At 40.4% G+C, this 288358-nt stretch overlaps 3 protein-coding genes across 4 annotated transcripts; all 3 read left to right on the forward strand.

Moving 5' to 3' along the window:
• Positions 1–5324: 5324 nt before the first annotated feature.
• Positions 5325–54828, forward strand: PLEKHG1 (pleckstrin homology and RhoGEF domain containing G1; the record flags this gene model as incomplete). Of its 2 annotated transcripts, none has more annotated exons than XM_080615778.1 (17): positions 5325–5860; positions 24579–24679; positions 30622–30691; positions 37760–37806; positions 38079–38229; positions 39220–39351; positions 41721–41903; positions 41992–42087; positions 42202–42288; positions 44642–44675; positions 45677–45772; positions 46998–47036; positions 47514–47536; positions 48399–48617; positions 50129–50245; positions 51083–52757; positions 53726–54828. In XM_080615778.1, the coding sequence occupies exons 1-17, from the start codon at positions 5444–5446 to the stop codon at positions 54826–54828; spliced, it is 4590 nt and encodes a 1529-aa protein (XP_080471904.1). In that variant the 5' UTR covers positions 5325–5443. The 2 variants fall into 2 exon arrangements, with proteins under 2 accessions (XP_080471904.1, XP_080471905.1); XM_080615779.1 differs by having other exon boundaries at positions 50138–50245.
• A 2236-nt stretch (positions 54829–57064) lies between these two features.
• Positions 57065–203732, forward strand: MTHFD1L (methylenetetrahydrofolate dehydrogenase (NADP+ dependent) 1 like; the record flags this gene model as incomplete). The annotated part of the gene is made up of 27 exons (XM_080615238.1): positions 57065–57195; positions 58303–58387; positions 61961–62011; positions 62089–62142; positions 64592–64716; positions 65842–65942; positions 66862–66986; positions 73366–73477; positions 78225–78304; positions 79034–79131; positions 83714–83887; positions 93056–93192; positions 94429–94475; positions 96188–96295; positions 97214–97288; positions 98968–99070; positions 102390–102466; positions 105925–106065; positions 114340–114408; positions 120739–120850; positions 145800–145939; positions 147582–147623; positions 148639–148739; positions 149127–149304; positions 161106–161213; positions 162880–163032; positions 203643–203732. The coding sequence occupies 27 exons, from the start codon at positions 57065–57067 to the stop codon at positions 203730–203732; spliced, it is 2817 nt and encodes a 938-aa protein (XP_080471364.1).
• Positions 203733–251051: 47319 nt separating this feature from the next.
• Positions 251052–275212, forward strand: AKAP12 (A-kinase anchoring protein 12; the record flags this gene model as incomplete). The annotated part of the gene is made up of 4 exons (XM_080615882.1): positions 251052–251186; positions 260572–260758; positions 269380–272522; positions 273257–275212. The coding sequence occupies 4 exons, from the start codon at positions 251052–251054 to the stop codon at positions 275210–275212; spliced, it is 5421 nt and encodes a 1806-aa protein (XP_080472008.1).
• Between the last annotated feature and the right edge of the window lie 13146 nt (positions 275213–288358).

The following is a 288358-nucleotide window of genomic DNA, read 5'->3' on the forward strand; positions in this document are numbered from 1 at the left end:
GAGGCTATTCTGCTTTAAATATTGGGGGGGGGGGGGAAGGGGGGAGGGAAAACAGGGGGACAGAAATTTGACAGACAGAGGCACATTAATTGGTGACCTTTTCCCCCTCATTGTAAGATTTCTAATAAATGGGATTTTTGTTGCTCAAAGTTCAGTTAAAGTACTTGGCAGCATATTGTTTGTGACAGTTCAAACTAGAGATCTAATCCTGCAAATATTGTAGCTCTCTAACGTGATTTTGTTCATAGAGGCTGTTAGCTTTAGAAATGATATGCATTCATATGTAAAATTTAGTAATAAAACAATCTGCTGACCTTCACTTGGATGATATTCAGAGCAGAGGACATGGGGAGTGTATTTCAGATCATGTTGGGATTCTTGTAGCAAATGCATTTTAATCTTTCTCCTTTGGGCAGCTGAATAACGTTTGAATTTGATACTGAATGTAGAAACTGTTCTAAACAGTCTTGCTTAATTGTATCCACAGTATGAATGCTTTGTTTGAAATATGAAAATATCTCAAGGAAAATACAGGAAAGATTTCTTGTAGTCTCATTACTTTCATGTAGCTAAACTTCCAGAGGATGTGAAGCCTCTAATTTCTGGTAAGGCTGACTTTGTTGACTTGCTCATATGTTTTGTAGATAATATCTGAGGTGCTCCCTTCATGCCAGGACAAAGGCGACAACAATACTAATTAGGAATAGAAGCTGATTCGTGAGTTTTTAGACATGCAGTATGTCTTAAAATGTTATATGCAGTAAACAACTTGGAGAAATAGGCATCTATATTTAGATAGGGCTTGGGGATCTTTGTATTTAAATATAAAATTTACTTAAAGCACTTTATCTCTTATTGTATGATAATGTTCTAGAGTAGCCAAAGCTGCAGAGATAATGGAAGCTATTTATCATCACCATGAATGTAGTTACAGGAAGGAGGTATTAAAGAAAAGCAAGTGATAGAAGAAGCGTATGCATTTTTTGGTGAGAGCTTTTTTATGATTGCACAAAGAAAACAGGAGCCAAGATAGTTGCTTTGTGTGTGCCTTCAATGTTACAACTAATATTAGGTGCTTGTTGTGAAATGCGGGGGTTTTTTGCCCTTGCACCAGTGTGGAGTAAGGACGTGTTGGTATTCTTCCTGGGGAGCGCTCTGGAGTTGTGCCATGACAGTGTGTGTGTATGTGTGATGGGGAGCAGGAGCGAGCAGGGATGTTTGTAGGGGCTGGGGGGGAAAGGCTGACTGAATTCATGCAAAGGCACAAAAAAGAAACGACCTTGTTTGGGGAGCGTGTTTCCTTGTGAGTAGGGACAAGTAGTAATTATCCTCATTTCAGTGCTGAACTAACAAATAATGACTGTTATTCCTTAATTAAAGTATGCAAATTTAAGTTGATGTCTCCCCCCCCCTCCCCCAACTGAGTTAAATACCGTTATTCACAGCTCACAAAAGTTCTCAATGTTATTTTGGTTCATCACTGAAAAGGCTCAGTAAACAAAACAATGCTGAACAAAAAAAGCAGTGAACCAGGCCAGGCACGGGTCAAGGCATTCAAGACTTACTCAGAGTGTGTATGAGGCCTTGGGTGGCATGGTTTAGTGTGGGGTGTCCCTGCCCATGGCAGGGGGGTTGGAACTAGATAATCTCAAGGTCCTTTCCAACCCTAACTATTCTATGATTCTATGATTCTGCAAGGGTCTGGGGGTACCTACAGTTACACAAACTGTTTTGCAGCTTGAGTTTGGGTGATTGCACCTGCCTGCTGGTGGTACTGCTGCTGAAATTGGGGCTGGCGTGGAGGTGGCTTGTAAAGCAGTCCCACAGAATATGGGAGAAAAGAATTTCCTTTTCATAGTAAGTTTGTTTCAAAGGCAGCAGTTTCCAAGATGTTACAGGGTTCACAAAGGCATGGGGTCACTTATCATACACAGAGAGCGTCTTGGGGGAGGCTCTTTCTCCTCTCCCCTCACTGTCATTAATTCACTTGTGAATTTTACATCAGGCGCTTGGTACAGTCCTGAGGCACATGGTGTGAGAGTGAAGTTACTTTGCAGTAAAAATTCACCAGAGCTCTGAAAAGCCAAATGCAGACCCTGACTAGAGCAAAGGAGTACTAGAGCAAAGGATACGTGGCTGGGGCAATGAACTGGATTCAGCTGCTGCCTGTCCTGATGGACTTGTGACTGCAGATATCATCTGAAATACCCACCCTAAAACACAGCAGGTGTAATGCTGCCTAGTCTTAGAGGTGTTTGTGAAGATAACCTGTGCAGCCTTGGAAGATTCACAAATCCTGTGTTACTGGAAAGGGCTATAGGTTTGCAACAGCTACCTGTAGCTGAGGCAGATATTGAGGGCTAGGCAGAGCCAGGACTGGTCCCTAAGCCCTGACTTTCATGGACAGGGTGCAAAGTGTTGGTAGAGGACTCGCTAGCTGAGGAAAAAAAGCTGCTTCCTGGTTTTGTGCCACACTGACATCCCCTACCGTGTGCATCCTGCCTTTCTGCTGGGTTCATCAGCTGTGTTGATGCCTTGCAGCTGCTCTGCAGGAGCAATGGCTACCATCTGCGTGGACCCCCAAAAAATAAGTTTTGCTGGTAGCAGATGCAGTGGGTAAAATTTTAGCAAAAACTCTCCACAGAGAAGCCAAATGACTGATTTACATCTGATTGAAGAAGAAATAAGAATGAAGTAAAACGTAACTTTTGAGGCTAGCAATCAGTATGGAGCTTTGAGGACAAAAGACCAAGACTTCTTCAAGTAGCCATAGTTTGTTTGGTGTAGTCTACGTAGAAACATACAGGAATAGTCATTTGTATGAAAAAATGGGGGAACTTGAGTTAAACATGTTGCATGCAATTAATTAGCCATGCCTGGCAGGTGCCTGGGGTTCACCAAGGTCAGTGGGAATACAGCTGTTAAAGACCAAGCCCATTTTAACTATTACAACTAATCCTTATTGGTTTATTTAGTAAGCAATGACATTGCTATTAAACAAGAAAATAAGGGGTTTCATTTGTTCTATTTTTCTAAGACATGTAAAAATCTCCTGATGCTTCTGGCTACAAGTATGTCTTATGAAAAAAACTGCTTATAACATTTATTCTGACTCCAATTTAATTGACCTGAACTGTGATTTGTTTGGGTTTTGTATTAATGAACCTGGCAAAGTTTGTGAAGCAAATATTAAGTATTAATGCCTTCAGGTTATCTGAGAGGCAGACCGCACATCAGTAAAATGGGGAGAAAGGAGCATGGAATAATGGAATGTCACAGGAACTCTTTATTTCCCCCCTAAATGTGGCTAATCAGATTTTTTTTTGTCATGTAATTTTACTAAAATATCTTGGAGTGAGCTGGTGAAAGGGTATTCCTGTTATCTTGCTTATCCTGTGCATTTTTCAGGGGGGTTTACATCTGCACAGCAACATTGTGCTTTCTAACTGAACATGAAAAATGATCCAAAGCTGATAACAAAAATACATTCTTCCTTATCAAAAATGCATGCTTTCTTATCGCAAACGACAGAAAGGCAAACATCTTTGTCCGTACTCATTTAGAAACAAGAGAACTTCACTATGCTCTCCAGTTTTAAATATTTTCCTGATTTATTGCTTTATATTTTATTTTGGAGTTGTATATGATGTAGTTTTTTACAGGATGGTAAGAAAATATGCTTTTATACTGCAAAACCAGAAGAACCTGTCACAAAGGCTATACATTTTCAGACTTAAAGGTAAAACTAGGGTTACAGAGGTGCCAAATTAGATTTTTAATCTAATGGCCAATTTCTGACCCATGTAATGAGCAAATTACTTTCAGTGTAAATTCCATGTGTTACCTTGAGGGCAAAAAGCTAATACTATCATCATTGAAATAGCAGTATTAATTTCTAATGTACAAATAAAATCTTATGCGTTCAGCATAGTCAAGTAAATAAAACACTTTTTTTTGTTGTTTGTTTTGGATTTATTTTGAAAAATGAGAGCGTGGCTTTCTGCTTTGAATGAAATGTTCCCCCATCCTGACCAGCTGCAGCAGGAGCCAGGAGCCAGGAGGTTTCTGCTTGTGATTGCATAGCAAGTCTGCCTCAGGTTAAGAAGGGCCACCTTAAAGGTTGGGCGGGTTCAATTTGCAGCTTACTGGCTTTATGGTTTCTTTACTGAAACTGCTGTCTGGAGCTATAATTGCCAGTGTAACTTTTGAAAAATGAGGTTGTTGCTGGAGTAAAATAAGGACTAAGCTACCACTGTGTGGGTAGTTTCAGTGTTGCTTTTCTTCCTAAATTGTGCCAAGTTTCCCTTTTTCAGGGGACAGACATTTTTAAATTGAGTTGTTTGAGGCAAGATGTTTAGGGTGGACTGTTCTTACTGACATGAGACCTTGAAGTATTGAATTTACCTGCAGCTGCTTTTGCACCTTCTCGTGGTGCATCACACACAACTTGGCCAGAAAGAAACCTGCATTGCATCATGGACAGCGTCCTGTAGGGCATTTTGGCAATGAAAAAGAAGTAGAATTGAAATGCCGACAGGAAGATAGACATCTTATGTTGGTGTTGCACTGATCTGACAAACAACTTTGGGTCAGTTCAGCAGGGGGTAATTTTCTGACTAAAGCTGAACAGTTTTAGAATGACTTATTTTCCCAGTAGAAAATACTGGCAGCACTCCTTCCTGCGGGAACTCTTTTATTTTTTTTTTTTAATTATTTTATTTTTACCTTTTTTTTTTTTTTTTCAGAAACTACATTATTTTTATGGGGAAATCATTCCAGTTCTAGTGTTCTCTACAAGCCACAGTGCTGGTAATTGGTAATTGCTTTTAGGTTTTGTTTAACTGTCATCCTTACAGTATTAAAAATGAAAGACACTGTCTGGAATCACTGTTAGATTCCAGAGTTTTCCAAAGCCTCCAAACCAGGGTTAATGCTTAGTTTGGAAATAGCAGGGACTGCTTCTGACAGATGTTTTTTTCTTAGCCTTAGGGAAAAATCTTTGAGTCTTAGTTCTCTCCTATGCTGGGCCTGAGCAGTGCATGTACCAGCACCAAACCCAGCACGCTGGCACAAGAAGGACATGTCAGAGACATACATGTGAGCTGGACACATGCAGTGCCTGTATTGTAGCCCCCAGTGGGGGATCCCCACCACCTAAAAAGCATTAGAGCCACAGTGACCCCAAAATTGCATTATTCTGGTTGCCTTTAAGTTAAAATAAGGTTGTGGCAGTTTTCACTGAAAAAGCTTTAGAAGTATCTGTTGTCAACTTTCCTGTTATGTGGGGCAGCAGCAGTAAACCCCATCTTCTCTTTATGTTTCAGATGACTTCCACTTACCTCTTGATGATTTACCAGCTGTGACAGAAGCCCTTGATGCCAAGACAAAAGGGGAAGATTTGCACAAGGAGAACAGACCTTTCCGCTACTGTGAAAAAAAAACCATGGATCTGTCAGACAGTGACCGTCCTGTCAGCTTTAGTTCCACTTCCTCCTCTGCTTCCTCCAGGGACAGCCACTGCTCCTTTGGAAGCAGAATGACCTTGGTTTCAAACAGCCACTTGGGCTTGTTCAACCAGGATAAAGAAGCAGGTGCCATCAAGCTAGAACTGGTCCCAGCCAGGCGATTTTCCAGCAACAAACCACGCAAAAACTCTGCGGAGCAAGAGGATCCTGAGGAAGGCCTTGAAAAAAGGCTAAGCATGCCAAGGAAAGCAGAACCAAAAGGAGCAAGCAAAAACTGTGCAATGTCCCTGGTCACAGAGCCCACCAGTCCCAAGCTCCTCTATGTAGACAGAGTTGTCCAGGAGATTCTGGAGACGGAAAGAATGTATGTGCAAGATCTAAAAAGCATTGTCAAGGTAAGAGTCTTGGTTAGGATAATGTTAAATGTTCCAGAATGCTATTTTTCACATTCTTTGATTTCACAGCTGGAAAGATGGACCTGAAAATGGAATTGGCACCTGCTGGTCTTTATGAATTAGTGTAACATTGTTCTTGTGTGTTTCTAGTTTTTAATTGGTTAGATATATATAAGCTGTTACTATGTGTTCATGAATACCAAAATAAAAACCCCAACCGTCCTACAGTTGACAGCAGCAGTGAGCAGAGTGTTAAACTCTTTGCAATAACATTTATTTACAAACAAACAACAAAAAAGTACACTGTTCTCTTTCCTAGAATGCATAGCAAGAAGCAAACAGCAGACATCATGTTTGCCCATTTCATAGAGTCATAGAATCATAGAATAGTTAGGGTTGGAATGAACCTTAAGATCATCTAGTTCCAATGCCCCTGCCATGGGCAGGGACACCCCACACTAAACCATGTCACCCAAGGCCTCGTCCAACCTGGCCTTGAACACCGCCAAGGATGGAGCATTCACAACCTCCCTGGGCAACCCATTCCAGTGCCTCACCACCCTAACAGTAAATTTAAAGCATTCAAATGCTTTGTTTGAAGGGTCTCACTCTATTGATTCTTTCCCTCCCTTCCACCCCAAATCCTAGCTTTGCAAGTTTTTTCCTGCCTTTTTCTCCCTCCCTTTCATGCAGCTCACAGCTGCTGCCTGTTAGCTCGATGCCCTTGGCATGCAGTATTGAATATGGCATGCAAACACTATTGCATGTTATATGAAGGAATTATGTTTTCTTTATTAATATCACCAATTCAGAATTAGTATTAAATGTGTGTAGCATTTATTAGCAGCAATGAGATTTTAGTCCGATCTCCAGCCTAACAGTATTTTCCATTTCTTCTTTCTAGTACAGGGAAAAATATGGATGAATCCTTCTGTGGGTTGCTCTTCTTATTCCATGCACTTGCAACTGTGCCATCAGTGTCATGTTCTTTTGTGTTTTTGAAGATGACAATTAAGTCCCTTGTCTGTTGTTTGTGTCTATGTACTTAAAGGAAGTCTATGTACAAAGGAAGGATTTCTTTGAAGGCACAAGTTTAATGTGCTGCTTATAGAATGTATACCTTTAGGTAGCTGTATGAAGTTGCCTGCAAAAGAAAATATAAGTCAGCTGGAGACAATCTATCCACCTGCATTTCCAACCTGCCTGGTCCCCCAAACAATAAGCATAGAAGAAGCGCTCAGGCTTTGATAACAAAAATGCATGTTGTGATGAAACATGAGCATCCCCCACCCCTCCCCCACCCCCCCCCAACTTCTCAAAAAGAAGGCTTTTTCTGCAAGACTTCATTGGTTTCTATAGCTGATGCTGTTTCACTACATTCCACTGTTGCCTAAGTTTCATTCTGGAGTGTTTAAGGTTGTAATATACTACAGAAGCAAGCCAGCTTCTGAGCATAGTCACTGCTCACTAGGCATGACCTCCACTGTTTTAGAAATTTTAGCCCTCACTCATCCTGCTACACTGCAAACTGAACAACTTGAGAACCTGGAAACTATTATTAATACCTAGAAACAGATTTTCCGTTTACAATGAGGAAGGCCAATAAATGCTTACTAGAAATAACTTAGGCATCACTACAGTACTTGTAGATTAAATGAGGCAAATGCACTTGAAGTTATGAAAGAACTGGAGGAATTTACTTGTGAAATGCTCAAGCGTATTTCATGCAGCAACTAGTAAATAGTGAATCTTGAAAGCTTTGTGTGGCACTAGGCAGCCTATTTGAGAGATGGAGTGGTTGACAGTGGGGCTTTTCTTAGGTAGGTATTGAGGATCCAAGGGCTTCAAAGGAGCTCCTTCCCAGATGGTTGAGGACAATGAGGAACCAGCTACTTCAGCCTGTGTAGTATGTTTTTTGCTTGGCTTCAGGGAAGGGAGGTGTGACTGGAAGCACATTAGGGAGGAGCCCATTTTATATGTTTCTCAGGATTGTTTTTTCTACAAGTTACCTTAGCAATACTGCAGTGATTTACCTAACCCAGAGTGGGGGTTATGAGAAGAATGGAAAGACTCCACACACATCTGTAGCAGTGCTGTAGCCTTATGGGATTTGATTATCTGGGCCTCTATGACTTGAGGCAGTTTAGTTTGGCAGCCAGAAGACTGGGGCTGAGCCAAATTAAGATGAAGGGAAGCAGCTTGATCTGTCTTATTTTCCAGATAAACATGGGTCAGATTTTGGCAGCTAGTTAGGAAATCGGATGAGAATGGGAAAAGGAGAACTGGGGAAAGGTCAAAGGACAACTGCTGCCCCAGAAGTGTGTGGGAACTGAGGAGATACATGAAGAAGAGAACTGGTGAAGGAAAGCATAAGCAAATGAACCAGAGAGAGAAAATAATTAGAGGGAAAACAATATGAGGAAATGAGAGAAAACCCAGGAAGCGGAAAGTTAAAGGGAGTACAAAATTGGTTGGAACTGGAGCTCTCTAGTGAGTTTTGCATTTGACTGCAATACAGTAGCTTATGTACAGAGACTAAAAATAGTAGAGAGGTGGGGTTTTTTTTTGTTTGGGGAGGGTTTTTTTTTTGGTGGAGGGAGTGAGGAAGGAAGAAAACAAAACTACCCAGGTGCAAAGCGCTAAAAGCTAAAGAGACATCATAAGAACAAAAAGGGAGAAATTAATAGGTACTATTTTAATCACTCTCTAACCCCAACTGAGAACTGTCAGTACAGATCTAGTCTATGGGGCTTTTTTCCCCTGGTAGTGGAGATTTCCTGATGCTGCCTTCTCTGTAGACAACAGAAACATACTTAGAACGTGTTCTCATTGTTTCTAGCACTTTAAAACAGGTTCTAGAGCTTCAGCTGAAAGGCTGTCAAAACTCATGTTCATAAATCCACTCTAAATTTCCAGTGTAAAGTAAAGCATGTTTGTCTGTGATGCACAGTCATGTGTTCTTGGTTTGGGTTTTCTTTTTGGTTTTGTGGGTTTGCTTTTTGTGGTTTTTTTTTTGGTTTTGGGTGGGGTTTTTTTGTTTTGGTTTTGTTTGTTTGTTTGTTTTTAATTTATTTTAATATATGCACACTCTTTCCCATCATCCAGATCATTAACGAATAAACCGAGACTGGACCCAGTATAATCCCTGTGGTATGCCACTAGATACTTGCCTCCAACTAGATTTTGTGTCTTTGATCACCACCCTCAGGACTTATCTGTTCAGCCAGTTTTCAGTCAACCTCACTGTCTACTTATCCAAGCCATACTTCATCAGTTTGTATGTAACGATCTTATGGGAGACAAAAGCCTTGCTAAAGTCAAGGTAGACAATATCCACTGGTCTCTACTCATCTGCCAAGCCAGTCATTTTATTGTAGAAGGTTATCATGTTGTAAACTTCCCCTTGGTGAATCCATACTCACTATTCTTGATTACCTGCTTGTCCATTGTGTGCCTGGGGCTGGTTTCCAGAATTAGCTGTAGACAAATGTAAAGAACATACGCAGCTGTACACAAATGACCTAGTAACATGAATGGTGTGAAACTGAATGCAGTATCCTGGTACTATTCATCTTATCCAAAGGCAGCTCATTAAGAGTCAGCCTAGCATAGTACAGTGTTGGACAGTGTCCTTTCAGCCTGCTATCCTTAGAACATGTAGAGTTATGCTTGGCATAAAGGACTATGGTGTAAATGGGGGAAACAGAATTTCACCATTTTTTTTATGCCTTTATTGACCTAATGCTGTTGGGACATTAATAAGTAAATAAAAAACTAAAAAGGCATAACTTATAATGCCTTGACTATCTGGGTGGTCTTTGATCTTAACAGTGCCAAGTTGGTAGAAAGAGGTAGAAATCAGCTTCTGGGATACGGTTTATATGATCTTTAGGTGATACTGGAGACCTGCTGAGTTTCTTCAGCTTTCTTTTTAACTGCTGATAAGAAGTATTTAATGGGCTCAGGGTGGGTGAGAGGAGGCTGTACAGGCGATATTTGGCTCCCTTTGCCTGAGGTTAAGCTTTAAAAACAACTGCTTTTCTAGCCAGTACAGCCACTTTTTCTGTGACCTGGAAGAACAGTTGAATTATGAATGTTTTGAGGCATGCTGTTGTGATTCTTGCTCAGGCAAGCATTGTAACAAAGATAGAGCAAACTTTTCCATTGTTTGGCATGTTTTATCAGATGATCTGTAAAGCATAATTAAAAATTTGAATTAGTACAGCTTGAAGCGTGTTTTGGGCAAGTTTGTGATGAGAAATCGGATACCCTGCTTCCTGCTTGTGTCATACTGACAGGTGTACTGGCCAGGGCAGAACCTGCAGACCTTCTCCTCTTCAGGAGCTAGCCTGGCTTTTTCAAGTAGTAATTTAGTTAGAATAAGCATGAACTTCAATTAGAGTCACTTGCTGAAATAGCATTTTGGTTTTTTTCTATGAGTTTATAATAAAAATATGTTTTGATATTGTGATTCATAGCAGTCAGAAACCCTTATTTGTAAATCGTACAAATGCTTGTAAATGTAGAAAAAGACATCCACATTTGTGTTTCAGCTTTGCAAAATGAAGGAATAATGCAAATGCACTGTTATAGTGCATGCATCTCTCATGTTGCATTACACAGACTCTCATAGTGGTATTAGCCCATTGAGAACATCTAGATCACTGCATGAATCTCAGTCATTTGATATAAGAACTCCTATCAGTAAAATAATACCAGTGAAAAGTCATGGGCATATATAAAGTAACTAGAGGGAAGTGAAGCATGTGTTGTCGGTGTATTTCACAAATATTTGATGTAAACAGAGGCTGAACTTCAGGAATCTTGGACTCCAAGATTCTGGATGACTTGTTTTACATGAATGAGTTCCTTTACCCTTTCACTTCAAATGTGACATTTCTTTAAACCACCCCTACTGGGCTAGTTGAAGTGTCTGTCCTATCTCATCTCTAGAACTTTTGCCCCTAGCCTTCTCTTTTTATATTTAGGGCTTCTCATTCAAGCCTTTTTACTCAGAAAGTTCCATTCTCCTCTGCTCAATCTTGTGCCTACGGTCTTCCTGCCCATCCTAAGTCTTCTCTCAGTAAATCCCATCCTCATCCCCTGTCAGTCCATATTGTCTTATTTCCTCACTTTTTAGTTTTTCTCATGTTCTTTGTCTCTGTTGACTCCAGATCTCTTTCCATAGTTCTCTTGTGAGTCTGACATTTTCATTGCCATTCATAACCTTTTTGGCTTCTTAAGTTGTGCTAACATTCAGTCTCCATCTTCTGGTGTCCACCAACCTTTGTTCCTGCTTTTTCCTTCCCATCTTTCTGTAGGATTCCTTTGTGTCTCCTCTGCCTACTGCACAGCCTACTTCTTCATACTGTGTAAGGTCTGCAGAGGATCACTAAGACTCAGGAGCTATCTTTTCCCTGCTCTTGCTCCAAGAGAGCAGATCTTAACCACTGTAATTGGTAGCATCTGAGAATGACAATTGTGGTTAAAGACCTTTTGAAACGTGACCTGAACATCCAAGGGACCATTGCTAAAAGTTGCTGTTGGGGATATGTGTATTTGAGGAGTTTCTTCTCCCCGATATGGTCAAATATGGGGACACTTGCACAAAAGCAGCAAAAGATGTCTTCTCAGAAACAAAGTCTCCATTATGTTCCTATCTGCTACTGCTCCTACTGGAGGGTATGGTTCCCGTCCCTGCTAGTCAGCCTGGGAGTGCTTCTCTTCTTGAGGAGAAAAAGTCACTAAAATTTGTCAACACAAGTGAAAAAGGGCATCCTTTCTCAAAAAAGCCTGGGGGAATGCTTTTGTTGAAATCTTCTAAAACAACTCAGCAGGAAGGCAGGCTTCTGGAATGGAAAGCTTCATCTAAGGTGAGCATGTCTGTCCTGTCGAAGTTACATACTCCTTGTGGGGGTGGGGGAAGCCTTGTAAGGGGAAATATTGGACCTAGATACGTCTTGTGACACCAGTGATTAAGGGAAGCCCTTTTAAGAGGAAATCAGTATCGGAATTTTATTGTTCCCGGTTTCCTGCCTTCTGGTGTTGCGGTTAGAGGATGTCTCTGTCTGTTTTAGGCTATTAATTAAAAAGACAGTTCTGAAGACTGCAGTGTGTGTGCGTTGTCAGTACTTGTGATATGTTAGTAAAAGCATAGCTGTTTGTGCATTGGGTTGCTGGATAGCATAACTCTTAGAGAAAGTTAATTCCTCACAGATTCATAAGATGGGAATCGCAATATACGTAAGGCATCCCATAATGTTTGTTCCCACATTATCCTTAATTTCTGTTTTCAACCTCTTTTTCTATGGCTGCTAGCCTACATGCCTGAGGAAGGTACCATTACATTGCTAATGTAAATTACAAGTGAATAGGTTATTCTGCAAGAGTACCTCTGTTCCACAGTACAGAATTCTGGCACCCACCAAAAAGAAATTGTTTAATTAGTAGAGCTGCTCTTTTTGAGTATTTTGTAGATAAGAAACTTTACAATGTGCTTCAATGGAAAGTTTATTGAATGTGACTGAGAAGTTAACTGTGACGTATGAGGATGTACCAGTCCCTCTTGTAAAAGCATCCTGGATTTTATGGCACTGCTGTAATCGTCAGTCTGTAATGATGGCATTCTTCTGAGGTTTCTCATCACTTTTATTTCACTTAGTATAGGAGAAGTGATGTGTGGTCTCATAATTAATATTTTTCTTCAGTGCATTAAGGCCAGAAGTTAGTGTACTGTATCAGTGACTTTAAAGCTGTGGAGCAATACCTCAGCTTCATGTACAGGCACTGCAGTTTTGCAAGTCTAGTCTGTGTGACAAAGACTGCTGACATACTTAATTTATTTGTCTTGAATTTCCAGCACAAAAGAGAGAATGCAGGTGATAGATGCATGATTTTTAGGCACTTTGCGTTTAGTTTTCTCATTAAAAGTGTGATGATTTAGAAACAGGCCCTCTCTGGGGCCAGCCGCAGAGGCTGTGATACAGACAGAAAAGGCATTCAGTTCAGATTTAAAGGAAAATAGTGATATTCAGAGTGAGGTTCATTCTTTCTTCAAAATTTTTCTTGCTATGATTTTAAATAACATTTAACAATAGATTAGCACAGATGTTACTCTTTCTGAATAGGGATTGATCCTTATAGAAAATTTGAATGAGCAATTTAAATTACCTGCAAAACAAATATTATGGTTTTGCTATATATATACTATATATATTAAAGGTGTATATATATAGTTATATAAAGTATTTGTTATACTTTTTAGCTGATGAACTTTCTCACTGCTTGTTTTTTCACCCATGAATGAAGAGCTGTGTCAAATTGTGATTGACCTCCTTAGGCATATGATAGCTAAAACAAAGTTGTGCTTGAGTATCTCAGGACATACCGAAGAGGCCTTCTTGAAGACTGTGAAGTTTAAATAGAGTTACAGCAGTATAAATTGGAGCGGGAAAATGTTGCACTTGGAGAACCCATAATATATTTGCAAGTAGCTGTACTGGAGAACGTCAGTGTTTTGTTTAGTTTCTGGAGTTGCTGTTTGAAAATCAGGACTATAATCTGCAGCGAAGACTGTTGAGAGGTGAGGTATGTAGGAACACCAGTAGGTATGTTACCAAACAGGTGTAAACAGCTGTTCTGGCTACCCATAAATAAATACCTAAAGTCAATCAGACTTCTTTCTTCTGATGCAGTAGCACTACTCAGTTTTCCCTTCAGACTTCTTTCTTCCTGGATGTGAGCCATATGAAACATCCTACAGCATCCTAAAGTGGTGGAAGTATACGCAAGCTCTTGTTTCTGTTTGTGCTCTAAATAGTTTTAGATGATGTTGTTTCTGAAACTCTATGATCTTAAACAAAAATATTTTGCCTGCTATGTAAGCTTTAAGCTTCTGATCATAAGTACTCTTCAATGAAACCAAAACAAAAGCAGAAACAAAATGCAAACCTTGTTTTTCTGAGCACATGAGAAGGATTCTGGGCTTTGAAAGAAAGATGTTTTGCATCTGTATAGTAGGGGAATACATTGTGTTATGAACAACCAGAAGTAGCCTAACTAACTACGTATGTGGTGAAAGGAAACTGATTATGTTATGGCATGAGCAGGGAGTTGTTTGTAAACTAACCTCACAGGAAATGCGCAAAGCTAGGGTTAAATATAGTGACGTGTGTTTTTTCTTATCTGCATGACCACTACGGTCATATTTCTGCTGGTAACATTCATAAATTTCTTTCATTCAGCACATTTCGAAATAGTTGAAAGACATGGAATAAAATGTCATCATTGCCTTGTGTTTCTTTCACCTGTACTTTGCATCCAGTTCTTAGCTTACAGCTAGATTGTAGGAACCTGTTGGGGCAGGGACTGTCTTTGTTAGGCAACTAAAGAGCTTCACCCTATGGCTGGGACTGCAGACATTAAGACAGCACAAATATATAGCCATGACTTTGTGTGTGTTTTAAGGTCAGCTCTCTCTTTGGACAGCACAAAAGGGTGAGTTATACTGCAGTGATAAATAGGCTGTCTATAAATGTACAGTGAGCTTTTTTCAAGCTCTGGGTGGGAAAGAAACATCAGGGAGAGCTGCTGCTTTTAGAGGGAGCTCCAAAATTGCTGAAAAGACCAGCTGCCACTGCTTTTCTCCTCCCTTTTCTTGCAGCAGAGTATAAATCATTCAACTGTGTTGTTTACAGCCTCTACCCACTTTCTAAATATGAATGAACATAGATAAAAGGGTGAAAGTTAATCTTCTGTTCCAGAAAACTTTATTCTTTTGAGAAGAGGGAGGCAAGGGGAAGATGTAGTTAGGTACAGAGTGTACCATTGAAGAGCACTGGTGGTGAGCGAGGGCTCCAGGAATGAAACTTTGCTCCCATGGCTGTACTGAAGCTGGAGAGGCAGGTTTTGTCTCTGGTTAATGAGGATGTATAGAGCCCTTTTGGAGTTCAGAAAGTAACAAAGTTCACGTCTGGTCTCTGGCTTGCTTTTAGTCACTGGCAGCAAATGAGGAGCTCTACAGGGCAGGCCAGCAGCTCAGGGAAAGCAGCAAGTTTTTAGAGGGTGAACAGCAAAACTGAGGGGAATAGGTCTGAAGACTGAGAGGCAGGAGAGAGGAAATTTTTGCTGCGAATTTTTTGTAAAAATTTAAATGTTTTAAGATGATGATACATTTATTTGTATATTAATTTATTTATTTTCAGAATTATTAGGATTTCTGCAAAGAAAATTAAAAATTCGGAGGTTATAATCTTAAAGCCAAACAAATTTCTGCATTTCCAGTCAGACCACTGTTTCTGAAATTTTGTTTGCTTATTATGACCATTTCCATTTTTGTCCCTGGAAATATTCAACCATTATAAAATTTATTGTATCATTGTTATTAAATATTGCTTGTCAGTTTACAGTGTTCTTTTAGTACTCCCTGACCTTTATACCTGAAGGCTTTACAAACCACATAGCAATCTCTCTCTTTTTCCGCTCTCACCACTCCCACGAATTAAGGTGTGGAGGTAGCTGCTATTTTTTGTGGTTTCATGAGAAGACCGTTTTGCAAACAAGACACTTCTAAAAAGTTTTTACTTGCAAAACACCCACTACTATGAGCTGCCATTTCATTGTTTTTTGTATATGAATAATAAAAGTCATCCATAAGTCTCTGGGAATCATGTGGTTAATAAGGTTAACATAAATGTGGGTTTAGGATGTGTGCAGATTTTCTCCATTATGCTGGCTTTGCATTACTATTCTTTGGAAAACAGACCTTCAGTTTCCCTTCTTGTGTTCTAATTGTCTTCTGGGATGTCTCATTTAACTTGTAAGCATATCAAGATATCCTTTAAAAAATGTTAACATTCATTTACTTTACAAATGGGGAGAGTTTATTTAACAGGGCAAGGGTCTACAGTGCAAGACTCAGGTTCCTTTCCTGGCTGATTCACAAATTCAGAAGTTAAATGGACCTTAATAGTCCTCTGTGCTTTGTTTAACTGTGATTCCTTAAGGTTATAATCAGATCAACTGAGCTGTGTTATGAGAACTAATTTATAGATGTTCTGATGAATTTTGAGATTATTTTCTTTTTAATTTATAATAATTAAACATTTTATGATGGTACTTTTTAAAAAAGCTTGAGGTTATTGAATGATAATGATAGTTGATACCAACGATGATAATTGAGATCAATAATGTCAAGCGTCAGTTGCAGGTTTAGATTTAGAAATCTTTAGAGCACTTGCTTCATCTGCCTAGCAACTTCAAACTATTTGACATCCCAGTTACTGTTTAATGTTTTCATTTGGCTGTCCTCATCACTATAGTTCTTCTTCTGTTTCCTCTTAACTTTAGGAAGTCTGTTAGATGGGGGCCTCACATAGCTCTTTAATGAAATGTCAGTAAAGTACTGATAGCATTTGTTACCATCCCATGATCTCCATCTGCTATCTGAACTTGTCTCTTACCGCATCTCTGAGGAGCCATTCTGAGTGCCAGTTTCTGGGAAAAGTCCCTGTAGCTGTGATTTAGCAGTGGGTGCTGGCTGATACCTAAAGATAGTGGGAGGTGGTTTTAATCAGTGGGTTACAACTTTGATAAGTTATTGCGCTGAAGTGTCTAAGTGGGGTTACATGTGAGTTTCTATTCCCAGTGATTTATTCATATCTTTATGATGTCTTTACATGTCTTTACAGATGATGGACAATTTAGGTGACTTGTCTGTGTACAATCCATGAATCCCAGTTTCAGCTTATGAGTGCTTTTAGTGCATCTGTATCAAATTTCAGTTTGATTTAGTTGACAGCCTGCCTTCCATGGTGTCTTTTGAAGGTGGAAAATTTTAGCAGTTGAGCAGGGAAATAGTCTTGAACTTTGATTGTGTTTCATTAGAGCAAAAATTCACTTCAACAAAGAAGGCAAAAATTCATGGAAGCAGTCCATCCAAGCAGGCCTGAACACTGGATCAGGCGCTGGCAGGCTTTGGCCTTCCAGAAAGACTCAGTGTTCCTTCTAAAATGGCTTATGGAACAAAGACAACACAAGAAGAAAGCAAACAATTTCTTGGGGCAAAAGAAAAGGACATAAACCCCTTTGGACAGTTGGAGTAACCATTGCAGGACATGTGCCTCCTTCCACTCCAGTCCTAGGAGGAAGCTGTGGAGGCAGTGCTGGAAGCTGACATGGGCATCCTCCCACATTGGGGCAGGGGTGAGAGGGCAAGCAGGGCTTGCTTTAGAGGTTCAGGCTCTAAAGTAGTGAGGGGAAACCCACAGCTGCAAAAAGCTACGTTGCTATCTCCCAGCCATGCATATGGAAGACCCAGAGAGTTTGCAGGACCTCTCCCTGACAAAGTTTTCCAGGGCAAATGCTTCAGTTCAGTTCCTGGGAGTAGCTATGCTCTAACAGCTTGAATTTCTGTCACAGGACCTCCTGACTGTTATGTTGCTGACATTGATGTGCCCTAGAAATTTCTGACTCTGTATACAACCCCACTTGTGCTCATGACTACATGGGCACAACTATTCAAAGGCATCTTAAACCAAACAAAGTGTGTGTTTTAGAGGTGCAAGGCATAGTGTTAGGACTCAGGAATTCCTCACTGCTAATTTTGGCTGACACATACTCCCCTTGTGGCTTTCCATGCATGTGGATGAAACCAAGGAGGCATACTAGGAGTCACTGCTACACGTACTTAGTATCTGCAAATGTGGCAGTGTTTTAATATCTCTCATATAGGTGAGGAAGTCACATTGATTGACAAAAATCTGTCACTCAGAAATAGCTACATGGGAAAAAATATTTTTCTTCCCCTTCTCTTCTGTAGGTAAAACTTAAGTTGATACTTTTAACTCATTTGCAGATCCCTTAACAGTGGAAAGCATGCGGAGAAGTCTCATCACTACCTTACTCTCTGCAATGTTAAACAGTGGAAAGAAAACTTCAAACATGCTTCTCTATTTTTAGTCTTTCTTCATACCATGGTCTCACAAGTGCTCTCGCCATCAATCTTTGCCCTTTCTACATGCAGTCAGTGGAGTATCATCTTACTGTGTCACAACACCCGCTTTATTGCTGTTACCCATAGGCTGTGTGTGAGCCAACTGCATGTGTAAATTGGGTTCTGAGGAAGCTGGTTTTAAGCACATGTGAGTGTAGTATGGCTTCCGCCACCCGGGGCTTGGGGAGAGGACTGACACCAGCGAGGTGGCCTCTTGCCGGTTCAGAGACTCTGCTCTTTGCACAGACGTTGTAAAGAAGTCAATCACCACATGTAGTAGCAGGATTACTTTGGCCATTCCCATTTGGAAGCTTGCTGGCTGTCAGTGGTGGGAGGTATTCTCTGTGCCCTTCTCTCTTGATGGCAGGGTCAGCGCTCTGCAAACGTATAGGTGGGTGAGTGCTTTGGAGCCCACCTGAGAGGCCCAACATTTCCCAAAAGGGCAGAGCTTTGCTACCACTGACAAGTGGCAGTCTTATGGTCAAGGTACTGAGGGACATAAAGTGACTGGAAAAGAGGGGTAGGAAGTGCATGGAACCCAAGAGCTTTCTGCTTTTGCTGAAGGGAGCAGAGGAGGCCACATCTCAAAGTCTGGTTGTCCTTAGAAAGACCCTGGCTTTGGTTGTCAGTTGGTGGCAAGGTTGTGCTGTGTGGTGCATATAGCCCCAGACAGGTGCTGATCTTTTGGACCTGTCCATCCCTTGGCTGATGTGAGGATTTTCCAGCTTCAGATGTCTTTAAAAAACCACCACCAAATACTGCTCCCAATCTCCCCCTCCCCATATTCCACTAAAAGTAGGAAGTGGAAAGACATGCTTGCAGAAATTTCCTTCTTCAGTTAAGGTTCTGTTTTCACAGGTGGAGAAGCTGTGTGGTGGCCATTGTAAGCATTTTTTGAGGTTTGATTTACTGGCATCATTAATTTTTGACATCTGTAGCACAAATAAATTATGGTTCTGAGTTTTTGTGGCACTCAAACTACAGTTAAAAATATGCTTGTTAGTTAAATATAAGTATTTAGCTGTATTAGCCTATTGTATGACAATGTGACTGTTACTTACAGCCTGTGCTAGTGGTTGTTTAGCTCACATGGGAACTGGAGATAACTGCAAATTCCTACCATCATGGCAAAGAGTTTTTGTCAATGCTCTCTGAATCCATATAGGTAAGATACTGAAACAGAGCTGCTGCCACTTCTGCTTCTCCTACGAGGAAGTGTCAGAAGTGAGAGGTTAAGGACACCAATTACCTTGACAGGCATGGATTTCTGCCTGCCACATGGGAATGTGCCAGGCTGTCTCTGGAGGGCTGAAAATGGCATGCGCTTTGACATGAGATGGGAGGTGGGGAATGGTTTCAAGAGCAATTGGCCAAGCATTTTCACTCTCAGAGGGAAAGGATGGTTTCAGTCAAAATGAGGCTGCCCATAGATATGCGACTAGGTTTGACTGCTTACAGAGACTGATGAGGAAGGATATGGGAGAGACATAGGGGGAGGAAAGCAGTCAGAAATTGTTAAGTTTAAATCTAGCTGCACAAAATGTTTTGCTACGGGTGTCTCCAAGTAAGCCACTGTGCAGGTTACAGGAGATGCGCACCAACATAGTGGGCTTGTCTTCTTCCACCACAGAGGGTGATAATAACAAAAACAATTATATATTTTAAGGAGAAGACCTGACAGAAAGTTTTGATATGGGAAGGAGATGTTGGGTTTACAACTGCAGCTTTGCTTTGCAGGCTATAGCAGTTCTTTAAATAATTTAAAAGAGCTGCAGTGAGCTGCTCTGACCAGAATTCAGCGTCCTTGACCACCTGTTATGGATAGTATGCTATTTTTTGACCGACAAGGCATTTAGAGTATGTTGCTGTACATGCCGGATAAATTAATAAATAAATAATAAGAAAAAAGAATAACGAAAACAAAATGGGCAAGAGGAGAATTGGTACATAATTATCTATGTAACTGGCAGAATTAGCAATGCATAGCATGTTATAGAGGTTACTCTGTCATACAGCTGTTGCCCAGCCTCCTCTTTGGTTACAAATGTGTAGATAGTTTGACCAGCATGGCTCTAGCTAGCAGGCTACAAACAGGATCCAGTTTGTGGCATGTTTTTCTTCTGGCCTGCTGCATTTTCTCAAAGTGGTATGGAAGTAGTGTTTAGGTGGCCAAGGCTGCTGAAACGTCTGATCTGAGCCACATGCATCTGTGCTGGGTAGAGAGGAGTCAGGCAAAAAAAATGCCCAAGTGTATAGTATAGCATCTAGGAGTAAACCCTGCCACACTAGTAACACAGATTTAAGGACTATCAGAAAACTGAGAGTCTGAGTGATGCTATGGCACTGCTTGGTTTAGATCCTGACTGATTTAATATTATATATTCCTTCTCAGGCTGCAACACTGGAAGTCCTATGAGTTTTGTTAAGTAACTGATTTTTAGCATGTTTTGGTCAGATACTAAGTTTTCCTACGTAAGTTCTTGAGCCAAAGAGTGTGTTGCTGAAGTCCAGAGACATACAGCAGCTTTACTTTCTCCTGCAGCCTGTGTTTAGGCATTGGAAAGCTAAGCTTCCTGGTGGGTAGAATCCTTCTTTTTTTAATTCTTTCTTTTTTCTTTTGTTATCAATATTTAATCAGATTTTCAATGTCTTGTGTGCCTGTCTCTTGGTAAAGGTGTATCTGTGCAACAGCACTGCTTTTTTCAACTATTTTGTTTGCTTTGGCGATATCCATATATGTACAGTCCTGCCTTATATACTTCTCTAGTATATAAGTTACTTGAAGGGCAGGGTAAAAATTTGTTTTACAAGGCAGTGTGGCTTTTACCCATATTTTTAGCATTACCATGTTAACATTACCATTACTCATTTTAATGTGTACTTTTAGCATTGCCACATTAATAGCTGACTTACTGTTTATTATTGTTCAGCTTGTAGTCTATTATTAAAGGTAAATGTGTGCTTTTTTCAAAGGAAAACCTGCGTGTCTGGGTGAAATGTCCCACTAATTTGTGTTTAGTTTCTAAAGTTTGGTCATGGAAAACTTTAGTTTAATTGATATTTGAAAATGTTTTTCTTCATTTTGTCTTTTTCTCAAAAGTTTTCTCTCATTTCAAATCAATACGATTATTTTTTTAGCCTCTGAGGTTAGTGTTGTCATAATTTTGTTCCTCTAGAGATCTTTCTTGTGTAATTATGAAGGAGGAGACAGTAGTCAGGACATGTAGCTTCTAATAGACATTTCTTCTTTATAGATTCAGTGTGATGAAAGACAAATGTGGTGAACATCAAACCCAGCAAGGAAGGCAGGGGAGTCTGGCAAGACCCTTCTAGTTAGAACTCTCCTACTTCTCTTTTTGGAGAGTTTAAGGAAATAGGATAGAAAAATTGTGCAGTATCATTAGTGCAAACCTTGCTCCATAAATCAGTCTAAGGAGATTGGCATTTGTAAGCTTTTTTTTAACTCCTATAAAATAAGGTAAATGTTTTTTCCATAATTGCAGAGAAGCAATAAAAGGCTAGTGAAGGAGGAGGTTATAAACAAATCATTCAGTGCCGACAGGGGGTCCAGAGATGCTGACAAGAAACAAATAAAAGTGAATAAGGCCGGGACTCTGTTCTGATAAATTTCACTGATTTCTGCACTTTGTTATTATGGCTGTAGTCTGCATTGTTATCTTGTAGTTCCAAACCTTTCATTATGACTTCAGATGATAACAGCTGTTGATACCCTGCAGGAGGTTTCAGTGACTACCATGGGGTAAAGTACCATTTGCTGAGAAATAATTAAGAAAAAAAAAAAGGCTAGGTAGCTTTGATCTGCCTGTGGTGGTGTCCTTGCAGAAGACATTATGTGCCAATATTGCATCTGTTTCCTGGATAGGTTCATGAAGTCCTTACGAGAGTACACATGCTCTATAAAACAGTATAACCAGAAGTGTCTGATTTGCTGAGTCAGTGCAAGAGGTGTGCTGCTGCACTGTGCCTGGGCTTCATCAGGCCACTGCGCCAAGACATTTCAGCATCTACCTTTTTCATGTGGATAGGGATATCTCAAGCTTTTTTGCTGTTGTGACTGCCCTACTGTCTGTATCACATTAGGTATCCACTTACACGTGTAACAGCCAGGTAAACATGTCTATAGCTGTCAGACTTGCAGAAGCTTTAGGTCAGCAATATTAACAAAAAAAGAAAGCTAAAACATGAAAGCAGTTTCCAAATCCTGTGTGATTTTCTAACAGTATGAGATAAGTTACGAGATACCTCTGAATCCCAAGCTTTTTAACCAAATAACTGTCTCTAGGTAAGCACAAACCCAACCATTAGTTTCTGGATTGTTTCTGATCTGATGCTGGGAGGAGGAGGGGGCCTGAAGTGCAGTCTTTAGGAATTTGCAGCAAATGGGAGCACAAGCTGTAGGTATGTGGGATAACCTGATACTAGCATATGCTATTGAAGATGCTGGAAAATCGCCAGAGCACTTGCAGGCTGCCGCTTGGCAGGAGCATTAGAAAGTCCTTGGTTCCCTCCTCTTACTAAAGAGTTGGTAAAGGACTGAGAAGAGTATGCGTATGTGGAGAAAAACTGTGATAAGAGGACAAAAGGAACACAAACCAGGTTATGTTCATAACACTGTCCACAATACTGGAGATAACTGAGGACTGTTCGTTATTTTGAAGAAACCCAAGCTCTTGCTATGCTGAGATGAATGACTTTGAAAGGAACTCCTCTTTATTCAATAAATTAGCTGTGTGGATTTACTTCCTGTATGATTTCCACTCCTCTGCAGACCACCCTCTCATACCAGCTCCGGGTGCTGTAGTGTTCCTCAGTGCTAAAAATGTTTTCAGAGGGTCACAATTCCATTGGACCATTTCTGTGCCTTGCTTTTATATGCTGATTTGTATTAGTGGGCAGAAAAGGCTATTTATTTACTACCATCACTGGAGTAGCCCTGAATCTATCATCTGCTTCTGCCTTTGACCTAGCATACTGCTCACTGCAGTTGTGTCTGCCTCACTGTCTCGAACTTTTTACTCTTCTGCTGCTTCTGAGTATGAATAAAAAGCCAAGGACAAGTTCAGGGAGTCCCAGGGATGCAGTTCCAATGACTTAATGCACAAATACGTTTCAAATACAGGTTTGGACTATGACGCTACTGTCAGCTAGGAGAGAAGGTAGAGTATGGGTCAGATACTATCACAAAAGAGATGAAATTACTCTCCAGGGACCTGCCTGCTTGCCTGGCCACTGACACTTGCGGTTCTTAAAGACATGGAGATTGCCTTGGAATAAGCTTGCTTTTCCTCAGCAAAATATACTGAGTTTTGGGGCTGATGAGGGGTATCTTTAAGTGGAGGTGATGGAAGAGTGTGGATTATTGAGCATTATGATAAGGGGAGGGGACAGGAAAGCCTACTGGTACCTAAACCTGAATCTTGGTTTTGTCTGTGACAGCTAACACTGTTTCAGTTAGAAAGAAGGATATGGGGACAGAGGCTTAAGGGCTGCAATTCTTAACCTTCCTTATGAGGGCATCTAAAATCCAAAAGTCAGATCCATACTTGATCCAAACCCTTTGTCTTCAAGCGATTTACATGGAGAATAAATCTTGGCCAGTGTATGTGTTCTGTAGTACGTTTTTATTTATGACTCTGGAACACAGTTGTATCTCAGAAGTTTTCATGATCTCCTTGGCATTTTGCAGGGCTCCTTCTCTGCAGCACCATGGAATGCTGTGTTGCTTTTGGGAGGTTGCCACGCCACGTTGTCTAGCCCCAGGCTAAGGGATTTTATTTATTTTTACTTCGCATTGTTTCAGCTGTTTTCACTTTTACTTTATATCCATACTCCCGCAGAATTTCTTCATGAATGTGGCAGCACATTGGGTTTCTTGGTTTATGAGCTGTAGTTAGTTAAATAGGCTGTTGGATTTGTTTGCCCTTATCTGAGATATTTTAATACTGTAGCAGCAACAGAAAGAAAGGTGACACTTCGGGAGCTGAGCTCTTATCAAAGAGATGGGAAAGTTGTTCTCCCAGAACACTGCTGAGCTGAGGTTTTAATAGCTGTCTTGCTCCTATTCAGTTGAAGTCCCTGGATGAGACACTATCACTCTGGTAAATGCAAAAGGAAATCTTTGTGAGAATATGTAGCAATGTAATTTGCAATGTAACTGTGCATGTAGCTAAATTGCGTGCACATATATACAACGAGATCTGTCTTCTACAAACTCTGCATTGTTGTCTTAACTGATCTAAAATAAGAAATAAAAAATTAATGCACTGGTTGGTTTTCTGAGCCTGTGTTGCTGGTATCCTCTCTGCTCTTTATTATATAAGTTTTCTGTTACTAAGACTACATAAAAGAGATTCTTCATCTCTTATTTTTAAATTCTTTTTAATTTGAGCCAGTTAAATGGTCAATTAAACTGTCACTGTAAATGAAATCTGAATACATTTGTATATCAGTAGCAAGAGAAATGTTGGCTGTGCCATCTAAGGGCTATAGTTTAGTGTTCAGTCTTCTGTTAATTTCTTGGTTTCAGTGAACAGATAAGTATTGTTACTTTTCATAATAGAGGTACTGTTCACCAAGGGGCTATTGAGGGATTTATTGTAATAATTAGGTGAAACTGATATGAAGAGATTTATCTTGTACTATAAAATGTATCTCCATTTACTGATCTAGAAAAGGAGGAAACGCCTGTTCTCATTGCTCTTGCAGGATTACCTTGACTGTATCACTGACCAGACCAAGCTCTCCCTGGGGACAGAAGAGCGATCAGCCCTGTTTGGAAACATACAAGATATCTACCGTTTCAACAGGTAAATTCATATTTAGGAAAATAAAAACAGTTCAGTAGCCTGAGTTAATGGACAGGGAGCAAACCAAGTAAATACTCTTTTATCACTTTAATAGAGGAAAGATACATAAATTGAGAAATGGTCTATTTTTGATTCTTAGCAGGATTGATTTGCTGAGATCAGATTATTTTAACTGTTCATTTTATGAATCCAGTGTGGTCTTCATTTACTTTTTTTGTTTCCATGCTTGGTATTTTCAGGAATAATTAAGCCTAACCTGCCCTGTTAGGCTCTAACTGAGCCTAGTGCAAGACCGCTGTGACTGGAATTCTTGCCTTATTAAAGGGATGTCATTTTATTCCTAATATATTGGGTCCTTTTCTGTACGCATATACATCACCCACATCTGGCTTTTCTAGTGTTTTATAGTGCTAGGGGGACTTCCTGAATTAATTTCTTGAACTATGTTCAAGTATCTTCCATTTATTGAAGGCTTCCATTTGGTATATTTACAGCCTTCACTAAAACTCTGAAGATGGGGTTCTAGTGTATATTGGGAGCATGATGTCGAATTTCTTGCTTGTATAGCTAGTGCAATGTTGTGTGGAACCTGCATATCTGCAGTTTTAGGAGCATGCCACTGCTGCTTTTGTCTGAATCCTCCATTACTATAAAAAAACTTATTCAGCATTTAGGTTAAACCTGAATATGCAACCAGTGCAAGAAATGTATTGGCATAACATTCCCACATCTTTTATATCCTATTGCTCTGGTAAAAGCTCTCTTAGGTTTGCTATAATTGGCAAAACATCTCCCAAACTACTGTGTTCTTTGAAGAAAAACAGATAGTTCAGTTGAATCAAAGAAGGATTCTGAAGTGGAGGACTCGTGTCAAAAAGCATCTTCAATGTTTTCTATCATCATGGGAAGCTACTTTAAAGTACCTCACTTCGAGTATTGTGTACAGTTCTGGTGTCCTCAACATAAAAAGGACATGGAGCTGTTGGAACAAGTCCAGAGGAGGGCCACGAGGATGATCAGGGGACTGAAGCACCTCCCGTATGGAGACAGGCTGAGAAAGTTGGGGCTGTTCAGCCTGGAGAAGAGAAGGCTGCGTGGAGACCTCATAGCAGCCTTCCAGTATCTGAAGGGGGCCTACAAGGATGCTGGGGAGGGATTCCTCATTACGACTGTAGTGGTAGCTCAAGGGGTAACAGGTTAAAACTTAAACAGGGGAAGTTTAGATTGGATATAAGGAAAAAGTTCTTTACTGTTAGGGTGGTGAGGCACTGGAATGGGTTGCCCAAGGAAGTTGTGAATGCTCCATTCCTGGCAGTGTTCAAGGCTGGGTTGAACAGAGCCTTGGGTGGCATGGTTTAGTGTGAGGTGTCCCTGCCAATGGCAGGGGAGTTGAAACTAGATGATCTGAAGGTCATTTCCAACCCTAACTATTCTATGATTTCTGCTGCTGGGGTTGCTGTTCAGTATCAAAGGGAAGAGTGGGGATGGATCTATTCAGAACTCGTGGATAAAAATGAAAACTGGAAAGCTGTTGTGTCCTGCTTTAGCTACAACAACTGACTTGACTGCATGTCTAACATGATTGAAAATGCATAGTGATAGTCTGATCATCTGTTTTAGAGCCTTAAGGCAATGATTGTTAGCTTATAGTTTACCAGTGGTGGCAGGATGGAAAAAAACAATCCTGGCCATTATGTTTTCTGATCCCTCACAAGCAAGGACATAATTATACCAGCATCATTGCAAATATTACCTAACAAAAATATCCTGAAGTGTGAAAGGTTATTATACAGAATAACTGAGTTGCAAAAAAAATTTATAGAGGTTGAAAAGAAGAAACAAGAAAAAGGAAAAAGAAAGTGGTTTGGGGCAATTTTAGAGATAGATATGTTACAATGGTTAAAACTTGCTGGAAAGTTGTCCAAAGCCTCTAGTGAGTTACTAATCTATTTCAGGCCTTCTGATTTAAAATTCTACATGGAAATTGTGAGTTTTTAAGACTGAACACACATTGTAGATCCCAGTACATCTTCAAGGATTAAGCTTCCTCCTGTGTAAAACTTGGCATGTAGCTTCTGGGACCTAAACATACTCTCAAGCCTTTTTATTTATTTTTACCTTTGAAAAAGGTCCATTTGGCAGTTCTGTGTTAGTAGTTTCAGATGCTTTTTGTGACCATGATTTTGTAGTTTCAGAATTACCTTGGTTTTTTTCAACTTTGAGTTTGACCATTAACCAGTGATCAAAGATTTTACTCTTGGGGTTTGTTTTTTTTTTTGACTTTGTATAGATCTGAGAAATTTCAGTTACTGGGAATTTCTTTCAGCTAAACTACTTATGATTTTTATGTGTTGCATTGAATGGCAGAAATGATGGTCAGAATGCTAGTTCGCTGGGACGTCAACTGCTAGTCTTGTGACCGGAATTTCTTTTTGGAAAGCTATTTCTTAAAGTGAAACCACTGATTATACACTGGTCCACTGGTCCTGTGCTGCCCCTTGGGAAAAGATCCCCCACTATTAGTTTATTTATTCAGAATGTGTAAGTGTTCTGAAAGTCAGCATTTGCTGCCTTTCTTTCCTGGCCTCTCTTATTGAGATTCCCTATAGTGTCAGTTTAGGATAAATTCTCCACCTGATACCATGACTCGATTCTGAAATGGGAACTCTGCAGAGAAACATGCTCAAGTTTAGTACTTCTACCAACAATTAGATGTTCTTAAGAGAAGCTAAGCTGACACAGGTCTTTCTGCATGGTCCTTGTCCAGCAGTGGCTACTGAAGCACACAAATACAGTGCAGGACCATTTTCTGTAACACCCATATTCAGCATTTGCTGTGCTCTGAGCTTCGTAGTGGTAAGAGCTGGCTCATTGTCGGGAGGAGCCTTCATAAAACCTGTTAAGATCTCACCTTTCAGGGAAAAGTTGGTTTGGTTTGGTTTTCTGAGTGGAGAGAAATTATTATTGACCACAGGATTTTTGTGACAATGAACTTATATCAAGGCTAAATTTCTCTTTAATTTTTTTTTTGTTTTTACTGAAAGTCTGAACTTTTCAGATTAATTTTCCAGAACTTTATATGGTAAAAATATTCTACCATGAAGACCAGATTGGACTTGCTATGTCCATTTTTTATTTGAATGCTATATTCTATCAGGCATTGAGAGAAAGAAGTTTTTCAGAGATGCTGTTACTTTAGCATTTATGGCTATACTGCACAGTGCTTGGTCATCAACAGGTTGGGTTTTCTTTTTTTTGTCATAGGTTCAGGACAAACCGTGCTGTTTTCTTCCTACATCTTTGCATTCCTTACATTCCGCCGAAATTGCCTGTCTCATGTCCCATCTCTTATTACCATCTCTCACTTGCTCCAATTCAGATCAAGGTGGAGGAGAAAAATACTTGTGTTTCATTTTAAAATGGTGTGGTGGTGATATAAAATGAATAAAAATTTTTAAAAGTGCCTTGTCTGAATTGTGTGTGCAAATATAGTGATTATTTGCAGACCTATAAACGTGTTTATCTCTTTCCTCTTGACCTCCTGTAGTTAACAGCTTGATACTAACTTGCCTTTTGTCCTACTGAAAGTTTTCACCCATGGTGGGAAGACAAGTGTATTGTCTTGAAAATAATTCATACTCCAAAAAAAACTCAAAGCATCCTAAAAAGACATTGTAATGAGACTTTTATTCATTTGACTTGAAAAGATAATTAATTCACTGCATGAAAAATAGTCTCTTTATGCTTACGTCTCTCATTCCAAAGGAGTTAACATTAGCTATTGAGGATGATCCTAGATTCAGATTTTTCCAGCCCACAATAACCCAAGCTGTGTAGCTCAGTACATGGTCTTAAATGGCACTGGCACTTGCGGCATACTTCAGTCTGAATCTTGTTAGCAATTCAGATGCAAGAGAATGAAGTTCCCCTAACAATGCTCCCCCATGCTCCCTTCCTGCTTGGGTTGTTGGCACAAGTGAGTCACAGAGGCTGAGAGCTGTGGTACCACCTGTGAACAGCATAAAACCTCTGGATATTCAGGTGAAGGGAACTAATGCGTTTCTCTGTTGTTTCTTCTGCCTTCTGCCAGGTAGTTAGATGTAGCCTATAATAATAGCCCTGCTTTTTCACAGGTCAGCTTGGTTGTATCGGGGTTTATTTAAGTTTTACAGGATTCCTGGGCATGATGCATTTGTTATTTTTACAGTAGCAGGCTACTCTTGCCAATCCCATTCTTACCAGCAAGGTGAAGCAGAAGAGAGTGCAGTATAGATAAACAAAATCTTTAAAAGCATAGCCCTTGCACTACGGGCTTGAGCTGAAGGCATAAGCCACTAGCACATTTACTGTATAAACCTGGACTTGTTGCATGAATATATGAAGTCTTTAAGTGTTGCACTGCTGTGTCCTGTAGGAGGAATAATGTGATATTATATGAGACCAATAGGAATAAAATGGCAATCAAGGAGCTACATACCTTTAAGCCATCAAAAGAATGTCTGCCTGCCAGACAGCAGGAATCCTCTGTTCACTGTGTCTGAGGTTATTTCCAAAATTCATGTGTGGAACACAGTCATTATAACTAATGGTTATGGTCACCATTGCTACAACTTCTTTTGCTGATGTAAAGGAGCTTCATGAGTGTGGGGTATCAAACAGAGGTCATATTTTTGTTCTCATTTGATGAAGTGTGGAGGTTAAAGTGTTGCTGTGCAGAGTGGCTTACTGACCACTGAACCTAAGGTTTTTGTCTGTCTTTGTTCCTTGTGACTGATTGCTGATTTCTTCCCTTCCTTCCTCCAGTAATTAGACAAGCAAAGAACAAGTCAGGAAACTTTTCTGGTTTACTCCTTTTCTTTCTTACAGAGGGAAATTGTGTCTGCTTAGAGGGGAAAAGGGTAGTACCCTAGATAAAGGCGTAGCAACTCTTATGCAAAACTCATTCAAGGAACCAGCTGTGAACTGGGAACGAAGTAGCCCTAAATGGTAAATCATCTGATGAGGAGGGAGTTCTATCAGAAAACAGTTTGGCAGAAAACTCAGTTTCTTCTCTCATTTTCCTGAGTGCATCTTTCAGTAAGACTAAAGACTACTTGGATCAAGGAGAGACCTCTGAGGTTTTCTTCTGCTGCTTGAACTCTTTCTTTCACCGAATTGGCTTTCAAGAATGGAGTTTCATACAACAATGAACATGCTCCCTTATTGCTTTACTCCTGTTACAATGAATTCATTTCCTGCTTGGCATGTCAAAATTGTAAAATCCTCTCAGTGAAGTTTTATTTTTATGCATGTAGAATTTATATATTCCATTCCAGAAAACTTTCTGCAGGCTAACCATTTTTCTTCAGTGAAGAGACCCACTAAAGGTAGATGAATTTTCTGAGTGAACTTATTGCCATTCTTCTTGTATGTGTAATACATCCCTGGTTCTCATCTGTGTTTTTCAGACCAGCTCCTATTCTCCCTCAATCAAGTAAAGCTCATGGGACATACAAAATCTTTATAGGGCAGCACACATGCTTCAATAACTTCAGTTTTGTTGGTTTTAAATTCTGTTAGTTGTTATACAAGCTTACATAATTGACTGACTGTATCACTGTGAGTATCGTAGAAGAGCTGTCAATCTGAAGGAAGAGGCTTAGCTTTGTTTAAGAGATCAGCAATCCATGGTTATTGTGATGACTTGAATTTTTGAGTATATAGGAATACCATTTCCTTAGGGTGTTCTTTTGCCTTCAAACAAAAAACACCAGAGGCTATACATCTAGGAGGAAGAGGGGCATGAAACTGGTTCTCATTCCCTTTTTAGGACTCCTTGCATCGTCAAGTGCTTCGAGCATTGCTGCCATGAATGATGAAGCACTGTCTGGTCCTGAATATACATATGTGTCTATTCCAAGGTGTGCCATAATTGTCTTTCCTTTTCCTGTTCTTTCTTTTAGTGAACTTCTGCAAGATTTGGAAAACTGTGAAAATGATCCCGTGGCTATAGCTGACTGTTTTGTTTCCAAGGTAAGTGGCTACTGCAGGAGTCTGCAGCACGACACAGGAGTCCGCAGCACAACACCAGTTGCAGAGTGATATGGGGAAATAAGATTAATTTATTGGCTTTTGAGGCCTCATTCTGACAGCTTGTGTGACTTCAACCAAGAAAAGTTAGCAAATCTATGGAAAGGAAAGGAATTTCTCTTAGCTGGTGATAGGGAGATGCCCCTGATTTGCATCTTTTTTAAATCAGGGAAAAGGTGTTATTTTCTTCAGTAAGTGTATCTGAAATGGTGGAGCTGTCCATCTAGAGTTCATTTTTAGATTTTTATGGTTTTGTGGAGTATTAAAGATTCCTTTTTTTTTTTTTTTTTTTATATAGATGACCAAGTGATGCTCCAGTTTTACATTGTCAGCTTAAAAATAGCTAGAGAATACAACTTGGCTGCACTTTTTAAAAAAGCAATAACATCACCTGAACATGTGGCCATATTGTTTTCTGAGACGCATTTTTCCTGAGCCCAGCAGCCATACCTTTACTTTTCTTAAAGGGGATGACTGAAAGTTTAGCTTTAAGACTCATATCTCATGCTCTCTGATATACTTCGAATTTTCTGAACATTGATCTGAACATCTTTATTCTGTTGGGCAGTTCTGAAGCCAAAAACTATGGAGAAAGAGAAGTTGTTAGGTGCAGGAGAAATACAGGAAACCAAAGTAGGTGTCCTTCATTGTAGGAAACCCAAAGCGCCGGTCATGGAGAAGGGGAATGGCTACAACGGGTAGGACAACAAGAGATTAAGTAATTTGGGCTACTGATTACTCTAGTTCACTGCAGACATCATCAGAGATTTTACATTTGCCTTGAATCTGTAGAGTCCAAATGTATTAAGAAATAATGCCATTGCTATGGTAACTTTGTTACAGAGGAGTGGAAGAGGGTGCATGCAGTTGTTTAAATTTGGATAATCCCTCTATAGGTGTGTTTCCCTTAAAAAAAAAACAAAAAAAAAACCAAAAAAAAACAAACAAAAAAAAAAAACAACCCAAAACCCCACAAACCTCAACAAAACCAAAAAGTCAAACCCTGTCATGTTTTATACCTTGTCCTGAACTCAGTATTGTCAGCACCAAGCATTCAGTGTAATAGGTCTAACACAAGGATTTAGGATTAACTGGATCACCTTTTCATGGTGGTCCAGTAATTTGTTTGGCACTGTTGTGACACAAGGGGAATAATAACGCCAGCTTAACACTGCTGCTGCCAGATCATTTGCTTAAATGGAGTTTGAGAAAGCTGTTATTTATCTAGTAATTGATCCTTTGTAAGCACAGAAAGATCTTAGTAGGATATATTTCTTCATCATTGCAATGTGGTTCATAGTATGTTGTTATTGCTCCAAATAGCCTATACTGAATTGAAGGAGAGTGAATGGGACAAGGGCAAGCACAAAGTCCTGCTTCTGGAATGGAACAACCCCATGTGCACACTGGATCCAGTTCACTAGGAAACAGCTTAGTAAAAAAGGATTTGAGGCCCTGGCAGACAATTAGCTGAGTATAAGTCAGCAGAGTGCCTGTGCACAAAAGGCCAATTGCGAGGTCTTCAGGATATTTACAGATAGCACAGTTTGGAGCTAGTAGATCTTTCTCTTTTATTGCTTGCTTATAGCTTGGGCCACTGGGACTACTTCTGGCTGGGACATGAAGCAGAGGTGGTGCAAGTGATAGCAATAAGTCCAGGAAACTGTTGTGCTCTTATTCAATTTGGCCAGCTGAAAGGAGTTTTCTGGTAGACTTTCTGGCCATTACTTCCAAAATCCATCTGCATATCATTGCTTGTGCTTTTTGTTCCCTTGTCAAATGCTTTTAGCATTTGTATTATTGGCAGGCAACTGCCTGATGGCTCAGAAATTGCTAGAGATTGCAGTTCTAAAAAGCATTTTTTAGCTTCATCCAGACAAGTGCAAATACTTAAAAGCAAAATCAAACAATACCAAAATACCCCGCAGTTCTGGTTTTAGCCATGAAGATGTCATTGCAGCAACAGCCGACTGTCTTAACAGGCTCCAGTTGTTCTTTCTTGGTTGATTGTATCTTCCCGGCATTGAGTAGTGGAAATAAAACTGCCTTTTTTGGCAGGATGCAGTTCTTCAAGTCTTACGGGACTTTGGCCATCTATTGTTTGATTGTTTCGAGTGTGCTGGATCTTCATTGTGAGTTAAACACAGTGATAATATCTGAAGTCATAGCTCACAGCCTTAGCTAATGGATGTAGCTCTGCTGGAGCTTCGTTAATGCTTCCAGTGGAACTGTGCTTAAGTTACACAAGCTGTGAATCTAGTGTTATTTTTCACCCTACTGGTTCAGCTGTGAATGCCGCAGTTGTTGGGAATTCAAACGTGTAATCAAGTTTTCACTGTAGGTACTTTGTTTACTTTTTTAATTTCATTAAGCTCAGTAACTGCATAAAGTAATAGCCATTTCTTTCTTCAGGATTCATCTGAAATTACACAAAATTGGTTTGCACGCATAACCAAACACTTATGGTTAAAGTAATAACTCTGGAGCTTGTTGGAACTAAAATGTTTTATAGTCATAAAAATATCTAGGGAGTTTAATTTTTTAAGGCCTAGTTTTAGACTGTATTTGATAGACTGTTTCTTTGAACTTTGTTATTTGGCTTTGCTCAATAAAAATTGTATAGCTTATTATACTTCCCTCACACAGTCATACATTGCTGTGCTTCCAGTGTATAACTTCCATGCTTGAGCAGTAAACAGCCCTGCAACTTTTAAGAGAAATTGAGTAAGGATTATCAAATCACATTAGCACACTATGAACAAAATCTCATAATTGTGGATTTGAATCTTAACATTTATAGTACAGGGTTCCCAAAGTAGATAGCTCTGAAAATGGCAGCTTTTATTCATTAGCAGACTTCAGCAAGATTTATAACCTAGCCAGTAACATGGAACTCACCAGTAAAATAACCAGGCAGAGCTATGACTAAATATAAATATAAGTATTTAATAAAAACTTACAATGTTGTATTAAATTCCTCTGCTTCCAGATGATCTTAGGGTCCTTTCCAACCCTAACCATTCTATGATTAATACCTCACAGGCAAAGAGGCAAAAATGCAGAAAGACATGCTTTTTAAAACCTGCTGTCCAGTTATGAATTGCTGGCTTTACCTTTCTGCCTCAAGCTTTAGACAGTGTGGGTGGGTATTTGTTTAAACAGTGTGGGATGGCTGCTGCAGAGAAATAACCTGCCACTGAGGATAATGATGTACTAGCTGAGTTTCTACCAGCTCTGGTCCTGCCTCTTTGTCTAGAATTGCATTAACTCTAGTACGTTAAATGTCATGGAGACATTTTGTTGCTACCCGCAATCAGAGGCTGATAAAAAGGTTCCAGTGCAAGCTTAGCTATAGCTTAATTATTCACATGAAAGATTGTTTATAAGTTTTCTTGCCAACTCCGTCTTTCATTTTCATAGTAATGATGCCAATGTTAATTAGAAGAATGACTTGAGTACTCTACACATTTACATTTAAGTGAGTTGTTGTAAAGGAGAGCATAATTCTGGTACATTGCTCTCTCACTCAGCACCCCAGAAATTCAGAACATGTGTTTTCTGAAAGACACACCAACAGCTTAACCAACGGGAAAGGGAGTATTACTCTAATCTAGCATCTCATTAATGAAGAGGAGATCCAGGCAATTGGCTTCAGTTTACACTCTGACTCAGCTCATTTTCTCAGCCTCCATTTTCTTTTAAAGTGCCTTTTATGGCTATAAAAAAGCACAGAGCATTGAGAGAAGATCAGGGACATAGCCACGTGCTTGGCACTTCATGTGGAGGAGACTCGCAGTGAATTGATGCAGCAGCAGGGGACAAGTTAAGTACAGCTTGGATCTGCTTGCACTTGGCTTTGTTCTTGAGAGTGACTTGTAGTCAGCACAGATGAACTCTCAGCTTGGTCTTAGATTTTTCAGCCTCTACCAAACAACAGGTTTGGGACCCAGGATTAAAAGTGATCCGTGGAGTGATTCCAGTCTCCCCGCAGAGATCTTTTGTGGGGTTTTTTTCTGGTTTGAAGATAGTTGAGGTGAACAAAACTTTCAAGCTGAGGAAGTTTAAAAATGGCTAGAGAAATACTGATGAGCATAGCTGAGGTTTTGCTTACAGTGTGAAAGTATTGATAGGAATACATTAAATCCATCTTAGTTTCACTTTTTTGTTGCTTCTGAACACAGTTGACAGCATTGTCTTTAGCCTGCACAGCTTGTGCCCAGATATGCTCCCAGTTACAGAGTGTTTTCTCTGGGGAGTCTGCTGTGAAGTAGAGAAGACCAGCTGGGAGTGTGAACTAGAAGTCCCTTCTTTGACCATGCAAACATAACCAGGCAGGCAGTGGAAGCACAACCTTCCCAAGAAGTGTGGCTTCCTCAGACTGAGGAAGAGCCTCTCTTGGAAGTGGTTCTCTTGGCCACACTCCGAACGTGTTCCTCCTGATGCCTAGGCAAGGTGTATGATGTTGATTCACACCAGCTTTGTAAGTTTGAATGCATATCAGCAATCTCATTCTGGAGGCAAAACAGATGTAATTGACTTTCTACTGGCATTATGCTCGCATGCCTCGGTAAAAGCAAATGCTTTCTGATGGTTTCATGTGATGAAATGAGCTGTGGTGCAATGAAGTGAGTACACATGTAAGTGTGGTGTGAATTTTGGTGTCATGTCTGTTCAGGAAGCAGCAATGATTGTGAAACAATTCTTCAAGTTTTTTGAGGTGTTGAGGGTATGAGAAACTACCTTTTTTATTTTAAACAAATTTGTTCCATTTAACAACTAGACTAAAATCCTTTCAAAAACAAAAATCTCATTCAAAGTAGTTTTGACCTTGCATGAAAAAAAAAAATGAAAAAAACCCCACCAAAAACAAAAACAAACCAACCAAAACAAAGAGGGAAAGTGTGAAAAGGCTCCTGGGGATTTCGGACTTGCTTTTGATTTTGTGGAGAATGTGCACTCAGTCCACTCTGAAACCTTGACATGTTTGGCCTTGTTTGTTTTACAGATAGTGTTTTCATTTGTTAAAATTTCCCAACAGATATTTTTTTTTCCTTTTCATTTGAAAAGCCAACAAGGATGTGACTATATTTATGAACAGAATACATATATATGAAAAAATATATATAAAATGGTACAAAAATTTCTGCATAAATCACATTATTGTGTGATTATAGCCATGGGAATGTATTTGAATTTATACCAAAGTCCCTAAATGAATACCTTGTATTAACATGTGCATATATAAAATAAATCACCTTTTTTCATCATTTCATTCTAATGCTCTCTCTTAAGCACCCTGACTTATTATACGTGCTAGCTAGTTTGGTGGAAATTGCCATAGAAAATTGCACAGGGTAATGTCTGCAATGCTCTTCGTTTTGAACAGAGAGGGTTTGGAGCTGTGGCTGGGGTCCCAGGCATGGACATGAACAGGCTATGACACAAGCTCACTGCCTCTGGATGTAGGCATGGGGTGTATGTACATGCTGTGAAAACTTGCTGCAACAGAATTAGTCCAAGCATAAAAAACCAAGCTAAACCATTTAACGGTATTAGTATCAAGACTATATTTACTTGGTTTGTTGGTTTCTAAGAGAAGACCAGTTTAATATGTTTACAGCCCACTAGTGAGTAAATGGGGATTGCAGTCCCCTAGAAAAACATTTATTAGAAATTTGCTTGAGTTATTTAATTTTTCAAGACAGTTAATATTGATATCCAGTAAGAAATACTGAAATGAACTGTAATGTCTTGTACTCATGTGGACTAGCATCTTTACATGGCATCCTTATGAATCACTGCCCAGTGGAGAAATGGATGGTACAGCCTTCTTTAACCCCTGTGAGAGGGGGAAAAGAGCAGTGCTGTTGCAAATGGGGAAGGATACTGCCTGAGCTGGCTCTTTCTGATGTATGGCCAAAAAAATGCAAACCAAACAAGGAGAAACAAAAGCCACAGCATCTATCAGCCCTCTCCTTCTCAGAGCACTGTTGCCTTCTGTGAAGGCAGATACTTGGTCTCACCATTCACCAGTGACTGCCCCTCACGGAGCAAAGCTATTGTGCTGCAGAATGCCAGAGTCTCTTCTGGAGATGCTTCAAATGGAGACTGGGGTCTTGTTTACCACAGGAGGATTGCTTTTTATTGGTCTAGGAAAAGTGATTATGTGAGCAGTTGGCCATTCTGCAGTAGTCCTTAGGACTCCAGCAAGCTGCAGAAATTACGTATTATTTGAGATAGAAGCTGATAGGCAGATACGAACTTAAAGCACATAAAATCTTTCTGGGAACCTATTCTTGCATAGTTAAATGAAAACATACAACTTAGGCAAAGAGGAAAGGAATGAAACACAAGGTTTTGCTCTGAGAAGCTTGTCAGCATCAAGCATAGGCAGTTTCACTGCGACAGGCAAGTGTGGAAACCCACCTAAATCTAGTTACAACTGGGTAATAACTGTCTGCTCTCCTGAAGTCATAAATTACTTTATAAAAAAATATTAAAAAATCCTTCCATAGCTTATAATTTTCACATGTAAACTGTGCTCAAATGTGAAAGTATTTATAGTTGTTCAAAAATTGCTCATCAAACAAACCTACAAAATTTACTTCTCCTAGCAAACATGTGTGTGCCACAAAAATATAGGTATGCGCAAGTCAGCTGTTTGAAGGGTTGTGTGGTAGTGGTGATGTTTTTTTTCGTGGGTTTTTTTCTAAGATGCATAGATCATCGTAAAGTACCTTGGAGGCTTAGTTACAAAGCCAGTTGTGTTATCTTTGTATGAGTTTCCTTGGTTTTTCCTTCAAGTAAAGGAAAAATCTTGCCCTCGACTCCTAACTGGAACTCAGTTAATAAGTCTCTGGTAGCGTTAGGACTATCACAGTGAAAGCAGAGAAATCACTGATCAGAAACAGGAGAAGTCATTGTCTTGACATCATCATCTTTATCTTGCACCTGTGTTAGCTCTTATTTTGACAAAATCTAAATACGTGTTAATCTTTCCTCCCCATGCAGAGTGAAGATTTTCACATATATACACAGTACTGCACCAACTACCCAAGGTAGGAATACTGGATTCCCTTTCTTCATTTGTCCCTTGACCAGTTTATGTAATGTAAGTTACAGTCTATAAAGAAAATAAATAATATGAAAAATCAGCTTCTCCCGCTCACAAATTGGAGGAATGGTCAAGGAGTTTAACTTACGAAAACAAAAAGAGCAGTGGTTGGATTAGAAATCTGCTGCCCCCTTTTAGAAGGGAAGAAAAAAATCAATTCTTGACTTTACCTACAGACTTACAATCTGTCTTAAAGCTATGCATTGATGTTTCCAGGTCAGTGGCTGTATTGACGGAGTGCATGAGGAACAAGGCATTGGCCAAGTTCTTCAGAGAGCGGCAAGAAGCACTGCAGCATTCTCTGCCCCTGGGCTCCTATCTCTTGAAACCTGTCCAGCGCATCCTCAAGTACCACCTACTTTTGCACGTAAGCACCCATTATAAATGTATTTAGTGTATGGCTGCTGCATGCTGAAATTCCTGTTTTAGTACAAGATTTGATAAGGGTTTCCTTAAATGCTCTTTCTTTTGGGGGTGTTTGACTTCTGCCTATGGAGACTCTCTGTCACTTCCCAGCATATGCATATATTTGGAATGGGGAATTAATGGTAACTGGTTTAGACACAATGAATCAGGCTGTGCATACAAATAATTATGTGTTTAGGGTTTTTGTTTCTGTTTTCTTTTTTTTTTTTTTAACTGTTCTGTAATTCTGAAGTGGAAGATTCTTGTCATGATTAAACAGTTTTGTACTCAAATCTGTTGTTGCAATGAAAACCAGCATTTTTCCACATGTTGCAATGCTGGGGGTGATGGAAAAGGAATAAATACATATAAACACCCCGAATGGTAAGAGTTTTGTGGAGAGAAATAACTGAGGAAATTGGAACACTTTCCATCTTCAGTGAATGGAGTTAAGCAAGCTTCGGAAATTCCTGCTTTATTGTTAACGTTTTCCACATATGTTTCCTATTAGAGAGTCATGTTCTAGTGAAGTGTGAAGACACTGATCTTATTTAAAATGTCTGGTGCTTTTCTGCTCTCCAACTGTAAAGTAATGCCTAATGTAATTCCATCAGGGTTTTGTAAGTGTGTAGATATGTTCTGTGTTTTAAGAAAGCCATTAAATGCCATCTGAAAAGGTCTCCCACCAGGATGCTGTGCTCTCTTTCTGTGCCCCTTTGCTTACATCAGCTGCTGCAAGTATAGTTGCTGCTAAACTGACCATAAAGGCTTGGCTTTGTTAGTCATCTTGTGTTAATCAAATTGATAACAACGTGTACTGGTAACAAAGACAGGAATGTTGCATTTGAGTGATCACAATGTGAAAGCAAAATAGTACAGATAAAAACAGTGTTGTGTCTGGCTGGGAAAATCCATTTAGAAATAAGAGGTCTTTTTTTTCTCCCTGTCTTAGGAAATAGAAAACCACCTTGACAAGGACACTGAGGGCTATGATGTGGTGCTGGATGCCATAGATACAATGCAGAGAGTGGCATGGCATATAAATGACATGAAGAGGAAGCATGAACATGCCATCAGGCTGCAAGTGAGGTTTCCAAAGAGATTTTATGGGTGTTTGTGAGCTGTTTTTGTCAATATATATGCCATTAACATTTTTTAGTTTATCTTTCCTTTTAATCTTTGACAGTCATAATTTAGACTCCCATTGAGTATGCCTGTGGCTGTTTGATCTTAGAAACCATGGTCATAGCTTCTGCAGGAAGATCTTAGACCTTGCTACCCTGCAAGCAGCATCCTGTAAAGCATTTATTTTGCACTGATGTGGAACTTAAGATAACTTTTCTTTCTTCCTTTACCTCAATTGTACAGCACTGCTGTACAACCCTAGGGCATGACTTTGTTCAGAAATCCTGTGTTTTCTGATTTCTCCCCTTTGTGCTGATTAATTTTGTTTTGAGGCATTTCTTGTGCTTCTTGTTTAAGTACTTTCCTCTTGGGCTTTTGAAGACTCATTATCAGTTGCTCTGTTAAAAGTATAAACCTAGAAATATGATAGTTAGAAAAAAGTTAACTTTGCTTCAAATTAGGAATTTTTGAGGAGAAAACAACAGCTACACCCTGAGTTACTTTTGGCATTGAGAACAAGCTCCTTTGCAGACTTTTTACAGGCCTTTCATTCCGTTTCAAGCTTCCCAGTGACTCACAATTTTACATTAAGTTTGCATCAGCAGTATTTATATTGCTTTAAGAAAACTGGGGGGATTTATTTAAAAGGGTGTAATAGGTTTATATCATTCCAGAAATCTACATCATGTTATTCTTTGTCCTTTTTTTTCTTTTTTTGACATAAATGCAATTATTTGCCAATTTTTTTTTTTGGGGGGGGATAATGTTTTTGTTTGTTTATTTGTTTTTGTTATTGTTGTTTATGTGTAGGGAGAAGAGGGCTACATTTTGTAACATCTTCCCTGCAGCAGAATAATTTTTGCCACACATTGCTGGAAATGCTTGCTAATGACTTCTAGCAACAGTCTGCATAAATCTGAGTAATGATAGCCAGTAATATTTGGCAATAAAGAAGGTTAAATGCTTTTGGGGAAAAAAGCTTTTTTTAAAAAAAATATTTTTTAATTTATTTTTTGTGCCGGCAAATGTATGGGGTTGTGGAGAACATTTATTTTCCTATTTACCCTTTAAAAAAGTTAAATTTCTTTCTGCAGCCATAAGGATAGGTCTTTTGTGGGCTATCACACTGCCTTTTGATCTGTAGCGTTGTGAGTACTGCAACAGCAGTTCCTGCACAAAGTCACCCTCAACAGCGGTAGACAATCCCTATGCTGTACCCTGACTTATTTGCAAGTTCCTGGAGAGATCTGATAAAATGCAATTTTTTTCATTTTGTTATGTTTAATTATTTTCCTTATAGTCCAGAGTGTGCTGCTTTGGGGTTTTCTTCCTATGAATCTTCTAGGCTGCATTTGTGCTTCAAATATACTAAGAAGTTTTCTAGCTGAATGCTGTATTAAAGCATAATGTCTTGTAGAGAGACCAGCCTAGGGTGAGGAAATCCATCCCTGTTCTGCTAATGCTGCCAGGTTTGAAGTCCCAATGGATATTTTTAAAGATTTCCCTAGTTAAGGTTTAGTTTGCTTTTAGAATTTGCTGTCTTGTGCTTATGTCCTATGTTATTGCCACTGACAGAAAAAACAAGCAACTCAAGGAAATAAGAATAGCCAGAACTAAGTGACACAGACTTGCAAAGATGTTCTTAGATGTTTCTCCAGCCTTTTTTTTTCCTTAAGTAATAAATAAGCTGAGAAATAGCTATGGTATGTATGAAATCATTAAAAACACAAATAAATCTTTATCTTCAAATGGTCAGCTGACCAAATCAGTTCTGGTCCTTTAGTCTTCTGAGAAACACCTCTTCAACCTGAATACCTCACAGAAGTGTCTTCTGTGCTGGGGCTACAGGACACAGGCACAGCATTATAATTCACTCAGCGGGGGACCACACAACCTCAGGACAATATGCAGGGTGAGGAGGAAGCATTAAGAGGGTTTGGTTAGGAACATAGAGGGGAGATGGAAGCAAGCACAAAAGAGGCTGATGACTGAATTATAGACCATTTTCCATCCCCTAGTCTGGGGAGATAAGATTGTGCTATTTCATTACAGGCTGTTCCAGGGGGCTCAGGGCTTTTTTGCTGGGTCCACGCAGAGGCAGCAACCAGTGCTCAGGAGGGTGTGTTTTAGTCTGGGCTTAGCAATAGGCCTCCAAGCACCTGGCTGCAATGCTGCACATAACCTAGGAACCTCAGTACTGGTGTATGTGGACTTTACACTGTTGGATGTTATATAGCAGAGTGGGAACGGCATTAGCAGATTCTTTGAGTCTTCGTTTCAGTAAGATCTCTGAAATAAGTGTTGGTTGTTCTTCTTGATCTGTTGCAGGAGATTCAGAGTTTGCTTACTAACTGGAAAGGGCCAGATCTCACGAGTTATGGGGAGCTGGTGTTAGAAGGAACATTTCGCATTCAGCGAGCCAAAAATGAGCGCACGTTGTTCCTGTTTGATAAGCTGCTGCTAATTACAAAAAAGAGAGATGAAATGTTTGTATACAAAGCTCACATACTGGTACGTTGGAGATCAGGGGGTAATGTGCTGTCTCCAGGTCTCCCCAGAACTCCTCCGTGATTCACATCATTGCCTCTCTTTGTTGCAGTGTGGGAACCTGATGCTTGTTGAAGTCATACCAAAGGAACCACTTAGCTTCAGTGTCTTCCACTACAAAAATCCCAAGATGCAACATACTGTCCAGGTATGACAGAAACCTCCCTGCCCAGTGGATAACCTGACTGATGACTGTACACTCTTCCTGATCCTGCATAACACAATGATGCATTTTCTCATGGTTCTACAATGTTTTTATCAGGCAAAGTCGCAGCAAGAAAAGCGCCTTTGGATTCTTCACTTGAAGAGGTTAATTCTAGAAAATCATCCTGCTAAAATTCCTGCCAAGGTAAAAATGATTAAAAATCATTAAAAATTAAACAAACAAACAAACAAACAAAAACCCCAGAAAACACCTCCTTGTATGTGTGTAGAAACTTAAAGCAATCTTAGCTGCAAGATGCATGGCAATTTACAGACAGTTTAGACTCCAAGAGATTAATTAACATGTTATTTCCTTATGTCTTTAAAAGTCCCTCAAAATTAATGGAGAAGTTCCACTATGAGCATCTACAGGGCTTGGTACAGGAGTAGATGGCTTAGCAGCATTGCTGTCCACATTAGGATTTGCCTGCTAAGGCATCAGTAGCATAGAATCACAGAATCATAGAATGGTTTGGGTTGGAAGGGACTTTTAAGATTTTCTAGTTCCAAACCCGCTGCCATGGGCAGGGGCACCTCACACTAGACCAGGTTGCTCAGAGCCCCTTCCAACCTGGCTTTGAACACTTCCAGGGATGAGGCTGCCACAACTTCTCTGGGTAACCTGTGCCAGTGCCTCACCACCTTCACAGTTAAGAATTTCTTCCTGATACAGAGATGCAGTGTCAGAAAGCTTGTATGTAAGAGATGCCTTAGCTTAATACTGCTTGCCGGCACAACACCAATGTGCTTTAATCACAGCATTTGTAGATGTTACCAAGCTAGTTTTAATCTGTCTTGGTTAGATATCATAGAAGTGAAACCATTTGCAGCAATACTTCACTTTACAAATACATACACCTACCTAAAATGAACCCTGCATCTTTAGCTGGGATATCTAAAGATGCTGGTTTTGGTGAGAGAGCTTGCAAACTTTATGCTAGAGAACATGAGGAACTGATGTCATATTCATAACTGTAATGTCTTGGAGTGGGGAAACCTGGTCTTTTTATTTATGAAATCCTGTCTTAGAGCTCCAGGTGATGCTTCCCAGTGTAACACACTGCACTACTCAAAGGATGTAAACTGTAGTTAACTCTTGCCATGACACAGCAGCCGGTGACTCATGTGGAAGCAGGATTTATTCTGATTTCCTCCTCTCCCCCCTACTGAGTTTACTGCTTTTGTTTGTTTGTTTGTTTTTCCTAAGATTCATTGATCAGTTTCCCTGTTGGTTTTCTTTTCACTGACTTTCACACTGTAATGGCTGAAAAATGTTCCCTGTGACTTATGTACATGGTGCTGCACTACCTCTCATTTTCAACAGCTTAACAGAAAGAGAATTATGGCACAAAAAAGCCCCAGAAGTTGCTATTATTAATTCTTTCCTTATCTTTTTGTTGACAGAGTTTATCCAAGGTATAATATTTATGCTGGTATCTATACTTACAATGTAAATACTTGCTGTAGTTTATTAGGTTGTAAAAAAACATGCTACAGCCTGATCTTAGCTTTTGTATCAAGATACTTTATCGTTGCATTATTTTTCTTAAAATCTGTGGACAGGAAAAAATGTACCAAAAATATGATGCCATTTTCTGCTCAGGGAAATAATTTCACTTGAGAAGGGAAAAGTCCATCCAAAGAAATCTGAGGTTTTCTGCCTTCACCGCCCCCCCCCCCCCCCCCCTTTGACAAACCGGTAGCAGCTAGTCATGAGATTTCTCTTCGCCCAGTTTTTGAACGATTTAGTAGTAGTCCACGTGTGACGCCTGGTGGGTAACTATCGAACTGCACCTGTAGAAGTGCAAGTAGGTTACATAAGATTCTGTATTTTAGTTTGTTTTCTTATTAGCTCACAAGCTTGATAAAACATCCAGATTCCTATTAAAAAAAAAAAAAAAGTGACAAATTTTACGCAGTCATGAGATGCGTTTTATCCTGGTTCAATCTTACTTCAACCAAATGATGATTTAGCTTTTTTAATGGATGCTCCTCAAGGAAACTCTTACAGGAAGCGAGGTTGGTAACAGTGATCTCTGGAGATGTGAGTCTCCATGGAGGAGACCCAGTGTGTGCAGCATGCTCTCAGCACAGCACAGCCTCTGCCTTTGAAGCCAAAGCAGTTTTTGTGGTCAGATGTAGCATCACTACATCCTCCAGCAATTCCTTGCACCAGTGGGTAGGTAGGTGCTGTAGGTACATGCTGCTCCCCTTGTGCTGCCAGAATGGAGGTGGGCAGTCAAGGCAGAGCTGCCAGGTCCATGAATAACAAAGGTTTGTGTGAAACCTTAAAGATAAGCTCCTGCCAGCAAAATTCTTCTTCACATATGTATTATGTCCAATGCAGAGTAAAACAGAAAACAATGCTGCTAACCATATCTAGTAGTTCAAAAATTAAACTTGCTGTTGTTTACATATAAACTCACTACTGTCTGTAATACACAACATAATTTGTCCTTCTGCTTACAGTTCAACTTTTTCATTTGTTACTTTTTCAGGCCAAGCAGGCAATTCTAGAAATGGATGCCATACGTAAGTTGGTTCTCTTTCATTTTTGTTTTCAAAAATGAATAAAAACATCTTCAGAAGTGTGGCTTTAACTGTAGGTTCCATCTGAGACAGAAGACAAGGCTTATTTATCTTCCTTAAATTATGACCTTGCTGGAAAACTCAAAATTGTTTGCAGATCCTGTACAGCTCTGTAGGCAGTGGTCTGCAATCAACAAGTTATGTCTCAAAATGAGCAAGGAAAGAGGCACATAAGACCACCTGTAAACACTGGACACTCTCTTCTCCTTACTCCATGCTGACTGAATGTGATCTGTGTTGTAGCATAAACTCCTGGCTAGTACCTATTGAAGAGCTAGCAGTAAGCAAAAGCAGCTTATTATCATGTAGCAGTGTTATGACTTTTTCATGCTGGCAAACCTACTGCTGGAGAATAATGAGGCTTATGCTTATGTCTGAAGAGTTTACCTGTGTGTCCCAGAAGCCAGCATCAGAAAGCACATGTGATGCTGCTGTCTGCGTTCTGAGTTCAATCCCATCTGCATGGTCCCTGCTGTCACATCTTCTGCTTGCTGCCTTTGCTAGTGCAAGCTGCGTTAGCTCTTTGCATTGCCAGTGATCCTTAGCAGTGTAGGAAATGAGAACAATAGTCCTATGATATAAATTCTGAGGAAGTCTTGGAGTGAAGCAGATTTGTTATTTACGTATGTAGTTGTTGTAGACACTTGGTCAGGAAAGCTCTGACTGAGAAACTGGCAAACACCCCTATTATGGTGGATAAAGGTTGCTGGATTAGCCATCTGGAGTGAAGCCCAACTAAGCGGGCAAAGTGCTGTTATGGCTGGGCAGTTAACAGCTACCCCACAGCAGCAGCATATCTGCTTGTGTTGCTTCAGGCTCTGATGAGGTTGCCACTGCATCAGTCATAACAGGATGATGGCACTGCCTTTGAAGAGAGCTGCTGAGGCATGTGAATTGACACACTTGTCACTTATTTATTCCTTGTGCGTCTGCTTGTTCCACAGATCACCCAGGCTTCCACTATAGCCCTGAGGGAGAAACAAAATCATTGTACCAGCCTAAAGAAGGCACTGCTCCTCAAAGAGTGAGAAGGAAATCAGGTGAATAAACTCCTTACCACCTAGATGACAAAAGGAAAAACAAGCAGGGTTGTTTACAGTAGGGTGAGGCTGGGCATGTGGAATTGGCCTGTAACCTGCATTCTATGCAGATTTAACATGGCACAGTATCTCTTGGATACAGGTGGACCATCCTACTAACCATCTGTTGTTTGTGTGATTTATTTATGTATTTTTTATCCACTGTTTGCATTTAATTTCATGGATATACATTCCTAATGTTGCATGCATAAAGAACAGTTGGCACTTTCTGATGGATAAAAGAATACATATGCAGGAAATTCAGCCACATAATTTAAATCTGACATTTCCCTTCCCCCACCCCAAAATAATTAAGTCTCAGACGTGGTTCCATCCTGATTATGATAGGCTTGTTATTTCAGAACATGATTAGTATCTTTACTTGGTGTGATGTCCCCCTTATGGTTAATAGAGATTTGAAAGGTAGCTATACTGACTTTGGGTTGGGTTTTTTTTTTTCCTCCTAGCTCAAACATATACCCATAATTCCTCTTGAAGTCACTTCCAGTGTCTGTTTAGTTGGGTGACTTCATGTTGCAGTCGCTGTGTTCCTCTTCAGCTTTTCCAATTTGGAGTATGTAACTTTGTGTATTGGGAATGACTTAAACAAGGTTCATGAGAGTATTGATGTAGTGATTTATCATAGAGCAGCATTTGCGTCTGAAAAAACAATCAAGTTTTAATTACTTTCCAGATGTCTTCCTTTGTTTCTAAGGTGAAGGATTTCATTGTTTCTGCTTTGCCAGTGAAACGAGTAATACAAAATGCTGATCTAATAGTCTCCTATGTAATGTTCAGCTACTTACATTTTAAAGCCCTGCTAAGCTGCTGGTATCTCATACGTATTTCTAATAGGAAACCTTCAGCAATTTAGAGCAATAACAGGGATGACCAAGTTTTTTGAAAGCAGGAATCTTAACATGGGATAGAAATTGATGTGGCTGCTTACATGGACGGTAGCTGCTACTACATTAAATAACATGTACGTTCCTTGGTAACAGCTGTAGGTTTGTCACTTAAATACTTTTCTTGTGAGGAAATTCGGTGATTAAGAACTGAAGATTTGGCTTCCCTGTATGGGCTCAGAAGTTTAAATTTTGGTATTGGTGTTACAAAAAGTTGGCCAGGATGCCCATAGCTGTCTTCAGGGTAGTGGAGTACTTAAACATGCTGTTGTCTTTTTCAGAACCTTCATCTAGAGTCCATAAAGTTTTGAAGTCAAATGGTAAGCTACTTTATCTACTGTTTATTGACCCAGTGCTTCTGTACTTTGTAGAACAATTAAAGATGGATCCTTTTCTCTTATAATTTTCCTTAAATACATTGAGGAGGGTGGGTGAAGGAGGAATCGCACAAAGAAAAGAAAACTTTAGTGTTTAAATCTAATGTCTGCTTGTCCCCACTTGGGTTCTGGTCCTGTAAACATCCTATCAACTAGCAACTGAACACATAGAGTCTTGGCCATTGTGAGCAGTTGCTTATATTATATCTGCATTGCAAATACAGGACCTCAAATGGAACTGTGACAAAACTCGTGCCGTCTGTTTTATCACAGTCCCTATAATCTCTTTGCTTACCTGCTGCTGCATTTAACCCCTTTTTGGGAATTCATAATTGGGATATTAGTGTAGCATTAAAATAGGCATAGACTGACACTAGTTTGATTATTTACTTATGATGAAGCATATATTTCTGTTTTCAGATATAAGTCCAGACATGCAGAAGGTAAGCTGTTTCTTGTTTTAGCACTTTTAGATGACTTAGAGCACAGTACTTACTGTAGAGTCTGCATCTTCTTGGTGTGTTTATTTTAAGAATGCAAACAAAACCATAAATGTTATTGAACATCTCTAGTAAGATTGCTGGAATGAAAGCAACAGAAATACAGCTATTTCAGGAATAGCTAATGAAGAATATATGACTGATCCATATATTGCTGTACTTTATAATACAAAGCAATCAATTATGAATGCTATAGAGTATTTAAATTACCACTATAATAACAGAAATGCTTATATAACTGTATAAAGATAGTGTTTATTCTTTGTAGCATATTGTCTTTGCATTTGTTAAATAAGACTGGAAAGTTTGAGCTTATTCTGATATGTATCATATACATAAATATATGTATATCATATAATAATATCATATATGATCAAAAAGAGCAGATACAGCTTATGCAGATGTAAATAAACATTTCCAATTTTCACACTTTCTGTAAGAATTTGCAAGGAAGTTCCCAGTGCAGTTTGGAAATCTCATGTTGAATTATAGGTTCTAGGGTTTTAGTTGGGATGGAATTTAAAGTGGGGGTGTGTGGGACATTTACAAACAGGATACATTAGATATGACTTCATTGAAATGCCATAACACTGAAGCTTATGATTGGGATAGAGGTTTTTACATATATTTTTTCAGTTCTAAATAGTCTATGGAAAAATACTAATTATTTTACTTATTTCTTTATCAAGCTTATTTCTATGCGGTAGCTTAAATATTGCTTATAAGTCTGCTATAAAACAGTGTCTTACTAAAATACATAATCTCTAGAAACTTCTAATCAAAACTTTGTGGTGTTTTTTTGAAGTGTATCAGTATTGAAGGAGCCCTCTTATCTCAAGTCACCAAACTAGGGTCAAATGAAGCCCTGCTGAATTCTAGGAAGAAGGTTCCACTGGAGCCCAGTGGGCTGGAGAGCCAATTTCAAGAGTCCATTGAGCCAGCCTACAGCAGTGATCAGGATGAAAATCTTCAAACTTCTGCTACAGAACAGATTGATGCTGATGATGAAGAAGAAGCTGAACAGGTAGGAAAAAAAGGGGAAAAATAAAATCCTTTTTTTACTGGGAAGGATGGATGAGGGATTAAAATGATCTGTAAAACTGCAAGGAGGCAAGAACATGTTACAAGAGTTCACAACTTTCTCGTCTTAGAAATATTTTTATTTAGGCTTCAGCACTCTCTTGTATTTTAACAGAGAATCGGAAAATTAGTCCCTTTACAGAGGAAGATCCCCCCTGCTTGAAAGAGATTAGACCTTTGCAATCCTCGAGTCTAGTTCTGACAAAGTTATTGCTTTTACCTGTTGCACACAGCTGACTTTTCCTTGCTTGTCCAGTTGATGCTGTGAAAGATACTTTTTCAGGCCACATGCAGAGACAGTTCCTTCAGGTCTCCAAACTAAGGACTTGAATATCAAGTTAAGATTCAGGTACTGCCAAGGATGATATGGTATTTCTTGACCTGTGAGCTGCTGGCAGTAGCTAGGAACATATGAACTTTCATAGGACTTGCGAATAGGATTTCTGAAAATGATAATCTTTACCTATTACTACTGCACAGGTGGCAGTTTTCCCCACTCCGCATGTTTCCACATGTATGTAGTGCCTCTGAAAGAATAAAACCCCAGCTTTGAAATGTGCTTGTGTTAAAGAATCTAGATTTTAATTTTTTCTTCAGTAGATGCTGAGGTCCTTGTGTGTCCATTTATTTTGTGAATTATCCAAAATCTATTATTGAAATTCTTCTTGAAGCTTACTGTGATTTCCTCTTTGAGATTACACTATTTTTATTGGAAATCTTTGATAAAATAGTATCTTGTATCAGTGTAGTGCAGTGTCTTATTAATTCTCCGTCTTCCTGACATGAATAAGTGAAAAAGAATGAGTAAGTGCAAAATAATACCACTATAAATATATATAATAGTAGCTTAGTGTTTAATCCTATGTGTGGCAATGGTACCTTCTCAGATTTTCTCCACTCCCACCATACGTGCCCTTTACTGTGAATTAATTTGGACACTACCCAACACGTAACGTTGTGGCCTTATGCTGTTTTGTTGTGGGGTGTTTCTGGGAAATTAGATGACAACGTATTTTTTAGTTTAGACCTCTTTCTGGTTTTCAGGACTGCAAGTGATAAGAAGACTACCTGCTCCCCTTTATATACCAAACCCAAACCTTTGAAATTTGAATTTTTTGTGTGATCATCTTCTTCTGTTATAAATTTGGGTGCGAGATTAAGCCTTTTCCCTTGCTCAATTTCTATGTATTCTTCTACATCTATGTTTTTATACACAGATTATGTTTTCAACTACTTTTGAGAAGTTGTGTAGATTGATATAATTTAATTGGTTATTGTAAAGTTTTCTAGGCTCTGAATCATTCTTGTGGCAGTGCTTTGACTACTTGTGAACATTTTGTCCTCCCAGTGTGGATACCTGGCCTGTTCTAGCTGCTAGTGATTCTTCTGAACAAGACTGTACAAAGAACTGTAGATTTTATTACCACTCCCCTGCTTTTTTCTTTTAAATAACAGGGAGTGCAGCAAAACTCACTGCAGAAATCAAAAGGTGGAAGAAAAAGACTTAATAGTCAAGCTGCTGAAAATGTTGAAAAACGAAGAAGTGTTAATCTCAACAAGTGTGAAACACAGGTATATATATTATTTTTTAACTTCTATTTTGCTATGCATCATAGATATACCAAAGAAATTGGTGTTTTTCCTATGTAGACAGATAAGTAATCTTCTGTTTATGTCATGTTAAAATGAATAGCATTGAAATATTCATCTGCATGACGAAAGACTATTCTTTTGGGGGCAGGAAATAAAAAGAACTCAACCAAAACCACTAATCAAACCAATCAGTGTTCACTTCAGGCAAAGAAATTATCTTTCCCTTTCCTTCCCAACCTTCTGGCCAGGAACATCTACAGCATCCTTTATGTTAGCATTAGCAGTCATGTGGCCTTCCTGTAGATAAGATTTGTTAGAGGAACTGGATGAAAACTTACTCCAAAAAGAAAATGAAATTTTCAGTGGTATGTGCTGGACAGCATAACGTACCTTTCTGCTAGGGTTATAAGCAAAGGGAAAGGGAGGAGAACAAAACTTCTGGCACAAGCCCAGCATCAGATTAGTTTAACCCAACTGTGAAACTGCAAAGTTAGCATGAAAAGTTTAATCTAATCCTGCCAAATAAATTTGCCTTTAATTACTCATGCGTTAACATAAGCCAGTGTCTTGTATTTCAAGTAAGATGTTATTAAAGGCCAAGGGTGAACTCTGAGCCATGGTAAGGGTTAGGAGGCAAAGTAGTCTGGCATTGCCATCTCGGCTCTCTAGTGAGTAGCCTTCTCATCCTACCCAGCTGCACCTGACTCTGTGCTATGGGACACACTGGTGCTATGGCAGTTCTTAAATGGAGGCAATCATTGTATCTTACTGCAGGAAACACACTAATGTTACCTGCATATTTCAAATCTCTTACAGAGCTCCAAGGACCCTTCAGATGAAGAGTCAACCCAGTTGAACACCGGTCTTCCATTTTCCCGCTCAGCTAGACAGCCACAATTGCCTAGACAGTTTAGCACACCCCAGAGCAACTCGCTGATAATGAATATCCTGGGGGGAAGTACCTCTGTCAGAAACATCTGGACTGACCATCAGATCAGGCAGGCATTGTTTCCCAGCCGGCACCCACCTTATGAGAATGAAGACGATGAAGACGATTATCAGATGTTTGTACCATCTATGTCTGCATCCAGCACTAGTTCAGCTGCTGATGGAGAAAGAAGAGGTTCTTCTGGGCGCCCATGCAGCTGGCACTTGGGAGTAGTGCATCAAAATGAGAATTCCAGCCCTATTCGTCACAAAATTGTTAGGCGGGCCAGTAGTGCTGGTGAAAGTAACACGTGTCCTGCCAGTGCAAGGTATAAAATAGCGGAGCATGGCTCTCGGAGAGAAGTGAAGAGAGCAGAGGTGAGCGGTATGAACGCATATCCTGAATCTTCAGAGGAGCTGACCATTGATGATATTGAACATGTTTATGATAATATAAGCTATGAAGACTTAAAGCTGATGGGTCTGACAAGAAGGGAGGAGACAGACCGTGGTCCCCAGAGATCTGCTAGAGACTCTCTCTATGAGGCAGAAAACAAAAGCAGCTTGGATTCACCCTCCAAAAGGAGGACAGCAAATCAAAACAGGACCTCCATTTGTACTAGTAGGGATGAGATACTACTCAGTAAAGAAGCACCTACTTCAAGTTTGGATGAGCTCAGAATTGTTGAAGACAACATCTATGACACTATAGTGCTTCCAGAAACACCACTATCAAATTTCAAATGTGACTCATTAAAATGTTCTAAAAGGAGGAGTTTACTGGGCCTGGAGAAAGACTTCACATATTGTGACAGTCTGCGGCAGTTTGTTTCTGAAGAAAGTCTCCAGTTCAGTGAAGATGAAAGTCCTTACCATCGTGTTCCCATTGACAATGACTATTTGAGCTTAGTAGATAGCTCCTCCAACTCAGATTCACTGTCCCATAAGTCTGCAGCAGATAAACTCTCAGAGGAAGTAGATGAGATTTGGAATGACCTGGAGAACTACATCAAGAAGAATGAGGAAAAGGCAAGAGATCGCCTCCTTGCAGCTTTTCCTGTTTGTAAAGATGATATGCAGGAAAGGCTGCATGCTGGTAGTACGCCAGAACTGAGTAAAGATGTAGAATACTCGCTGTCTACTCTCTCTCTGCCAGAAACTCCTATTTTCCCTAAAACTGTGAAGCCCCGGGCTGCCACCATAAGTGAGGCTAATCTCGGGCCTGAAGACACTACACCATTCAAGGAGAACTCTTTCATGAGTCTGAACAGATCTTCCTTCTCCAGCGAGGTGCCTTTTGTAGATAGCCCATATGAATCTGCCAATAGTGTTCTGTCCAATGCACATGCACAGGGTACGGAAAATGACTTGGCTGTTGTGGATAAAACAAAGAACAGAGTTTTTATGATGGCAAGGCAGTACAGTCAAAAAATTAAGAAGGCTAACCAGCTTTTGAAAGCTAAAAGTCCAGAGCAGGAACAGCCAGCTAGCAGACAACAGAAACTGAAACACAAAGATCTTGCTGCTATTCTGGAGGAGAAGAAACAAGGGGGTCCTGCTATTGGTATGTTTAAACTCATTCTATACAGATATATTTCTTTAGTAACTTCCACTGAAATTTGTGTACTGATCTGGAAGATTATGAATTTTCACCACCTTATTAGTTGAGTATCAGTATTGTACCCTCTGTGTTACCATTGAAATGAGTTTTCTGTGACTGCTTTTAATATGAATAGTCTTTTATATCTCAGTTCTTGTTGTTACTTGATAAAATGGGGAAAAAATAGTGGGATAGTGTCAGGAAAGGTCAATTCAGCTGAGGCTGGAAATAGAAATTATGCCTGAAGCACTATTGGCCTCTTAACAGAAAAGCAGTTACTTCCTTTAAAAGGAAGTGATCTTCAGAGTTTGACTAAACACGTGTATTTTCAGGTAGACTCACCTTCTAACAAGCCATACAATTTGCTAAGGTACCTTCCACATCACGCCTGCAAGCATAAGGAATGAGGTCAGATAAGAAAGAGCTGGTGGTCTTGCTCTATCTAATGACTGCACAGTCATGGATATGCAACAGCTTTGAAATTCTTTTTGTCTGTGGTCAATTGAAACAGATTGGAGACATGGAGCCAGCAGACCCTGTGCACTAGAGTGTCATTCTTGCCTTCTGTGGTATTTATAGAAGTCCCTAAATATCCTAAATATCTTACTTACCAGGCCATTTTCAGAATGTCCTTTTCCATTTTAATATGAAACAAGCAGCATATTACTGGAACCATGTGGTACATTGTGTCCTGCATGACTGTTCACTGTTGCAAGATATTTTCTGCCTCTTTTTCTCAATACAGTGTACTGAAATGTAATGCAATGCACAACTCTTCCGACCTCCATTGTTTCACGTTAGTTTGTTGAGGCTGAAGATATTGACACAGCTGTAAACTTTTCTTTTGACCAATACAAAAAATTTTGAGATTTTGAAATTTTCATTCAAATAGATTGCTTGCCTCTGCTAAGCTAATTCTCTCTCCTTTCTAGGTGCCAGAATAGCTGAGTATTCCCAGCTTTATGACCAAATTGTCTTCAGAGAAAGCTCACCTAGGGTCCAAAAGGAAGCCTGGGCGACTCCCCAAGAGCCATCGGCCGGGAGGTTTTCTACGCCCATGGCTGCATCTCCTCCCCATTCCCAGGCTGCCGGTGAATGCTCAAGAGCAGAAGATTGGCTTTTGCATTCTACGTACAGTAACGGTGAGCTCGCTGACTTTTCTCCGTTGCCTGAAACGCAAGACCCAAAGTCCAAGAGCTCGTATACAGAAGCTGGTACAAAAAGCCATTCAAGGCAACTGCCATCAGCTGGCTCTGTGCCTTCCCTTCAGATTTCTAACCGTTTGCATGTCCCAGCACAGAGGTGGAGTGCTATTATAAGCCAACCGAACAAAGAAAACTTACATCAAGATCACATCTATAACTCCCTTGGGAGAAGAGTAAGCAATGTAAAACCACAGGCATACAGCAGGTCACAGTCGTCTTCTTCAGTTATGGTCAACAGGTCTGAAGAATCAATTGTATATCCTAATGAAATGGACAAGAAAAAGCTCCATTTGAATAGGAATTTCCGAATCAACAGCCATCAAGCAGCAGGTATTGCTTCAGGATGCACTGGGCCTGATATGAGAAAGCAGATCCCTGAAAACTGTTCAGATATGATTCTGCAGGATTCTCGAAAGGTACTGAGAGTTAACAGGGCCTCCCCTCTGACGGCACAGTTGGCTACTCAGAACTATTTTTCGAATTTCAAAGATACTGAAGAAGGAGAAGGGGATGATGATGACTATGTTGAAATAAAGTCTGATGATGAAGGATCTGACTTGGAGACTTCTCAGAACCAAGCAAGGAGATCAGATCCCAAACTGCGTAACGCAGACGCTGTTCCTTCTGAAACGCTCTGCAGCAAAACTGTCTCTTGCACTCCTGCAAAGTCCTCCAGTGGCAAACACACACTTACTCCATATCTGACTGCATACAGCGATTCGGACAAACTGAACGACTACCTGTGGAGAGTACCTTCTCCTAATCAGCAGAATATTGTCCAGTCTTTAAGGGAAAAATTTCAGTGTCTCAGTTCAAGTAGCTTTGCTTGATGTTCTCAATAATTTCTAGCTGTACTGCCTTATCACAACAGAGTATGTACTAGAACAATCAGTACTGGCATCATGTATTTCCATAATATTACACAATCAGGCAATTGTATCACAGTAATGTTGTAAATAGATGTGAAATGTATCTTTTTTTTTTTTAAATGGTTTAGAATCTTGGAAGTGAAGAAGTGTGCACTGTCTGGTGTTTTGCTCCACAGTGCAGGTGGACTTCTCATCTCCTATTTACCCTTTGTATCTCTTCCTTTGTTAGGTGTGATGCCTTTTGATTTCCAAACCATTTTAGTGTGTGGAAACCTTAGCATTTGGACTTTCAAGTTGGTGACCAGTGTTCTGCATCCAAAATACCCATGTGATTATCCTGGTTCCACATGGGAGAATTTATATGACTGTGCAGATTTATGAGCGGGGTTCTGGTAATCACACCAACATGCTACATGTGCAATTGCACACTTTTTGCACATTACCTTTCATCAGACACATTTCAAGTGTGTGGGACCAATGCATATGCTACATTACTTTAGAACAGCCTTCTTATGTTTTAAACAAAGTCTAGTCCTAGTGCTTGCAAGGGGTGCCAGACTGATAGCTCTGGGTCTGAAGCCTCTTCTGACCTTCTGTAACTGCAGAGTAGGCAGAGGAGAGGCAGTGGCAGCTTTCTATGTGAACCTGTGGGTGTGATGCAGTCCTTACCTGGAGGGTTTTTTGGGCAGTAGAAGGGAAGATCTGCTGCTTGTTAAGGTTGCTAGACCAGGTTTGGTACCTCCAGTGATGATGGTGCTTGTGACACGCAGGCAAAATTTGAGTATCTTGTAGCTCAGAGCCCAGCAGTTGAAAGCTGCTGTGTGTGAGTTTGCAAAGTAGCTGTATTTTATATGCAGTGCCCTGCAGGGCATTTGTTTGAGTTCCGAAGTCAATAACCCTGACAGAGGATGAGGCTGGGCCAGCTGCTTGGGTGAAACATTAATCATAGGGCATGTTTGGCCCATAGGGTGGCTCAGCAATACAGCTGGTTGACTGACAAGCTGCCTTCCCCAGGAAATGCATCTCCCATAGTAGGAAGGAACCCTTCCTGCCAGAGAGAGGTAGAATATGTATTTTCTAAACCAGCCATGGCTAACTCTAATTAAATCTTCTGTACAATAAAAGTAGCTTAAAAAATGAGAGTACATTCCATTCTTTTGCAAATAGTGTGTAGATTAAATACTGCCAGTCCAAACAAGAACAGGCTCTCCAATATGATGCACATTTACTCCCCTTTGTCATCTTAGTTGCACAGCTTTGGATTCTGTTACTTGAAAACTGTGTACCTGAAGGAAAGCCTAGGCATGTCTACACTGATCATCTTGTGTGACTCTTGTTCTCTTTTGGTGCTTAAATTCTTCAGATTATGTGGATAAAGCCAGTACCGAGTTAACATATCTACAAATAACGGAGTTCCACTGAGATACTACTTTTACTAATCATATATCACTCCCCTCAGCCACAGAGCACTGTACTTCCAGAATGGCCAACTATTTACTACATTGGTTACCATGAGGAAAAACTGCAGTTATCAGTGTATAGCTAATTACTTGTAGACTAAGATTTAAGGACTTGAATTTGTTAGAATGGGTTAAATTATTTACCACACTTATCTTGCATTGGCTAGGAATCGTAATTTTGCTGGTTGGCCATGGTACTCACTAGCTTGTACCACAGGGATACTTGTTACAGTCGGCACATCCACTGTGATAGGCCCCACATTTATCTAGCAAAATCTGACTGAGATATAATGTTGTACATATTTAAGATGCCAAGGTGTAGCAGAGCCTGTATTTATTTAATATAGCTTGTAAAGTATTGTAAATACAAATAGAAGTTAAATCTGTGCTTTACCCGCACACATCTAGATTTGTTTAAATGGCTAGGGGAGTGTTGGTTAAGTTGCATCTCACACAATCAGTGGAGTTGGGAGGGAGATAAAAAATTAAACAGAAAAAAGGGACTTTGACTAGCGTGTAACTTCTCCCAGGGACCATTTCATACTATTTTTAATAAACACTGAGTACGCAAAAGCTTTGTATTCTGTTCTTTGGGTGGATGCGAGCTGAAGGGCGGAAGCGAAAAGGGGATGAGCGCCGAGAAAGGGGGGTACCGGGGGAAGGCGGTTCTCGCCCGAGCCCCGCCCTCCCCCTTGCACTACTCCCGGCCACGGCTGCTGCCGGAGACCGTGGGAGGGATGCGCAGCGCAGCGTTGCGTTGGTGCGTGGCCCCGGCGCTCCCTGCAGCCGCGCCGCCGAGCCGCGGGCTGTGCGGGAGGCAGCTGCGGGGGGGAGGCGGCGGCGGCGGCGCGGCGGCCGCAGCAGCGCGGTAAGAGGCGCACGTGGGGCGGCCCCACCGGCTGATGCAACCCAGGGGGGATGGAGGTTAAAGAGGGTTAGGGCTGGGAGGATGTTTCGCCAGGGGGTAGCGTTTTTTGGGGTGCGCGATGGGGAGGTGATACCGTGGTAAAATTTTCCACCCCCGCCGCAGCCACCGGTATTTTTTTTGCTGTAGCTTTTGTGTTGCGGTATTTTGAGGAGTGCTTGTGTGGTGGTTCAGGTGAGGCTGCGCGTGGACTGGTGCCTGGAAAATGTGTCGTATTTGTGTTTTCCTTCCCCCCCGCCCCAGCTGGGACAGTGTCTGCCACGGCGTTGACCTGAATAGGTCATTGGCCTCTGAGAGGGGGAGAGGTTATGTGGTAGCAAAACCGCTGCCCTTAGGCTGTATTTTCGTCTGTTAGTCGTGCCTGTTGTGGGGGACAGACAGGCATCTTTCAGGGGTTCTCCTCCTTTTTCTGCTCGATAAGTATCATCTGCATGAGCAAAAGGTAACAGAGGAGAGCTGGCCACCACTTCTCCAGAAAACTTTTCCAGAAAGCATTCCTAGTGCGTGGCTGCCACCAGTTTTTCCAAGAAGTGTGGCAAACAGAGCTCTTCTGTCTCCCTTCTGCCCGCAGTTTTGAATAGCACCCATGAAAGTGGCTGCTTTTTAGGTTTGCTGCTCTTAGGGCTGGTGATGCCTGTTAAGCTGTAGCAGTCCCAGGTGTAAAGGTCTCAGCTTCTGTCATTGCCTGGACCTCAGGTATGGGATCAAAGGATGCACCTGAGCCGAGGGCTTGAGGTGATGGTACTCTGTTGTGCTTTCCATGGTGTGGCTAGGCAAGTCTTCCCATGAAATAGCATAGGCTGGCTAAGTGCTGGGCGTGTTGGAGCAATGACACAAGTAGCTGTAAAACGAAGGTATTCTGGTCTATTAAGGTTCTCTGTGCCTGCCTGCTGAACACCAGCCTTCAACATTTACATCTCCCTGTAATTTTGGTAATTAAAAGCATATGTGCCTAAACATTTGTTCTCTATTGTTGAGCAATAGGTTCTGCTGACTGATGTTAGGAAGGTTTATTTTGCTAAAGATTTGCTTGTTGTTACTGTGTTGCAGTAAAATCACTGAGAATGCAAAGAAGTCCTTGGCCTCTCTTAAGAGAGAAAACCCTCGGCTTGAGCCAACACTTGCCATTATTCAGGTAAAGTATGTCTGTAGGCTTGTCTGAAACTTCAGAAGCATGTGATGCAGAAAGTAACTTTTTTCTCAAGGAGAGGGATAGAAGGAAGCACTTCCAGTGGACTGTAGACTGCTGTTCTACAGGCCTGAAATAGCACAGCAAACTTCAGGCTGTGGGAAATGTTAGTAAAGGAAGGGAGCAATTTTATCCCTTCTTCCTTTTGCTAAGAGTCTTTCCCATTGTGAGTATTGCTTTTTCTCACAGGTTGTCTATGTTCAGTCAAAGCAGTTGTTCTCGACCTTTATTTAGCTTGAAGCTTTTATTGCATTTCGAAAAAATGTGTTTACATGCTTGCAAATGTAAGCCTTCCTTTATCTCCCACCCCTGAAGTAACATTGCCGGGGTTAAGGCAAGACCCTGCCGCTTCCTGCCAGCCTTGTTGCCTTTGGGCAGCTCTAGTTTATGACTGCTGTCCTAAGGAAAAGAAAACCACACTGAAAAGTCCCAGTCAGCTCAATAGGGGCTGTGTGAAATAAATGCTCTGTGCAAAACGTCAGTATCCTTTAGAAACAGCAGCACTTTCTAACGTAAAGCAGTATTGTAGTAATTGAGAGCTAACTACTAACACTGCGAAGAGCTTTCCTTTCCATCCCACTGGCACTGCCATATTTGAGGTAGGCAATCAAACTCATAGGATTGCTATCCCTGCAAAGGTGAAAGATGTTCCTCTCCAGATTTCTTAAAGTTTCAAAGACAAGAAACTAAGCATGTTTGTCATTCAGAGTAGGACCCAGAGCCATGCAGGCAAAAATGTTTTTATCCTGTTTTCTAGAACAGTGGTGTTGTTTTTGATTCAATGCACACTGAATCTCTCACCCTATAGGTTTTAATCTTAAACCCTATTAATATTTTTTAAGTACTAATATAAGAAGTGCAGCACCAACTTTATTTCAGTAGGTCTTGTAGTGAGGCCAACTGAACAAGCTCTCCCATTTCTTACCTTACCTGAGTAATTGCGGTTAATGTTTTCCAATAGCCTTCTAAGGTGTACGTTTAAGCACTGCTAGAAGAGCAGTGATCTATCTTCTCAGTGACCTCTTGTCTCTCACTCCTGTCTTGTCTCCATCCAATTGCACTGTGAGCTGGATTGGGACAGGGATCTACCCTTGGCTGGGGTGTTGTCAGCCGCATTTAGTCTCCAAGTCTGGTTTTCCACACGGCCACATAAGTGTTTTATGGTGGCACAAGGGAAAGGATATTGTTAGGATGGAATGAGGAGGATGAGGTTCCTGTGCACTTTAGTATCAGCTGAGATGCATCTACATTGGTGTTTCAGTTTTGATCATGGTTGTGCTTTAAATGAACATCCTTCTTGTCCCTGTTTATCCCGCTTGTTTTGCATCATGAAGTAGCTGTAGGAACATGTGGCCAAGATCCTTCTGTATGAAATTCACCCAAACTATGTTCTCCAGCTGCCAGTCACCCTAGCTCTAGCCTGGATGTAAGCAGAATCAACCATTTTAAATGTGTATTTGTTGGTACAAAAAAGCCTTTAGTCTACAGATGCTCTTATGGTGCACTGTTCTATTACATAACATAGGCAGAGCCTTAAGATTGATGCTGCTTCTCCACTTGCTGCATTGCTTCCAGAGGAGCAGAGGGAGGGCAACAAAATGATCCCCTTTGCCAGTCGTTCGTGGGTTACAGAGGTCGGCACAACATAACACCACCTCTGCAGCAGTACAGGGAATAAAGAGTTGCAGACTGAGCTTGCTCTGAAATGGTTTTTAGATGTGTTCTTTTCCTGTTGAGCCATATGAACCTGAACTGGTACCGAAATTGATACCTGTGATGAACAATTGATAATTGTTCATTATCCATGTTGAACCTCAATTGGAGCTGTGCAACAAGAAGAAATGATTGGTGGCTGTTTCTCAATTTTGTTGAAACTTAATATATAGTGGCAGGATCCTGCTTCGCAATGGAGCTGTTGCCCTGCAAAACTCAGGGAAGCACTGCTGTCTCCCCTGCACTCCCTGCAATCTGCCAGCTCATGTCCTGAGCTCTGGCCTCACCTATGCTGCTCCATAGGTTGTGATGGGAACTGGTTTAGGACAGGGGCTTTCTGTGCCCGCATGAGGTGAGCATTCACCAGCCAGTGCTGCAGGAGCGGGGACATTACAGGGTACAGTGTGGTACCACCAGTGGCTCCATCCCAGTTAAACTTCTCGAGCAGTCCTGGTGGTTGCGTGTCAGTGTGGGGATACAGTTCCCCATTTAATGGCATGGAGCAGCAGCTGCTGAGCTGTCCATAGTCCTGTCTCTTCTTCCCCTGCTGCAGTGTGAGCTCCACATGCGTTCTCAACGCAGAAACCTCTGTGCTACCCCTTCACCTGCAGCTGCCAGGTCTGGGGAGTGGGAGACTGGTAGTGCAGTGCCAGGGATGCTGAGAGAGGGAGCTGGGGGATGGAGGGCAAGCCCTTATCCCCTCTCAGGAGGTGTCTCTCTAAATGGACCCTATCCTTTTAAATGCACTTTTTTTCGTTGTCAGCACTCTTGAACCATTTGCGATTAACAGGTTGGTAAATTGTTATGGGCTTGAACCAGAATAATTTTGGGTGATGCTAGTGACAGTTGAAGGCAGCACTACTGGCAGCTATCCACAAAATGAGCGGCTCAACTCTGATGGGAAGTCACTGTCACTAAGACATATGGCAAAAGCTATGTAGAATGTGTTCATGAAATTGTAACAAGCCCTTTTTAAATGATTTATTTCAGTCCTGTTGTCTGGGTTGGAAGACAGGTTTTATCTGTAATCGTAGCTGTGAGAAGTGTTTTACTGATTTTTTCATGAGGGTGGAACATTTTTGAGGGTGAACCCTCACTGAAAATAGAGGTTTCTAGTTCTGGATATTGAATTCTCAGTTTTATTGTTGAAGTATATGAAAATATTTGAAGAGCTTCCTAAGATTCAAGAATAACTTGAAGAGTAAAATTCAATTGTAATTATTCTGATTAAATATTGGAATAATATACAGTACATATTGATGTAGAGACCTCAGGGAGGAGAATTCCTGGTTGAGATGGTCTCCCAGGTAAGTCTGCCCAGGAGATACCAATGTGAGTACCTGCTGGCAGTTGGGAGGAGCTGATAACTTCTCTTGCTTCTGTATTGACAAAACTCACTGTAACATATGGTAATAATGATTTGACTTATTTTTGGTGGTAATGCAGACCAGTGTTGTTAGGTGATATGGGGACGCTGCAGGAAATGCTAGTATTGCCTATTTCACCTTTGTGTGGCTGGATGGAGAAGTGTCTTCAGACACAGGCTGGTACCTTTCTTAAATGGTGAACTTACATTAAGGAAATGACCACTCATGTCTATAAAAGCCAGGTTAATATCAACACACACTTTAATCAAACCAAAATAAATTTACTGGATGGCCTTCTGCTTATTTCTTAGAATTACCAAGCTTTTTATTTGTTTGCATACTAGTAGACACAAACATCCTCACTATGTTGTTTTCGTACACCTGTGCACTTAAATGTAATTTTCATTTTTATAACTTAGTTTCTGTTTTGTTCCCCAAGGCACATAATGATCATTTGATTCAAGATATAAACAAGAACTTTGCCAAAGAGGTAAGCCTTAGCCAATACACTTGTTATTCATCATGAGCTACTTGCCTTTGGTAATTATAAGTATTTTCTTTTGGCAGGTTGGTCTACATGTTATTCACATCTGTCTCCCTGAAGGCAGCAGCAAGGATGAGGTAACTGCAGTACCTGAAGGACTCTTTCTTTTTTGCTTTCATCATAAAGCTTTTTTTATTGCTGACATTCATTATCAGTTTGAATGACCTCTGTTAACTCAAATTAGGGTTGGGACTGCCTTAGTTCAAGTAACAGGTATTATCCCCCTATTGACAAGTGTGGGGAAAAAAAGGAAGTAATGGGCTTGTCTGCTGTCCCCTGGTAAGCTGAGGCAGGATCAGCAGCATAATGTTTTAACTGCATTTAACTGCAGCGTCCCCTCATACCAGCACGGTATCCTGTCTTCCACGGTTGCTCTTGTGACTGTACTTGATTCTTAGCCAAGTTATTCAGGGAGATTAAAGATTAATTGATTATAGAGGGGGAGGAGGTTGAATTTATTTGCTTGCTTATTGATCTTGTAATGCTTCAGGTATGTTATAACAAAATTACCCACTCCAAATCACTAGAGGGATGAATTCTTACTTTGTCAAAGGCATTAGGCTGGAAGCACAGCACTAGTATCAAGTATGTTTTAAATATAGCAAACCATATTAATATACGAGGTTCCGAGGCATTTGAAAGTAAGAACAGTAAAGGAATGTGTAGTGAAAGATGCCAGTGTTCCCAGCTGGTTTCCTTGAGCTTGGAGAGTTTGATAATCCTGCAGGCTTGTGGGTTTTGTGTACTGTTTAAAATGTACTGTTTAAAATGTTACTGGCTTGCAGTGTAATCTCAAGAACAGCTTTCAGATATATTGAGAGGACCTTACTGTGAAGAATTTTAGGAGTGAGGTTTTGTGAATGATTAATAGGCAGCTACCCATTTAAGAAGGGTGGGCTTTTGAAATGAAGATCAAATACACTTTGCTGTTGGTATTTGTGTTTTATTTGTTGAGTAACACAGAAAGAAATAAGTAAAATAGAGCGAGTATGCAGCAGTAGTTGCTGGTACTTTGAAATAATATCTTGGGAAATTGCTGAGCTATTTACATGAAGAGAAAAGCAGGATATTTTTGTTATTTGAAGAAAGTTACTTTAAGGAAAGTTCATAACAGTTTCCTTACTCTTCCGCTTACTCACAATGACAAAGTTGGGGGTTTTTTTTGTCTGTTCAAATCCACATGCTAGTTTGCCCTCGCTGGTTTGGGAAAGTGGGAGGGAATTCAATACTGTGCACATTTTGTTCTGTCATGACTGCCTGTGCACAAAAATGTACTAATACAGGGTTGCTTTACTGAGCATGAGTTGTAAGCATTTTAAGTGTTATCGTGATGAAAAGCTGAATTAAAGTAAATGCAGTAAAAAAGAAAAAACCAAATTATTTTCACAGGAAGCAGGAATATTGTTTGAAGTTCATTGGATTCAGGCTATTTCTGAACTGTTTCCTTTAAGTGCTGTCTTGTAGGGTTTGTAGCATCTCAGGATTTTTTTAAGCAAAATGTGGATGTTTTCATGTCCATAATCTGGTGTATACTCATCCTTACTTTCTATTAGAATGTATACCAACCCTGTCAAATCACAGGGTCTTACTATACATGCCTGTTTCTGTCTCAGAAGTCAGCAAATTGAAGAGGCATTTCTATACCAGTGACATGCTTATATAATCTTTGTTAGCATGAAAGTAGCACATTCTCTTGGTTCAGAGCTGCAGACAGCTTAACACCTACCAAATTCCCCTAGTTTAATATTGATTGTATATCAAGTGTTTGTCAATAGAGTTCCAAATGATATTGAATAGTTTAGATTAAAAGTATTTTAGGAAGGCATAATATTAGGTAAGGAAAAAAAAATCTTATCCTAATTTTCTGTTGGATATTAATCCATTTAAATTATACATCTTTGTGGTGATTGTACACTGATTTTATTTATATAATAGAAAGACATGCTTACATGGCATTTCTCACACAAAAAAAAAAACTTCAGCGTGTTGTATTCCACTGTATTCTTCATGGTCACAGCAGAATAGCATTTATCAGTATGGATCAGCGTTGCACTTTAGCGATGAAGCCATCAAGTGTGTAATAAAATAAAACTTCTCTTGTATAATTGTTTTTTCCAGTGTTACACCTTTTTGTCCATGTTCTGTGTTGGGATATGATCTAGTCCTGTTGTGAACCAAGGCTTCTTCTAAAAACATCTTCTGAAGCCATTACAGTATCAAGCTTTTGCTGAGGTTTGGAACAGTGAAAGACTAAACGCTTTTGGCAGCGTAATGTCATGTAATATGCACTGGCTTTGCAAAATGTTTAAATAGAGTTAGGGTGGCTTAATTTAAGCTGTGGAAATATAAAACAATGAAAGTGGGTTATTGCTTTTTCATTTAGAACTTGTAGTAATACATGAGGGTAGAAAAGTTACGTTTTAAATATAGGCTTTATCCCCTTCTAATTAGATTCTTTTTTTATATGTGTTCTAATCTTTTTTTTATATGTGTTCTAATCTTTAATGCTTTTTATTAACTTCCTAGATTGTCAATGAAATCTTGAGACTGAATGAGGATCCTAATGTGCAGGGCCTTGCCCTTGACCTCCCAGAAAGCTTATATAGCAGTAAGGTATTAAACGCTGTGAAACCAGAGAAGGATGTGGATGGGTAAGTAAAGCACTGAGAAAAGGCTGCAGACAAAAGGCTGATGGCTCTGTAAAATCAATTTTACCCTATGCTTTTCATTAATGGATTCTTCAGACAATATGTCTAGCTGGGCTTTTGAGCAGTGATAAAAGGTGCTGCTGAATCAATAAGATGTCTTTTGCTGAAGTAATATTGATCATTATCTTTTTAATCTTTATATACCGTATATTCAGGACATGGTCTTTTCAAAGAAAGGAAAAACTATGTTCTGATTTACTTACAACACCTAAGGTATTCCAGTACTTCAGTAATGATAGTCTCTAGTACTGAACACAAACCCCAAAATTTTCACAAGGATTGATGGAAAAGTTGCAGAGAAGGTTTTAACTACCTTACAGCGCGCTCTTGCGGTGGGAGAGTAGGCTATAATAGTTTGGACCCATTAGCACAACTTTCTAATCAGTCCAGGATTGCACTGCTCTCTGGCGAGAACACTGGCATAATTTAGGTGTCTGGCTTGCCATTTTGCTACTCTTGCAGCCTTCCTGTTCTCAGCTGCAGACCATTACCTATTATTTTATTTTCTTTTGTTTTCTTTTATTTTATTTAGTTTTATTTTATTTTATTCTTCTGCTTTATTTTTTTTTCATGTCAGGAAAAAAAATGTGAAAATTTGGCAAATTGATTACCTTTCCATTATCTGGAGTACTAGAGATTTACAGAGAATGGAAAATTCAGAGCATTCTTATTCTGTGTATGAAAGAGAATGGAGTGCACTGCAGAAACACCTGAGTTCTCCCCAGCAAGCCAGCCTGAGCCCAGAAGGATGGCTCTAGCAGCACTGCTCTGATTCCCTTGCAGCCACTGAGGTGTCTTGTCTCGATGTGACATGGGTAGCTCACCATGATGAGAGTTGCCTGTGTATTGTGGGCTTGTATTACTTCTTGTAACTCACAGATCCTTTTCCTGGTCTCTCTTGAGGCTTAGCGTTTGTCTGAGTGGGATATGTGATGATACAAATCACTCACTGCACATGGATATCAAAGGATTTACTTTCGCAGGACAGATGAGCTGTTAGTCGTGTAACAAGTGTTACTGAGAATTTATATTACACAAATTACAAAAGTGACGTATTTTCTGCTGCAGATTGTCCAGTGTAAATCTGGGACGTTTGGTACATGGCGATGCCTACAACTGTCTAGTTCCTCCTACAGCATGTGCTGTGATGGAGCTTCTTGAAGATTTAGGTGAGACCTTCTACCATAATTATTACATTAATTTCAGCCTAACTGATTTTCTCAGGTTTAGTCCTGAGTGAGAGACAAATGTAATATCACCTGGTTGTGTTTTCTGGTTTGTGTTGTTTTCCTACCCAACATACATTTGTCTCCTGCTTGTGAGGAACCTCAGTGAGATCTGAATGTAATATTTGCCAAAATGGATCTCAGTCCTACAGATTCTGGATATTAGGAAGAGATTACCTGTCAGCAGCAGCTGTAATCTCCTTGAAGCCACTGGAGACATCTGAGTTTACAAACATGACTCAGGGATTTCACTTACCATTTTGAGTAGTGTGAACAATTGGAGAAATACAGGTCTGCTTGTAAGTAACTGCTGAGCAGATCTTTTGGTTTTGATTGCATTATGTAAATGCTAACATTGAAATGTCAGACTTAAAAGTGGCTTTACAGTGTGTGAAGACACGGTTAGTTTAAGGCAGTGTTTCAGAAGTAGTCTGTCTTGTAGTGATTCATAATTGTTGAAACAAGGATTTCTGAAACAGAAGTGTAAGCAGGAGGTGAAATGTACTTAGTAACAAAAGTTAGTGAACAGATTTGTGCAAATAAAATACCAGAGAACCAGAAGAGCAGTATTTGCTTACTAGGTTTAGAGTGCTGCCAAGAAACAATTTAAAACCTGTGTTTTGTGTTACTGCATGGGCTCCAGAAGAGTTGCCCATAATGCCATAGCTGCTGTGGTTGTGCAGTCACATGGCACTGTCCTGTCATGAGCCTGTTTCCTGGCTGTTCTGGAGGGATTTAGTTGGGGGGAGCCTAGTAAAGGAGAGGAGTTCCCATGAATGCTCAGACTCTGCAGCATGGTGGAGCCTGGTGCTAGCACCTTTGCAGCCGAGGGTGTCTGAACAATTTGCCTTGTGTCACACAGGTGGAAAGACGGTGCTCCTGGTGGGAGCCAGTGGGGCAGTGGGTGCCGCCTTGCAGTGCATGCTGCAAAGGGAGGGAGCTGTGACCGTGAGCTGCCAGTGGAAAGCCCCTCAGTTGCAGACCAAGGTGAGCACTCTTCTGTCTGCCCAGTGCTGAGAGTCATCCTGCATCCCCATCATCCAGGCATTCCTGTTTGCTGCCATGTGGCACTGCTCCCCTTTACTGCCACTCCTGCGAGGGAGATACATCAATACAGTCATGGGTTGCACTGGAGATCTCTAATAGCCAATGTGTGTTAGGATCTTTGCTCTTCTTCCTGCTTGTTCAGAAATGGTGCTCAGGCAAACAGGGACTCTACCAAATATTGCATACAGCAGCTGCTATAACTTCATTATTTTACACCAGTAGCTGTGAGAGAAAGAATTCGGAGTATGGTTTAAAACACACGTGTTAGGTCTTCCTTTTTCTTTTCGTGGGTGTGTGAGAGAGATGCTTGCTTTCTTCTTCTGTATGTAGTCATCTGTATGAAATTACTTTCATTGAATTTGTGTCTTAAAGTTTTGCAAATGCTACCTCTTTTGGGACAAGGAGGATTACAGTCCTTATCTTTGAAGAGATTTGTAAAAGGATTCAGAGAAATTCAGGACCCTTAATCTGAAGTATCTAATTTACATGGTCTTCGTTGGTCGCTTTTTGTAGAGCTTTGAACAACTGAGAAGTTGGAATGACTTCCATTCAGACTTCCCAGTTTGGTCCTTAGTCCCACATTTTCTGGAATAATACAACTGGGAATGTGCTGTCCTTTGGGCATATGAGGAGAGGTGCAGATATTATTTGTAGAAGTGGTACACCTAGTCCAGGGGCTGTTTGCAAGTTGCTGTAGGGGTGAGGTGCAAGGGACAGCTCTTGTGTTAGATTTGACAGCACACTCCACAAGGTGGCAGCCAATGCAAAATCATGGTATCAAACCTCTGGGTTTTGAAGGCAAGGACAGGAGGAAAGAAGTTTAAGCAGCTGTGATAGTTAGAAAGGTCTCTGGCAAACCTGTGCTTTCACAGCTGCAGATGTTTTTGTGAGGCTGTTTCAGCTCTCTGCTTTAAGTGACTGATGGCACTTAAGAAACATGCCTCTCTTGGAGATGCGAGCGCTGAGAACATACTACTACCTGTGTCTCATTCTTTAATTATTTCTAATTGCTAGATTGTGCTAGAGGACTGCTTTGGGCTGGATGGTGTGGGTGACAGGGTGGTCAGAGGTATTTCCATGGGTTCACAGCAAAAGACTTGGACCAGGCCAGAGCTGCTTGTGCAGTGCTGTCTGTGCTGGAGAGAGATCCATTTCCTTCCATCCAGATGCTTTCCCATAATCGTGCTTTGTTTTTTAACTTTCCCTATAGCTTACTTCTTGCAGCAGGTCACTGATGGGAAACAGGAGGCCTAAGCAGGAGGCAGTTTGAGGCTTTGCACATCGGTCTTCTCAAGTTCATTTGAACTTTTGGCAGTAAAGAAGTTTCTGCTTTGCCTGGGAGACTAATCAGCAGAGTTTGGGGGAAACCTGCCTTCCTCTTCCTTGTCTGTAAACCTGGAGCAGCATGTTACCAGTAACCCCCAGAGTGCTGCTGGACCTGACTGGATGTAACTCTGTTATCGTTAACTCTAGCTCCTAGATAAAAATCTAATATATACAGGGAAAACTATCCTGTTTCATATTCCCAGAACTGGAGAGTCAGAAATTGAGCACAGATTTCCTAGTGGACAATGAAGCACTGCTGTCTTATGACAACCTGTATTTGAAATATAACATTGTTAGATAATATGATTATAGCTGATGATATGAATTTATTTTCTCTTGCTTGTTTTAAATACTGATTAAGTAAAAACAGTCTAAAGGCTCACAGGATTTCTTCTTTTGATTTTTTTTATCTGAATTTCAAGTTAGAAAATGTTAGTTCATATCGAGGTTTTTCCAAGACTAAGAAAAATTAGCTAATGGTTTGTTTTTACTGCACAAAACACTAACTTTAGACATGGCTTGTACACTTTTAGTCCTTCTTCTGAATATGATACCTTTACAGTAGCAGTCTGAGTGCTGTAGTGAAAGTATAACCTATGGTAGCATAATAGCTTCATTTACAAAGTGAGGGATGAACTTATGAAGAGTATGAACTTTCCATTGGAGTGTATTTGTTGTGCAGTATATACCAGGAAAGGAAAAAATGATCTTAAGGGTGGGTGTACCGTGTGTGTATTAATCCATTGCATAACAAATGTTTTCTTTAGACATTCTTTTGATGTAAATGATGCACACAACCCTAAGGTTGTAAGAGGATTTTATATCAGGTTTTGTATTGCTGTGGACTTGTTGCTGCTTCTTTTACTCATGTACTTTTGTAACAATATGTTGAAAATGGTCAAAACGAAGGTATGTATTAGTCTACCTTAGGAAAAATCTAGCAATGTAGAGGCATCTCTGCTGACAAACAGCATAGTACCATCTGACTTAGTGTGCTCAATTAAAGCAAGTCTTTTCTGTCCTATGGCAGGAAAAGGGGATAAAATAAACTATGGTACATTTTAATTTCCTTGCTTTGACCTGAATGAATAATGGACATACTTTGCATGTTCTTTTCCCTCCCTGCTTCATATTTTGTTAAGGGGAACAGAAGATTGACCTAGTGACATACTTTCAGGAACATCTCTCTTGTCATTTAAAAATGGGACTACCCAAAAATTGATTCAGCATTACAGTTGAAGAATGGGAACTGATGTACTTAATCCTTTATTAGGTTAGAATTAGGCTTTCTAGTTTGAAAAGAGGTTATCAAATAGATTCAAATTGAAAAAATACAGGTTACTTTCTTGCTGAAACATGAGTAATACTTAGTACCTATGAGAAAATTTAATTCTGCTTCAGTCATCTAAATTCAGTCAATCACAACTTCAAGACATCTTAAATGTAGTCTGTATATGAATCACATCATGCCTGTTCTAAGAGAGCTGCTATTGTACAATTTTTTTGTAAAATAACTGAAAATTGGTTTACCTAGGTATAATTAGGAATGGAAAATTTGTTGGTAAAATCCTGGTTGAGAAGTAGGAGTGTGGTTCAGCTGGAGTGCATGAATGGGAGATTCCTGTTCAGGTTGGATAAGAACCTCTTTTGGCCACAGGCTGCTTTTTCTTAAAGTCAACACTTAAACTTGCTGTGATTGAAGTGGAACCTTATTTGTAAACCAATATGTAAAACGGGTTTTTTTCGTAAAGGGAGTTGTGAAAAAACTTTGGATCAGGTTCCTATTCCTCATCCCGTCTCTTAAATTTTAGGTAGCCTAACTTCATATCCAGAAAATTTAAATGTAATATTTTACGTTTAAAATGCTGATTTTAAATATTTTTTTCTTATGTATTTAAAAATGGCTTTTGTAGCAGTCATTTTTACCTATGGGGAAATCAAATTTTTATGCAGGCTTCATGGTAAAATGGGTCTTCATTTATCTGGAATATACAGCTACTTGAACTATTATCATTAAATACTTGTCTGGTAAGACTGTATTGTTGTTTTAACATTTGGTGTTCTGTCTTGGGAATGGGTGGTGCATCTTAATCTGCTTCTACATAAATTTTGGTGAAAAGAGTCATATTTTGTTATGAGGTTTCAGATTATTTATTGGCATAGCTCTTCCCAACTGAAAAAATATTTTCTGGTGAGAAGGCAGGATACTACTGGAGTATTACCTTTGTATGTCTTCAGCCTTTTGCCTAGTACATTACAGATGATTTGGCATGATGCTTGTCATTCCTTCCTCTAGCCTGCCTCATGGAACACAGCCTGGCTGTCCAGGGAGCATTGAGCTGTTGGTCGCCCTATGATCACGTTTCCCCTTGTGGCTATCTCCTTAACTTTCTGGCTATGGCTGCCTGTAGCATCTCGTTCCTGTCAGATATGTCCTCTGTCCAGGGACTGCACAGTGCATTTGCTAAAGAGGTTGGATGTGATGATTTCATAGGTCTTTTCCATCTCTAACACCTATGATTTGGTTTTGATGTAGGAGATAAGCCTGCACATGCATCCCAAGGCTGGTTGCTTACCGTCAAAAAAAATAGGTTATGGCAAGAGAAGGAAGAAAAAAGCAGAGGGCGCATGGACGCAACTAATTGAAACCAAAATCCGCTGATGGAGATCACATAAATCTCTTCTAAGGACACCCAAAATTCTGTAAACAGCTATTTTGCTTTCAGTGGACTCACTCTCCCAGTCAAACAAGTTTCTGGATATATTTAAAAAAACAAACAAACAAAAAACTCATAGGGGAATAAGATTCTGTAAGTTGTGGTATTTACTTTATTGACTCTCCAGCAACTTTTTCAATATTTGCACCTAAAATACTTGCTTATGACAAGAGAGTTACAATTGTATGTGTTTTTATTTCTCCCTTTACATTTACATTTACTTTCATTGTGAAATAAGGAAATAATGGTGGGGAGGGCTCTGAGGTGAATGTGTCTTCAACCCATAGGACAACTGCTCACTGCCCTGTAATACAACTTTTTTCACGGAGGAGGTGGGACAGGACAATGAGATGAAAGGTTCAGCTGGTTTTCCAATACATTTATAGATATGTGCAATATTAACCATCCAAACTAGCGTTAACATTGGCTACAAAAATGATGGTGTTCATCTGTTAAGAACATTTTTGAGCATTATGATTGGTAGTCATAGAGATGAATATTTGGTCAGGTCAGCTGTTTTCTGGCATTATAGTTACATTGGATCAATTCTGTCAGAAGTATGTTGGCTGAACATTTGTCAAAATTATTACTTGTTGCATAGAGTTCTCAACTGGTTCATAGTTTCCCTATGCTAAGCGCTGTGCAAAACTCTTAGTCCTTGTCCCAGAGGCTTTGCATGGGAAGACATACCTGACTTTCAGTATATGAGTTATAACTGCTAGAATATGAATAATTTTTTTTTCTTACCAAAAAAAAAAAAAAAAAAAAAAAAAAAAGCTGGATTTATGTAACTGACAATAATGACTATTTTTGTTTGTGTTGTGGTGGCTGTTAACAGCAGAGGCTGCCTCCTTTTGCAGGGGAAAGCCTGTCCTCAACATAATGTTCTCTGTACACAGTCATTGCAGCATCTTTTTATCCAAATTTGCTTGCAAATTCCTCAGTATGATTTGACCTGGCACTGGTCAAGCATTATGACTTACGTGGCCTTCTAGGAGTGACATGTAAGTTGATATTCACACCAGATGCAGGAGTGTAAACAATTTGGATAAGGCTGAATGACTGTTGAGACTATACATTTGCAGGCAATAACAGGAGTGTTGCAGGACTTCTGACTGAAGCCTGAATCAGCTCATTGCATTAGTCATTTGTCAAGTAAGTAAATCTTCTCCTGCACTTTTGGCTGTGTTTCTGCGTGTGCATCTCTAAGGAGGGTTAGGCCATCCTTTTGTCCTCTGAAGAGAATATGGAGTGTTTTAGCTTTTTGCCTTTTCCACCACAGTTATGCTCTTTTCCTCTCCTGAATGCTTAGCTGTGCCAAAAATCTGCTATCCTGACAGGATTTGTAGCTCTTCTGTCTTGGCAGGAGTTTTGGGCAGGGTTGTGTCAGAGCACTTTTGGCCAAAAAAGAAGCTGGAACGCTTGTCAGTCGCAAATCAATTCATAGTGAGACTTGCCGAGTTTGTGGCACTTGGTATTAATTTACATTTTTCAAAATATTCCCCAAATCACTGTATCTCTGAAATAATTTTTACATTCGGGCCTGAGGCAATGCTGTGCCTGTATTTTGCTTTTTTGGTGGATCTTGATACATCTGCTTCTGGTCCTGTCCCTTATCTCATGGTGATACCGATAGTTGGTAGAGGGGCTTGTTTCAGAGGGGGGAGGAAAGGAAGGCACTTATGTCTTTGATTATAAGAATTTTTGTAGTAACCGTTTTTGCTCCAACATCTGTCAGGTTGAACTAAATCAGAGGCTCTGATTAGCAAACGAACTAAGGAGGGGAAAAACGCTTTAATTGGTATTCTTCAAAGGCATTGACGTTTGCAGATCAGGTCATCTTGCATTCCTGTCAGCTGGCCTGGTTTTCTACTGTCAGATAATCTGACTGTATAATTGCCTATTTACTGTCTTTCAACCCTTCTCTTTCTTAAGCCTCTTCAAGTTATCTCGTTGGACAGGACTTTGGACAATGATAGGGCTTTTTCTTTGAAAATATATAATCCCCATTAAATATTATTGGTGCTGACTGACTCCACTTGCCCGATTTCATGGTTTATTTACCTGACTTCGTTTTAAATGTTCTTAAATTTCGTGTGGGGTTAGAATCAAGCCATCAATTTGGAATTTTTTTCTTTTTGTTGTTGCTGTCTGAAAATATCTTGCTCAAAGACTATTGCTGTGTAAGTCTGAATAATACAAGATGAATATTTAAGAATGTATTTCTAACATTAATTCTTGTTTCGTTTCTGGGGGGTGTTTTGGGCTGTCCCTAGCTTCATCATGCAGATGTGGTGGTAGTTTGCAGTACAAAACCTGATGATGTTCCTGTGAGCTGGATGAAGCCTGGAACCACCATAATCAGTTGTTCTCATGATTTGCTGTCAGGTAAGAGGCATTAAAAGACAGCAGGTTTTGAAAGTGATGTACGACAAGTCTTTGAGCTAAGTGTGTGGCACATTGGTGGCAATGAAATATGGTTGAAAGCTATGTCTTTGGGAAAGAGCTTTTAAAAGTGGGCGTTTGTGTACAGGGGATGTATGCACATCTCTGATGTATAAATAGGAAAAAGATGTCATGTGAGGGAAGAAAGGCTGGAACAGATTCTTTATACCAGGATTCTTAAATAAACGATGATACTGTGGATTCAAAGAATTCAGAGGGAAGACTTCTGGGTCATCGGATGAGCTATTATTTAGTGGTGTTTTGTACAGTGTGCTATCCTGTGACTTCTGTGGACTCATCTGGAACATGGAGAAAAGAGGGTTAAAAACATCACCTGCCAAGTGCTGTGAAGCTCTTTAGGAGAGTAGAGAAATCATGTGTAGCTGACAACAGGAAGAATGTCTCCTGTAGTAATTACTCCTACAAAAAAAGTTTGGATTCCCATCCTCCCTCTTCCCTGACTGGTGTGTAGAGAGGGTATATGTTCATTAATTTCTCAGTTTAAAAATGCTACAGAGTTGTATTAGGAATAAAACTAAGAAAGCTTCCCAGAAGTTACTGTATTCTACTGCTAGAATTGCATTTCCTGTAAAATTCCTTGAAGTCCTGTGAAGATCCCTGTTCATTTGACAGTTCATTGTCCAGTTGGGGTTATTCTGTGAATGTATGAGAAACTAAAGAAGCACATGGGTAGCTTGATTGGTTAATGCGTTTTTCTAAATCTATTACAAGTGTGCTTATTGACATCTATTGATATAAAACTGGGGAAATGGGAATAAGGCCAAGGAAAACTAATTGTATGGTTCTTAAACTAGGGGTATTCCCTATGGACAAATTAAGCAGTCTCTGCAGAGCTAATGCAAGATCAGACTCGTAATAAAGCAGCTGTTGTTGCCATGCAAAGTGTGGCCATAGATATTCCTTTCCTTGTCTTTCATGATATCCTCTTGACTTGAACACATGCTGTGTATGTGGGAGATCCGTGTTATAATTTACTCAATTGTCTGAAGACATTTGGGCATTCATCTTCCACCTCCCAGAACAGTGCTCTGATCCTAATGAGGGTCACAGGGTTGGGTACCAAGCCTTGTTCCTTGCTGATGGTGCATGAGTTGTCCAGAAGTAATTAATTTTTTCTTTTTCCTCATGTAGTGATTAGGAGACTCCTCACATATTTAATGACCACTTATTTTGCATAGGGATTGGTGGATATAATTGTTAAGTATTTGTAGGGCAGGGCTTGGAGCACAAGTCTCTTCAGCGGGTACCCAATCTACTAGTATAACATACTCTTGTAATGAAGGAGGAATGGGGGAGAAAGGGAAAGGGACAGAAAAGAGAGGATGGTGGTACGGTGGTAGTACCTATAAATAAATAAATGAAAAAATAGTCCTTCCTCATTTGAATCCTTCCAGGCAGAAACCTCCTAGGTGTTGGACTCAGGGTAGAGGTGCAGGTCTGTGACAGCAGGGTGGGGATAAGCCAATCCCAGCAGTCTGAGTGGGCACTGATAATGACAACTCTCCTGGCTCTAAGTGCTGTCTGGTGCAAATCTCACTTTCATATACCTAATTCTCTTCTCCTGTTGCAGAGAGAGTCTGGCTCTTCAGAGACCTAAAAGTTAAGCAGTATAACTATGTCAGGTCTTGAGACTTAAGAATTATATATATATACATATATATATAAAAATATATATATACATATATATATAAAAAAAACTTAAGTATTTGCTCTGTAGAACTATAGATAATATTAGTGTTTTTCCTTGCCTAAAAAATTGTTGTTAGGAAAACTGCATTAAAACATTTGAGTGGTGTTCACGTACCACAGCAACTTTCATTCTTAAGGCAGGAGATGTAAGATTTGGCATAAGCATATAGATTTCTTTGCATTTTTCAAGTTGTAGCAGTGAGCCATGCCAAGTATTTCTTTGGAAAGGCAGCGTGAGATTTTTAGCAAGATAATTTGAATAGAGCTTATCTACCAAGTGTCTGTCTACCAAGTGTCGGAATCTTGGAGAAACTCTGAAAGAATAGCAGAAATGCATTTTAGCAGCTTAAAATAATTCTGGCCTCAAGACTTACTAGAGAGGTACATGAAACATAGGTGTTTGCTTGACAGGAAGAGTGTACTTAGTTTAATTGCAAGATATTTATTAAAGCCTATTGTGGAATATTCATGACCTTTGAGAAGAAACTTTCTTCACTTTCCGTATGTGGTAGAATCTGGCTGAGGTGCTTGGAAATTGTTCTGGATTTTTTCTTGCTTTATAAATGTCCAGCTTAACATCTGTGGGGTTACAGGAGTTAAGTGAAACCTGAAAGCAACAGTGACCATGAAATTACTTTTATTCTTGCTAGATGATAGCTAGATTTCTATCTTTCATAGTTATACACGTAGTATAACACACCCATATGTTTTTAAAGCCCTCAAAATTTGGAAAGACATGGCTGAATTGGGCAGCCAGGAGAGTAAAAGCTAAAAGTGCTTGCTCCAAAGTGGCAGATATTTTTTCAAGTATTTTTTTTAATCTGATCGAGGATTTTTAACTTATCACAATTTCAAAACATTCTCCAATTTCTAGCAGTGCAAAATCTTCTTCTGCTTCACTAATGATTTTGGAATCAAATGAGTGCTTGGTAGTGTTATGCAGGAAAATACTTTATATGTAAATGTATAGAAATGAAAATAAGTTTCTGAACAAAACTTAAGGGTGTCAGATTATTTGGGTTTTGATGTCCAGCTCCTTTGGGGTCACTTGAAAGCTGAAGCTCATATGATTTAAGTACATTAGTGGGAAATTCTGCCATTTCCCTGCTTCTCTATTCAAAACTGCTTGAGCAGACAGGTAGCACATGACAGCAACTCTGCACGGTAGGGTATGAATAGATGGGTGGATGGGCCTCTGTTGTAGTGAGTCAGAGGAGGGAGCACCATGTCTGCAGTTCAGCTGATCTTCTGGCCGTAATCCAAAGCAGAGAGTGCTGTTCTGTCTCCATCTGGAAAATTTATCCTAAGAGAGCTGTTGCAATCCTGTGATTGTCTTGCAAGCTCATGTGTGCATGATTTTCACCTTTAACTTCCCCTTCACCCCTGTAAAAGCCTGGTTAGTCATTTGTGGGGTGAGTGTGTAGCATACGCAGCCTGAGAGAAGTAGTTTATTGAAGGGAAATGTCTAATTCTGATATGTATTTACACGCAAGCTCACTCTGCCCTGATAAAGAAGTTGTATTAAGCCAAATAACATAAAAACTTGATCTGTTTCTGTAAAGCACAGCTGTCTGAAGGGGGATTTTAAATTTCATTCTTCCTACTTCATTTGTCTCTTTGGCAGCTCTCCCAGCCTGGTCTCAAAGCAACAACAGTCAACTTATGACTGTGATAGACTGTTCCAGTAAAACTCCTCTGTCTTGAGTCTAAATCTGAGCATCTCCAGGAGGCTCTTTTATTTTCTTTTTTTTTTCTTTTTTAATTTTTAAAAGGATTTTTGAAGCACATTCTTAGTTAGAGTTTAATGCTAGGACTGGCACCTTCTGCTTCATTAGCTCTGCCACTGACGTATAGATGCTACTCAGGCTCCAGCCTGAGGTTTCTGTGGCCTGCCACCGCCGGGACCCTTGTTGGGAGGGGTAATTGTGCAAGGCAATGTGAGCATTTTATGATGTACAGATGGGATGAGTAGAGTGAGAGCTTGACCAGGTCATGGTTTGCACTTCAGTTCCCCTGTGGGGGAAAGGTTAAAGCTGTCAGCATACAGTTGTTATTTTTTATTACAGTAATGTCTACGCCCTTCAGAATGCAGCTAGGGCCTTGATATGCTCACAGAGACTAAGATGTGAATTTTGGCGAAATTGTGTCTACATAATAGTCAGTAAGCAACAGCAGAACAAGCCAGAAGAATCATTACAAGAAAATGACAAAATAATGTTTAGTTAGGGTAGCTAATGTATGATTATTATGTGATATATTGCCACTAGAAACAATTATAACCATCTCTAAAGTTGGAGTCTGAATTGTGTGGACTTCAGAATATCTACTTTTAATGTCAGATTCATGAAGGTAATTCCTGCTGCTCAAAAAATCTTGCATATTCTGTTTCCAAGTTATAAATCCCATTGGATAATAATCCTATATACTATTTTGTGACCCTTTCATTGTTCTTTCTCGCTGTAATGGGTGTATGGAAAAGGAGACAGGCTTTACTATGCTCTTGTAGGTGTTCTGTTATATAAATATATATAGCTTTTTAAATCCTCACAGTTGCCTTGTGCTTTTTCTCACACCTTTTGTGTTTTGTTTGTTTGTTTTGTTGGTTTTTGGGTTGTTTTTTTGTTGTTGTTTTGCTCCAAAAGCAAGAATTTGGATCCTGGAATTGATCTCAGTGTTTCCCTATTTTCTTTTTAGGTATTCATATGCTTTATCATATGCATATGTGTCATATGGATATTATGCATGTGTGTTTGTGTAATATGCTTCAGGGCATACAGTTACTCCCTGATTTTTCACTGTATATCCATCCTCCTGGGTGATTTCGTTTGAAATATTAAAAGAAGCCACCTACAATTTTGTCAGTGACGTTAAATTTCAAGTCAAAATTCAGAAATTTTTTGACTGGAAATAGCTTTCAACTACACATGCTCCCACTCACGAAAGCTTTGTGATTTATTAGTGCAATACTTCTGTTTTACAGAGAAACGCAACTATGGTCAGCAAGACAACCATGCTGCTGAAAACGCTGTTGGTTCTCTCGCAATAGCAATGCGAATGCAGGTTAGTGTAACTTCAGACGTTGTAAATTTGTTGCTGTTTCTGTAAACTGCAGGAATTGCTTCTGCAGCTTAGATTTTTATTTTTGTTTTGCTCTTTTGAACATCTTTAATAGCAAGTGTTACTCAGTTTGGGTGAATCATGCCTGCTACATTTAATTAGAGAAAAGGATATTAAATATTAGATGTCATCATTCTGGTGATTACAGTAAAGCTTGGCAGAAGCACTGTGTTAATAGACTAATTTTACTTATTTTGGTAAGACAGTGAAGATTAATTGTATCTGTGCACATTTTTGTGGTGTGATGGATAAAGGGTCCAAGAGTTTGTTGTTTAATGTGGAAGCAGCATGAATCAGTGAACAATTAATATCTTCCATTATTTTTAAGGTATGAGAGAACAGTGACTCTCCATCTTACCAGAATAAAATCTCCAAGTGCCTAGAGTCTTTTCTCTGCCATTTGTTTGTTAATGGTCTTGTTTGTTTTTGACAAACAACAGGACAGTTATAATGCAGTGGGTTTTAATTTCCTCCTAAAACCATGAAATTGAAAGATTTTGAAGTTTTGGGGTTTTGTTGTTTTGGGTTTTTGTTTTTGTTTTTTTTTTTTTTTTTTTGGTAGCCTTTGCTTTAGAAGTTATTTCAACATATTTGTACTTTTCAGATAATTTGAAATTAGTGTTTAGCATTTATGATACAGCTGGTGTGTGCTGTTTTCTTGTTTAAAAACAGAACATGGTAAAAACCACAGAGCGATGGATCCAGTCCCAGCAGTACAGGAAGTGGGACCTCCGCTGCTTGAAACTGCAGCCTCTCTCCCCAGTGCCCAGGTAATAAGTGCAAAAGAGTAGGCAAATGTTAAATGTGACAGTGAGCCTAAAAATGATCCATGTCTAATAAATTTTTAATCATCTTATGTGGACTTCATGTTGTGCTGTTTTGTTGTATGTCTCATTGTGACCATGTCCCTCTGTTTCCTATCAATTTTTACTTTTATGATGTACACTGGAGCAAAGCTTTATTTAATGAAGACCTAAAGCTGGAAGGTTTCATTGAGGGAGGGAGATGAAGCCTTGTGTAACATCAACAGAAATACAAATGCAGGAAATTCCTAATTGCTAAACCCTACTGTAGGAAGGTGTTTATGGATCTGGTTGAGGCCCAGTGGTTTCAATGGCGTTTGATCTTATACTTATTTTCTTCCCTCAGTAGAAGTACTTTCTCCTGCATTAGAGTTTTATATTCCTGTGTAGATGTGAAAAGCAGGAAGCATATTTATTCTCTTAACCAGAATCTTTTAAATCAGTTTGTGTCATTTACTTCCCAAGGCCAGTGTCTGGACCTCAGGGATTTTAAGTCTGCCTTGGCACGATTGCTGGACATATCTGATGGTTAGATCAGCCTGAGCTGATCACTGTGCTGAAGTGCTTTTCTGTGTGTTGTATTGGGTGACAGAGGGAGAAACTAAGCACTTGAAGTGTGGTTCTGCCATGTAGGCAAGCATTGAAATTTTTTTCTGCTTATTTCTATGCTTTCTTCTGAGCCATGCAGCTGCTGAAGGGACCTCATATAGGACAAAAGGCAAAGAGAACTGGGACTGCTCAGCCTGGAGAAGAGAAGGCTCAGGAAGATCTTATTAATGTGTATAAATACAATGAATACAAATAAAAGGGTACAAAGAGCACAAAGCCAGGCTCTTCCCACTGCTGCCCAGTGGCAGGACCAGAGGCAGTGAGCACAAACTGAAATACAGGAAGCTCCAACTGGATATCAAGAAACACTCTTTTGCTGCGAGGGTGACCAAGTGCTGACACAGATTGAGCAGGGAGCTTGTGGTGTCTCCATCCTTGCAAATATTCAAACACCACCTGGATGTGGTCCAGGGGAACTAACTGGCTCTAGATGGGGAACTGGACCAGATGACCTCCAGAGGTCCTCTTCAGCCTCAGCCAATCTATGATTCTGTAATTCTGAATCCCACTGCTGTGTTCTTGGAATGCTGTAGCAAAATGTTTTCTTCTCTAAGCATTTTGATTCTGTTTTCACTGTCTCTTAACAACAGTTTAATGAGAATGGAGGCAATTGTAATTTAAAACAGATAGGCAAAGAATGAGTTTTCTGTTGTACCCAGAGGCACAAGGGGGAAGAAATACTTGAGCTTTTCCTGGGCCAGCATGTAACGTTTCTGGAATTAAAGCCTGAAAAATCTATCCTTAAATAATAATACAGTTAAAAGGTAGAATAAAGCATATGGTGTCATGAGCGTGATGGTAAAAAACTCTCAAAAAAGTGTTGCCAACCCTCTCTATGACATTGTGTGTTTAGTACATAAATATTTGCATAATAAATATATAATGGCATATAGTATAAACAGTAATAGGAATTCCATTTATTTGATAACTCTATAGGTTTATGTCTTTTTTTCTTTTAAATGTAAAGTAACTCGTCAGATGGAAAGTATCCTGCAATAAAATGTAATCTTAGAGTAATACACCGTGTTGTGTGGAAACAGATGGAGTTTTCACTGAAAATGAGGCAAAGCTGCTTGAGCACTAAAACTAGAAACATCTGCTTTTTGATTTCTGTGAGATCTGAGTGTTAATTGAAGTATTTCCAAAGATACTGGAAATGGAACAGAAGATTTTCTTGCAAATATGCAATAAAAAAGAAAATCCAAGCACATAGGCAGAATAGAGGTAGAGCCTTCCCACATCTTTAAAATTTTCCTATGTTTTATCACTTACATTGTCAGTGGTGGACACTTACAGTATCAGTGGAGCCACTGTTGCACGTTTCCAGCAATATTGAATAATGTAACTTATTGAATAATTCTGTTATTTCCAACATAGAAATTATATTGGTAAACTAAAAGTGCTAGCTACAAATGTAGACTTCTAAGTAATAGTTATAATAAAATCCTTAATTTCCTGTTTTAGAAAATACTTTTACCAGAAATAATAGACTAGACATAAACATATCATGCGTTGTTTAGTTCCTGTAGTAGTTAAGTAGTTAAGTACACGCAGGATTAGTCTCTAGGAGAAAAGACAATGTAGAAAGAATCACGCCCCGCCTATACCACCCAAGGAGACCTTTCACTGTGCTTTTTGCGACCAGATTTGCCTATCCCACATTGTTCTTTTTAGTCATCAGCACGCTTGTAGTAAGCGTGGGTAAAGCCCTTCCCAAATCTTCGTTCGTGAAGTCAAGCCATGATGATGAGTTAAGGTATAAACGTAAATTCATTATGAAATTATGCCTTTTATCACTTTAATGTGGGCATCAGTGTGCAATCTGTCACTAACGATTTTCTGAATTGTTTAAAGTCTAGTCGCCTTACAGGTCCTTGGAGGAATTTCAAATTTGAAAATGACGACAGCAGTGGTTTTATCAACCAAGAACTACTGGAATTCTCTGACAAATTTACTTCTAAAAATATTTGTAATCTTATTTATCTAGAAATGCTTTACCTTTTAATTTATTTATAAGTGTACAGCTTGTTAGTTTTGCTTCTTCCACTTTTTGTCAATAGTGGTACCTGAAGGATGGAAAAAGCTTCATTGTTTCTTCCAGAGCTCTCAGGGGAAAGAATTTGTATCCCAAGGGATGAAGGAAATAGGAAGGGCTGAGGCTGCTGCAGCAAGTCTTGATAGTCTGGCCTAAGATTTGAAATAATAGTTTCTGTCTTTTAGTGAAGAGGCTGATAGATTAGTAGGAAAGGGGAAAAAAAAGGGCAGATTGACTTTCTACCACACTGTCATCAACAAACCAGTATTTTTCTGGGAGTCAAGTTGTTTTTATGGAGAGAGTTTTGAATGAAAACTTTAAATATTCTTTGCCATGTGATGTTTGTAAGGCCCTCTATCTTGTGTTCTTGATACATTTTTATGTCTAGTCATATTTAAAGTATGCTAAAGAAAGCCAAAGGTTTCTTTTTAAAAAAAGGTTTATTTAAAGAAAGCGTTGTATGCAAGAGGATGTGCTCAGTATGTCTTTGAAAGAAAGCAGATTCCAGGTTAGCATATGCAATGAAATGGTCATCCACCCAACCACTGAGTGCTGTGATTGAGAATCTTCTTGTCCTCTAGTACTGGGTTATGTCATTGTCTGTGTTTCACTTAGCTGGTGAAGGGTGCAGAAGTGGGATACTTGAGAATTGGAATTGAATAATGGTCCCAGTTTAGGAAATCCTCAAAGAATGGCAAACAGTTAAGTTGGCAGAATCTGATTATTTGCTGGTAGATGGAGAACAGCCGAGGTCCACACATAGAGTTGAGATCTGGCGGTAGTTCTGTGTTCATCTGTGGAAATTTGAAGTCTTGCAGACTGTTTGAAAGTTCAGGATATTAGCTTTGATTCCATTGCCAGATTCTATCTTAAAAATATTGTAATCAGCTGAAAGTGCAGGAAGGAATTTAGCTTGATTAGGGAGAATGTAATTAATCTCTTGGTAATTTTTTAGCTTGCTTTTGTGGTGATGTGAGCAGTTGAAAGCCAAAGGAGACAACTGTTTGCAGCTTGTGTGTCAGGCACTGGACTTTACTGCCGTGGGAGCTTACAGCTGCTAAACACTTAGGTGGACATAAGAGGCATCTAGATCGAGCTCACAGATGAAAAATCCATGAAGGAGTATTAAATCCAAAGACCCCAGGTGGTCTAGGTCAGGAACTGCAGATACAATAGTATCCCCAGCCTACAGCCACCTCCCCTCCGGCAGTCTGCCATGTGTCCTTGCACCATGCTTGTTCTCTTGCCTCAGCTGCCACTCACAGTCCTTGCTGGAAATAGTTTATAAGCTCACTGGACTTCCGGCCTGAGCCCTGTGCATTAAACTCCTCTTATGTGACCATTGTCATTTTAGCTGTATTTTAGAAGTGTATGAGTTGATCTTCAAGTGCCTTGTTTCCTTGGGTGCCCTCATGGGAGAGTAGCAAGGCCTAGTTTGCTTGGCAGTACCTGCTGATGAAAGGCGCTACATGCACAAGCATCAGGTTTAGCTAATGTGTTTATGCAACTGTTGGCCAAGGAATGTATGCACTTTTTAGTAAACTAGATGTGCTGAAATATACTGGGAGGGAGGAGAAAAAATAAAAACAGAAACATCCATTCCCGTAGGACATACTCGAGCATCCAGCAGACACATCTCTAGCTTGACATGAAAGCATTACATAATATTTGGAATCTGATTAAACAAGAGAACTCTCTGAAATTGTAGTAATTAACAAACACTGCATGTGATTCTCAGTGTTATATTAGGTGTTAGTTAATATTAAGGTTTGGTTAATGTGAGAGAGGATTGAAAAACTGATTACAATAACCCCATTGTTGGAGTATTTGCTGTTGTTTTGTGCTCTGTTGTCGACCACCTAAGCTGAGAGAAGCCTCCTGGCTCCTATTTGTTTTCTTTTCCAGTGATATTGAGATTTCCCGAGCACAGAGTCCAAAAGCTGTTGATGTACTTGCCAAGGAGATAGGATTGCTTACAGATGAAATTGAGATCTATGGCCAAACCAAAGCCAAAGTACGTTTGTCCCTGCTGGAAAGGTTAAAGGATCAACCAGATGGAAAATATGTTCTAGTTGCTGGGTAAGAATGTCCAGTTATGTCATTAATGTCCACTCTTTCCATTCATATTAATATAAACATGCAGCTTACATCTTTTGAATACACTGCACAACTAAGAACCCTGAATGGTTTTGGCTGTATGTTGCTCTCTTCTGAAAGTGAGCAGTTTTGAGAATTTTTGAAGTAACACAACTTTTCTTCCAAACTGTTATTACTGTAATAAAGTATATTTTATATAAGGTAGTTTGTTCTAAGCATCTTAAATGTTATCTATTGGTGTGTGGAGTTTTTCTTACTGTTTTATCAGGATTTTAAATGTTTAACTCAAGTACATAAGTCTGTGTGTATTGTCGCTGTTTATAAACAGACTTTAACAGAAGCTACATGCTAATCTGTTGATATTAACAACAAATACTTTTTTTTATTGAAGAACAGAGAACAAAGTTAAAAAAGGCTTTTTTTTTTTTTTTCTCTGAAATGTAGACATGTCTCCAAGCAAGCTTATCCTGCTCTCTGTTCCCATGATTATGGTAAATGCTATGCTCAGCAGGAATTATCCTCTTCTCTTCTGAAGAGATACGGATTTTTTCTGCATTCAGTGACACAACATTTTTTCATTCACCTGGTTTGCTAAGTAGAAGCTTCTAATTGTGCTCAAATGTGAAGGTTTTCATTAGTATTTAAATTGCATATGTTCTTTATATTCTGAGTTTGTATGGTTGTTTCCTTGTAAGTAAAACCAGTCAGGTTTCAAATACAACTTTATGCTGATGCAGAAGACTGTTCTTAACTGCCTTGATCTACTGACACCTCAGCTGGGGTAGTGTTTCGCAAACTGTTTGCTTTACTACCTCTCCATAGGAACAACCTGGATTTCTGGCAGTATCTGAGGTGGAGCTGTTGTAGACTGAGGGACGTGATGTTACAAAGCTGAGGCAGACAAGTTATGAAGCTGTCTTGAAAGCTATGTAATAGAAGTGCAGCGTACAAAGATGTTCCTGGAGGATGTTGGAGCAGTTGTTTAAGATAAGGAAACAATAGCTGGTTGAGCTTGGTTTACTTCAGTAGAGTTTTATTTTGGGTTTTGCTGTTTTGGAGAAAGAAAAGCAGATTCAGCATTCGGCTGAGTTTGAAGGAAGTTGCTACTATGTGCTTTCAGGATCATGTTGTCAACTGCATCAGTTGGGCACCATGCTGCAGGCTGTGCCAGCCCTCTAGCAGAAACATAGAGTCATAGAATAGTTCGGGTGGGAAAGGACCTTAAGATCATCTAGTTCCAATCCCCTTGCCATGGGCAGGGACACCTCACACTAAACCATGCCACCCAAGGCTTTGTCCAACCTGGCCTTGAACACTGCCAGGGATGGAGCATTCACAACCTCCCTGGGCAACCCATTCCAGTGCCTCACCACCCTTACAGTAAAGAATTTCTTCCTTATATCCAATCTAAACTTCCCCTGTTTAAGTTTGAACCCATTACCCCTTGTCCTGTCACTACAGTCCCTAAAGAAGAGTCCCTCCCCAGCATCCTTATAGGCCCCCTTCAGATACTGGAAGGCTGCTATGAGGTCTCCACGCAGCCTTCTCTTCTCCAGGCTGAACAGCCCCAACTTTCTCAGCCTGTCTTCATACAGGAGGTGCTTCAGTCCCCTGATCGTGCTCGTGGCCCTCCTCTGGACACAGAATCACAGCTTATTTGAAAATGTTTGGAGATGGAAGATAGCATGATGCAAAGCCCCATTCAGGTGGATTTTAGTTGTGTCATTGCATGCACCAGTGCTTACATTTCTTCACTCTGCTTTGTCTCCCAGTCTTCTCCAAGGAAGGCATCAAGCAATTGTCTGAATGCTGTTTTGTTGGCACAGGCAGAAGTTTATATACATGTGGAAGAAATGTGAAGTTTTAAGTAGCATGATGAAAAGCTGTCAACAAATAGAAAACTCTATCTTAAGTTTATATGACATGTATGAAGAGTGAACTGTGTTTCACAAACAAATGTTTGTGTTTGATACCTACACTACGTGATTATGCAGTATGTTGCTATTTGTAACAGAAGTCATTGCATCTGGTGGGGTGTGTACGAAGCCCATCTGCTGTGCAAGCAGTGCCTGGCTAAAGTGGTTACAATCACAGAATTGTAGAATCATAGAATAGTTAGGGTTGGAAAGGACCTTAAGATCATCTAGTTCCAACCCCCCTGCCATGGGCAGGGACACCTCACACTAAACCATGTCACCCAAGGCTCTGTCCAACCTGGCCTTGAACACCGCCAGGGACGGAGCATTCACAGCTTCCCTGTGGGAACATTCTCTTCTGAGAGAGTTCAAAGTTTGAGTTTGAACTATTGTACATGTAAAGTACATGTAGAACTTGTGTTTATGTGTTCTCAGCTGTTCTCATTTGCTGAAATGACTGTAGCAGACAATCATTTCAAGAAAAGTGGGGAGCTGCATCTGGTGGGGAAATGTTCAGTATGATGAAAACTGAGTATCACTCCAGTGTGGAAATCGGGAGTGAAACAGTATCCTCAATTGCCTTCTTCATCCACTCCTTGACAAGACAAGGTCAACCAAAACTTTTGGTCAACCACTTGGAGGATTATGATGTTTGTTCACAATAACCAAAGGTACTTAGAAATTCTTTTAGAATGATGAGGTATAAAGCTTCAGAATAAGTTTCCAGTGCTTCAGAGGAAACATTTAAGATATATGCTTGTACTTCAGGGTATTTGGTCTGACAGAAATATATATTATGTATGATGTGTACTTTTTTATGTGAAGGGAGTGAAAAGTGTGTGTGTATTCAATAAGCTGCAAAATCTCTAACTTCTGTCCATGATGCAGCCAGTAACATTTGTGCCTGTAGTTCCACAATTGGATTTTAATGTTTCATGATGTCTAGGAATGATAAATACTTTCTTTAAATGTGCTTCTAGTTTATTCCTGATGCTCTGAATAGCAAAATGCAACCACATGTACCTTTTTATGTGTAAGGATAGGTGTATTGAAAATAGGATGAAGACTTAATTTCTTCATAACTTCAATTTTCCTCTGTGTGGAGAGCATTCTTTCACTTTTTTCATTCTTAATCGGGGTTTTGTGTGTGTGACTTGTTACAGGGCTCATATCACCTTGGGTGTCATGGTTTTAGCCCAGCCGGTAACTAAGAGCCACAAGTTATCATGCAGTAATTAACTCTTGGGCATCCACTGCCTGTGTACAGGCTCTTAGTATACTAAAAAAGGATTATGTTGCAGGATATGTTAACTTAAACTGCCTCCCACTCACTGCAAGCTGAGAGCATGCAAATGAATGAAGCTTGTGCATGACCTAGTAGCTAAGTTTAAAATAACTTAATCATGCATTCGAGTATGTAGATGTCATATTTGTAAGCACAATAGTAAACTACCTCTAAAATTAATTAGATCCTGTGTGGTCCAACATTTTGTTTTTAAATGCTTCAGTGCTGTGGGTTTTACCAGATAATTCTGAAAACTTGTTCACTTCAAAATTGCAAGCAGAGGAATAACAGAATGTGGAAAAAATATGGAATATAGTGCTGCTTTTAGTAAGAAGCATGTTGGATTTTGAATGCTGGAAATGTAAAATCATTACTTTTTACCTAACATTAATAAGTTGTATTGTGATGAACTACCCTGTTGGTTAGATAAAAATTGAGGGAAATGAATACTAACTTAATGCTTGTACAAGTTGTATGATAGTAAATATCTTAGGGACAGAAATTTCAGATTTGGAATTGCATTTTACTTCTCATGGGTATGGATTGGTTTGGATTTCTTTTCACTGTATTTCTTGGGCTACAAGGTGCTTAAAAGATAAGAAAAATGGTAGACATCAAGGAGGGAAAAAAAAAAAAAAAAAAAAAAGAAAAGGAAAAATAGGGGGAAGAATAAGAGGGGAAAATACCATTGTGTTGATGCAGTGGAAAATCTGACAGTCCAAAGCAAAGTCATGGCTGAGACGATTTGTCATGTATTCCATATGTCATTGCACAGCTCCTGACTGGGATTGTCTTGGATGAGTTTGTTGGCTTTTGAGAGTTTGTAGCTGTGAATTCCTTAGTCTGTTCCTGGCTTTGTTCAGTCATTTTAGCTTCACAGTGACCACTGTGCTTTCATATCTGGAAGCTCAAGTCCCATTTTCAGGATGCCACTGCAATGTTGTCATAATCTCATCTCCATGAATTAGGAATTGCAACACTTCTGTGCTCAGAAACATGTTTCTGACAGCTGTAATTTTGGATGGGAGATGTATGTAGGTGAGGCTGTCATTTAGGGGAACTCAGTTGCCCATGTCCTCCATTGCTCGGCTTTGCAGACTTCCAGGTGGATCACAGGAATGGTGAACTCATTAAAATCTTGACAATTGCTGATACTGATGAGTTGAAGATAGAAAATTTGAAAGAGAATTGTCACGTATCCAGTAAAGTTCTTGCTGGAGTCACAGCGGCTGGGGTAGCTGTGAGGAGGTTACAGCTGGTGCAGTGTATCATCTCACTGTTTATTTTCTCTTTGTGAGACCTCATGTAGCTTTCCCACAGAAACAGCTCTGCTGCAAGCTAATGTGATGTATAACAAACAAACATAAAGTCTGCATATTCTTATCTTTGTTTTGATATACATAAAAAGAGAAGGCTTTTCAATGTTATGGAAAACTTACTTTGCCAAGGAGCTGGTGACTGCTTGGTAGGTGGCAAAGTAAGTTTTAAGGAGGAAAGTGATTGTGAGGTTTCTGTATTTTGATTGAAAACATATTAAGGAAAATTGAAGAATAATGCAAATGGATGTAAAAGTACTGTATTTTAAAGGAGGGGTTATTTTCCCCTAGATTTGCATAAGATCAAAACACAGCGTTACATAATTGAGCTAAAGTTAGCCATTGGCAGTTGTAATTTTATACTCAAGCAAGCAAGTGACTTAAGTTGCAGTACTGTAGGCTCAGTAATGTAGCCAGCAAAAACATCTCAATGTCCGTAAAATCATTTAAGTGGATTATTTTATTTATAAAAACTGATCAAAGTAGACCAGGTACAAAAAGGAAGTCTTTAAAATAAGCTTTCTAAAGAAATTATTGGAATAGAAATTTCTTTTAATTTTAGACTTTTTTTTTTCCTAACTAATATTTAAAACTGAGGTTCTGGTAACTATTGAAACTATTAAATAACTGTTTAGCTCATAAGATTTATCCTGTAGTCTCCAGGCTGCTACTCAGCCTGTGAGAATCAAAGGTCCTGCCAAGGCGTCTCATGTAAGATGGGAAGTCGAGGATAGGTAAATGAATTGTCCAGACCAATCTGGCTTCACTGAAAAGTGTGATTTTAGGATCTCTCAGATTTTGTTCATTCTTTTAGGTGAAAAAGACTGAAAAGTCAGGTTCCTAATTTTGACTTCTAAGCTCTTGCTGTCTATTCCTACCTGCTGCAGTGGATGAGGTTTCTTGGGAGAGTGGCACTCAAGTGCTGTAGGCCATTTATGGAAGTCTGGTTGCTAGTTTTCTTCCTCCATCTTTAGACATTTTGAGCCTTTAGATGTCCATCTGAATAACTCTAGTTGCAGGAAAACTAAGGATGACAGGGTTTAACAGGATGAACAGTTTAAAACAAACGAACCGATGTGAGGAACACATTGAAAATATATGCTGTTAAAGCCAAACAGGTTTGATGAAGTCAAGGTCCTGTCTGCAAACACGTCTGTTTGCTGCTGCAAACCCTTGTGTGCTTGCATGAGTACACTGGTGAAAGTAAGCTTGCTGTAGTTAATTTTTACCCCCACTTTGGTGGAGGCTGGTTCTGCCAGAGTGCCACATTCTCAGCATGTAGATCTTTGGGATTTGGTTGGTGCAGTGTCAATATATTGGAAATTCAGCAAAGGCAAAATCTATTCTTTCTGGTGTTTCTCTTTTGTTCTTTGGAAAAAGGTCTTTGTCATAGAAAATTCCCAGTGCTTTCTGACTTATTTTACATTTTCATTTTAGAATGTGCCAGCCTAGTTACCAGAGCATTTTAGTTATGTGCCTCTTGATTGTGTATATATTCTGTGACAAGTAGATACTGTTCTCCGTGTTACCACCAGCATGCCTTCTGTTTATGCATTTGTCAGTTCCAATTTCCTTGCTTTTACTAAATGGTAGGCTGCATCTTTCATTTTTTGCTTGTTTCATAAGACTTATAAAGAGTCCCTGTGCTGCTCTGAGTGCTGGCTTAGCCTTCTGCCATGTGTTGGCTGACACTTGAGTAAATAAGGTAGTGATGGTGTCTCTTAATTCTCTAGAATGTGAACTTTGTGTGTCTGATGTTCAAAACCAGAGATAATCACCAACAGGAAGAGCTGCAAATACAAGTTGTTCTGTTAGCAGCGTAGCCGCTGTGAGCACTGAGCTTTGGGGCTTTGTGGGAAGCCCTTTACTGGTAACTTCCATCAAACTGTTATAGGTGTCTTTTTCATAACAGAGTAGTTTACTTTTTGGTGGGTTTATTTTTGTTTATTTGTTTTGTTAATGTTGTGTTTTAAATAGCTTAAAGTTATTATCTTGTTATGTCTCTGAGTGCAGTAACACCTCAAGATTACTCCAGTATTCTTTAAATCTGGCTTTAATGCACAGGAATAAGAGGATCAAGTAAATGAGATTAAGGCAATAGGCAAAAGTGAATGAGACAGTAGCAGAACAAAGGGCAGGGAGAAGCCATGCTAATAATTATTTCAATGGGCTTGGGGCAATCAGTGTTAAAACAGTAGTCAGGAGGGTGAAACTGGATGTGAAAATGGGTTAATCTGGCCTTGGTGCTCTGAAAGAAGCATTTTTGCACAAAAATAAGGATCCCAAGACAAAATGGAGATTGCAGAAGTAGTGATGGGAAAATGGAAGCTGTCATTGTGGCAGTAGTAATACCAGGAGGGCTCACTGTCGTGACAATGTAGAGATTAAAAAGTCTCAATTCTTCTAGGAGCTGCAAACATGAAGCGTTTTGTGCCCCTGCAGTAGATCAGAAGGAAATAAGAAGGCACAGTATGGTTAAAAAGATGACAGGGACCAAAACTGCTTTTGAGAGTACATAAAATGGATCCTTCTCAGGATATGCTCTAAATGTCCCACCTTTTGTTGGCTCTACATAGATATTTTGCTAAAAATCTGTGAATTCTCTTTTAAGTTAAAAGAGTGCTGTTCTAGGAAGCTGGGATGCCGAAATAGTCTGTATAGTAAGTTACTGAAAATATGTAAGAATCGGGTTGTGGGCAAACATGATGTTATAAACTTAAGAAAAAAATGACTGAAAACAAATGCCCAAATTAAGTAACCCATGTGCTTACATGGTCATATGAAAGTAGTTCAAAGCTGCCATTAGACAAAATGCTATTTAGAAAGAGTTCCAGTTTAGGGAGTCTCACAGATGTATTAAATTCCATTGATTTCACTGAAACTTGAGTTAAAACATCACTTTTCGGAATAGAAAAATTATTTCCTAGAACAGCACAGAATCATAGAATCACAGAATGGTTAGGGTTGGAAAAGGCCTTAAGATAATCTAGTTCTATCCCCACCTACCATGGGCAGGGACACCTCCCACTAGAAGATGTTAATTTGGCTTGCCTCCTGTTGCCCAAATTTTTCCAGACAAAGGCTTCTTATTTCTTAGCAAAAAGCCCAGGATCCGATGATGAAGTAAAAGATAGATTTGTGATAAGTTAATGTTTTTCATGTGTTTACATTTCGTGGGACAAAGAAGGGCTTTTGTAAATTTGTGAACTGACTGAACTAAGCTGCATCACAATTCTACTCATGTTTTAATGTGTTTGAGTTGTGCTCTGAGGGTAGCAACAACTTGGAAAAATTACTGGTTGGGAAAGGAAGTGTTTCCAGTTAGAGCTAGATGTTTTAGTTCAAGTTTGAAGAGGTCATAGAATTAAGGGTTCCTTATGGATGTGTGTGCATGCTTGTATTTCCTTGGAGATGAACATTAGTTCTTAATGTCACCTTCACTAAGGTACTTACTTCTCTGCAAGTAGTGAAGACAAGAAAAGATATGAATGGTTACACTTTGCCAAAAAGTGGGACTTGTGTGAGAGTGCTGTGAGTGGAAGAAGGACTGGGGCTTTCTTCTTTTGCCAGTCAGAAGGAGAAATGCTGTGCCTCAATTGAATCATTTGAACGCATTTTGGAGACATGAGGCATGTTCATACTTTAAGGAAGAAAAGGAAACAGAAAAACTCCAAAACTCTCCCACTTTTAACATGGACCTTGAAAGTAGGGAAGACATCACTTAAACTGCGGTGTTTAAACAGGTTCATTCACTGTAGCTGATCATTCATATGATCATTCATGTAACTGTCATTCACTGAAGGCTGATGAAGTTTTCTACTTACAAAATCAGCTGTCATTGTCCCTTCATTAAAGGTACAAGAATAGAGTCTTTGAGAGGAGGTTAGAGTCTCTGATTTGAGGTTGGATATCCTTCTAAAATGGCCTGGTTCAGTCATGGCCTAGGTGTGGGAGTTGTAGCATGAGGCTTTTGAGCATTTGCATGGGAGGTTGGACTATGATTGTAATTGTCTCTCATCACCATTAAATCTGCAACCATATCATGAAACATAAGTGTAAAATAAATCATGTTCAGTTGAATATAGCAACTTTTGTGTCCTGTTTTAAACAAAAAGCAGTTGATCTGTCATTGTTGAGGACTGCGATGACATGGAAGCTGGAGAATGGATAGTTGAGCTCTACAAACTGAAGTGTTGGTTATTTAATTTAAAATATTCTGTTATTTCATTCAAATTTTGAGCAGTGGGAATAAAACATCTCATGCATTACTACAGAAAAGTATTAATACATGCTCAGAGTATCTTGATGGATGGCTTGTTAATGAAACTGGTGAGACTTATGCTGTAATAAAAATGTCTAAATTCAATATATTCTTTTTAGAGCTTTTGCCAAAATAATCTTCTCTTTTTCTGCTATCATAGTAAATTGCTTAAATCGAAGACACATGTATATTAGCATTCCAACTTGAGCTAGGGGCTAACATTGTGGCAATATTTTTGTGGAGATAAAGTAATCTTATTGAAATTTGCTGTACAAATATTCTTCATTGAAATCAAAAGCTTTAAGTTCTGATATCCTTAGCCAGGCTGACATCAGCAAAGAATTTGATTAATCTTTTTTCTTGTTTTCCTAGAATAACCCCTACACCCCTAGGAGAGGGAAAAAGCACAGTCACAATTGGTCTCGTTCAGGCGCTTACTGCACACCTTAGCATTAATTCCTTTGCTTGTCTGAGACAACCTTCTCAAGGACCTACTTTTGGAGTTAAAGGTACATAATGTTTGCAGACTCTATGACCTCTGTAAGATTAAAAGGAAATACTTTTTTCTTTTGCTCCTTTTTTTTAATTTTCATTTCAATTCTTTAGTTACTTCACTCAGTGAATTGTCTGAATGGTATATTGGGTTTTTGAAATGTTTCTTGCACACGTCTTCCCATGCAAGGTTCGTATCTATGTTCATGCATTTAATGTGTATTGATAAGGCAGATGAAGCCCAAACATAATGAAAGGCATGGGGCTGTGTTAGCCAAGAGGTGTTTTGTGCAAGTATGCACAAAAAGAGTTGCCCTTCCAGCAACTCCTCTACTCGGAGACTCTCTAAAAATGCCTCTAAATGTTATTGTTTAATTATTCCTTAAGAAGGAGTCCTAAATCCACTCATATTGATTAAAAATATCCAGTCTAAGTAAGTTGGCAGGTAAGCGTATGGTTCAGCTCATCTGCATCATAAATTTGGCTAGGTCTGAACCTCTTCTTTCTGTTTTTCTGAGTTGTCGCCCTTAATCACAACTTTTCTGCCTAGAAACCCTTTAAGAGCATGAGGGCCAGGTAAGAGCCAGCCAAAGTTCAAGCCTGTCTTCAGTGCTGATAGGAAGTAATGTAATCTTTTTTTTGCCATTTCTCAGCTGAGTTTGATGCCTAACTGGGCAAGCACTCCCCATCTGCTCTACTTTGCTTTGCTGAAGTTTAAGTTAACAAGTTTGATTTCAGCTGGAAGGCTCCTGGTGCTTGGTGCTTCTCAGCCAAGACTGGTGAATGTGAGTGCTTTAATCCCTCCACTCAACTTGTGCATAGGCTACAGTGAGCTTCTTTGCCTGTACCCTGAGAGGCAGTGGGAAAGGAGCACTCAGGCAAGAGTGTGAAGGTTTTGTTCAGAAGCAGTGCTTGCTTGTGACTGCTATGTCTTTCCACCCAACAGCTGCATGTGCATGACCATGTCCTAAATCTGGGCAGGAGCAGAGGGTAGCCATTACATAGCCAAAGTCTGGGCCAGTCCTCATGTGTAGGCTTTCATTTCAGATCAAGAATTCCCCTTTTGCTTCCTACTGGAAAAAGCCAGAAAGGTTTAAGGAAATCATGTTCATTTGGGTGCATCATTAATCCCCTAATAGAAATTGAAATGCTGAGAAATGTGTCATCAACACTGTATCTTTGACTTTGTGTGTTAAAGGCTGGTTGTTTAATACCAATCAGAGTCAGATGTGACTATATGCTTTCCTGCACAGGTGGAGCAGCCGGTGGTGGATATGCCCAAGTGATCCCCATGGAGGAGGTGAGACAGTGGTGGGGGGCAGTGAGTCCCTGTCCCTCAGACTGAAGTTGCTGCTGCAGCACTTGTTCAGTGGTGATGGTCTGTCAGAACAGGCAGCCAGGGGCACTGGGACAGCCTCAGCCCAGACACTGGGCACCTCCGTGGGGACAGGCTGAGGCCAGGCTGGGACATGAGCAACTGGTGTGTCTGGCTTGGTGAGGCTTATGGCTGGGCAGGGCTGCAGCAGCTGGAGACCAGCCCTGCTGCAGCATGGCTGGGGCAGAGGCTGATGGCACTGGGGACTGGAGTGGGGTACCAGGCTGTGGGGGAGCCCCAGGGGCCCAGGCAGCAACAGTCAGGGCTTCTGGTGCTCTGTCACTGTCAAAGTGAGAGAATTATTTTCTTACCTGTAAATTAATCTGCAGCTGTCCTCTACTCACAAGTAAATGAGTTTCTGTAGAAGACGGCATCATCCCTAGCTCTATTCAAGGGCTTCTGAAAATCATGTGCCAGCTTTTGAAGGAGCTGGCTGGGTGCATGCTTTTAAAATACTTTCACTGTAAAAATAATGATACTCTGAAGCATGCACCCTTATCTAACACTGCGTTCACAATGTGAAGCTATAAGGTCCATGCATTTATGGACAGGCTGGGTCAAGGACAGAGATGAAGCATAGACTGTGTGTAATGTCAGTTGGCTGCTGCCATCTAGGCTGGGTGCCTTCCTTAACCTCCCTCCTTTGTCTGCAGCTGGCTTAGCCATGTGCCCAGGGGCTCGGGGTGCTGTAGTTGACAATGGAGGTTTGTGTTTTTCCAAAGCATAAAATGCGAGTAAATCTCTGGGCAATGGGACACATAAGGATAGCATGTCTAAGCTTACACATATATTCAGTGCTTGTTTGGGGAAATGCATGATGGTTTCACCCCAAAAAAGCCATAATTTAGAGCTCAGCAAAACCACTTGGATAGCCTAAGCTGGTGAAGTACTGCCTTGAAAGTGCACAGCTGGTCCAAGCAGAGCCCTAATGTAGCACTTGTTAGAGTTTTGATTCCCCTGCCTGTTTGCGTGTGAGTGTGAGCACAAAGGCTTGTGTCAGCTGCTGTCGATGCCCCTCTGCAGTCAGTGCTGCAGTGCAGCTGAAATTGACCTCCCACCTCCTTCTGTCAGAGATATATAAAAAATAAAGTACCTACTCATCAAGTCCTAATCTAATCTAAACTGCTGATTTCAGATTTTTTCCACAAAACTTTGCTGGACAAACTTTATATCAGCAAAGTTCATGCCTGATAAGGCACAGGCTGTTTTCCCATGGCAGAAAGCTGACATACACCCCAAAACCCAGCATGCACAGTGTGCTCTGGGGAATTCAGCAGATATCTGCACCCCTGCTCCAGCTCAATTAGTGAATACTGATGGTATTTAATTGATTTAGTATTAATGATGTGGAACTGTAGCCCTGGGCTTTTCATTCTTGGATCATTTAGCAAGGAATAAAGATGCTTTTGGCTTTGTTTGGCTAAGCTAAGGGTACTTTACCATGTATGCAGGTGAAAATCAGACCTTCATATAGCTCAGTGTATTTTCAGCCTGATAATACTTCATCTACGCTGATAGGTAACTAATCAGAGCTGCAATCTCAAGGAGATAGCAATGATTGCTGCTAATCTGCCTGAAATTAATAAATTGAGTTAAATGGTTTCTTATAAAAGGATTCTGTTGTTTTCACCTCCTAGTTCAATCTTCATTTGACTGGTGATATTCATGCTATAACTGCTGCAAATAATTTGCTGGCTGCTGCTATTGATGCTAGGATCTTGCATGAGAATACTCAGTTTGATAAGGTGAGAGTTATTTGCTGATATCCCCATGACATTTTTTGCTTTCGCATTTTTCAGTAAACTGCATTTCAAAGCAAAATAAATTATCTTTTTATATTTTCACTGTATGAACAGAAACCATTGCTGAAGCCATTCTATGTTCTGCTGGGAAATTTTGCTTATCGGATATATTTTTCTGGCAAATAGCTATCATGAGGTAGTCTTCAAGATAAGGATCTTACACCCAGAACATTATCAACTATTTCAGACTGTGCTAAATAATCTAATAAAATATGTTGATATATCTAATAAAAGATATATATAATATTACTCTTTTTAATAATTTGTATACTCCTTCTAAAGTTAAAAATTACATTTCTGATGTATAGTTGGCTGTGATGTACCTTAAGAAGACGCATTTGTGGAGAAAATAAAGTAGATCCTCTTCCTTCTACTAAATATATTGTGATCTTAACAAAAATGTAACTTGGGTCTTTAAAGGGAAAAGGGAAAGGAAGGAGCTTCCCTTTCTTGGCTCAGTGTTAAAACTCAGCAAAACTGAGTTAAAACAGCCCTTTACTTGGTATAATACAAATGTGCATTTAGGTCAGTTTGCAAATGATAGCCACAGTTTGAATAATTTTGGACCTTGGTTAAAGTTTTAAAGGGTTCTCAATTTCAAAAATAATATATATTTCTTTGTGAAGCATAGAAGCACAATCATTTCTATAATTGGATTTAGACTGTTAAATCATAGGCATTGCTCAAAAGCCTACCGCCTTCTCAGAACTGTTTTTTAAATCACTAACCAGAAGTCCACAACTTATGTGGTGGGGACATTTTAATTAAATTACTCTGAATGAAATTAAGACATTAGCTTTTATTTAACTAGTTCCTGGTTGTAACTTTTTCTTTCATTAACTTCTCGTGTGTTTTTTTTAGGCTTTGTATAATAGACTGGTTCCAGCAGTTAATGGCGTGAGAGGATTTTCTGCTATTCAGCTTGCCCGTCTGAGAGTAAGTTGTTAGTGTAGCCTCTCCTCAATGATAGTATCTCTTCATAAAACATACTCTTTTATGCAACTTGTTTAAAATTGAGGTACAGGACCAAGTTTATATAGACCTCCCTCATGAATTTTTTGAGTGCAGATTTTTTTTCTGAAAGCATCATCCTTGAAGTAATAGGATCTGGGTTATTTATTTTCATAACTAACATTTTTGCCATTTTTTTCTCTCTTGAAATAAACCAATAATGTTTTTAAATGCTGTGTCTTTCCTGATGAAATATTAAAGTTACAGTATTTAAAATACTTTTCCTATTATGGTAAAGTCATATTTGAAAACTCACATTCTTTGGTTTTGCAATATTTTCTGAGTTTGAAAGTGTATTATGGCATATACTTCTGGGGTTTTATTGATGTCAATTTGACAGTCTTCCTTTGAGGGGCAGAAGTACGTTTGTGTGAATAGTATACTTTTGCATCCCATCTCGTTTCCTAAATGCTTCCAGAAGAGCTTTCTGTGCAATTCATGTGTGAATAATATATCTGAATTTGAGGCTGCCGTTCTAATAATTACTTAGAGAGCAACACAGTGCACTAGCATAAGGGAAAGAAAATATGAACCCCTTGAATTGTCGCTTAAGGATAGCTTCAGTCTTCTGTGTCCAGTGCCATTTTTGCTGTTGGCTTTTGGGCCCTGATGGGTGTTGTTTCAGAGTCATCAGGAGACAATGGATAGCTGCCAAGTGTGCACTTGGAATTGGGGGTGGAAAGGAGAATAGAGGTAATACCAGATTCTGTTTTGAAGAATGGAAAAAAAAATGTTTCTCATAACAGTTTAAGCATTTGTGTTGCTCATTTGAATGCCAGTAAACTAAATTGGAGATGATGCCTGCTTCACTCTATGGCAGAGTAGATCTCAGAATTTTCCGTAACAATTTTGAAATATTTTCAATTTGTCCTTGTTTACACTGTCTACAGGGTAACAGGTAGGGAAGGAGGGGGAGTGTTTTAGGTATATTTAGACTTCTAGATTTACTTTATTTTTACTAATAAAGACGTGTAAGCATGTTGGCTAATTCACTGAGGAATGCTTTTCTAATGCCAGAGAAAATGAAGATTTTTTTTAAATTTTATTTTATTTTTTTAAGACTACAAGTTTCCACAGTTTTCTGATCCATCTTTATGTAGATTCACCCAAAGAACAGGTTTGATGTTGCTGAAATAGCAAATCTGTAAAAGCTGGGGGGTATAGGCTTATTTGTTATAAGTGACTTAGTTCATGGATGATGGGCTCTTAAAGCAGATTTTTTTATTTCACTCGAAGGTGATTCACACAAGACCACGCATGGGTCTTTCAGAGATTTCCACCAAATTAGCAAGCATTTAGTTATCTTTTTATTGGTAACTGGTAATGTTGAATTTCATCTTTGGTTTACATTGAGAGGTTCACCTGTGTAAGAAAGAGGCTTATGAGTATTTGTCTTTTCTTGTCTCATTTCTCCATCTACATTTACCCCTATTTTAGTTACAGGTGTTTTCCTGTGTGATTTTTTTTTTTTATTTAATAGTTTTGGTTCTGAGATGCTTCTTTCCAAAATGCTTGCTGAAAGCAGGGATGATAAACCAGAGCAGCTCTACCTTTTGAAGCAAAAAAGCCACTTCACTGTATTTCTTTAACTTGTTTTTCCGTAGAGACTGGGAATATATAAGACTGATCCTGAGACTTTAACAGAAGAGGAGGTTAGCAGATTTGCTCGCCTTGATATTGACCCATCTACCATAACATGGCAAAGAGGTATGTAGTCAGAAAGCCTCACTTCAGCTTGGATTTAATTATAGCCTATTTCCTAATTTACTTAATTTTATCTGAATCAAAGCTGTTTCTGTGCTCTGACTATAAGAACAACCTATTTACAAGTGGGAAATGTGAGTGTATAACAAATACAGGTGCTGTATGTTGTTCTAAATTTGGTCAAATATCTGCAGTAACTCGAGACTTTGCTAGTATTCTGAAAGATAGGTTATTCTGACAGTTTAAGTACATCCCTTCTCTCTCATCTTAGATAATACATGTCAAAACGTGACAGTTGCTTTTCTGTGCAGTTTACAAATCTCATCCATTCTTTTCTTAACAGTGTCTATTATGTTTTAGATTATTTGTACTTACTCTACTTGACTTTGGTCCCTCATGCTCCCCAGCTCAGCAGTCTGGGTAGCTCAGAGACTAAATAGGCACCAGGGATTATGTGTTTTTCCTGTTTTTAAAGTGTCTCTAGCTGTTTGCTTTGATAGGAAGAAGAGGTGAAAGATGTAGTACAGTTTCAACTATGTGTGCCAAGCAAATCAATGTCCACTCTCACACCCTTAGACAACTGCCCTCTGTTATTTTCCAGTTCTAGTGCTGGGTTAAATTTCAATGTTTGCCTCAATTTCTGTATCTCTTTTTCTTTTTAAACAAGTAAACCCTGCATAAAATTATATGCTAAATTCCATTGGATTTTATGATCTTCCTTAGTTCTCAAACACTGCAGTTGTATAGTTCAAAATCATTGTTAAATTGAATGTATTGTGATGATCAGAGAAATAAGGTGAATCTGTTGAGAAGTGGGGGTTTGTGGGCATACTTTACTGTGCCCTTTGTGTGCATGTCATCTCAAACTTGGAATATATTTCTCAAGGTAATACTGGGCTATGTGGCACAAGATGTTTTTTATTATATACAGTGTGTCTGGAAGAGACCTGTATTAGGATGAAGGAGTAATATAAATATTTAGTGTAATATGAATCATTGTTTTTATCAGCACGGGTTTGGGAGGAGGCAGCATTACTCAACAGCTGTTAACCTCAAGTGAGTTAATTAATCTCTAACAATGTTAGTGAACCTTCTATTCCACACAACTCTCTATGATGTACATGTCTTAAAAATTTCAGGGAAAAAAAAAGGCTTTTAGATAACTTGGAAAATGTTATATTTGGGACTATTTGTGCAATCCATATGTATGTGAAGCTTGTTACGTTCCAGGGAATTTGAAGGGCAGAAGAGAAAGCTTTCAGATTGTCTGGAAATTAATTTTAGTCAGGACCTGTTTCCTTAAAAGTGTCACAAACTTAAAGTTCATTGCCATCATATACTAACTTCAGCAGGTACAACATACTGAAAAGAAGGAAAGCTTCCCCCCAGTTACCCTTCCCCTGGTATTCAGATCCTGTTTATATCTCTAGAGGATAAGGAAGTAGATACATTAAACTTAACACTTGGTTGAACCTAAAATTTCCTGAAACTTTTGCTTTGGGTAAGGAAGCGTAAAAAGCTGGAAAAGGAAAAATTGCTTTAGTGGCAAAACCAGTTAATTCTTATTTTACTACTTCTAAACACAGCTATTGTAATCCTCCTGGAGAATGAATTCTGACCATGGTAACAAAGCCAGAGTATCCCAGTGACCAGAAGGAGTTCCAGGGTTAGTTATAGTTTCATGGTAGGGAGTGTTCAGGTTATATGATTTCACGAGGAAGGACCAGATAAAAAGCAGCCCACTGGCTGTCCAGGCTGGTGGGAAAGCTAGTTCCTGCTCTCAGCAGTGTTTGAGTAGTCAGGAAAGACATTTAGGTCTGCTTATGGCTTCATGATGGCGTATGGTACCACAGCTTGGTATGAGGCTACTGCTTCCATGTAGCAGGCTCTGTTCTGGAATTTCTGCCAGTGCTGTAGTATTTTAGATTATGACTGTGTATAAATAGAAATAGGTGCACCATCCCTTAAATGGAATTTCTGAAGAAACTAGGGGCCTAAATATCATGTAGTCGGAAGAATAAATACCATGAAGTCGGAAGGCACATACGGCATTTACAACGCTTCCACAGGAAATGGCAAAGTAGGGGAAGTGGCTTAAACCTTGCTTTTCTCTCAGCTCACCTACAACCCCAAACTGGGATTGTGTAGGATTGAAATTCAAAGTCCCTCTTGTTCTTGGGTAGTTATATTGTCCTTTTCTGAAATTTATTGATCTCCAAAAGCAGCAGGAAAAGTGTGAGAAGGTGATTTCACTGACCTTCAGTGCAGAGAACTTCTCCAGAGGTTTCTTGATTCTCTGCTTCTAAATTAATAGGGCTCAAATCTACACCTAACATAAGATTGACTTGATTGTCAAGCTCCTGCATGAACTGATCTAGAGTATCTTCCACTCTTTCTTTTAGGGTCAGTGCAAATGAAAACATTTGTAGATCTAAAGAGCCCTTAAGAAAGGGGGAGCCCATTTTCACATACTGTAGGGATTGCCATTCCTGGGAAGGAGAGGTCTTGGAGTTTGGTCTCATTTTCTAACAAACAGAAGTATCCTCCTGATGTTTCTTGTTAATAAAACATGCCAATCAGTTTTCAGCAGATGAGAGAGCTCTGTTTCCTACAAAGGCACGTTAGAAATTGAGTGTTGTCAGTGCAGAACTGGAGAATTTGACTCACGATGATAGTGAAGTTAGTAATTCCGCCGGATGGTTTGGACATGCGCTTGCAATCCAAAAAGTGTTCCCAGGTTAGAAATACAATTGTCTAAAATTGAAGTTGTGTTAAATAGCAGATGGATGATCTTGACAGTTGAAAAAAAACTTCCTTTAGCTGCTGTGCAGCTGAATGTGGAGCTAGTTACTGTAATGTGCATGAAAGTGGCTTGTCTGGAAGAACCAGTCTGACAACATAATCATCCTTTAAAAGAGAAACAGACCAGGTTTAACCTACATCATGCAGTCTTAAAAACAATTCTTAACAAGTCAATGATGAAGTGGATGATTTGAAGTAGGTATGAAGTGCATTGTGTCTACTAAGACAGATTTCTCTTATGTAGGAAAAATATTAAATTGTATGTTAGAATATAAGAATCTGTTAGCTTCAAATACTGCTCAGAGAAATTGTATTTGAGTTATTTCAACCTGTCACCTAATAGTATCAATTAGAAGGGAGAAACCAAGTCAATGCTAATGCTAAAATACAGAAGTGTGGCTGTCTGGTTACACTGTTCAAGCAGCTGAATCTTACATGTAGATCAACAGGTATGCCTGGAATAAAACAAATACCTGAGTCTTTGCTAACATGTTTTGCTTTTGCTATTCTCTTGTTTCAGTGGTGGATACAAATGACAGATTCCTGCGCAAAATAACAGTTGGACAGGCAAATACAGAGAAAGGATTTATCCGTCAGGTATGGAAAGACAGTTAATATGTTCTGGATAGACTTTAGAGGCTGAGAAATGTTTCTGCAGTTCTTTCAGCATAATTCTTTGAATTGCAGTGCTAACATCTGTTGCTCTTGTATAGTATTCTTGTAGTAAAACTGATTGCGTTAAGGAGTAACTGAGTCTGAAGTTTCAGAGAATTCAGAAATTAATGCGTATCACACAATGTGTTGAAAGCACTTGACAAAAATGCGTGTTAGGGGTTGGACATTGTTGTCCTATGAGTATAAAAGGTGCTCTTATATCCTCATAAGGTTAATCTGTATGATTTGCCTTACTTTTTTATGTCACTCAAACAAATTTAGTAGTATTTATGCAGGGGCAGGTCACGTGTTGTTGGTGCCATTGATGAGGACTAGAAATGACCATTAGCTTTTTACTCAGAGTTTTCATTTCCTTATCATGCATCTCAGCTTTGGGATCTAAACTGTAAGAACTTTGAACATGTGCTTAATTTTAGTATGTGGGCTTAAAGTGATACTTCAGAAAATGAGTGTGTGTAAAAAAGCTAACCTACATTACTATATGACAGCTTCTGGAAGTCAGTTAAAGGACTTACTGATAAATTGAAAGCCAGACTTTTCCAGCACTATCTGAATAAGTGTTCTTGGTGTTGTGAGGATAAATCAGTTTCTGAAACAGTGCGGTGTGGAACAGGTGGAACAAAGTCATTGTGATGATGTGGATATAATTTGATGAAGATACTGTAATCTAACATTCTGGATCATGAAAATCTTGAAGTTCTGACTATTTTGAGGTGAATAGCTATTGTATCTTACTTTACCATTTCAGGTCTCTTTTAGGCTTTGTGCCTAAATAAAGAGACCAAAAAGTAGCGCTAGTATTTTTGCTCAATTCAGCAGGTTAAAACAGTCAAATTGGAGAGAAGAACTTCAAAAAGAAATCTTAGAATTATAGAATGATTAGGGTTGGAAAAGACCTTAAAGATCACCTAGTTCCAACCCCCCCTGCCATGGGCGGGAATGCCTTCTACTAGAAGTGCTCATTTGTTTTGGTTTTGCACACATGGGGTAGAGACTTTTCTGTGTATAACTTACATAAAGCTCAATATTGGCTAATACTTATTTCTGATAATGGGTTGGGACTACAAAATTTTATACTTGGTACAAGTTTCTTCAGCACTTGAGACGTTTTCCTATATTTAGATTCGTTTCAATGTGAGTGTTAGCTTTGAGCCAGGTTCTGGCAGCCTTATTGTGCAGCATTTTACCACCATAATTTTACTGCTTATTTAAATGTGGATTGTTGGACATATGGCTGTCAAATGTTGCTTCTATACTGAAGTTTTGGCTGTAATTACCTTGATGCTTTTGGTTTTGATATGTTGGACTTAGGCATACCCATTCGCCTTTTAACATGTACTTAGTGACTTGAGCTAACAGGAAAATTCATTTCAGAGCCTAGCCTGAGATCCAGAGAAAACAGGACTTCATAGTTAACAGATGCATTTTATAAATATTTGAAGTGATGTTCTAGCACTGTTAAAATCAATGACACCTGTGTAAAATGGCAGAGCACAGCAGGCACAAAAGTCTGCATTTTAATGAACAGGGATGCTGTGGTTTCTAAAGGGTATTACATGACTGATGCCCTTGATCCTGCAATTGAATCCATGTGGGTGGATCCTTTCATCAACAGAGAACTGACTTAACAGCTGAGACCTCTATCAGCACTTCATAGGTGTATAAAGGTTATTAGAGTTAAAACAGCACTTGCTACCACAGTCTTTTGTGCCTGTTTTTTCAATTAAATATTATGTCATTCTTTGAGCATCTACCAAGGGTTGTTTTTCCTGTCCTTCTGGGTTTATATAGAAACAGTGATAATAAAAACCTTTTTTTGGTCTCCTGATAAAGTTAGATAATATTCTAGTATATGGGTTGGCCATAGATTTCTCAGGCTTATTTCCTGGTTTACATATGCTGCAATGATGTACTGGAGACATTCTTAACTTCAGAAGAGATAGTAGCATCCATATCATCACAACACCAGCAATGTTCACTGTGTACTCAGCTATTCTGTTACGTATATAACTACTTCCAGTGAATACAGAAAATCTGCTTTGTAATTTCAGCATTTCATTTGAATCCCTATGCTGAATATCTCAATTGCAAGATTATTTTTTATCTTCTGTATATATCTCTCCCTGTCTGTGCCCAATGCGGAAAAGTGCTTCAGTGTCTTCAGAAGTTTTGACTAAACATGCAGGTACATAGAGGTCAGCCTGAATACAGCTGCTCTGGGCTGTACCTGTCAAGACAGAATGTAAAAGCAGAAATGTAAGTTGAAAAAGGGCAGAAGCTGTTAGAGTAGTAGGCAAATGGATAGGACTGGTAAGGTACATGTTGCACAGTTCTCTGTGTAGAAGCGTCTTAAAAACAGGCAAAGCCTTCAATTTGAACAGATTGTTCTCATATTAGTCAGTATAGGGTACATCTAGTAGAGGTCTGACATAGAAACAGTCCTGAAGCTTTTTTACATAGATAGCAGTAGGATGTCGATTACTAAGTTTTTGCATAGACTTTAACTGCTGGACATAGAGAGATTACTAAAGAAGGTGCAGAAGAATGCAGCCTCAACATTGTATTCCTATCACATAACGCATTAGGGACTTTGCCTTCTCTGTTTACATCTCTTAGCATGTGGCCTGGGCTTTACTAATACTAGGTTGGTACAAGTACTGCTAATGTATATGGAAAGCTTTTAAGGAAAAGTAAGGACCACAGCTTACGTTGTTCTGAAACACAGCAGAGTATGGATGTATTTCTACAAGAGCAATAGAACTGATGCCACATGCAGTTCTTGGAGGTTTTTTTAACTTATGTATTTGTTCATTACAAAAAAAAGGGGAGAAGGGCAAGATACAATTTGCATTATCATAGGTCAAGCACAAGACCTGGCAGCATAAGCTCTAAATTTTGAGTTTATGTAGAAAATAAATGATTAAATGTAGCAAGAATGTCTTTGAAATCAGAGTAAAAAACTTTTGGCGAGCATTACAGAAAGAAAAAGGAAAAAACAAACAAACAAACAAAAACCAGCACAATGCTGTGCTTATGCCAGTAAAGCACAGAACACATCTGGTGATTTTTTTTTTGCCACAGAAAAAGAATTCTTGGTTCTTCATGGAGCTTCTGCTAAGGATAATGCGAGCCAAGGGGCTAAGCACTCTGCAAACTGGTCCCCAAGTAAATGGAGTGTAACAGAGAACGTTAATGGAGGAATATAGACCAAGTGTTAAAAGTTACTGTAGTCTGAGCAATCTCAAAGCTTCAGGTTACACTTCAGAACTCATTTGAATTCCAGTGTAAAATCGGTCTTTCCTGAGATTATTCCTGATGATTCCCTGTGAGTACTTGACCTGACTTCGATTTGGTTCATGATTCTCACTTCTATTTTACAGGCTCAGTTTGATATTGCTGTTGCAAGTGAAATTATGGCCATCCTGGCACTTACCACGAGCCTTCAAGATATGAAAGAGAGACTGGGGAAAATGGTGGTGGCTAATGACAAGAAAGGAGAACCGGTAACAGCAGAGGACTTGGTATGTTCAGTGCTGCAGAGACCTGTGAATAACCTCTGATGCATTATTTTTGCCTCTGGAACCATTAAAAAGTCAGGTGCATGCCAGAGATTTTGCTTTGAGCAGCAGTCAGATATCAAAGAAAGATCTTCTGGGCCAAAACTTGCTTGCAATGAGAACAAGATGTAGAACTCATTCTTCCAGCTTTCTGGTAACATCTGCTTCTGAGAGTCTCTGGTCTCCATAATGTACTTGGATAGTTTTCTGCAATTCTTAAGGCAAACAAATTTGGTGCTGGAGGGAGTCAGAGTGTGGGCTCCTATTTGAGAGAGCTGGTAATGTTTGCTACTGTGCTTGTAAAGTGTGTTCAGATGTTACAATGATAGTTACCACATGACTAAATCAGAATGGAAACAATCTATTCTTAATTCTTATATTGCTGATAGTGCTTGGGACAGGGTGTCCTGGGTTCAGCTGTAACAGTTATTTTTCTACTTCTTAGTAGCTAGTGCAGTGCTGTCCAAGGCCTAATGACACAGGGTTATCTCTTCACATCATTAAGATTTTTGTTCCTTACCTTCATTAGTTAGTTGCTGTTTCCTCATTCCCTACTTCAGCTTCTGAAAGAAGTCAATATGCTCTTCCTTTATATCAAATTCTAGCCCTTATAGCCAGGCTATGAGTCAGTAAACGGGGGTTGGAAACTGACGCGATTGTCTATAGCAGGTTCTGGTGGAGCCAGAAGCTACCAGTTAACTCTTGCAGTCCAGTTGTATGCCAGGAATAAGCTCACTGTGATTGCAACTAGTTTGTTGTAACATTACATTACTTGAATTTTGAAGCCTAGTTGCAAAATTAAATTCATATATTGCAGATTGACAGCACACTTTAAATACAATAAATCTGATAATGCTTTGCTTTTATGTTTTGGTTTGTTTTTTTTTTTTGGCATCTAAGTATATCCTTTTAGCAACTGCGATATGTCTTGGAGCCATGCTGTTGGCAGTGACTGCCTGTATCACACAGACTTTGTGTGTTTTTTCCTGTTTGTCCCTTTTATGTGGACACCTGCACAAACTTACTGCATGTTTAGAATGAGTAAAGGAACCAGTGTCCTGGATTGTCAGCAAATCCACAAGCCAGGAATACCTTCACATGGCCTTAATGGATTCCAGTTTAATAAGGAAATGAAAACATAGTATCTAGCTTGGGTGGATTTAAGATTGAAATTAAGATAAGGGTAACAAAATTTCTAAGTACAGTCATCATGAAAATTCAAAGTAAATCAACTGTTCCAAATTATTCAGGAGAAATGAAGAACTACATTTACTATTCTAGCTGTTGAAGTTTTGATTTTCCTTTTCAGCTGCATAACTTTATCTTGGACAAATGGACGGGAGTGGGGAATGAGTTAACTTGTAATGCATATGCAAAAACCTTAAAATCATTCAGTGTCAGAATTAAAGCTACATTTAAAATACATTATTTTAATCTTGATGCTACATTTGCGTGAAGGCAATTCAGCATATTAATATTGCAAAATATTTAACCTGTCTTTATCCTCTTAATACCTAATCAGTTTGCTGAATGAAACATTTGCTTTTCTGTAGTTTGTTTCATCTATAGTTGCTCTGTGGAAATAGGATGTTAGGGCTGGAATTACGAACTGTGCGCAAAGAACTTTAAAATTTTTCCAGTATGTCCCTAAAATAAAGATTACTTCAGTTTTCTTTGGCCTTTATTTAAATAAACTTCCCATGCATAGTGCCTCAATCATTTGAGAGTGTCACTTGTGCAGAACATGTGTTCCTAGTTCTTCTTTAAAGCAATGTTCTATATTATACAATAGAACTGCCCAGAATAAAATATTCACCAGTGTCAAGGATGTATATGACCATCTGCAGCTATGCTGCTGCATTCTTTTTCTTCTGCAGGCCCCCTTCTTCATACCATGCACAGTGAAAACTTGGGTGCATGTCATGATTGTGAAGTGCAGGAACTCTTACCTCCTTTGTGGAGTGTGTTGCAAATGAGGATGAGAACTCTGGGAAGAATATGAAGGTGGTTTCATGATTAAGGCAGAAAAATACCTTTTTAGAGAATTAACTTCTACTTCACAAAGCTTATGTGTGATGCTGTGTCCATACAAACTGATTCTTACAGTACGTGAGGAGTTACGCATTCCTCAACCTGGATTGATACCCAGAAACTAAACAGATGTGGAAAGAGTGAAACACCACCAAGAACTTAGAACCAGGTCTTAGGCTGAGTACCCAGAATTGGTGAATACTTTTGAGTTTGATCCTTGTTGGTGCTGGTTTCTCTTCTGAAAACAGGAACAATTGTTCATTTCTACAGACTTATTAATATTGATGAAGTTGGATGCCATAGTGTTGGGACTTAAGAAATGTCAGAAAAGAAAATTAGTAGTGGGTTTTCTTGCTAAGATTTCTTCATCAAATTAAGTACTGCCTACTTTGTACAGGTGGAAAGCTAATGAATAACTGTACTGTGCTTGTGAAAGTGGACTGTATAAAGTTGAATCCTCTGGAAACAATAGCCAGAGATACATAATCAAAGCCCACACTATGTCTAATTCATATGTACAAAGAAGGTAAATTTCAGTTCTGTCTGGTAGCATTTCATCTCTGTTCCTGATTTCTTCCTACAGGTGGTCAGTTTTTCTGAACAGCTTACAACTAAGCCTGCTGTTTCTAGGCTGTAAACACAGTATCTGCTCTTCCGCCTGCTCCTTGTGCTGCTTATGTTGTTACTATTCTTATGCAAGCTCAGCTTTTACCCGTATTTATTTGGACGTCACAAGTTGTATCTCTTTCTTGTATATGTTAGAAAAGGGTTCCTCTGGAATCCAGGAGAAGAGATCTTTGCTTGTGGTCCAGGTGTCCAGACCCAGAGCTGTTCCATCCTGGTTCAGTACTGTAGATAACTGTAGTGGTTACACCTAGGCTGTAAGTACATGGCACATTGAGACTAAAGCTTTCTGGGCAGGATGGGGCAAGGCTAAGTGTTCACTAATGAGTATCTGTGAGCTGCAATTTTTGTTCTCCCAGGCAAATCTTCAGATGTGGTAAGAGATTTTATGTGAAGCCATTCTCCTCCCAAATGTTCATCCTTTTTTGAGTCAGGGTCAGAGAAGAGGTTAAAGCTTTATAGCTCAGAAAAGAAAGACCTCAAGTCAACTGAACATGGGAAACCCAATATACAACATTTTGAATGCTTTCAGTCCAAAACAGTTAAATCATTTTGACTCAAATTTTCATTTAAAAAAATCAAGTTTAAAAGCTTGAATCTATCATAGCCACTTGACATGGAACATTTTAGCCCAAAGAACTGCAATTGCATATAGTTCTAACAAATTCGAAAGACAACTTTATCATGGGAAGTAGCACACAGCCTGAATAATGTGTGGTAGTCAGTCCTACCTGTCACTTAAAAAAATTCTGGGGTTCATGTTCTGTATGTACTACCTGGACTGAAATTATGCAAGTTAAATGTTTGACAGTAATCTTTAGTTTGTTGGAATCTACATGAACCAAAACCACTAAACCCTTCCCTGTGATTTGTTTCCAGATATACACACAGTATACTTCGCAAAAACACAGTTGCTCTTAATTTTGACTTTATATGCAATATATTTATAATGATAAAATAGTAAAAACCTAAAATACACATTAGCAGATATAAACCAGATGCAGAGGCAGGATAGGAGTAACAGAAAAAAGATAAATTGAATATTTCATGAATTGAGAAGACTCCTTCCACAAAAATAATGGATTAAATATCTATCCTCTGTAATGGAACATACAGAAGTCTTTGCCAAAATGTGGTGCTCATTGTATGGAGTTTTGAAGACTGAATTGCTTTTTGGCTTTTACAGTGTAGTAAAGTTTTGATGGACACATTTTTATGTGAAACTAAATGGGTATGTGTGCCCCAGATCAGTATTTCAACAGCTATGAAAAATATTGAACAAGTATGTCACTGTTTTTTTTAAGTAAGACTTCTTTTCAGCTTACTTTCTATGCCATACAGTTAGATTTCAGTAATTCCAGGATGAAAAGAAAATAGCTTCATATTTACTTTTATAAATGATCTATCAGCTGAATGAATATATTTTGTTCTCTGGTTCATCAGAAACATTGTGTGCATACTTCGCTTTAAACAAAAGTAGTTGCTGTCCTCCTCAGCTTACAGTTTAGGGTTCAGGTTTTTACAGAACTGATACTGCAGAAAAATATTATCGTTCTGTTAGAGACAATAGTTTCAAGTGAAGGGAAGTTACAAGTACTTCATTATTTTTCTGAGAAAGAAAAGGGGTTTTCTCTGCCCTTCAGTCTTTGTAACCCTTATTCATTTCACTGTAGTTACTCTCAATAATTTTCCTTGTCATCTAATGCTAGCTTTCATTTACACTCTTGATAGACTTCAGAAACTGCTCCATTGGAAGTTGCTTTGAAAATATTTCAATTTTTTATCCAAGTTTGCCTTTTCTGTGTAATTTATTTTGTGCTCTATGATCTTGATGTCTCGGGGAGTGTACTGGCACTGATGGCTGGTGGATATATGGAAAGGGGTATTATTTTCAGAAGTACTTGGGATTAATTCCAGGAGGGAACCCAGGAGAGTTGATTGTGTGTATACATTTGATTTGGAGTCCTGCTTCTTTCTCCTGACAACGAGTTATTGGAAAGCTAATGATTCTTGGACTCTCATATACCTAATTGGTGTGTAACTGTCTAAGCCTTTCATTCTTTTATAAAAAGTTTATCTACCTTCTCTGAATTGGAAATGGAAAGCTGATTCCTTAAACAGGTTTGAGAATCAGATCCAGGATTTTCAGTGAGCTGTGGGAATTGCTTACTAGCTGCTTGGAGGACTGGGGATATGAAGGAATGAAAACTTGATTCTGACAGCATCATGTCAGGTAGAAATGAAAAATTTATTGTCTGTTTAGCTTTTAAGGACTGTTGTTGACACCAAACCTGTTTAAGAACTATGAAAGGCAGATAGATACGATGTGTGCTAATTGGAGTCTTCCCATCTTTTTTCTTTGCTTTCAGCTTCAGATACAATGAGTTGTGTCCAGGATACATATCTAATGTGGGTGAAGTTTCCCAAAAACATTGAAACACATGGGAATTATTCGGGTTTTTTGCTTAACTATTTTTTTCAGATTAGTGAAGAACTATCAGAAAGGAAAGGAGACATAATGTGAGCCATGCTAGCTGTGGGGGGAGTGTCCTGATTTTATTTTACATTTTGCTTCTCCCTCAAAGTTGCTTTTCTAGTCAGCGTGGCTTGGGTCCGCACGTAGCTGTTTGTATGCTCACTTTAAATGAGCTGGTGGTCTCGTTCAGTGTGAAGTAGAAAACAGCCCCCTACATGGATGTCTACAGTTGGCATGAGTTAAGACTTGTCATTCCATAGGCAGTTTTCCCAAGAAGAGCATTAGGACTGATCCATGGCTGTTCAGGTGATTAACCTCACCATTGACCAGCTGGAAGATCTGATGTAGTTTTCCATTTGACTGTTCTTCTCCAGAAAGTTCAATAGCTATTACAATGGCTTTTAATGTGGTAAGACTGTAAACTATCTCAGTGTTCATGTGTCAAAAATGTTTGACAGCTGTTTCTGGTTTAGCTTAATGATGAATAATTTTTGCTGTATGATGGTGGAAGACCTGAGATACAGGAAGAAAATGTAAAATTCACTAACTTTTTCCTTCAGATATTTCTGTTACCTGTAACCTCCTGACTAGTGTGTGTACATGGTTCTGCTTTTCATGAGACAGAAGTTGAACAATTTAACTAGATGTTATATTTTGTGTTGCTAGCAACTAGTGATGAGCATTATTTCCTTCAGCTGGGGGGTGGGAACAGAAGAATGGTGCTTCTGGTCTGAGAAATTCTTTCTCAGTTGGCTGCTGAATCAATCAAACAGCAAGAAAAGAAAAGCCTTATGCATGTGTTCAATAAGTATATTGCACACTGTGGGGTTTTTTTCCTCTTTCTTCAAGAATTAAAATTCTGCACTGTGATCAATAGAAAAAGAATATTTTAATTATTTTTTTATATAAATTAGTAGGATTAAAAACTAGCCTTTAATGGATAAATTGCTAGGATTTAGATTTGTTGCAAGCTAAGATTGTTCTATTTACTATCCTGTTTTGTAAGTGCTTCAGATCTGGAATTCAATCAAATAGGTTTTATAAAACAAATTGTTATATTGAACAGATTTAAAATTTAATATCCTAAGAAATATGCCCACTTTAGAAAGACTTTTACAAATTACTGAAATACAAGAAATCAAAGGCAATAGCAGTGGCAGTTACTTTTGCAAGGTCCTAAAAAGAAAACTAATTCCTTAATAAAATATTGAAGTTACATTTTATTCCAGTAGCAGAAAATTTTGGGGGACACTGGTTAAATGGAGCATTAAAGGGGGAGTGTCACGAGGACGGAGCCAGGCTCTTCTCAGTGGCAAACAATGATAGGACAAGGGGTAACGGGTACAAACTGGAACACAAGAGGTTCCACTTAAACTTGAGAAGAAACTTCTTCTCAGTGAGGGTGACGGAACACTGGAACAGGCTGCCCAGGGAGGTTGTGGAGTCTCCTTCTCTGGAGACATTCAAAACCCACCTGGACACATTCCTGTGTAACCTTATCTAGGTGTTCCTGCTCCGGCAGGGGGATTGGACTAGATGATCTTTTGAGGTCCCTTCCAATCTCTAACATACTGTGATACTGTGATTGTTGAGATCTATTCTGCAGCTTTAAGTTCTTTATCTAAAATAATTAGTTTATAATCTTACCAATTAAAACAATCTGCAGCTCTTAAGGATCCTGTGGAAGTGAAAATCATCAATTATTTAATTTCACTTTTTAACGAATTTTTCCTTTTCCTTGTATTTAGGGAATAAATACATTAGTTTAATTTTTATCCGAGACCAAATATTATGCTTCATTTTCTTCTGATGTCTATGTTCAGATGTGATGCTTAGAAAGGGGAAACTAGAATTTGTATAAAATACTGCACTTATGTAATCACTGTGTACTTCTATATGTCTTATCTGTCTGTCATTAGAATTTTTACACAGAGTTTGATTGTTCAAATTTGGAGTTAGATGGCAGGTGCCATGTTGAGAATTATACAGGTGCTTTTTTCATGCCTCTTCTTTATTTGAAAGTTACTGTTTAACTCTTAATAAGCTACCTGTATATTGGAGCTATGTTTTTCAATCTTCATTTTGAACTTTTCGTGACACCTAGTATTTTTATTTGGGTTTAATGTTCTTTTCAGTACAACAGTGTATTAAATTAATTTTTTTGTGTTCTCTAGCAAGTCTATGAGACACTCAGTACTGCATTCATTTTCTATTCATTATCTATTTATTTCAAAACAAAACACATCTCAAAATCAAAGTAATTTAGGAATAAACTGCAATATATGTTTGTGGTTTCTAGATAGCACTCGTATTGCCTGATAGTGATGTGCACACTGTAGGCACTTTTTTTCTAAAATTGGCATTGAATTTTGGTGTAGGTGGACTTTATTTTAAATTCAGTCAGTATGAAATTTATGCTTAATGTCGAGTAAAATTTTTAGGGAGAAGTAATGCAACAGTTGGCTCAGCTCCTATTTTCCTCTCATTATCACAGTACGGCACCTCTAACTTTAAATCTTGTGATGTATTCATTATCTACTCCTAGTCAACTCTGTGACTGCTTTCATCTTGTGTCTATTATGTCTATATTTGTACAAGTCTTGAAAAATACCCCTTCTGGTTGTTGCTAGCTATTGATTCATGCTATTGATTCTGTCATGAAAGAAAAAAATACATCATTTCTTTAGGCATTTTTAGCAAGTTATTGTCTTCTTGCTTTCTCAGGACTAAATGGCCTTTCATTCCTCTTCATCTTGTGTTCCCATGAACATCCTTATGCTGATCACTTAATAATTCTGTTTCTGGTCTGTCTATGAAATAGGAAGAATATTTACCTACTGCCTTTTTAAGTATATTCAGAACAAAATCATTACTATTTCTGGCACACTGTATAGACAGAGTATGTTAAAGTCTTGAGGTAACGTCTGAATAATTTCTTTATGCAACACTGTAGCCCTGCTTTTCCATTATGGTCTATGAAAAAAGTTTCTTTTTCTCCTTTGAACTGTAAGGTCTTTTCCCTGTTTTAACTGTAAGCTTAAGTGTAACTTGGGAATGTTGCACCTTAGAATTGACTTCCTTAAAATGTGGACTCTCTTGTTTTTTAGGGAGTAACAGGTGCTTTGGCAGTTCTGATGAAAGATGCAATTAAACCCACATTAATGCAGACATTAGAGGTGAGTATGGTTTATGATACTTCCCCTTCTCCAGCTTTCAAGTTCCGTATGTGCTAGTCATGCTTCTCTCCAGTGACTGCGCTTAATTTTCAAGGTTCAAACCACTATCTTGCTATAGTTCCTTCAGGGGCTAAATGAATCTTTGCTGACCTGTGAGAGGAATGTTTTACACATACCCTAGTGAGGTTTCTTCCAGCAGCTCAGAGAACACAGGACTAGTACAACCTAACGTCGTGTCTGGGCAGTCTAGTATTGCCTTTCCAATAGTCATTTGAATGATGAACAGTGTTCACGGGGAGAGGGAGGAAGCAATATGGGGAAATGATGAAGCTGTTTTGAAAATAAATGCATTTGGAGAAAAAAAAAAGTATATTATTGAAAGTTTCACCATCAGAATTACATAGCTGGAATATTTCGCAATAATTCCTGATACGGTGAAAAATTGAATAATGTAGAAACATGCCAGTGCAGTCCTAGGTTGGTAAAAGTTTTCTACATCGTGTCGAAGTGGCAACTGCCTTTTTGCTTTTATGTTTGGATGGGAACAACTTCCTGCTCTCAGGGAACATTAGAAAAATAGAACTTGTCTGTGTTATTTTACTCTAGCCGTCTTAATTATTTTCTCCTGCAAAGAATATCTATTCTTTCCTGTGGCAGTAAGAAGAATGTATGTGTGTGTCAGAACTTAATATACCATCTAATAGCAGCAGAAACTGGAGGTCACATAGCATCAAGAATGTCACAGCTTCAACTGTTAAATCACCACTTGCATAACATTGTGTGTAGTAAGCATCAGTAATTCTTAGTGTTTAGTCTGTGTCACTCTATTTGCACTTTCTATATCTGTTAGAAAAAAATGTGGGTTTTTTGTAGTGTTCTAAAAGACAATTGAAATGTCAGAAGAGTTTCATTTGATCGATAAGCATTTGGTCTGGGATTTGCTGCTTTCTTTAGTTGTTTTTTTTTGGGGGGTTTTTGTTTGTTTTTTTTTTTTCCCACTGGATTTCTTTATATTCACATTTCTGTGTGATTAAATTCCCAGCTTTTATGTGGTATTTTCTAGTCTAATCTATGCTATGGCTGAAATATCTGCCAAGTATCATCAAACACTATTGCTTGCTAGAAAAAGCCGGACCACAGAACCCAAGGATATATTTCCAAAATATTCTCACAAAGTTATTTTTAAAAAGGCAGACTAAAGTAGCTGAGAAGACTGCTTCATGCTCTACTCCTGCAATTTGAGACTCCAAGACAAACTTTTGTCACCCTTTGAGTACCTGTTGGTTTGCAGGCTGTCACCTATCCAAGAACGGAAAACTCCAGTTTATGTAAATGTTTTCCAAGACTGTGCTTTGCTTTGACTGATATATGTCTCTTGGACTGTGTCATTGTTCTTGTGTGGAGATGCAATGGCCTACTCTGTTGCTGCCTGTGCTGCTGTTGCTGTTCGTGAGCCTCAAGCTTGTGTCATGTCCCATTTTGTGAATAAATACATTTCATTGTTATTAATTATTCATGTAAATATCTTTAAGAGGTGGTAATTTTAATAGCTTAATTTTTTTCAAAAGAAACAAGGAAGCTATTTTGCCCTGAACATTTGAATGCAGCATAGTGATCCACCTGGGAGTTTAGAGCCCTCCAGCAAACTAATCCTACTGTACACTGATGTGGTGAATGCAATAATGTCTCGTCTGCTGTAGGGAATGACATATTTCTGATGAGTGTCCTTCTTCTCACAAACCAGAAATGAGGACACCTGAAGCCTAAAATGCACTTGAAATAATCCTAATTAAGTATCATCCACAAGAAGAAGGATCTTGTAAGTTTCCAAAGAGGCTACCAGTAATAATTGGGCAACTTAATCCTAATCCTTTCAGTGAGAACAAGTTCTCCATACAAGCATAAAGCAACATCTCCATGACTTGACAACAGTGACATTAGAAATGATCCTACAGCACACAGGTGGTGGAAGACCAGAATAATACGATTATAGAGAACAGAAGCAGCTCAGACTGTGCCCTGGACCCATCCTGCAACTAGGGATGAAACTGTTCACCAAAGTAGGTCTTCTGGATCACTTTGGTATTGAGAAGGGGCAAAAAGACTACCAGAGGAGGTGGAGCAGGAGATCTTCTGGATTACTTCCAGCTGATACTGACAGTTAATTTGGCATAGTTTGTAAGTGATAGTGTCTGTGAGTAGCAGCAGCTGAGATACCCATTGCAGAGATAGCTGCTGTCCTCTGTGATCAGGCCAAGAGCCTGGGAATTGTGTTAAGCTGTGGAGATCTGAGGACTTGCTTCTAAGGGCTTGTGAAAGGGGAGAACACTGACCTACTGGTTAGATTTGCACCAGCTTTACATGGGCATCTGTGTGCACTGTAGAAGAGGTTCACAAGGTCATAAATCAAAAATGACCAAATGCCAGTCCTGCATGAAACTGAACTGGCAAGTTGTGACAGTGCTTTTCTTCATATGTGAATTGATGTGTGTGTTTTAATTTGCTGTTTTTCAACAGGTTTCTTGATGGGTTGATTTCCATCACAAATCTGCTACTCTGTCACCAGAAATGCTGCCTCAAGGCGTAAAGTGATTGACAGTACTTTATATGCAGGAGTGACACTAAAATCTCAAGATGGGAAACACGGTGCACTCCACCTTCAATAACTGCAGCCTTCAGTAGAACTTATATCCAGTGCTGTAAAATTGAGATGACTTTGGAACGTACATAATGATTTCATGGTGTTTATCCGTGTTTGTCATGACAGATTTGTTCCCTTGTGAACTAATCCCTTAACGGTTAGCATTTATTTATACCACACATAACAGAGGAGCTGCTCTATGGAACAGCTCTTTGTAGTTGCAGACTGGCTGCTCTGGGACAGTCTGCTCATGTTACATTTGAAGTGCCACTCAGTAAAGATGAGGGGAGGATGGTAATAAGTATTATAAACAGCCTTCTCGCAGCCAGATAACTTCAGATATTTATTGACATTCTGGCTTTATTTTCTTTGACTAAAATTTAGATAATAACATTTCCTGTACCAAAAACAGTCAGCAGAATGCATCCCTGTGCCACTGTTTGTTTCTCCGTATAGTTTATTGAGTGTACCAAAAATAAGTGGTACTCTGCAGATTGGGATGGATGGACTGACAGAGAGTCACTGAAGCTGGCCCAAGAAGACATTGTTGTCCCTGTTCCAAGGTGTGCCTGAGGCTCCCAGGGTCCTACTGGGGTTCACAACCTTCAGTACCTAGACTGTATTTATTTCAGGATTGCCCTTCAAAACTTAAAAAAACCAAAACCCAACGTTCAAATGACTCCTTTTATTTTGGTTGATTTCAAAACTCCAGGGGAGCATCTGTCCATGCCAGTGGTTTAGTAGTTTGTTTGGATTTCAACTTAGTGGCAGGGGCCTCTTGCCTACCAATATTCCGGATGATGGATCCCACAGTCAAAATTTCCTTCCTATCCCTATTGTGTGGATGAACTCTTGGAAGCACAATTGCACCAGGAACATTTTGGGAGACCCTTCTGGTCCCTTCTCTGCATAGTTGTCACAGTATGGGCTGGGCTGCCTTCTCACCAGCTGTAGTTGTGCTTCCATGCATTGCATCTGCTAATGTGTGTGCTGGGCTCTAATGAGAGCAGCTTTGTAAAAGTTTGCCACAAGAAATTAAGGACTTAGAAAAGTAAAATTGAATTTAGTGAGTAATAAAACACAAATCAGAATATATACAAATATTCAAATATGGATTTGAACCTGGTAGCTGAAAACAGCAGCTGGATTAAAATACTGGATTAAAGTAGAAGTGAAACTTTTTCATTTTGTGTAAATTACAAGCTAGGGTAATAGGGCTAATCTTTTATTTTGCACAGCACCTCCCATTAGGTTGATGCCCAAATATTAGAAGAAGCTTTGAAAGTGTCCATAGGTCAAGTTAAATTTTTACATAACTATAAAAAATCCCAGTTGATATTACCTTGTGTGGCCATTAGCAGATAGAAAACTGGAAAAAAAGTTAACCCAATGTAAACACTGTGAAGGCAGTGTGTTATGACATCTTACTACATCATTTCTCTTGTTACAGAGCATGATTTCTGGTTTGTTTACCTTTTCTGCTCCTGTTTCTTCTCTAACATATATGAGACAAAGTTGTCTTGAGTTGTAGCTTAGTTACATGGGTTTTGGAGAATATCCCACACCCATATGTATGCATATTCTCCTGTGTCCTGGGTTCAGCAGCAGCAGTCATTTTTTCTCCTTCTTAGCAGCTGGTGCAGCACTGTGGTTTTGACTTTTGGCCTGGGAATAATACTGATAAAACTGATGTTTTCAGTTGCTGGTCAGAATGTTTACCCTGACTAAGGACTTTGTGAGTCTCATGCTCTGCCGGGCGGGGGGAAGCCGGGAGGAAGCAGGGACAGGACACCTGACCCAAACTAGCCAAAGAGGTATTCCATACCACAGCACGTCATGCCCAGGATGTAACTGGGAGTTACCCGGAAGGGCACGTGCTGCTCAGTCGCACTTGTTTTCGGTGGGTGGTATCGTATTCCCTTCCCTTGTTATTTCTCTTATCATTATTATTATTGGTGGCAGCAGTAGTGATTTGTGTTATACCTTAGTTACTGGACTGCTTTTATCTCAACCCGTGGGAGTTGCATTCTTTCGATTCTCCTCCCCATCCCTCCAGGAGGGGAGGGGGGAGTAGAAACTGCGTGGCTGACTTGCCGACTGGCTTAAACCAGGACATCCCTTTTCCACTCTTAATTAAAAAAAAAAAAAACCCGAAACAAACCAAACATAAAAACCTGAACAAAACAACACCCAATTTATAAAAACAAACCTGAAGTTTAATGTGCTAGAAGCTGAAAAATTATTTGTCTGAAAAAAAACAATTAATTATATGTAATTACTCCTAAAGGAAGTAACAAGATGTTTCTTGTTGATGTTTTGCATGTGATTTGTATTCAGCATTACTGAAACAGGAAAATCTGTTTTCTATAGTTAGAAGTATTTCATGACTATAAACAATTTTTTCTGGTGTTTTATGGAAAATGTGGGCATTTTTTATCTGTGCAGGTTGTTTTCTTAAGCACTAGATGGGGGGGACACACAACCAGCTTCTGTGTTTAATAGTTTCCATGTTGTGGTTCATGGGGCCATTGGATGTGATCTGCAGCTGATCCATGGAACACAGTCCTCCTTAATTGGTGTTTCTGGTCAAAATTGAGGAACATTGCCCTGTAGCTTGGCAGTAGCTCCTAATACAGAACGTGTGAAGAACGTTGATGGTGATAATCTAAAGTTTGTCTCCTTACCTTTAACTAGCTGGGCATTTTTGAAAGCATTAACACAACAATGGGATTTGTTTGCCAAAGTGCTTTATAGTAAGAGAGCTGAAATTACATCCTTCTGTCTGACTGTGTATTCTGACTTGAAAAAAAGATAGCAGTTATATTATTTTGCCTAATCCTAATCCCTTTCTGTAGATGCTAATTTTGTCATTGTTACTTTCCTTGGGATGCCTGCCAAAAAAAAGTAATAGGGAAGCTGAGAATTGCTTGCCATCTGACAGATTTCCCTATACCTAGTTGATTTGCTTAGTCCTATTCTTTTGCTGGTTTAGATTGGTCCATGCTGCGGAGTCTCTTTTCCTTATGTAATTGTATAATGTCTACTTAGGGGAATTTGGTTCTGCACCTGAGTTCCCAGGCACTCTGTAGCAGTGGTGACCGCTTTTTCCATCGTATGTCAATATCCCCACTGCACCTCAGCCATGTTCCTTGCCATCTCTTTCTCCAGCTCCTTAACTGGTCCCTCATTGCTTCTGTTGGCTACTTTGCCTGCATAGGAATGGCAATTATAGTCAATGAGGAAAATGGGAGCGGTAAGAAGCTGGAGGGGACACAGCCAGGACAGTTGACCCCAACTGACCAAAGGGGTGTCCCACACCACATGGTGTCATGCTCAGCATATAAAGCTGAGGGAAAAAGAAAGAAGGGGAGTGGGGGAGACGATGTTTGGAGTGGTGGTGTTTGTCTTCTGAAGTAACCATTACACATGATGGAGCCCTGCTGTCCAGGGGATGGCTGAACACTTGCCTGACGATGGGAAATGGTGAATTAATTGCTTATTTTGCTTTACTTGTGTGTGTGCAGCTTTTGCTTTACCTGTCAAACTGTCTTTACTACAACCCATGAGTTTTCTTACTTCTACTCTTCTGATTCTCTCCCCCATGCCACTGGAGGGGAGTGAGCAAGTGGCTGGGGTTAAACCACAACACATATTCATTAAATTAATAATATGTATTTTTTATCATTCAGGGAACACCAGTATTTGTTCACGCTGGACCTTTTGCTAACATTGCACATGGAAATTCTTCTGTTCTGGCAGATAAAATTGCCCTTAAATTAGTTGGAGAGAAAGGATTTGTAGGTGAGTGATTATTTTGTTTATAATATTATGGTGTGTTGGTAAGTTGGCAAACAGTGATGTAGATGAAAAGATAAAATAGCAATGAAAAGGAAGAATGCTCCTTTGTTTTATGCTAATATTGGTAATAAAGTGAATGTGCAAAAAACCAAAACACTTCTTCTGTTACCCTGCCCTTTGTCTCAAGTGTTCCTGTTACCATGTTTGAGATTCCACAAGGTGACTGAACCAGTTAAATGTCTGGACTGCATTGAAGGAGGTGTTCTGTAATTCTTTGTATTAGTATTCATCTGACCTCTCTTGATAAACTGAAAAACCATTCCCTTTTCCTGCTGAATTCTTTTTCTGCCAATTCAGCAAGCTCAGCCAAATCATGGGTCAGATGTTCCTGAGCCAGCACAGCGGAACAGCAGAGGGAAGGTGGTAGAAGAAAGAGTAAGACTGCCTTACTCTAGTGGCAGTGAGCCATTAGGTTGGTCCAGCTGCACTGTAAAACCTCACCCTGAGGCTCTCCTGTTCCCTTGAAAGCATGTGAGTGGGCAGGTTTTTTTTGTATTATGAATTTGTCCTGCACAAGCAACACTGGACATGTAGAACTTACTGTTGTGGTTACAGCAAAATAAACTTGTGGCTGAATAGTGAACTACTTTTTATAAAAATTGTTGTGCATGTTTAAATTTCAGAATTAATAAAATGAAAGAGGCATTGCTGCTTTGTGATAGTAATGTCTTTGCACTGCTGCAGCCATCCTCATCTGTCCCCTGAACACCCAGGTTGACTTACATTGATCCTAAAGTTGAACTTTGAGTTCCTGTGGAACAATGCTCTTGAAGAGGTGCAGTAACATGAAACATGAGGTTTCTTATGCCAGCGCCCTTAAACTAGGAGATAAAAACATATATATATATGCTTATGTTTTACCAGTATATTGCTGTAGATAACATAGAGAAACAGATTACCTGAAAGTACTGTTTCTGTTGCAAGTCACTGGTAATTGTAGAAAGGATGGAAGAAGTGTTTTGCATCGTTATAGAATATGTATACTTTTTGTTATGTTATGAAACAACTTAAATACTTACAGGTAGAAAATGAAAATGTTTCTTATACAGAGTAGTTGCCTAGTGAACAAGAAGACAGAGGAATATCTTCTTACAGAAATCTTTAAAAATAACAAAAATTAATAGTAATAAAAAGAAGGATTGAAACCTGTTGTAGATCTTACTGATTTTGGGAAAACAAAAAAATAACTAAAGAAATATGTTACTTTGGTATTCTTTGTATTAAAAAAAAGGTTGAACAAGTAGAAAATCTATATACCTGTATTCCATTATCTTGAGAGCTTCTTTTTAAAGAGTATTTATTGATTTTTCTTTTTTCGTATTTTCATGTACACATCTTTATAGAAGTAAGTTTCTGATCTCCCCAAGCATTCTGTGCCTAGAAGAAATGTTCTCCATCCTTTGGGGTTTTTTTTGGGGGGGGGGGGTAATTTAATTTTTTAAATGGAGCAGCAAAGTGCACGCAATGATTTTTAGATCTTTGTTAGGACATTATTAACACCATTAATTCCTAGGGTCAGTTTTGCCTAACTTCTGCCCTTCAGATTCAATATAGTTTGCAAAGACTGTTGGGTATTAGCATGTAATATTTTGATAGCAAGAGAATTCTTGGAAAACACAGGATTCAGTATTCTGTCTTGCTTTAGGCAGTAGCAGCTAGGGATATGCTGACCTGTGTAAGAAAATACAGCATTGCAGTTATGGTGGTGAAACATGGGGTTTTCAAGGTAGCCTGGGCATGTATTACGTGTTTGTGTTTCCTTTTTAAAATGGGTGATCATGTCGAGGAAAATGGTTGTTTTCTTCAGTGTTACTTTTGTACAGCTAAGGGGTTTGTTCATTTCCCTCAAACGGTCAAACATCCATTCAAAGTAAGAATATTTTGCATTCTGAATACATTTACTCAATGATAATAGAATTGATATTTCGTTATGCCATGCTTGTTGTTATAAGGCTTTGTGGAATGAAGAGCAAAAGCATTTAGAGTAGCTAACATTTTTCATAGGCTGAGTGAATTGACTTTGTTTCTCCAGTGAGCAATCTTTTCAAGTGGGAAGTCTGTTTTGTATTGTCTGAATGGAAGTATTTTGGCAGCAGTCTTGGGTCTTGATCTAGGTTTTGGATACTGAAAAGCATCACCTTGGGTTTGGATTCCCTTCCATTTGGTGCTTCCCTTAGGCACTGAGAGCATATCCTTGCATTTCATGCTTTTTGGTCTTATACACCTGTTTGTCTTTAACACTCTTTTTTGCTTTGTTCGTCTTTGGCTCCAGTTTCTCTGTTGGGAGATAAAGCAGTGTAGCTGCAATAGAAGAAAACCTTTGTGTGTTGCCAGCTAAAGGCTCTTTTTCAAATTCTATTCTACAGACCACAAATCCCCATGAAACTGGCTTCAAAATGAGCCTGCCTTTGCTCTCATGAGCAAAGAACTTCAGTATGATTTTTAGATCCATGTTAGATTATTAAAAGCCATAGTTCCTAGAGTGGCCTACTTAAATAAACTTTTTAGATAGTCACAAGTGTAAATGGTTCTTCTAATGCTTGTAATTGCCATAAGCTTTATGGTTTAAGATACATTGATTTTGTAACTAGTCAGAGCACATGGGCAGAGACTACATGTAGCACTTGGTGTTACTGTCCTATGCTACCCTACGTAACTGAAGTCTAAAATGACAGCTACAAAGTGTGTACCAGTCCACATTGACAAGATGCCCACACAGGGAGACAGCCCAGTGCCTTGTGAAGCTACCCAGCAAAGCAGTTATGAAGAAGCTTCACTGCATTTTGCTCCATGTGATGTGTGCCTAAACCCCATACAGCCATTGAAACGCAGGGGGGAAAGCTGATCCTGTAGTTAATTCAAACAGTAGGAGTGCAAGGCAGCTCTGCTGCAGTTCTGTAACTAGCTGAACAAGTTTAATTACTCTTGCTCAAAGTAAATATTTTCACTGCTCCACATTTCTCATTTGCCAATGTTCTTGTGCAGTTCATCCGTTCCCCCCATTGCATCTGACATTCATTAGGTTCTTGTGCAAGAGACTGGAGTTCATGTTTTGCCATACAGGTTTGCTGCATAAGCTCATGAAAGAGTCCAGGAGGTGCTGGTAATAGTGTAAGGTAATTGACAGAACTGACAAGAGGCTTTTAGGGAGCACAATTCATGAGATAGGCTCTCAGCCTTGTGTAGCTACATACAAAGCAGGAACATAAGAAATCTGTGAGAGAGCCAGCATTTAAATTGATTTCCTGTATAGTAGAATAAATATCTTAATGTATGTATGCTAGCTCACTCACTGTGAGATGGGATGATGGTATAGGTAATACGTATATATATTTGTTGTTTTATGTATTTTATATATTTATTCTTTAATTTTTTACTTAAGCCATAGTTGTTCTAGAGCAGAACCTCCTGCTAAGTGTGTAGACAGTACTAAGGAATAGCATGGCCTGAATTTGTACCAGTTTTACAAATATAGGCATCTTTCATTTTCGTCCCTGTTTAAGCAGCCTCTTTCCTCCAGCTGCTGTTTCCAGTCCAGCACACCTGTTCAGAGAGCCACATGATGAACTGGAGAGTTGGTCTTGATTGAAAACAACTACCACAACAAAAAAATCCCTTTCCTTCCCCTCACAGACAGTGCGTGGGCAAACAGTTATATGTGTGATAGGGAGAAGGTGAGATAATGCCACAGAAGATGGTGGGTTTGCTGAAATAAATATTTATAATTTGATAGCCTCATTTGGCTATAATAGTTGGAGTTTTAAAGTGCCAGTAAAGCTGCTATGGATGCACTAGTTTATCAGGCTGAGCCTGCATTGCCAAAGCAGCTAAGCCTGTCTCCTTTCTCAGCCTGTGCTCAACTGTTTTCGCATGACATCCTGGCAGAAACCTATTGCCCTTTTTGTTGGCTTAGTTTTCTGCTGACTTAACACAGAAGCAGTTCAGCCCAGAGTCACAAAAACACCCGAGCTAGTGCAAAGGAGGGTGAGTACTGAAAAACCAATCTGTTGTGTAGATCCCACTGTTTGTGTGAGTCTGTGCCATGCCCAAGGTAAAAAAAAAAGATCCTCTTCTTCTTAATTTTATTTGTAAAGCTTTCTTCCTCTCTCTGGCCTGCATTATCTGTTTCTCTGCCCGCTCTGCAGCTGGAACCGCAGTGTGCTGCGCCTTTTGAGTAGTGTCAGTTACAACCATGTAGACAGTCTGGTTTAAAAAAAAAAATCCAAACAAAGTTTACCATTGAGTCCTGTTGTGAACTCTCCCTAATTGAGGGTATTCCCTGCTTCAGTTTCAGGTATCCAAGTGAATCACAGGCCCTCATTAAGTTGGAGATAGCCTAAGCCTTTTGGCTCAGCTTGTTAATTCCGACTTCTCTGAGCCGTGTTGCTACGTACTCACAACTCAGTCTTTTTGCTCTAATTTTGAGGTCTCGGTCTATCTCAGCAGGCATAGGCTGGCTTGCACTTTATCTTCTCAGCCTTTTACTGCTTCTTGCCGATTTCCCTGCAAATTCGCCCCACCCTTGTGACCAAGCGTGGCCTATTGAAACTCAGGCAGCCCCTGTGAGTGGTTTGGGTGCTGCACGGCAGCTGGGCCGTGTAAGGCAGCTGTGCCAATGGTCTGGGAAGTAATACACTGGGGCATGTGTGTCATGCTGAACATACTGATCTTCACAGTTATTATCAGAGCTTTGTGGTCTCACACGTCTTTAGCTCCTCTGGCAGCAGCTTTAAGTCTTTTTCTGATATTTAATTTTCCTTTTGTATAACAGTTGCCTGAAATTTCTTGTTTAACCAATTCTATACCACTTGCTTTTGGTTCACTGTAATATTTAAGCAGCAAGGACAGCTGACATCTCAGCAGCGGCGGGGAAATGAGCTTGGTGTTTAAGCTGGGTCCTATGCTAGGACTGAGTGGGGAAACATACCTTATTCTGTATTTAGGCAATTTCTGCTTTCTGGGTTTTTTTTGTTGTTTTGTGATGTTAACCTGCTTCATTCCCCTTTTGTTCTTCATTGCTGTCCTCTTGTAGAAATCTCAAACTTGTGGGTCATCCGCAGAAGCTGTTTAATACTGAAAGCCACATCTAGTATAAATTACAACTGAAGTTTTTACTGGCAGCCCTGAGGATAAAGTTGCTGCTTCTGTAAAGCTTTTATTTTCAACACATTTCTCCTCGTGTTTGCATTCTTATTTCGTGGTTCAGGGGAGTGCATTTTGGTTTGCTGAAAGTCTTCTTTTGAAATTACTGTTGTACCTCATCTTTCTTTCCTCCATTGCTTCCTGCCATTATTTTGAGGAAGATGTTCATTGTTTTCAGAAGTGTCATGACAGTTTTTGCAAACAAGAACATTAACTAGGTTTCTGGATGTCCCGGTTAGAGTGATTAGCCTAAGTGAACAAAGAATTGTATTTGTTTCTCTGACAGTGTTCATTCCTACTCCTCTGTTGGCTTAATGCAACAAAATACTTGCCTTGTAATACTCAATGTTCTTTTCCTGCATCAGTCAGATTGTTTCTTAATACCCTGTTAAGGTGAGTAGAAAGGGTAAACTATCAGGTTTGTAGTCGGTTAATACAGGCTGCCCAAGGGGTGTTTTGAAGGCTTAAAAGGTGAAAGAGGAATAAGTTTTCCTGAGTCATATTTGTCAGTGTGTCAGAAATTATTGCAATAAACAATTTAGCAGGTTGCCCCATCCATCATTTTAATCCTTTGAAGGTGTTTCAGCTGAGGAGAAGGATTGTGGTAAGCTGGAGACAAGAAAAGCATGAATATGTTTTTGGAATCCTAATCCAAAGTAATTTTGAAGTTTGTTTTTCAGGCTTGGACTATAAGTTTGGCTATTGCTTTCTTTTCTACTCCTAATAACTTAATGTCCCATTCAAGGCTGAGAGCATGGTGTGCTAGGCAAGATTGAGTGTGACTTTGTCTTTCCTGGTATAGTATCAGGTGACAAGAGGAGGCTTATTGCAAGTTGTTGGTGCCTTTCTTAAGAAAGAGTCACTTTCTGTTTCTTCAGTTGGTGGTCTTGGTGTAATTGGAAATAATTTGTCACACATTTTTAATGGTATAAACTTAAGTAGAGCAGTAAATTTTTATAAGCTAAGTAATTGACTCTTTTTAGTGTGCTGGTATTCTTGTTAGAATAAACTAATAGTGTTAGCTGCTCTATCTGTTCAGTACACACAAAGTTGTATTTTGAAAGGTGTCCATTTTACATACTCTCAGAGCAAACATTGTATAACAGGGTTATAAACCACCTTATAAAAATTGTATGTGTTTAATGCACCAAGTGAATAATCTTCAGTAGATTTTTTTCTGTCATAAGACACTATTTTCTTAGTAATAATCTTTTTCCTAAAAAGGAAATATAGCCCAAATACTTTGGCTAAAATTCTTTTGGCACCAGTAGTACATTCAATATTGCTACACTTAAATGTTGACTTTGAGGATTTAATGTTATTTTTTTTGTTGCTCAGTACCACCAGACGGGGGTTCCATGTGGTAACCCTCCAGAGAGCTTTAGTTCTTAAGATTCTGTCCATTGTCTTTCTAGCTTGTGTTATTTCATTTCTGACTTCTTCACTCTGTATTCACACAAGAAACAAAATGTAATGTGATTATGTTCCGATATTTTTTGTGTTTTTTTCTTGCTTAGGGAGTTAAAGCAAGGTTAAGGTTTCATGATACAAGGTGGTTGACAGCATTATCTATGTAGGTGTTCCTGGCCTACTCTGAAACATGTGCTACGAACTAAATAAGGGGTGTTCAAGGCTTTAACAATATTTTCTGTGATCCCATTCATGGTGCAGCTGTTCAAGCCGCTGTGCTTAGTGCAACTGTGGCTGTGGGGTGGGGGGAAGGAAGGTGATACTGTGTTAGTGTTGTTGCAAGGCTTTAAAATCATGGTCTAGTAGTACAAGATGCAGCATACCACGCATTGAAAATAAGGTACCATTACTGCTAGAAGGTCTGCGAATCTTTGCCATTCACTTGAGAATGGTCATGTCATTCACACCTCAGGTGCCCTTTTTATTACTTTCTTCACATTTGCTGAGGTAAAAGTAATTCCATTTCTTTCACATGTTGTAAAATGGAAACAAAAGAAATTTTCTCCTGTACCACTTTGCTTTTAAAATTTTAGCAAATTTTCTTACTGGTAAGCTGGAAACTCTTCAGAGACAAGAAATGTAGTGCAACACATTTTCCTTCACTGACAGGAAGTCAAAGTTCCTGAAAGTTGAACTTATTGCCTTGTCACAAATAATCTGGGTGCAAATCATGCTTCCCTTGCTTATGGATTACTGTCATTGAAAGTCAGGTAACAATGATTTATATTACTTTGTATTGCAGAAATGCTTAAAACAGTCCTTAAATAATTTATGAATTATTATGCCAAATGGGATTCAAAACTTTTCCTACATCTGAGTATGTTCAGTGTCCTTGAGAATGTTCTGAGTGACTCCATATTTTCGCTGCAGGTATCATGTAGCTTTTTCTTCTGACAGTTCTGATCTTTAGCATACGTTGCAAAATAAAGCTTTTCAGAAGGAAGATTGAGTAGAATAGAGCTGTCCTGGATGTTCTTGTGTGTTGGGAAGCATTCTAGCATTGATCTTGGTATCTTATGTCACTCTTTCAGAGTTGAATTAATTCGAGAGCTTGTAAATTATGCAGATTTAACTCAAAACTGGAAGTTGATATTGCTGATGAACTACTGAATTATGTCTAACTAATATTACATAAAAAAGCGTTGTTTTGCCCAATAAGGAGAGTTAATGCTATTTTGAAAATAAAAGCTCCCAAATTATGAACAGTGTTGTATTGAGATTTTACCTTCTTCCCTTTAAAGAAAAATGCAAGTGTTAGAAATTGACTTGGCATTTCCTTGCTACAAAATATATTTGTAAATGTACATTCCCAAATCTGTTGTTGATATCCAGAATGATGAGGGGCAATTTACAGGCATAAAAGAACATCTGATTATAAATCATAAGCCATTTAGCCGAGCTCTCTGCTTTATCTGACAAGCACATCAGATGATCTCCTTCATAAACTGACTGAGCTCCAGTTTGAAACTAGCTAGGATCTTTAACTCTTGCTGCTACTTCTGGTGAGCTAGCTCGATTTCCATGGCCAGTTTGGGCTCGTTTGCTCTTGCTCTGTAATGTTGTGTTCCAGCTTAGTCTTCTCTTTCTTAGTTGATAATTTCTATACTGCCTAACTAAACAAGCACAGCTGTTCAAATCTTTTGTACTTCGTGCTAGGCTTGCCATTCCTGTAACACAGCCTATCTGCTTTATTAGTTTCTACATCTGGTACTGTGTTCACTTTCTTCAACATAGGTGCATGCACAGAGCTCTGCAAGATTACTGTTGCCTTTATCCTTAGATCAGTCACCTTTTTTTCCCTTCATTTTCCATACATCACTCATTCTGTGACTGCATTAATACTGCTAGACTCCCAAACTCTTCTCTGAGGTTTGCAAGTATGAAGTTCCACTTTTTCCTGTGTGATACCCTAGTTCCACTCCACACTGGCGATGCTTTCAAACTTTTGGCATCACTAGTGAACTCCATCAGTTTTGCTCAGGCTTTCTGCTGAGGTTGTTTAGCAAATAGTAAATGAGAGCTGTCAGGCTGGATCTGTCTCCTGCCCCACAGTTCTCCTATTGTGGCTGCCTATTCTCCTCCCTCTTAATTGTGTAATCATAATTTTCTTCTAGCCTTGCTAACACATTTGTATGTATTGCTGAAGCAGGTTTTATTTGTGAAGGCTATATTGATGAGATGTTGTCACATTTTCATTACCAGAGAAAGTTTGTATCTGGCATAGGCTGCCGTTTGTAGACAGAGGTTATATTTCTTACCTATCTTTTTTTTTTTTTTTTTCTTTTTTTTTTTTAAGTCACTCTTTTCTTAAAAGTCTGCTTAGAAACCATTAAGCCTATGGTCACTCAGATTTGCCCCCGTTCCTCTTACATTACTTAAATACAGGTTTTAAAACTTTCAGGTACAAGGCACCAGGAGATAAGGAACTTATTTAAAATGCTGATAAAAGCTGTATGTGTGGTTTTGTTGGGTTTTTTCCTTCCAGGATTTTTAAATTCCTAGTTCAGTCTTTGTTAAGAGTAGTGCATTCAGCTTTTGTGTACTTTGGTTTTTTAGTTCCATCTTTAATATGATGATCTCGTTTTATTAACTTCTACTTTTTAATTTGTGTTGTTGAAGACCACTTTGTTTCAATTTCTTTTGCAGGCTCTGACACTCATTCTCTATTGTAGTAATTCCATCTTATCTTTTCCTTTCTTTTAGAGCTTGTTCACTAATTAATAGTTAAGTGTCTTCTGCTCAGGAAGTCCATCCTGCAGAATAGCAAAGCTATGTATTTGACTGTGTTTCTTCCTAGTGACCAGGAGTTACTGTTCTCAGGCCAGATGTCATGTGAAAGACCAGGCATTTTACTTAGTGTATTTAGAGGAGTTTGATTTCATAGGGGAAGTGGTTTTAGTGTGAGGAAAGCAATTTAAAACATAATGATGATATGATAGAAGATAATGAAGAAAGAGCATAGGTTTGCATGGTTGTTTTCAAGGGGCTTTTTTGGAACATTGAGGGTGGATGGATGCTGCTCTGAGCCTCACTGGCAAAGGAATTAAATGTTTGTTTTCACAGACTAAGAGCTACGAAGTTGCACGTGTGTGTGTTGGTCATGCGCTGAATGAAAAGGCACACTGTAACCGAGATGGCTGCTGGGTCAGAAGCAAGTAAAGAATTGGACATGCTTAGCTTATTTGAGAAAGCCATGCTTTCTTCTCCTCATGGATTTTCAGAGTAGAAGGGAGATGTAGTGAGATAGTGTTTGGGTTGGGAATGTATGGGGGGTGGGGGGTTGCCACGATGTTGCTGGGGAGGCAGGAAGGGCAACGTGAATGTTCCTGCTGACTGGCTCCTGGAAGAGTTGGTGGCTTTAGGAGACCTTTTCTTTCTCTTCTTTCTTGCCTGGTAAAAGGTGAGAGGGCAATGCTGCTGAGTCCATTGCTTGTCACCAGCAGCACACATTCTCTGATTGACAGTTCCTGGTCTTTTTCGTGGCTGAGGCAACCTTCATCCTTGACTAGCTTCATGGCCTTAAGCAATTTCAGCCCCCATGCCTGCATATTTAATCCCATTTTTCCCAATTTGCCTATTCAGTTTATAAACTTTCTTGGAGGCAAGAACTGTCTCACTGTAGCAAATGGGGAGATGCTAACTCTACAATAATAGGAACTTTAAGGTAACAGGTCTTTTGTAAAGCCATGGCAGCTGCTGGTACTTAAACAGGCATCAGGAATTCACCGACAAGCTGACATGGTATTTTAATGCCCTGTATGCTGACCTCTTCTGCAACGTGTTAGAGCTTAACACAACTCGTTCCTCTGTCAATGACATTCATAAATTAAAAGTATGGAGTGTACAACTGTTAAGGGCTATCCATTATTCTCAGTCTCAGGACAGTTATCCAGAGGTAAAAATAGATAGGAAGCATCTGTCAGTCATTCAGAAAGTAGAGGTACTGCCCAGTTCCTGATAAATAAAATACCATTTTACTGAGTAGAAACTGATGACATTGCAACTTCTGACCAATTTATGTTCCCTTTCCTCCCAAAGTTAGCAATCTTACCTAGTTTTAAAACTCTCAACTCATAAGAAGCAACTAAGCAGTTCCTTTTGTTCTTTTGTTACCTACTGGTTGCATTGCTTTTATTTATGAAAAGAACCAGAGGTTAAAAAAATGCAAACAATAAAACATCATACATGCTAGGAAGTTCACTTAATTCATCACTTGGCAAAGGAAATAAAAGCAGGCTCCCTAGCCAACAGTGTTACTTTTGCTTAGGGTTATTTGGCAGAAAATCCATCATCCTCTCCCCGTTTGTATTTCATATTGACTTACACCCTTTAGCAAGGGTCAGCAGGGCAGAGTATGCATAAAGAGTTCAAGTCCCATTTCAAAGGCTGAATTTTAATTTTAGTGGATGGTTTATTTTTAATATCATTTGAAAATGAAAGCTCTTTATTAGATTTTTTTGTTTTACTTGCTTTTTGATATTGAATTCTAATGTTCTTTTTATGGACTACTTGCATAAGTATTCAGTTTGTTCAGGCATTTCTGTCATGGTGGAGAAACTGGTTTTGCTTTTTATTTTCTGAGCCAATGTTCTGAATCTGCAGGCAGGAGTGCTTTGTTTTCTGAAAGCTTTTATAATTGAAATTGTTAATGACATGCAAGTATGGATGGTGCAGTGTTTGTTTACTTTGTGAACTGTTGTCTTAAATCTTCAGCGCTCAGAGAAGTCAGCACAAACGTGAAATGTGATGAGAATATAGATGCATGTATTTCCATTTTTTATTATGGTGCTTATAGTTGGCAGAATTTTAATATAATCTAGTACAAGTTTGTATTTAGTGGAGCTGATTTGCTGTTTTCCACTAGTGTTTCATAAACGCATGCACACCGAGCTCAGTTAATAGGCGTTTCAGGGAGAATTGTCCAAAGCTACATTGTTTTATTTGGGATCAGGACTCTGAAATTACTTCTTGGCCTGTGCTACCCTCCCTGCCAGCCCAATTGCAATAATGTCATGGTTTGCAGAAAAGGTTAAGGTATGTCTTCAGATGTTCTTGGAAGAAAAATGCACATAAAGACAGTTCCTAAGATTTTTATTTGAAGGTGTTTTGTTTTGCTTCATAAATTTTATGGAGTACTCTATGATAAAGAAAAATAAATGTGATTTCTCTGAAAGCACACTGCCTTCAAATTGTTGGAGTTTTTGAGTTTTCAAACAACAAGCCAGATGTGTTGTTATATGCTGGAAATTTCTAAATAGTTTTAACAGAAAAACAGGTATTTCCCTTTGAAAACAGAAATTAGGTTTGCTTACGTATCTGATCTTACAACCTGGTGCGATTAGCCTTAAAGAAAAATGTCAAGAATCCATGACTAGGGATATAAACTTGTTTCAAAACCATTTCTCCATTTCTGAACATTTAGATTGCAAATAATCCTAGGTTATGCATGGCCAGTATGATTTGTTAGTGGGAAGAGAGTTGCTTTGGCAGAAAGCCAAAGTGCTTTTGAAGGTCAGATGTTGACAATATTTGAAAGGTCTTTGATTCTATAAAATAATACATTAAAAGAAAAGATTAATATCCTAAATGGTATATCAGGGTCAGTTTGCTGCTCTGACCTTGTAATTTTATTTTTGTAGTTATATAAAACCGCTGTGTAATTAATTTGATTTGATTGAGAAAACAGATTAGATTCAAATACAGTAAGAGAAAATGTGGATTACAACTATTTTTAAATTTTGGGTGGCCTATCTGTCTTTTATATGGTGGGTTTCTTTATTCTTGATTTGCTATGCTGACAGCTTTATTGAAGCTGACAATTTCAAACTCTTCAGCTTTGCTTCCTGCAGTAATAAGGCACATGCTTGTAATGTATCTATCTTCAGCTTAGCCCTCATTAAAAGCTGAGAGTGGGAACGAAGCTGCAGGGACAGCAGATGTTTTACATGCATGAGGACACTGCATCTATCTGCCGCCTCCATCTACTGCATCTCGAACAGAGCTCCCAAGAGACTGAATAACAGCTTCATAAATCAAGGATTGCAGGTTCAGCTTTTTCTGCAGCCAGTTGTTAAATCAATATATGGTTTGGGGTCCTTTGCTGCATGAGGAGTGAGAAAGCACAAAAATGAGGGGGAAGGCTAAAGGCAACAGAGTAGCTGAGATGACGAGATGATGGCCAATTATGAAGAGGACTAAAAAAAAAATAATAATTTATAATCTGTAGTAAAGGGAGATCCACTAATAATGTACAAGTATTTCAGAACTGGTAATGGGTAGTTTGCAATGGCAGTTCTGTTGACCTGGATTGTGGTTAAGTGGAGGAATTCACAGTAGGCATTACAGAATTGGTTTAGCCATGAGCAGTTGAATGGATTTGTCTTGTACTCTAGCAGAATAATGGTTTGGTTTGATTTCGGTTTCAGTTGTGTTCTTAATTGAGAAATCCATGTAGGAAACTCCTTCTCCATGTGGGATTTGTTGGTGTGTGACCTTAGTACCTTTAGTCTCCTTAGTCTGTGATTCTTACTGTAAGATAGATTACATGTATACACACATGTATGGTTCAACAGACATTGTTATTTTCCACAGCAGTTTTAACCAGCTGAGTCCTTTATCCTTATCCAAAAATTATAAAGAAAATTGTAAATGCATATTCATAAGTTTGACAGAAGCCATTAATCTTACACTTTGAGTTGAAGTTCAAATACTCGGTTTGTACAATTTATTTTAAATACATAGAAGATTACAATCAAGTTAGTGCCTACCTCAAAATGTATTGGAGGGCTTGCATCTCAAAAGCTTACATGATTTCTGAAATTGCTTCTGCTACTTTTCTCCATGCGTGTGGCTGTTTCACAAAGTCTGTGCAGCACAGTGGGCTTTGCATGCTTATTTTTTTCACCCTCATCTGCTCTTCTGTGGCTTATGCTGCATATATGCAGCTAGGCTTTTTTTCCCATCTCCTAAAATATGACTAACAGTATCTGGTGCTTTCTTCCTCCATGGAAAGTCTTTCTGTGTATTCATATTTTAAATTCTGTATGTGTTTGGTACATGGATTGCACTCCGCAGAATTTCTGCCAGCGCTCAGCTCCCCAGATAAGCTCTTGGGATAGTCTTTAGAGTAACTTGCCTTCACATCAGATGTTTCCCTGGGCTTTTTTTTTAACAAGACAAACTGTTAGTGCCATGGAATACTCTTCTTTCTGGGAATACTTAACAGGAGATGCTCTTTGCCATGAATTTCTAAAACATGGCTCAGTAGTTTTGTCAAGAATAGTGTTGTGTCCCCTCTCAAGGCAGTCACAAAGGAGAAGGATTCACTACATGTGTACACTGAAAAGACAGTTCCTAAGTCATGAGTGAAATCATTATCATAATAAGCAAGCACTCCCCAGGTTTTTAGAAGGGCAGAATGCAGATACTTCTCAAAATGTGTGCCTTGGTGAAGAGGCTGTGGGAGTTTTAACAAGGCAGCAGCCAAAGGCGAATAGTTGCATGCATTATGGGGTAGACTTACACTTCAGTGATTGATGACTCCATGCCTGGTATGCCTCGGGTGATTGCACCAAGTGACAGGAGCATTGATCATCCTGATTCAGCGATGGCTCTTTGTTGTGTGGCATCCACCACAGCCTCAGCCAACACCACTCTCCTGCCATCCATGCACGCAGGCGCTCTTGTTTTGTGATAAGAGCAAGGAGGAGCATGTATGACTGCCAAGGTGATTTCCTGGCCTCGCCACCTCTCATAGCCATGCCTATCTGAAGTCATGCAGGAGTGCATGAGCACCCACAGACCAGCGGGTGGTGGTAGTAGTTGGTTAAATGAATTTTGTCTCTGAGTTGTGGTAGGTTGTGAGGGTACCCTGTATGGCTGCAAAAAAATTACGTATTTGTCATTCACGACCTGTATCATCACTTGTTGCCTGATTGTATTTCTGCTGCTCTTTAGAATGTATGTCGTCTTCCAGAGTGTATGCTGAAGTGGTGTTCTGTCTCAAGAATAAGTCCTTTGCATCCCCTCTTTCCTTTTTCATGATTCAAGGCAATATTGATGCTAACACAGGTGTTACTTCATGGCCACTTGGTGAAAATGGGTAGATCTTTTCCAGGGAATAAATCTTCAGGATCTCTGTCTGCTTCTTGAAGTTGGTGTTTTCCAGATGCTTGTAACATGACTTCTTCCCAGCATGTTCAAGGTGCATTTTCCATAGCTCTTCCAAGGGGAGTAGGAGCATCCAAAACCTGAAAGCTCAATAGAGCTGTCAAGTCTCAGCTTCAGTTTGTGGCGGGAGCTTCAGAGAACTGGATCTTTTAAAAGTCAAAGTAAATGAAAGTCTGGTAGTGAGATGGGCAGATGGACATGGTTTAGATGTGATGAAATTTATTTTAAACACTTAGGGCAATATTGGGGATACCATAAGTTAATATACTCCTTGCAGTTGAGGAATTATACAAGAATGGCCTTAAATGAAGATCCATCTGTGCTGCTGTTACATTTTCCTTCCATGCAGCTCCAAATAAAAAAGTGGTGAGGTTTTCATTTTGTAATTACCAGAAGGCTAATAATTCTTTGCCAAAGGCCATGATGGTCTCTTAAGCAGAGATACTTGAGATGACATAATTGCCTTATTCCTGTGTCATTAATTGTGCTCCACTTTAGAACATGGTCATTTGTCTTATGAGCAAATGATACTCTGTTACCTCAAAGGAAACGTGCTATGAATGGTAAAAGGATGCAACCTAAAATTCACAATTCTTCTGTTTGGACTTTTCTAATTAATATTGTAATAAAAGGAGGTTAGAAAAGGGGAAACTGTGTATATTTGGTTTGTGTATTCCATTATGCATTACAATTTCTGTCAGGGGCCAACACTTTACCCTAAGAACTATGAGGCTTTACATAAGTATAGGACACAGGAGTTAAGAGAAAGTGACTGTAAAACCCAGCAGACTTAGCAGAGGAATTCAGAGGAACATGTAGCTCGTGAAGCCACATACGGCTCATTTTATTTATATTAGAATGAATTGTTTGTGGTTTGTAAGATGTCTTCAGGTTTTTAATCTCTAGTAATAAATATAAATAACAAGCTTATTATTAGTGAGTTGCAAGAACATGTCAAGTTTTACATTTGAAATATCAGAGTACGGTTTGACAAGGTGGCTAGGGATGAATTAAGAGTTCTCCACTGTTTAAATCAGCATCTCCCTTCCTTCCTCTGCTTTTGCTTGTCTAGTTTTGCTGCTTTTTTGACCACATTCAGACACTTGTCTGGTCTCACTTCAGTTGATTCAAATCTAACTCAGTGGAAATTTTTCTGTTGTGGTTGATCTGTGTTTTTCAGTTTGTTTTTCTGATTAGCATATTCCAGTAGTTTACCTTCTAATTAGATGAGTGCCAAAACCTGTGGGAAGTCTGGGCAGCATGGAGGAAGGGAGAGAGCAGGGGGTAAATGTTGGAATACTTAAGAGGAAACAGGAATTGCCCTTTCAGCAAGGCAGGGTGCTCATTTGATCAAGCCACAGTGTAAAACCGTGCCCTAAATTGGTGCTTTGCAGGAAGGAATCACTGCAGTTGCACTTCTGCATATTTTCAAGAGGGGGAGGCAAGCAGAGCTGTGGAGATGTGCAGGCCATGCTTTCTGTCCTGCTCCTGTCAGCTCCTGGATTTTTCAATTTGATTTCCCCCCTTCAATTTCAAATCCAACACATGCAGCATATATATATATATAAAAAAAGCAGGTGTTTAAAACCCACAAAGAGGAATTGTGTCCTTAATTGTGAGAGAATTGAGATTGAAGGGTTATCTTCACCTTCTAGCAAATAAAGTACACTTTCTTTTTTATTTTTTTGTCCATAGTCTGGGAATAATCTGTATAAGTCATTGTGCCTATTCATTTGTTTAAGGTACGGGAATCTTTTGGAGAGTTAACAGCAATTGGCATCTAAAGTGAATAACTGTGACAGGTTATGCTATAGCCTTTAGTTTCTTACTTAAAGCTGCTCTGCATTTAAATGGTAAAATTCATCTCTTATGGAAAAAGAAATGTTTCTGAGCAAAAGGTTGAAATAGTTTGTTAAGGAAAATCAGCATTTAAATGAAGTGTACTCCTGGGAGCTGAGCTCCCCATGCAGCCCTGTCTGCCAGGAAGCAGGCAGTGATGTCCTGAGATTCAAAGCCGCTAGAGACAGGTCTCCTTTGGAGGAAGGCAGAATGAGTGGAACTGCTACTGTCATGGGGTATGATGGCAGGGTACTTGAATGCAAATCTTTGTTTCAGCTGACATTTTGTTTATGTGGAGAAGTTGAAAATTTCCACAAGACTTTTATCCCTCCAAAGAAATTTATATTAGAAGGGGTCTCAAGTGTTAGAACTTGAGTACTGCAGCTTGGGAGGTACACTAGTAGAACCAGAAACCAGGCATTTACAGCATGCCTGTTTGGGTCTGCTCTTGCAGGTGGGCTTTTCTGTCTATGTTTGAAGAGAATTCCACACAGAGAGTCTCGAGTGAATAGTATCTTTACTATTGAACATAACTTCATACAATCTGCTTTCTGAGAGTAAAGTTTATTTTGCTTATGACCTCTTTCAGAAGAAATCCCATTAATAGTTGTTAAAAATGTGATCCTTTTGGCTTAAGAATCCAGGACTGTGTATCTTCTGATTCAGTCAAAAGTGTGTATTGGTGGTCGAAACTCAGAAAACTGCAGTGCCCATACCTCTGCAGAGCACATACTGCCCTGGCATCTTTCTTTAGCAAAGAGTGAAAAATACCTGTTACCTCCAATGAGATTTTGTTCTGCTTAACTAAGTGGCAAATATTTTTCCTACTACCTTTTCTCCTAGGCCTAACAATAACAATATAATACTTTGTTAGCCTCTGCAAATTATTTTCATCATGCCATGAAAAATGTTCAACCTTAACATAGGCATGTGTGCTGCACTTTGTGTCCAGCAGTGGTAGCAATGAGTGCCTGTATTGAATGCCATCTGAGAATGCACTGGAAGAAAAATGAACAGGAAAAGTCCCTCTGTTAGGAGAGAGGGGAAGAGGGGAAAAAAATAGAAGAGAAAAAAAGTATCTGTTACAATCCAAAATCAGTCATAATAATGGAAGTTCACATCAAACATTTGCCGGAGTCAGAATGGACAAACATCTGTTTTATTCATCCTTAGTTATACTAACAAAAATATGATATCCTGTTAGAGAAATCACTGATCTTCCTAGTTTATTTTGGCAGTTGTGCACCTTGGTATTTTTCACTTAAACATGAACATATCAGTACTTTACAGCTAGCATGCCTCCAGCTCCAGGTTCACAGTTCATGTGCTTCTGTGACTTTGAACTCTTCTTTTCCTGAGTTTACCAGCAGACAGCTGCAGCAGAACAGATATGTTTACATGTGGGGAGTAAATGGCAGCTTGCAGCTCAGAGTTTCCATTTCCTTTTACATTGTTCAGGAATCCAGGCTCACAATTTGTGTCCTAAAGCTTTGCCTCGTGTGTGCATCTGATTTGGCCCTTTATAGTACAAATGTTTTATTTTGACATTGATTTGTTGATAGAAAGGGCTGACTAGGGAGAAACTACTTTCACTGGAAATTACCCTCAGTTTACATCAATTGTGGGTGAAATATCTTTAAAAAAAAGAAAAACCTAAATATCACTTTGTCTAAGGCTTTAACACATATGTAAATGTGAGGCTAATGTGGAACCACTTTATGCAGCTATAGCATGATAAATGTATTTTTAGATGGAGAAAAATTATGTTTTATATTAAGCATGATGATGAAATCTGATTAGATGCTTAAACCATGACACTCTATTTGAGCTATTGTCATGTGTAGGTGATAAAATATTCCCAGACGTGCTTGGCAAGGCAGTAATTCCATGAAGAGGTTATGGTAATTATAAACAAGAAACAACCATCAGAGTGATTTGTTCATTTGCATGAACACTAAAGTGGAATTGGAAACTGATGTTGAATGGGATTTGTCTCAACACCAACCGCTGAAGGAAGAGTAACCACCCGTTACTGATCTCCAGTTGGACATTCAGCCATTAACCGCAACTCTTTGCATGCAGCCATCCAGCCAGTTCTTTATCCACTGGGTGGTCAATCCATCCAATTGATGTCTCCCCATTTAGAGACAAGGATGTCGTGTGGGACAGTATCAAACACTTTGTACAAGTCCAGGTAGATGACATCAACTGCTTTGCTCCTATCCATCAGTTCTGTAGCCCCATCATAGAAGGCCACCAAATTGGTCAGGCAGGATTTCCCCTTAGTGAAGCCATGCTGGCTGTCACCAACCACCTTCCTTGTTTTTCATGTGCCTTAGCATGCCTTCCAGGAGAATCTGCTCCAAGATTTTGCCAGGCACAGAGGTGAGACTGACTGGTCTGTTGTTCCCTGGGTCTTCCATATTCCCCTTCTTGAAAATGGGGAATTTTCCCCTTTTTCCAGTCATCAGGAACTTCACCTGACTAACGTGATCTTTAAAATATGAAAGACAGTGGCTTAGCAACTTCATTCACCAGCTCCCTTCAGGACCCATGAATGGGTTTCATCAGGGCTCATGGACTTGTGCACATTCAGGTTCCTAAATTAATCTCGAACCAGCTCCTCTCCTACAGTGGGCCTAGGGTCTTCATTCTCACAGTCCCTGCATCTGCCTTCCAAGACTTGGGTGGTGTGGTCAGAGCCTTTGCCAGTGAAGACCGAGGCAAAGAAGTCATTGAGAACCTCAGCCTTCTCCAAGCCCAGGGTAGCCAGTTCTCCTGATAGCTTCTGGAGAGGGCCCACATTGTCCCTAGTCTGTCTTTTGTTTGCTACATACCTACAGAAGCCTTTCATGTTATCTTTCACATCCCTTGTCAGATTTAATTCTAACTGGCCTTAGCTTTCCTGACCTGGTCCCTAGCTTCCCAAGCAACATCCCTGTATTCTTCCCAAGCTGCTTGTCCTTGCTTCCACCTTTTATAAGCTGCTTTTTTCCCCTGAGCTTAGAGCAGGTGATCCTGGAATCAATCGACAGTCTTGGGCCCCCCTACCCTCTAGGGCTATATCCCATGGAACCTTACTGAGCAGGTTCCTGAAGAGGCCAGAGTCTGCTGTCTTGAAGTCCAGGGCAGTGAGCTTGCTGCACGCTCTTCTCACTGTCCTGAGGATCTCAAACTCGACCATCTCATGATCGCTGCATCCAAGGCTGCCCTGGAGCGTCACATTTCCAACGAGCCCTTCCCTGTTGGTGAGTACGAGGTCAAGCATGGCACCTCTCCTTGTCAGCTCCTCTGTTACTTGCAAGAGGAAGTTGCCTTCCACACAATCGAGGAACCTCCTGGGTTGCTTGTGCCGGGCCGTACCTTCACTCCAACAGATGTCAGGGTGGTTGAAGGCCCCCATGAGGACAAGGGCCTGAGAGCATGAGGCTGTTCCTATCTGTCTATAGAGAGCTTCACCCACAGAGCCCTCCTGATTGGGCAGCCTGTAGCAGACCTTTCTGCTGAGCTCTTTCGCCCCAGAACCGAGGCTCCTGGACGCGGTGTTTCCCCTTGCTCTGGTGTTGAAGAAGTCCTCTCTGGAGCTACGCACCTCGGCAAAATGTAATATGTATATTAATTGCAAGATTTGACATATGGCCTGCTATTAAAAGTAATGTAATGGTAGTGTACTGCTGATACATGAAATTTTAATTTTTAATCCTCATTCTAACCTTCCTTATGATACTTAGGCTGTAAAATAGAAGCATAAAATCAAGCAACAGAGTGTTTGTAAAATTAAGCTTTGCATTTTATATGATGACACAGCAGGAGAGTCAAGAGAGCTTTTCTCACTGAAAATTACATCCAGAAAATAATAATTTCATGTTTGTCCAGATCATTGTCCAGTCTTGTCGGTGCAAGAACGGGATCCAGAATGCAAAGCAAGACCTGGAACTGTAAAAATCCTGGGCTGGCATATGTTGCCATGGGATTGTGTTCTCAGGCTGGAAATGCAAATACCTGTATATTTTCTGTTAGCTTACTGAAGGCAAAAAAATAACCTCTTTCCTTAAAACTGCTGGGTTTGTGGTCAGGAAATCCGAGCAAGCAGTTAACATCATGCTGACATCATCACATCTATTACAAACGCCTTACCTGCTTGTGGGGCAGCAGCCCAGGTAGCAGTGATTGATGGGGCTGCAAAATGGCTGCTTGGCAGGGGACTGGATAAAGAGCTCTTGGGGAGGGGAACTGAAGCCGGGTAAAGACTGTGTCAGCAGATAATAGTGGTTATGTCAAACTGTCTTTCACTTGAGGTACAACAGGCCACATCTGCCTAGGTATACATTTGTTCCCAAAAATCTTTTTCAGTTCACCTGTAATTTCTAATTGCCTTCTGTTGACAAACTGTGTAAATGAAATAACTGAAATAAATGAGCGCATGTATCACTTTAAATTTCTGTTGTTACATTTAAAGTTATTAGCTGTTTTATCTCATAATCTCTAAATGTAGACTAGCTTGAAACTTCCCATTTGTAGTCTGTACTTGTTTTTCATTGACTCTTTCATTTGAAAGCAGGAAACAATCTGAAAGTAATTGTATTAAGTGTTTCAGCACAAAGATTTTATAAAGTATAATAGCCTGGCATATTACTCTATCTTCTCACTATTCCTTGGAGGTAATAAAATGGAGTTGCAACTTTCATCCAGGCAGCTTTTCTACTACATCCTGCTTCCTTCCGCACACTGGAGGAAGCACTGATGTTGGTCTCACTTTCCTTTGCTTCAGATGAAGAAATCCCATTCTCCATGTTGCAGCACTCTCCTCAGTGAACACTGGTGTTCTGTTAGCTTTTCGGATATTGATATATGATTTGGGTTGTTTTGGCAAATGTGCATTTTTCTCTCTACATCAAAGGAAGTCATTGCAAAGAATAGAAAAATATGCATAGCTACCCAGATAAGTGCACTGCACAGTTTTTCTTGGCATTTTCCATGGCTGTTTAGACTGTCTGAGGGGTGGCTAACACCTTGGCGAGAGCTGTGAAGTGCTGTGAGCATTTGCTGTGCTTCCTGGAAGGCTGACATCTTGCTTTTCTCTCACTGAAAGGTAGACTTGTAATCCCCCTTTCTCTAAGGAAAACTGACCCTTCAAAACTTGAATAACTTCCCCTTCCTTCACTAAGGGGAAATCCTGCCTGACCAATTTGGTGGCCTTCTATGATGGGGCTACGGAACTGATGGACAGGGGTAGAGCAGTTGACGTCATCTACCTGGACTTGTGCAAAACATTTGACACTATCCCGCATGACATCCTTGTCTCTAAATCGGAGAAACATCAATTTGATGGGTGGACCACTCAGTGGATAAAGAACTGGCTGGCTGGCCGCACACAAAGAGTTGTGGTCAATGGCTCAATGTCCAGTTGGAGACCAATAACGAGTGGTGTCCCTGGGGGGTTGGTGTTGGGACCGGTCTTGTTCAATATCTTTGTCAGTGACATGGACAGTGGGATTGAGTGCACCCTCAGCAAGTTTGCCGATGACACCAAGCTGTGTGGTTCGGTTGATAACACTGGAGGGAAGGGATGCCATCCAGAGGGACCTTGACACGCTTGTGAGGTGGGCTGATGCCAACCTTATGAAGTTTAACCATGCCAAGTGCAAGGTCCTACACCTGGGTCGGAGCAATCCCAGGCACAGCTACAGGTTGGGCAGAGAAGAGATTCAGAGCAGCCCTGCGGAGAAGGACTTGGGGATGCTGGTCGATGAGAAAATGAACATGAGCCGGCTTCAGTGTGCGCTTCCAGCCCAGAAAGCCAACCGTATCCTGGGCTGCATCAAAGGGAGTGTGACCAGCAGGTCGAAGGAGGTGATCCTGCCCCTCTACTCTGCTCTTGTGAGACCTCACTTGGAGTATTGTGTGCAGTTCTGATGTCCTCAACATAAAAAGGACATGGAACTGTTGGAACAAGTCCAGAGGAGGGCCACGAGGATGATCAGGGGACTGGAGCACCTCCCGTATGAAGACAGGCTGAGAAAGCTGGGGCTGTTCAGCCTGGAGAAGAGAAGGCTGCGTGGAGACCTCATAACAGCCTTCCAGTATCTGAAGGAGGCCTATAAGGATGCCAAGGAGGGACTCTTCATTAGGGACTGTAGTGATAGGACAAGGAGTAACGGGTTAAAACCCTTTCTTAAAGGGGAAGTTTAGATTGGATGTAAGGAAGAAGTTCTTTACTGTGAGGGTGGTGAGGCACTGGAATGGGTTGCCCAAGGAAGTTGTAAATGCTCTATCCCTGGTGATGTTCAAGGCCAGGTTGGACAGAGCCTTGGGTGACATAGTTTAGTGTGAGGTGTCCCTGCCCATGACAGGGGGGTTGGAACTAGATGATCTGAAGGTCCTTTCCAACCCTAACTATTCTATGTTTCTATGGTTCTAAAAGGCTTGGCATGAAAAGGATTAACTCCCTGGAAACTCTGGAAATGTTAGGAGACTGCTATGCGTATAAGCTGGCAATCGCTAAGAGACAAATTATTTTCCCACTCTCTCAAGTACTTGGTAGTTTATCTATTGTTTATGTTAAAGATTGATCATGGTTATATATTCGTGACTCAGAGGTCTCATTAATCACCCTGTACCACAGAAGAGACCAGAGAAGAAGAATGGGGGTTACTGGAAAGCAGACATGTGATCTCTGGCTCTGCTTTTAATATGACTTATCCTGACATTAGCTTTGTTCCTGTGAATTATTGTGTTTGTGTAAACCTCTTTCTTTTTTTTTTTTGTTTCTATGTGTGGTATGTCTCTTTCTCAGGGCTGTTCAGTAAAAGATAATATACTTATTACAATGATTTTGGAGAATGTTAACCATGACACTCGCCATATTACTGTTTCAAGAGGTCTCTGCTCCCGCACAGCCCCCCCCTTGTTTGCTAGTTCTTCATTCCTCCCCCAGCCATTTCCTCCCTCTGAGCAGAGCCACATAGGCAATTGTTTCAGCGTGTGCAAAACGAAGAAGAGGTGGAAAGGGACCAATGGGGCAAGGACAAATGTACAAAGGCTGGGACTTCCTAAAGTGCATCGGCTGCCAACAGAAAGATACTTCCTCTCACAGCAGCAGAGCAGATCTGTGCCTCCTCCTCCTCGACCCTGCTAAAGATTTCCAGCCCAAAAATATTCAATCAGCTGTTTGTGGTCCCCTCCGATCCTAAGCATGAGAGTTAAAACTGCTGGCAAGAGTGAGAGAGAGAAAGAAAAGAAAATTTGCTAGTTTTTGCAAGCTGATTGGGGTTGTACGTGCATGTTACCAGACCTGCTTAGAGCCAGGTCCAGAAGCCTCAGGAGCAATCTATTTTCCCACCCTGCCTGAAAATCCCTTCATATCTTCCAGTGGCACATGCTGAGCCCAACTCTTCAGTTTGTTCTGGTGGGAAATAGTTACATTGGCAAATTTTCAACCAACAGAAGACTTAATCCCTTGATTTTTTTTATTTTTTTTTAAATTGCTGTGTGCTTGTAGTTTGTCTCATGAAAAGAAATTATTTGGATTTTGAAAGAGATAATTGAAATAATAGATACTTGAAAAAACAGTCTTTGAAGAGACTGACGTGATTTAATAGAGATTAGCTTCTCTTGTATTTGTAGATCTGCTAAAAATATTGTGCCAGGTGTATCGTAATTCTGTACACATTTTTCTTCTGGGTCATGTTACACTAATGTCTGACTTTGGTGCAAAATCCCATTATAAAATTCACTATTTAATAGTATCTTCAACACTGAGACATGGCAGTGTGTTTATAATTAAGCATCCTCTTCATAAAAGCAAGAAATGATCAGAAGTTCTGCAAACCTAGGAGAATTTAGGTCCATTAGGTGTGATGGAAGCTTTATCATTAGTGAAATCAAGGGAGGAGGAATAATATAGGGAAGTCTTATTTGTGTAAGACATTTAAAATAAATATAATTACACAGAAACAGCCATTTTAGAGGACTAGATGTTTTTAAAATACTTTGATCCAAACTATTTTGGATTTCTTGGGGGTTTTCCCCCATGTGACTACTTCTGATGACATATTGTGCATATCAAGAATAAGATAATTTATTTCTGAGGTGGGAATAGTTTTTTAATCAGGCTCAGTAATGTAAATAGACCTGTATTTGAAAGTTCTTTCAAAACTGAGTACTAGTGTATATTTAAGTGCACTGTATGCTAAAGTAGAAATATCTCCCAGTGTTTAACTGAAAGCATGTTTTATGTGTGGTTTTGTTTTGTTTTTTTAATGTTTAACAGTAACTGAAGCTGGCTTTGGTGCTGACATTGGGATGGAGAAATTCTTCAACATCAAATGCAGAGCTTCTGGCTTAGTTCCCAGTGTGGTTGTACTTGTTGCTACAGTGAGGGCTTTGAAGATGCATGGAGGTGGGCCAAATGTAAGTTTTTGCACCTTTTTTAGAGAATAAAATTGTTGCTGATGTTTGAAATAAGTGAAATATCTTGGTTTAAGAAATACTGGGGATAGCCTGTGGGCCAGTATTTAGATATTCTTCCTGAGTTACCTCATTATATAGAAGTTACCTCTATGCAGGAATGGAAAGACACAGGTGAAAGAGGAGGGATGAAAGAGCTCTGTAGAAGTATTAAATCTTGCTAATTTGCTTGCATGAAATAAAAAGCTATAATATGTATATATATTCTTTTCCTGCCTTTTGAAATAGTGTTTGTAAGCACATTCAGTATGTGCACTTTCCCAGCCAGTAGTCAAAGGCTGGAAGAGTTGGCAGCTGAGGAAGAATTTGAAGGGTTTGGGTTGCAGTATGCACGTAGAAGTAGGGAACATTCTTAGGGAAGGTTTTGTGATTTGTTTCACTGCAATAATGGAAATCCTTCTGTCCTTCCAATATACTCAGTTTAATTCCCTCAGGGATACCAAGGTAACTGATAAAATTTCGCAAGTGTTTTCCCAGTGTACCAAAAGTCACCAGTATATTGGCTTTTGCTATTTAAACCATGAGGAGGCTTGTACAGATTACTGATTGTAGAAGTACTCCTCAGTCACGCGGTCAGATCAGACTAGCCAGGCAGACAGACACGCTTTCATCTGTCCAGCAGCATGCAAGAGGTGATGCTACCAGGGAAACAGTCTCACTGGGTGAAAATGCCAGAGCTGTTTCCACAGCCACAAGATTTTGGAATGCATGGTCTTCCTTAGAGCTAATCATTCTTAGTGCTAAAGCTGAGTTGTCCTTTTTCAGTCTTTCAGTTTGATATAGTTGTATAACTTCCTACATTTTTAGTCCACTTCTAATGCAAGTTTTCTTTATTTTTATTGATATTCTTCCATGCCTACCAGTGCAGAGGTATTGTCATGTGTGTATCATTAAATCTATCAAAAATAGAACTTAAATATGTCTTAATAACTGTTTCTATTTCTGTCTGATCTTATCTTTAGAAGTATCAAGCTTTCATTTGTTTACATAATGTATCATAGGGGCATGTAGATATTTTTACTGGGAGATTAGCTATGAAATGGACCAAAACCAAAGTGACTAAGTCCAGTACCTGGGATCAATGTGTTGTGGTCCTTGGAGATTCAGAATAGTACTCTGGTGGTACTCTTTTTCTGTGTACCTTTGTGCTTTCCAGCAGAGTAAATTATTTGCATTCAGCTCCTTGTCATGGGCACTAATTACAGAACACCCAAAGATGATGTTCTTCTGGACGGCTGTGTAACCGTTACTCCTTCAGTTGGCTGTTGGAAGTTGCTGTTCATTGTCTTTGCACTGCTGGTGCATTGTTAAGCATGGGATCCAATTACCTCCCCTCTAATAAGTCTTTTGCAACTAGTTGCTGAATTACTACCTGTATCTTGATATTCAAATACAATAGGAAGTGTTGCTTTTTTCCATGTGTTAGTTTTATTGGAATAAAACAGAAGCTGCAGTCAAGCTGAGATGTTGCACGCAATGTTATGTGCTGACTGGCAGTATGAAAAGTAAGCAAAAGTGCACTTGTGACCAATTAGGATTATGACAAGTGTCAATCTGTGATGATGTCGACTGTTTATTATTCCAGGTAACTGCTGGTGCCCCCTTGAAGAAAGAATACACAGAAGAGGTAAGAGAACCTATTATAAAGCTTCAGGAGAAGTTTTTGTTTAAAGGGACATACTAACGTGCTGTATGAAGAATCAGAACTTGTTCTTCTGAATAGATGGTGTGCACCCTCATGTTTCACAATAGCATGCTGTAATGCTGACATTCAGTGAACACCTCTAACAGGCATTGCCAACAAGTAAAGCCATCTCATCTTCCCCCAGCTGCTTAGTGTTATCCCTCTTGTGTGTGCTATGTGTGTGACTGCATGGTAGATTGTACTGAGGAACTGAGCTAGCTGAAAAATAGCTTTTTTCCAGTATTTTTTCCAGACCCACGAAATTGTCAGACTGATCAGCTCTTCAGTCCATCATAGTGTCATTTAAGGAAGCACAAGAGCAGAGTGGTGCAGAGGTCAAAAACACTCCCTGAATTAATGATAGCTTAACCTATTCATTAAACAACAGGTTTAATCCCTTTGTGCTTCACATTTGGTGTTGGATGTCACTCTTCAAACAAGAGTGTATTCTAGAGGTTTGTTTTCTTGTCTGTTCACTGTAGACAAAGTATGGTCTTTTGGTTTTATCAGACTAAGGGGTATGTGTGCTGTTGCAATTAAGGCCTACAAAGTGTGAGGTAAAAGAATAAATAAGGAAATCCAGTAATATGTTTTTTTCTGGGATATATATGTATATATAGATTAGACTATGCATCTAGCACGTCTAGAGACTAACAGCCCTTTCACAATTGTGACAGGCAACCAGTCATCAGCTGCACTGTCGTCTTCTGTCCCAGAAGACAGCAATGCATTCATGTACAAATTTGGGGCACTGCTTAGTTACTTAAATATGTCTGTTGCTTATTAACTGAAATGAGAATTAATAAGTGTCAAGATATTTTTGTCTGGAAGCATTTTACTTGCCTGCAACTGTCATGATCAGCACTGTTTATGTTCAGTTTAATTTATGGAAAATTCTTTGGCTGGAGAAGGCGTGATGTATCTTACAATTTCCATTAATTTTTGTTTAAATGCACAGAATCTCCAGCTGGTAGCTGATGGCTGCTGTAATCTACAAAAACAGATTCAAATTGCTCAGCTCTTTGGAGTTCCTGTTGTGGTTGCTCTAAACATCTTCAAGTAAGTCTAGTCTTTCATTACTCTTGTGAGTAAATCCACAGTTAAAATTTCACACTGTTCTTGATTTTTATATTAATCCATTTTGGCATGGACCAATTAAGCTATTAAAGAGTTTCCTTTTTCCATTATGAATATAAAGACCTTTAAATCCTAACTTGTTCTTAAGGTTTTAAAACCACTAAAAATGTATATACTGTTATGGAACTATTAATCTTGCATGTTAATTGCCTATAACACATACATACACTGTATATAAATGCGTTATGTATATGGTACAGTTTGTATGTAGACTTGCTTTACAACTGTTGATTGTAGAATAAGGCTAAGTATATAATGTTATAAAAGAGAACTAATTAAAATAATGAGATGGAACTGTTTGGTTGGCAGAACCGACTCTGCTGCTGAGGTTGATCTGGTGTGTAAGATTGCAAAGCAGTCTGGAGCATTTGATGCTGTACCCTGCAATCACTGGTCAGCTGGTGGTGGAGGAGCAGTAAAATTAGCTCAAGCTGTGGAAGAGGCAGCCAGGCAGAAAACCAGTTTCAAGTATCTCTACAGCTTGGAGGTAAGAGGGTTTATTTGATCTTCTGAAGGGCTGGTTGGTTGGTTGGTAAGGGGTTTTTTTTGTTGTTTTTTGTTCTAATAAATGCATGCTGCATCAGTGTTGGATTTAAAACAAGAACATTGCAACAAAGCTATCTAACATACTTGGAGAAGGGCTTGACTTGGCTTAAAATCACAAAAGCTGGAGAGAACAAAACAATCTGTGGCTTATCTAATCAGAGGAGCAGGATACTTGCTGGTAATGCTGGTTATTTAGTGCATTGAATGATGATTCTGATACTTTCTTGTTTAGCATAAAAGTATGTCTATAGGTGAAACATTCACAAATTATTAGGGAGACTTCTCCACAAAGACCTCACAGACATATTTGTCCTGACAATCAGCTAAAATGAAATATAGTTACTGTCTCACTGTCATGGCTATTGCACCAAGTTGTGGCTCCCTGAAGCATTCAGTCTCTGTATGAGCAGGTAGCATGTTCACATTCATGCTACATGTCTGCTCAGACAGACAGGTCTATGCAGAGAGAAAGCAGTGTTTACCAGCATCCACTTACACACCCACGGCCCTCAGATGAACACGAAGAATGTAGGTTGCCCACTCCTGTTCCTTCTCTCCTGCCAGTCAGGATTGGAGTCTTCTAGCACAATATGACACACATGGTATATGGGTCACTGCTGCTGTAAGCCTTAGATCCTCAGTCTCTTCAGGAGCAGCCTGCAGTACCCCTGTCCTGCTCCAGTTGCTGGCAACAGGATCCACTGAGGTTCACAGCTCACTCCAGCTGCTGGCATTCATACCTCTCCTCCTGCTCTTTAGCATTGATACATACACATCTAGAGTAGAAAGCACACACACACAGAAGGTAGAAATCAGATTTAATGAGAATAGAGGACAGACTGTAGTCCTCAAGCTCAGACTTCAGTCAGACAAGCTGCTGACCAAACACCTTTACACTCAACTGGCCGTATCTTCACCTTTTCCCTCTATTTTTTTCCCATATTTCTTCCTCCTCAATCCATCTTGATTACACTGGTTCTGCATCTTTGGTCCTTCTACTAAACATGCCCTAACAATCTTTACACATTTCCACAGTCCCCTTCAAAAATCCTGTCATGAGTTTTACACTTATGTGGAATATGCTCTTCCTCCTACAGCAAACCTGTGCTGCTGTAGCCAGTCACACCCTTTCATTTGCAAAGTTTTCTGATGAGTTTCTCCATTGACTCTCCATTTCACACCAAGGACAATGGTCCCATCCTTCCCCTTGTATGGTCTTAGGCAACAAGCAATTCAATGTGCTCTTATTTTCACTGATTAGGTTTTTCCACTGATTACATTACTAGGGTTACTCCACCTATCATTGTTCCTCTGATCCTTGCTTGGGTTTTGTGTTTAGTTTGCTTAGTCAGTTAGTCAGATAACCTAACAAAGGATATTGTGGTCCAAGTTTCAGTTCTGAGATTGAGGACTGGGAGACTATGTTATTGCAGTTGTCTGTCTGCAAAGTAACATCTCAGCAGCATGAACTGTCAAGAAGAGCAGCTTGCAAGGAAGGGCTGCTCAGGCCCCCAAAAGTACTACGCTGGAGTACCTCCATGCAGGCAGAACATTTGGAGGATTGTATTGCTGAGAAGGTTATACAAATGATTTCTCGGGACCTTTCTGACTGTCGAAATGTGGGTGGGTTAAAATTTGGGCAGCAAAACAGACTTCTCTGGCACCGAAGAAGCCCTTGTCAAGTTTCAGATCCTGTTGCCCAGTTGATAGTGCTACTTAACTTTCTTTAGAAAATATCTGACTGCTATTTTTTAACAGCAGAATCTCAGCTTCATTCTTTTAAGTGGCTGAAAGTTCCTGTTTTGATTCTTCTCTCCAGTAAAAAGTTCAGCCTGAGGTAGATATGCCCTATGTTGTCTTTCACTCTCCTCCCTGATACGTACTCCATATCTGTTGCACCCATTTTATTTCTTCTTTCCACCTCTCACATTGTTTTCCCAAATGTCAGTAATTCAGCCAGCTCCTATTGGTATAAACTACTGCCTCCACAGAATAGATGGAAATACCTTGCGAATTTGAGTGCTGCAGCATCTATTCAAAGCATTTTGCCCACAGAACATTTTTACAGCCAAAAAATGGATGATGTATCTGCCTTTCTGAGTTTGTCTCTAATGAGATACTCTGGAAACAGAGGATATCATTTTTTGGGTCTTGCATAATAAAACGGAAACCAAAAAAAAAATCTTTCAGAAATATGTGTAATAGTTTTCTCTATAGGACACTTATGTTACAGAGATAGTACATTATCATTTGATGAGTCCCAAGCTCTGGTGTTACAATATTCCATGTAGGTTACAGTCTTGTGGTATGAATGAGTAGAAAGGATTGGTAAGGGTGGAGTATGAAGGAAGAAAATGAGATTGATTTCTACTTTAATGTCTTTCCCAGACACATTTTTCTGTTCTGTGTTGCATAAGCAGCATGATCTTAAGCGCAAAGGGAATAAATCACATCTTTACATCAACTTAATATCCCATAACTTAAGTATTATAAGCCTCAAAAATATGTTGAAAGGATTTAAAAATACTGTAAAAGAAGTAAATTCAGGCCAACAAAACCAGTAAAGTGTAAAGTTCAGGCTTCTGTTTCATTCTTGCTATGCAAAGGATAGGGACTGAAGCAGTTGGAAGTAGCCGAGTGAAACAGCAATGCTATCGCTTGTACAGTATGGTAGGTCATTTGGTCACTGGACTCAGAGAGACGTGAAGGAAAGACACCTCTTCCAAATAAGCCTGTCCAGATATTAATTAAGATTGTAATAGGATTTTTTTGATGTAGCAGTTTAGAGAACTGATATCTTCTGTTCAAAGCGGTAACTATGATTAACAGGATAAGAGTCAACTTTATTTTGAGTAATAGGTGGGGTAATAGACAATTAAGAAAGAGTAGAGATAATAAGATGGCATTCAGACAGATGGTTTCTCCCTGTCATTGTGCCTAGAGGCGATGTAAGTGAGAGGACGTAGTTCCATCACTCATTATTAGCAGTAATTGTAACAAATACTATAGTAGCGTGTGGTTTTAATATGGATTTTTGCCCCCACTGCACACTAACCTCTTACTTTACTGTTGAATTTTTTTCTTACCAAGAATTTTTCTTCAGTGTTTTGAGGATGGATTTGGTTTAAAATCCTCCTGAACACTATGAAATAATCTGTGGTGTTGGGGTTTCGGTTTTGTTTTGGGGTTTGGGGTTTTGTTAGTTTTTTTTTTTTTTTAATTGTATATATTCTTACTTCAGAAGGAAAATATCAAAATATCAGCTCTCTTATCGCTGTTGACTTCCCTTCTGGGTTCACTTTTATTGAAGTATGAGTGTTTAAGTTGCAGCAGAAAGTTATTACTCAAAGCTGACTGACCCATTAAAAGTAAGTTTAGATAACTAGTGGGATGATAGGAGACGATGGAAACGTATACATCCCATTCCCAAATTTATCTGGCTTCAGTGCCTCTTCTTGGCAGGGGGGAAGCTATATTCCTCACTGATGTATGACTGTTGAGTAATCTGTCTTCTTTCACAATCCTGGTCTCCTCTTTTTTCCTGTGGTGAACTCGCCCTTGACTTACAGCAGCCCTCCTTAACCTGGGAGAGGAAACACAGGTCTGAATAAAGGCAGGCATTAAGTTTTTAAGAGGTGCATTGCCCCTTCCTCCAAGACAGCTGGTGCGCAATGGACTAACACTCCAGGAGACAGAAGGACAGGCATATGGCACGAGGCTGGATAAGCATATCTGGCCAGTCAGTGAGTTAGTATTGTCCCATTTAAAGACTGAGATGGTAACCTGACAGATAAAACCCAACAGAAAAGCCTCAAATTATGTGATTTATGCAGCATTGGAAAACTAAATTGAAGCATGTAAAGGTCACAAAAAGGAGAGAAGGAGTTGTTCCAGTCTTCCAAGTTTGTCAGATGACATCTATTTTTTCCAGTGCTCTGCCTTTAGGTAACATCATGACAAATGAAAACAATTCCAGGTTGTACTGTGGAAGTTGATTGCACACTTATTTTGGCTGAGTGTAGTGAGTTGCCTGGCCAGACTGAAGAACAAAGGAGAGCTTTCTCAGCTTGGAGCCATCCAGTGGGAATGAGGTTGAGAAGCAGCACTTCTCAGGGAGGCATTCAAGCAGTTAGCAGCCTCAGCACTGGTGTTTTTCTTCCCCTCCTGGGAGCATAATCATAGAATGGTTAGGGTTGGAAAGGACCTTAAGATCATCTAGTTCCAACCCCCCTACCAGGGGCAGGGACATCTCACACTAGACTGTGTCACCCAAGACTCTGTCCAACCTGGCCTTGTTACACCATTCATTACCCATCTCCAGTTGGACATTGAGCTGTTGACTACAACTCATTGCGTGCGGCCATCCAGCCAATTCTTTACCCATAGGGTGGTCCATCCATCAAATTGATGTCTCTCCAGTTCAGAGACAAGGATGTTGTGCAGAACAGTGTTGAACATTTTGCACAAGTCCAGGTAGATGACATCAGCTGCTTTGCCCCTATCTATCGGTTTTGTAACTCCATCATAGAAGGCCACCTGGCCTTCTTGCCCCATTTCCTTCTTCTTGGGATACAGTGCTCCTGAGCTTGGAGCACATGATCCTTGAATATCAACCAGCAGTCTTGGGCTTTCCAGGGCTTTATCCCATGGAACCTTACTGAGCAGGTTCCTGAAGAGGCCAAAGTCTGCTCTCTTGAAGTCCAGGGCAATGAGTGTGCTGCATGCCCTTCTCATTGCCCTGAGGATCTTAAACTCCACCATCTTGTGTTCACTGCAGCCAAGGCTGCCTTGGAGCATCACATTCCCCGCCAGCCCATCCCTGATGGTGAGCACAAGGTCAAGCATGGCACCTCTCCTTGGCAGCTATAATATTTATTATAATATAGATTTAATTTATTAATAATACATATTTTATTTATGTATACTGTTATTTTATATATTTATATAATTAGCTATAACCTGGGAAATCTGGAGCATAAGTCCACAGTTTGGTCATCGAACTGGTCACCTTTTCAATCCCATTGTGATTGAATGGGGGGTGCTGTCAGAGGTACTAGGGGTATTTTCTGTTTCCTCCACTAAGACCATGGCTGTTAAGCCGTGAAAGGTATCCATTGTGTGTCTGCTCTCACATCAGCCCAGCGTAGGTCTGTTCTTTTGCCTAAGAGGCAAATAACTTCTGTGTCTTTCTTGAGTTTAATCATATATGGACCCATTGGAAGGTCCTTAAGAACTACCAGAGTGAGAATAAATATATATATGCTCCTTACTGAAACTTTTCCTAATAAATGATAGAGGTCATTTCTCATCTCAAAATGCAGACTGTGCTGCCCTCCTGGGTATGCTAGTTTTTAAACTATTTCCCCTCACCCTACTGCTAGTAAGCTATCTAGCAGTGAAGACACATGAAAGAGGAATTCCTTGAGGCTGTACCAGCCTCTCCTGCCACTCCCATTAAAGAGATTTTGGTGGATTCTGGACAATTCTTCCTCTGAATTGGGTGTTGGAAGCTATCTTTCTTCCACTCCATCCCTATTTTTTGAGGCTGTAGGCTCCTGATAGCACTGCACTTCTGAGTTTGCTTTCACTATTTTCCTATTCTTTGCATGAAGCAATTTTCTTGGTCACAGCTGGAGTTTCAAAGTTGGGGAAATGGAAAATACATCTCTAAGGCCACAGGCTTAGGTGTTGATTCACAAACTGTTTAACTTGACTGAATATGCTTTTTAAAAAACACAAAATCTTGTCCTGTGCCAGCAGAGGAAGGGGAGTGCTGAAGACTTGGGAATCTTTCTGTCAGCCACAGATCTTCTGTAACCAGAATACACAGATACTTCAATAAATATGGTTTTATTTTATCCAGGGTAAAAACTAGAAGTAGGAATTTGAACGTGCAGAGTCAGCTATTGTTTTTGCACTGCAGTCTGTCACCCCCACAGCACCTTCAGACATACTTTAATCATATGTTTTCATTTGGCAACCTTCCCAAAAAGACGAATGAGTGATGTCTGCATACTGTTTCACTTAGCCAACCAGCGAGTCTTTTTTATTGCTTTCAGTGAATGCATAAGTTAAAATTTAAGAAAAAAAAAAAAAAAAAGCTAGTGCCTTCGATTTTGAACTATTTTAAGAATTTCACTAAAACCAAGCAGCTTATTTTAACAATAACAGTAAACCGAGAGGTTGTGACCTCATAATTAAACTGTGGTGGTCTCATAGTTAGAAACAGACAGTGAGACTAAAGTGAATGTTTAAAGAACTTGAAGTAAATGTAATAATTTTACAAGTTAATAGGTGCTTTTGTATATTTTCTGGTTAAATGCAGGTTTTTCAGCAGAATCTTATGTTTTCTCAGAGAATAAATAGTTGTAAATATTTATGTTGTATAATATCCAAAACAGATCCCTTCAGACAGTGCTGCACTGACAAGCATTCACCTAAGGTATTCAATTTAAGCTAGCTAACACCAGTGCTTCTCATAATAGTGTGGTTTAGCTACAACTGCTATTGACTCTGGCTTTTCAGAGATGTTTTCTGTTGGACTCTGTTTTAGTAAGGAAGTCAGCAGAAAGGAAGGAGGAATGAAACAGGTTGTTTTAAGCAGTCTCAGGGATTCGCTATGGGGAGTTAAAAAGATTAACTCCTTTCTCCAGCAGCCAAACAGCTTAAAGTCAGATGTCCAGATTAGGATGCAAAAGATGGGAATCCTGAGCACAGTCTCAAGGCAGGTCGTGGGTAATCTGCGTATTTCGTTTCACATGATTCTGACTTCTGGCAACAAGACTGATTTCAGGAATCCCAGCCCAAGCCATGTTTCCCTGCCCAACTCGCTGTTTCTGCTGGTACATTTCAGTGACCACTTTTGAACAGTTTGAGTAATTCTTTCTGTAGATACAGTATTTAAGCCATCTCTGTCTCTCTGCTTTATACTGGCTTTGTCTTTATGGTAAACTGGATGTGTGATCTCATCAGGGTTACAACAGGGGTTTTTTAACCTGGGTTAAATTTCAGCCGCTATCACTTTCTCTGGTATGTGCAGCTACACAAACAGCGGTGCTGCCCTCTCATTGCACTGGCACATGGGTGAGTGTGAGCAGCAGAGGAAGGGAGGGTGAAGAATAGTTTCTTGAAGCTGAACTGCTGTCCATGGAAATCCTCACCAAGCACCACATGGAAAAATAATCTGCAGTCCTTCACATTATAGTTGAAGGAAGAGATGGAGAGTGAAGGAAATGTGAGGAAAGGGTAGCAGAAATTAAACAGTTATTAAATGAAGTTTTGGTTAAACCTTGCTTTGATAGTGTTGCAAGAAAGAAAATTGTATAATAAACAGCACCAGTTTTCACTAACATCATGTCTTGCAAGTGAAATGGCTGGTGGAAGTAGCAGTGTGGCTGGGTGACAGCACTGGTGTGATTTCATCTGGATAATCAGTTTAGTCTTGGGAACGGGAGCCTCTTCTCTATCACTGCTGATTCTTAGCTTGATTATTCTCTATCAAGTAACGAGATGTACAGCTACACAGATACCGATTTGGTGAAAGCAGCTTGTGCAGTTATGGTGTAGCACTTGTGCTTTAGCCAAGGAGATAATCCTGTTTATGGTGTGGGTGCTTGGCAGCCTCAACAAGCATGTGTGTTTGTGTTTGCTTCAGAAGAAGCATATGGCTTTGGTAGCTCTGAATGTGTGAGATTTCAGAAATGCACATTGTCTCTGGCAAGGCTGGGGAGATTGGTTGTTTCTGAGAGAAACATCAAAGCTACTTGTCAGCAAATATTTATACTGTGTGGCCCTGTAGCACCTTCTCGTATTTGGTATAAATGTACATAGAGCATTTCATGCTATCGTTTTTTTGAGAAGCTAAAATTGAATTTGTAATGAATTCTCTGAAGCTGCCATAATTTCTTCAGCATTAGTATTAATACGTAGTTGCACAGAAGTCAGTTTTTGTCTAAATCCATACTGTCTATTGTGTATCTTATCACCTGTTCTCCATCTAAATGTCCTTGGCTGTGTAACATTCACAACCTTACATAAGGGAAATGAGAAGAGGAAGAGCTTTTATTGCTGAGCATAAATCTTTCATGCTTTTGATACTGCACATTTTTTAAATATCATTATTACCATAGCTTTCCAGATAGCAGAGGTTCTGTGGAACGAGGTTGCTGTTCATACGAGTGCATCGACACCCACCATTTGAATGAGACTTTTCATCCTTCTTTCATTAGGACTGTTTTACTGATGTCTGGCAGATAGTTTCTAGTACTATTTCTAGTATTTAGTAGTTCAAGGCACTGAGGGTGCCGTGTTGTTCACAAGTGGGAATGAACAATTGGTTCAGGAACACCCTAAGCCATTGTAGAAAATTCTCAGACAAAAAAAGTGAGAGATGTAAAATTACTTCTATTTTCTGAGTGTCTAAGATACATGGTTTCTGCTGGCAAATGTTTGACCAAGGTGTTTAAGGTACAAATAGGTGGCTCACATGATTTTTTTAGAAGAGTCTGGTATCAGCTGGAGAAAAAAATCCAGCTTAAAATCCCTTAATGATTTAGTTCCTTGTGCAATATGCCTCTATTTTTCAACCCCGTCAAATTCAGTTAAGCACTTTTTCATATGAATTAGCACTGTGAAGCATTACTACATATGGTGACTGCCTGTGCCCATCAGTTGGAGTTTTTCCATAGTAAAGAGCTGAATAATCAACAGTTTTGTTGAAAACCTAAAGCTAAACTTGCCTTTAAAGACTAAATAAAAAAAAGTAAGAATTGTTCCTACAAGTGTCTTGTAAAAATCCAGGCTTCTGGTATGTCATATATGTAAAAAGTCTCTTGAATTACTAGGGCTTCTTTTCTGATAAATACCAGTAAGTTATCTTCAAGCAAAATGAATTTTTTTTTCTCATGTAAAGTACGAGGTGGCTTTTCTTTCAAAAATACTTCTTTAAGTTAAATTAAAATGAAGTTTTCCAGCAGTATTACTAGATAACTGAAATACAGGGAACTTTTTAGCTCTAAATGCTGTTACATTGTGATTCTAAATAGATAATCACTTAAAAATCCCACTAAATACTAGGAAACAGGTGGATCATTAGCATGGTGTGGTGCTCAAACTCCTACTTGAGCCTACTCCTCAAAACTTCAGGAAGGAAGGGTGTTTAAGAGTGTGCACATGCATGGACTGTCTTAATATGTATAGAGCATCTGTGCCTCCCTGCTGATTTCTCTCCTAATTAGGCTTAGCGAGGGCTCATCTGCCTGTGTTGGGAGATTAAATAGGCTCAAACTCTCCTCTAACACCGTGCACATAGCCTCACCTGTTTGTAAGAGCCTGCCTTGCAAAAATATATGATGATCTCAGAAAACCACTTTTGTTTGCCATGCACGCTCCCGTATCAGCTGGTGATTCTTCTGAGTTTACATTTCAAAATGTGAGGTGTGGGTACTGGTCTGAAAAGTATCTGAAATTCTAGTTAAAAAAAGATATCTGTAGAGATACAGTTTGACTGTCCAGTTCGACTCAGTCTTGCAAGGTATTGCACAAAGCCTAGGAGGAGCAGAATGCCACCACTGTTATTAAAGCAGTCTCCTCTGATGTTAGCCAGAGCTCTGCTGGGTTTCATTTGGAAACTACAGCTCCACTGTGAGAGAGCTGAGGGCATAGCTATTATGCTGCTGTCAAATTAGTTTGAAATATTTTGACACAAATGTAAGTTGAATCTAAATGAAAATCTCCATCTCAATGAATTTACTGATGTTTAAACAGAAAGCTGTTAGTTTTGACGTCAGCCTACTGACAACAGAGAGTAGTATTCCGTTTGCCGTTGCTGTTGCTGTTAGTCCTGGACATCAAGCAAGCAGTGCTCGAAAAGCAAGTTAGCAGACGTTTTGCACATCTTCTGTGGTGTTTAAAACTGCCATTGGTATGAACATATTTAATAACCTGAGAGAAGTTTCATCTTGTGACAGCTATCTATATCCATTCAGCTTAATGCTGGCAGGTATTATATCCAGGATATTTGCAATGCATTATCTCCAATCCTCATTGGATTTTTTTGCACTGCTTGGATTCCTTTAAAAAGCCTGAAGTCAGGAACATGACATCATTCCACCCAATTGAGGTGCAATACACATACAGTCAGTATGTTCACAAAGCGTCTTGTGGAACATCTTTAAACCTCACTTTGAAGTTTCCTGTCTGAGGGGGGATTTTATTTGAGCCTTAGTAGCTTTCAACTGTCTTATATTGAAGTTACTTGAAAGTCTGCAAGCTTCTTTTCTTGTGATGTCTGTGTTACTGGATTTATTTATTAATGTAAAGGCAGACTACTTTAAACTTTAATTTTTCTAAAATTCAATCATAAATACAAAAAAGGTCAGTCTGACACAAGCCCTTCAACTGATGCATCTTTGCAGAAAACCCATTACTTCTAGACAGGCATTGCAAAAATGTTATTAACTGTGGAACTTCCTATAAATGCACCAGATAGAGTTTGTTATTCACAAACCAATTCCTTGCATTTGTTGGAATAAAATGAAATGCTTCTCTTTTGAGTTCTTGTGCATCCTGTGTTGCTTTAGATTATCAAGTCTTCTTCCCCAGGTGGTATCTCTTTAGATTTTGTTCAACTTCTTCTTCTACACGTATTGTTAATTAAATGTGCTAGAGTACCAATTGCTGGGATGGGATGTTCCTTGGAGTATTGCACGCATCTCGGGCCAACTGTGGTCAGCACTGAAGTAGCTGGACTGATGGAATGATCCTTCCTTCATCTTCCTGTTCTTATTGAAAGAAGTCAGAGAGGATTGCTTGTTTAAAATAGGCCATATGGGTGACAGTTGCTCTCTCCAAGGTCATTCGAAACCAAAAGAGAGAAAGAGGAAGGCATTGTTTATGCTAAATAAACAGAAATGAAGGCACAAAAAAATAAATGCCTGGTCTGACCACAAAAAAAACCTGTCTGCTGCAAATCTGTGAAAAGTTTCTAATGGCTTAAATGTGGGAGTCTACATCTGACTTCAAATAGAAGCCATAAAGGCAGAATGTGTTCAGTTTGAGCTGACTAACATGATGTGGATACTCATAGAGGCAGGGGTTGAACTTAAGTGTCTTGTCTTAAGTGTATGCTAGAATGCTTTCATTTTTATTTTTTTTAACTGTCCAAAGTGCTTTACAATATCAGTGCTACAATTCAAGATACATATTTTAGGAAGGATAGGAGGTGAGAATCAAAAAAAAAGAAACTATGATCAAAGGGGCAGTGAGGAGAAGCAAGAAATTCTGCTAGTTTCTTGCTTCTCAGAAGAACCTTCCCTGACTGCCTACTACGTTGCCTTGTCCACTCACTGTGTAGAATATCTTTACTGTGAAATGGAATTTGTTTGTCTAGTGATCCCTGTTAATCCAGTGGAGCTTGCTTCGTTGTGTCTGCAGTGTTTGCTGACTCTTGATCTTTAAAACTACATGGCAGTAATTTTCTTCCCCACTTAGGCAAGAATGTAAGCTCATGTTGTCAACTCTGTAATGCACGAATTGTGCAGGTCCTAAATGATGGTCATAATTCCTGTACCTGTCACTGAATATCATATCGATCACCAGTGCCCTTTACTTGCTTTTATGCTTTAGCAAGTCTGTTTAACAAAGATCAATTTAAATGAGAGATTCAGATTTCTCACTTAGCAAACCAGATCCTAGTTTCTCTTGGCTAGTGTTCATCCTTGTATTATTTCCTTGTCTTTGCAGCTTCCTATTGTTGAAAAAATAAGGATCATTGCTCAGAAGGTGTATGGAGCTCAGGATATAGAGTTGTCTCCTGCTGCACAGTCACAAGTTGATCGTTACACCCAGCAGGTAAGAACATGAGTGAATTATGCAGTCAGATATCTGCTGGATGAGAGTCTTAAGAAACATCAGGGTGTAGAAGGTTCTCAGATTGCGGTGTTTATTAAAGCTTTGCTAACAGGCATGAACTTACCCATGGTGCTAAACTGTGGAGGTCAGTAGAGATTGGTTTAGATTAGATTAGATAGAATAAAATGGTTTTAAACTTGAAAGCTATCTCATCTCCTGCAAGAGATATATGGTGTTTGGAATCGTTCAGAGGTTATTTGTGACACTCTATACTTTCTATGCATAGGGGTAATTTTGGATTACTGCCTTAAATGTGACAACTGCACATCTGCAAAAGTAGCAGTTAGTGAATTTGCCTAGTTTTGGCATGAGTGTTCACCTGTACCAGCAAAAAATGAGTTTGCAAACATAAAAATATCTGCACACAGCTATGTGTGTTGATAACAAAGCTCCCAATACATGCAAAATGTTCGGGTTTTTTTCTCTTCCTACTATTTTCAATGGGTTATAGATGCTGAAAGGTGAAATAGATCACCATTCCTACAGCATGTGGGAGTGGGCTTTGTTACAGTTTGAAAACAGTTTTGAAACCATAATAAAAGGTGAATGTATTTTCTGTAATGGAACAGCTTCTGCATGTAAACGAGGCTGGAGCCTTCCTTTCAGAAAATAGAAACTGTGGATGATGTGTCATGGAAAAATTCCCGAGTATACTTCAGTAGCCTAGTCAAACAGGCAGAAATATAGCCGGCTTCTCTTACACAAGTCTCCTGAGGATTAATTTGATTTTCTAGATGGATAAGAAGCTTACCTAGTGTACTTGAAGCAAAATAATCCATTTCTTTATCTTTTCCTTCTGTGATTCTCTAATCCATTTTTTAGTCTAAACATTGGTAATATTAGGAAATAATTTCACAATGTCATTAAGGAATTGTCAGCAGTGGGCTAGAGAGGCAGTTCCCTGCAGTGCTGCCTCTCCTCCTGGCCTTGTGAATTGCATGCCTGTATGTCAGGGAATTGAACAGAAGAGCGGAATGAGCTTGAGTCAAGGTTAATCAAAAACCTGGCGGACAAATAGTGTTGGGGGAGCTGCTGAGGGCCTTTCCCTGATTTTCTACTACTTTTTGAGTCATTAGTGGAGAGGGTGCCATCACCTCATACAGTTTTTTTCTTGTTTAAAAACAAATCAAAGCATTATTAGCCTTTTGTATTTACTTCCAAGAAGACATTAGTACCCTTAGAGAGCTTTGGACTATGAATCCTGTTCTCAGATCCAAGTAGGTCATTAAAGTCCAGAAGGAAGTGCTGTACTGAGTTTTATTAAGTTGGTGTACATTTCTTGTTCAGTCGAGTGCCTGTTCTGCGCCCTTCTTGACAATAGCACACTAGCCATTGTATAGGCAAATTTGCACCTAACTGTAGATTGAGAACTCCCTCTACAAGCTGGATATCACTACAGCTAAGAGCCTGAGCTGAGAGGGAATAGCATGCAAAACACAGTATTCTGTTGTTTTCTGAAATATTAGCGGTTAAGAAACTGAGGTTAACTATTGCTATATGGATTTTTGGGTTACTGGAAGATACTGATAACAAAGTGAAAACATATAATGTCTTTACTGTAATCTTAAAAACATTTTTTGATTATTCTCTTTCCCTTTTCTGTTAGGGATTTGGAAATCTTCCCATTTGTATGGCAAAAACTCATCTATCCCTCTCCCATCAGCCTGAAAGGAAGGGTGTTCCCACTGGTTTCGTTTTGCCAATTAGTGATGTGCGAGCCAGTATTGGAGCTGGATTCATCTACCCTTTAGTAGGAACGGTGAGTGCAGTGTATTCAACTCAGTCACTCCCCTTCCTTTGACCCAGCTTGACAGGGAAGTGCATTTCCTGTTTGTCTCTAAAAATAACATGTAGAACCAGGTGAGTTCTTGGGGGTTTGTAAAGATTTTATCCTGACATTTTTTGTAGCTCTACATTGATAGGAAAGGAGAGTTATGAAAATGTAATATCGTATAAGAGCTTTGATTACAGGGTCTGAGGGAAAGGCTCTTGCCATTGGTTCTGTTTCTGATGTTTTTCAGCTGGTCTAGAAGAGTTAGCCACCCTAATGCTGCAGAAAAGTTAATTTATGTGTCTGTTGCCTTTCCTTATTTAAATTGCAGCCTGTAAATAACTGTAGTGATATGATCATATTCTAAATGTTAAATTTTTCATCCGTCATTACAAAGCATTGTAATGTATTTAGACGAAAGGATTTTGTTAGGAAAAAGTGTATAATTAAAATGATTGCTTTTTAGCTGATGAGCCTGATCTATTCCCAGTCCTTATGAACATCTCTGCTGGTTCTGTAAAAGTAAGTGATGATGGAAAAGGATAGATTTCTAACTGCAGAAGTAGTAGCACATTCTTTCTCCTTTTTTAGAGATTTAAACAATGAGGTGCTAAATAGAGGCAATTGTCATTCTTTCTTCCTACCTGTCCTTAAAAGTACAGAGTTAGATTAGGGAGCTACTGATATTTTGTTCCCTGACATGCCTCATCAAAGTTGCTGGGAAGCTAGTTAGCTCATGCCTTTTGCCAGTCATGCACATCTTATTCCAAACAGTAGTTGAACTGCATCTGACATCTCACAGCATGAAGTATTACTTACATGTAGCTGATTCATTGGATGATGCTAGAGAAGGGATGCAAAAGCCATCGCATTTCTGGAAAGAGTACTCTCCCCATGTTATCTTATCTTTCCAGAGCACGGCCTGATTTCCTTGCATAGCAGTACACTTAGGAAAGGTTGAAAGTTTCTAATCTATTGTTTTGAATTCCCTCTGAAACAATCAACTGTTTGAAACAAGGAAGGAAGTACTTTCTGATCAGGAGAGTTCCTGGAGTTCAGGAAACTGTGTCACTCTAACTCACTGGACTTGGGGTTATGCTTTCCTTCTGCATGGCCACATTATGCGCCAGAAGTGGAGCACAGCTGTGTGTTTAAATTGCGTAAGACCAAATTCCAATTGCTGGTGACAGAATAAAATTTGTCAGAAGTTCTAGTATCTCCTTCATGGCCTGGATTCAAGTTTGTACTGTAAGTTGTGTGTCATAAAGTTGTAAGGAATGAAAGTGAAGAATGGGCAGCAACTAATTCCAATCCATGAGGGAGCTATTCTATAGGATGTCAGAGTGAAATGTTCTTGGGTTGAGCCGTCTGAATGAGTCACACATTGCACACTTCGATATGAACTAGCTGCAGTTCAGTCTCATAAATCCATAGGAACTGTCCATAGGAGCAATATAAACCAAACAAGTTCAAGCATTACCTCTCATTTTCAGTTTCCGCTTAGAACAAAAAAAAAAAACCCACTGTTCTTGTGGAGGACATTTTATCTATGGGATTTCTTACCGAGGGATATTGTAAAAAATACACCCAAGTTAGTTACACTGACTTTGATGAGAGGTAGTATAGCCATGGAGTTCTTCCCATGTCAGGAAGTGTAGGCAGTATACTCTTAGTGTTATATATTTCAAGAGAGTTTGTAGGGCAAGGTACTATATAAACATAAGATCGCCAAGAACTAAAAATCTAAATAGACATCGATCATTGGTTGGTTGGAAAATATTGCTAACGTTCAGGAATGTAAGATAGAACGCTCCTTGGAACTTTCACAATTGCCACAAATCAAAATGAATGAATGAATATGAATGTATTCCTAACATCCTTACCATACAATTCTTTCTCTGTAATAAAATTTATGGCAAGACATCCAGCTTGCTGCCTTTCAGAATTGTCGGTTGTGACCATTGGGAAACAAGCAGGAGTTGTACCACTGCTTTTGAGATCGCTTTTCTATTTTGGCACCTTCAGATTTTTTGTGTGTGTTGCTGTTAGCAATTAAGTATTAGGACTTTTTCTGTTGTGCAAGAAGGAATATTTTTGTTGTCAGGTTCCAAAACTGAAAGTCTTCCTTTGACAGTTCTCGTAGTAATAAAGCTATCTGAAAATGTCAACAAGAACAAAGCGACTATAAAAGGGCATGTCCTGAAGGTTTACAGTGGCTGGAGACCAGATGCCGCAAGGAGAGGAATTACAGAAATCCTGGTGACAATATATGATGAAAGCATCCAGTCATGACAGTGAATTGGATTTCTTTATATAGGAAGAAAAGAAAGAGTATGTATTTTTTCCTTTTTTTACTTGCTGGCTAATTGTATTCATGGAAAAGGATCCTTCATATCTAAGCTGTTTAGAGCCTTCTTAACAGCTAAGACCTTTCTGATGGAAGAATAAATGCTATTGGACAACACCTTTGTTAAAGTTGCAATGACAATTCTGATGTTAGTTACATGCCAAACTCCATTCTCAGAGCAAATTTTTTATTGGACAAGCTCCTCACACTCTAACCTGGCAGAACTTTTCAGTGTTAAAGCAGGTTGTTAGAATTCTACTCCAATTTAATTGGGAAGAGCAATACAAATGGAAGAGATAAGTACTGCTAAAAGATAATAAAATATCTGCACTAATTAGTGTTTGTAGTTTAACGTTGGTATTAACACATGTAAATTAATTAGATTTATATTTACCCCAGCACTGACAGGCGATCCTTTTTTTTTCTCTTTTTTTTCTTTCTTTTTTTTTTTTTTTAACCTAAATATTTAATATGTTGTCTTCATATTCTCTAAGCTGTATTTGTTTTGTGTTATGGTTGGCTCTGGTTCCCTCAGAGCATGGAAGTCTTTCCAGGAAAAATTTGCTGAGCCTTATCAGAGGAGATCAGCAGTGAAACAAGAGGTGCATTTAATTAACACTGGCACAGCTTTTATGCAAGTTCTCTGTGACCATGACCCAGAGGGCTACATCACTCTCACAGGTGGACTGTTGACATCATTGCTTGGCTCAATAGAGTGATGGCAGGAAGACTGCTGGAGTATATGTAGGAAACCAGTGAGGTCATTCACTAGCAATGCTTGGGTGGAGAATCATTAGATTTTTGTAGTATGTGTAGTATGTCCACCCCCACCCAAAAAGCCATTGCAGTTTGGTGCTTTCTCACATTCAGCCACGTTTCCATTGTTCTCTTTCATGTGGTGTGCAAGAATGCAGGCTGGTCATAGAAGTAAAGTCTGTTGTCTTTTATCTTTGTGAAGTGACAGTACCAAGTCACTGGTGCAGGTAATACAGCTGTGTTTGAATCACAGTGAGATTTTTAAATATGTACTACCCTTTTCCAGCCGTGCACTTTTGTTTTAATGGGTTAAATATACAGACAAGTATGCAGAGCCTTTGGAGCCACACCAGCCCCCAAATTCTCACAGCAAACATCTTTCAGATATCAACATATCTGAGAAAGGGTTGGTCTGTTGCAGAAATATTATTTTTTTCCTGATAGAAAAAGCAGTTCAAGTTTCTGGAGGTAGTTCTGAAACTATATCCTCTGGGAAGGAACTCTTGGGGTGATCCAGTGTGGTTTGAAATCAGTTTATGGGAGTAATAAAGCCCTAATTCACTTGTGGGGTGAGAGCCAGGACTGTCCTGCTAAAATATTACCTGAATATTGTAAGGGGGGAAAAGACCTTGAAAGTAAATATTTTTATGAATATTTTAAGAAGGAAAATGTTGTTCCCTGTTGCATTAATTTCTTCTTTCATAGTGGTTAAGAGCTTAACAAGTTTTAAAGGTGTCTGTTGAACATAAGCTGGAGTCCAGGCCCAGATGAAGTGAAATTGCAGTTTCCCTGTGGTGCATGAGGCCCATCTCCAAACTGTCATTTTGTCACTTCCCTCCGTCTCTCTTATGGGACAGCTGAATAATTATTGGTTGATTGCCCAACTCTTCCTAACAACATATGTAACATAGAGTATTTTTTCAAAAACATAAATGTTGGTGAGATTTCCATTTGCCTCATAAAACATTTAGCTTACAATGCAATTTTATATCGTTTACAAAGGAGTAGTGCTCTGCTAGGTATTCCAACCTCTTTCAGTCAGAAGAATTGCCCCTGATGATGTGGCTCTTGCCACTTACCTTTGGTGTTCTGTAGTTGCTGTGTTGTAGCAGTACTCAGAAGTCCCCAGGCAGCTGGTTGTAAAAATACTGGGTGCTCATAGACTCTGCAGGCAGGTTTTGAGATAACTGCAGTAAGTGTGGGAAAAGTTGCAGAAGAGGAAATGGATGAAGTTAAACTCACATGGGAAGTGTAGGCTAGCAATTGTGCAGTCCTTAACTGAAAAATGCTAACAGGAAAAGCCCATGCTCTCCTCTGTTAGATGATGTGCCTTTGCATTTATTACAGTAGGTGTAACTCCTCTCAGGAAGGAGGGAAAGACATTTTCTGAATTACACAGGGCACATCGTTCTGTATAGTGGCATGGGGTGCACATGCAAAAATGCTGAATGATGTTACACTTGATGGAAGACTGGGTAGGGTTGACAGGGCAGAGGGTGAGTAGTAAGATCAATGGCTGTAAGTGAAGGTCAGTCAGCTTTAGTTCTTTGTGTTTAAAAGCTAGATGCTGAGAGATGGTTGGTGTAGCAACAGCAAATCCATCTGTGTTCCTTTGTGGATTCATGATGCAGTTGTGGCAGGATTGGGTTGGCCAGAAAAGGTCTCTGTAGGTGAGGCAAAAATAGACCCAGATGAATGATTTAGCTGAAGGGACGAGGATAAAGTTGTAGATTTTAAAGAGAAAGGGGTATGTGGCAGCCTTTGGAAATGTCCCAGGTGTGTGGCCTATGAGGTATTTAAGATTCAAGGATGACTATGGCCATTTGTGATGAGGAGATGGGAACAGAAGAATTGGAAAGACAGGATTGGCTGGAAAGGAAAAGAAATTAAATTGAGTTATACCAGTGGGAGGAGATACTTGTGAAATTATTTGAAGACACATCCAAGATCTACACGGAGAACTGGAAAATGGCACTGAAGTAAAAACGACAAGGGTAAAAGAGATTTGAAGATGTTCCAAACGCATTAGCTGAAAAAATGACATGATCTAAGATCTGGCCAGGAAGAACTCATAGGAGTAATTGGCAGATATAGTTACAGGAGAACAGAACATGCCTTGGTGATGACTAAGGATTTTTTTTAAACCAAAGAGAAAAAGAGTTTTGCTGGCTTGAAAAATGTATTATCATTTCTGTAACTTTTGAAAGTACGTAGAGAATAATGAATTCTATAATTTTATGGTTCTAATTTAAATGATTGTTCAGAAATTTTCATATGCTCTGAGCATTTGCTGTTTACTTCAATTATATTAAACTGATGTGGATAAGCAGTGCTTGTTGGAAACAGAGTAAATATACTTTGCTTCAGAATATTGCACTTCCCTGCCATAGTTGATAAGCTGTGACACAGACATATGGTAAGATATCCCCTTACACTCTCAAAAAAAACCCCAAACCACCTCTCTTCCTCCTCTTGACAGATAATGGAGACAAAGTATTTAGATTCTGTGTAGTTCGTGCTGTCTCTCCTGACTGCTGGTTGTCTGCAAATAAACATTTAACCTACATTACAATATAGTACAATGTATTGCCTTTTCTGAATGAAAGACCAGGTCCAATTCCTAGTCATATCAGCAAAATTAATTTGGAACTTACTACAGCTTCCTTCAACCTAGCCTTACATTCCTCAAGGGCCAGCACTTGCACCCAGCAGAGCTAAAGGAATGGTTTTGCTTTGTTTTCTATTGAGAAGAAAAAAGAAGTATAGGCATGCGTGTTATTTCAGCAAATTGAATATCTGGAGGAGGACTTGTTTCTTTGGGACAGGATGAAACCATTAGACAGCATATCACAGAAGAAAATAGACCCTGTGGTTTGGTAAGCTATTTAATGTTTAGATTAGATGAGATTTTTCTCAATACAACCTCCATTATAAGCAATTTCAGTATGACTGTTGTAAATTAGTTCTTTGTATTTGGAGTGTCCATGTTATTTTCCCGTCTTACCATATTTTAACCCTTGTCAGAGAAGAATTCTTTTATGCAAATGTTTAAATTTGCCTCTAACCACTTGAAAATTGACTTTTTAATTACAAAAAAAGAACCTGGTGTATTTCTTTTATCTGACAGGTTTACTTGGTCATCTTTTCCAAAGATATTTGTATTAAATGCGTCTATAGAAACATAACATTATGTTCAAGCTCTTAGACTTAAATAATAAACGTGTTGGTGTCAACTTAAAATAGTTTATCTGAATAGGTCCCTTAAAACAGATGTTTATTTACAAGTACAAAAAGTGACTTTCATGTTTCATTTTAGTCAGTAAGTGATACCCTGAAAATGCATTTTGGGAGCCTCCTATTCCTTGAGGGAATATTACCTTACCTCCTTTGCTTTGCATGCAAAGGAGCAGAGGACATCATCAGCCATCATGCTATCATCGAAGGTATGGTAGGTTGTAGCTGCTGCAGAGGAATTTCTCAAACTGGTATGCCTAGATCACAAGTGCTTTAGCACATGTTTTCAGTTAAGATTAGCTGACTTGACACATCAGCTTAGGCAGTATAGATTCATTGATCAAGAGTAGTGCCTGGCTAGTGTGGACAATTTTAAGTGATGCTGGAACAAAGATAACTCAGTATGTTCTGAAACAGTTTCCTTCAGTATGGTTGTTAATGTTTTGCCCTTTTCAGACCTGCAAATTTGTATGTAATGAACTCAGTGCAGCTGTCTTAGGCTGCTAATGCTATTATTGTAGGCAAATAAAATGAGAATCACCTGTAGTATGCATGCAGCCAAAGGGGCACCTCTGTGAAAGCATAGTTTCTTCAAGGACTTCAGAGAGTCTGGGAGTCATTAAGATCCTTGCTGTCTGTTCCAGTAAGACCTAACCATGAGCATGGTTATGTTTTCTATCTGTTTCATTCCCTTGCCTCTAATGTACAGTGTGTGATCCCAGGCAAGAATGGATATAACTGCATCAGTTAAGAAAGGGAAAAATCAAGAGATTGATATTTCGTATGGAGATAAGAGCTCTTTGAATTATGTACATTAACCTATTTGCATGGGGCTTGCTATTAACAAAGATACATCAGTTGAAAGTGAGAAGTGTAATTTGAACAGAAGCCAGCAGTAATTTTGGACCATTGCCCTTAGTTTTTACATGTGACTTCAGACATGAAATATGGACATTACAGTGGAAATGTAGGCATATGCAAGTTTGAGCAGTTAGTGAAAGCCTTGCTGAGTGGTCTCCAGGGCAAAGAGGAGGACTGGTGACTGACTCAAGCAGCTCATGGCAGCTACTCCGTGGTGCAGCACTGCTGCCTGCCCACCCTGATCCTCACCCATAGCTCTGACTGCTGTGTACTTGTGCCGGTTCAGAGCAAATAAATGAGTTTGATTAAGAGCTCATTCAATTAATCAGCCTCATATGGACTTTGATCAAATGCGAAGAGGTGTACAATAGGTCTATGGAACATCTTGAAACTGCAGCATTAAGGGATAATGCTATCTATACAGAAGATGTACAGACTTGAGCGTTAGAGAGGGCAGCCAGATATTTACTTTCCCTGTTCATGATACTTTGGATGACTTGCGGCATGAAGAGGCTGGTGCTGCCAGGCCCAGGGATCACTGAGTCTGGTGGCTTTGGGGCAGGTTGGGTATCGCTGCTACCTGTGTCAGTTCAGCTTGGTAGCAGCAGCCATGCTCTGTGACTTCCAGCTTTCTGCTGTTCCTCCATATAGGGATGAAATGAAATTGTGTTTCATGCTAACTGTTTTTGTTTGTTCAGGCTGATAAACTCTTTAGTTTCTTCAGCTTCTGAAAAGGTAGCTTGTGGCTCAACACTGGAAATGTAGAGATTCAGCCATTTTACTAAGGAAGTAATAGTTACCTTTTTTAAACTCCTGTATATATGTATTTTTTTGAGAGGCTGTGTTATGCTCACTGAAAGAAAAAAAAAGGTCCCTTCAACATTCTTCCACATCTATTTTTCAAATGATGATTTGCAGATTTAAAAAGTATGGATTCCGTGGTAGGCAGCAAAAAACATTTGGGTCAAATAACTGATATTTTTCCAGACTGTCCAGTAAGACAAACTATCTAGCAGATGTAGATAACTGTATATTTGAGTTTGGCAACTAACTGTTATTGCACCTCTAAAAGAGATTTAAGGTTAATAGCAGGAACCTAGCTGGAGGCTGCAAGTCTGTGACGGAACAGTTTTATTGAGTTCCAGATAAATAAGGTGAAAGGTGTTTTGAACTTAATAATGTTCCCAGCAAATTGCTTTTTTTCATTAAATTGTGAAATATAGGATGAACAATGTGCTAATTGACATTAAAGAAGAATGAATATTTGTGCCTACTGGTCAAGGGGTTATCCTTATTAAAACAGGAAATAGACTTTGATTTTCTGTTTTCAAGTATTTTCTCCATAAACTCTGCATGAAAAATTGAGGTTAAAAATAAGTTACACTTTTACATAGTAAAATATACGTCTATTATTAGTTAACAAATAGCTTATATATGGAAGGAAGGGCATTTTTCAGATTGCTTTACATTGAGGCACATGCATCCTGCAAATACTTCACCAAATAGCAATTACTGAGGAATTAGAAACTGGGCTCCTCTAATTTATTACATTGTGACATGGGCTTTATAGAAATTACAGTACTTAACATCTGCATATCACTTTCTATTAGCAGTTTGCTAGACAAGCAAATTTTTGATACTGTTTTTAAAATAAGGAATCCAGAGATGCAAACAGTAAGGTCTCGCTGACAGATCAGGGGCAGGACAATGAATAAAATTCATGGTTTCCTGGACTGCGAAATCATGAGATGTTTATGTCTATGAATGTAAAGAATCAGCTTAGGGTATTTCCATGGTAGAAGGCTGACCTACGTTCTGTGGACAACACTAAAAGATAAAGTTATGCTGCTACTCCTCCTCTACTCCACCCACCCACCCCAAAATCCTGAAGCATTTCCTGAGATATTCATCATGTGTCCGTATTTAAAATAAATAAATAAATAAATAAATAAATAGGCAGTACACATGCTGGCATGCTGTATTTTGCCTTTGATAAGTGGTAATAGGCTTAGTTTGAAAAGACCAGTCTTTTTTCACTTCTGAAACTGTGAAATGTCATGAATAGAGTGTTACCTTTTGACATAACTGAGAAGGGGGTAGCATAAAACCACTTCAATATTGGCTTAGATGCCTATAACTCAAGAAATGTCTCTCAGAAGAGAGAGTTCATTAAAAACAGTATTCTCAGCATGATACAAGTGGCCCACAGGCTTCTACAGATGCAGCACTTTTGATACTCAGCAAGACTGCTTGATGCTGCCCCGTGGCCGTTGTCATTTACCCCATGCAACTCTACAGCCGTGGGAAGGAGTGGCTGGAAAAGCTTCCTGGGGGAAAGGACCTGGGGATGTTGGTCGACAGCTGGCTGAACATGAGCCAGTTTGTGCCCAGGCAGCTAAGAAGACCAGTGGCATCTTCTATCAGAAATAATGTGTCCAGCAGGGCCAGGGCAGTGATCATCGCCCTGTACTCGGCATTGGTGAGATCACACCTTGAATCCTGTGTTCAGTTCTGGACCCCTCACTACAAGAAAGACATTAAGGTGTTAGAGCAGGTTTAGAGAAGGGCAACACAGCTGGTGAAGGGTCTGGAGCACAAATTTGATGAGGAAGGGCTGATGGAATTGGGGTTGTTTGGTTTGAAAAAGAGAAGGCTCAGGGGGGACCTTATCACTCTCTACAACTACACGAAAGGAGGTTGTAGTGAGGTGGGTGTTGGTCTTTTCTCCCAAGTAACAAGTGATAGGACAAGAGGCAACAGCCTCAAGTTGTGCCAGGGGAGGTTAAGACTGGATATTAGGGAAAAAAATTTGCTAAAAGGAGTGTCAGGCACTGGAACAGGCTGCCCAGAGGCATGGCGGAGTCACCATCCCTGGTATTATTGAAAAGATGTGTAGATGTGGTGCTTAGGGGCATGGTTTAGGGGTGGACTCAGCAGTGCTAGGTTAATGGTTGGACTTGATGATCTTAAAGATCTTTTCCAACCTAAACAATTCTGTGATTCTGTCTGTCTTCCCTTGTCTGCTCTTCCTGTACACTGGTGAACATCATGTGTCAAAAGATTATTTTCTTCTATATTTTCCTTAATAGAAGGAAAGGAAGAATAAGGTGCTTATCCTTGTGTGCTTGAGAAAATTCTGCTCCCGAGCAGAAATAATGTTGCGGTAGTTGACAGCATTTGTGTCCGAGACTACAACCCTACTCTGGACATCCTGTCAGCTTGTCCAGAATGGTGCTTTACTCTCTCCACCTATTTCTCCATGATGAATAAGTCTGCCAGCTTTACTTATCTTTTATACCTACTATTTTCTCCTCATATTTTGGGTGATAAGAGTGTATTCAGTTTTACATCAAGATTGGGCCTCTCCAGTTAAATGCCTATTCCACACAGCTTTGGAGAAAATTCTGTTTAATGCTTCCTTCTCTTTTACATTGTAAAAGCCAAGAACATTATTTCTTGGCCTGGAGCTGGACTTCTAAGAAGGACCTTTTCATAGGCCTGTGAAGAAGAAATATGGTCAGGTCTGGAATAACAGTTGGACAGGTAAGCCAGGAAATAACTGTATCTGTCCTTACCGCTTTTGACGACTACATACAAAAGTGTGTCAGTATGAGGTATCTTACCAACACCATTGAAAATTCTTTATTGCTGACTGTGATGCAGCAGCTGCATTATGGTATATTTTTGTCATAGAGGAAAATTTCCCCAGAACCCAACAGCAGCTACAACCACCTCAGCATGAAAAGCCTTAGGCTGATGTAGAGCCCAAGCCACAGTCTGCACATTTTTCCTGTATTTGGAAGCTGTATGTTAGTTAGATGTTCTGAAAGTGCAGTATAAGGTGCTGTGTGAAGACAGGCTTGGCTTGTGAGTTTGTCACGTGCAGGGTTGTATGTAAGACTAATCCTTTCATTTGGGTGATCCCAATGAAACACGCTGAGTAATGGTGCAGTCTGGACAGCCGCAAGAAACAGGAGTGGAATGGGGCACAAGATACAAGTGTTTTCTTTTATGGCAAAGTTTAGCTTTTTGGAAACATTTTAAACTCTTACCTCTGTAGCTATGTGGTGGCTGATAATCCCATATTAGCTATGCCAGTGTTTGATACTGTGTATAGGTTGGTGGCTGGCAGCTGGACATTCAGCTTTTGCTTGAAGTATAAAAATGTTTAACATAAAAATGCCTAATATAAATAGAACATCATTTTTAAGTGGTTTCACATTTTTAATATTTTTTTTAATAACATGTCAAAGTTTGGAGCTATTTGTGGGCTAAACAGTTTCTCTTCAGGGAGTCAGGATTTTCTGAAGATAAAATCCTGTAATTGCATGATATTTTAGGCTGGAGTGCCTGCCTACAGCATCTTTCTTTAATAACCATGTTTCTTTAGACAACAGAAGGAGCTGGGCTTTGGGCTTAATAAGAAAAGGTAGTGTCATGAAGAACTTCAGAATAAGCTATTCAGTCATGTAGGAATGTTGCAATTGGAAAAAAATATTTAAAAAATGTTAAGGATCTGCACGTGCTGTCCTACTTAAAGCATAACAATGCTCTTAAGTCTAAACTTAACCTCAGAGTACGCGCTTTCAGGAAAATGAGTGAGAGTTGGGTAATCAGGTCATGGTTTCCTTTTCTGCACAGCTGCCCTAAATTCATCAGGGGCTATTTTTTATATCACTTTTACAGGCTTTTACTTAGATTTTTTTAGGTGGAGACCGTGTGTCCTTAGCAGCAATATAAAAAAGATGGTTGGGTCTAAATCAACAGATTCTTGTTTCTACAAATATACGAAATAGCATAAAGATACTGAGCTTTAATTGTCTTCAGCCAACCAACACATCAATTATTAAATGTGTGAAGGCTTATGATAGTCACAAAAATATCATTTATATACCTTGCAACCTTCAGAAAACTTTTTCAAATTCTCTTAAATTCTGGTTTGATAATCAAAAGCGGCCTATGAAGGGGCATTGAGTATATGTCAGTGAGAAAGCTGCATTGATGCATGTTTTAACATAAAATCAACTAGGTTGGAAAAGACCTTTAGGATCATCAAGTCCAACCATTACCTAAGGACTGCCAATGAATGAATGTATCTAGCAATACCTCTTACAGTGGTGGTAAACCTTTTTTTACCTAGCAAGCTAACACCCTGCAATACTGAATATTAGGTGTGTTTTGAGGTAGCCTTCTGGTTTCGGTGTTGCAATCAAATAAGCATACTGTGAATGAAAGCAGCAGAGGAATGTGGATAATGTGTTTACCTTTTAGTAAATCATCAGTAAACTCATGCTGAGGGTATCTGGTTTTGTTACTTACTCACTTAATAAAACCAATCAGCATACTGAGGCCAGAAGAATTGTGACAGTTTGTCTTCTATAGAAACCTGATGTACTGTTTCTGCTCTTTTTTTTAAGCTTCTCTTAGATAACTGAAAATAAATCTCCTGACCTCATTTTACTCTTCATTTATCTTTTCCACAAAACCGCATGAAATTCAACACCACTTAAAGTGCATGCTTGGCTCCTTGTTTTCAGTCTGCTGTGAGGAGCAAGAGTGCTGCTGGAAAAGTGTCCCTGGGGACATCACTGATGCTGTTGTACTCAAATCCTGACCTAAAAGGTGCTTCACAGAATTACAGAGTTAAATCTCAGTGGTGTTAATTTGTCAGATTTTTTGATAAATGCTGATAACATGGTGTAAGAAAATCTTATATTATGCTTTTTTGGTTTAGGCAATATATATATCATAATGTGGTAAATGCACACCCAATAGTGCAAAAAAAGAGAAGTGTTAACACCACATAGGTGGTATCACTGAGTTCTTTTTCCTCAATGCCATTTGCAACACTTGCTTCTTGCTGCTCAGAAATTACTGCATTTACACTACTGTCGAAAACTGCCAGCACTCATAAATGAAGTGCTAATCCAGGAATTTGTCAAGAAAGCTGTACTACAAAAGCTGTGACTTTTACCTCTATTTGATCCATGAAATAAGCCAAAATACAAAGGTCTGTGGTTATTATGCTGGAAAAAAAATGCTGGTGGAGCCGGGTATCTTACAGGCAGTGCTGTTTTGTATTACAAGATTATGAATACCCCATTGCTCTGGTCACAGAGGAGTTTGCTTGCAAGCATATTCAGGCTTCATTCAGCCAGGGGTGGTTCAGAAGGCTGTCCTGCAGGTTCTTGTCACCATCCACCTCATGCCAAAAGTTGGAACTGGGCCTTTTGCCAGTTCCAACTTCTGGTTTCCAGCTGTTACTACTATGCAGGATGTGTTTGAAAGCAGCACGTTCATGGGGTTTCTGGTCTCCTCTCTCTTACAATTTTCTAATTGCCCACGCAAGTCCAGCCGTAGCACTGAGTATTCAGGCTCTTCTACGCACCGTATCAGTATCCAGAGAAAGTGTGTGTGCTATACAGTTCAGTTCCTACTCTGCTTTGCCATTGACCAGCATTTTGAGTGATATCTCTTACTTGCTGAAAGTGTTTTAGAGATTTCTGTGTATTTATGGTGAAAAGGCAGTTTTCCACCCATCAGTTTGTACGTGTCTGACTCAATTCATAATGTTATTAGTGGAGCAGTCATCATTTGATGTAAGAAGAATTTCTTTGTAAGTACAGAGAAATGTAAATTGCAAGAATGAATTTGTTGATAGAAGGTTACATTTAGTTGAGTCATCAGGTGTTTATGGAAAATTTCTCCATAATTGAGCAAGAGAGATTTCTGTTGACTGTTGAGTGTTAAGAGTCATTATTCTGTTGTCTATCCCCATTTTGTTTGGATTATGGACTGCATTGGAAATGCATGCATTTTTTTACCCATTGCATTAAACCATGCATTGTTTCTCGTAGCTGTGTTCAATTTTGCTACAGGTAAATATAATTCCATAGATGACCACCAGTTGTTCATGATAGCAGTCAAGAACCTAACATTTTCCCTCCTTTTTTTTTCCCTCCTTTTTTTTTTTTTTTTTCTCCCCCCCTTTTTTGGGTTGGTGGGGTTTTTTTCCTCCTTTTTTCTGCTTTGAGCTATTTTGGCAGATGGAGTTAGTTTTTATTTTGATACGTTTGACATAAAGGATGGAATGTGTCCAGTTTGGGAAGCAAAAAAGCTAGTGGAGCAAAAAAAGTTCTATCATTGTATTACAGAAATCAAGAGTATGCTTTCTGGTCCATCAGGTAGAAACAGCTTTTGGTTCCAGCTCAGGATATACATGAGAAAAAATTACAATTTAAGGGCTTTTTTTTTATTTAAAGGGAGAGAATTTAGCTATGTTGTTGGCACCATAAAACTTAACATTTTATGGAACAAAATGGAAAAACAGATTATAGCATATATTAAAAATAGAATGTGTAACTTACGACTTTGGGGATCCAGCCAAGAGGAAGTTGTATATTAAAAAAAACCCAATAACCATCCTTCTTAGGGGACTCAGTGGTGGACTGAAAGGAATATGCGTCCAAACATGGGGTTTTTCTGTTTGGTCAAAATTTCAAAATGAGCGTGCCACTGAATTGTCCTGAGTTCATTCAAAGTATGTAGGTGTTTCCATGTGCCTACAATGCTTGTGCAGAAGTATGCATACCCCCAAAGCTTGTGTGTAGTTACCTCCTTTCTTGTGCCTCTGCAGTTGTAAAGGGGAGGTCTGCTGGCCCCATCTCTGTGTCACTCAAATCCACGTTTACTTCTTGACTATGAAGTGTTACATCCTTTTGCATTAGTGTGACCACATTTTGTTCTTCAGGCTTGCCAAAAAGGACAGAGGGTGGGGAGGGATTTCAATTAGAGGAACTTCTGGCATCTTCCAGGGGGAGTGAGCCAGAGAATGTACTGAATAAAAAGTGTTTTCTTCATGCTACTTGCTTGAGCAGCAAGCAGCCCTTACATCCTAAATCTGATCTCAAAAAGCACTGAACTCTTCCTGATCTTCAGCTTCCTGCCCTAGCTCTCCTTTCTGTCTTGTGTTACAGTTTATGGGCTGGTGTTACTGACTCTCTATTAACCTCAGGCATAATCTCAAGAAATCATGGCAGTCTGTAGTATTAGACTCCTGCCAAATGAGACCCACCCTGGAAAACATAATTTAGCCCTTGCCACAGAATGAGCTTCCACGTGTTAAAATGGTTTTGATAAAAGGTACTTTGCCTTCCAATAAACTTTATTCTGTAGTTTTGTGGGGAAAAAATAAAGCAAGACCGAACAGAAAACCAAAAAAACAAGAACAACACCAAAACAAAACAAAAAAACCCAGAAAGTGAAAAGGCAAAAGAATTTATTACAGGTAAATTCAGAGGGAAAAAAAAGTGACAAATTAAGGGTAAATTTGGAGAAAAGATTGATAAGTGCATAAAATACATTTGCTTTAATTGCAAAATTAATCAAAACCTTCACCTAAACCCATTTTAAGTTAATTGTAAAGATCTCTCTCTAGTATAGGCCAATGCTGTGACCTTACCTGGTGGTTGTGTTGAGTTAGAGTGTCATTTTGTATGAGGTAAAACTACCTACAGGATCATATTACATTGAAATTGGAATGCTCATTTGTAAAGTCAGGAGAAACCACCAGGCATTCAGAGGAAGACAATCTGAGTCTGTTCTCTTTTTATGTTGTGATTAGGTTTGCTTTTCTAAATAGATGAGCTAATGTGTTCATCACTAATGCAAGTCATGGGGAAGCTTTGCCAGGTACTTCATATTAGCTTTGTTCCATGAATTAAATTAAGTCTGATGCAATTTACTGCAGTGAGAACTTAAGGAGATAAATCTACTGAGCAACTATTAAAAGTAGGTGCTCTAGAAGGGCAGTTTTCATACAATTGATTAACACAGTTTCAGGAGCTATTATAAACCAACAGAAAACCAACAAAACTCAAAGGATTTTTGTAGTTTTGTGGAAAGTAAGTCAAGATCCAACTGGCTTCTTTGGTGTTTAAAGATAAAATGGGAAGGAACATGCTTGTCTAACATTCTGGACCTATCCTTTTCTGTTTCATATATCTTATGCTGTACTTGAGCCCAGCTGTAGAAGAAACTGTAGGGGGACTGGACTTATAGAAAAAACTAGCTGGTGAAATTTTTTAATCTGTAGAAATAATGGAAGAAAACTGTTTCCAAAAAAGGAAAAAAAAAAGGAAATTAGATCTAAAAGTTTCTGCCTTTTCACTACCTCTAAAGAGCGTTATTTTCATTGCAGAGTTTTAAAAGCTCTATAAAATTTCCATGGAATAAAAGATGAATTAAATTTAAAATTATTTGGCTTTGGATGCAATGACATATTGATTCCTAATTCCATGGAGGGTGGGGTTTAAGATGCATATGATAAATTCTTAATAAGGAGTTCCTTACTGCTGTTTTAAACATGTATTTCTCAGAAACCCTCTGTCTTCATATTCTTTTCCTTGTTTGCTTTAGCTATTTAAAACCTGAGGTCTAAAAAATGGGGATTCTACCTAGTTCACAGGCATTAGCACAAAATTGTTCCTGAAGTTAAGGCTACTGGTATGGATGTCGCTTGTATTGCATTAGAAGCTGTATGTGTTCTCAGGCCTTATAGTTGTTTCTCTTGCTGTGAAGGGAGACTCACTAACCCGTTTTGTGTACCATTTCATAGAGGCATATTATTTTATATCCTGTTTTCAAAGCCATGTTCTTCTCAATGCCGCCTTTTTTTCTTCCAGCTGCTAGACTTTAAATGCTTTGATTCCTGTATTTAATAATTTTGCTTTACCTCTCCAGTAATAGAAATCAGGAATCATTTTCCAGGCAATATCTTAATTCTGTCCTGAAATAAATTTTGTATTTATTCACATGGCACATTCCTATTTAGCTATCTTTTCAGTCTTTCTCGTGCATTCCCTTTGGATTAAGAGTCTCCTCTGAATAATTCCTTTAGCCGATAGCCAGAAACTGTGGATATTTACTGCAATTTGCAGACTCAATTACCTAATGGTAAAAGTGGTTGTTGATTTCTTAGTGTGCCTATTTATGCCTTGAGGCATTCATGAAATATAAATAAGGTAATAATGACCTTACAATAAGGAGACTGGATTGGGGACTGTGGGGCGTGGATGTGCATACTTAGTTTATTTAACTTATATCACAAGGTACTTCACATGCCTTTGGATCAAGGGTGCTAAAGGTGTATTGTGAAAGCTGTTCACTGATTGATACCAAATCTGCTGGCAGTGGGCAGACAAACAAAATGGCAGGCAGTAGATGCTTACTGCACTGTGGACATCCTTAGCAACTCCCAAGTGTACTATTCGAAATCAATTTGCAGTGTTACTCTTCTCATTTGGTAGGATATCAGATAATATATTTGCAGTAACACACCGTGTCTTACATACTGTTTTTCATCTGTAACTTTCTGAAGTGTCAAAGAGGAAATGCAAATGAGGTGCAATCCTTGTACTCAGATGAGAAGGAAATTTTTCATCACAAGCAACAGAACTGGGAAATTACCCAAGTTTTGTGACAATCAGGCTGGTACTACTAGCAATAGTAGGTGCTGCTTGTTTGAATGATAGTACAACCTGAGTCTTGAAATCCTTTGAGACGTTGAAGCTTGCTGTGTTTATTTAAAAACATTTCCTTAAGCATAGTGCCAGATTAGCACATCTCTTCTGCTTACGGTCCCGCATATTATCTGGGAGGCATCATAAAAGTGAAGATACTAGAAAGCTACTGGCCTGGATGTGTCTGCAGATTCAAGCTTATCAAAAGATTTGCCTGTCCCAAGTTAGCTTACACAGAGCTAGCAGAGGTCCTGCAGTCTACAGGACCTGCCACTTGGCCACGAAGGAGAAATTCTCCCCAAGGGTGGTGCTGCAGACTTCCTGTGAATATGCCTACCTTTGCCATGAGGCACCCCATCCTCTTCAAGCTACAGTCCTTTCCTTCCAGAGACGGTCTTCAGCCTCTGGGCAGAGTGTAGAGTTGAGTACAGGGTAGGAAAGAGAGCAAAGCAAGGAATTCTGAGCTGTGTTTTTTGCACTGCGTATCTATTCTTTAGTACTGGTTTATGCACTGCGTATCTATTCTTTAGTACTGGTTTCCAACCTGTTTATGTTAATACACCAGGGTTAACACTCCCCACACCCTGCCGTTCATACGGTCTTGAATTTTGAAACACGAGGAATGGTGTAAGTTGTTGGTTTGGTTTTTCAATAAAATAATTGGAATTTCTGATAACTTGAATCAAGCAACCCCATAATAATAAACAAAAAAACACACCTTAAATTGTTTGTAATTTGAAGTTTAGCTAGTATTCTGCAACCCCTGGGAGGGATCTGCTAATCTTTTAACAAAACTGAAAGTAAAATCTTTGTGTGTCCCATCAGAAATTTTTAAGAGCATCTGAGGTTTTCGTTCTGAGTACTCATCCCATGATGTAAACTCCAGGCCATGCAGCTGCAAAGCCTGGGTTTGAAATAGTTTATGAAACACCACTACATCGTAGGTGGTGCATTAGGGCATAATGGCGCTCACTGTTTTAAATGGAACGTCACCTGACTCCTTTCCACTTAGAAAAAACTAGCTGTTTTTCAAGTCTTCATCTTTTGTAGATTGTTCTTTATGGATGAGGAAAAAGTAGAGGTAGGTGCTGATTCAGCAGTGGACGTAATACCTCAGAATATTGTTCCTACCTCTTCAGCAAAAAGGGTTTTGTTGGTTTTCATCTGTTTTGGGAGTGTTTGGAGTGGCACCTTTCCCACCCTAGCTATAGAGTATTTGGGGGACGTAAAGTAGATTCACTTCTCCTGGTAAATTTTCCTTGCATTTACTTTTGAACCACAAAGCTGCCACTAACATGCTTAGAAGGCTTGGTCCTGTACTCATGACTCAATGGAGAAGAGAGCCTGTATGAAGAGTTATGGATATAGTTGAATTGCTAAGTATCAAAATGATGAACATTTGCTAGCTGACTCCAGCTGCCTTAACAACAAAGATAGAGAAGTATGAAATCTGGAGAAACACAAGTAAACTGAAATATGTGTGTGTTTGCATAAGATCAGTTGAAGAAAATATTAACACCCGTTTGTTTTCAGGACTAATTAGGTGAGCCTCAAAGCTTCTGACAATAAGTGAGACATTCCTTTTTAATTCCAAATAGGAATTCTGTTTGGAAACTTGATTAAAATTTCAGCAAACCACAGGTGCCAGAAAAGCTTGCTGTTTTAATAACCTACCTGTATTTCATTTTATATTGTCAGTTTTCTCTCTGCTAAAGCACCTATCACCTCATGCTGCTGATCCATTGTCATGCTGGAAATATCTGTAAAGGTTTGCTTTATGGTGAAGACTTGCCTTTCCTTTCAGAATCACTGTCTTGTGTTTGCTGTCTTCATGACTATTCATTTAGCATTCATTCTTGTTCAGTTTCATTTCAGTAACAGGAGTCTTTTGAGAGATGCAAAATGACAAGTCTTTTCTTTCAGGAAGGAAACATTCTGACAAAAGTTAACGTAAGGCATTTTGTCATTAGTGAATGCAAAAGACCAGTCAGTGTTTCCTGATTGCAGCATAGTTTGGACAATTTGATTGGATTGCACAGTTGTTTTTGCGGGACATAGCCCATATTTTGAATTTGGTGTTGTATTGCTGTAGAGTGTGCTCTTTCTTAGCAGAAAGAAGTGGAAAAGAGCAGGAAAATATGGCAAATATGACATTGATTTAATTTCGTACTTTTTTTTCCTAGTAACTAATGCTTGTGCTGTAGACAACATGTTTTTTCCTGTGCTTTATGTAAGCTGCCTTTTATATGTTAACTTTTCTTTTATACAAGCCTTACTTCTTTTGTAGATTTTTGTGTTTAGTCTGAATTTGGTGCTATATTTAAGATTAATGTTTGTAACGTTGCTGGCATTAACTTGTAAGTTCAAGCTGGTGAATGAAAGTATTTTCTTCTTTTCCATTTCAGATTATGTAAAGGGATTTATTTAAAATGTGCCTTGCAGCCCCATCCTCTTACTCCTCAGAAATAAATCAGGATCCAAGCTAGGTTATTGGTACCAAAGTGAAAGACCATGCTTATCTTCCATAGAAGTTTTCTTTCTTAATAAATGAACATAACATTTGCTCTTCTACCTTACTCTGGAGATTACAACATTGAAGATAAATGTAACTTACAACAGCAAGCATAACAGTACTATCTGTCTTTCTACATGATAACTGTTTGTTATCCTTCCAAAAAATGTGGGGTGACTAGCCAGACAGCAAGCAAATGCTGTTTTGTACACCTGTATGCCAGATGTTTTACAGCTGTGCACATACTGCTGCTGCTGAACCAACAGTGAGTGCCATGGGACAATTGATTCAGGAAAGTATGAATTTTTCTCTTGGGATGGGCTGAAATGAGAGTGAAGGGGACAGAGCTGCCAGTTGAAGGAATTGCTAGTGCAATCAAGAAGCAAATGTTTTGGCATCTTGTTTGGGGATATCACTGATACTGAGAGTTTAGAAAGATTTCCTCTGGCTTCTTAACAGCTAAAATGTTTTCCATGGAACTTCAATGTCTGATGAAGTTAACACAGGAATTGCTGAGGTAACTGGTGAACTGATTCTAGTAAATGAGCTGCATAGATTGAAGTTTTGCAAAGATATATTGGAATTATGGACTAAAAAACTTGTATTATTTTTAAGGGCAAATGGGTATCTGAATGTTGCAGACTTGAAAATCTTCTCGTTATTGAACTTTTCTTTTTCTTCCCAAAGCAGATCATCTTCTTTCTTAGTTCTGAAAACCATGGACGGTTTGACAAAGGAAATGGTGCTATCGTTACAATCCCCGTCCATTTTCTTTCCTTATGACTCCTCGGATCATTCTCTTTTACAATGTACTTTGCAGCATTGATTTGAAAATTGCAATATTTTGTAAGGAAGTGGTTTGGCTTTGCTATCGTGTAATCTTTTATTTATTCAGCAATAATAACATACTGCTTTGAATGTCAAAATGGAATTTCCAGGAACTGATAGGCTGCACATGGTATTTGTAGCCAAATCTCAGTGTAGTTGCAGCTGGATTCTGTATCACGTCTTTAAGGAGAGGAAGGAGGATATCACACACTGCTCTGGGAAGGAGGCCAAGGTATTTGACATGAAAGTGGACAGGCATATGTGCCTTTATGGAGGGAAGGAGGGAAGGAGTGTGGCCCTGGAAGTGTGTATAGAGATGGACACATTTTTGTTGCTCCAGAAGCCAACTGAAATTTTGGATTAGCATCTATAGCCTAGTCACTGACCCAAAGCTTTTACAGCTTTTGAAAATCCATTTTTAAGTTGGTAGTTTCTGGAATTTGTTTACTAGTGACCTCCCAGTCTGGCAATGAAATAGTGTTTTCTGTTTTGTTTTGTACTTGTCTTCCAGGCCCATGAAGCAGGACTGCAAACATATGATAATGGAAAAGAGAATTATAGCCACCACTATGATCTAATTTGATTTTTAAATGCAGGATCAGAAACCAATTATGTCAAATTAGCATCATGATACCTCAGTGTGAGAGACATTAATGTTTTGAAAAGATAGCCAAAATCTTCCTGCTAAAACACAAACTTCTCCAACTGTGTTCATGCTTACTTATTTCAACAATTAATTTTTTGGTGCTTTTGAAGAGCATGGAAGGTAGCACTCCCTAGGCTGTAAAGTGTGAGTGGGAGGAGCCCATTGCACACTGTGTCATGCAGCGTGGAGATCTGCGGTGGTATGTATTATGGCACAGTGGGCATGGGAAGGACTACCTACAGTTCCAATGTTGGCAATTAGCAGGGTGCTATGCCTGAATGAATTTTGGTTCAATGGTATGTCCATCTGAATGTATAGATAGCTTTTGCTTCCAAAGATACTGTGTTGCTAATGGGCTTTGTTGTGTTTACATTATGTTGAGCTGTGCTAGGTCAACACAGGGCATAATTGATGAGCAGGGGGGACAGCAGTCCTAGACCCACATGCAGCCAGGGAGAAGTTTTCCCTCTAGTTTTTGGGAATATTAGCTGTGGTGCTGAAAAGGCAGCTCGTACTCTCCGCCTGCTAAATTGATATTTCTGGTTTCCCATTGTGCTATTAAATTCATTTATTTCCTGTCTCAGGCATAATAAGCATTTAGTGGAGGGTTTTTTCCCCAAGATTGTTTCCTGAGTTAGTAGGTCTTCCTTCACTTTGGCAAGAATCTTCCTTAATAAACAGTCTTATCATCAGTTATTAATTTCATATGACTGGCCTGTGAAACGCACAGGATTATTGAAAGCTATAAAATTTGTGTTAGTTGTTAGCTACATCGTAATCCAATGATCTCAGTAGTGCCTCAGTGGGTTTGATCATATAAATTTATTGCTGGTTACCCACAGCGAACCAACAAGCTGCAGCTGTGTGATTGGAGGTCAGATGAACTTATCTGCTTATACCCAATGTGGTTCAGGGAAAAAACAGCTGTAAAAGAAGTGTTAGTTTTAGTAACAATTGCTTTGGTTATAACAGTTTTGTTTGAGGTCTTTTTGTAGTTGTAACTTTTAGTTGATTTTAGTAACATGAAGTTACAACTTCATTTACTCCTGTTTTTAACCCAAACAGCAAAAATGTTGATACTCAATATTGCTTCATAGTGAAGTGGGAAAATAAGAGTTACCGTGGTAGAACAGTGTGCTAGTGAGCAAGCTTGCCCAATGTTTCTGTTCTAGCAAGACAAAGTGCTGCATTGTATATTAGAGGGAAAGTTTTAAGATGTTGGGCTGCACTCCCAAATACAGTTTATAGTGCTGGAACCTAGAGGTGGGGCATACATGGATTCTGCAGCACACACTGTGACTAATGTACTGCGAACCACAGGTAGAGCAAGCCAGAAATGAAGAAATGGTGGGAGCATTTCAACATAGTTGACCTTGTCAACTCAGCCTGTCACTCATCATTTTGCTGATACCATAAAGAAAGAAAAAAAGTGAAAGTCTCATCCAATTCAAATCATTAACTGAGAGCTTATGTGCACACCCAGGGAAAACTTTGGAGGAAATTTTAAATAAAAACTGCTATACAATTATTTTTCAATAGTTTATTTTTGACAAGAAAACATTTCCTTCTTAGACACCCAAAATAGTGGGAGTAACTACCCACACATATGGGCATACTTGCCTACCTGCCCACCTACACACCCTTAGTGGCAGATTACAAGTAAGGATGATTCCAGTTCTGGATTTGTATTTTCAGGATAAATTAAGACACTTAAATCAGATTTCAAAAACATTTACAACTAAATTACTTTGTCAAGAATATGTATGCTTTGACAACAGTGAGAAGCAACTAGTTCATGAAGATAAAATTCCTGTGCTTATCTGCATATTCATTTTTATTGGTAAATAAGTTATGCTTAATAGTGGCTGCCTTCCTGAGCATTAGGATATTTTTCATCATTCCTACTCCTTTTTTCTCATTTCCCCCACCACAATATATTGGATGTGCAGGAATAGATTCAAATACAAAAGTTGCATCAATATGCAGTATAATGTGTTTGAGGATTTTTACTGGAAAACAAAACATTTTGGACAGTAGGGGAATGATTTTCCTGATAAAATGTTGCAGACTTATTTATTTATATGAACCTTCTCTTGGCTGTCTTCATCCAAAGAACATAGTCTTTTTTACCATCATTTATGTAATTATGACATATTTTACACCCTTGTTCCTCAAAAAAAAAAGCCAAGATATTCTTTTCATTAGGAATAAGGGAGAAGACATCCAGGATTCAACACTTGCGTCTATTTTACCTTTCTGCTTTCTCTTTTTTTAGCTTCCCTCTTGCCTCCTTTAGAAAGCAGCAGCTGTTTCACATTGTGTATCACATCCCATCCTTTCTAACAAGCAATAAGCTGAAGAGACTTACTGATATTTTTCTGCTTCTTTCTCATTGCTCCATCCTGAACTTGTAGTACGTCATCTATGTGGTGCTGTTCTGTGTTGTCAGAGGACTAATTTAGTTAATTTTCATTAACTGTCCCTTAAATGAATTTTTGAAAGACAGATATAATTACAAACACAGCACAGGAAGAGCATAGGAAGAATGTCTGGCACAGCTATACAAATAGATGTATTACTTCAAATATTCCCCTGCTGGTGAACAGAGCATGTAATCTGTAAAGGATTATGTATGTAAGAGGGAGAAAGATACTGAAAGTGATACTGAAGCTTATTGAAGTGATCAAAGCCAGTATAAAAATACAAGAATAAAAAAGTCCCAAAGACATCAAATCACATGAGTGCTCCCAAAGTGCAGTGGCTAGTCTTCCCTCTCTGAGACAATCAAAAAGGAAATCACAATTATCCTAATGCCTATGCTTTGGCCATTGTTATAAAGGAAAGAGCCACAGTGGCATTTCAGCCTACAACCAGCATTCCTAAGAGGTGGTGAAGGTTTCCGTTCAACAACAGGTTGAATAGAAGCACAGGCGCTGTGCAAGTAGCTCAGTATTTTGCCAGCTGAAGTCACACAGGAGTAGGATGACAAGTTGGAATTAAAAGCCCTAGGAAGCTCATTTTGAAATGCCTATTTGTCTTTTCTACATGGTAAGGCATAAAAAAGTGGGGACCACAAGTCTACACAAGCAGATGAGGCTTCCTAATAGCTTAGGTTGGTCAGTAATGCAAAATGCCCATGTTGCATAAGGATCATCAAGTCCCATAATTGCGTTTCCTCTAAGCTGGAGCTTTGTTTCCATTCCCCAGTTGCCAGTTTGAATGAATGAGCTAATAAGCCAAGGGATGGGAGCTCTTGAAGGCAGGCCACATTCACTAAAAGGTGTGCTTTAAAGGTATTATTTCAGTGTATTTCACCAGCAAGGTGTCCTAATTTGAATGTAGAAGGCCATCTACACATTAATCCCTAGTAGCTGAGCAAGCTGTGACAGTCAGTGAGCACAGTTCTTTATATTCCTGATAAATGTGCTGCTGCAGAAGTCTATAATAAGAATGGATTCTTTCACCTTTGCTAAAGGAAATGTCGGCAATCATTTCAAATCTTTTAAATGCCTTTTCCTAGTGCTTTACTTGTGCTTTATAAAATAGGCACAACTGGGGGACTTGCTTTACTCCCTAGCCAAAAAGAGAAACCTGGGATGGGAGAATGGGTGAATATATTCACAAATGCCCACCACACACATGCACACGTGTCATGCTGGAATGAGGTACCATTGAAATTTAAGCAGAAGGGCTGTTCTAGCACATCTGGCTGTGAGCATTCTTATTCCAGGAAAAAAAGTGCTTTTTTTTTCTGAGTAAACTGTATCTGCTCTGAAATGTTAGCCAAGCCTATGTATACCTTGCAACTGGAAAACGTTTGATACACTTTAAAATGGCATTTTTTAATGAATAGCAACTTTTTCTTTCTTTGGGTTGTTTAGGCCAAATGGTCCATTTCATTAAAGATGTGTTCTGAATTCTGTTTCCCAGATACAAAAGCTATGATAATCCAAAACTGTGTGTTCTTGTAGGCCTTTCGGCATGATTTCTAGTACAATTTAAAAATTTAAAACATTTTAAAAAAAGTAGCATACAAGATGGATCCCAGATAATTGCAGTGTAATCCCTAGGGGTTTCATGGGGTACTGTTTTCCAGGGATAGATTTGTAAAAGTTCATCTTTAAGGGGATAAAGCCATCTTCATTTTATGGGGCAAATAAAAGCTTCTGTTTTGATGTTCTGATGTCTTCTCTGGGACTCAAATACATACTGTAGAGGAAGGAAAATGCTGCATGACCGTTTGCTGCTGGCATTCTTCATGAAGAATTGCAGTATTCTCCCAGATGGAAAGAAATTTACAGGGGAGTTGTTTTTTTTTAATAGGTCTATATTATAGCTAACCATTCTTCTACTTATCACTGTGGATACATGCAGCACTGCCTGGATTTGGAGTCTTTCCACTTTATAAAGTACAAAGTTACATTAATATTTTTTGACACTTGAGTAAGAAATATTCTTAAATTTTCCTAGGTTCAAGATAACTGACTGCCCTTTGATTTTTTCCAGACACATGTTTAATATCAGTCACAAAGTTAATATAGTATGAGATTTAGGGTTCAGAAAGACATGTGCCTGCAAATGAAAATCATATTTCTGATGTTGTATCAGTCCCTGCCTTTCTAAGGGATGGTGGTGCCCCAAGTGTAGGGACGTGTGTTCTGCTTGTGTATCAGCTCCACAGCAGTTATAGTTTACTATATTTAAGTGTTTTGTAGAAAAGCACATTATTTTTGGTTTTCCTTATATCACTCCAGAAAAAAAGTATTGTCCAGAAACTGGTTGAGTAGTGACTGAGATATTTGGGCAGTAATAGCTGAGGGAGAGGGATGTTAGACTGTCTTGTCTCTTGCTCCAATCCCAGCTGTTCTTGCTGGTTAATTAGAGTCCTAAATCTCATGCAACCCTTGGTGAACGGGACCGTGGCCAGAGAGGCAGGGTTGCAGCCATGCCCCTTTTTGCAGCAATTTGGGTACAGATGCCTGTGCTCTGGAAGCTGTAAATCTGTGCTGACTTGGGGAGGAGCCTGAGCTCCTGCACCCTGCCTGCCATGGCCTTCTCTGAGGGGAGACCAGTGTAAAGGGCTACCTTCTGCTTCCTGTGTTTTTTTAAGGGGTCTTCACTACCAATGAGACTGTAAGCCTTAAATAAATATCAGAATGAACTAGGCAAGGGTCACAATCTAATGAGAGGAAATGAGTAATAAGGATGTCATAGAGCATCTCCTAGGTTATTTGGAGTTATGCCCTGGGTATGTCATCATTTTCCCTTCTCTCTCAGTCTTTTTTTTTTTTTTTTTTAATAGTAACCTTAATGACATTGAAATGGATCTGAGTACAGTACCTGTTAAATGCCAGCTTCCCCTTGTATGGCATCCATCTGTAAATGCAATTAGAACAAACATCTGCTCCCGGAAATGATTTCCTGACCTGTGCTGGTTTTTCCTGTATCTGCCAGGCTTCTCATTGCCTCCCCAGTAATCCCAGCAGATCCACAAAAAAGTAAAGTTCCTTATTCGTGTGCCATTGCAGCCAGTTCTGTTGGTTTCTTGAAACTACAAAGTTGTAACTTAAGGAACAAAATCACGTTATTCACAAGGAAGAGATTTTTTTTTTCAGTTGGGAATGTTACTGCATTGGTTACGCCTACATAATCCAGGTTACTTCTGCGTTATAACCTGGATTCCGCAAAAAGGAATGTTTATGTAAAATATATTTTTCAGCTAAAATTTAATTAGCAAGCAAGTGACTAGACAGTAATATCAAAAAGGAGAAGACTGTAATACAGCCACACATTAATATGTAGACATTCCCTTCTGAAACACGATACTGAATTTGGTTTTACACATCAGCTGGCACACAGTATGATGTGTACTATTTTGTATAAGCTTGCCGACTTAAAATGTATACTTAAAGCTAATTGCTGTTATCTGAGCTCTGCTGTTATCTCTGAATCATCTTGGCAGTTTTTCTTTGGAATATGTGTTTGCTCTGTGAAGGGACGTTGCCAGGCATCTATATTAATACCTCTGTAAAAGAAGGAAATACTTTCTCATGTGTGGTTAGAGTGTGGAAGTCATTAACACAGGAAAGCCTCTGAGGCCAAGAACTTAACAAGACTTCTAAAGGGTTATAGCCATCAACAATACACAGTGTTGTAATTAATATAAGTAATTTGGGAAAAGTGCTAAGCATAGTGTTCAAGGATTTGGTCAGTCTACAGCTGTCAGCTCCCAGTGTTGGACAGAGATTCCTTTGTCAGCCTCCATAGTTATAGCTTTTCTCTGTAGAGCATCTGACACCAGCCGCTGTCACAGACAAAACCCTGGGACACGCATATTTGCTCTGACATGATAAAGCACGCTCCCTGTCTGCCTTCTAGCTGATTTAAAGCATGTAACTCTGTATTAATTGATCATGCTGCGCCAGTTTTCCATGCGTACACAATGCCCTGCTGCTCTGTACATGTAGAAAGCAAGGCAATAGGAGCTTTTGTTACTAAACTGCATGAAATGAAGATAAAATACAGTGTTTCACAAATAAATGCAGCCAAGTAGATACAGATACTTCCCATCTTCGTCTGCCTTTGATGACTTTTTCCCATTCCTGTATTTCTATGCTGTGTCCAGGCACTTGCTCTGCACTGTCCTACAGGCTCACACACAGTTGCAGCAAAGCATCGGGAGCACAAGGGAGATAGAACATGCAGTGGAACACAGAGTGGAAAGCCTTTTGTTGTGTGCTCCAGAGAGAAACGTTGTGCTGCTGGCACTGCGTATGTCAGGTTTGTTTTTTTGCCTGAGACCCTGAATGGGCCATGCTGACTGTAAAACTCTGATCCAGACTGTAGTAAAGAACTCAATGCCTTGGTATTTGGCATCTGTAGTAAAGATGTGATACAGTGAGTAGACAAGGAAACCAAATGCTCTGCAGGTAATCTGTCCAGAATGGGATCAAGGCATGTTTGTAACAGCACAAATAAGCTCTCTCTGAGTTTGTGACGCTCTTTGTCTCTACTTTTCTCTGGGAAAAATTAAAAACTGGATTTCCTAATAACATTCACCAAAAATCTATTTAAAAATAGCTTCACAGTCAGTATTTAAGCAATGACAAAGGAGGAACGTAATGTGGAAGCAAAGATAAAGCAGAGTTTTCTCATAAATGAACAAGTAATATTCAAATGGGAATTGACTAAAGGAATTCCAACTGCTGGCAGGAATGCTGATGATGAGATGGCAGCACAATCCATGGCTGCATCCAGGGGAGAGCAGTCATGCTTACCAGCAGCCTCTCTTCAAGGAAAATGCCCAGGCCTGTGGGTAGCAACACACTGCTGGGGCATTGGAGCTCTTCAGGAGAGGCCAATGTGCCATCACAGGGGGCCTTCACTTCTGGAGTCACCAAGAGGGAAAGAAGCAGGCTGAATGTTAGTGAACATGTTGTGGGTTGTATCTTTTATGCCTTTGGCTGAGCAGTGGAGTTGTAAATGGTTTGTTTGCCAAAAAATGAAAGTTCATTACAGACTGGCCTTTTGATTAGGAGGAGCTGGCAAGGGACTATACCATAAGCGTAAATAAAACTTTTGACATTGTCTGCTGGTTTGTTCACTTTGGCATTAGAGAGTTTATATTCTAAATGGTTTTTAATTTCTGTATTATCATTTTACTTTAGTCTTTTTATGATTTCCTCTGTGCACAAATAAGCTTCCTATGACATGGCGCTTTTACACATTTTTAATGCTTGAGAGAAGTTCCCTTAGATCATTCCTGTACTAGATATTTGTCAAAACACAGAGTTCTATTAACTTTTTTTGTATTGGGATGCAGAAATTTATTATTACCTTCCATATTTTTTTTCTTTTTTTCCGTTCATATGCTTCATCTGGGAAAAATACTGAATGCCACCCACAAAACGTCTGCTTGGGGTTGGTTTGTTTTTCAGACTGAAAAAAAAGGTGTATTTCCAAAAATGGTTTATTTTAGTTGAAGAGTTTAACATCATTTTTATTGCTTATATTAATATATTGTTATCCTTTGTTGTATTACAGAAACTGTGGTTAGAGAAGTGACTTACTGCAAGTTCATACTGAGCAAAGTATGAGAAATGAAGAAAGTTGTATTTAATTTAAAAACACAGACACAGAGGCTTCAATATGTAATACAAAAGGATATTTCATGCATTATAACTATTTAGCATAGTTATTCTTGAGTTTTGGTCATGTGAGATTAAGATGAAAATCAGAGTTACCAGTTTCAAGTTCCATTCTCCTGGCAGCACATCAGCTCCTTTTGGCAAATCATTTGACCTTTTCTGCCTTCTTCTCATTCACCTTTTAAAATTAAGATCTTATTTCATTTATTTCCCAGATGTACTTCGCATATTTAATTCCTATTTTAAGTACTTTGAGGAGAAATTTATTTATAAATATAAATCTTTGTTATATTATGTAAGAATACTTGTTTGGAGGGTAAAGATTGTGCTCTCTGTCAGTTAACAGCATTTTGCCTGGTTTCATTTGACAATTAAGTTTAACTGACAGTTTGTTAACTCATGGTTCTCTCTCGGTAACCAGAAATTAGGGTGTTAACGTGATCCTAAGTAGAGGAACTTTGAAAATCAATATTGCCATAACAGAATTAAGTCGCACACTCATGGGTAGTTTTTTTTCCTTTCTTTTTACAGTTATTAGTGCCGTTCAGGCAACTTGCAAAAAAAAAAAGGTGCCTCTTCTGAAGGCAGTAGTTCATCAGAAGTCAGTCACTCTTGGCCCTTTTAAAGCATTTCTATGCTTCTCCATTTTTCAGGAGAAATGCAAGCTCCAGCAGCCTTTTTGAGACCTCTTAAAATCGTGGTTTGATACACAATAGGATGAAAATTGCTGATCTAAGAAATATCCTTCGTTTTTTATTTGCTTCCTTGTCAAAGGGAACCGCAGTACATTCTAATATGATTTTAGAGGACACTCTGCATTAAATAATATGTACTGCTAGAGGCAGAGATATGTGATGGACTTTTGACTGAGAATATCTGATTTGCGCAGACAGTTTAACAATTTGACATCCTCATAGCCAGCCACACTGGGTCTATTCTGAATCTTCTGGGTTAGGAACAAATAGAAAGGAAAAGTTTTTTAATTCTTCAGTGCAGCTAAGATAGCGTTGACTTAGCATGTCAAAATAGTAATTTGCCTGAAGAAAGATGGTACAAAACTGCATATGGTTAGAAAGCAGCTGGATCCAGAATTAGAATGTAAGGTACTTTTTTGTACTTGTCTATTTCCTGTTTGCTTCTGTCTGCCACAAAATAACATGTGTTAAAGACTACAGAGAGCAAATAATTTAAACTATTTATTCAAGCAACAAATGACTGGAGAAAGTAGATATAGAAACTTGAACTAATGAGATTAGAGACGATCACAGGTTGATGCATTATGATGGTACAGTGATAGTGACTGAACATGGTGATGCCCAACGTGTTTTGATCATTCTTTGGAGACAAGCCCCAAGGCTCTTCTTTCTGACATCTCCCATGATAACTACAGACCAGAAAGTTGGACTGCACCTGTAAAGTGTATATCCTAGGCATTATTGTTTCCCAGTACAGAAAACTAGATTGTGTCAACTCAGGTGGGATTAGCAAAGTATAGACACCTCCTTTTCCACCTTTCTCAGCTCCCATTGCTTAAGGTGTTTTCCAGAATTCTTGTACACTTTGGTGTTATAAAGGTCACTATAAAACACCACAGCTAGTTTGGAGATTTAACAGTTAAAAAGAACTAATTTTAAGGCATCCTTTGCCATAATCCCTCTATGTTCTTTAGAAGCCGTTCTTCCCATATATACACACACACAAATCATCTTTGCCTGATACGATGCTTCTCAGGGAACTTTACTTACCTCAGGTATCAGTGGATCTAGTTAATTGTAATCAAGAGGGCTAGTGTGGCAGCAGTTAAATGTGTTATTACTCACCATAGTTATGCAATCTTTTGGGATTTGTCCATGTTGTAATTTGTCATTGAGATGACTGCATGATGCTCCCAATGCTCTTTCTACCATAGTTTACTGGGAAGGGTAAAGTTTGTTGCATGTTGAGCACACCTATTTGTTTTACATAGTCTGCTGCCGCCACCATCTCCAGTTTCTGGGCTGCAGTTGAGGCTCTGTACTTTGCTGTGTTGACATGTCAGGCTGTCTAACCAGCAAGGCAAGTCTCATATGAAAGATATGAAGCTTTTGAAACAAAATGGCATAGTGAAGATCAAAAGTAGAAAGGAAGACATGCTCCCAGTGTTTGAGGAATGACCATTCTAGAGAAACAATTGGTACAAAATAAACAGGTTTCAGAGGAAATGATGTATGCCCGGTCCCTGAACAAATGCAAGGCAGTTGGGATGGGTCCACTTAAGACTCTCCTTCTGTAATACCACAAAACCTGCTCTACTTTCATCAAAACCTGACCTGCTGGCACAGCTTGGACACCTCTTCCTAACCAGGAGACCCAAGCACTGAACAAAGCAGGAGGATTTTGTACCCATGAACATCAGATACTTCAGATATTCTGGTTGCTGAAACAGCATAAGAGGAATGTCTTTATCCTGTGGATTTATTCCCTCAGAAATGTTTTTCCAGCACTATCTGATATATTGGACAATCACCAAGAATGGGAACAGCCCTGGAAGCCTCTGACATCAGGAGTGAGCTAGAGGGAGGGATTTCTTCTGGCTGAGGAGGTGATTTTGTACAAGAGGCAGCAAGCGAGAATCCTCTGCCAGGGATTCTGTTGAAAGCCCAAGGGGGAAAGGAAAATCAGGATGTAGGTCTTGGCCAAGGGACCAATTACTCCTGGAAATGGATTTGAGTGGGCTGGGATGGAGGGAAGTGTTTTGGAACAAGTCACCTGGAATTTGTAATCCTGTTTTTTCTCTCCCCCTTTATTTCCTCTGTGGTTAGTTGTTTGGGAGGGGTGTTTCATTTTGGGGGGGTTTGTTTCGATTTTGTATCTCTCATTTTTTTAGTATTTTGTTTATCAGTTAACCTATCTAAGGCAGAAAACTGCTCTCAGTACCCTGTAAAACATGCTGTATCGTGGATGGTATGCAAAAATAGTCCACTGAACGCCATCTATCGTGCTACTTCAGAGAGAGAGATGTATTTTTTAAATAAATTTAAAATATTGATCCCATTGTGCTGTTATTATGGGGAACATTTTCTTCTGTTTCAAGTATGGTTTTATAAATTCTAAGATGAAAATGAATTGAGACAACTCGGCTGAGAGAAACTGCAGTCATATATGTGTGTCCTAAATGTTTTTACTTCATCCAGGAAATTGCTCATTCTTTTACAGATTGTATCTATGCCTAGATATTTTACGTAGTAACTAGCAAAATGCCAATCCTGGGTCTTCAGTGCTTCAGCACATCACTGCCGGCAACATTTGAGTTCCAGTGGTATTTTCACTGACCCATTCGCTAAGAACTTGGCCAACCAAGCACTGATTCTTCTCATCCCTGCTTCCTTTGGGATATGCACCCACGGGCCTCTCCAAAACCTGTACTGGACAGATGTGGACAGTTGTGTGGGTTTGGGGTTTTTCCTTAGGATGCCCAGGAGATCACTTTTGAACTCAGACTATTTCCGCTTGACATGAATAAATTGTCCTGGTAACCCCACAGAGAATGTAACAGGGCACAAGCTACTTCTGCCTCGCTTGAGCACCTGGCAGCAAGGTCAGTTAGGATTGTATAATCAATACTCAGTACTTTTATAACTTCATCCAGATGCTGATAGCAGAAGAGCAATGTCCATGCATCTTGTTGCTGTAAATCCTTTCACAAAATCGAACAGTTGCCAAGAATGTGGAAACATTAGAGACAGTTATAATAGAATAATTGATGCCAGATGGACTTCTGCACCTGATATCAGTCAGCATGCCCATGAAACAGAGCCATTTAGAGCAAGGAATATTATAGCATACATTGGGGTAGCATCAGCATCTTTTCAAACATTATTTTGATCATTTTGAAGCCTGATAATATGTTGAGTTTTTTACTGTGATTGTTTATATGCATTGCAACAAGATCCTTTTCTGTTAAAGATTTCCTGAGAAGGAAATACGAGCTTCACTCCGGCTATCATCAGGTTTGGCAAATTTTCATTAAAACTTGTAAGTAAACCATTATTTAAACACTGACTAAAGATCATTGCTTAGCTGCTTTTAGAAATCCTTGTTATTTTCAGACAATGAAAAGTAATGAGATAATATTTTCTTAAGCATTATGTAGCTATTAAAGTGGAGTTTTTAGAAATTATTGCCATTTCCAAGGCTGAATTTATGAGTTTTTAAAGGTTGATACTTTTTCCACGAGGCCCCAACTTGCCTCCTTTGTGCCTCTGCTTTTCTTAATGTTAGAGTTTGAGATTTCTTTGATTTTAAGAGGTGGTGAAAGGTGGCTTGAGTGTCAGTTCAGTCTTTGGTATGGTGGTGTTCCCCTCTAATACCGGGGTGTAGGGTTGTAGGCTATATTGTGCATCTTTTGTTTTGGCCAATTCATTCTGTTGAATTTCTTTTAATTAAGACAAACAGGACTGTTCTCTTAATTATTCTTTTCTGTCATTGTCATGTAATTTTTTTTTTCCTTCTGTCATTCAAAACATGATCTACCCCTGAAGTGATAGAGCTCTACAGAGTGGGGGAATTTTCCAGTTCTGTGGAATAAACTGCAACCTGATCCTGGAGATACTTATTATATGCTGCCTAGCTTCCCTCTTAAGGACATGCATGCACTAGCTTCCCTCTTAAGTGCACCTGAGTGCCTCTGTGCAGTGTAGGACAGCCCAGTTTGAAGACGAGCTAAGTAACAACTCACTAGAAGTGTTTGCACAGTCTCATGCTTCAGAGTGCCATAGTCCTACCTGCTGCCGTCATTGCATGGGTAGTCTCATGAAAAATTTCCAAGTATAGGTCTAAAATGAAGAGTGCAGGGACTTTAAGGCATCCAGTAAAAAGATCTGCACCCATTCCTCCAGTCATGCAGTGCAGTGGTGTGTCTGTTATTCTCCCTCTCCCACTTCATGGATTACAGTTTCCCTGGTGCCAGTTTCCAGTGCATGGCCAGCACCAGTGTCAGTGGCTGTCATCTGACAAAGATTTTGATAAGGTACTGATAAAGGTAGAGTGCCTGAAGGCAGGCAAGGTTGGAGACCTGGGGGAATTTCTTCAGAAGGGCAGAAAGCTCTTCCTTTCAGCTTCACATGACAGATACACTGCAGGGGAGCAAATTTCTGATAGTAGATCTGTCTTTTGGAGCTCTAAGTCATACTAGGAAACGTTATTGAAACCCTGAAGCATAGCTCCTTCGTGCTGCGCCTCAGGATTCCAACAAATTCTAGCACATTGAACATAATGCATGCAGGTTTATAGCACTATTTATAAATCTCTTGAGTTTCCTGTTGTATTGTTTCTTGCTGAGGGAATGTGGGATGTGCAATTCACCCCATCAGATTTTATTGAGGAGTATCCGCAGCCATGTGTATGCTGGATTCTCTTGAGAAACAACATCTGTTTTCTGCAGTATTTAAAGTTTGAAATAATTGTGGGTTGCCTTAACTTGTTTAATTAGCAAAAGGTTAGAGTTAGATAATGTGAGTTACTTGCACTTCTTGTCAAATGCAACATTTAACTCCATAAACCCCAGAATAGTTAGGTTTCCTCAATAAGCTTTTTGCTGATTTTTTTGTTATCTTTTAATCTTCTGTTTTTCCTACTTTGTGTAAGTACAGATTCCTGTGGTTTCCTTTCTCTAGTTAGAAACCATGCTATGTCTGTAAAACAGACACATCTTGTCTTATAGGTGAAAAAGACACTAAACATGAGTTGGATGTAGTCCTCAGGACCATCTGTTTTGCAAATCATGCTATTGTGCTAACCCAGTTAAAATGATCTCAGGTCCTATTAGAATTTTTCATACAGGTAAATGAAGCGGGAAGTGGGGGAGAAGAATGTATGGATATACACTTGAAGTAAAAGGCAGGATATGTCAACCACTGATAGGTATTTGTATGATAACAAAGGAAGCTTAGCAGCATAGATCCTCTTGGGACCATAGCAAACCTGGCTAGCAGAGTCAGGTTTGCTTGACTGTGCAACTGTTATGTAGAACTTACAGCTAACTGAAATTACAAGTCAACTCATATCTGTGCTTTAAACGAAACTCCAGGGAAGCTCAACTTAGTCACTCTTCCAGTGACAGTGGATGTGTTCTTGGAGAGGGTGTGGAACAGCACATTCATATAGCTTTCTTAAAGATAACTGGCTTCCTCCTTTTATAGGGAAACTCCGTATGTTTTGGGGAAAGAGGGGGCTTTGTTTAGTCATGTAAGTAAACTTCTGGAAGATCATAAATGAATAGTATAGAAAACAGTAGCCTTCAGGATTTCATAACTAAAATTGTGTTGTATTTTCCACCAGTTGTGCATTTCCAGGAGCATAAATGATCCTCAGGGTAACTGTAAGACTTGCTGCTTTTGCCTCCTGAACATATAGAGTGCCATAGTCATAAATAGGCATTTTTAAACATCATCTTTCTGCATTTGATTTGCTCTCATGGATGTATAGAGAGTTGCACAGTTTGCAGAGAAAATGGTTGATTCCAGTCAGTTGCTACTAAACTACTTCCTATTAATTCCTATATGGTATATTATGGGAAACAGCTAGATGAGTTCTTAAAAAAAAACCTTTTTTTTTTTTCTCCTGCATAAAGCATGCATATGAGTTGCATTAAGTCTTAAGATATGAAGTTTATGCCTTATATATTCCTTCTCCCACAGTAGTGTGATAGTAACAGTTTTGGTCAAATTAAGCGCTGATTATTTTGGACACCTAAATTCAGTTTGCAGTCTTAAGTGGATAATGTGTTGTCATTCACTGCTTCTTGCCCTGCTCTTTTATCGCAGACACCCTGTGTGATGTTATATTAGAGTGGAGAGTTGTGAAATCTCCATGCTATAAAAGGGGGTGTATATTGTAGGAAATACCTAGAAAGTTGCTCTATGACTGGAAATTTGTGGGTTTTTTTCATGCTGTTCATACCTGTCAATTACCAGCATGATTTATGTTTCAGTCATATTTTCTCTTTCACTGTTCATTCTGCTTTATTCAAGTTTTAGAAATCAAGTAATTTTAGTAAGTAGCTGTCTCAGAAACCCTTGGAGAGGTGGAGGTAGTCTTCCAGCCACTATGCAGGTATGGTATATGCTGCAGCTGAGGGGCAGGTTAGTATCTCCCCTGCTCTGTGTGCAGAAACCTAGCTCCAGTTACTTAGGGCAGGGAGAGGGATGCTTCTGGGTCATGCTTGCTGGGGTTAAGGCCAGCCTGTGAACTCCTTCGTTAATGCCTTCATTCAGCATAATGGAAAACAGTGAGAGGGAAGAGGATCATTCTGAGCCTGCAGCCAAGTGGAAAGCCAGTCAGCTGGAAGCCTCAACCTCTCAACTGACTGAGCCCTCTTTTCTCTCCTGCCTTTTTTGCTGCAGGAAAGAAATAGAAGGCTGGAGAGGGAATAATCAGTAGTAATCTCCCCCATCAGCCAACCGTCTCCTCCTATTGACCTTGAAGTAATGAAAAAGGGATAGATTCTTCTACATGTTACCTCTGTGTCCAAATAATGAGAGCAGAGAGAAATGTTCATAAATCTACATGGCTTTGCCTGTTCGGAAGTCTGGGCCATGGGGAAAAGGACAGGATGCGTTTCATTTTCACTCTGTAATTCACACAGGTATTCGTCCCAAAGTGTTTCCTCTGCGGGTTTTTCTGCCTTGTACTTCATTTTACACAGCAGTAATTTTTATTCAGATGAACTTGTTCCCTTTTGTTGACTTAGGTTTTCAGTATGAGAATAGTTATATTCCCTGAACTGGCAATAAACTGGTTTGATATTCACATTTTATAGATGTAATAGATTTCTATAACTTAATACACTGGAGTTACACTGGTGTAGAACTGGGACTATGAAAAAAAATACAGAAAACCAAATCCAAAACGCATATGTAGAACTTTTTTAAAGTTTTCTTAAAAAAAAAAAAAAAAAAAAAAAAAAAAACCCAAACAAATAAAACCCTCTTTCCTAAACTGATTCCAGTTTTTATTATAGAGGGAAAATGAAGAGTGGCCAAGCTTTAGATATATTAGAAAAAAAGGTGGGGGGAGGAGACCTGGAATTTGGGAGTTTACTTTTGGCTGTAGAACTGCCATGAACAGAGTAACCAGAAAGTTGTCTTTGGCAATTTGCTTATTCCCCTCCCAGTGAGATGTAATTCATTAAGGCAGTTTCTTGTCAAGTACTAACTCAGAAACTGGGATGACTCTGAGACAGAAAATAATTCAGTTACCCTAATGATGTAGTACTCCAACTAGTGGCTACAACAGATGAAGAATACTAACAAGGTGTTTTAGTACTTAGCTAGGATGCCAAGGCAATGTCAGCCAATAAAATGATGTCATGCAATCAGTGACAAGGCTTGGTCAATGCAAACTGACAGTTTTGTCTTAATCCTACTGTGTGCAATAACAAAAGATCAGGAAGGACTATATTTAAAAACAAAGGAAATGTACTAAGAAGTTGACTAGAAAAACTAGTTGCATTGGTTTTTTTCCAGAGCTAGGTCTCAAGTGAGATGATGGCTGCACTGGTACTCCCTGAGCTCCTTTTCCCCCTTCCCAGAGTGGGATTAACCTCTGAAATGGCAGCAGAGCTCTCTGGAGTAACTGGAACTGTGGTGGAGATATCTTACAGTTTGCTTGTATTCCCACAATGGAAACACATTACATGAGCATTTGGAGTGAAGCTAAAGCATATGAGAGATGCTAACTTCATCACTGTGTATGCAGCGGAGCAGGCTGACGTAAAGAAATACAGCTAGCTCCAGCCCAAAGGGGGCCTGTGAGTCTGGCTCTCTGTAGGAGCTAGGTTGGTGGTCATTCATTTTTCCTCTTTTGAGGCCAATTAGCAATTTAGAACTTGCCTTTGGCCAGAGACAACACCATAGCTGAGTTGTATCCTAGTTCCTCTTGAGGGATTAGGGAGGACAGAGGGAGGATGCTGCCCAGCCCTGTGCTCTCTGCTGGGAGGCAATGGCTGGCTATGGTGTGCTCTGGCTTCTGCCCTGCAGCAAGCGGCTAGGTGGTGATCTGGTCATGCAGATTTAATTCATCAGCCAACCAGCCCTGGTCACAGAAATGTGTATTTTCATCAGTTCAGTGTGTTGAATGAGGTTGGCTGCAGTAAGATGAGTGCTATAGCCAACTCCAAGGGAGGATCATCCCAGGGGTTCACAGGGTGAAACTGTCTCCTTTCAGCACCAGGTTTCAGCTCACATTGTGAAAACATGCCCCGATCTGATCCTTTCCTTAGATTATTGTGTTTGGAGTGTTTCTGGTACTCAAGCCAATGTTTTTTTCTACACAGCCATGTTTGAAGGTTACCTCCTGGAGTCAGAGCAACCACCAACTTTAATGACTTTTGCTGACTTGCCTCAGCTAAAATTTTGTTCCTCAAAATCTAGCATCTATTATATAAATTCTAATGCATAAAGGCTCTTAGCCAACAAACAGCTGAGCTAAGCTGAACTCTAGGTTTATTTCCAGAGATTGTAAGGTCTTCCATCTCTTTAGGTATTAATATAGGGCCTAACATAGCAGGGCCATCCTCCACCTCTTGAAGTTAAGATATCAAAAGGGTTTACGGAGTCTTTAAGCCCAAATGAATGCCGTGAATTAGTGGAAACTTGGTGAGATATCCAGGGCTTCCCTCTGTCATCTTAGGAAGAATTAGGTTGTGAATACAGAGTAATTCAGGTTGATCCAGACTGGTCCTGCCTTAAAACTACCCCACAGTTACAGCCTTTACCCTATGCCAGTGCTGGGGAAGCCCTTCCTGGCTCAAGGTGCTGAAACAGCAGAAGGTGAAGCAGATGGAAAAATAGCATTATTCTGCTGGACCTGTTCTCCAGACGTCTCCTTTGCGAGGGAGAAGGAGGGAGTCCTGAGGTGGGAGAGGTGAGAAGCTGCAGTAACTCTGATTTAAAGAGGCTTAAGCTATTGCAGACCAGCTCCTCAAGATTTCCATGTGACCCACGTCTTTAATTGCTGCTAAAATGCCAATTGTAAATAATGGTATAAGTAGCTTGAACAGGGCCATAGTTAACTCTGTGATTTAAGTTCATGAAACTATTTACCTGTTTTAAAGTATGCAGATGCCAGTGTCTTATGCTAGATCAGGATCTTAATTATGCATAGTTTGAGATAATTGGGTTGCTTTAGCTTCATAACTCAACCTGCTAATTCTAACTACTAAATTAGGATTCAACTGGTTTCCATGTATATTAAGTTGAACTATTTCAATTTGTTCCTTATATTAAATAAGCAGTTATGAAAGTGTCATGATTAATTCTGCTCCTGTATTCTGGTTTTCTGTGGGAGAGGTCTGAGTTCAACCCATTCATGTCACCAGGTGAATTTGGGCAGTTACGTCCTTGCCATTTCCTGTGTGATTTTTTTCAGTAGATATAAATGGATTAATGTTCTGGATAAATATTCAGATGAACAAGTCCCAGAGTGTCTTCATTTTCTTAAGGCATTTATTCTTAGGTTGCTGTGCTAGCCTGCATTTTGTGGCTTTTATTTTCTCTTTCCCGTCTTTTAGAAATGTACACTTAAAAATTCTCTAGAAAGTAGTAAGCTTGATATTTTTAACAGAAATGAAAAAATGTGGTGAAGATCACAGCTGCAGTTGAGACCATGATGAACAATACAGCATTTCTCATAATCTAAGGTTTACATGGGTGGAGTGATTATCTGCTTACAGGTGCAGAAGTATAACTTCATTTTATTGTTTCCACAGATGAGCACCATGCCAGGACTGCCCACGAGGCCATGCTTCTATGACATTGACCTTGATCCCATCACAGAACAAGTGAAAGGATTGTTTTGAGAGTGACATCCAAATTCAGGTCAGTCAATGGCCTTTATTTTCCTGTTTCAGCTTGGAGGAGGATGTTTGTCTCTAGTATGCGTACAAAAAAGGTTGCCAGATGTTTATCTAGGCCCTGATTTCATTGGGGACTTCGCACGGTTTGGGGTGATTTAGGGGAATATTTCATAATTTGTGCTTTATTGTATGGGTTTCCCATTTGATGAATGGTGGCTGGCATTTTGCTGGTGTGTACTGATGCTGCATGTTGATGGTGCCTTTTGGATTTCCCAGCTCTCTCAGTCTGGAATGAAGAAGAGCTGGGTCTGCAATTGTACTGCTCTTGGCTATTGAAAAAGTCAGTCTGAAGAAATCATGTCTTGTTACTCACCGCAAAAGAAATAATCTAGTTCATCTTTGATATTACTCGTCTGGTGATGTGTCTCTGTCATTACCTAGATGTCAGGGGAGATGTTTCTCAGCTTTGTCATGAGCTTTGCTTTGCTTTTTCTTTTCTTTTTTGATTGCCATCATCTCTCTCAAATGGTAATGAGCATTTCATAAACACAAATCTGTCCTCTTAGCCTGTCCGTTTTTCACGTTGAGTTCTCTCCCTTAAAGGTTGCAGCTGCCTGCTACCTCCTCCTCTTCTCTGAACACTTAATCTTCTTGATGTCTTGCTTCAATTTTCTGTAGCACATGAGAGGAGATTATGGCTGGATGTCAGGAAGAAATTTTTTACAATGTGGGTGGTGAAACACTGGAACAGGTTGCCCAGAGAGATGGTAGATGCCCGATCCCTGGAGACATTCATGGCCAGGCTGGATGTGGTTCTGAGAAACCTGATGTAGTTGAAGATGGCCTTGCTCATTGCAGGGAGGGATTGGACCAGATGAGCTTTAAAGGTCCCTTCCAATGCAAACTAGTCTATGATTCCTCACTGTAAAATCCAAGTTGTTATGTGAATATTCCATGCTACTCCATTTGAACATAATAAGTGAAGTAAGAGACAATGTAATCCTAACTGAAACAAACCAGTTTGCGATGAGTCTATTTTTATCACTTAAGTCTCTCCCATCCCTCGCTAAATCAGCCTGGAGAGTAAAACGATTACTTTTACCAGAACAACAACATGACCATGAGCTAATAGGACTGTGATGGAACCAGGTGCTTTAGCCCTGCTCTAGCAATCCTTGCTACTCTGGTTTGAAAGAACCGTCTTTCATTTTCTGTTTCTGTGTTTTGATGGATCGTTTGGAGGAGGGGGGACGTTTGCACAACCCAGTGAGGTTACCGTTCAGACCAAATTAACTGTTCCCTTGCCCACACTTGAATGTCACAGCATTCACATAACATCTGGTGAGAGCAGATTTTGCCATTTTGTGTGTACCAGTCAAGACAAGTAAAAAGCAGTTAGCCTGAAAGTTGACCCGCATGCACAGGTAATTGCTGCCTTATATGCAAACCATCAACTGACTATTCTGTTGCTAGATAGTGTTAAGCATACCACTTCTTGGCATATGTTACTGATGTGCATTCTATGTTTGATGGCTTCATTGCATACGTATTGATTCATCATGTGTCAGTCATGTAATTACTTCTGAATCATTTGAAATGACTGTACAATCCTGATGTAAAATCTATATGCAGATTCACATAGCTTCCTTAATTGGGTGTTTACTGCCTAGTCTTACACAAATCTGTCCAAACCATGGACTGGCAACTTTCGAGAACAACAGTAATTAGGCAGATAAAATCCTCCGTTCCAACTGTGAAGGCCTTTCATTTGAAGTTGTGCACCAAATGAAAATGTTAAACTTGGCTTTTAGTCAATGATGGTGTTTTCTCAGGTGTGAAAAGAAATGCTAACTAAGCCAGAAAAACATAATAGGAAATATATATCCAACTGTTAATAAATTATTTTAATTTCATTATGGAGGTATTGCTGGCATCAGACAGATGAGTGATTCGCCTCACAAGATTAAGCCTTTTAAAGAAAAGAACAGCTTGATGATATGTATTTTTCGTCAATGTAGGCACATACTCACCTGTGTTCCTACCTTTAACAATATAAATATATGCCTTGAGAGTATTGTAATACCGAGTGAACACCACACAAGGTAGTCAGTGTTCATCAGCCCTAAAATTCATCCAGTTCATGGGCTAGATTTGTACCTTTCTCGTTTTGGATAAAGAGAAACAATATTCCCATATAATCTTTACTCCCAGCTTTCTGAAGAAAAGTTTAATATTATTCTTTGCTTTCACCCATTCACTGAAGTGAACCCACACTGTCACTGATACTATGGTTTGATGTATTTGTGAGTTTATTTCTATTACGGCAGATCAAGGCATTACATTTTTTTTTTCTGCTTTATGTGAATTCTTTAGAAATTAGAGTTTTAGTGTACAATGTAAAATTTCTAGTAATATGGTATTGTGGCAACTCATTAGGACTGATTCAAATCTTTCAGATATGGTAATTGAAAAATAGAGATTTGTGGAAGAGCTGCAGATGTTTCATTATAAACATGCATGCAAAGCTGAGAATGGTTTAGTGTGCAGTTTATATTCTCCTCTGCAATACAGTCCTCTTCATGAGACCTGTGAGAGAGATACAGGCAAAAGTTCCTGCTGCTAGGGGTAACTCTGTGAGGCTCTTACTGAGCTGAGACACTGGATGTCATTAGCCTCTGATTTTTCTCTATCACTTCGCTGTGTTAATGAAGCAGATGCTAGTTATCTCAAAATTTGGAAAATACTGATCATTAGAATATCTTCTAAAAGTCATAAAAGCAAAAATAACTGTCAGGAAAGTCAACTTGGGGTTTTTTCTATTGACAAATAGCTAATACATGGAACACACAATATTACAGTCTCTCTGGAGGAGCAACATGCTCTATTAAAAATGAAACATGAATACCTGGAAATGAACCTGAAGGAATCTGGATAATTCTTCATCACTGCCCACTAGCCTATTTAAATTGTACTGTCCAGCTCATATACTAACAAGGTTCAAACTGTTTCCTTAGCAGCTGTCTGTATATATTTTATATATAAATATATATATTACCCATCAGAAAAAGATTTACATGGAGACAAGTCTGCAGGTAGGAAGAAGTATTTATTTGTTTGGTTTTAAAAAGTACTATTTGCATGGTGAGGTGAATTTATGAACCTGACCCACTCTGCAAAAGTCAAGTCTGTAAAGGACCCTTGTGAGCTTTAAGGATCCCTCTAATTTAAACAGCAGCAGCAGGTGCCTGCTCTTCCTGTGCCAGTTTGGCTTTGGATATCTGGGTTGATGGTGGGGGGCGGTAGTTTTCCTCGCTTGGTTGTGACTTAGTGAGGCCATAGCTGCCCACAGCTGCTGATACATTCTTGCACTTCTTCAGAACTGGCAGAGCACCAGAATGATTGTAGTACACAACACGGGTATTTTACCACCCTCAGAGCTCTTCTGAATGTGGGAGGAACCCCAGAGCTCTGACTGTGAGCATCTTCAGCACCATAAAGAAGCTCCTGAGGGGAGGATGCCAAAACTGATGCCCTAGATGTTTTCAACTTAATTCATTCAGATATAGATGGAAGGTGTTTGAAGACCTTTCCTTTGCACCCACAAAACTGTTCCTGTTAAACAGTAAACTGACCTATTTAAGTCTCATTCAACAGTATTGGGTTTCATCAGGAACGTTTACTACAACAAGGTACAGTCTGAAGTCTATATCATACTGGAATATGAGTACCCCTTTTTGTTTCTTATGTAGTAGGGTTACGCAGATAATAAATGAGATGTGCATGTGGCATAACTAAATGTTTTTATTATGGTTAAGGCAAAAATAAGCAATTTCAGTAAAACACTGCTTTTAAGTTGTGATAGTTCTATTTTATTTAGTTGAGGTTTCTTCTCTTTAAAGAAAGCAAAGATGTCTTGTTTCAATGTAAAATTCTGTATCTTTCTCATTTCAGAGGCCTGGAAATTAAGAACTGCAACTTTCCTGCTTCCTGCAAGTAGGAGACAAAAACGAATCTGAAATATTCCTGTTATGTGTCTCTGGAGGAATGTCAAGCTAGACCAAAGAGCAAAAGTTTACTCTTTCTTCAAACTAGTTTTTATGATGAAATATAGCTGTAAGGTTAAAAAAGAAATAAAGAAAGAGGCAAGCTAGTTTTTCTTGCTGTAGCACAGGAAGCTCTCTACCGGGACTTATGCTTGTTTGTAGATAAAATGACATTGAAAAAGAGAAATTTTTCACCTTAGAGTTTTCGTCTTTTCTCAGAGGAGTTTACAGAAGTATTTCCCTTATCTTGGCCGTCTGCAAACTTGCGTAAACATGATTATACCGTGTGATCAAGCCTGTTTCTCTCTGAAAAATCCACTTTTGCTCCTGGCATTCAGGAGCTGAAACTACACACAGATTAACTGCACATTTCTGAGCTATCATTAAGTGTTGCTCTAGATGCATTTGGGCAACAGCCAACCTTCAAGCAAGGAAGATATTAAGCAGAGAAAGAACAGAGCATGTATTTTGTAAAAGATTTTAAATATATAATTTGTTTCCTTGCTGAGCGAAGATCTTTTGAAACACTTAAGCCATAGCTGTCTCACGTCCATAGGTCTGTCTTTATCCAAAGTGTATGTTACAGGCTGCCCAGCTGATTATGTGCTTGTTGTGGTGAAGCTGGTTGTTCAGAGAGGGCACCGCTCCTTCTGAATCACTGTTTTGCTTCTGTTCATGGCTAATGAAGCCTCCTGCTGTGCTGGCTCCCAACCTAGAGTTTTTCTTCTCATGTCCCTGGCAGTACACAACACCCAGGAACAAGAGAGGAATGTCCATCAAGCAAGGATGCAACAGGGCAGAGCTTTGTTCTGCTTCATTTTGCCGGTTTTAACCACCATACTTGTAAAACTGAAGTGTTTCTATTTGAAAGGGGTATTCAAACAAGTTAAATTAGAGCACACAGTTTATCTCAGCAACTTACCTTGTCTGGTTTTAACTAAAACTGCAGTAAAACAAGCGTTAGGCACAGGATACTGCATTTAGCTTTTCAAGCTGCTGCTCCTCAGGAAACGCTCGCTGACTGACTGTCGGTTCCTTCAATAACAAAAAATGCAACAGAACAATAGGGTGAATTGAGACAATAGGCCATTGTTGTTTTAGGTAAAAAGCAGTGAAATAATGATGAGAGAGTTTATTTTCCTGGTGACGTTTTCCATCCTGTCGCTTTGCTCTTCTTACGTACATTTGTATGTTATGAACTTCTGTTCATAACCGCAGTGCAGTTTTGGTTCCCTTCTACACAGCCACATTTGGAGACTTAATTATCTCAGGAGCTGTGTTGTAATTAAGGAGTTTGTTTTGGTTTTTAAAACTATGCTTTGTTATTTATAAACTCAAAACTATAATTATGGACAGAAGAGCAAACTGGGGACACTTAATTATCTGTGCCTTCCCTGCAGTAGCACGGAAATGTCTGTTGACTGCATTTCAGAACTGTTCTATTCATAGTGTGGTCCCCCAGCACCATGGGGATTGCTGTGATGATAAATTTAAACAAAAAAATAGAGCTGTTTGATATTTTAGCCTGATTAGACGACAGAGCTTATGATGACCTAGACTGTGGATGCCTTAATTACATTGGGGAAGGACAAACAAGATCAGTGGAAAGTAAGATTCAAGTGTGGCTCTCGAAGCTACAGGGAAGAGAGATTTCTGATACTTTCTATTATATTGTGCCCCAAAAAAACACCATGATATCATACACATGGCGGTGTTGTAATTTGGTCTTGCACACACTGAGCTATCTAGCCTAGAAATAGCCAAAGACTTTTGGAAGAAAATAAGTGTGGTTTCCAGCCATGCTTTTCCTAGTACTTATTTTTCCTTAAAAGAAAAATAAGTAAGGTTTTCCCTCCTTTTTATCTAGAGAGATTCAGAAAACCATAACTGTGCCTTACTAAGTAGTCATTCTGGTTCCCCTGCAGGTGTGTTGAAGCCATCTCCATGCAGTGTGGGATACAAAACATGGCACTAGCTGTCCACCTTTGAAGGTTCCATATGTGTACAGATGTCTGAGCAACAAGTTTTATAAGTAATTTCAAACTGCTGCTTGATACCCACACACCTTCTATAGTATAGTCTCCATATTGTCCCTTCAGGCCACACACACAGTGGGGCTGTTTATCTGTTTGGCCCATCAGCCTCTCCCTGTGATGGACCATTCCAGCTCCATTAGTTGAGAACTGACAAACATCCTGTAATTTTTCTCCTGTCATTTGCGCAGGATTTGTTACAGTGTTTTGATAGCTTCAGTAATTCAAGGAAAGCTGGAATCACCCTCTCTCCTTTTGCCCTAGCTTTTCCCCTACCCCATCTAGTTAACTATGTGCAAAATCTCTTGAGCTCCTGCATTTTTTGGTCCTTAATTTTACATTTTGATAGAATAGCTGTTAAAAATAATGCACACTGGTGTGCAGATTCTGTCTCATGATCCAAAGGGATTGAGCTCTTGGCCATCAGCTCAGCTGCAGAAACTGCCTCTGTATGTGGGGCTGCCCTAGTTCTGAGGCCACCATCAAGAAGGGTTTGAAATTAAAACTTTTTAAGGTGTTAGTGGCATTTGTGTCATTTGTTGTTACATGGATGCAATTGCAGTGAGGAACTCCTGCCTTTGCATCTACTCTGAGCAATTTTGTGACAGGGCAGAACCACAGCTTTATAAGGCAGCTTGCTGTGCTTATCCCTGCATTTGCTAAAGCACGTTAATCACAGTACGGTTGGTTATTGTCAGAAGATCTGCTTTTTATAGTGACTGAATACTTTGTTATTGCTCCTGCTGAACTACTTCTGTAATGACATTGAAATACTTCAGACAATGGGTTTCTTCATTTGTATTTTAAAATCCAAACTCCCAGACCTTCAGTTGCCATGAACATGAAAATAAAGGGTACGTGTGTACTGTTCTTCCATTTGCACAAGCGGTGCCTGTCTCAAGTCTGAATTCATTAATAAAGCACATCCGTTACTTAATATTGTTCTCTATCTGCCATCTTGTCTATTTAAATAATGACATTATTTTAATTCCTCATAAGCCACTTAGTCTTGTCATGTCCCTGTCTCCAGCTAAACACAACTATGCCAAGGAAGGAGGGGACATCAGCCACATCCTGGTTGAGTACCAGATGCAAGCATGGCCTGGGGCTCTTTCCCAGTTCCCAGGAAGCCAGGAATGTGTTTGGTCCCTGTCTGTTGCCACAAAGGGCCATGCACCAGAGGGTTGTCCACAGTATCCTCTTCATCAGTACAGTCCTTTTGAAGTTGGTTTGTGTTTGGGGAAGGACACACCAGGCTAACATCCTGTCCTGGTCCCAAAATATCTTGCCGTTGCCTTTGCTCCTTGGTGTAAAAGGCTGGATCAGATGCAAGGGTCAGTTTGACACTTTCCACCTCTCAACTGGCAGCTGGATTTGTATGAAGCAGTATCAAGTACAGGAATACAGATCTGTGAGCTTCTCAGGGTGGGATTTAAATACAAGCAATGCAAAAGCTTCAGGAACTATGGGTGTTAAATCAACTGAACCATAACACAGCAGAAAGCATACCAGGGGCAGGAATAAATAAAATGGGGAAGTGAGAGGGGGGGCCCATATTGGACATCACTCCAGTTTTCTAAATAGCTAAATGAAGTCTTAACCATATGATTTGGATTAGTGCTGGGTTTTTAACATGCTTCACACGGCTAGATTTCCAAGCAGCATTTCAGCTTTCCTAAAATGTTTCAGCAAGGAATTTACCCATATGTAGCAGGTCTCAAGCGCTAGGTTTGTGCTTCAGTGGTACCTGGGTCTGCCCTGCTGATGGCCACCTAACAGCCAGAGCCAGTGTGAGAGACATGCACACTCCACTGAATTATCTGGGGTGTCAAGGAAAGGTAACCAGTTTCACCCTTTAACATGCAGTTTTTCATAGACTGTTCATTTTGAAATGGAAATACTGAACCTGTTCAAGCATTTATCCCAAGAACAGAAGTGCTGTGTTATACATGTTACCATACACTGTGGGTTTAAGGCCAGAGTATTTGTGTAAAATAACCTAAATTCAAATATTTCCACAAGTCTGGTCATAATAACACTTCCCTGCTCCATGCACATGAGTATAATATATTCCATATACACAAGCATGAGGAGTATGTATTTGTGCATGCAGATTTTTTATGTGAAAATCTTCAGTATTTGTTTCCCAAGTAAACTTTTTCACCTGAACCTTTGGGTAATGACTGGGAAGAGCTAGACTGCTACACGCCAGCATAGGCTTAACTGGACAAGGCCCTGAAGAGAGCCTTCTTAAATTAATCCTGTACTAAGTGATCTCCAGGTCCCTTCCAAGGTGAAGCACCATGCTGAAATAAACTCACACTATGTGGGCCGTAAGAACTTTTCTTTGCAGAGTACTAGTAAAAAAGGATGTATCAAATACAAGTGATGCTCACTTTTATGCAATACACTAAATCAAGGTTGAAGTTACGACGTTTTAAAAGCTGTTTCCCACTGGGCAGTTCCCATCCTGGCATTGGAACTCAGTTACCATCAACACCTGGCCAAGTTGGATTCCTAATTTCAGCTTTTCAGGACACAGCCTGTTAGCTGCCCATATAACACAGCACCTGCATGCTCTCATCACATGCACAGTTTGTATTTATCCCCCAGAAAAAAATAATGGTTGCTGTATTTGTACCAAAAGTGTATTATATACATGACATGTAACTATGCCGCTGTATGAATTTCAAGATGTTTTCTTCCAGTTTCAGTTTTTTCCGAAAGGCTCAAGGGGAGATCTGATGGAGAGAAGAAAGTCCCGTGTCTGACTTTTGGCAGCAGATCAGCTCGCACAGTTTTCTGTAGAAGCCAAAGTCTCTGCAAGGAGACAACGTCCCTGTATTTGCTGGTTCCATGGCTTGCATGTTACACATTCCCACCCTGCTCCAACTCATCTGGACCATGTATCACTTTGGTGTCTCTACTGCAGTCAGGAAAAGCTGCATTTGTCAACCTGGGTTTTTTTCAGGTGTTCGACATAAGTGAATAGCCCCTGAGGAAGGTTTCTGAGGAAAGCAACAAAACCAACATCTATAACTCCAGTCTGCTCTTTATATTAGCTTAAGGTAGCAGTTTAATGAAGCAAGCCGTTTGTATCAGTTCCATACGGCTGTTGATTTTTAAATGTTTTTTCTATGTGTAGTGAGTTCAACCACTGTCATTCAGCATCAGATATTGGAGCCTCGTGAAACCTTGTTCATCCAGGATGAAACCCAAATCTAATTCTGCCTCTGGAACCACTAGAAGTCAGATGGACTTTAGTTCCTAGTTTGTTAGTAATAACCAAGTATGCAAGTTCATTAGTTCTTATTAGTAAGTGTAAAATGGAAAAGAACAAATAAAAGAAGAAAAGCAATAGACATGGCAAATGAAGGAACAAAGCACAGGAGTCAAATTGGCTTTTTTGGGACAGAATTGTATTAAAGCAACAGATATAAACCAAGATAAGTCTGAAGTTATTTCACTAAATCTCAGTTGAAAAGTTCCTTTAAATTGAGTGGTATATATCTTACTACCAACAGCTTTGAAGAAGGCTATATAAAACCCCCCAAAATTATGTTTATCTGCAAATTCCTACTGAAGAAGGAAATGATACTCTTACAGAAGCATCAAAGCTTACTTTCAATAATAATTTGGTTTTAAAGAGAGACACTAAATCAGCAGTATGCAATCCAATGGTGATAAGAAAGAATAGAAACAGAGATGAGCAGCAAGTGAAAGATGTCATCAACTAAAAAAAAAACAACAAAAAAACAACAAAAAAAAACACCCCAAGGAAAAAAAAAAAAACAACCAAAAGTACTCTAAAATACCTTCTGAAAGAAGGATATACTTGGAAAGCAAACACTACTGGAGAAGACCCAGAACCAATGCTTTAATTCATAGCCAGCTTGCTGTTCCCCATCAATTCTTCCACATGGTGTTGGCTACCATATCCCCAGAGAAGGGAGAAACATCTTACACTGAGCTTGTGCCTGGCATCACCTATAGTAGCTGCGGGGAATCAGCAGGGTGACAACAATTACCACGGGGCCAGGGAGGAGCCACCAGTCTTGGACTCCTGCATTTACTGAATTCTTCTTGTATATACCTTCTCTGCAGTGGGCCACTGCACAGATAACCTCACCTTCTGCTGAATTCAGACATCTGTTGATGAGTGGTTTAGGGTCACTCAAAGAATGACCATTAAAAGGTATTAGCAAGAGCGGTTTTAATATGATTTATAAAGGCACAACTTCAAAGAATTCAATGATAATGTGCACTCTATTACTTATTACCTGGATGAAGTGCACAAAGGAAAATAGAGGTGAAAAATCAAGCTAAAGATGACTGATGCAGAGACTGAAGGCACAAAGGGTCAGGGAGACCTTTCCATGAGGTTCAGAATAAACCCCCTTGCTTTATAAGCCCCTGATGGAGCCTAAGTGCAGCTGGAACTAGTCTTAGTCTCAGACTTGGTCAACGGTATACATCTAAAGGGTTACCAGTGTCATTTAGCAGCAATTCGCAGTTTTAAGGTGGATCTTATAACATGAGTTAATAGGATTTAGTACAATTGCTATAACAACCTATACGACAGTCCTCTGATTCTCATAAACTTGCACCACTGCATCTCAATCCTGTGACTGTGTTTACTCAGCAACAAACAAACCACAGGCCACCTCGGAACCAAAAATGGAAGGGTTATACTGACTACGACCATATGATTTAAACATGCCTGGGAGCTGTACAGACAACCTGCAATTATCAAACTGAGAGTGTCACGAGCCATTTAAAAGACAGATGGTCTGGTTTTCAAACCCTTCAGAAATTGTTATCCCAACACTGGTGTTGGGGGGAAAAAAAAAGAGTAGAGTACCTGTGTGGAAAAAAGTTCCCTGAAGTACACCTTTACTGCTGGTACTCTAGTTCTGTCCTTTTAAGCACATGCACACAAGAAAAGAAAAAGACCAAAACCCTCAAATATCACTAGTGAGAGGATCCCATCAAATGCATTTGTGTACCTGTGAATGGATTCCTACCGGAAGCACCTCTAACGCTTGAGCTTTTCCACTGTGTAAAGACAAGTGGTAGGAGCAAACTCACAGAACACACTGATTAAACATCCCTTTATAAGGGATGATGAAGTGAACCTACAGAGCCATATCCAAACTTTTATAGATACAAGCCTGGATGCAAAAGAGCGATTAAGTTTGCGTACATAGGAAACCACATTTGGGGAGGACCTTTTCAGTCCATAACTCCTGTGAAATTACTACAGTACCCAGCTGAGGGGGGAGACAGACTCTGGAAGAGCCATACCTTACTTAGTGCGTCTGAAATGGAAATGATCCAAGTAACCATTTATTCATGTACATAAACTTGAATCTTAAATTTAGCAGCATTTCACCTTTTGACCTTGAATTTCACATTGCCTTAACCAGCTTCACTTGAGCCTGAACAGCTACAGAAATGTTTACAGCCCTTTGCTGCAGCAAGATTAAAGAAAGACTCGCGTCTGGATCTTGAAATCAGTGTCTGAGAACTGTTCAGATGCAATCGGCACTGAAACCACTTCAAATGGAGTTTCCTCACTGCAACCCCCAGGGCTGGCCAGAGCACTCTCCTCACAGCATCCCGCCCCACAAACATGGCAAATCCTGCTCCTGCCAGCCCACCACCAGGTGAAGATGTCGGATGCCTACTATGTGGAGAGGTGTATATGGCAGATTTAAAACTCTCCCCCAAGATTTATAAATTTAATTGCTGGGCTCAAAAAAAGAAAAGAAAAAAAATCAAACCTATTTAAAATTCTACATGCTTTGTTTAAATGTCAGTGCCCAGCAGTCAAATAGATGACAACCAGAATTTATAACATACAAGTACCAATATGATCTGGCTCAGCGGTTCTGTTTTGTTAAGCCCCATACCAGCTATTATCAGATTTACACTTGGGCTTTTATTCATGTCTAAGTAGAAAACGTGAAGTTGTGCCAGAAACCTGTAGTTGTTAAGCTGGCAGGTGGAGAAGGTGGGCAGGGGTAATCCCTGAGCATTGCAGTTTATTCACTAACAGTCACCAAGGACCACCTGGGTCTGTACACCAATATACCTGTTGTGTATAAAGCCAAGGTTCACATAACCTCCTGCACATATCTCTGCAATATACTTAGTGTGTTAACGAAACACCAATATAAAAACATTAGTAAGCTAAACATCAGCTATTTCACTACTACAAAATCAGTTGCTTTCCTCTTTAGCAGAACATAGATTCAACAATTATTATACAATTGTGAATAAGCACAACACTCTTCTACAGCCTCGAAATGTTTCAAAAATCTATATAAAGGAGGCATTTTTCCAAGATGTTTGTGCTAAATACGGTTCTTATCAAAGTAAACAGAACATGTAACACAAAACTGCCAATTATTAGCTATGGCCTCCATCTCTTCTTTTGGATGCCTATGCAATGTTGCAGATCTATTCTCTAGCATGCTGTCATTCAGATAGCTCCAGAGAAATTAAAACCATTTTTAACAAAATGGTTTCAATACAAGTGAAGCATCCAGTATAGAGTCAGATTCAGCAGTTCTAAGTCTGTATTTGATCTAATAAAAATATTGTAGAATTATTTTGAATATTCGCCGATGCCATCCATTCATACCTGCTGCAGATGCTGCAGCTAACCATGCTGCTTATGCAAAACCACTCAGAATGGAAAGTGCTTTCAAGTACAGATTTAGGAACAAATGTGACAAAGCCAAGTCACACATTGTGAGGTCACTTAACAGCTCTAAATGGGAGGGCTTTCTTGTTCATGGAAAGTGCTGAAAAAACAAAGGCTTGCTGCAAAGATTTGATGGCCAGAATCAACTTGAGCAAATGGTCCAGCAGCTCCTGTGCCCTGGACCACTAAGTCCTTACAGCTATTTCCCTACCACTTTTCAAAGGGAAAACATTAAGACTACTAACCTGCTCACTCCTTTGAAGGGGTTTAGCCCAAGCACCATCCTGCAGACTTTAACAGCACTTGCCTAGTATCTTATTTCAAACTACCTAGAAGGGAGAAAGAGAGAAAGGCCTAAACACATGAAGAAAACAGCTCTCACTCCACCCCCTGAGCCCTCAGGTGTTTTAGGTTTCTCTGGAACGACAGCGGACTGACAGGTGCAGGTATTGCCCACCCCACACAGGTCCTCACCCCTGCCCACAGCTCCTCAGGATTCGTTTCGCACAGGGTTGATGAAAGGTTGATTTGCTCTTCCTGAGCCCTGCAGTAAATCTTGTGCAACTGATTTATAACCGAATGCCGATGCTTCAGTCCCAATCGGCAATCAGAGCCTCAGGGGCACCTCTGATGTGTCATAGCAGCAGGAGCAGCAGCAAACCCGCTTTCTAACGTGCCTAGCAACAGTTCATCTTCCCCTGACATTTCAAATGGTTTTTCAGCTTGAGCCCGCAGCCACCCAGTGACCCAGCTCCTTCTGCAGCTCCTTCCTCCCCAGGGGGTCAGCTGAGCACAAAGCTGGAGGCACAGCCCACCCTACACAATGGGGTAGGTGGTTGCTGGGTGCCCTGAACTTGTCTGCTCCCCATGAGGGTAATGAAGGTGATGGTGCCATTTTTTTACACTACCTTAGCTTTGCTCTTGCCTGATAACATGCTTTTTACTGTCAGATTTTTGCATTATTCCTTTTTTCTAACACACCCTGAATTCTCCTTTTGCAGAGCTTTCTTCTTCCATTTTTGCCATAGACCTCGGATTTACCTTGTTACCTTGCTTGCTCTCGTTTCCTACAAGTTTCCACACAGTCCAGGGTTCAAGTCATACTTGCAACAAGTTTCTTATCTGAAATACTATTTTCTCTGAGTGGCTGTTGGTCCCATGGTTGTCCCTTTTTGCAACTCCTCAGCTGGCTGGTGCTTCAGGTCCTGAACTGTGTAAGCACCTCATGCTGGTGCTGGAGCCTCCTGAAGACCTGCAGTTAGTGAAGCATCCTGCAGCCCTGCTTCGGACAGCAGCTGCAGGAAGCACTCCATCAGAAAAGATGGTTGGATAGCCAGTGTGGCTGAATCCTGCCTTCCAGCCAGCTCTGCCTGGTGTGCCAGCCCTCCTGGCACCGACTGGCGTTGTGATGCCCTAAGCTGCTGCACCACATGCCCCTGGACTTATCCCAAGGCTAACTGCCCCTCAGCCCAGCCAAGACAGGGCTGCCCTCTGTGCCACTGGGGAAATGGCTCACAGGCGCCCGAGAAGGTGGATGGTACCTTGGGAGCCTGAATGGTGTTTTGAGAATGGGCATCAGGCCTTAGGAATCTAGCTTCCAACCCCAAAATACTATGAGTTGGCATACAAGTACTCCCATAGTAGGACCTATGCACCACCTTCCTGGATTGCAAACATAGTGAGTGCTGTTATTTTGGTACCACTTGCAGCCCATTTGATAAGACAGCAGTGCATGGCCACCAGCCTGTAATAAACATTGCTCAGGGCTCACAAGCTCAGGGAGGGGAGCAAAGAGTGGCAAGAAAACTGTAATTCACTCACAGTTGTGTACTATTCCTCTGAAGTCGTTATCCCACTGCAAACTCCCTTGGCACTCGGAAAATGCCTGTGTTTAATCCCTGATCTCATTCAATATGCAAAATATGTCACCTTGAGAGTCTCATAATTTAATCTCCTTTGGATAATTACTACCAACTAGACTAACGGCTGACAAAGGTCATTGGTTATTCAAAGCAGGATTTCCCCAGGTCTACAGAAAACTTTCTACTTGACCTTTGACTTGTCAGCTGCAGCATGTGATTGTTTTTGCCACTGGTAATCACTGCCAGGTGGATGTGTACAAACGTGTGCATCTGTGGAAGCACACACACACACACATACCCCTTTCACATACATAAATATGAACTCGAAATGGCCATCTTACTCAAACCAATATGTGATAGCACAGATCACCTCCAAAATAACGTTAAGTAAAATTTATATCCCTTCATGGCACTTTGTATACATTTGTATATATTAAATTATCCTAAGACTTACTGAGTAGTGAAGAGAAGGGAGCTCGTCAGCTTTATTCTTGCTCTTTCTCAAGACCATTTTATGTGACCATGATATTTTTGCATGTTTGTCCATCCCCTAATATTGAACCTGTCCCCAAGCAGTAAATTAACAAACAAGCAAATTACTATAGACTTAATGAAAGCAGGGAGCCAGTGAGCGAGGAAGGAATTAAATGGGGACAGAGAAGAGAGACAAGATCTTTTCCATGGTGATAGAGAAATTCATAAGAAACAAACTCTCTCCAGTTCCATTTCTCACAAGGCTATCCTTTCATTACATAGAATATTTTAATTATTACACATTTCTGCTTGTAATTCAGTTGTTATAATTTAGAACCAGGAATCTTACTGACTTAAGCTTGTAAATCTTTTGCAAGACAAGATAATGTTCATAAAATCCTAAATCACTGCAGTCCCATATATAAGGGCCTTTATTCAGCCTTGAAAATGGGCCAGAGCCAATGAATAGGAGATAAACCAGCTGATCCTTATGGCATCTCACTGATAGAAAACGCTCAAAACAGGACAAACTGACTTCACTGATCATTTTTCAACCTGTACAGACTGAGAGACTGCAAAAATTCAGTTCAGAGTGGAAATTTAAGCTCAGGACATCATTGCTGCTCTGATACTTAAATCCCAACGACTTCATTTTTGATAATATGGGTGCAATAACGTGTAAAGTTCTCCATCAAATTTCAACAACATACAGAAGAAGTCTCAGTTTCCAACTATTCATTGCCCATACTGGCAGGAGAAGTTGAGGAGTTCTATCGCAAGACCTTGGAGAGACAATAAGAAACTACAGCTTCATGGGCTGATAAGAAAAATTTCACGAGCTAGTTGTGCACTGTTGGGAACAAGGTAAACTGCCATCAGATTTTTGTGATGCAATCTTCATTACTCTGTACAAGGAAAAAGGTGTAAAGTCAGACTGCTCAAGCTACCGAGGTATAACTCCGCTCTCCATTGCTGGAAAAATTCTTGCAAGAATACTTTTGAACAGATTAGTACCTGCTATCGCAGAAGAACTTCTATCTGAAAGTCAGTGTGGTTTCAGAGCTAATAGAAGTACCACAGACATGGTATTTGTTCTCAGACAACTGCAAGAAAAGTGTAGAGAACAGGATAAAGGGCTCTATGTAACTTTCGTTGACCTCACCAAAGCTTTTGACACTGTGAGCAGAAAAGGCCTGTGGCTGATCTTGGAACGATTAGGTTGTCCCCCCAAGTTCCTCAAAATGATTATTCTGTTACATGAGGATCAGCAAGGCCAAGTCAGATATGGCGATGCGCTCTCTGAGCCCTTCCCAATAACCAATGGTGTGAAACAAGGCTGCGTTCTCGCACCAACTTTATTCACAATCTTCTTCAGCATGATGCTCCAAATGGCTACGGTAGACCTCGATGAACAAAATGGCATTTATATTCAATATCGTACCGATGGGAGCCTATTCAATCAAGGCGACTGAAGTCCCACGCTAAGACCCTAAATCATCTTGTCCGTGAACTGCTTTTTGCTGATGATGCCACCCTTGTTGCCCTCACAGAAGCAGCTCTGCAGCGCTTAACTTCTTGCTTTGGGGAGGCGGCTGAGCTTTTTGGGCTGGAAGTCAGCTTGAAGAAGACAGAAGATCTCTACCAACCTGCACCACAAGAAGATTATCATCATCCCCACATTACCATCGGCAAGTCAGAGCTTAAGTCAGTTCAGCAGTTCAGCTATCTGGGAAGCATGATTTCCTCGGAAGCCACAATCGACAAAGAGATAGACAACAGAATAGCAAAGGTGTATAGAGCCTTCGGAAAACTCTATGAAAGAGTCTGGTGCAATAAACACCTGAAGAAAAGTACAAAGATTAGAGTCTGTAGAGCCATTGTACTGTCTACTCTTTTACATGGGTCTGAATCATGGGTTATCTACCGCCATCACCTGCAACTCCTCGAACGCTTCCATCAGCGCTGCCTCCGTACAATTCTAAACATCCATTGGACTGACTATGTGTTAAATGTTACTGTCCTTGAACAGGCAGGGGTCACCAGTATCGAGGCCTTATTGCTGCAATCAGAGCTGCGCTGAGCAGGGCACATCTCTAGGATGAAGGATTACCGCCTCCCTAAGATTGTGTTTTAAGGTGAACTCGCCACCGGTTACTGCAAGAGAAGTGCCCTAAAGAAGAGATAATAAGGACTCTCTGAAACAATACCTCAGCCTTGGCCATATTGATTACCACCAGTGATCCACCTTGGCCTCCAATCGGGAGACTTGGAGACACACCATATATAACGCCGTTGTCTCTTTTGAGAGCACACGCAGAATTAGTCTCGAGGAGAAAAGACAGTGTAGAAAGAATCGCACCCCGCCTATACCACCCAAGGAGACCTTTCACTGTGCTTTTTGCAACCAGATTTGCCTATCCCACATTGTTCTTTTTAGTCATCAGCGCGCTTGTAGTAAGCGTGGGTAAAGCCCTTCCCAAATCTTCGTTCGCTAAGTCAAGCCATGATGATGACGACAGCTTCATGGGCTGATAAGAAAAATGAATCTTGGCATCATTTTTCAAATGCCTGTGTTTTCCCTGCACTCAGCAGGAGCCTGCCAAAGCCCAGCTGCACAGATATGACACCCTTACCTTCCCACATCCATAGCCCCCTGTGCTTTCCTCCAGGGCTCGCTCCTCCAGCGTACCCTGGTGAGGGGAGCTCCCATGCCCCTATGGCTTCTTCCCCCACCTCCGGAGCACATGGCTGCTGGGACATGCTTTATTCATGGGACCTGATTGACAGACCCAAGCTCTTACACCCAGTCACTCACTTCTCTGTGGCCAGGAAAAGATGCTCACAGCATTTCAGCAGCTGTAGCAAGGAAGGAGTGAAATCAAAGTGATAACCATGCACCGAATGTGTTAGAGGAGCAAAATACCAAATAAATCACTCCTTGATCTCACCAAGGAAATTAGATTAATAATTAAATCACTTTTCTTTGCATGTGGGAGAGGATCCATCCATGCTTATCCGTTCTGTGGCGTGTGGAAAAGCACCACTGGTATTTTTGCTCACTGGTCTCTGCTGCTTTGTGACCGCCCCAGCTATGCCCTGTGCATTCCCCGCACGCCTGAAGCAGTTGAGTGGCTTTGGGGCACGTACCCCTGCATCACCCATGGATCCATCTTTCTAAGGAGGGAGCACCTGGGCCAAATGAAACAGGAAAGTGCTTCTGATGTATAAGAGAATAATTTATAAACAGCATTTCAGTCTGAACTTTTTAATCATGGAAATGTGTGTAATTAGAAATCTTCTGCCGTGATCAATACATGGATACTATTAGGGCATAATGCAATAGGTTCTTAGTGCTCTGGGTAAATACTGCCTGGCATTTCAAGAGCTGAAGTGGAGAGAAACTCCTTGGCTGCCTCTGGTAAGTCTCTGAAGTGTTTTTTTTAAACAGAGGCCAGACTGCCTCTGCACCCATAGGTGTGCAAATGTATGCATCTCTTAAGGCCACGCTTGTCTTTCCTTTAAACCCTCTGAGATCCGTATCACTACTGCTACTACTACAAAAAACCACTGCCATAGTCAAGCCACACACAGAGTTAGGAAAAGGCAGATCCATCACATAACTTTAAGCTTGGAAAATACTGTTTGTGTTGTTGCTTCAGGTGTACTCTGTAGCTCTACATTGAGCTAGAGCATTGCCATTAGTTTACTAGCTGTTAAAATGAGGACACACAGGGAGAAAATATTTTCATCTTAATTATGATCCTGATGTTTGTTGCAGAACCTTTTAAAAACTGTGAAAATCAACTTGCCAAACAATTACTGTTCACAGGCCTAAGGGACTGAGGAGACAGAAGAGCAAAGAATTAGGCCCAGGGGGGTTTCTGGAGGAGACAAAACACATCATTTCTAGGTGGTGAAAAGGCCCAGTATTTTTACTGTCATAGTGGCTCATGTGTTGTATTTTTTTCTTGGCCTTGAGAGTTGCTCCCTCACACTATCCATGACCTCTAGCCCTATGTAAGGATCAGTCTGGATGCCCAGTTTTAGACTAGAAAGCTGATTAATAACACCAAGGCTGGAGTTTGATGAGCACCTCATTTGCCAGCAGCGCTGTGTCCAGCAAGTCTTGCCGTTTGGCTCTTGGTCCCACCGCAACAGCTAGCACACAGCTTAACCCTTGCCTGCAGAAGAGCAGCAATAACAGTAGGGCAGGGATTTTTTCTTTGAATATGGTTATAAAGCCTCCCTAACAGAGGTGGGGAGAGGGCAAAGAGGGTCCCTGTGCTGCCATGGGCGCAGCTGCCCCTGCATCCCTCCCCAGGGGATGGTGGGAGGCTGTGTCTGTCTGTCCCTGAGGACCAGAGAGCTGCACAGAGGTAGCTGGGAACAATGCTGGAGAAATCATGCTTTGTCCTATGAGCAGGGAGAGGTGCAGCACAGGTAGATTTGTGTCCCTCTGTATAAGTGTGTACAAAGCAATGTCAGGCAGAGATACAGATTATTTAAGCTGCCTGTTGAAATAGCTGGAAGTAAGAGAAGTTTGTAAATCACCTTCTTGTGGTTTGGTGCATGTCTGTTGGACAGCAGTTTAAGAGATGAGAGAAGAGCTAAAATAATGACACAAACGGCTGAGTCCTTCAGAAGGTGTGGGGTTTTATTTTGTACCCAACACTGTGCAGATGGAGGACAACAGGAAAAGAGCTGGTGTGTATACATTCTGTGGCATGTGTGCTGTTGTCAGTTGAAGCAGAGGCATTTGGCATTACAGAATTTTGCACACCTGATTTTTCATTTCAAAAGATAAGCAGCTAAGCAGTACTTGTGGTACCCATACTCTCTTGGATAAAAACATGGTTATATTTCAATATCATAAAAACCTGAGAGGTGAAGGTAAATTGGAGTTTTGGCTGACATTTTCAGAGAGAAATAAAAAATACTGAAGGGTAAAATATGTGGATCATTTCCCTATTTGCTTAGTGTCTGTAAAAAAGCTGACTTGAATACACCCTAGATGTTACCTAAAATCTTTTACTACTGCCTCAGCCTCATTCATAGCCTGATTCTGTCTATTGATCCATTATGAACCCTTCCCCTGACACCCACCTATCTCTGCTGGGACCAGGGGAAGAAAGGAAGGTGGGACTTCAGAGAAGATCTGTAAAGATAAAATCAAAGGCAAGGTTACCAGGAATGAGATCTTTTGTTTGAAAGTAGATATTGTTGGCGGGGATCGACATGGCAACAACCCTTGGTCTTTCATCCCTCTGCTTAGATTTTGACTCAAATCCCTTTTGAGTTTTGATCAGCGCTTTGATAAAATGTGTGGACTTGATAAAAGACTTCTGTTAGTTTTATCCTATTGAACCAATGCTCTAGGATAAGATAAAAGACGCTGTTGTTGAAAAATGGGAATGATTCCTTCCCAACAGTCACCAATGGTAGGTACAAGGTCTTAATTATTGGAGGTATATAAGAAGCATTTATGCTTACACAGGCAGTATCAAGGGTTTGGAGGGGGTTTTATTTAGAGAAAAAGGGTGACTTAAGCAAAAGCACGTGGCAGAGAAGACAAAACCTTTCAGAAATTTGTTTCTCAAGATGAAAAACGGAATTAAATACATCTTCAAATGTCCATTTCAGAACAGGGGAAGGAATTATTTTCTCAGTTTCTTATGATTTCCACAAGAAAATGATAAGAAATGGTTGTATTTCTATCACTTTTTGAATACTTAAAAACATTTCACTTCCTGACATTAATGGACAAATAATTCAACAAAATGAAGATGAAACAAAAATTCACAACTAAGCCAACTTTTCTGTTAGGCTCAAGCACTTTGATTTTAATTTTCCATCAGAATCAGGAAGGAGTGAAATCTCTAGGGTGTAGCAAAACATGGCTCTTCTCAGAAAGGGCAAGATGGAGGTTCCCATCCACAGCTGTGAGCAGCATAACATGGGGATGAGGGCAGCTCTTTTGAGGGACACGACTCAGAACAATGGCTCAGGCGACTAAGTTCTGCTGTGTTACTACCTCCAGATACCCAGTGTGCCCTCAACACAAGCAACGCGAACACAGGCAAAGCAGTTTGCGCTGAGCCTTGCAGGCTGAGGAAGGGTCTTGGTGCAGACCTGTTCTGCCTTCTTTATATGATCAAAGTTTATAGAAAGAAAAATCAAACAGATTCTCCCTCCTTCTGCCATGCTTGGTGACATCTTATCCCCAGCCAAATAAATAGCAAAGCTCCTGCTGCTTTCAGGGCAGGCGAGATTTCACTCATAGAAGTTGTTAGAACTTTAATCAAAGAGAATATCCTGGTGACTCCCAACACATTACTGTTCACTGATCAGAAGTACAGAAAATCTTGAAAAAGCCCATCCCTTGGGACATTTAATGAATGAGAACCATCTATTCCACTCTTCAGCCCTGAAGGCCACAGAAGGTTTTTTTCCCTTGTCATGTCAATACCTGCTAGCTGCAATGCTTCTGTTCTCTGTTAGCAAAATATCCATTCTGAACTTACAAATTTCCTCTATTTACAGTCCCTAGAAGTCCTTTATTAACTGTGCATTTTGTAAGTAATGCGTCATATGAAGCCTAATTTGCTTTAGTATGATGTTTCTTTTCCTTTGTCATATTGAATTAGAAGAAATTATGGCTTTAGTTTAACTTAATACAAAACTATGGTCACATAATTATTTACCCAATGAGCTGCACTAACACTGTGAGCTGTATGAGCCTCTGTCTGAGGCTTCCCAAAACATAAGTAAGAAAAAGGTGCTATAGTATCATGAATAAGCAAATTTAAAGGTCACTCAGTGGAAGGAAGCTTACATTTTAGCTTAATTTCCTCTGATGGAGTGATAGCCCATATTCTAGTGCTGGCAAGTTTCTAAAGGCCTAGAAAGCTGGCTAAGTACATGAAATTTTAGACGACCATGCAAACATCTTCTGAAAGTAGAGGGCTCTAAGCACATACTAGTTTTTTGTTATGTCGGAAGTATCATATGAGCAACCTCTCACATTGAGCTCTCTTAAATCTGGGCCAAATTTCCAAAGTGCAAAGACTCACAAATAAATGAAGACAGTTCAGTGTTATTGTTTTGAGCCTTTTTTGCAAGTTTTGGTGAGATTTATTTGGGATTTTTTGCTTATTCATTCTGCCATACTCAGATAACAGCACATTGCTGCAGGGGAAGGAAGAAGGCTAACAAAGGAAGATCTCAGCTGACTCTCTAGACAGAAGGGAATTAGCATCACAAATGCTTGTTCTCCTTTTGCACTGATACTAATTTGATACTTGGGTGAACATTGTGGACTTGAGTTTTGCAGGGCTGAAATAACTCACTTCCTCAGTGAGATGTGCCAAGCAGCCCAACTACAAAAGTGCAAACAATTCATTTAACAGGGGTTTTCGTCATATTGCCACACTGCCTGGCCTCCAAACATGACAAGATGCTACAGTATCATTTAAACTGGGAAAGAACGCCTCTGGTTTATCATCTGAGATTCACAAAGGTCCCATTATAGCTACACATTGTATGTGTAGTAATAAAAATCCCCAGCAAATACATAAAATAACACAGTTTAACTTGAAGACCCATTTTGGTAAATCAAATAAGCCCGGTGTTTAAAGATAAAATGAAGTACACGCCCATATGAAAAATTATTACAAGCCATAAGGAACATTTTGGGTTCAAAAATCAAATTGTTTAAAACCTTGCTAGTGCTGATAGCTGTGTGCAAGCAAGAGCAGTGGCATGCCGAAAAGATGTGACAAGGAGAGATTACCCATTCCGGTTCTACTTCCCCACAACCCCCTGAGCAGATGCAATGTTTATGGTGTGTTAAATTTAACCTAAATCATGTTGTTCCCCAGCTGCGGGAACACGTGTAGCTCCCCAGGACCATGAGTGGAGGAAGGGGCAGAGGAGGCAGGGGCCAGGCAGCACTGCTGCCATGCTGCTAGGGCTGCCCACTGGCTCCAAATCTGAAAGCACAGCCCGACTCTTCCCTTCCACACAAGCCAAATAAAGGGGGTAGGGGAAGGGATGAATAGACACGTTTTCATGTTTTCAGGGAAGGCATTCTGTCAAAGGGCAGGGTAGCTGAGTGGAGCTGATCGCTTGCTCCTGCTGGAGAGGGTGGTTCTGCCCCCTCCTCCCTGCTCCTTATCACATAGTATTTCCCCTTTTGCTTCACCTCTAGCTGCAGTCTGTCTGGTGCACTTGTTTCTGTAAGCCACTGCTACTCAGTCAGCCAAAAGAAAGAAAAAGTATTTTTTTTTCCTCCAGGATTAGCTTTCTGTGGGATAGTGAGATAAATCTGCTCACTGAAGCTTAGATTAAGTCACCCCTGTAGTGAACTACTCCTGGCCAAAGGTCTGGAATAGATCCATTTTCATCCAGCTCCATCCCTTACCATTTAACTGCTGCTGCTTGGGTGACTAGCTTCATTTTCACAACTACTGTGTCACTGAAAGAGATTTGTGCAGTAGATTTCTGACCCTCCTTTTATTTCTCTTCCATTTAAATTACATATTGCTAACTAGGGACGCTACTGCTTTTAAACACAAAGACTAAAGCCGTAAGACAAGCCAGGCTTGCAGGACAGGTATCATTTTACCTCATCAGCTGTCACATCTGGAAATAAAAGGATCCTCAGGTCAGTAATTTGGACTCTTCCTCAGCTGTATCAGCTGGAAAAACAAACTCTGCTCATGACTAAGGCATCTCAGCTGCACACTGTTCAAGCTCTCATTTGATTTTATGGGCTGCAAAGTATCTAACAATTCCCACAGGGTGAGCTGGCAGGATCACTTCTTATCTGGCAAGAAACAAAGGAGGGAAGGACCTTCTTTTCTGAAGACAGTTAATCAGTATTAATTGCTGGGACTTTATGCAAAGATCAATGGTCAGTGAAGGGGGGGAAACAAAGCATGGGCCGCACTCTCACATCCTACCTCAAAACAGACAGAAACAAGTAGAGTTTCCTGCTCCATTTCTCTCCAGGACAACTGCTACAAAACTGGGTGTTTCGGTGTCACTTTGTGCCAGCCAGAGGATCTGTCAGAGGGCAGTAGCTCCATCTCCTGCTATATTTGGGCTTTAGGCACCAACCCCAGTGTGCTTTAATGCTCTACACATCTGCAGGATCACCCTTTAGGCAGAGGGAATGAGCCTCAAATGCTGGAACAGCATTTAATTTCCACTGAAGCCTTCACAATATAATTTTAAATCCTCCCAGCAGGCAGGACACCGGCCTTTGGCAGTCCTTTAACAACACTGGCATTTCTGAAGCAGTTTAAACCTTATCCTCTCAGAGCACCTCACAAACAGTGTTTAGTTTAACAGTATACTGAAGACAAAAAAACGCATACTCCCTTTTTGCTGTGGCAGCAAGCAAGAACAAAAGGGTAAGTGCTTTGCTTATGGCTGTGCAGTGACTCCATCACCAGCTGAGAATCAATCACCACCTCTTTAGGTTTATAACCATCTCCTTCACTTCAGTGAGAGCAAAGCTGCAACCATGTCAGCTCTTTTCTTCCTTTCCAAGCCAGCAGTGTTTGCTTGCTCCATTGTGTGGAGTTGTGAGTGAGCGTGTTCTACATTGTCTCTGGACATGAAAAAGATGGTTACTTTAGTGCTTTGTTATCTAAGGTAGCTATGCTGTCCATGCAGATTGACAGCATCCCCATCTACTGCTGTTAGTGGTACAGATCTCTACAATATAGCCTCTGTAAAATACACACAGTAGCCTAATAAAGCACAGGCATATGTGTAAGTAGACACAAAGGACTGTGTTTTCAAAGTAAAGGAATCTTTATTTATATCAATAAAAGCCCCAGACACTGCATTTACAGGAAAATGTACATGCATAATTCATACCACTGTATGTAAATGGATGCTTGCATATGCATATACCTGTTTGCATATGCCTTTGCCAATACACTTGAGTAATTGCTTGTCTATAATCGCACATGCAACTTCAGATATGAGACTAGAACATGTCCCCTGGAGTCTCTACATATATTTCTGTTTCTTCTCCCTGCTCTCTCCATAATGCCTTATAAGAAGTCCTCATAAATCTCCACCTTTCTGCTGCTTTCTTTCCTCCCATTGCTCTTTTTATAACCAATCTCACCAATCTTTATTATTCTTTCTGGCTTTTCTAACACCGTTTTCTGCAGAGTGACCTCAGACTTGGCTATTTTTAAATAAGTGTAGATGTGATTATCACTTAGGCTGCTGGTAATGAGCAAATTCTGATCACCTTGTGCTATTCCACAGGGACAAGCCACCCCCACATGCTTGGTGCCTAGAGCTCCTAGAGAGCCTCCCTTGGCACAGAGTCCTTGAGTTTGACCCACTTACATGGGTAGGGCTGCAGCTAGAGGCATGAAGATGAACAGGGGCATTGTAGGTCTGTAGGTCAGAGTAACAGTGGCCTTAGGACTGCAGGAATGGTAGTCATTTTTGTGATGCCTTCCCTTTGTTCATCTCTGGCCAGAAATACAGATATGTTCTTCCGCGTTCTTTTTGTATACCCTTTAACATTAATTTGTGCTTGCTTTTAAACACAAAAAGTCAAAATAAGCATGTTTTTCTCAATACTGAAAAAGCTTTTGGTTTGGATAATGATCCATATTCCCATAGAAATGCAGCCAAGTACAAGATAGGACTCTATTTAGCATTTTCACAGCTTGGATTTATACTTCATTTAAGAGGACAATTTCAAACCTCAAATTGTTGTAAACAACACAAGCTGTGGATCTGGCTGATAAGAGTGCTACATACTGATAGTACCCCAGGCTGTAAGAGGGAGTGGGTATGTTACTCACTGCTTCAGAATATTCACAAGAGGTGAAGGATTCCATATAATGGCTATCACCTCTTTATATTATATCTGCATATTGCAGACCCAGGGTAAATGTTGCCAGGGAGGCTGTGGATGCAATCCTCCTTTGGCAATAGCTGATTGAAGGAAGAAATTACCACCTCTCCCCTGCCCAAGGATTTTGATGTGGTCCCTAACTGGAGACAACCTTGTCCTGTGTTCATGAAGCTGTGTAGAACATGGATCCACAGTTGTTCAGTCATTACCTCCTTGCACCATTGAGTCACCTGGAACTGCACACTTTATTCATATCATGTTTCTGTCACATTAGTCAGAGCAGACTGTGTTTATCCTGGGTTTGGCTCTCAGTCAGCTTCTGGAGGCGATGTGCCATCCGGCACAAAGCCTGACCGCCAGCCCTTTGAGAAAGCTGAGCTGGCAGCACTGATGGACAATGCTTCAGTGCTCTGTACCAAGGGACTGCCTGGATTTTGGCCCAGCACGAGGTGTCCTAAGACTAGATTAGTCACCTGATGAAGTCTTGACAGAAGCAGGCAGAACGGTGCCAGGGAGGACATAGGCTGGGTGATGCCCCCTGTGTGTGTGTGCATGTACATGTGAATAAAGGCAGAAAAGGCACTGCAACAGCAGAGAGGAAGGCAGAATGATGTTCAGCCTTTAGGTGACTCCTCATCTGCCAGCTCGTGGAAGCAGTGGGGTGCTTGTAGCTCCCCTTGACACAGAGTTTAAAGAAAGTTTTTACACAGCATGCTGCGCCTACAGTGGTGCATGGCTGTGATGCAGGCCAAGGGAACGAAAGCCGAAGAAAACAAGGAAATCCTTTGCTCTCCAGTACAGATGCTGAGGAATGTGTGCCATAAACCAAATCCAGATGGCCTGAATGATGAGTAAGCACTATCTTTACCTCTTATCTTTCCAGCTTTGTGTTTCACCATCATGCTAATTGCCCCCAATCTTTGCAACTCATCTAATGATTACTTTCTCCAAAGGGTTTAGGTGTGATTCAGAAACAGAAAGGTGACTCCTCACGTCAGATTGGTCTCTCTAACACACACACACACACACGCCTTAAAATTCTGGCTGCCGTCATTGCTAGCACAGGGTGACACCCTGGATCTGTCCAGGAATGGGTGCACCCCAAAGCTGCTGCAGCCACTGACATGCCACCAGTATGCAGGTACATGCCCACTACCCTTGCAGGCAAAATCTGCCTCTGACAACAGTGATTATGGCTTAAATTTAAATTGTTTTCTTCCAGAACTATAGCTGTGTGGATTTGTATTTATATGAAAAAGTGTGACACTTTGAAATGCTATGAAAGTGTAATGCTTTTATGTAGAAATGTTAGACATCTGCACTACATGTATTAAAAAGCAGTATCATGTCAACGCCAAGCAGGTTGTGCAGAAAACCATTAAGTGTCACCATTTCATGTATGGTTTAGTCAAGAGAGAGAAATTGGAAATGTCAGGAGGGATGAGTGATTCGGGCTGCTGGCGCCCAGCAGAGCCCCAGCCGCAGCCGCGATGTGGGTGGGGGGAGGACAGGAGTGTTTGCCACTGATTTATATGTACTAATTTAGTCCGTATGATGAATGTAAAATGAGAAAAAATTGGGGTATTTGGATTTGGACATCACATTGGCTCCCATAGTATAGCAGGTAGAAATGTTTCAGTGTAGCTAATATTTGTGAAACCTTTCAAAGACGTGAACAAGACACGAAATAGGTTTATTAGCGCTGCTCCCTCAGGATGCAATAGCTTTTCTGCCTACAGGCTTTGTCACGCATACATGGCACTGCTGAGTGGCTGATAGCTGCTATGATAGCACTGTTGTCCTGCCCCCTCCACACACCTCTCCAAAGAGACGCCCTTTCTCATGCTTACCTGGGTAGCATGGACCCCCTGATAGAGGAATCTGCATTAACCCAGAGAAGCCCAGCCAGCCCCAGAGGGTGCTCCTGCCTATGTCTGGATTCAGAGCTTCATTGCTGGAAGTCCCCAAAGACCACGAGACTTGACGATGTGGCTGTCCTGTCCCATGAGTGGGGGAATCCACTACTGTTCCAGCAGCAGCAGCTCCATGTCAGCCAGGGCATCCACGCATGGACATCACAGAGCTGCCAGGAAATTCATGCCTCAATCGTATATGGGGGTGGTCATGTAGCCATAATTCTGCTTGGGGATATTGCCATCCATGGTGGCACTAGCAAAATATATATGGATGCAACCATGTTTTGGAGAATGATATTTTCCAGCTACTTTATTTGAAAAATGTAATTTAGCTGTATCTTCTCTCTCACACTCATATGCACACATGTGCATATAACCTCACATGCACATACAAAGGCAATCTTTCCAGAACAGGGGAGAAAATCGGCCAGGCTACATGAATAATGAAAATGATGGCATTCCCCCGGGCCATACTCTTATACAGCTGTGATCAGAGTGATTCCATTATGAAAGTATCACCTCCTGAATTCAGAAATGTTGACACTCTTTCTTTGTAACTGAACTGCAGGTTTATGTTTTAATCAAATGTTACTCAATTGTAAAAATAGTCATGTCATTAGGTTGGACTTTCATCCCTGAATCAGGGGGATCCCCATGTCCCCCTCTGGGGAGGATTGCTGACTCTGAATGTTACTGTCTCCTCTTGCTATCCTGTGATGCAGGAACCTGCTCTGCTGACAAGAGGAGACCAAAGAGGCCAAGAGGCAGACATGCCACATGGCCCCTTTCTGGATGAAAAAAAACAGCAGCTGAAGAAATATTTTATAAATCTCCTTCTTTTTCTTATTTCCAGTGGGGAGCATAGGCTGGTGCGGCCACAGTGCTGCTCTGGGTTTAATATGGAGAGATCAAAGGCAGATGCTCTGAGCCACAGTGCCTGGGTGTCATGTGGGTCTCTGGGATACTGCCAGGAGGTGGGCAGCCCACAGGAAAGCTCCCGTGAGAGAACACGGGTGTGCCTTCCTTCCCCACTCCTTCCAGGCACTGTACCAAATGGACCGTCCTTTTCCACTGGTTGCAGTGAGAACTAGTGGCAGAAAGGGATGTCACACAGGAATTTCATGTTTTGTCTGTGGTAGAGATTTAACCTTGCTTGTTTGCTTGATAAACAGTAAGACTTCATTTATTTAGTGTACTAGGCAGCTCCTAGCAAAGCAGTTGCCTCTGCTGGGTGAGACACTGCTCCTCTGAGCTTGGACATCTTTTGTCCTGGGTACTGTGATAGCTTCAAAAGTAGCATACAAATAACAGGAGCAGCATCACATAGCAGCCTAGGCTAACAAATGTGAATATCTCTCACTTCAGGATTGAACTGCATCCAATCTTGAGAGATCTGACTCCTCCTCCTTAAGAGTTTATGCTGCCAATCATGCTCTTAAGAGGGCAGCGATTCTGGGTCCTGTGCCTCAGTGGTGACATAGTTATGAGTGAGCTAAAATCATATGCTAAATCAATTTAAGTAGATCAATGCTAACTTGTGTGAGCATATGCTTAGGACGTCTCTATATACTGACGTGTTTCCCATAGGGGAGCTTTGCCAGCACAGGAATATTTTAAATCCTTGGCAGCTTCACTCCCAGAGCTGAATTAGGTTTGAATGCTTTTTTTTAAAAGTCATACAGTACATTATGGATAAAACAACCACCCCTCCCCAGGGTGAAGAAATTACCCCAGTAAATACATCGACCTGGCAGTGAGGCTTGTCTGTCTGAGATGCTTCTGTTGACACAGGGACGTTGATGTGGGTTCACAGCTCTTCACATCCCTGGCTGCTGCAGCCATCACCCTCAAAGTCTGGAGAGCAGATGTAGCGCTTGCAGGGCCAGACACAACTGAACATGAATGCTGGGGATGAGACTGATCCTTTATCAGTTTACGGAGACAAAACAGTGGTGAGAGGGCTGGGGGCAGTGGCACCTCCCTTAGCCTTCCCTTCTTGCTGCAGTAAATCCAGATCTGGCCACTGTACTGGCAGTGTGGGAGTAGGTCAAAGCCTCTGCCAGGGACAAAGTTTGCAGGTGTAGAGGAGTGTTTGATTAGCGCAGCTGCCATAACAAACATACTATGATGGGCGTGCTTATGTCTGCAAAAAGAAGCTTGTATTAAAACAGGTATTCTAGCAAAATTCTAACTAACAAAGGAGTTATATAATTATGAAGCCCACATTAAACCAGATGAGAATGCCTTATTTCAGTTCAGCTTAAACCAGTGCCTACCTGAGTCTGGCCAAATCAAATAAGCCTGGTTCAGATAAGCAGCCACAACATTTTTGCACTAGCTTAATTAGTGGTTTCAGGTCAGACAGACAGTTAAATAGGCGCAAGAAGTCAGGTGGGCATGAGAATATTATAATCATATACATGTACGAAACAGAAGTGGATCTTTCAGCTAGTTGACATGGGCAATGTGATAGGCTATATTACAAAGAATAACAATCATTAGAGCTGAAGAGAAACATTTCATTGCAAATGGTATTTTCATTTAAAAAATCATTTAGCTCTGAAAAGGAGCTTGTATAATTACAAACTTGCTTATTTCTTCTCCAAAAATATTTGTTAGTTTAATGAAAATGTACTTTCTCCCTATAACCCACAGTTCGGTTAAATTCTTAAGACATAGCAACTACTACACAGCACATGAGTATAACAGAGTATGTGCAATAATAATATAAGAGTTAATATTTATCTGGACAAGCTAATTAAATTAAACTGACCTGTAGACAGATATTTATGATGCAGAAAGACAGGACTGAAAGATACCTACAGAAAGATATGATTCTCCTCATACATCTCAAAGTGTTGCCTGAAACTAGCTGTAGAAAGATTCCTGTCTCCTTCTCCCTCTCCCCCTGTAGTTGCCCCTCCACACATTGTTATCACATCAGCTTTGCCATCTGATGGCCTCTTTCCACCCTCCTCCAGAACCAGGCAAGCTTTTCAAGGTCTAAACATCCTGAAGAAAAGGCAGGAAAACCATAGGATTTTTCTCAGAGGAAAAAAATCTTCTAGCATTTAATTTGGAAAGGCGATCCTGAAATTCTTTCTTTCAGAACATATTTTAACAGTGGTGAAATCCTGCTGTTTAAAGGTGTCATTAAGTGCTGGTGACCTGAATTGCGGATACCCTAATATACAGATGAGATATTTTACCCTTTCTCTCACTGTACTGGATTTCTATTCCCCTGCAAGGTGCAGGCATTAAAAAAGAGTCTTTTCCTTTTTTTTCTGTCTCCCAGTCTCTAATACTGTTTCAGACAAACTCTGTTCATCTTTTCTGAAGAGAATTAATTATACATATTTTTTTTGTGAACTACATGTGATTAATTGAAGTTTGTACAAAATAAAAGGTAACTCAGACCACAATGTAAAGTCTAACATTTCCAGCTTCACAAGAGGGTGACACTTTGCCTGAAATGCCAGATTTATCTCATGTAATTCATATTTCAGTATCTTCAAGCATCTCCCCTGCTTTGGTTAAGCTATTGACATACATAACGGGACTGGAGCACCTGCCGCGTGAAGACAGGCTGAGAAAGTTGGGGCTGTTCAGCCTGGAGAAGAGAAGGCTGCGTGGAGACCTCATAGCAGCCTTCCAGTATTTGAAGGGGGCCTATAAGGATGCTGGGGATGGACTGTTCATCAGGGACTGTAGTGACAGGACAAGGGGTAACAGGTTCAAACTTAAACAGGGGAAGTTTAGATTGGATATAAGGAAGAAATTCTTTACTGTGAGGGTGGTGAGGCACTGGAATGGGTTGCCCAGGGAGATTGTGAGTGCTCCATCCTTGGCAGTGTTCAAGGCCAGGTTGGATGAGGCCTTGGGTGACATGGTTTAGTGTGAGGTGTCCCTGCCCATGGCAGGGGGGTTGGAACTAGATGATCTTAAGGTCCTTTCCAACCCTAACTATTCTATGATTCTATGATTCTATGATAATGCTTCTCTGCATTTCTGGATTGCAGAAGAACGTTCCGGAGTACAGCAGATGCCAGATTAAAAAGCCCCCTTTTAAAAATACTTTATATTATTGGACCATTAAAAGTGAATGAATCTGACAGTTTAATTGCTATTTCATAATACTTTGTGCTTACTTTTTGTGTTTTGCATAGATCATGTAAACAGACATCAGGTTAATTTCTGTTATCTGAACTTTTTGCAGTCACTGCCAGTTCTGGCTCCCTTGCCCCAACGCAGTATTTCAGTGTGAGCATTTGCAAGCACAATAAAGCTTGTTAAAACCTAAACAAACAGAATTGGATAAAATTAAAAGAAAAAAGAGCCCACAAACAGCAAAACCAGCAAAAATCCCAAACAAAGAAAAGGAAAGAAATTCACCTCCACACTTTTTTCCAGAAGCTCATACTGATTCTAAATTTTATGTGGCACTTCCTTAACCACATTTGGTTACATAAGACAGCAAAATTAGTAAGAAAGCCCCCAGAAACTAATGGTCACTCAAGAAAAAATATGCAGAGCAATATTTATGCTGTGCATTCAGAATTTAATTTTTCACTTTGGCTTCTGTAACATTTGGATCAGAGCTTATGAAAGGTTTTTTTCTCTGAAAAATGTGTGGCATTATAGAATCAGAGCTCTTCCAGACACTAACCAAATCCTTGCATTGAAAACTAACTGCATCTTTGGTAACCACACATTAGTTCATATCTCTACTGTCTCCAGAGATCCTATCCTACATCACTTTATAGTGACCAGGGAGAATAAATATCAGAAGCCCAAAAATTTAAGAGGATTAAGATTGCTTTTGCAGAGATCTTACTGAACAATGCCTTTTACTCACATTACATATTTGTAGTAGAGCATTATCATTTGCTGGAATTCTTCTTGGCTGCATATTTTTATCTAATGGAATGCTCCAAAGTATTTCCTCTCTGGATAGATACCACAGAACATCACACTGGGACATTACACTGTAACCAAGGATCCCCCTCGAAAAACAGGGTACTTTTAGCTGTTCATTCTTTCTCTGTTTTACTCAGATATTGCATCAGGTTTCAATAACCAATGACTTAAGTATACATCGGCTACATGTGCCCCAGTGCAGAGCCATGGATTCTCCTATTGTGCTGGAAAACTGGTGCAAACTGAGTAAACATTTGCTGAATCCACCCAGTTTTCTATCTTACGTAACCCAGTGGCTGAAGAACCATAGAATCGTTTAGGTTGGAAAAGACCTAAAGATCACTGAATCTAACAATGGGATTCATCCCATGTCAGGATTTAAAAATAAACATTTACATTAACCCATTCATTAGCTTGTCTCACCTGAGCAACTTCTCTAGCTATAGAGTTGTTAGTCAGAAGAGCAGAGCGTGCCTAATAGTTAGGTTCTTGGAATATTTGCTTGCAAACAGAAAATCTTGTGGTAAAAAAAAATAATAATTTCAAAAAAGCTTTATTCTTTCAAAAATCTCCTCCTTAACCCATTTGTTTCTGGTCAAGGATAGACAAATGTTTCTGTTACAGGATACCCGGAAAACTGGCAAGGGAGACATTGTAAAACAATGTCTGGACCTGGAACATGATGGCATTGAAAATAAAATCAGCAAAGAGAAAATAATTTTCACTTCACAATTTGACATAACCTTGTGTACCATGTTAGCAACACAATGTTCCCTCAGTTTGGATAAGAAAGTTGTGTGTGATTCGCAAGGGAACACTTTGAGCAGAGGCTGCGCTCATTAGTCTCTGTATTTATGGGTCTGTCAACTCTTCCACTGTAAACACTGACGCTGAGGATCGGATCTCTGCTGAGAAATGCTGCTGCAGAACGAAACATCACCACAGAAGCACCACAGGCAGGGCTGGGAGGCGGTACTCTTTCTCTCTTTCCTAAAACTGAGCCAGTTGAGCTTTTTCTAAGGTTATGCGAAGTTCAATAGAAAGGGAAACATAGCAAATTCAGGTACTCAAAAATACCTCAGTGATTTTGAGTTGCTGTGATCAAAGTGAATTTAAAGTAAAATTAACAATGGGTTGCTTCAAGACATGGACCAGTACCTTTTGTAAAAAGTGTCTGAGATGGTTTTATTGAGGCTGAGGCTCAGACAAGTTTTTGTGTATGTGCTTAAGTCCATGTCCATGAAGTGTAAGGGAAGATTGGGATTAAGTGTAACAGTATCTCTGGAATATCCCAATTAAAACCAATTGCTGTTAGCTAACTGGTGAGAAATGTGAGTCAGAGTCCCCTTCCACAGCCATTTTACTGGCAGCAAACCCAGTGAAACCACCCCAACCTTCCTTCATCTGGACACCATTCCTCTACCGTGCTCCAGTCCAACAACCCCATCAGCACTGGGGTCTTGCCATTTTGAGATAATTGGTTGTTTTTTCCTAATGCAGATGGTCTCAGAGATCCACTTCACATCACAGTCCCACCAGCTGAGGGGGAGCAGCAAACCATATGGTGGGGGGGAGAGGCAGGCAGAAGAGACCAGGGGAAGGGGGAGAGCCAATGTCGCGCATGGGAGCAGTGCTGCAGAATTGTAGCTTCCAAGCACAGCCCAAGAGCAGTAAACCTTTCCTCAACCTTTCTCTAAAGCTCTCTAAAGCAGGCTCCAGGGCAGACCCCTGGCCTCACACAGGAGTGGACAGGGTGTGCACAGGCATCAGGGGCTGCGAGGGATTATTTTAGGAAGCTTAAATGTTTCCATCACTGAAGGTCTTCGAGAACAAGACAGATGACCAGCAGTCAAGAATAGCTCAATTACAGCTGATCCTCCCTTGGGCCAAAGAGGCAAAATTGATGATTTTACATGATGTTTTCCACTCCTATGATTCTGTGGTTTAAGCAGGGCCATGGTCCAACTGGGGCCATAGATCACATCCTCATTAAGTAACACTGTACATATAGGTTAGCCATCATATGCATATCAGTCCATAGTATGCATTTACTCTTTCACACAGTATTATCCTACACCTACAAAGTTACTAGATAGATAATTAAACTTCTCTTGTATCAGAAAAAATCTGTTCCTGTAAAAGCCAGGGGCATTGCTTCTCTCCATAAATTTTCCCAAAGCTAAAAATTGAACCTCCCAAGCCTTACAAGGGCAATGCAAGACAATATACCCATTCCTATGAGAAAAGGATCATAGAATCATAGAATCATTTGGGTTGGAAGTGACTTTTAAAGGTCATCTAGACCAACCCCTGCTGCAATGAGAATACCTGAATATTGAAAGTGCCACTGATGTTGTATTTAGTTCTATGCCAGAGAATGGGAACACTAGGAAGAGGAATCCTTTTGCCAGCACCACCCCACTTGCAGGGAATTTCTGCCTCTGCACCACCATCCTTTCCTGGAAAAAATATTCATAGAGCTGATGGATGGGAAGCCCACAGCAACTATGTAAAGGCAATTAACTTCTGCAGCATTTCTGACCATAAGAAGGGAAGAGACCTCTGGACTGTGCTTTTAGGGGAATCTGCAGAAATATGGCTCTCGGCAGCCTTACGTTGCCTCTTGGACTGATGCACACACTCCATTTGTTTGAAAGGGATCAGATAATCATGTGAAAACCCCCTTGGGACAGAGGAGTAATCTGACTAATCTATCTGTTTGATACTGCAGTGTGGATGTCTAGACAGAAAAAAAAAATACTGATCATCTATCTTACACTCCCATCTCACATTCCTTTTGGGGTATGGAAGGTAGTCACATTATTATATGCTTTGGATAAGTGGCCAATGGATTTGAAATTAAAGTAATGTGCAAAGTAGTTAAATCAGATTTAGTGCTCAGTGAAACAGAGATTAAAATGAGAAAAACACAGCATCAGATGGAGGGTGGTTAAAACCCTAAGAAGATGTTATCACTTTTTTCATTGCCAGGTTTATTTCCTGACACCACAAAAACACAATCTGGGGTAGTTTCCAAGTACATTTATTGTTTCTGGAAATCAGATTTAAAATATGCAGTAAGGGAGATAAAAAAATAAAAGCAACACTGTATTCCTCAAGAAATTTGTCAGCCACTACATAACAGTGCTTAGCAAAAACAGAAGCTATGAAATAAAAAGTGATTTCATAAGCATTCATCAAGAGATCATTTCTCCTCTAATAATCTGGTATTGAGCAGTATCAGTGTTACACCGCTGAGCTAAATGGACTTTAGTCTCATCTGTCAGGACGGTACCTCTGCTCTCGTCACTTCTGACCTCTAAGTCACAAGCTGACAGAGAGGTTGGCTTAACCTATAATTTTCATCGCACCAGTTGATCCCTGTCTGTAGCTCTCTGGGAGGCACGAGGTTGCACAGAGGCTCACCGACATCATTTGCAGGGCTCAGCCCATGCAAACCAGCGAGAGGTCCCAGCTTGTAATTTGAAAGATGTAGGAAAAGCAAAAACCCATGCAAAGCCTACCTTATCGCCTCTGACTTTCGAGTGTGCCTAGCACTTCAGACTTGAGAAGAGTAACACGCTTTTAAAAAGCAGCTGTTCTCAAAAACTAACTTATTTCAGTACGTGTTGGATAACTTTAACACTGAGAAGATACCGCTGATGAATAAATGAGGCACTAAGCTTCCAGCCTCTGGCTAGAAGGACAAATTGGACCCAGTAAGGTCCCTTCTCCACTGGCACCAGCACGGGCACCTATGCACAACCAGGGAACAAGCATCGGAGACCCTCTGCTCCACCAGTGGGCTTGCATGCTACATGGCGAAGACCTGGTGCTGAGAAATGCCTGCTGGACACAGACCACATCTTCAGCGTAAGCTCAGAGTCCTCTGGGAACACTCCTGTCCTGCAACCGGCTTTTCTGGGAGCAGGTTTAGGTCAGTACCTTTGAGAGTAAAATTCCACTTGAGTTTTGTTATCACTTAGTGGCCATGTTAATTGCTTGTACTCTTACTGAAATGGTTTGCAGGTTGTCAGGTATAGTGGCCAAAGGGATTAACTGAGCTTCTGCATGACACCACTTAAATATGAGTACAGGTCTTAAAATCAGGAGAATTATGCAAAACAACTTTTTTAAAGCTTTGCCAGAGGGTTCATATTGTGCTAGAAAGATTTTTTTTATGCCACTGTCACAGGGTGAGTCTCAAACTTGTACTGACAAATACAGCAGTGATTTACAACTCCTAATTCTATGAGAAATAAGCCACAGGGTAGCACCCATGCTGGTACAAAGCCTTGCTTTCCTTAGAGGGCTGCTGCCATGCTTGGAGCATGCAGCACTTCTCTGCAGAAGTACTGCTCTGAGACATCTCTGATCCTTAAGTCACTCTCCTCTGCAGCGTTAAATGGAACTTATCTATGAACCATTCGAATGCCAAAGCCCACCTCAGCCTCCCAGTCTAGGGTTTTGCCAGTACCTGCTTCCCCTTGGGGCCACAGAAACGTGGCCAATTCCCTTCTCTACAGCCTGACAGACGTACTTACTTCTGAGTCTATGTTTCGAGAAACCTTGACTTCTTCTAGGATAAACCCTGCATGCTCCAATTCAAATTGCTGGTCCCTGGATGGACATCTTGAAGTTGTTAATCGCATTATTGGAAGACCAAGTATCTTCACCTTGTCAGTCTTGTAGCAGAGTCAGGCCAGACAAAGAGTGACTGTCTTCTGTCAGCATTACCTTCATACTCTCCCTACCAGCCCACATAAGCACACACTGAGCAAGGAGTCAGCCCACCAACCTGATGAAGGGCTGTGGGTTGCCACAGGCAAGGCAACAGCTCTTGATTTCATCTGGAAAGTGCTCATTAATATGACAACATTAGCATATGTTAATCCTCCTGTGACTATGTTGCATTCATTTTTAAAACCAAACATTATATTCCTGAAAAAATCTACTCCCTTTCCCTCATTCCTTTATCCTTATTGCTACTTCTGAGCTCCCAATGATTTTTGTTTCCTCCCTTCTACCTGCCCTTTGCTTCCTCTGTCTTTGGAGTCCTTAACCATCATCCCTATGTCTCTGCTAATTTCTGACACCCCTGACTTCTTTGCCTCTCTTTCCTCCTTGCTTTCCATTTAGCTTCCCCTTCTTAATTTCCCATAGATACAGGACATATGGGAAGGCAAGTGTCCAAATGGAAAACTCTGGTTAACATTGACCTTCAGCACTTTGTAGTCACTTGCTGACTAGTACAGTCTCCTTTCTTTTCTGGTACTATGCATATTCCCCAAACATCTTCCTCAGCAAACCCTCCTACTTTGGCAGTCTGCTCTAAATTAAAGACTTCTAATAAAATTTTCTTCCTTTTGCTTTCACATTGCGTTTCCGCAGCACTGTGTTATTTAGATCTATACTGGAAAAAAAACCCCTCTAGCCGTTCTGCATTCCAGCATCCAATTACTAATTCTGGTGGAGCTAGACATTTTTGTAAACACGGCTGGACTATGGATGTTGTGCTTTGTTCAGGCTCCCTTATGGTCCCTGGCGTGCCATTCATCCCATGTGCCTTGGTCTCATCACATCAGGATTTTCAGACTTTCCTTTCTCACTTTTCATTTGAGGGAACTGGAGTTTTAAAAGACAAGGGGGGGATACAGTATTATTATTTTTATCCTTTGCCTGCCCCTCTGTCTTTCCTGCTGCCCAGCTTCCATGCAGCTGTTGAACATTAAAGAAAAACATGTCTCCCACTGAGCAAGTTCCCTACAAATGTGAACTGAGCTTCAGGCAAGAGGAAATGTGAGTCCTGAGGTCACTCCTGAAATTAAGCCCTCGCCTGGCTGCACATAATTCTGCTGTTGTGTTTTAAGGGTTATTTAGGAACAAATATTATATATTGCCCACAAATGGCACAAAAAGAAATGAATGCTGGTGATCATGGGATCATTATCTGATCTTTCAAATCTCGCTACATTTTCTGGTATTTTCAGTGATGCTTTTTGAGTCTCAGATCCAAGCAGAGAGGGAGACGATGTGGGATTATGGAGAGAAGATGACCCACTGGTGCTGATCAGAGTTAATACTGGGAGGCCTCTGTGCACTCCATGCTGCTGGTTGGAGAAGACCAAACTTTGCTCTCCGCTTAAAAATGCTGGAGCTACACCCCCCCTGTTCACCGGGGAGTAGTATTTCTGTCAGATATGAAAGCAGCTTCTAATCTGCTCTGACCTTGGTGAGAAATTCAAGTCCAAATGTAGTAACATAGAAGCTGACAGGTCAGCCTGAAGAATTGAAGTGAGGGAGGCTTCTTCCCTTTCCTTCTTTTTGTCTTTCTCTCCTTCTTGCACTTGAAATTTTATCAAAGATCACTTCAAGTGCAGGGCAGCCTGGCCAGCCATAGAAATGACACTGGCTAATTGTCCCTGCTGTTACAATGGAGGCTCAGATAGCTGGACTTACTGACCACATGCTACTATTGTTATATATTCTTTAGGGTGGAGACCCATCATTTTACCTTTTCATGTGTTAAAACTGCAACAGTTGATCTAAATTTTACATCTGTACGTGATGTTTTACAGAAAGACTTCTGTCTCCATCCCAGAGGCTCTCTCTTTTTTGTTTTCCAAGACTAATGACAGACCCACCCAAAAGTTGTAGGTAGTCCTCACTATTGCTAAAGGTTTCCTCCTTGTCAGGTGTGTTAGTGCCCTCTTTTATGATGAGTAAGACAAAACCTGGATTATAAACATGATGTATGCTTACTGTGCTTCTTGCTTCCTTCCTGCCTACATCAGTAATCTTCCTTATGTGCCTTGACAACAAAAAGGTTAAAATGCTTTGAGTTCAAGTCCCAGTCTGGGAATTATTTAGAAGTCTGAAAGATGATGGTTATCTTTCTGGCTATCTTTCTTCTGCTTATTTTTCTGGAAGTGATCTTATTTTTGATCATGCTGACAGAAGGTTAAAAGCTTCTGGTTAAAAGTTTGCATGCTGCTTTGTACTTTGTCAGTCAAAGTATGACCAGACTAAAATTTCTATTGATTGCTCACAGCAAAAATGATAAATTATGAATGGCCTATTTACTGTTTGTATTACTGCAGATACAGGCACATCAAGTCATAGACAGACTCCCCCTGCATTCGGTATTAGATTGGGCAGAACAAAAGCATTTTCCTTGCATCGGAGAATTCACAATTTCATTGCAAAGCAGCAGAAACAGCAGAGCTAGCAGCTTCCCCCAGTTCAGAGGCCACGTGCACCAATCAGGAAAGGGAGGAGGCATTGCCCACCTGGGGACCACTGACAGCTTTGCAGCCTTAGGCACAGGGGCTCACCAGCAAAACTCAGCCACTGATGGGGACACAGGACCCCTCTGTGCCCAGACCCCCTCCCGCCCAGCCTGAAACCATGCAGATGGGGCTCAGGGCAAAGGGGTGACTCTCATAGGCAAAACCTGATGTGTCTGCAATAAGATGTGATGGGCTGATGGAAGGATAGAGGGAAATAACGAAATAATGTTGCTGAGTAATCAGTAATCGTAGGTCAGCCACATCACTACCTAACTGCTGTCCCATTTTCTGTAGATGACATGTCAAAGGCATGATTTAATGATGGATTTGAAGGACATTGCCTCCAGGCATCAGGAGCAGCATAAGCCACAGCACAGAGGCTCCTGTTTGAAAATCTCAGAAGAAAACGAAGGAGGTGGGTAGCTGTGATCATCATCAATACTGAGAGACAGGTTATAAATAAGGTGAGGTGAGATGAGGAAGCCAAAGACAAGTAAATCTTCCTTGATGGAGAGCCAGAGGAATGCTACAAAGAGACAGGTCAAGGTAACCAACTAGGGAAATTATCTTTGCAGCATCATTCTGGGTGGGCACCAGCAGAGCAGGCCGGTGCTTGCTCAGGCCAGAGGAAGTATGTGACAGTACTAAGACATGATCCTGGTGGTGTCTGTGTTTCCTTTCCAGAAAACATTTTGCCATTTCCTACCTGCAGCTATAGAGGTTTCCCAGGTTGATAGACCCTGCTTGGGGAGTGCATCGCGGGAGGAAGGATTAGATGGTCTCCGCAGCTTCTACACTGCACACTGCAAATGTCTCCTGGCTTGGCCAAGAGGCAAAAAACATGATGAGAAACTGCCTGGGGGAGGGAGGGAGAGGGGCAAGTATTCCTGCGGGGTAGGAGAGGTGCACAGAGCAGTTTCACAACCTGCTTCCCATTTACAGGACCAGGCTCCTGAGAAGGGATGGGGCTGTCCGGGTGGTGGGCACAGCTGGGTGCCTGCTGGGGCAGCAGCAGTGGTCTCCCTTCAGGGGCGGTATGGTGTGTATGTGGCACCAAGCCTTTGGGAAGGGAGATAGGGATACACAGGCTTGGCAGACACTGCTGGGGTGACTGGCAAAGGTGGGCATCCTTGGGCGACTCCCAAACTTGTGAAGGAAAGTGTTCTCCTCACCTACTGTAATGTGTAGAGTTTGTTCATCAAAAGGTTTAAAGGAAAATATTGTTTGCTACATTTTAAGAAACTCTCTGTAACTATCACTTTGTGTGGAATCATATTTTCTTTTTTTGTAACTACTGTACTTCTGCATTACGACTTCTGGATTATGAAGGAGAAATCAGTTGTGTTATTGCAGGGGATTGTGAGAGGGAAGAGAAGGGGGGTTGGGTAGTTTGAGGTAGTGTCTTGTTACAGCATTTGGGGGATAGAGGTTGCTATGACGACTGGGCTGGGGGCGGGAGCTTCTTGAAACTTCTGGGAGCTCCTCGAGGCTTCTGGAGACTTCTCAAAGCTTCTCCACGATGGGACCCCAGCAACAAGGAGAACCAATGGAAAAGAGCCACGTCAAAACATCCAAGCAAAAGAAGCCACAGGATTGGCTGAAGTCCCGCACTGAAAAGGTATAAGGGACAGCCTCCAAAAAGACCCGGTGTGCGTCTTTGGCGGGGCAGAGCGGAGCCTCCCGGCGCACCCAGCGCTGTTTTTTTTTTTATCTGCTATCGCTTGCTCCATTTAATAAATTTATATTTTAAAGCGAGATTGGCTCACTCGTCGATAACGCCTACTGACGGGCATGCATGGAGCAGGCTCTGGCAATAGTCAAGGAGGAATAAGAACTCACTTGACCAAAGCCCTGAGCAACTTCATCTAAGGTTGAAGCTCACCCTGGTTTGAGACAGAACTTCACTAGATGACCTGCGGAGGTCTCCTCCAACCCAAATTATTCTGAGTCCACTGTAGATGCAAATTTAATTTTCAGACTGGTGTTTTAGCACCTGCTGCCTCCAAACCCTCCACTCTTGATGACAGCAGGAGTGCCAAGGCGTTTCTAAACAGTCAGTATGCTTGGTCCCAAGCTAGGGGATTTCCTTTTGATGACAAAAGAACCTCACTCACCTGCTGCTGCGACAATGGGGTAATGGCGTTGCAGGGACCTTCTGTGCCTCTTTATCTCTGTTGTCTGCGCATTCCTCCCTTGATGAGGAATTTCCTCAGAGCACTGCCTGAAAAGCTTTTTGGGGAGATGCATTTATCTGTACAGCAGATAACACACTGCAGCAGAGGTCACATTCTTCCATCTTTGCCACTGTCACTAAACTTGCCTGTAAGCTGGTGTCCACACTGGTGACCTGCTGTCCTTGCACCTGCACACCACATTACTTATTCTCCTACTATACTGTGTGACTATCAAACTAATAATGTAAAACTAAACTTCAGCCTGGGTGTAGCTTTCCCCTCCTTAGCAGGAAAGCAGACTACTCAGCATTATAGGGGAATGATGAAACTGAGTCCTTTGAGTTTCGTCCTTCTCTGAAAACTCATATAACATGCTTATATGCTCCTGTGAGGAACTGCCTGTGGGCAGGTGATGACAGTACGACTACTGAAGCTCAAAATATTTGTCTAACACCTCCTGCAAAGAGCAGGGTAAGTGAGGAACTGGTGAGGAGAGAAACTATACTAAGGCTGGGTCTGCCTTTCCCGAAATGGCTTCTGGATGTCCAACAGTAGTCTCTGGGTCCTGCAGTAGCATAGTGCACTTACACACTGTACAACACACTTGCTATTCAAATGTATAACCTTTACTAAAATAATTGTCAAATTCAAGACTGAAATTCAATTTCTGCTACTAACATTCCTTTGTAAATTGCACAGACATGTGTTTTTATCTATGCATAGGTATTTTCTGATCCAGATCACCTGTGTGATATCAGATTCAGAGGTTCCGTTTGTTTGATGGGTGTGATTTTTCTCAGATATGTTAGCTCTTGGGAAGTAAAGAAAGAGTCTTCTCCCAGCTAAATTTGCAAAATGTTTTCCCTTCTTGTTGTTTCTTCCTATGGCCTTATCAATCCTCTTGCAAGCAAACTATTTTTACATGGTTATTTTGGTCATTTTGGTCATTTTCTTCTTTATACACTCATCAGTATTTTCTTAGGCTGATACACACTGGCTCCTTAGGCATATGCATTTATTTCTAGCAGTGCCCTGGGATTTCCTATCACAACAGGACAAAATAGGGGGAGAAAAAGCTGAAGATAGTTGGTAAATACAGCTGAGGTGAAGTCAGAGCACTATATTCTCTATCTAGATCTAAGGTATGTTCTCAAGAGCTTCCCATTTCAAGAACACTTACATGATATGTTTCCACTTAGCTTTTATGCCAAAAATATCCCAGTGCGGCTCCGCTGCTGATAAAGGCAGCAGGAGTGTTTGCGTAAACAGGGCTCCAAGCAGCTGCCAGTGCTCCCATCACGCACGAACCTGTGAACAGCCGACCTGGATCAGATACAGGGAGCCCCTGGCACACAAACTGGGCAGGCAGCGTGCCCCCAGATGCTGGGGACAAGCCCTCTCATCCCCACCTTGCTGCTGGCTCCCCGGCCACCCTGCTGCTCCTCAGGCAGCAGCAATGCTCACCCGTCATCACTTGCAGGGACCAACAGAGACAAGGCTGCAAGGAGTGGATGGGGAAATCATGAATGGAGCAGAAGACAGCAGGAAAATAGTTCACTGATACAGGCTGAGACGTGGTTCCTTGTAAAGAAGGCATGTCTTCTTTACAAATGCATCAGTACCGCTTACATCAATTATAAATGCTTTTGGAAAAGTAGCAATTTTTAAAAGTAAGTATATTAAGCTCTGTCCACTGGCTCTGTGTTTTTGAATCTCATTATGAACATTACCCAGATTTCAGCAGTCATACGCTAGCTGCAATGTTAAAAGACTGTCTTGGCATTTGGAAGGTCTGTGCATGGACCTCTTAGTAGGAGTTTCCTCAAAGAAGTTCCAGTGGTCTAGACAGCATGCCAGTAGTGCTTTTATATTATGTTTTCGGCTTCTTTGGTTTCAACCTAAAAAGTGTGCATGCATGCTTGTGTTGATAGCTTGAATATTCTTGCCTCAGCATCAACACTTGGTGACTTTGGAAGAGGATCATCTGAAGCATACGTGACTTCACTTCACTGGAAAAGCTGTCAAGAGAAACAGACCTCATGCCTGAAAAACAGTTTGATATAGCAAAAGGCAGTTGCAGTGTTCAGGGCAAAAGTCTGAACAATAACTGCTGTAGCACACAGGCAGAAGGTAGAGAAACAAAGGCCGACATATGCCAGAGTATGGCCTGTCATTCATCGTGATTCCTTCTGTACAGCCAATATGCAGAACACCATGAAGGGCTAAAAAGGAATTGATCAGTCTCTGGGCGAGACTGGAGATGTTGGATATCTCTAGGAAATTGCTATATTTACCCCAAGAAAGACAACAAAACCAAACAAATAAGTAAATGGAAAAGAGGCAGAAGCTATGCTCACATGAGAGATTAGAGAGGACTGGAACACTGGCCCATGGCTGCCCATGCCACAGGTCTGCAGAGATGGTTCAGAACGGGGAGAAGTTGGGTATGTACATAGAAACCATGCTGCACTGCTCGACCTTAAAACCAGAAAGCAGACCTCATCACATTTCATTTCACCATTTAGATATAGCCAAAGGGGTCCAGCAGAAAGGTATCTGCATTCAGAAAATGACCAGTGGATGGGTGTTGAGGAGGGTCTCACTCAGCTGTGGTGTTCGCAGCAGCTGTGCTCTGAGACTTCCGGGCACAGAGTCATGTGGTGCCAGGCACCAGCAAAAGGGCTGAGGAGGAAGTTTAGGTGGGAGGCTGTCTTCTCACTGTTCGCGAACAAAGCATTTTGTGGTCAATGAGCGGTGAAAAGAGAAATTACATGGCACAGACCTTGAATTATGTCATATTCCACTTCTTGAGAAACTCGTTGGCAAATCCCTCATCTCTCCTTCCCTTGCATATGCTGTTCCCAGCTGCTCCATGTGCTGCGTAGTCCCACGGCTGGCCCTCCCCTCTCCAAAACCTAGGAGACCCCTGTGCTGTGCCCAAGGTCCATGGCTGAAGGGGAACCCAAGACAACCCTGCAGGAGCCAGGCTGGCCTCAGTGCTCACCAGTGCCTGGAAGGGAGCAGCTGAAGGCAGGGAGAAAGGTAGATTTGTTGGCAGAATGGAGGTGGTGCCAGCTCTTCCTCCACTAGAGACATGGGCATATGGGCATCGAAGGATGAGTTAGGAAAGGCTGCGAAAGGGCTCCTCACTCCCCTGTTGTGGGTGCTGGCTGATGGGTGATCCAGCAGCATGAGGTGGCTGTGGGGATGTTCTTATACACAGTCTTGGTTAGACACTATTGGAAGCTTAGACCTGCGGCTCTTCTTTCTGGAGAAGAGCCTCAAATGCTGTCTCTGCTGCCTCAAAGGCTGCCTGGAGGCTAGAGTGTATTAGCTACTGCTCCTGCAGTGAGGACTCTACCCTTTGGTGTGCAGCTTCCCCGGCAGCTTTGGCCTAAGTTTAGTCATCACTTTTGCTGGGTTTTGTTTCTACCTCCCTGAACCAGGTGACAGCACCATTGATTTTCACTCCGTTTTGTTGCTTTCCCATAAAACAGATGCTCCAATACTAACTTCCTGGAGATGAGGAACAACGAAATACTAAGAAAACAGTTGGGTAGGTAAGTGGCTTTAGGACAATGTGCTCCCACTGTGACACACATACATAGAAGAAAAAAGGTTGATCTGAAAATGAGTGAGACTAAGCACAACGGGAGAGATGTTGACTCCACCTGTGTGATCCATGACATTAGTTTTGTGGTGCTGAATACCAACAACTCTGGTAGATTCTTCTATTAGCTCAGGGGGGTTGGTGCAGGGGCTTTTTCAGTCATTGATGTGAAATGTCTTGATTTTTTTAGCAGAAAAACCTGATCATTGTGAAGAATCAAGCAATTTGTAGAACAGATTTTTAAGAATCTGGTTTTGGTGCGTGAGGACTGGTTTAAATGTTCTAAAGGAAATTCTACGTGGCTCTATTGTAAGTAATATGAACGCTTTGGATCATACCTGATTTTAACCATGAACTCCATGGAGAATGGATAGATTTATGTGTTTAGAAAAAACGATTTTATGTTTGTGGTAGAGGACAGTGAATAGACTGGTTTGCAACTCTTTCAGAATATTATGGCTGGTTTATTTTAATGTATGTGCTATTTCCCCTCTGATAGTTTTGGAAAGTACTGGGTAAAAGCATGGCTATGTACGCATTGGTCCTTCTTCTGTGATAGGGGAAAAGAACCTTTGTGTATTCTGGGCTAAGAGAGAAATCACCATGTTCTTTGCCTTGCTTGCTTATGCCATGTAATCTGGCTTGAAATGATAGACGGGAACCTGTCCTGCAGTACAAAAAAAAAGAATGATTTTGCTTTCTTTCCCTCCAAAGTTGCCCAAGACATAGGACCCTGCTCTTGTGCATCAGCTGAATGCGGACGTCCCTCTCGCAATCAGGCCTAGCATGGCCGAGATCTGCAAGCCCATGGCGCGGGAGGCTGGCCGCTCCGGAGCCAAACGCCGTGGTCAGGAGCCGGCAGCAGTCCCGCGTGGTGCCGGGCAGCGCGGCCGTGCGGGTGGCGAAGCCCCTGGGCCTGAGCCCTTGGAGCGTGCTGGCGGGCTCCGGCTCGTCCCGGTCCTGGTCCCGGTCTCGGCGAGGGCGGAGAGGGGGCTGAAACGCTGAGTCAGCGCAGCCTCGCCGCCGCAGAGGGACGCGGACGAGGACGGGACCGTGCGATGCCCCCACCCCGGCGGCACCTCCCGGCGGTCCCGAGAGGGGAGTGGTCCCGGGGGGCGGGGCGACGGCGGCGGGCAGGGCGCTGCCCCCCTTGGCCGCTCCTTATCAACCCGATTATGACGCTACAAGGCGTGCCTAGTTTTCTGCTCATGTGGTGGAGCAAGAGGCAGAGGGGAGGGGAGAGGAGAGCAGGGAGGTGGTTTGTCCTCCCTGCCTCTCTTCCTTTTTTTTTTCCCCCCTTTTTTTCTCCCTTCTCTCGCTAAACGGAGTTTGCAGAGAGCCGCGGTCTTTCATTCCCGGCTGCGCTGTCAGCCGCCCTCAGCCGGTCCACGGCGGGGCAGCGCCATGGGAGCCGGCAGCTCCGTCGAGCTGCCCGCCCCGCAGGACGGGACCGGGGCCGCCGAGCCCCCCCGCACCCCTCCGGAGCCGTTGCCGGCAGAAGAAGAGGCAGAGCCTCAGGCTTCAGCGGAGCCCGTCAAAGTAAGATAGGGGCGGACGGGAGTGGGGGGAAAACGCGGGGTGGCGGCTCCCGCCGCTCCTCCGGCCCAGGGAAACTTTCCCGCCGCGGCGGCGGGCACCTGCCGCGGCCGCTGGGCACTCTCCGGGCTAGGCGCAAGGCTGGGGCTGCGCCGTGGCCAGCGCCGCAGTCATAAAACTCCTGCCGGCGGCGGTGGCAGCAGCGGGGCGGGGGCGAGCGCGGACGCGGAGCGCCGCCGCTTTTGTGTGCAGCCCCGGGGGGCGGGGGTGGTGGTGAAGGAACGGCCGCACCCACCCTCTGCGGGGTCTGCGCCAAGAAAGCTGCGGACTGCGGTCCTGCAGCCACCGCCGCGGTACCCAGCGCTCCCACCGCTCTCCGCAGCCTCCCCCCGTCTCTGCCCTCCCGGGGATGCAGGTGGGAGGCGCGGAGGGGCGCGGCCAGCCGCCGCTTTGCCGTGTCTTTAGGGGGGCGCTAAAATCACTGTGCCCCCCCCCCCCCAACCCTTGCCTCTTCCCCCCTATTCCTTGGGTCACCGGAGGCGCAGACCCCGCTGCGGGCGGGGAAGGGGCGGCGGTGTCCGCGGCGTGGCCATGCACGGCTTTCGCGGTCCCTGGTGTCGTACCGCATAGGGGAAAAAGGGGGAGTGACTCGCCAACTCTCAGCCAGTGGAGAGCGAAGGAGCTCTAGGTATGTGTTATTTTTATTAAGGACGTTGAAGAATTGAAATAATTTTTTTTAAAAACATGTCTGGTGTTTAAAAATAGATTATGAATGAACCCATTTATCCCTCTGGAATAGGCGCGTTTAGGGGATTCTGGGACTGAAAGGGAGGTTATGTGCATCTGCGCCTTCACATAGTGTTGCTTCGGGGTTAGGCGTTAGTTGGTGAGGAGAGGAATAACACCACGTTCCACCGAGATCCCCTTCTCCAGGCGCCTCGGAGTTCGGGCCCTCGGAGCTGGGTTACTCCAAAGTTTCTGTAGCTGGCGCGTGGGTGCGTTGGAGCTTGGGAACGAGTGATGACTTTGTTTCTTTGACCTTGTGGTTCAGATTTAACTTTCAAGTTGAATTTCCCATAGTTCCTGGCTGTTGCTCAGACCTCTGTGTGCTTGTTTTGACAGATTTGAAAGCCACATTGAGAACGAACTTTAAATTAACCGAGGTTTATTCTATTTTCCCTTCTAAGTGTTAGGGGCTGGTGTTGGTGAACAAAATATTTAGCAGTTGCCTTGAACGATTCTGTAATTCAGGTGCTGAATTTAAGACATGAGTGAGTTATTGAGGGCCAGCATTTGGCTACTGTGTTTGTTTAAAGATGATGTGACTTTGACCATGGGAAATAACATTACTAGCCATATTTATCCAGTTATAGGAACAGGGACCCCCTAGTAAAAGATAATACCATTGATGCTGTTCTCACATGCAGATTATTATTAATACAGTGGTTTATGTCTTTGACACTTCAGGAAAAATGCTTTTTAATAGATTTTTACCCTGTTATTTAAGTAGAACTACTTAAAGGTGGGGAAGTTCTTTTATCATTTCACTGCTGTAAGAAGTTGTATTACTACTGTTCTTCTGAAACAGCTATTTTTGCCTTTCATTAGATTAAGTAAAGAGCAAAATAAGTTTTAATGAAGTTTGATCATACTTCTTTTTTTTTTTTTTTTTTTTTTTTTAATCTCATTTAGTCTGTTCTTACTACAGTAGGGTAATTTCATGCAGATTTGTGACACAATTTTTCATCATTATTCCTTCCAGCCCTTTGAATTTGAAAATTACCAGATCCTGCGCTGCCCCTGGAGAAATCTGTCAAAGAGCTAATTTGTTTGCAGATGATACAATGGGGACATTTGAAAGATGGCTTTCTTTCTTGCACTTTCCAAACTAAAACACTTATCACACCCTCCTCTTCTAGAAAAAAAAACTTGGAAAACTGACTTTAATGGGATTCAACTTGATTGAGTTTTGGCAGGTCAATCACAAATGAATTGTCTAAGCAACTAGTCTAATACAAGTTATAACATCTCACAGCAGTTGTGCTTTTTTGTCACTTGAAGTTCCTCCAAATATTTAACCAAGTTTATTTCATGGCATAGTTGTATTTTGTACATGATGAAAAGCCTCTTTGCCTTTTCTTCTAGGAAGGGACAACATTATAATCTTTAATCTGTTTTGTTATTCACGTGTGACTCTTTGGCTAGATACCAGCTTTTGGGGTGTCCTAGTTCCTGGAAGGGGAAGTGTGTATTTTGGTGTATCTCACTCCCACAGCTCAGGAGATGTGAGAGACCTCGTAAAGCACTTAGTCTACAGCATGAGAGATATTTAGGAGTCTTTCGGTGTTGTCTCATGAGCACTGCAGGTTAAATGTGTGCTCATGAGACCTCAGCTGTTCACCCCATCCTTTCGCAAGTTGCTGGTGACTTGCACATAAAGCAGCTTCAGAGTTTCCACCCCAGTATGTTATGGGACATGGAACTGGTGGGATTTTTTACTGTAGCAGACAAGGCTTAAACTCTGGCAGTGGAGGAGCTGCTCCTTATCTTGCATAGCCACCCTCTGCAGGAAGCCCCTCTGCAGGGGAGCATGACAGATCTTGGAAGTACTAATCTGCTCGCATGCCTGAACTGAATGCATCGGATTTGTGAATCAACACCCAGAGTCCTATTGAAATCATGGGACAGTGTGTGGCTCACAGAGGCTGATCTATCTGATGCAGTTACCCTCTTGTTGTTTGAGCAGCAATACTCTTTTCCCTCTCCTTTTCTTCCTCCCCTGTCCTTCTTCTCTGTCTGGCTCCTGATGATGCAGGCCACCTCACACAGTGTCTATTCATCACCTTGCCTTTCCATAAGCAGATTAAGCTCACTATGCCTTCCGGAAACAGTGGAGTTTTAAGTTTTTATTTTCATTTTTTATTCCCTGATGTGTTAGTGAATTAATTTGACTCCTGTGGTGCCCAGGTGAGACCCAGAACTAGGACAAGGCGCAGGAGGGGAAATGGAAAACCTCTCTATGTTGGTGGCAATGAGCCGGTAGACCCTGTCTGCTTGTGAAACCTCGCTGACACACTGCCCTGAGCAGCACAGAGACCTGAAGCTTGGCCTGAGAAGGATTTAAAAGTTTTGAGGTGTCTAGTGGAATGGATCCTGTGCTCTTGCCTCCTCCCCACGGCACCTGCAGCATCCCATTTGCTGCTTCCAGCACTGGGCAAGCTTGTTCAAGGAGCTAGAAAGCTGTTCAGCCTTGTTGGTGAGGTCATTCTTTGCTGATTCAGCAAGATGCATTGGCTTCTGGGACTTGGACAGCACTAGCAGCAACTGCAGGGGAGCAGTCAGGCCTTTTTTACTGGGACTGGGCAGAGTGACTCTTCTGTTGTTGGCAGCACACGGCTGGATTGGTTTGGGCACCTCCATTTTGTGAGCTTCCTCTCTGTTCATAGCAGTGACACACCTCTTGCCTGACTTCCCATTTGGATGCTGAGCATCAGGGAGAGCTGGAAAGAGACGGCAGTGCGCCGCTTGCCGCAGTGGTGCCCTCCAGGGTCCCACGGGGTGGAAAGCAGCTATGAGCCACGTGGGTGACATGAGGAGAGCTGTGTCATCCAACCAACATCTCAGCTAAAGCAATTGCAATCACCCCCTCCCCCTGCTTTTATTTTATTTAGGAGCTCAAGGTACCAGGTTTAATACAGGTTTTTTCTTGCAGCCCTGCTGAGGGGGTGTTAGAACAGCTACCTGAAACAGCGTAGGGGAAATCCTAAAGAGAGAATCTGGAAAAATACCAGTGTGCTAATAGGCTGTTCTTGCAGCAAAACCTAGCTTTGGCAGAGATAATATTTTATGGGAATTGATGGCTTTAAAAGGTCACGTGGTGAATTCCTGGCTTGCTCGCATACAAGAGCCCCCACTTGAGCAGTGAGATGTTCAATCAGTGTTTTCGGGATGGTTCCCATTTCTGAGTAGTAACTTGATTGTGCTACCTGCATTGTAATGAGAGCAAGTGTCTACTAGACAGTAAATATTTGGAACTGTCCCTTCTAAAAAGGTTACCAGCTGAGATGTCAGGGTGTCTTATTGTCTGAGCGCCTGACAAATAACAGCTGGGACAGACTTACATCTGCTGTTTAAACAACTGTGTTCTGGTGAGGGAGCTGCGTCAGCCTGAAAATACTGCATTAGCAATGGTAAAACTAAGCTTAATCAAGTATCAGAGGAAAGTCCTCAGACTGCATCTCTAAGAGGCCCACTTTGAGGCACTTGATCTGAATGACAAGGCTGCAGGGTTCTCCTGGTGCAACCAGGTCTGATTGCCTTTAAGTACTTTTCTTTTGAATGGGAAGGAAGAGGCTGATGTAGTTCGGTGGTAAGGTTTGGAGGGTTGCCTGTGCCTTTAGGGTGACTGGGGAGCAGGCATAAAAATGTTGAATTGGAAAAATGCACAATGGAAATTGGTTCATGGGCCCACCAAAAGCGTGAAATAACCCCCTAATCCCATAGGAGATAAGAGGGAAGAGGGAGTGTTAGGGGCACTTTGAAAGCCAAGGCAATTAGCTTGTATTTGATGTGGTGGAGGCTAAAGAGATGCAAAGAGGAGTGTCTGATCTTTGTAAGGCCTTCTGGTTGGAAATGCAAGCCCTGGTTGTAGTTACTAAAAGGAGAGTAACTTGCTTTGAGCTCAGCCCTTGTTCCGAGCCATCCTTAGCACCCCTGTGAATGCTTAGGCAAGGTGGTGTGTGAGGACTACTATGCAGGAAGAGCTGAAAGGTGAGAGACCTGGGAAGTAGCTCAGGTTGGCTCAGGCTTAAAGTGCGGACCAGAATGACAGATTGGGAGTAATGCTTCCTTTGCAGGTTGCAAAAAGAGATCACAAAGATGATTTGAGAACAAAACCTGTTGGTTTTGGTTTAGCCGCATGGATTTTGAGGGTAGTCATCCATGGGGAGGTGTCACAACAAAGTCAGGCTGAGAGTTAGGAAACGATAGATCTGAGGGAATGAAAAGTAACGAGAAGGCTCTCGGCTTTGTCTGCAGGAAATGTTACCCAGAAAGAAGGTACTGAAATTAAGTATGCTGTTATGTGCCTTACAGAGTAAGGGGCCTTATGTTTTCTCCACCTGGAATTTGCATTCTCCCATGAACCTCTAATGCCTTAGCTAATGCAAAACAAGACAAACTGCTGTGAACAAACAGCTGGAATGACCTAAATTCAGATTTATTTTTTTTTTTCTCCCAAATGTTGGTGTTTGAAGATCTTTTTAATGAAGCAGCATGTGATAAGAGCAGACCTCCGGAGCAGACCAACAGTGCTGCAAGCTTTCCCAGAGTTTCAAAATCAAACTTCAAGAAAAATACTAGAGACCATTATATTAGTTTGCTCAGTTGTTCAGACAGCTGGATCTGGCTATTTTAGTAATCTGATGTAGAATAAGTGTAGCAGGATTAACAGAATGAGGCAAAATTAACTCGGGTGCATTTGGGCCTGGTGTGAGGAATCCGTGGAATGATTTGGGTCTGGTACAAGGAATGTTGGGAATGGTGGTGATTGCTGATAGGGGAAGAAGCTGGGTGCTCCTGGCCCCTTCAGAACAGTGCATGAATTAAGCATGCACTAATGTACAGTGAGAGATCAGGGACCTGCTGTTCATCCATATCTCATCTAATTTTTCATGTTTTCTTCATACGTTTTACATTTTGTATGCATTTAATGCGGTCCAACAGCTGGATCCAGCGCTATATGCAAAATGGAGCAGAAGCTGCTGTTGGTTAGAGTGATGTGAGCAGCAAGCCCTATGCTTTCTAGTCTCCTTAGCTGTGTATCTGCCCTTTGCTTCCACCTTTGTGGTGGATATGACGGGAATCTTTAAAAAATACATGCGTGATGTATAGTAGTGACATGGCAGAAGCCGAAGTGTTGCTTCACTGATGACCCTTTGTTTTGGGAAGGAAGAAACTGAAGGATCAGTGAACTAGGTAGCCAGTTCTCTTCAGTTGCTCCTGCATTTATGTGACAACACATCCGTAAATTAATTAATAGTCAGAGGAGAGTGACGTGAGCTGCAGGAACCTGATAAATGCTGATAAACCTGCCAATATTTATAATTGGTAGTAATGTCTCATTACCTGCAGATAAGTACACAGAGCTGAATAAAGAGTTTCCTAATACCCTTAATTTTGTCTCTAAGGTTTTCACCCATTTCTCTAAACTTTGAGTTTATATTTGTCTAAGCCTTGCAACTATTCTCAATGGAATTAAGAACACAGCTCATTAAATTAGACATAATTGGACTGAACTGGGGTTTAGATCCCTTCAGAGAAATGAAGCAGTTAATGTGAGTGAAAATGGAAATCAGTTTATTTTGAGGACTAATGCAGTGGGACAGACTGCACTGGCCCTCATAAGGAGCCTGAGCAACTTTACTCAGCACAGAAAACGTTTTGTTTTTTGAACTGATGGTGCTGTTGCATCTCCCTTCACATTACAACCTCCTCCCTCCAAAGATGCATATTTTCTTCTCATTTGCATGCATTTTAATTTGCAAAAAATACTGTTGTTTTATTAGTTTTGATTATTCAGTTATTTAAAGCAGGACACTTGATTTGAAAATCTAAATTTGCCAAGAATCAAATCAAACTCTTTCCCAAGAGACGGGGGCCAAAAAGGTTCCTACTCCCTGGAAGAGTAAGGTTATGCTGCAGCTCTGGTCAAATTTGAGAATATGAGGGGTTTAATGTATTTACATTTTTACTCAGTTGTCACTGATCCTGCTTTCAAAACTGAATTTATGTACAGGGTGAACAGGGATTATAATTACGCTAACTGCTAGTAAAAAGTGCTTATAGTCTTACATTTAATAATGTTTTTACATTTAATTTTCCTCTCCCTACTGGGAACTGTCGCAGCATTTTACGGATCCAAAGGGTTATCTGCCAGATCCAGTGACTTCTGAATTTTGGTCATGAATCTTCAGGGTGATATATAGTCACTGTTTCCTGAATGCATCATGACTGTGAAATAAATTCAGAGCTGGAGGAATATTTAGTTTTGCCATAGTTAATATTTTGTCATAACACTCAGAGCTCAATTTAAAAAGGAGACAAGTTGTACTACATTTGGGTCTCCGGTCCCTTTGCACCCTAGTTCCTTGCAGAGTCTGAAGATGGTAGACCTTATGTGTCTATACATGTATATGCGTACATCGGGCTTTAAAACGGTTTGCTGACTGGGGGAGGTTTGGAAAGAAAGGCAAGGAAATCTTTGAATGAAGTGAGGAGTGCTAAGATATTCAGTGCTATTGCCTTTCTTGTGACTTCAAAGAATTGTTGGTGCTAATTCTGAGGGTGTCATCTTGAAATAGCCATCCGTGGATTATCTCCAGATAGGCAAGTGCCCTTAGAGCTGGTTAAGTTAAGGTTGTTCCTGTGTTTGCAGGGCTAGCAGTTCTCTTACAAGAATGAATGAGTAAAATTTATCATTAAAAAAAAAAAAAGTCTTTTAATAAGTGTATATTGCAGAATCTCAAGGCCCTTTAAGAATTAGATCGTTACTCTCTGTGTCTGTTTGTTGCAAGTCTTCAATCAGTTGCTACCACTCTGTTAATGCTGTATGCAACTGCAGCAGAGCTTCCCAGAGTTTACATGCCTTTGTTCAGTGGTGTGGCATTTTTATTCCTCCTGAGTTCCTGTGTTTTAGATTTATGAGAAGGATGATGTGAGATGCGGGAATGTAATCTGAGTGTTCAGCCATTCTGTATTTCTTCTATTTAATATCTGGTCTCAGCCTGTGAAAACTCTGAAGCCAAATTATTCATCTATGGTATTGGCAGTAGAGCAGAATGGGGTCCTGTTTCGTGAGGTGGATTATGTGGCTGTGAAAGGCAGCTTTGAGGAGTGCAGCAATGCCAGGTGGAAACAATTTGGCTTAATTAAGGGCTTCTGAGCTGAGAATTGGGAACCCGAAAGCACACTTCATTGCCTGTGGAAGCAGGGGTATGGCATTTCTCTTGGATCCTGCCCAGTGCGTGGAAAGGGGATGATAAGAGGAATGTTGTTTGTATGCTGATTTGAAATGCTGTTGCAGCAGGCTAGTTCCTAATGAAAATAAATACATGGATCTCCCCATTCAGATGCTTGTTTTAGTAGGTTTTGGAAGAGAATTGTCAGGAATGTGGCATCTTTCTGATCCCAGTATGGCACTGCAAGCATTTGGATGTTACATGACAATGAAAGATGGGATTATCTGTGATTCCTTCATGTAATTAACAGGGCTTCAGTGGCAGTATTTTGGGAGTACAGCTGAGTAGTAAGACAATAAGATGTAATTAAGGTTTGCTGTTCTACCAGAGGAACTTGAAACCTGTGCTTCAGGAATAGAGATATAAGTCATGGTTAATTAGTTGAAATGGCTTCTGTTGGATTGAAATGGATTCTGTTGGAGGGCAATACACTTGGTTGCAAAGCTAGTTAATTAAATAATTAAAGGGTAAGGAAGCATATTTTGATGACCACAACACATTTCATATCTTTTAAAGAAAAATATGCTTCTGAAAGGAGCTTCCTTGTTGTATGGCAAGCCAATACAAATTCTGAAAATAATTAAAATCTGTCAAATGTGGAAGCTGAAAATGAGAATTTTTTTTTCTTCACATATATTAGCAAATCCAGAGAAAATACTTCAAACATTGCAGTGCAGAGTTGCAAAGAATTGCAAAGATTTTTTTCCCCCATGATAATATTCTCTGCCTAATCACTGAGTCCCCAAAAATCTAGTTTTAATCCCTGTTTCATTAAATTTCTTCATGGGATTTATATATACATACATTTTCTGCTTTCTGTCCTGAATAGTTCAGTTTCTTTGTAATTGCGTTGTTTATGATGATCAGATAAGCACATAAGCAGGGGAGCAATACCAACGGCTGTAACACAGACAGGATTCATGCATATATCAGAGCAATTATGCCAGGCATGTTGAATGGAAAATATCTTTCCATCAGCTAGGCTCATGTTATCATGAAGTTTTCCTTCATGGTGGAAACCAATTTCTATACAAGGTTATAGGCTGTTGTCTGTAAGATTTGCTTCTTCCAGATTTTTCACATGGGAGAACAGTAAAGTAAATAGTCCCAGATTGTCTTTTGTTTTTTCTTTTCCTTACAGAAGTACTTTGATTTATTAAGGTTAATTCTTTTGAAAAGGAGGAATGCTGCACAGAAGTATTTCTTTCCCAAAATGCTTGCATGTATATATGCAAAATAAGAATGAAAGAACAATATGTTGTGTGTGGGAAAACGTTGCCTGATACTGATGTTCTTTTTATTTTTCCTCTCTCTTTCTTTCACCTTCTTTTTTTCTCCTTCCCTGCCATCCTTCAACCTTGGATGTGCAGGTTTTAGATGCAAGTTCACCAGTACCTGATGTTAATGAAGACAGTTTGGAGCATGATGCCCCACCTCAGGAGCCACAGCAGCCAGGAGCTATCACAGCACCTCAGGAGCTGGATGGGCAGCAGGCAGAGGTGGCTTCACCCCTTGAAGGACTATCCGGAGAGCAAGCAGAGGCTGCTGGAACAAATGGTAAGTGAAAACCTGTGTTTAACGCACTGACTGTAGAGGCCTGGATGCTAAATGGAATGAGAAGTTGAAATGGGGCTCAACTAGCCAACTCTTAGTGATCAGGTATTACTCAAGTGATCTCTTGGTTGCTCAAGTGCTTCTTGTTTTGCTGAGACATGTTTTCCCTGTAGCAGACTTTGAATATCAAATGGGTTGTGAATTGCAGCTGTCAGTTTCAGTGGCAGGGGATGCCACCCATTCCCCCTGCAGGGATGGTTCTCTGCTCTCAGTGCACCCTGTAGGGCCTCTGCTTGCCTGCTGCCCATCGCTCAACCAGTCACCTGAAAGTTTCCGCTTCTTACATTAAGAGTTTTCACTGCACAGCCCTGTCCCTTCCTTCATTGGCAGAAATCTATTTATGTTCATTCATTAGTGATACTGATGATGATAAACTGTTTTGAACTCAGGAGGTGATGGGCTGCTGATCCATTGGCTCTACCTTGATTAAAATTCCCTTTCCTATTCCTTTTAATCAGGTACGCATTTCAACCACAAAACCTTTCTCACTTGAGGCACCCCTGTCTGCTCTGTCCTAGGCATCTCTTTCTCACCTTACTGCACAATCAGAGATGTGCTGCTCTTTCTCCTGCGCTGCCAACCCCTCCTGCTGTCATCAGCATCTTGTGGCTGCCCCCCTCTTCTCCCATTCACAGCAGCATGGCAAGAGATCTGCTTCTGTGATCCTGCTGCATACTGACCTTTTTGGCAGGGGTGGCAAGAGGGAGGGACAGTTTGCAGTCAGAGCAGGCAACTAATACTGGTGTGAGAGGGTGGGACAGGGAAGGAGTAGGAGGGAGCACATTCTTCAGTGTCAGCCTGTAGAGCAGCTCAAGGCATTTGTGTAGCCCTTGGTGTACTTTGGGGCTTGGATTCTAATGAAGGCAATTCTTTGCCACATCTTGAGAATAATTGCCATAGCACTATTATCCCAATAGAAGGTTGCTGTGTTTTATGCTGAGAGTTTGTGCTTTCTTCTTTTAACCATATTGGTAGAGGTTTTGGGCACTGTAAAAATGGGAGGCAACATGTTTTACCTTTTACTTGTGATAAACACTGATTCTCTTAAAAATTTCACTCTTAAGTGGATAGGGATGGAGAGAAGATACTCATTAACAGTCATGAAGGAAAGGAAAATACGTGATGATTTGAAGTAGTGTCAGAGGATTTCATGTTGCTATTCAACTTCTGGATCATGTAACAGTGAACACCTTTAGAAGGACATGAGTGTCAAGTTGAAGATTATAGTTCTTGTTGAATAATTCTTGGCTGTAGCTTTAGTTGTACAGAAATTGTGTCCCTAGAACATGTAATGAAGAAGAGGTGAGAAGCTCTCTTTCATGCAGACATGCAGTTACATGAGACTAAATACATGATGTGTTGGAAAAGACCTGTAAGATCATCAAGTAGGTAGCGTTAGGAATTTGTATATGAGTAGATTGCCTGAAAATTCTTCACTTTCTTTGATAATATTTTTTCATGTGGTCATGTGATATTGCTGTTTTAATTGGGATTTTTTTCACTGCTGTCAGTGGAACCAAGCCTACATAGTAGCATGATTTCTGTGAAAGGAAAAACACTTCTATGGATTTGCTCACAAAGTAAAAAAGCCCGTTAATGGAAATGATGCAGCATTTATTTTCTGGTAACAAAGCTGAAACTTGCATCATCCACAGACACAAAATCTGTCTGGTAAAGCATTGGAAAGATAGTTCTTCAAGTAAAGACTACATTAAGATACTCTTAACTTTATATCCACTCCTCTAGACCTTAGAGTCTGGTGCAGATGAGTAAAGGGAAAAGATACCTCTTAAATACTCTATGCAAAGAAATCTCTGCACATAGAGTAATATATTATTTTAGCTCTAGATTTCTTCTCATTTCCCCATTCATTCTTTACTTCATCTTGTTTTCAAAGTCTATAGAATCAGAAGTAAAGCATCATGGCACTGAGCACTGAGGTAATTGCCTGCAGTCAAGGAATGTTTATGATTGAAGGAGTTTTCTGTTGGCTGGTTTGTTCTTGTTGTCACTGTTTGAATCTCACATTCACAAAACCATTTGAGAGATGATCCAGACTCATCAAAGCTGCCACTAACAGATTAAATTAACTGGGAAGTCGGGTAAATCAACTGGGAAGTTGGGGCTGGCAGTCAGAGCCACAGCCAAAGGCTGTGAATGGCTGGTCCAGGCAGCTGTGTTTCATCAGAACTGTGGAGGTATCCAGCATACCCTACAGAAATATAATAGGAAGTCACCTATATCAGATACTGATCCTTTGTGTTTTATTTAATCATATTGCGTCCATTTTACTAGCACTAAGAGCTGCTAGTTACGCTACTATACAAGTATCCAGAGTAATATCTTTCTGCTACCCTGGACAGCAGAATTTGAGTCAATTTATAATGTAATTATGAGTGTAATTATGGCTGTAGAGAATTTCAACTAAAAAAAAAAAAAAAAAAAAAAAGCCCAAATGAAAAACCCCAAAACAAACAAACAACCCCCCCCAAAAACAAGAACAAAAACCGCACAGCACCAAAAACCCCAACCCCCGAAGTGACTGTTAATCAGCAAAGGAGCAAATGTATTGATATGGAGAAACAGTTGTGTTTTGTATGTCTTTTGTTTATGAGAGGTAAACTACTTTGGGTTTCTAGCTATGGTATCATGAGGTTTGGTCTGGATACTTTGTGGCACCAAGGACATCAAGGAGGTGTTGCAGAAATGGGAACCAAAGCACTCTGCTGCTTAGGAAGTGGCAATTTCTTACTGTGGATCTGGCATCCCCTCTCTTTGGGGCGAAAACACCCAACCAAGAGATACTTGAAAGTTGGGGACTTTGTGGTGTAATGATACGGGTGGAAAGGCTGCCCAGCGGAAAAGGACCTGGGGGTGCTGAATGATGGAGCTCAACATGGGCCAGCTTGTCTCCAGGCAGCCAAGAAGGCCAAGGGCATCCTGGCCTATATCAGAAATAGTGTGGCCAGCAGGGCCAGGGCAGTGATCATCCCTTGTTACTTGGCAATGGTGAGGCTGCACGTTGAATACTGTGTTCAGCTCTGCGCTTCTCACTACAAGACAGACCTTGAGGTGCTGGAGCAGGTCCAGAAAAGGGCAGCATAGATGGTGAAAAGCCTGGAGCACAAGTCTGATGAGTAATGGCTGAGGGAACTGGGGTTGTTTAGTCTGGAGAAGAGAAGGCTCAGGAGGGACCTTATCGCTCTCTGCAACTGCTTGAAAGGAGGTTGTAGTGAAGTGGGTGTTGGCCTTCTCTCCTATGTAACAAGTGACAGGACAAGAGGTAACAGTCTCAAGTGTTGCCACGGGAGGTTTAGATTGGATATTCGGAAAAATGTCTTCACTGAAAGGGTTGTCAAGCGTTGGAACAGGCTGCCCAGGGAAATGGTGGAATCACCATCCCTGGAGATACTTGAAAGATCTGTAGATGTGGCACGTAGGGACACGGTTTAGCGGTGGACTTAGCAGTGCTCAGTTAATGGCTGGACTTGATGATCTTAAAGGTCTTTTCTAACCTAAACGATTCTGTGGTTCTATGTAATGATACTGCACGCCAGCAGCGCCCCCTCTGCGGGGCGAGGGGCGTGCCCCGACCAAGCACTGCCCCCTTGGGGCGAGGCGATGGGCGGTGCGGGCGGTTTCTGCCCGGCGTGCTCGGCTGTGCTTCGGTCCGGTCCCCACTTCTCTCCGCATTCCGCCGCGCCGGGGGGACCTCAGACCGAGAGGAGGGAGCGTCTCATGGTCAGAGCAGCCCCGGCAGTGCTGGGACCGTGGCGATGACGGGTAAGGCGGTGTGGCACTGCTGGGGTGCAAGCACACTCGTTTGGGTTTATTTTCTCTGTGTGTGAAAGGTCTGGCTTAAATACTTTTATCCCAATGAGAACCGTTTTCAGACTGAAAGGTTGCTGAAATTTAAAAATCTCATGTCTCCCCAGTCAGGATGTCTGATGCTAAACAGGGTTTTTTTTCTGCAGTCCCAGAATATGACATAGAATTAAGAAATAGAAATAAAAATGACCGCATTGATGAGGTTATGTTAGTCAAGCAATAAGGTAGTGCAGTATCTTGAGAGCCGAACTTGGCAAAAATGAAGGAAATGTAGAAGTTAGTATCATTTATATCCTGTAAAAATATCTGTGTTGAAATGAAGCTGTTACTCTAGAGTTGTTTTAATTTGAATGAATGAAAATCCAGAGGAGACCACACCGTGGCCGGGTGGGGGTGTCCGTGTGTGTGTATGTGCATGTGTGGTGGCAGGGTCTCAGCCTGGGGTAGGAAAAACTCACTGCTATATTCACTGAACTCTGGACATCTTACTAGACAAAGTAGTGTGTGTGTGATCCACTGAAGTGCAAGAGCGAACACCATAAACTGAGTGGGCTTTCTGAAAACATCACAGTGTTTGGCAGAGCAAAGAATTAAAAGGGAGAAAATATTTTTTTCTTTTTTTTCTTCTTTTTTCTGGTTTTGCACAAACTTGTGTCTCTTTTCTGGGAAAGAAAAGTGGCATTACAAAATTTAAATAAACAAACCTCACTCTTTTTTCGCCTAATGCTTTTGAATTTCTCTCAGATTGGTGATACATGTCTTAAGCAATCTAGGAAATCTTTTTTTGTTTCACTGTATTAATAAGTATTTACTTGCTAATATTGTATTAGCTGCTGCTAGTGAATGAATTCAGCAGATAGTGGGTTTTTTTTCATGCAAAATACTTTAGCTTGACAATATGTATTGACAATAAAGCCTGTAGAAGTCTGGCCCCATTTGGAGCTGACCCTGGAGAGGACTGTACGTGATTTGAATCAGTTAGTACAGGAGGAGATATCCTACTGCTGTTTACAATAGGGTTTTCATTAAACTCGATGTTTAATGAGCTTATCACATGCTGAGTCTTTTTCCTCAAGGGTTCTCTATTTTTTTTATTTCCTTTTATTGTTAGTAATTAAAGGTTAAACTGTTTTTCAAAAGCAATCTCTTTATAGGGTTGCACAGTTTGATCGTTTGAGGTTTTCCTTATTTAATAATTCTGGTGGAAACTTGGGATTTTCACTGCAGCACAGCTGCTTCTATAGTATGTTTAGCAAGAACTGCATCTAGCTTGTAGTATAAATTATTGCTTTGAAGGAACAGAGTGCCTCTCGTTGCTGGTATGCGGGAGTGTCTTAAGCTATCAAGTCTATTTCACGCAGATGCAGCTGTATCTCCTTTGTGGTGAGTTGATCGTGATGTTTATGTTATTCTTTGTGCAGTCATTTTGATACAGAAAATTTTCAATCTGTTTTTCATTGTACATTTTTATTAATCATTAGGGGTTGTTAAAAATGTTCCAGCATTTACTAATCTGTATTGCTTATCGCTGTATTCCTCACTCCTAGCAGAGCAGATTTCGGGGTTTTTTTTTTTTCTTTTCCCCTGCTCAAATCTCCTAGTGCTAGTGTTGCATCGATCTTATGCTTGATGAGTACATTTTAAAGTGGAACTGAATGTGAGACATGGACAGCATGGGTAACTATGAAATTTCATGAATATTTGTAGCGTGCTGGTTTGGTTCCCAGGCAGAACAGCTGGACTAGTTGAGAGCAGTTTACTATTACGAGTTCATTTAATGAAGAATTCATAACTACAGTATGTCCAAGCCATAGCTAATGATCATTCCAGTTTAAAAACAAACAAAACCATTTTAAAATAACTTTGTTTTGGTTTTATTTTTAATTTTTAATTCATTTCAATGGTTCTTGGAACATTAAAATGAAAGAAGTATTTTAAAGTCTCAAATGAATGAAATACATCAATTCGCTTGCTGGAATTTGAGCAGTTGGTGTCTAGGTTGGAGCAGACAAGCAAAGCTAAAGCAAAATCTTCTTAACAAAAAAAAGTTTCTGAGGAACGTTACAGCATCACAGCGGAAATGATTGTGCTTTCTTGTAAGTTATTTCATGTATGATGTCTTTTCCTGGGGATGTTGCTTTTGCTTTCTGAAGTTCAAAGCCATGGAAAATCATGGCTATTTTGCAAGTTTTTCCTTTTTTCAGTTTTTAAAAATGGACATGCAAAAGTATGTGAGATTTTAAAACTTAACTCTGCAGTTGCCACCCAAGTACCAGAGAACTGAAGACTGAACTTAGTGGTATTTTTTCCAAGCTGTGAAAGAACAACATGGTTAGAAAGCTCATTAATTGCGTGTATGCACTGTGAAATATAGTATGCAAAAATCTCTGTGAATCCTCCCTCATTATTTAATTATTCTGAAAGAATTCCCCCCCATAATTAACATAGCAAGTCAGTCTTTAGAAATAATTCAGCAAATAGAATAGGGAAGGAAGTAGCATGTGCTTTCCATGAAAGAAAGTTTCTGTACCTTGGAAACAAATATTGTGAATAGTAGGGAAAGGAAGGAAGAATTGGTGAAATTTATTGTCAAGAAACAGCAGTGTCACAGAAGTTAAGCCTTGTAGTTAAAAAAAAGTTAGAAGAGTAACACCTGGACGTACCTCTGTGTTGTTACTGCAGAGTGAGTGGTGTGTTTGATTTATTAAACCCAAGCTACTGAAACTTGTTAAAAGAATCGGGACTTGTGGATCGGGACTTGTGGCACAATGTCCAGTTTTTACGTTCTTCAATGAAAACCTTTTTTTTTTTTTTTTTTAGTTGCTGAAGTATTCAGTTTCTCTAATAATTCCAAATATCTACTGTATACTAAATAAGTCTGTTCAGGGCAGGTTTTTCATAGCTGTTGTCATTTCAATCTGTGGGGTTTTGTTTTTGTTTTAATTAGTGCTTCTTCATCCTTCTCAGTTTTTACCTTTTCTTGACTTTATCTTTAAATGTTTCTAATAATGATTAGAAGAATCGTGCAGTTAAGGGCAAACTGCGTTTAACAAAAACTTGGTATATCATGGACACTTGGTTCAAATTATCTGTTTTAATTGCCTTCTGTTTCAGTGCCATGTGAGTTGTAGAGCAGTAGGTGTTTTGTACAAATCATATTCATAGCAAATATAGATATGAATGAGAAACGATTGTAAAATACCCTTTCAGCCCTGGCATTCATTTACACTCATGCAAACCTACTGATAGTATTGTGTATGTGACTGAAAGCACAATTTAGATCTAAATACTTAAAACACTGAATAAATGAAAACAGCAGAAAGTCCTCTGGAGCCTTTCAGTGGCCAGAGGAGTTTGGAAGGCGGGTGCTGGGTGTGTGAGACATCCATCTGAGAGATTAAGAATGTAGGGAATTTGTGGAAAAAATCACGTGCTGCAAATCCTTAGGGGGAAAAGTCAACCAGCTCCAGATGTTGACATGGTTGACTGTGAGCACGGTGAAGTGCTGTGGATTTAACTCTTGCAGTCAGAGTGCTGCAAGTTATTTTTCCTTGTGGAGTGTTCTGGTGTTTGCAAGAGGTTTATTACCAATGGAGTAATAATCCTGTCTTCTTCAGAAAAATACCCATTTCTTCTTACTCCGCTCCCTTGCAAGTGACTAGGTTTGAACATCTATTTTAAGATGTCCAGGGAGTTAGGGTGTTATCAGAGGTCAGACTTCTAAGTGAATTAGGAGTTAATGATTGAAGTAAACGATTTTAAACTGTTAGATAAAGGGGAAAACAAAAAGCTTTCCTTACATCAACTGTGAAACAACCACCAGTATGCTTCTGATAGTGACTGTAAACATTATTTGCTCTCTACAGAGCCAGTAGGCTTGTAGATTTAGTTTTGCTTATTATTTAATTAAGTGTCAGCCTTACCTAGTCTGCGTTGTCTATGCACTTACGACGATGCAGGTCTTCACAACAGAGACATAGGCAAGCAGAATGGAGGAAGCCTCTAGGCTGGAAGGGATCTCTGGAGACCAGGTGGTCCAGCCCCTGAGCAAAGCAGGACCAACTGCAGAGTTGGATCCAGCTTAAAGGTGGATCAAATCACTAAATCACTACTTTGGAGAGTCTCTTTCTGGCTATAAAGGTGATGTGATGTATGGGAGGATTCCAAGATTCATGATCTTTAAAACAAGTACATTGTAATGTAACTGGTTTTCGGGTTACAGGTTCTCAGAAAACCAGGAGATTTCCCATAGGCTTTTTCACATCTTACTATTCTTTTGGGACAGATCTGTAAAATAGCTTTTATTTTCCTTGTCATAATTTTAGTTCAACAAGGGGTTTTTGTTTCTTTGTTTGTTTGTTTCCCCTTTTCCCTCAAAGGGGTCTCTCTGCATGGAAAGGAGAAAGAATAGGAAAACAACAAAAAACGAAAACAAAACCAAACCACCAAACTGCAAAAGAAGGAAAGAGAATGAGAGAATATGAGTTTGAAAGGTGCATTTACAAATAAAGTTTGAAAAGACCCATCCAATGATAGGAGGAAGAAATGGAATTACTGTTACCTTCAATAAAAACTAGTCCTTAAAAAAAATAGCACATAGAAGAGGCACACAGATAATAAGACAGTATGTTTAGAAAAGTTTGATAAAAATGAAAAATAAAAGTTCTGTGAAGGTATAATGTAACATTAAATGAGCAGGAAACTGACTGGGGTTTTCTTTGTTCATTTTTAAACAGTTGGACAAAAAGAACATTCCAGTGTAACTTTGAAGGAAGACACTGAAACTATGGAGACAAGTCCATCTGACTCAAGCACCAGAGATGGTGTAGATGCCGAGAAAGAGGATGCTCATGCAGTTAACCAGTTGCCATCTTCAGAAGAAGATGCAGAAGACCAAGCATCTGAGCCACAGTCTTATCATCTGGGTTTTAAAAAGGTTTTTAAATTTTTTGGGTTCAGATTCACAGTGAAGAAGGAGAAGACTGGAAAATCGGAACCAGTTCAACTGCTTACTGTGAAAAAGGAAACACAAGTCCCTGAAGGAGCTGATGATCAAAAAGAAGTCAGCTCAGAAGAAAGAGTGATGCCTGAGGATGCACTCTCTGCAGAAGACACCACTGAAGACACACTGAAAAATGACAAACCAGAAGATGAATCTCCTAAAACACCAGAAGCAAATGAGATTTGTTCTCAGTCAGCTGCCTTAGCCACCAATACTGCATCACCACTAAGAAAACTTTTTACTCAGGAATGGACTGGATTTAGAAAAAACAAGAGTTTCAGGAAGCCTAAAAATAATAAACTACAGTCTCCTACAAAAGAAGAGGAGCAAGAGAAAGAGGGGGCAACATTAACAACTGAAACCACTGAAAAGGAGGAGAACTCTGAGCTGAAGAAGCAAGATGAAGAGAAGAATGTGACAGCAGTGACCATTGAAGCACATGAGAAAGAGCAAACTGAAGGTGAAAAGCAGGAGTTAGAAAAGACTGTGGCAGCCACAGGAGTCGAAGCAAGTGAGAAGGAAGAGCTAACTATGCTTGATGAGCAGGGTCAAAAAGAGGATGTAGCAGCAGCATCTGTTAAAGAAAGTGTGAAGGAGAAAAAAGCTGAAGAAGATCAGGAAAGGAAACTAGTGGAAACCTCAGAAGATCTTGGTAAAAAAGAAGAAAAAACTGAAGGAGAGAAAGCAAGTGAGGTGACAGAGAAACCGCAAGAAACAGCATCAGTGGTACCTGTTGTTGCTGACAGTGTGAACGGAGAATTGAAAATATCCTCAAAAGTCTTACCTGTGGGAGAAAAACCAGAGCCAGTGGAGAAGTGTGAAATAGATGACAGAACTGAAATATCCTCTGAAGAGAAACTTGAAGAAGGATCTTTGGCAATTGAAAATTCTAGTGAACAGCTTAAAAAAACTGAAGGAAGAGAAGGAAATATACCTGCCTTGCTGGGGAAAGAAACACATGATGAAAAAACAGAGGAAGCAGAACTGAAAACGTCACCCGCAGAAGAAGTCATCACAAAAGGAGACGCTCAAGATAGAACCACAGAGAAGAAAGAAAGCAAAGAACATGAGACAAAACTGACTTCAGATGCTCCTGGATTGAAGTCATTTTCTATTTCTGAATGTTCAGTTGACACAGAGGATGATCAACAGTCAATCAGACCTACTGATGAAGGCCTACAGGGAAAAACTGGCATAGTTACGACTGATACTGTCAAACCAGATGAAATAACTGCTGAAGAGGCATCTGAAAAGAAGCCTCCAGAAGGTATCACAAATGAAGCTGATCTGCTGTCTTCTCAAGAAAAACAAAAAGTACAAGGCAGCCCTTTAAAGAAACTCTTTACAGGTACCGGATTAAAAAAACTGCCTGGAAAGAAGCATAAAGGCAAAAGAGAAGAATCTAAGTTAGGGAAACAGGGTGAACCAATTCAACACTTATCAGATTCCCCAGATAGCCCAGAGGAACAAAAAGGAGAGAGTTCTGCCTCTTCTCCTGAGGAGATGAATGAAATTCCTTCTTTGGAAAAACCTGTAGATGGAATGCAGGGCACTGAAAATGAAGATGCTGCAATTTCAGGTGTGGAGCAAAAAAGAGAAAGTGTTACACCCTGGGCATCATTCAAAAAGATGGTGACTCCCAAGAAACGTGTCAGAAGACCTTCTGAAAGTGATAAAGAAGAAGAAACCGATAAGACAAAGAGCATTGCAGCATCTGCAACTGAAAACACTGTTGATGAAAGTCAAGGAGAAATAAAAGAAAATGGGGTGGACCAGAAGCCAGAAAAAACCACAGAAGAGCCCAAAAGAAAGGTTGACACCTCTGTGTCCTGGGAAGCTTTTATATGCGTAGGTTCTTCAAAGAAAAGAGCAAGGAAATTGTCATCATCTGATGAAGAAACTAAAGATAAGCTTGGTCAAGAAGCCCAAAAAGTAGAAGAGTCTGGACAGAGTAAAGAAACAACAACAGATGCAGTTTTTACTAGTTCTCAGGAGAGTGATCAAGGACAAGGGAATTCTTCCCCAGAACAAGCTGGAAGCCCATCTGAAGGTGAAGGCATTTCAACATGGGAGTCATTTAAAAGGTTAGTCATTCCAAGAAGGAGATCCAAAACCAGAATGGAAGAGAAAACTGATGACTCTGTGGGATCTAGCCTGGAGCATTTATTGGATGGTGAGCCTGGAAAAAATGAATCATGGGTACCATTTAGAAAACTGGTGCCTGGGCGCAGGAAGAAAAAGTCGAATGGAAAGCCAGAACCAGCTTGTGTTAAACAGGCAAAAGAAGACATGGCAGAAACGACTGAAGAAGATTCAGATATTCCAGCTGTTGTTCCTTTATCTGAATACGAAGCAGCAGAGCAGGAGAAAATGGAAGCCCAAAAAGCAAAAGATGCTGAAGCAACGAGAGAACAAGCATCAAAGGAAGAGAGAGCAGAAAAATTAGAGAAGACCCTACGAACTGAGCAAGCACATGAAGGGTTGCTACGTGCAGTTACTGTTGTGGAAGGGGAAAGGGTGGTTACCAATATTGAAGAAAGGTCACCATCTTGGATATCTGCTGCTCTGACAGAGTGCATTGAGCAGGCAGAAGAAGAGGGAGAGAAAGAAACTGAGAAAATACTTGAATCAGATGTTATTGTGGAAGAAGCAGTTACAGCTGCTAAGACAGTGCCAGAGGCAAGAAAGGATATAAGTGATGACACCACAATAGAGGAACCTTCATCACATGACAGAGAGTTTCACAGCATCAAAGCAGTCACTCCCCAGGAAGAGCCAATTGCAAAGCAGGAGCCTTCAGAACAAGAGAAGCTGCCCACAACAGAGTTGACAGTAGATGAGACAAGAGATGAATGTATTCCCAAAGTACAGACTGCAGTAAGTATTACATGTAACACAAAGGTTGGTTTGTAAAAAGAAAACTATCAGCAAGTGTTAGGTACTATGCCTAATTTAGAACCAAGTTGTGGCAATATTACTGTCACAGACCTTCCTTGTGCAGCCTAGGCAACTGAAGTTCATTTCCAGTGAGACACACACACAAATGTCCACTGAGTCTTGTGTGCAGAGTGAGGTGAATGTGATTCCTACAGAAACAGTGGGAGATGGTGTGCGTGGATCTGAAGGTGCTAGAAAAATTGCCATCAAGGTTCCTGCACAGCACAGCATGACTGAAGATGCATGAACGCTTAAGATATGCATGTGATCCATATGGTACCATATATAGTGGATGGTATTTTCAGTTGTAGGCAGAGGTACAATTGTAGCTGAGATACTTCTTCAAAAGGAGGAAATTAAATGACAGCACTATCTCCAGCTTTAAATGAACAGGAGTTATTGTGGCTGATGTGTTCCTACCTTCTTCCTTACCTCCCCACCATCTTCCTCGCTTAGACTTGGTTTCAAGTGCTGTCAGCTGTGCCTTGCTTTAGGCTGCCCTTTGTTGAATGAGCTGTGTGTCCTGAGAAACTGGGATCTTGGTGACCCACTAATCTCAGTGTCATCACCTCATGCTCTTCCCATAGCCCTTCTCCTTTTGGCCATTGCTTGTGCTTTTTCACCCAGAACATTCCTGGTACCCTTTTTCATAAGTCTATTGCAATTCTCCACAGGTGCAGGACAAGGCAGATGATGAAACTGCTTCTTTGAAATCTGAAGCTGAAGAGCTTGTGCAGCCTGAAGGACAGGATGAAACCCTTACTGTGGTACCAGAGTGCACAGTACCAATTGTCACTGTCGTCCTTGTTAAGCCTGAAAAACAAGATGAAATTCCTGACTTAGGCTCAGGAGACCCAGCTTATGTTAAAGGAGTGCCTGGAAGGGTGCTTGCACGAAGAGAGAAAGAGAAAGATGGTACTGTGCTCCTTGGTGTGGAAAGCACAGAAGTCACTGTTACTGAAGTTCCACTGCAAAATGAGGTAAAAACCTCTGCCCTTGCTTCAGAAACAGCTGGCTCAGAAGCAGCTGCAGATGCTGAGCCAAGTGTGGTAGATGGGGCTGTCAGGCACGTTACAGCAAAAGATTCTGTGCCTGTCTTAGAGCTACAATGCAGAGAGAAAAAGACTGAAACCTCTTCCCCGAGTGATGAAACCAAGAGTGGCAAAATGGAAGATGCTGTGCTCAAAACTGAAACACACTCAGAGAGCGATACCACTGTCACTGAGGCTGCTGCACAGATTGAAGCAGACAGTGCATCTGCTTTAGCATCAACATGCCCAGATATCACTGAAAATGGAAGCACTGTCCTCACTGACTTAAGTCCTAAGAAATATGAAACACCAAGGAGCTTTGCTGGAGAAGAGACTTTGGAAAAAGAACAAGAACTTTCAAACTCTCAAGATTTTGATAAAGATGATGATGAAAATGAGCAATTGGTGGAAAGAGCTGAAGAAGTATTGGAATCTGGAAAACAGGAAGCTGTGAGAGCTGATGCAACTTCAGCTGCTGTCCAGCAAGAGGTTTTAACTGTGCAAGACAAAGGCTCTGGCTCAGCCTTCCTACAAGCTGAAGGCATGGAGGCTCTGAATGTGCCTGTGCCTGTAGCAGCTGCAGCAGTTGAAGAGCCTGTCATAGCAGAAAACATAACGCCCACAGATATGCCAGCTGAAACTGTACAGCCCTTGGCAACCACATCAGAGCAAATGGCTTCTGAAGAGGTCCAAATTACCGCTGTTGACTATTCAGGATGGGGGACTGCAGATCTTGGTAATGCAGAAGCACCTGAGCCTCAAGTAAGTCCTGCTTCCATGAATGGAATATCAGAGGAGCAAGAGAGGCTCCAGAGTACAAGGCAACCTGAACAAAATGGTATTCTAAGTGACAGTCTGTCTGTCACCCACACGGAATTTGAGCAGGATGTTGTCCAGTCTGTGACTATAGAATCCCAGAGTACAAAAATTGTACTGAATGCCATCCAGACGGCTGTTCACAAACTTGCAGAAGCAGAAGAGTCAGCTGCCTTTGAGTCAGAGCAGCACATTAAGTCCACAGGGAAAAGCCCATTAGATACAAATACATCTGAACTTCTGGAAAGTATGAAGGTGGATCATCAACTTCCAGTAAAAGAGGGAGGGATATGCAGTAAAGAACAAGAGCTCCAGCAATCAGTAATAGTGAAAACTGCTACCTTAACAGACTCTGCAGAAATTCTCTCAACTGTAGAAAAAACAAAAGACATGCTGTTAACTTCTGAGATGCTGAAAGATGGACAAAGTCAGAATTCTTTCACATTTATAACTAGGCCTGAAGATGTTTCAAGGGAAAGTGTGAGACTTCAGAAATCAACACTAGAACTAAGTACTTCAGAAGATTCAACCAAAGATCTCCTAGACATACACCTACCAGAATTAAGGGAAAAAGAGGCTGGACAGATTATGGAAATCCCAGACCAACATACAAGTCAGCAAACGTGCAGAGAAAGTGAGGAAGACCATCATCGCTCACCAGTGGAAGATGGAAAAAGACAAACACCGGAAGATGGTAGTGGCCAGGAAGGAACATTCTGTGGCAGTCCACAAAGTCAGAACTCAGTGGCTGCTGATGCCTTGAATGTAAGTAGTATTTTTTAGACAGCAGTTTCTTTCTTTTTCCAAGATTGTTTTGGGGGGTATCTAAACTGGTTGTGTGTCTTTTTCATTGTGGTAAAAGGCAGCTGCTCCCCAGTGTAACCAACAGGCCGCAGATCTTGTATTTCTTTTTCTTTTCCTTCCCTTCACATTTTACTGTCTCTCTCTGGCTACTCAACACTTTGTTTCTTTTCTGTACAGCTACCCACATCTTAGTGGCCTTTGACTTGGCCTGTAGTTTGGGGTGATACTTCTGGGAGGTTGAAAATGTGGTTTCAGTTTTCCTAGATACACACTCATATATGGCACATGTTTAATCTGTGGGATTTAAACCACAAACATGCTTCTTCTCTTATCAATGCTCTTTTTAAGATCTAAAGGATGTGAGTATTGCCTTCTGTGGTAAACCTGGAGTGCCTCATGTACCAAAGCTCTTTGCACTTCAGTAAAATCTGAATCAGAAATGAAAGGTGCATTCTCTTCTGAGGTTATTTACTGCACTTGCTTCACTAAGTCGTGAGACCTCAGATTAAGTTAGACCTCAGATGAAGTCAGGTCACTGGAGCAGTTTGCCTTAGTCGACGAGGAATGGGTTAGGGACCAGTTGAGCAATCTGGACATCCATAAATCCATGGGTCCAGATGGGATGCACCCGCGGGTGCTGAGGGAACTGGCGGAAGTCATTGCTAGACCACTCTCCATCATCTTTACCAAGTCTTGGGAAACGGGAGAGGTGCCTGAGGACTGGAGGAAAGCAAATGTCACTCCAGTCTTCAAAAAGGGCAAGAAGGAGGACCCGGGTAAATATAGACTGGTCAGCCTCACCTCCATCCCTGGGAAAGTGATAGAACACCTTATCCTTGATGCCATCTTAAGGCATATCAAGGATAAGAGGGTTATGAGGGGCAGCCAACATGGCTTTACCAAGGGGAAGTCATGCTTGACCAACCTCATAGCCTTTTATGAGGAAATAACATTGTGGATGGATGATGGCAGAGTGGTGGATGTGGTCTACCTTGACTTCAGCAAAGCATTTGACACAGTCTCCCACAGCATCCTCATAGCTAAATTGAGGAAGTGTGGCCTGGATGATCAGGTAGTGAGGTGGACTGCAAACTGGCTGAAGGACAGAAGCCAGAGAGTTGTAGTCTATGGGGCGGAATCTAGTTGGAGGCCTGTATCTAGTGGAGTGCCTCAAGGGTCAGTATTGGGACCAGTGTTATTTAATATATTCATCAATGATTTAGATGAGGGAATTGAGTGTACTGTCAGCAAGTTTGCTGATGACACTAAGCTGGGAGGAGTGGCTGACACGCCAGAAGGCTGTGCTGCCATCCAGCGGGACCTGGACAGGCTGGAGAGTTGGGCAGGGAGAAACTTGATGAAATATAACAAGGGAAAGTGTAGAGTCCTGCATCTGGGCAGGAACAACCCCAGGTTCCAGTATAGGTTGGGGAACGACCTGTTAGAGAGCAGTGTAGGGGAGAGGGACCTGGGGGTCCTAGTGGATGGCAGGATGACCATGAGCCAACACTGTGCCCTTGTGGCCAAGAAGGCCAATGGCATCCTGGGGTGTATTAGAAGGGGGGTGGTCAGTAGGTCGAGAGAGGTCCTCCTTCCCCTCTACTCTGCCCTGGTGAGACCGCATTTGGAATATTGTGTCCAGTTCTGGGCCCCTCAGTTCAAGAAGGACAGGGACCTGCTGGAGAGAGTCCAGCGCAGGGCGACAAAGATGATTAAGGGAGTGGAGCATCTCCCTTATGAGGAAAGGCTGAGGGAGCTGGGTCTCTATAGTTTGGAGAAGAGGAGACTGAGGGGTGACCTTATTAGTGTATATAAATATATAAAGGGGGAGTGTCACGAGGATGGAGCCAGGCTCTTCTCAATGGCAAACAATGATAGGACAAGGGGTAATGGGTATAAACTGGAACACAAGAGGTTCCACTTAAACTTGAGAAGAAACTTCTTCTCAGTGAGGGTGACAGAACACTGGAACAGGCTGCCCAGGGGGGTTGTGGAGTCTCCTTCTCTGGAGACATTCAAAACCCGCCTGGACACATTCCTATGTAACCTCATCTAGGTGTTCCTGCTCTGGCAGGGGGATTGGACTAGATGATCTTTTGAGGTCCCTTCCAATCTCTAACATACTGTGATACTGTGATCTCTGTCTTTGAGAACTGCTTGGAAAAATAAGATTTTCTTGGGAGATTAAGTTGTCATTAATAAAGCATTTTTTACTGTCATCTTTCTTTCAGATGTGCTAAACATCCATGTGGCATTTGGAGAGATGAGAACAGTCCTAGAGAACAACTGACAATCCTGTGACAAAACCAGGAGCTTTATTCACTACCCTTATTCTTGGATGTTAACATCTACTGTTTCGAAGACCTCACCTTCTTTGTCATCTCTATTAAAACAACAATGCCTTTCATGTTCGCTATATCCACATATGTGTTCCATTCAAAGGTTATTTGCCTCTACCCAAAATACACTATTTAGACCAGAGATGCAAAACTGAGTGAATGGACAGACCACTAAAATTCATGTCACAGCTGTTACTGTCCCCTCACTTAATGTGTGTCCTGTCTGTCCCATCTCCTTGAATCCCTTCACTCATCCCCAAATCCCCCTTCTTTCTTTCTGCAGTCTCCCTTGCCTCCCACATGTTCCGTAGCTGCCTTGATTTGACCAGTGAGTAGCTGTAGATGCTGCTTGACTTGTGTGTGAGGGGAAAGAGGAGGGCTGACTGATGAGACTTCTGGCCAAGTAGCAGATGTGTCTGTCAAACAGCAGGAAGTGGATCACACACAAATTCTTGAGCAAGATGCTCAAGATTGCTGTCTTTCAGGCCCATTCAGGTATCTCTATCCATCCTTCAGTTGTATTTGTGCAGGCCTGATTCAGTCAGAAATTACTTCTACAGTGTAGCTTGAAAGGAGATTGAGAATACCCTTCTTCTGTTGTTCCAGACTTCAGGTCTCAGGACTGGAATGTAATGTGTTGAGTATTTGTATGTATGTCTTAAACCCAGTTCTGATTTTAATGTAGAGCTATAATACTTCTGTATTATTTAGGCGTACCCTTAAATGAATTTTGTAGAGTAGCCTGGAGAGGAAATTGATACCATTGGAGTGGAAATTGATAACACATTGTTTCCTATTTATTGTTCCAGGTCCTTCCCCTTGTAAAATCTCTCAAAAACTTGGCTGTCTTGCTTTGAATATTTATATCCTAAACCCAGTTCTGATTTTAATGTAGAACTATGATATTTCTAAAGACAAAAGGGGAGCCCTGACCTGTGTCAGATCCACCAATCACTTCTACTTGCAGTCCTCTCTTGTTTCTGAGAACCTTCCTGACACTCTCCATTTCCCTGTCATCTTGCTCATGTATCACAACCCTCAAATTGCAGCCCTCTCATTCCAGGGTCTGCTTATTTCTGGTCACTGCCTCATCCAACCCCAAGCTTTTCCCTACACTTAAACCATCTAACATCCTTCTTTCTTGCCCAAGCCCTGCCTGAACCTCTTTCCCACCACAGCATTTCCTGAGATCCTTCATGCTCCTGCCAATTCCCTGTTTTCATTGAGGAGAGAGTAGGAAGGAGGGTAAGGGCTTGATGATGAATTCTGCCTTGGATTGCAAAAAAGCTCATGAGACCGTAGGTGTGCTGAGATCTTAAAAACCTTCGTGTAAGTTGGATTGGACTGACAACAGCTGGAGACCAGAATGAACAGGAAAATTTAAAGATGGAAAGAAGCCCCAAGACTGAGAGTTGTGAGAAGTCTGTCCCCAACAGGAGCTGGTCCTCTCTTTCGTTGTTTACATTAAAATCAAACATGGGGTACAAGTCAGTACTTTCAGCTCTGATTTCTAAAGTGAAGGTTACAAATCGCACTTTGTGAAACCGATGCCCATCAATTTGAACAATAGCTCACTGTCCTACCTGTATAGTAATTTATTTTAAAATCAACTTTTAGTGTACAAATGCTCTTGTTATGGCAGGTGCTTGCCTCTCCTCAGGCTGCACATACAGCAAGCAATGTGACTGATTGCACTGGTGTGATTGCACCATCTGGTGCTGCCCTGTGTGGAAGCATCAAAAGATTTTTCCTTACCTCAGAGCAAATTATATAAATATTTAAAGCCAAACAATGTGGTTTCAAACAATCCAGTCTATCTCTGTCTATCATTAGTGGCAGCTTTCCCCTTTAGCTTTGGGCAATTCCAACAACCTCGGTTGGTTTCCACAGGTTGAAGTTGGCTTGCAAGTTAATCATGCTCTTAATAACACCTCACAAGTGCAAACTTGGCTGAATTTGTACAAATTGTATACCTATGTACGTTAAGCCATATTGCAGTAACTGCAGTAGGTAAAACAAAATAACAGTAGTATGACCTGTGTAATCCTGATTATGTTTGTAGCTCCAAAGCTGTTAATAATATGTAAAGTTAATTCCTGTCTGAACCTCATTTAAATAAAGCTAGCATTACCACAATGTAAATTGTCTGTTCGTAGTAATTGGATAGGTGAGTGCTTTAACTTGCCTGTTTTCTCTATTAATCCAGGGCCTAGGTAAGCAATGCAACAAACAACTATAAAACAAATACAAAAGGTGCTTCTTATAACTGACAGCTAAATAAATACTGCACCTGAAACTACACTAGTGGTGCAAGGAGCATGCTTCCACATAAAGATACTACCTTGTTCCAGCATATTGCTTTGGCCTCTGAAACTCATTTGAGACTGTGACTTCTGGCTTGTGCTTAAAAGCTTGAAGCTTTCTCTAATCCAGTGTATTGGGTTACCAAATTTGATTTTGTGTTTTTAAGGTAGATTTTCATTGATTAAATAAAATACAACTACAAATTTGTTCTAATGTGTATATGTGGTGTTTTTTCAGCTTGCTTACTGTTAATTATTTTCTTATGGTTGCTTCATCTTCAGAGAGTTAGATTTGCTCCTGACACTTCGTTCATTGTTGACTGATGTTCAGCTTTTGATGTGAATTAAAGGAACTGATTACAGAATTAAACTGCTTGTAGATTTCTATGAAATATGCATACTTCACAATAAGTAATGAGTAAGGTACTCCAGAAGTCTGTTAAGAAAAAAACCCCTTTAAATTCAAAATAGGTAACAGTATTCAGTGAGACAGAATGAAAAATTAGTAAATCATATGCCTTGCTGATACAACTGAAGTATAAAAAGAACCAGCAAAGCAAGAACATACATGTCACAAAAAATTCATCTTAGAGTAGTAAATTAAGGACCTTAGGCCCATAACTGATATCTTCTAGGCTCCCCCACTTCAGCTTAGCCAGCATATACTCCTCATGGCACCAAAAACCCAGAGGTGCTTGTGATTTATGTTTACAGACCTTGGACTGAAATTTTTCCAGCAATCTGTATTCTGTGGCTAAGGATGTTGATAAGACTTTCATACATTCACACCTGAACTCATTTTACAAAGCTACATGTATCTGCAACCATCTGCACTGGTCACATCAAACGACGGGATGTTGAAACACTGCAGGATGCCTTGTCCCTTGCTTTTATATTGTGTCAAGGGACTCATGCTACAGGCAAATTATCTCACTGTCCAACTCTGGCATCTGCGGGTGCAGATCCAACCAGCATCTCCCATCAGACTGTGCTCAAGGCACACGACCTCTGCCAATCTTCTGCAAGGCTTATGCATTTATACTGTCTTGTTGCTGGTTAACATGAAGTCCCTAAACAGGCATCAAAGTAGAAATTGGAGGCCAAGCCTCTTGCATCCCAGGAAGGTTTGTGTACCGTTTTCTCTTCTGTAAGGCTGTTTTATTGGCAATAGCTCAAGTATCCTGCCTATTAATTCAAGCTATAGAAGTGGGTCTGGCTCTCCCATTCAGATTCAGAGCATATGGCAGACAGCTGCGCTTGTTGAGGAACCTGCACAGCTTGGATACAGCAAGTGCTTAGGAGTGGGCAGGCAGTTTGCCAAAAGCACAGAGGATTCCTGAGATGGTCATATCTGGGTGCTGGACATTTGTCATTCACACTGCCACATGGAAGGGGAGCGAGCTTGAGGAGGCTGATGGCCCTGCAAGGAAGGATGTGGTTTGGAATGAGGAGCAATGTGTATCAAATGGCCAGTGGGATTTACAGCACAGAGTTTTGAGGTCTGATTTTGAGAAGATGGATGAAATGTGAAAGAGGGTGACTCTGAACATTTTAGGATGCTGCTAAGATGGAAGCCTAGCCACCACAATACTAATATCTAATTTAGGGCTCATGTCATTTCTAGTTGGACATTAAATTTAGTCTTTACAAAAGTAAGAATGAAAGATAAGGGATAAGGGTGTAGTAAAGTCCTGTGTCTGTTCTGCTCCAACATCCTCTTGGGAAAATAATGTTGACCCTTTAAAATAGTAAGAACAGTTTTAAAAACTGTCTCCTATTCCTCCTTGAAAATGACATCCATTCCTAGAGCTTGAAAAACTCACGCATCTCAGTCCTTAGTGCAAGGACCAGTAATAAAATGAAAGTAGAGAAGGAGAAGTCCAATATGCCATGGAGCTGCTCCCTGAGCATGGTCTCTGTGAAAAGTCCTGTGGCAGCTTGACTGTGTCTGCATGACCTACACTACAGATATGTCTCTGTCCCTCCAACAAAGGCACCAGCCTATAAACAAAAACAGCAACATACCTTTTTGTCTAAGCAGCTAGACAAGACAGAATTGTAAAAAAAATTGCAAGGCATTTACAAGCCAGCTGCTGTTCTAGAAGCCTTCAGGAAGCAGCCTGACAGCAATCCCTGCCTCCTCCCCAGTGCAACTGCCCCCCGTCACCATTTCTGTGGCCCCTTGGTTTTGCAGTGTTATGGCCTTCTGTCTCCTGCTTGAGCTATCTGTTTCCCTGCTCAGTAAGCAGGTTCCCTGTGAACTTTCAAACTCATTTCTAGGAGATTATTAGCACACAGTCCCAGGGTCAGCAAGACATTGTCAGCAGTGCCTGTCATTTCTCATAGAAACAACTGTATGAAGCAGAAAACCTGACACACAACCACCTGTACTAACACTTTTCTGTGAGGCTCACAAACTCCAGGACAGAGAGAGATGATGCTCAGCCAGTATCTGAGAACAGCTACCTGGATAGTGTATGCCCAGGGCTCCAGGGTACCCAGACCCAATGCACCCCAGGGTCCCAAGCTACCTCTGCCCCGTACAGCGTTAGGTACAAATATGAGTTCGCACACGTGTGCATCTGGCCCCAGCCACCAGCACTAGGATCACCTCTTCTGCATGCAAAGACCCCCTGGCACAACATCAAGGCAGGAAGGCAAACACGGGAGGAGTCTGACCACGGGATTTCAAATTCACTTGCTTTAGTAGTTTAAGAGGTAGCTGAAAAAAGTGAAGGTTTCAAGGCTGTCTCACTAAAGTGAAGGGGATGGAAGGTTATATACAGCTCTGAGGGGGAAATGTCGGCCAAACTGTTTGAGATGCTGACTGGAAAGGCAGTCTTCCCACAGTCCCTAGCAGCAATGTGTTTGTTTAGAGAAAACTTTTCTTAGCCCAAATACATTTGTTTGGGGTTTGGGTCTTTTTTTTTTGTTTATTTAACTCCCAGATGGTGTTTTCACTATCATTTCATGTGAGCAATTAAGAACTACAAATACAACCTGCCCATTATTTTAGTGCTGACACAAACTCTTCTAAACTAGAATATTTGCTGAACAGTCTTCAAAATAGCATTATTCTCTTTGGTATAAGTCTTTCTGCTGGGAAAATGCTTTCATTGGATTTTTGCATAATCTGTCTTGATCCTGCAATTGGGTTCAGGCTTATACATCCTCTCTCCTCCCCACAGTTAATGCCTCACAGATGCAGGGGAGGAACCTGCATCAGTAAGAACTGTGTGGCAAAGGCTGGGCGTATTGCTTGCAGTTCTTCATACAAAAGTATATTTAATTAAAAGAAAACAAACCAACAAACAGACAAATCCTTTTAGCCAGCATTGATAACAATGGTAGAAGTAGGCTCATGTTCACCATGGCAGCATACTGACTATGTTGAAGTTGCTATTTTGTTTTCTTTCACTCATAACCAATAGTTCTTCATGGAAAGAACAGATGCAATACTTCTTTCTGTAATCACTTCTTGATGTGCCTCAAGGCTCTGGACATCCTGTTATTTATTACTTATTTATTTTTTCAATAAAAGGGACATCACAGCTTTGCTTTCTTATTAAGAGCTTAGGTCACTGGGGAGCATCTAACCTTACAATCTAAGCAGCAGAGATGATTTTGCTTAAAACATTAAAACCTCCTATATTTTGTTGTGGCTTAATGTACAGGAGTGCAGTGGTGATGTGCTAAGGCAAACCAACCTGTTACGCTGCTGTATCATAATATAAAAACCATGCACCTTGGCACATCACTGAAAAATAATGTAATCCTGCTTTAATTTTGAGTTGTAAACTATGCAAAGTATTGATTTATTGCCCCCACTGAGTGGCAAGGTACAGCTAGCAGGGAAGTGGCAGTGAGTGGCACTGACAACATGCAGGAAAGCAGAAGAGCGCAGCTGGAGAAAGACTGTAGGAGCAGAGACAGTGATGCAAGATTTCTGTTACTGGGAACAAAACTGTTTGTTATGACCAACTTGGCTCTAGAAGAAAATCTGAGAGGCTCCACAATCTGTTGCAAAACCAGAAAAAGGTTGAAATGAGTTATAAAAAAAGAGAGCATTTCTAATTGAACATTAATTTGTGACCTGTTTGCAGCAACACAAGAAAGTAAAATAGGTCATCCAGAGCAGCTGGGGGAAGCAGGATGGTAGGCAACAAGTGAGAGCTTCATGCGGGCTGCAGATCCCACTCTGCACAGATGGGTGAGAAACGGAAGGGGAAAGGTGGGATCTTGATTCTTTTTTCTCTACCTTTTTTCCTGTAGCCAGGAAATACACTCTACTGGCTATGGAGCTTCCATTCTACATACTGGGTTTTTATACTCTCTGTCCTCAAGCCACCTGCATTTTAACCAGATACGCTTTTCCAGAACTTGGCCCTGCTGTGACCATGGGCTGCTCCTCCAGGCAGAAATGTTCCGAATCACTCACGGCTATGTGCAAACCCTCATAATTGAAACACCTGCACCCACCTCCCCAAAAATTCTACACAAAACAAAATGAGGAAACCACAAAAAAAAAAAAAAAAAAAAAAAAAAAAAAAAAAACCAAAAAAAAAACCCCAAAAACCAAACCCCACAAAAAAAACCCCAAAAAAAGCCCCACAGTGGAGTTCCCTCTATATGTAGTATGGAGAAAACCATCAAATAAAGTCCATCAATAAATACTTAACTGCAGCAGATAAATGCTCTCTGGCCACAGTGGCATCTCTGTGATGGAGTCCTTTTCAAAGAACACTTTCATACATACATATGAAACTTGAAGTAAGAATATCTTCAATTTAAAGGTAAGTTCACATCTTTAAAGTAACACTTAGCAATGAACCAAAGATGCTGTGAGGCTAGTGCTTTCCCTTTCTGCTGAGGGAAAGGGAGAATAGTTTTTAAAATTTGCTGAAAGCAAGAAATACAAAAGTATCTATTAGTACATAATTAGTGCAACTAATTATGATGTGTGAAGTGTAAAGTTGAGTGCTCAGTTTTCCCTCTAATTACCTATTTAACTAAGTAATAGAAAGGAAGACACCAAAACCATCTAACTGGCTCCTACTCTAGATACAGGACACAGATAAAAGTTTAGAAGGTTATGTTTGAATTTTAAACGAGCTAGACTGAAATATTTATGATTCTTTAGCTCAGAAGAGCTTAAAATAGACTGTCAAAAAAGTGCTGAAGTTAGCCTGTCTTAATGTTCCAGGGAAAAATCTACACTTCTTTCTGATTCTGTTGTGAGCTGAAAATATAACTAAACTATGAGAGCAGAGTGTCTATAAAGGGAGAAGATATCCTGTTTTTTTAAGCAGAGAAAATTAAACAGAGGGAGTACAGTGCTGATGCTTGGAGAATTAATGTTTCTTACCCCTCTTGTAAGGTGGTGCTCCAGGCTGGAGGAGCATATGTATACTCTGAGTATATGCGTGCATCCATGTACGCTCCCACTGGCAGGACATGTTCAGGCTCTGTCTCCTCTCTGGATCTGGGGATAGGGAACTGCAGCAGCCACACTGAAGCCTAGGGTTACTTCCCATTGGCCTTTCACTTCCCTGCTTTAGCTGGAACACAGCGTGCAGGGAAATGCTGGTGTTTCCGTGCTGCTGAAGTTTCTCTGCCACCCACTTGTCAGATCATGGCTCTCTCAGGGTTACTGCCAACAGAGTGTGGGGGATGCAAAACACCCCCTTGAGGCTCATTTTCCCTTCCCATCCTGTTCGCCTCACTCAGGGCTAGGGGACCTGTCATGTCTGTGTATTCTAGGGGCGGCTTCACTAAGGATGCCAGCCTTTCTTGCTTCAACACATTCACCTGACTCCAGCATCTCTTCTTGCAGGAGCCGGATGCTCAGATCCAGAGAAAGGTTTCTGTTTCACCACAGAGGCAAAAATTTCAAGAACAGTGATGCATCCTGGAGTTCAGGAAACTATCTTGCTCTGTCTCCTACCTTTCAGAACATCTATTCCCACATACATTCGTATGTATGAATGTATGTACATATCTATATGTCCATCATTACCTCAAGGTGCTTACAGTGGGAAAGATGGCAGTCATCCAAGGCCCTCCCACAGGTCTTTCCATAGCAAAGTGTCCTTGCCAAGTTGCTGAACAAGGGCAGGTCAGTGGCAGTGAAAGTGTCATCTTCTGCCTTCTGAATCATTGAGTGGTGCCAGCACACCAGTCTGGTCCTGGTGAGCCCTGCATGGCAGGTGTGATGGTATAAGAAACTTTTTCTCATCACTGAGGATGCAAAAATGTTCCCCCTTGTGCACCTGCTCTTGCAAGACTCAGGACTTTGTGCTTTCGGATCTCTGCAGCCCACCGTGGAAAGAACTCTGCTCTCTAGGGCAGGCCTGCCACTGAACAAAGTGCTTTCTACCCTCTTTGGCTTCCCAGTGCAGCCTCTCCATATAGCAATGCTGTCACAGAAATAAACACTCCTTGGAGAGCTCAGTGCTGGCCTCTGCGAACGGCGGCTGGCCAGCCAGCCATGACTCCCGGGTGATTGTGCTGGTGTGACTGCACCATCTAGTGCTGTCTGCTGCAAACTCACCGTTAGCCTTCCAGACAAAAGGAGCCACAGCTCGTTGGTTTCTCACCAGTCGACGTGGATTGCACTCCAAATGCATTTAGGACCAGACTCCCTGTTTCATAACACCCCAAAAGCTGGAGAGATGATTGACATGGCAAAGTCAGCAACTTCCAGCTGTTGTCTTCCCATATAGGTGAGCTTCCATCCAGCTTGAACAGCCGTTAAAGAGAGAAAAGCATGACCCAGCACTAGCTTGCATCGGTGACGTGTGAGAACAAGATATACATGTGAAATAATGAGCTGCCTCAGTGGGCTTCGCAGGAAAATGCAGATTCAATTCTAGATTGCCACCTGTAATTAGTACCAGGTTGAATCAAGCCAGGAAACAATAAGACAGCAGCAGAAATGAGGCCCAGGCTCACAGAGGTGGCTTGCTCAACTCCTGCCCAGGCACTGCCCTGAGGCAGAGCTGCCGCAAGAGCCTGATGTGAGCTGAGAGCAGCGCCTTTCAGATGCAGAAGGAAGGGCGTGTACACTGGGTACAGAGACCAGATAGAGGGAAGGCCTGCTGCCTCTGCACCTGTGCAGAAGTAACTGGTAGTTTCTGATAGGCATGAAAGTCTCCAGCACTACTTGGAAAAAGGCACATGAAAATTACAGACCAGACTTCTGAGCTGGAAAGGAGGAATACACAAGGTTATCCCAAAAAGCTTTCAGAAGTGTATCCACCAGGAGCTGGTCTGCTGATGTTCTCCTGCTTCCTGGGGTGGTATAGGAGACACCTTCAGCATGATGGAAAGGAAGCAAAAGGAGCACTGGAATTCTTAGCGTTAGCCAGGGTTAGGTGGCAGTATCTTCTAAGAGGTCCTTCAGTGTATGTTTGCACATATACCAGTATATACCATAAATTATTAAAAACCAAAGGAGAACCTCAGCTAAAGTGAATGTAGTGGAAAAGAGCTACCTTGTCTCTATGCAAAAAGGAGAAAGCAAAATAGGGAAATAGAGGAGCACGTGCATTAATACTGAGCATAAGTCATTATGGAAAATACATTTAGACACAGAGCAATCTCCAAGTCAGTTAAATGTGCTGACAATGGATCTGATTTACAAAAAACCCTGATTTACAGCAACAGGCTGAGTTTGCCTCATCTCTTCAGCTTTTATGATCCCAGCACCGGAGGCAGATAGGATGAGGTTTGCCTTCATCTGACAGGGACTCCAGTACACATTTTCTTTCCTATCTCAAGTCTTAAACCATAGTCCCAGCACTCGTGTAGCACACGCTTCATTGGCAGAAAAGCTGGAAACGTTACTATTTCCACAAGAGGTCACTGTGGGGCAGCGCATCGGTGATGTCTTAAGAGGTGGTGGCTTTGCTGAACCTGTGAACAGGCCGTGGAAGCGCTCCCTACAATGTACACACGGTCAGCTGGGGTAGAGGTACCAGAACAAGAGAAACACAGGCCTTGCCACGAATTCATCTTTTGAGAAGTCAGATGGATAGGTGGGAGAAAACCAGTCCTTGATGGAGTGCTACAAGAAATCCAATGGTTAGCTCTGCCTCAGAGTAAGAATGGAATTATGTGCTGTGCTAGAGATGTTAGGATCTCAGAGAGCACATATTCCAGGATTTAGTATGAAAGCCTGACCAGTCCATAGCTTACTACAGAAAAATGTCGTCTGGGAATGGACCCTACAAAATAACAAGGCCCCCAGAGCTGTTAAAGAAAACCATAAGTGTTTATGTCACTGGGACTCGTCCACCCTATGTGTCCCCTCTCACCACATGTCCAGGTGGAGAGAAAGGATGTTAATGAGGACTAGAGCAATATCGGCTGCCTGGATCCATGCAACATTGCATCACTTTGGGCTCCAAATCACAGCAGAAGTTTGTGTAAGAGTGCAGTCATATATAACAATAAGACTATTATTATAAAATTATTAAAAAAAA

This window comes from Psittacula echo (assembly GCF_963264785.1).
Source record: "Psittacula echo genome assembly, chromosome: 4".
In the NCBI taxonomy this organism is placed as follows: Eukaryota; Metazoa; Chordata; class Aves; order Psittaciformes; family Psittacidae; genus Psittacula; species Psittacula echo.